The sequence below is a fragment of the Macaca thibetana genome, chromosome 3 (assembly GCF_024542745.1).
Source record: "Macaca thibetana thibetana isolate TM-01 chromosome 3, ASM2454274v1, whole genome shotgun sequence".
Taxonomy (NCBI): domain Eukaryota; kingdom Metazoa; phylum Chordata; class Mammalia; order Primates; family Cercopithecidae; genus Macaca; species Macaca thibetana.
Genome location: NC_065580.1, coordinates 20,913,712 through 21,149,021, shown reverse-complemented (window position 1 = coordinate 21,149,021; position 235,310 = coordinate 20,913,712). Strand labels below are relative to the sequence as shown.

The 235,310-nt window shown below is 42.4% G+C and overlaps 1 protein-coding gene and 1 pseudogene across 1 annotated transcript; one reads left to right on the top strand and one right to left on the bottom strand.

The window, feature by feature from the left end:
* Window positions 1-21,256: 21,256 nt before the first annotated feature.
* Window positions 21,257-148,905, bottom strand: CREB3L2 (cAMP responsive element binding protein 3 like 2). The gene is made up of 12 exons (XM_050785015.1): window positions 148,377-148,905; window positions 75,024-75,240; window positions 62,512-62,687; window positions 59,397-59,484; window positions 54,860-55,044; window positions 52,338-52,484; window positions 50,380-50,438; window positions 47,716-47,784; window positions 31,777-31,876; window positions 31,369-31,495; window positions 28,734-28,950; window positions 21,257-26,841 (listed from the first exon to the last, which is right to left on the bottom strand). Exons 1-12 carry the CDS (start codon window positions 148,476-148,478, stop codon window positions 26,766-26,768), a joined length of 1,563 nt encoding a protein of 520 aa, XP_050640972.1. The 5' UTR covers window positions 148,479-148,905; the 3' UTR covers window positions 21,257-26,765.
* Window positions 148,906-178,993: 30,088 nt separating this feature from the next.
* Window positions 178,994-182,614, top strand: LOC126950802 (serine/threonine-protein phosphatase 2A 56 kDa regulatory subunit gamma isoform-like; annotated as a pseudogene).
* The last annotated feature ends 52,696 nt before the right edge of the window (window positions 182,615-235,310 follow it).

Sequence of the window (235,310 nt, the reverse complement as noted above, 5' to 3'; positions counted from 1 at the left end):
ATGAAAACCATTCACTAAGCATGGAAGAGTCAGAAAATGTAACAGGCCTTAGTCCTTGATGACTTCTTTGAGCAGTTGCCAGCCCAATACAGTCCACCTACTGCTAGACTTTTTATTATGTAAGGAAATTAAACTCTGATCTGTATAAGCCACTGTTGAGTGGATTTATTTTTTTCTCTACTTGCAGCCAAATGCATTCTTATTACATGACACAATAAATTCAGAAAAATAATTAATATATTGATTGAAATATTCATAATCTATATAAAATAAGATATTTGGACTATATTGCCCCTAAAATTATACTTGTGTGGATAATTTCCAAACTTAACTATAAAATTAGCAATATTACTCTTTAATCAAATAATCTCATTTCTAGAAATGCATGTTAAGAAAAAAATCTCAAGTAAAGAAGATTCCGAGTATAGAAAGATATTTGTTATAGAATCATTTATAATGTTAAATAAAAGAAAGTGACCTAACTGGTCAACAATAGGAAAATAATTAAGTAAATTTTTCAATGTCCAGTGAAGGAACCTTATGCAGACTTCCAAAATAACAGTTATGGGTCTAAGTAGAAATAGTACAAATTGCTGATGATGTGCCAAATGAAAACACTAGGATATAACATTAAGTGATATCATCCTTGAAACTACATAAAATCTGAATCAACAAAGAAAAGGAGCACAAAACAGGAAATTAGTTGACTTTAAAGATAACTCTTAATTTTTAAATTATTTATAGTGTTATTATATACTTGTAAGACATTTTAAATGATAAATATAATTTTATTAAATACTGTATTATTTAAAAATATATCTTCTCTTGTGCCTCCACCAGGGACAGAGGTATTATAAACCTATGGTTTGGAACACTGGAAAAATTTAAACAGAGCTATAGATTTAGACCAATGACATATAACGTTTTAATTAATTATACAGATGTAAAATTGGGCGTGCTCATGGAGATTAGAATGCTTCCACTGAAGAATGAACGTGAAATGTAAAGTCAAATAAGGTAAAGACATTTGGTTTTGGTTTTGTTTTCCTTGAGTGTCATGGACAATGAAGTTATTTTAATAATTAAGGTTGTCTTTTGCATAAATACAAATGGCAATAATAAGATGTCAGAGCTGTAAGGGATGTTGGAGATTATCTGTCATCATCTTTCACTCACAAATGAAGAAACAGACCTTGAGAAGATAAATGACTCACCCAAGGTCACATAAATAGTCAGTGGAGAAGGAGCAATAAAGTTCAGGTCTTTTTCAATGTTATTCATCCCCCAGAATAAACATTCATTAAATAAGCATTCATGGCTGGGCGCGGTGGCTCACGCCTGTAATCCAGCACTTTGGGAGGCTGAGGCAGGTGGATCACGAGGTCAGGAGATAGAGACCACGGTAAAACCCCATCTGTACTAAAAATACAAAAATTAGCTGTGCGCAGTGGCGGGCGCCTGTAGTCCCAGCTACTCAGGAGGCCAAGGCAGGAGAATGGCGTGAACCCAGGAGGCAGAGCTTGCAGTGAGCCGAGATTGCGCCACTGCACTCCAGCCTGAGCAACAGAGTGAGACTCTGTATATTTTAAAAAAAAAAAAAAAAAAAAAAAAAAGCGTTCATTAAGTAGCTAGCTACTAGGTACTCTGTGCTTGGACACTGTGGATATACTGGACACTGTGTTTGGCACTCTATACAAAGATAATTTGGGGACATATCCTACCCTTAAAGGGTCAGAGTTTTATGGGGTGAGCATTAGGATAATAATTTTAAGACATATTGACATAAGTACTTGCATTCTACTAAGTTACAAGTGCTTTGGGGCATGACCTTGAAGGACATAACATTTGGCATCTGAGAAGTCTCAGTAAAGAAATGATTTTTGCCTTATCTCTAAAGGTTTGAGTGAAACTTTACCACCCAGAAACAGCACATTGCAAAAGTACAGAAAAATGAAAAACTCGGGTGTTCTATAGAATGTGGAATACATTGAGATGGAACAAATTTGGAATGGGGGTAGGTGGCAAGGAAGAAGTGGAGGTAGATGAGGCTAGAGTGGGGCAAGTTACAGACACTTGGAGAGAGTCTTCTATTCTGAAGATTTTGAACTTTGTGGAATAGGAAGATAAAATACATGGATTATTCCTAGGCATGAAAAATGATATAATCATATATAAGTGTCAGAAATGTATCAAGGTGTGGAGGACAAAGCTGGACAGGAAGAAGCAGGAAGACAAGTTATGAGGCTATGGAGGTAGTCTGTGCAAGATATACTAAGGACCTGATATAAGGAAGTGACAGTGGGCTAGGAAAGGGAATGAATATTTGAAAGATATTGCTGAGGTGTAATTTTTAAAATTTTAACAAATTGGTTGTAAATAGGGAAATGGTGGGATAAGAGTTAAATCCAACCATCCTGAAGTAGTTTAATCATAAGTAGCTCTAGAAATTTTAGGCAAATTTAAATAACACAAAAACCCAATAGAATTTAATTTGTTCCTATCTGTATGTCGTAAAGTGGTGCTCAAAACTTCCATAACTAGCACATCAAATCTCTTGGTAGTCAAATACAAGTTTTGCAAGGGTGATCTTGAATTAAGAATATATATCATACTTACCAAGGCTGAATCAGAAAGACATAGAAATATGAATCAGATCTATAACTAGTAATGAGATTGAATTATTAATCAACTGTCAAACAAAGAAAGCCCAGGACCAAAAGGGTTTCACTGGGGAATTCTGCTAAACATTTAAAGAAGAATTAATACTGATTATCCTCAGAATCTTCCAGAAAATTAAAGAGTTCCAGACTCATTCTACAAGGCCAGCATTAACCTTATACCAAACCCAGACAAAAACACTTCAAAAAAACTATAGACTAATATCTCTGATGAATATTGACAGAGAATCCTCAACAAAGTGCTACCAAACAGAATTCAACAGCATATTAAAAAGATTCTACACAAGGACTGTGTGAGATTTATTTCTGGAATGCAAGGATGATTCAACACATGAAAATCAATCAATGTAATATATCACATTAACAAATCAATCAATGTAGTAAGTATATCACATTAACAAAATGAAGGGAAAAAACTTGGTCATCTCAATTGATATAAAAAAGAACCTGACAAAATTCAACAACCTTGAATACTACAATAAAATAACTCAATAAACTAAGGATAGATGGAAACTACCCTAACATAATAAAAGCCATATATGAAAAATTCACAGCTCACATCATACTCAATGGTGAAAGACTGAAAGCTCTTCCTCTAATATCAGAAACAAGACAATGATGCCCACTTTTGCCATTTCTATTCAACACAGTCCTGGAAGCTCAAGCCAGCACTATTAGGCAAGAAAAATCAGTAAAAGGCTACACACTGAAGGAAAGAGGTAAAATTATTTGTGTCTGCAGACATAATCTTAAGTGTAGAACACTTTAAAGATTTCACCAATTATTTTTTTTTTAATTACTCAAACTAACAAATTCAGCAAAGTTGCAGGATACAAACTCAACACAAAAAAATCAGGTGTATTTCTATACACTAACAATGAACAATCCAAAAAAATAACAAGAAGAAGCCAATCCCATTTACAATAGCATCAAAAAGAATAAAATAGTTAGGAGTAACTTAACCAAGGTGGTCAAAAAATTGTATACTGAAATCTACAAAACAGTGTTTAAGGAAATAAAAGAAGACACAAATAAATGTAAATACATTTTTGTTTATTAGTTAAAAGACTTAAAATTGTTAAAATGTCAATACTACCCAAGCAATCTACACATTTACACAATTCCTATCAAAATATCAGTGGCATTTTTTGCAGAAATAGTAACATTCATCTTCAGATTCATATGAAATCACAGGGGACCCTGAATAGCCAAAACAATCTTCAAAAAAAAAAATGGAGGTTTTACATTTCCTGATTTCAAAACTTATTAAAATGCTGTATTAATCAAAACTATGTGGTGCTGGCATAAAGACATGCATATAGACCAATGGAATAGAATAAGAGAGCTCAGAAATCAGCTCTCATACACAGGGTCAAATGATTTTTGGAAAGAGTGTCAAAACTGTTCAATGGGGAAACAGTGTCTCCTCAACAAATGATGCTGGGAAAATTGGACATCCATATGCAAAAGAATGAATTTGGACCTCTATCTTATACCACATAAAAAAAAAAATCAAGTCAAAATGGATCAAAGATCTCAACCGAAGACCTGAAACTATAAAATGCTTACCAGAAAATATAGAGGAAAAGTTTTACGACATTGAATTTGGGAAAGATTTCCTGGACATGACACCAAAAACACAGGCAACAAAAGTAAAAGTAGACAAATTGAAATATATCAAAATTTAAAAACTTCCATGCATCAGAGGACACAAGCAACAGAGTAAAAAGGCAAACTATGGAATTAAAGAGAATATTTGCAAATACATCTGATAAGGAATTAACATCCAGAATATATTAAGAACTCCTACAACTCAACAATAACACAATAAATAGCCTGATTTAAAAATGGAAAAAAAATCTGAACAGATGTTTCTCCAAAGTGATATATAAAAAGATATAAATGGCCAAGAAGCATATGAAAAGATATTCAACTTTGTTAATCATTAGGGAAATGCAAATCAAAACCAACAATGAGATATCACTCACACCCATTAGAATGAAGAAAAAGGAAGGAAGGAAGGAAGGAAGGAAGGAAGGAAGGAAGGAAGGAAGGAAGGAAGGAAGGAAGGAAGCAAGGAAGGAAAGAGAGAGAGAGTAAGGAAGGAAGGAAGGAAGGAGAGAGAGAAAGAATGAAGAAAAAGAAAGAAAGAAAGAAGGAAAGAAAAAAAGAAAGAAAAGAGTTAATAAAGATAAGGAGAAATTGGAACTTTAGTGCGCTGTTGGGAACGTAAAATGGTGCAGACACTAGGAAAACAGTGTGGCAGTTTCTATACGATCCAACAATTCCACTGCTGCATATATATGCAAAAGAATTGAAGGCAAGATTTCAAAGAGATAGTTACATACTCATATTCATAGCAGCACTATTCACAATAGCCAAGAGGTAAAACCAACCCAAGTGTCCATTAATGGATGAACAGATAAGCAAAATGCGATCTATTCATACAATGCAATATTAATTAGCCTTCAAAAGGAAGAAAACCCTGACACATTCTACAAGTTGTATGATTTTTGAAAACATTATGCTAAGTGAAATAAGCCAGTCACAAAAAGACAAATACTGTATGATTCCACATATAAGAGATATCTAGAATTGTCAAATTCTTGGAAATGGAAAGTAGAATGGTGGTTGCCAGGCACCAGAGGAAGGTGAAACAAACAGTTGTTATTTAATGAGTACAGAGTTTCTGTTTTGCAAATGAAAAAGTTCTGGAGATTGGTTGTACAGCAATGTGCATATACTTATTACTCCTGAATTATACAATTAGAAATTGTTAAGATGGTAAATTTTACATGTATTCTTAACTACAATAGAATTTTTGAAAAAGGAATACTAGTGGTGGAAAACCTCTGAAAGAAGGGTAAAAAACTATGTTATGGGAAATAATGAAAATAAATTTATGCTGAGGCCACAAATTATTGAAATTCATCTCTGACTTTAAGTCTCAGACCATGAGCAAGGAAAATAAATTATCCTAAGAAGATGGGCCCAACTGACTAAGAGCCAGGTAGAAGCAATTGCAAACCAAGGAAAGAAATAATTTCTTGATGGAGTCATCTACACTGTGATGCCAATCCCTGCACCAGATTTCACTGGAGCTTGCCCTCCCCTGTTCATTAATCAAAGGTAATGCAGAATTACAGGATGGAATTACTTGCCAGAGTTTTCCATTTTCTGTCCCTGAGATGATGCTGATTGGAGTGAGAAAAGTTTTCTGAGGACAAATGCTCATGCTCTTAGGACCAGAGTTTGCTTGTAGCAAAAACAGAATGCTTAGAGGTGTGCTTTCATTATTATTATTCTCAGAGGCTCTGGTGAGCCCAGTGCAATCAGCAATACTCATCCAGGCCAACTCACCATTAGGGAGCCTCACATGGAAACATTTACATTTCCCACTTTGTTTCAAGCGAGTCAGGTCTTTAACTGGATTGTGGTAATTGAACCTTCCTGTTACAACACTGCTTTAGCTGCCCGAAGGACTCAAAAGCAGGTCTCATTGCATTTATTTGAACTTTTATTTGATTCATACTTTATACCTCTGGTTCTCAATCTTCGGTCGTACACCGAACTCTCTAAAAGGAAAAAGAAATTCTTACAGAGTCTCATAGATTCATTTAAATTCTTTTAATGATAATTTTGATCAAGTGTGTTTTACAAAAATAAGCCTAAAAGTCACAATCCTAATTATACAATAATAAAAACCAAATAACATTCAAATACAACGTGAGTATATAACCCAAACACTTGAAATCAGGATATTAATGTTGTATGATAGATAGTGTTGTTTTACCTTGAATTGTATCACCACCTTCACCTGCTTGCCCCAGAGCAGGTTCTTTTTAGATAGGTGCTGTGAGAACACTCAGTTGTCCTGTCATATTTCTATGCAGCCATTACAGTGGAGCCTCTGCTCACACAGGCTGTCATGATGTCATTTGGCCTTTCGTAGCACAAAGGCAACATTTACATAATAATTCCATTCCTATCCTTTACTCATTAGCCCGCAGTCACAAAACAGTGCTGTTTGGTGATCAGCGCAAACGGGGCCCCTGAAATCACAGAGCAATTTTTTTGGAAGGAATAGTCTAAGTGATACAGAATACCTCGCTACTCTATTAATTTTAAAATGACCATATAAATTAAAACAAAACTTTTAATTTTGAAGAGAAATAGCAGAGGTTCTTGGGATTGGTTGAGGAACTATACCACGCTGCCCTTACTATCTATTTAATACTTAAATACAACATTTCATTGCTTTCTATTTGTCTCTGCCAGTTAGAGTGTCAGCTCCTTGAGAGCAAGAAGCCTTACGGTTCTATTGCTTCCCCGACAGTACCCAATAACGCTCTGCCCAGGATAGTAAATTATGAGTAATCAATTGATTGCTTGCTTCAGAGGTTGCTGAATTGAATGACTGATTAAGGCTTCCTGAGTGTTAATACTTCGGAGTCTGCACCAGTCAGTTCATTGGTTTAGAGAGGATATTATTATTGCAGATTACAGAAAATGAGTTCAGGCCAAATATGGGCCATTTTGAGACATGAAGGGAGGTTCTGTCGGCTCACCACAAGTAGTGCTCCATTTGCTGCCACCAGTATTCAGATCATAACCCCTGAGCACTCACACCTCCTGCTGGACCCCTGAGCTAGAGAATGGAGACTGGTCGGGTGTGGTGGTGCACGTCTATAATCCCAGTTTCTGGGGAGGCTGAGGCATGAGAATCACTGGAACCTGGGAGGCAGAGGTTGCAGTGAGCCGAGATGGCGCCATTGCACTTCAGCCTGGGAGACAGAGTGAGACTCCGTCTCAAAATAAATAAATTAAATTTTAAAAATTAAAATAAAACAAAGCAAGTACAGGAAAACCTAAACCAAACGTGTCGTAGTCAATGATCTATCTCAGAAGGACTTGGTCGTGGAAAGGATGCTGATGAGAATTTGGAGCCCTAGCTGCTCTATCTTTATCACCAAGAAGTTGTGTGGCTTCAAGCAGGTCATCTAACTTTTCTAATATTTAGTTCTTTTATTTTTAAAATGAAAGTTGAAGGCCGGGCGCGGTGGCTCAAGCCTGTAATCCCAGCACTTTGGGAGGCCGAGACGGGCGGATCACGAGGTCAGGAGATCGAGACCATCCTGGGTAACACAGTGAAACCCCGTCTCTACTAAAAATACAAAAACTTAGCCGGGCGAGGTGGCAGGCGCCTGTAGTCCCAGCTACTCGGGAGACTGAGGCAGGAGAATGGCGTGAACCCGGGAGGCGGAGCTTGCAGTGAGCTGAGATCCGGCCACTACACTCCAGCCTGGGTGACAGAGCGAGACTCCGTCTCAAAAAAAAAAAAAAAAAAAAAGAAAGTTGAAAGAGAGGTTCTCCAAGATTCATCCTTGCTCCAAGAATCTAATAAATATGAATGAGGCGGGAACTGGAGACTTGAGGCCGACTCTACCTTATCATGTACTTTGCTGCCCTAAACATCCTGAAAGAGGCCCTTACAACTCATCTGCTCCATTTTTTTCTCCTGAGAAACAAACAAAAGTCTCTCTCTCTTTCTCTGTGTTATCCCTCCTTCTCTTATTCCTCCCTTTTCTCTCCAGGTTGTGACTACCATAAAGGAAGAAAAGCAATAGTATCAGGAGCACTTTCACAGAGAGTAACGGCAGGACTTCTTAAAGATACCATTGTGTTCCCTTGCTCTCAGGAATAGATATGGATCCTTCTGATGTTTTTCCATCACAGAAAGTAAATTCACGGGTGTGCTTGCCAATCTGAACATTGAACTCCTTCCAAATGATCGCTTCATCAAAGCTAATGGATGACTGTGGTCTGATAGTCTAGAGCTCATTGATGTATTTCCTGCTCCATTACTGAATAAACATTAAATAACAATAGCAGAAAAGATACTATTAAAATCACTCTGTCTCAGTTCGTTGAGAGGGAAGAAAGTAGGAAGGAAGAGGAGGAAAGACATTATGCAGAAAGTTGTAACTCACATAAAAGGAGACGTGTTTGTTCCCCACAGCACTGGAGCTGCCAAAATGACTTTGCATTTTGCTTTGTATCTGCGAATGCTGACTGAGTTTTGAATGCTACTCTGACATTTGCTGATGTGGAAGCCTCTGACCTCTTGTAGGAACATGTAATCACATGGAACACAGTGGCTTCCCTGTGCTGCTCAAATCATTATTACTTTTTTAAAAAGGATATGGAGAGATTTAAGAGCGTTAAGAGACAAGTAATGAAGATTACTGAAAAAAATTAAAATGGGGAAAAGGAAAGGAATGAGAGATGTTTTTTGAGTTTGAAAAGGAAAAAGCTAATGGCTGACTTAATTACCATCTTATGGGAATGTCAGTAGATTTGTTATGGGACAAAGCAAAAGAAAATAAACTTTCTGTATCCTCCAATAAATTTTTTAATTCAGAATTTCTTTTGATTCCAGAAACTCTTAATTTGCTCTTCAAGCAAACATCTTCTCTTGATCCCCAATTACATTTTTATTAACATTGTGTTCAGTTCTTCCATTAGTTCTGCTTCCACAGAAGCACCTAATCTGATTGTTTCACCTGAGCTCCCCTTTTCTAATATCTCTTGCCTCCTAATATAGCTTGTGATGTTTCTTCGCCTACATAGGCCAACCAGCCTGTGATTTCCTAAGCACCAGTGCAGTCAGACTGTTGGGCTTCCCAGGCAGATGTGGATAGTCAAGAAGTGAAGGTAAGGAAGGTGTCATTCCTCTCTTCAGTGGGTCTGCAGCAAAAAGTCTGCTCAGGAGGGGAGACCTCCAAATATCCCTCTGCTGCTAAGAGTTCCTGCCAGATTAAGCACAGACAAGCAGCCTCTCTTCCAGTTGGCAAAGCTCTTCAGCCCCTGCTCTGAAAAGGTCCACTAGCTCAGCTAGCTGATTGCTCAAGGCACCCACGCAGATGGCGGCGTTTGTCTCAGGGCCTTGACTAAAAGGCATGCCTCCTTTGCAGCTTTTAGTACTAGGATCATCGTTTCTGGTGTGGCTATCTGGACTGTTCACCAAGTTCCTAGTCTGGGTATCATCTTATATTAACTGTCCACCAAGTTCCAAAGTTTGGCCACAGTTATTTCAGTGGTCCACTGGCTTATGCAAAAAGTAGAAAAATTGGGGGGCCTAAAATCTGTGCTCAACTTATGAGGTCCCCAAATCATTCAGGGCATTACTTGAAACTAACAGCAGAAAAAAATCATAATTGGTTTTGAGGAATTCTTGGAACCTCTAGTGAATTCACTGGTTTCTCTCTCATTCTCCATTCCACCCACAATTTTATTGAACCATTTTTATTTCCTGGTACTTGTTTTCTGCTACATACCTGTCTACCTGTCTATTCAACTAACCATTTTTACATGTCAAAAAAATCTACAAATTCATTTCCTCCTTCCTACCTGCCTTTTTTGTGTGTGTGTACATGCATATCCATTAAGCTGGATGGGAATGCTTACATGAGTAAAAATGTGAGTGAATGTCTCAACAGAAGCATGTCATAAATACTGATGTCTGAACTTTACCCCAGAACAAATTATTTAGAATCTCTTGGAGTGGGGCCCAGGCATCAACGTTTTGATAAAAACATTCTGGATAATTCTAACGTATAGCCAGGTCTGAAAACCTTTGACATGAAAGCTTATTGGTTTCTTCTGGCCCCAACACTCTGGGTACCCGTCACGAAGTGTTAGGAACCTGATAAAATAGCACTGGGCCTGGCTTGGTGGCTCATGCCTGCAATCCCAGCACTTTGGGAGGCCAAGACAGGTGGATCACTTGAGGTCAGGAGTTTGAGATCAGCCTGGCCAACATGTTGAAACCTCACCTCTACAAAAAATCCAAAAATTAGTTGAGCATGGTGGTGTGTGCCTGTAGTCCTAGCTACTGGGGAGACTGAGATGGGAGAATCACTTGAACCCAGGAGGCGGAGGTTGCAGTGAGCCGTGATCATGTCACTGCACTCTAGCCTGGGTGATAGAGTGAGACTCCATCTCAAAAAAATAAAAATAAATAAAAAATAGAACAATAGAACAAATATTGAAGTAGCATGGTTCCCCAAGGCCCTTGCAATATAAATAATGGGTGTTAAAGTAGTTTCCAGAGGGGAGAGATTTCTGTGCAGTGGGTTGGGTCATTTGTAAAAGTTTTGTGGTATTAGTGGGATTCATAGAAAGTTTTAAATTATAGGTATATTTCTACTCCATGAGGATTTCTATCTAGAAATTTTACACAAACAATAATAATTATTATAACTAACACTTATGTCATAAATACTATGTGCCAATTATTAACATATTACTTATATTCACTCACTCTAAACTCACAATAACCCTGTAAAGTAGGTATCATTTTTGTTACCATTTTACACATGAAGGAACTGAAGCAGAGAAGTGATAAGACTTTTCTAAGATCATAAAGGTAGTACATTGCAAAGTCAGAGTTTTGAACTTTAGGCGTCTGGCTCCAGGATCTGTGCCTTAAAAACTCTAGAATAGTAGTATGTCTCTAGGTCAGAATTCCACTGTGGAACCACTTCATTCATCTATGATTCCTTACACTGATCTAAAGATTTTCTCTTTTCCATCTCTGTCTATGACTTCTACTCTTGCTTTTGAAGACAAATCTGTTTCTTATAATGAAGGACCCTTATATATCTAGGATTTTAGAATGTTAGGGCTAGAAAGGGCTTCATAAGTCAACCAGCATTGCCTCTGCATTTATAGGATTGTTTCCAATTTGCTAGGTCTCCTTATGATTGTGTCTAGTCTGCTGTGACACAGGTTGCATTCTCTGGAATAAGATGCTGAATTTGAGCCTGGTGTATACAGTGTATTGAGGATTCAAATCTATGGCAGGATAGAGAAAGAGGCAAGATTTGGCAGACAGTCAGACTGAAATAGAGTCCTAACAAACTCTGGTCAATCCAGTAGAGACACCTGAAGTGAGTATTTCCTAGCAGAATTGTCCTGCACAGGGAAGAAACAGTCAGGGTCTTTATATCTTCTCATTGCTCAGAAACAGGATATTAACTTTTCCGGTGACCTTGAGAAAGGCAACTTGTGTCTTCTAAAGAAGAGCCTGAAGGAACTGACAGCCTGTCAGTTGACCATACTCCTCGCAGTTCAATAGATTTAAAGCAATAGCCCACAGGGAAACAAATATAAAAGTTAAGAGATGTTACTGATAGAATGAGGTCCGTAATAAGAGCAATCAGAGTTACATAAGTGTAACAGAAGGAAAGGGAGAGAGTCATAATGGAAAAGATAATGGCAGAGGGCTTCCAAAATTGATGAAATATACCAATCCTCAGATTAAGGAAATGCAATGAATCTCAAGTTTTAGAGGTTAATGAACACATCATTGAGTCCATTATTAGACAAAGAAAAGATTATAAGGATGCCAGAGAAAATGCCAGATTAACTTCGGATAATTAAGAACTAGAAAAACTGCCTTTTCAACAGCAAAATTGAAACCCTGAAGACAGTGCAATCAAAGCATTGAGTGAGAATACCTGTCAACTTACAGTTGTATACCCAGCAAAACTATCTTTTAAGAACTGGGAAGAATAAAAGACAATTATAGACAAATTAAGGCTTAGAACAAGACCCTCACTTAGCCCTTTTCCTGTATAACACTTGGCAGGTATTTTAAAAATTCTTCTGCTGCCTCCTGATCTATAAGTAGCTTATTTGCCTGCAAGTTTAACATTTTTTCCTGCCTTATCACTTTTGAAATTTGTGAGGCAGTCAGCCAGCTGAGAAGACTTTGACATTTTCCTGACCCTGGGTGATATAACCGTACATTTTGTTTTGGCCTTCAGTGTCACAACAATAATGTCCATTACGATTTTTTAAAAAATCAGTCTTCATCTCATGAATCCACAAATACAGCCACTTTTAAAATTTTTCTGTAGCTTCATCACTCACTATAGGTGTTATTTTAACACTTTCCAGAGTGGCCTCAGGAACAGATTGGCATTTCCTATACCTTTGTCTGGATGTATCATACTCTTGATTCATTAGCATTGAACTCATGGCCAGCAGCACTCTAACTCATGCCTGAGGGAAGCTTCTCTAACACACGTATTTTCTCCATAAGGTACATTGTAGCCATTTTGCACTTAGAAACACTAGACAACACTTCAGCACTATGCCTGGGAACCATTCGAAATAACAAAATCACCAACAAAAGGCACAAAATTGGGAAAAATGTGGCAACTAAATAAACTATGAAAAGGATACTTGCTTACAGTTATAAAGAGCTAAAACAAGAAGCCAAGGCATCACCTTGTTCAACCTCAGCTGAGAACATGTGCGTCAGGCAACTCAATTTTTTTGCCACTCTGTTCATGTCCATGAGTTTCAATGACGGCACTGCCAGTATTGATTTTAGGGTTATAAGTAAGTTTTAATGACTACATGAGATCACAAATAAGGTATCTGTGAATAATGAGGGTCAACTGTACAACTAAAATATTGCACAGAAATTGCATGAAACTGGGAGAGTTGCTCAGTATTAAAACATTCTAAGACCCTTAAGCTATTCAGGGGAGGAGATGTACTGATCAATTTTAGATGTTTAAGTAGAATATGCATTAAAATGATAAAAATCATGTGTTTCCAAAGAATAAAAAGAGTGAGTTTTACTTTAAATAAAAATGACAACCACCAGATGTCATTTTATGCCCATCAAACTGGCAAGAATTAAAATCCAGCAACAAACGTTGGTGTGCGTTTTAGGAAATAGGAACATATAATATTGCTGGTGGAAGTGTAAATTGATACAACCATTTTGATAAGAGTTTGTCAGTACCTAAGAAATGTCATCATATGCATTTTAAAATGTGGTACCCAGAACAGGATGAAATACCACATATGGGAATTGATTAATTCAAGGTGGGGTCACATTCTTGCTTCCAATGACTTGAGACAGATTCTAAGTTTGCGGTCACTTGAGGACAGTCACATTCCAACATGTCAACACAAACTTCCAGATACATTGCCAAGCCAGAGCTTCCTTAATCTATTATTGGGAAGGTAAGGTTTTGGACCTAAATATAGAGATTCCCCACACTCTGAGTCTATCTGCTACCACCCACTTTACCCCCAGGTTTGGCTGCATAGCTGCTGTAATCAGGTATCCAGGAAAGGATAAGGGAATGTGAGGTGTGCCAGGGAGTCCTGCTGGGAGGGCTCTTTTTGCCATGTTATCATCTCTCCCTTTTACCCCAGGATATGTTCAGCTTCTCATTCACTTTTGATCCTAGCTTGAAAATTGTATTTTAAAACTTTAACAAAAATTTTAGCTCTTGTTAGTAACATTTGCTCTTTTAGACATGGAGAGCTACTTTACTCTCGTTTATGCAAAAACTCAGGCACCTCTAGAGCAATGAAAACAGCATCCAAGACAACTGCTGGCTCAGTAATGTCCAAGGGAGATGGAGTTTGAGCAGGGGAGACTCAATAACTGCTTGTCCTTGGTGTTCCTCATTGATTACATCAACTAGGCAACGGTAAAAGCAAGTGTTGAATCATCTTGAAAATTCTTGGAGGTTCTTTAATGGAGGCAATCAAAATGAACAGAGTTTAGGCCACCAGAGACAAAAGAGAGCAAAAGTGAAGTATGGGACAAAGATAGGATTAAATAAATTGTATACTGAATGATTAGACTCACTCCCCCTGGCTCTATTGCTCACTGTGATCCCAGAATACCTGCACCTTCCCCAGTTAGGACATGAAACATTCTCCTCTTGAAAAACTAAATGGCCCCAGGTACTCATATACTACCATTTGAGAACCCTAACAAAAGTTAACTTATCATCCTATCCCTTTACAGAGAGTTCAATCAGCTCGTTAATACTCTTTTTTTTTTTTTTTTTTTTTTTTTGAGAACTTCGAGCCTTTTTATTGTGACCATCAGAAAGACATAAATTTTACATTGTGAACCAGAACAACATTTACACATACACATACAGGACTGAAATGAAAGTTACATGAAACAATATTAACCTCTTTTAGATGTACTCTGGTATTTCTATTTATTCTGTGTAATTCCAGGCCATCCCATCCCATCCCATTCCATCTCATTTCATTTAGTTTCTCCTTTTCAAATTGTTATTCAAAACATACTAAATTGATTTCTCAACCTTTTGACCCTCAATTTGAAAAACACTAGACTAAAAGAATAAAAAAATCCACTTACCCTGACACAAATTTAAGACAATTAGTCATTGTGCATCATTAATGTTATTTGATGCCTGTGAATGGACAGCAATATCCATCTATTCAGATATTTGAGGAAGACTGATAATACAAAATAAAGAGACCAAAACAAACAAACAAACAGGGAAATAAAATTAGAACAAAGCAGGAATCGGCCAGGCACGGAGGCTCACACTTGTAGTACCAGCACTTTGGGAGGCTGAGGCGGGCAGATCATGAGGTCAGGAGATTGAGACCATGCTGGCTAATACGGTGAAACCCCGTCTCTATGAAAAATACAAAATAATTAACCAGACATGGTGGCGGGCGCCTGTAGTCCCAGCTACTCGGGAGGCTGACACAGGAAGATGGCATGAACCTGGGAGACAGAGCTTGCAGTGAGCTGAGATCATGCCACTGCACTCCAGCCTGGGTGACAGAGCGAGACTCTGTCTCAAAAACAAACAAACAAAAAAACCCCAAAAAACAAAACAACAACAAAAAAAGCAGGAATCAGAAAAATTTAAATACATTATAATTAATACACTTAGGTAAAAGACATTGCTTCTAAAATTCAGAACAGAGGGCTAGAAACAGGAAAAACTGTAGAAAGAAAAAAGAGTTTTGAAATTAAAAACAAATGAAGAACAAAATTTTAATTAAAAAACTGGTAGTTAAAGTAGAAGAAATGATAATCTAAAAAAGAAAAAGAATAGATAGAAAATCAGGAGAAAAATATAAGAAATATAAGGGCTCAATTCAGTAATTCTAAAAATATGGAAAGGAAATTTATCAAAGAAATTATTCGAAAATGTTCCCAGAAGACACGAGTCTTCAGAATGAGAGATCCAATACAGCAAACGAAAAAGACCCTCCATAAGGTAGATCATCATTTTGTGACAACAGAAATAGAGAAAAAAAAATCATAAGAAACAAGAATCAAAATAGCATTGGACTTCTCCATGAGAGCATTGCAAGATAGAAAATTATAGGGCAATTCCTTCAAAATTCTGAAGGAAGATTTTTTCAGCCAAATATGCTAGACCCAGCCAAACTATCAACTATGTAAGAATGAATAAGATATTATGAGCCTTGCAAGAATCAAGTAATTTACCACCAATGAAGCTTTTTGTAGACAGCTAATACAGAACATACTCCGACTAAACAAGGGAAGCAACCAAGAAAAGACAAGACATGTGATCCAGGACACAGGGACTCCAACAGGGCAAATGGGAAAGGGTTTTCCCACTACCGTTGTGAAGGGGAATCCTAGAATAACAGCTGTAAAATCTGACACAAAGCAAATGGATTAAATCAGGTGACTAGAGACTTCTTGGAGGAGTTTCTCAAAAAGGAAAAAAAAGAATGTTGATAGATTATCTAATTCATTTAACTATCAAGAACATATAATAATAAGCACTAAAACTCTTGACATATCTGGTATATATTTACTATATTATTTATATAATATAATAAATACTTATATAAGATAAATGAGTTTTTAAAAATAATCATTTCTATATATTAAATATGAGCCATATACACACTAACCAAATGGAAAAATGAGGCAACTATTAATCCCAGGAAAGATGCAAATGTATACAAGGGAGGCAACCTAATTCTAATAAAATAATACATCACTCAGCAGAGAACAACATTTATGTCATTATATTAATGCAAACACACTATTGGGAAAATAGGACACAGAAATGTGTGTGTGTGTGTGTGTGTGTGTGTGTGTGGTCAACTTTTTATGTACCATGATAAGAAGCTAATAGTAAATGTCTAGAATTGATATGTCAACTGTTAGCAACATAAACATGTTACTTAGAAACATAGAGATCAATGTGAAAAGAAATTGAAATTGGTTACTTCCAAGCAGTAGGACTTTGGATGGAAAAGAGATAAAACAATGTACCTCTGTTTTTCAATAAGAGCTTTTTAATTCTCTAATATTTTAAGCTATGTACAATATCATAATGATGTTTTTCATTTAGTTGTATTACAGGAAAATTTTGTCATTGGTCCCAATGGCATTGTTTCTACCTCAGTATTTTCCGATTATTCCGTAAATGGCACTCTCTAATGCTGACTATCTCTACAGCATCTGTCCTAATTCAACGTACATCCCCCAGTCAAGTATTGCCCCTGGAGTGCAGTTGCATGAAATTATTTGTGCAATAGCAAAAATACGATCTAAACTGTATTTTCTGTGTTCAGTTACAATATAAACTATCTCAACCCATGATAAAAAGCAGTATCAACCACTGAAAGTTTAATTTAAACAATAAATAACCCAAGAAAGGAAACACTGTGGGGGATTGAGGATCCCTTTCCTGTCCCAGGGATCTCTAAATACTATGTAGGTTGCTTTACATTTAGAATTTTCCTTTTCAAGGAGATATTGTCTTTGAACTAGCCCAGGCATAGAGAAGCTGTCATGTACCCATTAGGAAGCTGAACTTGCCATCTGTTTTGCAGTGATACTGGGGAGGACATTAGTTATGAACTGGCAGCCTCAATTCCCAAATTCTTTTCACTTGAGAAACATTAAACATTTTGAAACAGACTTCTCAGAGAACAGTACGACAGCCTCTCTGGCAGCTTTTATGGTATTCCTCAATGGATATTTTTGTCCCTCCATCTAAAAACAACAGCATAGAGGGAGGAGGAGAACACATGGGCTCCTCATGGGGCCAGAACTTGTCTTTAAAATTGCCAAACTATCTAGCAACAGCTGTGACCATTGGAAGACAACATCAACTTGAGGGATCACGTGGAATCAGACTCTCAGACGGTGACGTGGACTAGTTTGCAGGAAATGACTGAGTTGAACCACTTTCCTTCTTCTTCCCTCTCTGTAGAGACAGACTCCTTCGGGTGTATCTCAAATCCGGGGTCACAACTCAATCCTGAGGATGCTAAGAAAAACAGCATGGCACTGGCACCTTGCAAAGCAGGTTCACTTCATGGATAAATGAAACTCCATGGAAGGTCATGGATGACTTGGACAGCGAGTGTTCCCTGCCCAGATGAGGCACGGCTGATGGAAACGGCACAAGGATGGAAGTCAGGACAGCCGATTCCTGATCTGCTCTGCACTCGTTCACTGTGTGACCTACTGTGGAGCCAGCCACATCTCTACGGCCTCTATTTCTCAGCTGAGCAACAGGGACAACAGTGATTGCTCCACCCTCCCCATGGAAGATCAGCCAGTCCAGCAGAGAACATGTAGACAGACTTGCTGTAAGGGACAAGGTCCTAGACGTGTGACATCATTAGGATTTTTTAGTATACTGTGTTTCTCTTTTCAGCATGTTTATAATAAAAAAAAAAGAAACAGCAACCCCGAATTCCCAATGTTATTTAATAGTTAAATTATAATAATTTATATAAAATAATATAGTATTCAGACAATACAAATGTTGCTGTAGATTAATACTGATTCTCATAGAATGATTTTATGATATACTGTTTGGTGGAGAAAAATAAGACATAAAACCAATAGGTCCAAAATGATTTTGTTTTTATACAAAAACTAAATATGAAAAAACTCATTTATATTCATATTCATGTTTTTATTGGGAGTCTGGAAATGCGCACCAATGTATCCATGTGAGTTATCTATGGGTCAGGGAATTGTTTTATACATACGCATGTAGTTTATCTATTTGATATAATTTTTGAGATTAAAGAAGATTCATCATTGAGAATAGGAAGACCAGACCAGACCAGACCACAAAGTTCAGTTTTTCTTTCAGGTAGTGAGAAGAGAGGTCTCCAATGTGCACATTACCCCACAGCTCACAGCCGAGCTGCCTTCCTGCTCAGGCCTCTGAGGGTGAAACTAGCCGCCCTCCCCACCTCTTAGTTCCATCACCAACACAGGATCTTTCCTTTCATTCCCTGTCGCCACTCCCCAGAATTCAGCCACCATCTAAACCAGAGGCGGTGAATTCAGATGACAGAAGGACCAGGTAAGTACCATGAATGAGTGAACCAGCTTGGGTGTGGGGAAATGTGGCCACCAGAAATGACAACGCCGTCCTGGGAGCCGATACCTTTCAGCTCTGGAAGTTGCTGTGTCTCCCAGTCTTTCAAGAGAAGATGGAAATCTGGAGTTTTATGAAAATCCTTTGAATGTTGAAAAGTTAACCTGTAATTTTCAAATGCCCTACAACCTTGTGGAATGTAGTTCGAAGACTGTGGACTTGGTGTCAGCCCAGGACTCAACCTCTCATCTGCAGCTGCTTTGTTGGATGGTCTTGAGTAAGTTTCTCACTCTTTTGGAACTCCGGTTTCCTCAACTTTATGTTAAAGGTGGTATATGTATCCCCACGAAGGGGGTGATTTTGGAGGAATTAAATAAGATCATAGATAATTCATGAAAACTGGCCTGGTGCAGTGGCTCAAGCCCATAATCCCAACACTTCGGCAGGCTGAGGTGGGAAGATCACTTGAACCCAGGAGTTCAAGATAATTCATGAGAACTTCCTGGTACATGGTAGGCACTCAATAAGTGTCTCCTTTTCCAGGCCAGCAAGTTAATGGTATAACTAGTGCAATAACCCATACACCTCTATCTTCTGAGTCCCAGTTGTTTCTTCCCCCCACTGTATCCAGGTGTTCCCTTGCCTCTATGGCACTCATTGTCAGAGATATCAAGTATGACTTAACTTGGAACCTGAGCACAGGACTAGCGTTTTAGACACTGCTTTCTCTTCCCATGAACAAGCCACACTACTCCCTGGAGATCTCACTTTTCCTCTCCAGAACAAAAGTGACAACCAGTGTGCAAAGAGGTAATAGATCTGTATTCCCTCAAGCTAAATCACAGCAGGCCCATCTGTGAAGCCCCAGATGCCCATGAGTCTGGGATCAGCCTCTCATTTGATATTCATTTTAAAATGCAGGTTTGATGGTATGATTATTCGGGTATGGTGAGGCTGGCAGATTTTTATGATACAATTATTTGGGGATGGTGAGGCCACTGAAAAGACAGCTTGTTACTCATAGTCCCCAAGAGGAGAGGGGATGTCACGCAAGGCCACATGGGGAAGCACCAGGGTGGGTCAAGAAGCAGGAGGAACGAAGGGAAAATGCAAGCAAGGGCTTTTATTGTGGTTTACACAGGAAAAAACAGGCCAGGCAGGGTACACAGGCTTTGGATTGTCTAGTTTGAGTAATTTCAGTAGGCTGCGGGGTTAGAGACTGTGTCTAGTTGTCTGGTACCTGGCCCTAGGGTACTTAGGGCACGAGGAGAGTGGCCCAGAGTATGAGAGGGCACAGAGGAGGTGGCTGGGCTATGGGCTCCAGGTCGGTTTGTATATGAAAGGCATGCTCCTAAGCTAGGAATGGGCTAGCCCTGGCAGGGGCGGCTCCTCCAGGGTCAGCAAGGCCCTAGATGTCAAAGCATTAGAAATTCAGAAAATGGAAAGGCATGATTAACACAGAACATTCTCAAATCAGTGAGTATTTGCCCTCTCCACACACCACTGAAAAGATATCAGCATATTGGGGGGTGGGGGGCTTCAGAAACAGATTCCCCATAAAAGAAAGAGTAGGGCATGATAATCAAAGCCTCTGAAGGGAAAGGCCCCCTTGTGTGACAACAGAAAGTCAAGGTGCTCTGGTGAGGACAAGATAGAGCAGATCAATGTACCCTCAAGGCCAGGGCAGGGTTGGGCATGCTGCTAAGGAAAAAACAACACACAAAAGAAACAAACCAAAAAATCCCACATTTTGTTTTGTTTTTCCAAGTGAGCACAGTCCCTGGCCTTAGTTTCTAACATCCCAAGTCAGTCTGAGACTAAACGAAGCCCCCAGTCTCTGAGTGAAGAAAGCTACATTTGGATCCAGACATTGTAATGGAATGAAAATTACTCTGCTTGAGTGCATTGACCTTTATCAACCATTTCATCAGAATTTCTGGAGCATGAATCTGTTAGACATCCTCTGCAACTGTTCGTAGGAAGAAGGATCATTCCTTTCTGGCTCAAGTCCAAAGGATCTTTCTCAAGCAACCAGAGATGGGGAAAGCAAAATCAAATCCACAGACAGTTGAAATCTAGTTAGGGAATGGTTAGAGGAGACAACAAAAATAACAGTCAGGCTGCAGAAGTCGCTAGAGGATACTGTTTTTCTTCCCGTGGCTGCCTGAAAAAAACAATTACATTCGCAATATTCCTCCAACTAAGGCTTGGATTCAGTCCTATATAACATGCCGATTGCTGGTTTGAGGCTCTTCTTTCAGGCCAAGTAGATATCCAGGAAAGAATGGTTCGTTCGGCACACATACACAAATCCATGCTCATAAAAAAAAAATGCTTTTCAAAATAGTACCAAGATTGTAAAGACTGGGCAACATCTTACTATTTAAGAAAAAATATTTATTTGCAAGAAATGGAAATACAAAAGCATAACAATTTCAATTTATTTTTTTCCCCAAACTAAGTACAAGTGTCCTACAAAGCTTTTTTTTTTTTTTTTTTTTTTTTTTTTTTTGGTATTTACTTAGCTATAATAAAGAATAAAAAGTCATTTAAAAAACGCGATAGGACAGATAACAGACTCACAACCTATTTAGATTTAAACACTGCTGGTCTACGTAACCTGTTACAAAAAAGAGCAAAACCTAACTGTCAGCATAGACATTAAAGCTCACTGTTGATTATAGCCCAGGGTCTGCTCAGCATTGTTTAAAAAGGGTCACTCACAGTTTTGTCAAAGAGTGCCGGTGTTCTCCATGAACTCAGAAAGTGTTTTATCCGAAAAGGTGATTTTCTAAGTAGTGTAAGCCATGGGTACATGGTGCAAAAAGTTCATGTTCTCACTCAGCTGGTGAGCAAAGGATGGGAGCAGAGAACAGAGCTAAAACCCCTGGTTTTCCTTTCCCCAGATGTAAAGCCTGCTAGCTGGAACTTACAGAAGATTGGAACAAAAAGGTAGGAGATGGACACCTGGGGGGCTGCTCCAGCATGAAGGGAAGCAATGAGCATTGCACAGCAGGGCCATTGCAGGGGACAGGTGCTATAATTCCTGCCCAGAGAACTTGAAAGCTTACAGTGTGATAACAGGAAGGAATCGGCTCAGCTAGTCCGGAAATTGTTGCATTTCCCACATTACTTAGTTCTTTATTCATCCTGTGGTAAAGAGTCACCCTTGTTTTCTGTATCTATAAAACTGAAAGACTTAACACTTACTTAGCACAGCTCCCAACACCTTAGTAAATGCTCAAGAAATATTATTTCCCTTCCTTCTAGAAACCAAGACTAAATAAAACATTCCTGAATTTTATGTTGTCCAAAGTAACAAAACAAAACACCACCGAGTTTTTTCCTGTGCTAAGTACCGACCCTTTGACCACAAAGGCATGGAACATTAATCTTCAAATGGGCCGGGTTCCTTTGCCCTGAGAAATGTTCCACTGTGAGGATTTATAATACCTTTAATCCTGGCTGGTTGTTTTTCTGATGTGATTGCACTCCTGCAAACTGGGATTTTCCTAATGGATGTAACCCTATTTCTTTTCTCCTGATGTGCAAATCTGATAGTGGCTCACTTTTAGGAAACCACTTTTCAGCCTTTGGAAAAAATTCTTTCCCCCACACCCACCTCAATCTAGTAATGGAAGAATATATACAAAATCTCCCAGCAACGAGGGATTCCTCAGTCATCCTGGATTTACATATAAGGCACATTTAAGGCACAAATGAGCATGCAAGGGAGGAATGTGAGTGTGTGTGTGTCAGAGAGAGAAGGAGGGAGAGAGAAGCATAGGCATTTGGGTGTTTTGAATAACTATTAATGTTTCCTCAATCCCTTCTATTCCCTGATATTCCCCAGGGCCTCAGGCAACACTCTTCCTTATGAAACTGAAAAGGCTTAGGAGTAACTGAATGAATGAATGAATGAATGAATGAAACATCTAAGACTTGTCTCCGGATCCTTCACAGCCCCCACATCACCACCACTTACTCCCTCCTGTAACTGCTCTCCCAGTGGGGCCTATCCTAGCATGTGTCTACGGACAGCCTCAGTTGAAGGTGGCCAAAGAAAATGACTCTCAAGAGGGCACTACCTGCCCACGGCTTCACAGGTCCAGCCAGCCCAGCGAGCAGAAGGGCTGGTGGATTTAACCCAGGTTTCTTAAAGACTGGCTTTAACAGAACCAACTGTAGTGACTTGGGGCAGATGAAGGGGAGGATGAAGGTCTTCTCGTGCATCTCTGCCCTCTCTGTGTTGGCAAGGTCAGCATGAATGGGCCATTATTCAACTGGGGGTGGGATGTCCCCATTTCTGGACTGTGCTCAGTTTCACACCTTGTATGACATGTGTGCAGAGGAGCTGGCCTGGAGAGGCCTCTGATTCTGCCTCTACGCTTTTGCTGGGTCTGAGGACATGGGAGGGAGGAGTCATAAAATGCTGGAAAACAATTTTAATAAAACACTTGTGAAAAAATGCTGGACATTGACTCCCTGCCAGAATAAAGAAGAGCCAATTCAACATCCCAACTTTATGGGCACGTAAGATTCACAAGCTGAACCGAGAGATTTAGGAAGAAAAAAAAAAAGGTAATTATAGGGGGTTTGTGAATAAGTTGAACTAAAAGCTGCTTTCACAATCTACAAATCAGGGCTCCAAATCAAAATCATTTATATTAACCAAAAGGTTATCTAATTTTGCCCATATTGGTGTCAAATCTCATCCCCACTCCCTGCCAAAAAAGAGCAACCTAGTTCAGCTGTCGGATTTTTATATAACACTCTCTTTATGTGAGCTAGACTCCAGAGTCCTCACACTTCACAGAAATTCTTTCTTAAAACTGGCACTGCAGCCTTTCATTTACAATATCCCTTTTTAAGTGCAAAGTCGAGAGCTGCGAAAAGAACCACACTGGGGGGGTCTGGGTTACGCAGGTCTTATCCAGTGAAAAATTAGTTCTCTGAATCTTTGCAAGATAGCTCTTTCACTGGTGCAATCTAAGAAAGGGAAATGGGAAACCTGTTTACATGATGAAAAATATAATTAAGAGATTTACTCTTTATTGCTTATGGTCGCTCTGACAGACTCGTATTTCTCAAAACTTACATTCAGGAGCCAATGTCTGCCACTATTTGAAATCTTTAGAGCTAATCATAAGTTAATGACTAGTCTAAGAGGCCACTTGATGGGGAAAACAAATCCACTGATATTCTGGTCTTAATTCCTGAACAGAAAATGCGCACACATCCATTAATTATTTGGAACCAATCTGGTGCTATACAACTCTTCTGCGTCCTCTTGACCCCATTGTGTCCTCCTAAAGGGACAATTGTTAGTTCCTTTAACTCACTCAAGCAAGGAGTGGAGGGCAGAGGTTTATCTAAAAGAGCAGTGATGTTGGTTCTTGGAGCCCCCTTAAAAGGGCCATCTGAGCTCTCTGGCTAATGTCCCATGTTTCTACATAGATTCCGTTTTGGAAGGACAGTTTCCCAGAGAAAGAGTCCCGCTGTTTGGAGGTCTAGACAGAGTGATGTCAAGCAAGGGTAGGTAAGGGAGAAAATAAAATCCTCAAAGCACTAAGGACAGGGGCTAGAAGTTTCCTTTACCTTCTCCCTCCTCATTCAGAAGAGCATGTTTTCTACTCTACACCCGGGAGCCTTGAAAACCCACTCTGGTTCAGTTGCAGCAGGTACATGAGCTGGCTCATTCTCTCACTTCTGCTCTTAAATTTGAAACCTTTCCTTCCTCATTGCCCAAATCTACTTAAGTAAGTAAATCTTATCTTTTTGCCTTCTTTGGGCCCTATGGCTGCCTATGCCTGATAATGACCTGACAGTTTAAAAGAGAGGGATGGGTCAGTGGAGGCCCATTGGCTACCAGACACCAGCCAGGCCCAACAGGATCTGGCCTGCAGACAGTGGAGCAGAGAGAAGCAGAAGCAGAACCTGCTAGCAACCCTCCTCCTGCACAGCCCAGACAGTCTCCACCCCGGCTAATGTGAGGGACAACAAGAACCCTCCAGACAACAGGGCTGCCAGGACCACAGGGGCCCAGTCCAGCTTCCACTCACAGTGAGAAGATGAACTTGGCCGCGTTCCAGGCTGGAACCCTCTCCAGCATAGCAGAGAGAGGGGAAATCACTCACAGGGAGCCCCAAACGGGCCTAGACAGACAAGGCAGGGCCCCGCTTATGAGATACGATGACAAATGTTAATAACATCAAATCCTGTACCTGATATGGAATGGAAGCCAGGTTGTGGGCTTAATCCCTCTAAGTACAGGCTCCAATAACAATGCAGATGACGTGTGTGTGGTGGAGGGGAGAGAGAGAGAGAAGGGGAGAGAGAGAGCGAGCGAGTGAGAGAGAGAGAGAGAAGCCAAAACCAAAGGCATTTCAGCTGCTCCTAAAAATAAAATACAAACTCTATGTATATTTCTTACACAAAATCTTTCCGAAGCTGGGAAAAAAACACTTGAGGGTCTTCTACATTATACAATAAAAAGGCAATTTCCATTTCTTATTTGTATGAAAGAGGAAAGATTTTTTTAAACTACAAAAGTTACTTTTAATCATAAAAAAAAAAAAAAAAAAACAACTAAAAGTAGGTTGGGGGTTACGTTGTATCTCTTTGGGCGAGCTGCAAAGTAGCCAAACCTGACTATCAAAGGTAAGAATGTGGATACACAAATGTCACCCACCCCACCGTGCTTTGTGCAGGCAGGGGACGAGGAGGACAAAGTGGAAGTGTGGAGGGAGGAGGGGGCCAGGCAGGTGTGGAAAGACAAGCCAGCAAGGCTGTCTGAAAAGTCTGTTGTCAGAAACAGGGCTTCCCTTCTCTGTCACGAAAACAGGATAGAAAAAGCTTGTGGCCAGGGAGCCCCGGGCCTGAGCGAGGCATGGTGCCATCTCTCGCTCTGAGCTCATCCTAGAGGCAGACATATACATGCTTAAGGGAACTTCTTTTTCAATGGTTATTATTCCAGTTAAAAGAAAAAAAAAAAAAAAGGAAAGGAAACAAAACATTGTCTGCAAAGACAGGGGATCCCAGAGCCTAAGGTGCCCTCCTCGCTCTGAAGGCTAGCAGAAAACTTGGCTAGCTTGAAAGGAGGCACTGATCTCTTCAGTGTGGTTGCTAGCAGGAAGCCTCGGCAAGCTAATAAATACTATTTACAAGTGGGGAGGAGAAGCCGGGGAGGCAGAACTATGGATGTGTGGGGAACCAGGTTGTGGGAGGTCCTAAAAGCGACAAGATGGGGCAGGTTTGCCTGGAGTAGAAAAGCCTGATCCCCTCAGGCATTGCACTTGCGGCCTGAGAATATGAACGGGAGCCCTCGTCTGCCAGTGCTGGTGCAGGAGACAATCCAGCGAGGGCTCCCAGAGGGCAGAGTGGGTGGAGGGCTGCCATCGGGTGCGTTCACACGGGAGACCCCAGTGCGAGCAAGGGAGGACAGGGGTCAGTGCTTTGCCAAATACCAACAGGCATCATGGCATTTTTGTGGCCAGAGTCTGGGGTCTTGACTGAACAAGAGCCATCTCGTCTCCAAAGCGGGAGCGGATCACGCCTCACAGGTGCACATTAGGCAGTATCTTTTTGGCACTGTTGGTGGAAACAAGCCTGCTTGTCCCACTTCCAGCCCCTAAAATAATTTCCTATGGCAGTAAGAGAAAGGAAGGGAGGGATGCAGGCTTCCTTCTGCACAGGAGGGGCATGGACCAGGGGGAGATGCTCTCTCACTGCAGGGCAAGTCCCAGGCTGGCCTCCCATCTGAAGCCACTAATGCTTGCCCATGTCTTCATGAAGATCCGGTGGCAAAGAGGAAAAGCTGATGACAAAGGTGGTTTGGGGATGTAAAAGTAGAGTTAAGGGAAAGGACGGGGTGCAGGCAGCCTCTTTAGAAAGTGGTGTTCACTCTTCTGTCGAGTTCTACAACTTTTAGTGTTTCATTTCCCTCCAGTTTGGCGCTGACCCTGTGAAGGCATTAAAAGGAAAAAGAAGTATTAGTCACCAGCTGTTAGCTACAATTCTCATGCTTTGTAGTGTGATGCAATCATTCAGGGGTTGTAACTTGGTGAGATGGCTTGGGCATGTTTCTTGTCCTCTTCTCTCCTAGTAGCAATTCTCTATTTCCAAAGTCCCCTGCTACCAGCCTCTCCACTGGTCCACATTCTTGCCTTTATCCCCACCCAAGGCATCCCAGTCCTACTAAGGATAAGCATGGTGGCTTGATAATCACCTGTTATGAGATGCATTAAATTATTCTATTTACTTAGGATGTTTAGCCCTATGCTAAACTCAGGGAAGGAGAAAATAAAATAAGAGCCGATCCTTGGCCTAGAAGAGTTAATAATCCAGACAAAGATTTTTAACAATGAGCTATTTGAAATAATAATAAATCCATAACAGAAAATCAATACATTATTAAACTGTGTAACGACATGGAAAATCTGTAGGCATTCAGAGGAGGCGAGGAGGCTCTGTTATCTAGGAGACATCACAGAACAAATGGGATTTGAACGGGGCCTTGAACAGCTTAGCTAAGAGGAGAGAAACTGTGTCCAGAGCCAAGTAAGAAGGCAATTGGGTCTTCTAGAGAGCCCAGCGGCGGCTACATTGGGAAGTTTCTCTCTGACGGGAATAATAATGATGCCTTACCACCTGGGATAGCTAAAAGGATTTGTATGATACTGTTAGCCCTCATCCAAAAATCTAAAATCTAAAATTCTCTAAAATCTAGACATTTTTGAGCATTGACATGATGCTCAAAAGAAATGCTCACTGAAGCATTTTGGATTTTTGGATCAGGGATGCTTAACTGTTAAGTATAATGCAAATATTCCAAAATCTGAAATCTACAACACTGCTGGTCCCAGGCATTTCAGAGAAGGGATACTCAACCTGCCTCACATCTGTAAAGTGCTTAAAATAGTAAGTGCTAGTAAATGTTAAATATGTATGTATAATGTACACACATAAAAGTACTTAATTATAAACCATCCCCTGCAGAATTAGGGGATGAAAGCTGAAGAATCTGAAACAAAATCTTTCACATTTACATTGGAATGGCCTCATTTCTGGGAAGCACAGGAGCAGAGTTCAGCTAAATCACCAACCATGCCACACGTAACCAGGAGCGTGCGTGCAAGCCCAGGGACCTCCCCTACCACAATAACAATACCTTGTCATCGCATAAGCCTTTATGTTTACAAAGGGATTTTTCCCAGAAACTACCTAAGAGAAACAACTCATGTAGAATTGGAGCCAAATAGAGGTTGTTTTCAATGTGGAAATGCATGTCCAGCGCCTCTTAAATGGTACCTCAACATACATTTATAAGTATAAAACTATAATAGCTATAGCTTTAACACATATAACAAATATACATATAGCTTTAAATTATATGTATATTTACATATAAATCATAAACATATATTGACATATAGCCCAATATATATCTACTCCCTAGTTGAAGCCACAGAACATGTCTTAAAGTTGGATTTGCACAGTAAACACATTGTGGTTACCTGGGCTGTGCATTCACTTGTGTGGCTTGGAAGGGAGGGTGGAGACAGTGGGGGAAGGGATTCAAGCCCTTCCTCCACTTCTTGATGCCATCACGCCAGCTACCCACTGATGCAGCAGACATAGGGGAGCTCATGCTGGGTTTTTTCCCCATCTCTACTCAGGGCAGCTGTTGGCCAGCAACAGACTCTCCGCAGTCCCAGGTCCTGGAAATAGGTCCTGAGAGAGCTGAGGGACTGAACCAGGCCTATGGAGAGTCTTGACCTCACATTCCAGGTTGGTGACTCATAACCCACCATCAGTGCACTAGAGGAGTTGGCTCTGTGTCTCTATGACTCACAGGTGCTGCTGCAGCTCCAAGAGCACTGACTTCTCCAGGCTGGTCTCATTCGAGATAATGAAATGGGGAAGATCCACATCCGGCCTGGACTCCAGCGTTGACACCCTGAGCAGGGAGGAACCTCTGTCCCAGCCCCCCAGCTCCCCAGCTGAGCCTGGGCTGGACAGCTCTTCTTGGGGAGAATGTTCCTCATAGATCAGCAGGTTCCTGGATCTCACTGAGGACAGAGCAGAATAACAAGGTGTTAGCAAAAGACTACGGGGGTCCAACACATCTCCTCACACCAGGTACTAAGGGCTGGTGGCAGATGACAACGTGTGGGTTCTTGTTGCTCAGAACTATGGGTGCCAACAGGATTTGGCTTTCTCTAAAGACTTTAGAGCTTTGGAGTTTGTGCGTTGAAAAATTATACCAATTATACGGTACTGGAAGAACAATAGAAAAGCAAATAAACACAAGGCAAACTACCACCCCCACTGCTTTGAAAATATAAAACTCCCCTCCTTGCCAGCCATAACCATCTAGGGAACATGATTCGTGGAGAATGGGAATGGAATACTTGCAGATGTCCAGACCCAGCGAAAAGAAGAAGCATCCCCAGTGAGTAGGTCTGGCAGGGGGATGAGGTACAGGGCATTTCATTTAGAAAGTGAAGAAGAGACACAAAGCCAAAGCCATACATCAAAGGACAGACAATCTCCTTTGCTTTGTAGGACAGTCACACAGCTAGATGGCTCTGTAGCAATTTTCCACGACATAGAAACTATGCTTCCAATTAAATTTAGAGAGAGAGTTCCTTAGGGGGAAAAATTCCCAACAGGCCACTGAAATTATTTAATTGGAATGCCAGCACTTCTGTCATACCTGGCAGAGATGCACCTGCCTGGTGAAGGCCACAGATGTTTCAAAATGGCAAAATTTTCCCTATCCCAAATATAATACAGTAGTCCCTTATCCATGGGGTATACGTTTCAAGAACCCCAGTGGATGGTTGAAACCAAAGATAGAACTGAACCCTATGTATATGGTATAAGGTATATATTACAGGAAAAGCCATATTGGGTTTATATATGGGCATACAGCATATAGGGTTTATATGCCTTTTCCTATACATATGTACCTATGATAAAGTTTGATTTAGAAATTAGGCCCAGTAAGCAATTAACAACAATAATAATAAAATAGAAAAACTCTAACCATATCTTCCAATAAAAGTTACATGAATGTGGCCTCTCTCTCTCAAAATTTCTTATTGTGGTGTAGTCAGCTATTTTCACATAACTGCAGGTATTTTCATTGACTGCAGGTAATGTTTCTTATTTAGTGTATTCAGCTATTTTAAGGGAACCGCAGGTATTTTTATTGGCTGCAGGTAGCGTTTCTTATTATAGTGTATTCAGCTATTTTAAGGGAACTGCAGGTATGTTCACTGGCTACAGATAACTGAAACCTTAGAATGCAAAACCTCCTACTATACCACCTAACCCCACGCTTCTTCCTATAGGTGTATGTATGAATTTGTGTGTGTATTCCTTACTCACCATCCCTTTATTTCTAGATGAGAACACCATACACTTCTTATCTGACACCTGAGTCCCCAAATTCTCTAGATCTTGGGCCTAAGGTTTTGTAAGGCAGGCTGATTATTTTTGTTTGAGATGGAGTCTTGCTCTGTCGCCCAGGCTGGAGTGTAGTGGTGCAATCTCTGCTCACTGCAACCTCCGTCTCTCGGGTTCAAGTGATTCTCCTGCCTCAGCCTCCCAAGCAGCTGGGACTATAGGTGCATGCGCCACCACGCCCAGTTAATTTTTGTATTTTTAGTAGAGACGGGGTTTCAGCATATTGGTCAGGTTGGTCTTGAACTCCTGACCTTGCTGATTCTTTTTTTTTTTTTTTTTTTTTTTTTTAGATGGAGTCTTGCTCTGTCATCCAGGCTGGAGTGCAGTGGTGCGATCTTGGCTCACTGCAAGCTCTACCTCCCAGGTTCACACCATTCTCCTGCCTCAGCCTCCCCAGTAGCTGGGACTACAGGCACCCGCCACCATGCCTGGCTAATTTTTTGTATTTTTTAATAGAGGCAGGGTTTCACCATGTTAGCTAGGATGGTCTTGGTCTCCTGACCTCATGATCTTCCCGCCTCAGCCTCCCAAAGTGCTGGGATTACAGGCGTGAGCCACCACGCCTGGCCCTGACCTTGCTGATTCTTTAACTTCACTTTACAAGCCCTTACCATATACATTACATTACATTACTCATACAATCCCACTCAGTGGAGGCAGAAACACAGCAGTTCTCTTAAAACGTCACAGAAAGCGACAGACTCTGTCCCTCATGTACTTCCCTCTCCCTTATCAGAACTCAAAAATTAGATGTCAGAATGGATCAGGGAGCACAGTCTAGAACAGTAGTTTGCAAACTGTGCTCTGTCCAGCTCTAGAAAATTCCCAGTGATGCCTCAGTCCAGCGGATGAGGGGCCCCAGGGGAACCCCCACTTGCTTCTTCTAAGGGAGAAGCTCCACTTTTACCACTTTTTAAACACTGAACTTTCACAGAAGATTCCTTTTGGAAGGCTGAGAAACCCAGCTCCAGGGAAATAAAACAAGACCCTGCCCAAGTTGCCACGTGCTGTCTTACCCACGGAGGCTGTGTAGGGCTCCTGCAGGGAATGCTGGCTGGGCAGAGCCATCTTGGTGGCAGAAGGATAGGGCCCATAGCCTTGAAAGAAGCTGCCGAATGCAACAGCAAAGCACAGCACCACAACCTGTGGGGAGAGAGAGAACACGAGGGGCTGCAGACTCCAGGCCCTGGACAGCACAGCTTTATACCCTGGGAGAGCCAGGGACACAGACGCTCCTCTTCAGGCCGGTGGACTGCACCCACGGGTGACATCACCGGAAGGCCTCACCGAGGAACAGCCTCGGAGTGGAGTTCCTCCGAGTGGTTTCTCCTGTTGCACAGCACTTGGCCTTGGTAAGCAGAGGGAGAGGGGAGACAGGGGCCAGGCCAGGGGCGGTCACGGCACCACCCTGCTGGGAAGCTCACCATGAGGCAGGTGCCAGTCTGCGTGCCGGCTAACTTGCAGGTTCGAGAAACCTTGCCCATCACCAAAGTCTGAAGCTTCTGGAGTTGCTGAAGGAGAGTCCTGCCAATGATAACAACAGCCGTGAGGGGAGTCTGACAGAGAAGAGATGCTTTTTGATCTCCCCATGTGACCCAGAAAGGTTGCCGTGGCTTCATGCCTGCATTTCAACAGAGCCCCAAGGGACAGTTTCCTCTGGAAGAAGACACGAACACCAGTGCCTTCTAGCACTGTTGTCACAGAGCTCACTGGGGCTCAGAATCAGCCTTCACACTTGAAGGTCCTGTCCTTGCACTGCCCTGAGTTAGAAGTAGCTGCCTCCACATTACCCCTGACAGGCTGTGGCTTGTTTCTCAGCGATTGAGAACAAAGGAAAAGGAACACTCTGATTGGATGGTGGCTGAAGTCTGAATGGTTGTGTCTCTCCTAAATCCCTATGCTGAAACCCAGTCCCCTATGTGATGGTATTAGGACACAGCACCTTTGGGAGATGATTAAGTTATAAGTGGAGGCCTCATTGATGGGATTTGTGCCCTTATAAGGAGCTGAAAAGACTAGAGTGCTTCCCTTCCACTATGAGAGGACACAGCAAGAAGCTGCCTCCTGTGAACCAGAAAGCAGGCCCTCGCCCAACACTGAATCTCCCAACACTTTTATCTTGGACTTCCCAGCCTCCAGAACTGTAAGAGATCAATTTCTGTTGTTTATAAGTGACTCGTTTATGATATTTTGTTATAGCAACCTGAACAGACTAAGAAAATGTTGACTAAAAGAAGAACTCATTTAACCAAGAGATGAGAAACATTGACAAAAACATAAAAAAGGGACAAAGGCAAAGAGAAGGAAAAATAAAAAATGACCAGCAGAGAATAACAGAAGGAGTGGCCAGGGGTGGGGGGCTGTAATTGGAAATGCCAATTCAGAGTAAGAGGCATTCAGAGGCAGGTTGGAAGAGAGAGAGAAAGGAGAGGAAAAACAAGCACAGCTCTATTTAGGGCAGAGAGGCAAACAGCCACCTGCAGCTCAAGCCTATGGTTCTTAAAGGCTCACAGCAACTCCAGAGTCAGAAAAGAAGCCAACATATGAAAGAACAGAGATGCCTGCTCAACTGGACCCTCATGCCCAGAGCCAGGGGTCTTTAAAACCATCCTTTGAAACAGACTCTAGCCTTTCTCCAGGAAAAAGACAAGAGAGCAAGAGTAGGAAAAAAAAAAAAAAAAAAAAAAGGAGACATTTTATCCCTAAAATTGGACAACTGTGCCTCTCCTTAAAAGGCAAAGTTTGAGGGATAAGAACAGTCTTATATACTCTGCTCTGTGTGACATCAGCACACAGAAAGAGCAGATGGTAAAATTCTTTGCAAATTCTGAACACTGCAAGGCGTAGAAAAGGATCTGACAACACACCCTCCTGAGTTACAGCACCCGGGATGAGTTCCGTGTGAGTGGTGTAAAGAGTTGAAGCTCCTCCTTACCCTCATCCCCCACCCCCAAACCCAGTGCATATGGCAAAGTGGAAAGATATGATGAGCAGATGCTCTCTCTTGGGTCTCAAGGATTTTCAGAAAATGCATGCTGTGATGTAACAATGTTAGACAGCCACATAAGTTCATTGGAAAACATCATCAAATCATTTATTCACAGAACACTGTGGGCTTTCACAGATAACTTGCTTCTCATCACAGTCTACCCCCGAATAGCATTCAGGTGCTAGAAGGACAAGCAGATTTTTCCTGGGCTTGCATCTTCGCCCCCAGCTAGTACCAATGAAACAAGTTCTCCCAATTCAAGCAAATTAAGGACAGGTTGACCACAAGAATGGTTTTGCTTTCAGCAGTTCAAATGGCTAGTAGTAGTGGGTGAATTGGAGCAACCCTCAGCACACGGAGTAGAAGCTTTCTGGACTCAAAACGCCTTTGCGGGACAGGCGCTGTGGCTCACGCTTGTAATCCCAGCACTTTGGGAGGCCGAAGTTGGCCAGATCACGAGGTCAGGAGTTCAAGACCAGCCTGGCCAACATAGTGAAACCCCATCTCTACTAAAAATACAAAAAATTAGCTGGGCATGGTGGCAGGCATCTATAATCCCAGTTACTCGGAAAGCTGAGGCAGAATCACTTGAACTCAGGAGGCAGAGGCTGTAGTGAGCTGGGATTGCATCATTGCACTCCAGCCCAGGCAACAGTGCGAGACTCCATCTCAAAAAAAAAAAAAAACCACTCCTATACGGTTCCATCTACATGACATTTTTCCCAGGTATAGTGATTTTAATTTAAGCAACAAAAAGATCATTCATTCTATGAGTTAATATCACTAAATTAAGTTCTATTTAATGTGAAGATTTTTTTTGTACTTAATTGTACATTTTTGTTTGTTTCTGATTATATAGAAGTATGACTGAATATAGTTTAGACCTGGTTTATATTTAAATGTATTCAGGTACAATTTTTCTTTTTTTTTTTTCTGGAGATAAAGTCTTGCTCTGTCACACAGGCTGAAGTGCAGCGGAGTGATCACAGCTCACTGCAGCCTCAACCTCATGGGCTCTAGCAATCCTCCTGCCTCAGCCTCCTGAGTAGCCGGGAGGGAATACAGGCATGAGTCATCATGCCCAGCTAAGTTTTTGTATTTTTTTATTTTTTGTAGAGACAGGTCTCACTTTGTTGCCCAGCTCGTCTGGAACTTCTGAGCTCAAAAGATCCTCTCACCTCTGCCTCCCAAAGTGCTGGAATTACAGGCACGAGCCACTTGCGCCCAGCACCATTTTCTTTAAAAGCATTTTGTGGCCGGGCGCGGTGGCTCAAGCCTGTAATCCCAGCACTTTGGGAGGCCGAGACGGGCGGATCATGAGGTCAGGAGATCGAGACCATCCTGGCTAACCCAGTGAAACTCCGTCTCTACTAAAAAAAATACAAAAAACTAGCCAGGCAAGGTGGCGGGCGCCTGTAGTCCCAGCTACTCGGGAGGCTGAGGCAGGAGAATGGCGTGAACCCGGGAGGCGGCGCTTGCAGTGAGCTGAGATCCGGCCACTGCACTCCAGCCTGGGCGACAGAGCGAGACTCCGTCTCAAAAAAAAAATAAATAAATAAAATAAAATAAAATAAAATAAAATAAAATAAAATAAAATAAAAGCATTTTGTATGTTTACTTAATGCTGAGAAATACTCAACAGCATAATTACTTTAAATTCTACTTAAAGAAAGTTTGAGCTAAATGGTTCTACGATGCAGCACCTTTCCTTCTTCATGAAGCGTTTTCTCTGTTCTCCCAGGACTTCCCCAGAAAATTCCCTTTCTACCCAACAGCACAGCTGCCTTTTCCTTCTGCACAGCCACTGCCCGAGTGTGCATTCATTCTCACAGTGAGATTTCACTGGTCGGAGCATATATTTGACCGTCTACCACCTGTAATGCCAGCCCCAAAGCCCTCGCTGGGTGCTCCCTGCTGATATCTCTTCAAGTCCTCGGGTAAATTTACAGGTAAGCCCACAGATAAGACCACACGGCACAAACCCTGTCCTCTTACTGCTGGCCACTCTCCATCGTAGGAGCGGGTCTCTCCTTCCTGCTAAGCTATGAAAAGCGGTCTCCTGTTCCCCTGGCCTGCTCAAGAGCTCCTTCTTTAAGTGATGGCTGCCACTTTTCCTGGCACCTCAGTTTTCCACTGGGCACTCCTGCTGCCCGTAAGCTGGTGGCCTCAAGGTGCTGAAGTTTAGCTATGCTCTGGGCATGAGTGGGTTAACGTTTCTCCATCCAGGCTTCAGTCAGTACCTTTCCAGATGGTACCGAAGCACGTTACTTTTGCTCTAAAGTCTTAAGCTGTTCTGAAAGGGGAAGGACCACTCCATTTTTTACCAACAATCCCTATTGACCTGCGGCCAGCCCATACTTCCTCCCTACCCATCCCCTACCCCTTGCCTGGTCCTTAGAGCATGAATAGCTTTAAAAAAAATCCACACAATACTTGGAATCAGTCCTGCCTTCCAATTTCTGGTTGAGATCTCTGGGCCTGGTACCCCTTCCCCTAGGAAGAACAGTCTCCCAGGAGGCTCCCCAGTACCTCCTGAAAACAGACTTGCAGCAGGCCAGATATATCCAAAGCCCCCTGAAAGAATATCTTAGGCTCAAATTGGAATCCCCCTTTTCCCAGTTACAGGTGTGAAGTGCTACAAGTTGGGAAGAAGGACCCTTTAAGACGGGCTGGAGAGAGCAGGGAGGGCTGGTGTTTCCTGACTGCACAGCACTTTGGTTGGCATTCATGGGCATTCGCAGACACATCCTTTCCCAACTCCAGATGATTATATTCTGAATCCACTGCAAATGAAAATGGTTGTTTAATAGTCCCTGATTTCTAACAGTTTATAATCTAACTCTTTAAGATGAGCAAACATGTAGTTTAAAATACACATTTTTAGTGCGAAATGTTGGTGGAAAGCGCGACAGTGACTAATAATGTACTGTTTGCCATTGGTTCTCCTACTGGTGCTGGAGAAAGTAAAAGGAACTGATGGTGGAAATGACAACATGCGCAAGGCCCCGTCAATCAGCAACACTGAGGCATTTCATGCAGTGTTGGATTTTGGATTCAACCAAAATCCAAACAGACTTCGATGATCCAATAAAGTTTGGGAAATTCATACACATCCATACAACAGAAACACTCCTTTTCATCATAAAAAAGAAAATGAACAATGACAGAGTACTGAGTGCCTACTACTTGAGTTCCAGGAACTACATACACTAAAATATTAAATAATCATCTCAAAGTCATGTAACTAATAAGTAGAGGACCTAAGATGTAAACCAAAACCTATCTGACCCCATAGCTTGTGTACATTCCAACGTGGCACAGCATGGTACCCTAATCAATAACCTACTCAAATTAATAATAAAGCATATCTTAAGTATATTTTTCTTAACTCCAGTGACATTATATTGACACCAGCCCAACTGGCAGATATGTCCACCATTAAATATGAAAATATTACTATTAAAAGAGACTAAGCCTTAGATGGAAGAGCCACAATAAAACCCATTCCAATGGCAAGAAGATGCATACTAACAAAATTTCAGTAACAACGACACAGAACCCATCAAGGCAAATGACTATTGTGTGGTATTTTCTCTGGGTACACCAAAGATAAAATGCAGATAATAGATAAAAGAATCAAGGGTACTCCTTGCCTAGTTAAGGTGTCAGGAAGACAAGCCTGGGCTTTATTTAGAAAAATGGAAAATATAAAATCTGTCCCTCTGTCAAGCACCAAAAAAGCTGATGAGATGGCTTTAGAATTGCTAAGCTGATGCATATAGATCAAAACAGGAGGATTGGCTCTAAAGCAAAGACACCTGAGTTTCAATCAGAGGACGACAGATATGTGCCTTTAATCAAGTTAAGTTCTAAGCTTCGGCAGCTACTCAGATGAATTCCCTTGACCACATCAGCTAATGGAATCATGAGAGTATGCCCCCTCCCAGGGTAACTCCGGGTTTGCTGAAGCAGATACATGTTTGAAGGGTGCTTGCTGTCTCTTTTCACTGATGACAGATGAGGCCAGCCCTTTTTATGGGAAAGCCTGTGACCTCATAACTGATATGTTGGTTTGAGATGATGTGGCACTTTCTCTGATGTCACTGAAACAGATGTCATTGCCTGCGGCAATGGGAGCTTGGATGACAACCCCCACCCTACTTACATGAAGGGCTGGGTGGAGAAAAGGCAGCCAGCAGATGAAATGGAAAAGTTATTTTTAAACTACAGCTATAAAAAGTCAACCGCAGGACAGATCCAATGGTGCCTACGAAGCTCAGCATAAACTTCCTCTTTATTATTGTATTTTAAATCATCAGTGATCATGCCTAATTATGGCCTTAATGAATTCTTGGGCTTCCGGGAACAAAATCTTAATTTAGAGAAAGGAATACTCTTAGCATACGTTTATCTGGGCCAACAGATTTTTCACAACTTGTTAAATTGGAGTGTCCAACACTTGATTGAAAATGTGGATTCTGTCCTGTGGTGAGATGTAAAAATAAACTCAGTGGCTATCCTCATGCAGTTCCTTGCAAAAGAGCAGTCGAAAGCAGCTGCCAGCCTTGCCCAAAATAAACCATCACCCTATATCTTGGGAGGCATCAAAGGAAATGGGGCAAAACATTCAGAAGCATCCAAGAGTGGGAGACACAATCTTACAATAACTGGGAAATGCATCAACAGTCTCGTGTTTTCTTTGTCTTTGGTTTAATTTTGCTTTTTGTATGTGTTTCCTTATTTACGAAAGAAAGAATGAGAACAGTCATACAGGTATTGAATGTTGGACTTTGAACATTCAGGAACCTAATTTCTCACTGGAGTCAGAAACCAGGACCAGGGGAAAAAAACAAAAAGTGGTGGTTCCCAATTATTTGCTGTGTTGGGAGCTTCAACTTAGGCCCTCTCTGTAGATATACTTTCATCAAATCTTGTAACACAGCTTAGAAATGGAACTCTCTGGGAAGTGGTGTGTGCAGGTGCACATATTGTAAACTATTCCCTGGGTATATCACCCACCTTCTGAGATGAAGGAACTTTTTCACAGCCTTATGGAAGCACCTAGAGCAATAACTTCCAAATTCCAAACCATGAACCATTCGTGAGTTTGTGAAATCAATTGGGTTGTGACTGGTATATGTTTTTAATGAAATGGAATCAAACAGAATACACAATATCAGAGGGCACTGTATGCCGTAAAGAACTATTGATTTGTGCAGCATTCATATTAGTGAGGTGTATGTGTATACACACATGTTCGTGTGGTATGTCTGGTGTGCCATTGACACTGCATAAACTAAAATAATTGTACAATCCAAAAAGCTTGAGTGTCACTTATCTAGAGCACACAATAAAAAAACAAACAAACAAACAAAAAAAAACACAGAACTTGGCCAGGCATGGTGGCTCATGCCTGTAATCCCAGCACTTTGGGAGGCTGAGGTGAGCGGATCACTTGAGGTCAGGCATTCGAGACCAGCCTGGCCAACATGGCAAAACCCCGTCTCTACTAAAATACAAAAATTAGCCAGGCGTGGTGGTGTGTGCCTGTAGTCCCAGCTACCTGGGAGTCTGAGGAACAAGAATCGCTTGAACCCGGAAGGCGGAGGTTGCAGTGGGCCAAGATGATGCCACTGCACTCCAGCCTGAGTGACAGAGTGAGACTCCATCTCAAAAAAAGACAAAACTCAAGCGACGATCAGGTGGCCTAATGATGGAAGAGGTGAGCATCCATGTCCTTCTGAGGCAAAATCCCCCCTGAATCCCTTCCCACCCCACTTGAGTCACATGTACAGTTAGTGCCTGGGAGATTCTGAGGTGAGGAGGGCGTGTCCAACAGCTGAAACCTCTACCTCAAAGTCCCGGGATGGACGGCAGGGAGGTGGCTGGATACAATGTTAATAATTACAAGTTCTACACATTTCATAAGGATATGTAAGGAAAATCATGAACAATCTCAAAGACTTTTAAATACTAAAGTGTGTCATACACAAAAGACAACCATATCAGCTCAGACTCCTAAACCTTGAGTAAATACCTATGTTTACAGTCTTTTACTTAAGTTTTGAAGGTTGTTCATGGGGCTCTGGCCTAAAAGAAAAAAAAGGGGGTATAAATTTTCTCCTTTTTCTTCCTGTGTTAATTGCTACATTACAAGAGGCTTCTTGATTTTGCAGGAAGCAGAGGGCATTTCTGAAATGCTAAATTACCTACCGACCCAGGAACAAACACTGGCCGAGGAACAAAACCTGAGGCTGTGGAATTTTGAACTTTACACTAAATTACACTAAAACGCCTTTCTCATCTCTCTGGGGAACATAGTTTAGTGCCCAATAATCCTTTGAAGTTTGAAATATTTCCACGTGAAAAGAAAGTTCATACTCTTCGCACAACCAGAAATTAGAGATAATGGAGAAACGAAAAGTGAATTAAAACCAAGGTAAAAGTGTATAGTAGAGGAACTTGGGTCATTTATCAGTCCTCAAATAGCTTCTCTGTGTGCAGCTGGGGGTGGGTTCAGCCAGTTATTGTCAGTCTAAGAGAGAAGAGATGAACCCACACACAGAAAACCGTAATAGTGTGTAGGGAACAAATACACAAAATTAGTGCAAACAGACACAGCTGTGTGGGCTAAACAAACAGACCAGGAGAGCCAGAATCCAGTCAAAGCCCAGTAAACTTGGCTGGAAAGACCTTTAACAGGAACCATATAGAGATTTTCAAGAACAAGAAAAGTAGAGTTAAAGACTATAGCTAAGAGGAAGATCAAAGAGAAAGATTAAAGAATTCTTATTTCTGATAACAATAGAGATAAATGTCAGGCAAGCATGTCCCTTACTTGTGAGGTCCGAGGAAAGTGTACAAATGAAGTCCCCATGCCACACATCTTAAGGTTTCTCCTTGCCTTACTCCAAGCCAAACAACCCAACACCTGCTCCTTCCGGCTCCCTCTATGGCCAGGTTTGAACTAGAATTCTTGGACTTCCCAGGGCTGCTTGCCAAAATGTGGTAGTATAAGCAGAACTACCCCAGGCCTCAGCCTGCTCCACTCCATTGGAGAGAGACAGTCTCTTGAGTCTTCTTGTGTTCCTATACATTCTGCTGGGGATGCCAAGATGGAAAGGCTCTCACTGCTCTTTTATGATGGGCCACCTCTCAAGGTTGTTATGAAGCTGGTAACCTGAACAGATGAGGTAATGTCTCTCTCTGGGCAAGAAGCAGGCTTATTGGTTGCTTGCTATAAAAGCAGTGGATTCTCCAAGCTCAGGCTTCCTTAGCTGTGACACAATCCCCACTGAGAGCACAGCATCCACCCGGATCTGTCCTGGCTCCTGGGGGCAAGGAGAACTGATACATATACGCTTACGCTCATACTGCCTGCTGAGCAATACAGTCCTTTGTCTCTGACCCAGGAATCGCATGTCTTCTACAAATAAGGCTAAATTGAATCCCAGAGCTGACATATTGTAAAGGGTATCATGCACACACCAGCCCTGGTTCAAACTCCATATGCAGCCCTCACAAAGAGCTGTCTCTGTCTACCCCACTGGCTTCATTGGTGCCCGCTGGTCCCCAGGTTTGCCCTTCAGAGAACAGATTTGGAGTAGAAGTCCACATAGGCCCTGGAAATGAGCTAAGACCTTTGGACAGGGAATTCCAAGATCCTAGGTAGTAGGGTAAGTTCTAGAGGGCTAGGGTGAGAACTCCAGATGGACGCATCCCTTTGTTCCTGCCAACTACGCATCCCATGGAGGGGGACATGGCTAAAGGACAGCCAGCACAGGGCCCTCTAGAACACTGAGTCCAAATCAAGGGCCCTTGTGTCTAGGTCTAAAGTTGGCTCTTGCTGGGGCAAGGTCCTTGAAGGAGCAAGAGGCACAGCAGCAAGAGAAACCGAAGTAAGGGCCCGTTCAAAAGTTAAGTGACCAAGTTCTCACCCCCTTCTAGCTCTAAATGTTTAGATGACTCTAACCCCACCAGGCCTCAGTTTCTCCTTCTGTAAAATAAAGTGATTAGCAGTTCAATACAATGATGTCTAAGGTGTAAATCAAGTCTAAGCTCCTACAATTCTACAAATCCATGCTCAAGGAGAGAGGCTGCGGCTCACAGCCCTGAAGAAGCCTGATAACAAAGTAAGTAATAAATGGAGCAAACTGAGCCACAAACGCCTACAAGTGATGGGCCGGCCAGTGTATGTGCATCACTCGTGCAGAAGAAAACTATACCAGTGGGAAAAAATGACAAGATTTCTTAGGGATGAGACCAGGGTGGGGCCGTCCAGAGAGCTTGCAGCTTAGAGAGGTGCATTCACTTAGAAAAGCCAGAAGGATTCTCTAGCAGCCACACACGGGCACTGCCCAGACACCGGCAAGTGAAAATGTATTTCTTGATGGAGCACAGGAAGGAGGGCCCCCTGGGAAACCATCTCACTCCCATCTTACACGTTTCCTGATAGCATGCAATTAGCGGATCACCTCAGCAAAGGAAGTGTGAAGGTGCTTTCACACACTTCAGCTCTGTTCCGAGAGGCTCCCAGAGAAAAACTGAAGAAAGATGAAGAGGACTTCCTCATCTCTCCCAGCCCTGTCCTCTTCCAGTTCCCATGGCTCAGATCAAAGGTCTTTTCACCTAGAAATCAGTAATAGGCTAGGTGGCTGCCGCTGAGTCCAGTACAAAAAAAAAAAAAGAAAGAAAAACTAACTCAGGATTGACTCATAATCGGAGCACAAATTTTCATCTGGGTAGATGGGAAAGTCCCCTGTGGGGTATTGTATAGGAGTGGAAAAAAAGTAAAGAGGTATCATTTTCTTCCATTTGGTCAGTGATGAAACAGCCACTCCCCTTCCCTGCCATGCCATGCCACGCCACATGAAACAATGGCCCCCAAGGCCTCTCCACTCCCCATTTCTGGTGACCCAGGATCCTGTTCACTTATCAAAGTTGTTCTACTTCCATCCAGCTGCCTCTGAAGGATGATAATATGAGAAGCACCAACAGGAACACACACACAGGTGTGCATTCCCCAGCCCAGCCCTGCACACAGCTCAAACACCGGTCACCTGCATGGGGCGATGTGAGTAAAGGGGTCCCGACGTCTTCCCTTGCCCAGCGCCCCAATCACCAGCTCCCCATGGCTGGCTCTAGGGCAGGGCATTGCCAATGCTTACATCAGTCATTCTGGTTAGCGTGGTGTTCTCTGAGTACCACAGAGGCCCTTGGCAGAAAACAAAGAGAAAGGGGGAAGAGCAGTCAGAGGAAGTCTAGGTCCATTCCCCCTGTTTGAGTGAGGCAGCCCTGCTTTTATTTACTTCCCTCTCGAGCCAAAATACATTAAAAGCTACTGATTTTGTTTGTCTGTTTGTTTTGAGATGGAGTTTTGCTCTTGTTGCCCAGGCTAGAGTGCAATGGCGCAATCTCAGCTCACCGCAACCTCCGCCTCCCAGGTTCAAGTGATTCTCCCGCCTCAGCCTCCTGAGTAGCTGGGATTACAGGCACACGCCACTATGCCCAGCTAATTTTGTATCTTTAGTAGATACGGGGTTTCTCCATGTTGATCAGGCTGGTCTTGAACTCCCAACCTCAGGTGATCCACCAGCCATAGCCTCCCAAAATGCTGGGATTACAGGCGTGAGCCACCGCGCCCAGCCTTAAAAGCTACTGGTCTTATATGACCTTAGGAGGTCCCTGCTACAATTATCTGTGGGAAGATCACAGATGAATCCATTGCCAGCCATTACTACCATAAAAGTTTTGTCCACGAGGAGAGGTGAGTCTTGAAGGGGTAGAAATGGGAGAAGAAGCCAAACGGAGCCACTGCACTCCTAGAGTCAAGGGAAGGCACAGAGTACAGGGAAGGAGGCCAAGGGGAAGAGGAACATCAACACACTTGTCCTGCTTTGTAAGTAAGCCAGACAAAGACAAATACTGTATAGTATCACTTACACCTAAAAAAAAAAAAAAAATAAGTCAAACTCACAGAAACAAGAGAATAGAAAGGTGGTCACCAGGGGCTGGGAGTGGGAGAACTGGTCAAAGAGTACAAAGTTTCAGTTATAAGGTAAATACATTCTGAGGATCTACTGTACAGCATGGTGACTAGAATTAAAAATGCCATATCATATACTTGAAATGTGCTAAGAGAGTAGCTCTTAAGCATTTGCACCAAAAAGAAAAAAGAAAGGTAACTATGTGAAGTGATGGATGTGTTAATTAGCCTGATTGTGATAATCATTTCACAATATACACATACATCAACTCGTTACATTGTATACTGTAAAAATATGCAATTTTGTCAATTATACCTTAATAACACTGACAACACATAAACAAACAAAAAACTTTCCCTGCTTTAACAGGTGGCTAAACTAGCCCTGGTCACATGTAGTTACAGCAGCCTATCAGGGAAGGCTAAAGATCCCAATAGCATGAAGCAGATTATTATTATTATTATTATTATTTGAGATGGAGTCTTGCTCTGTCACCCAGACTGGAGTGCAATGGCACAATCTCGGCTCACTGCAACCTCTGCCTCCCAGGTTCAAGTGATTCTCCTGCCTCGGTCTCCCGAGTAGCTGGGATTATAGGCATCTGCCACCATGCCTGGATAATTTTTGTATTTTTAGTAAAGATGGGGTTTCACCATGTTGGATCTCTGACCAACAGGTGATCCACCTGCCTTGGCCTCCCAAACTGCTGGGATTACAGTGGTGAGCCACTGCACCTGACCAAGGTAGATTATTTTTAATGGTGAGTCAAAGATCCTGTAGAAATGTATGAGAATATGTCCAGTGTTTTGTTATGTGGAAATAGTTCTTAACAAAGAAGTATGCACAATATAAATACGTACACATAAAATATTCCAAAACATAAAGACAGTTCTGAGTGAAAGGATTCTATTTTTTTCTACATTATTTTTACAAGGAGCACATATTATGTATGCATCTTCCTTAAGTCTGAAACATATGATAAACAAGTAAAACTATATCAAACTAAGAAGCTTCTGTACAACAACAACAAAAAACAATTAACAAAATGAAAAGGCACCCCACAGATTGGGAGAAAATGTTTGCAAACCATATAAACCATGAGGGGTTAATATTAAAAATATATAAGGAATTCATACAACTCAACAGCAAAAACAAAAACAAAACCCAATTTTTAAAAATGGGCAAAGAACCTGAATAGACACGTCTCTAAAGAAAACATAAAAATGGTCAACTGGTATATGAAAAGGTGCTCACTGACACTAGTCGTCAGAGAAACACAAATCAAAACCTTACATGATATCACTTCACATCTGTTAGTACAATCATTATAAAAAAGACAAGGCGTGACCAGTGTTGGAAAGGGTGTGGAGAAAAGGACCTTTCCACACTGCTGGTGGTAATGTAAATTAGTAAAACCATTATGAAAAACAGTGTAGAGGTTCCTCAAAATCTTAAAAACAGAACTCGCATATAAGCCAGCAATCCCTCTGCTGGTATATACCCAAAGACAATGAAATCAGCATCTTATAGAGTTACCTGTGCACCCATGTTCGTTAATGATGAAGAGTCTCGCTTTACAAAAATATTCTGCTAATAACTGGAGGAGAAACGATAGAATTCTACAAGGCTACTTTCAAACCCCTAATGTATTGATCTCTCTAGTTAATAAGTGTACATTGTTGAGAACCAAATATGCAAATTTTATGTTCCTTCTGATAGAGGCGTGTAGTGGAACCTATGACGAATTCTTACCGAAAACTGAAACCAAACAAAGTAGAGTCTGTAGTGGGCGTAGGACTATGCTAACAGACACCGCAAGGATACTACAAGTAAACGAAGACCACGGAAGACTCTATAGGACAACTGACTCGGCCTTTACTACATAACAGCAAAGACATTCAAGAGAACGTACAGACAAAAAGATATAATGGACGGATCAAACAGTTTGAACACATGGCCCTTATTTGGATATCTGACTCAAACAAGCAAACAAAAATGAAAATGTGCAAGGAGGGAGGAAAGGAGGGAGGGGGGATGAAGGGAGGAAGGAAAGAGAAAGGAAAGGAAAGGAAGGAAAAAAGAAAGGAAGGAAGGGAAGGAAGAAATGAAGAAAAAGAAGAAAAAAGAAAAAGAAAAAAGAAAGAGAAAGAAAAGAGGAAGGAAGGAAGGGAGGGAGGGAGGGACGAACGAACAAGCAGCACAGTCCACCTGCAGAGGAGAGGAGAGACTGCCCAGGCAAGGTGGTGGATCGGTCCTTCTCCCTCACACAGCCCGACTTTGCCCCCAGCACATCCCTGCTGTGCCTCTGCTGCCCCCATGTGGCCGAGGGAAGAGCTGACACTGAGGCTGTAGAGGACGAAACCTGAACGCGAACTCCAAGGAGGTCTTTGACAGATTGCTCTTCCCTTTTCACGAATTCCTGGCCGGGATTTGTCCCACCCACTTAGGAACATGGGACTGCTGCAGGAGCAAGTGCCAGGATGGGTGCCGGGATATCTGCTCAGAATGCTAAAAACTTGGATACAGATGCTGGCTGGGCAGGATCCAGAGAACCAGAGCCGCCTCAGGCAATCCCCCCAGGGGAGAGGAAGTGGAGATAAAAAGAGAGGAAGCCCCAGGAGACGAACGGCCAAAGGCAAGCAGTGAAACCAGCTCCCTTGCCTCCTGAGATCAAGGTAATGCCAAGCTAAGTTGGTGGCGCTTCCTCCCTTCGGGCAGTCTGTCTTACAGAGCACTTGCGGTGAACTGTCCCTGACTGCTCTCTGAGCACACGTTCCCAGAAATGCAGAGAAAATTTCAGGGGGATCCCACTGATGGTAGTTTTAGCTTATGTCTATATTAGCCAGCTTTTTGAGCAACAAACCATAAAGAATCAGGAAATGGGAATTAAATTCATTTGTTATTATCAAATAACATGCAAAGAGATTTAAACTGATCCCTTAATATTTGCACAACTGTTACTGGGCATTAATGCTGACCCTTAATCTGATTAAATTTTTGTTTACCCAGTAAGTTCATTTTTCTCTGCTTAATTTGTTGGATCTCTAACACTCAGGGTGACAGGAGTCTCTGACTAAGAAATAATTGTCACAGCACAGGTACGTATCACGTGTGCACATGAACACATACATTCTGGATGAAACTCCCCAAAAGCCAGTTTCTTAACCCTGCACTTTCACCCCTTCCTCTTGCGTATGACCCAGACATAAACCTCCATATACTCCTCCTATACTGAGACTCCAGAGCCAGACCACCTGGGTTCAAATGCAGCTTTAGCATTTACTGTGTGACCTTGGACAAATCACCTAAACTTTCTGAGTTTCAGTTACCTCCTCTATATAGTGAGGATGATAATAATGGCACCTCATAGGGCTAAATGAGTTCATAGCTGTAAAGTGCTTAAAACAGCACTTGGCACAGTAAGTGCCAGAGGAATTTATCAACTTGGTACCATTATAATTTTTGTAAAATGGGTTTGAAATGCAATTAATTAACAAACTAGTTAATTTTTGAAAACAAATTTAAAAAACAATTTTCAGCTGGGCACAGTGGCTCTGACATGTAATTCCAGCATTTTGGGAGGCCAAGGGGGGCGGATCATGAGGTCAGGAGATTGAGACCATCCTGGCCAACATGGTGAAACCCCATCTCTACTAAAAAAAATACAAAAATTAGCCGGTCGTGGTAGCACATGCCTGTAGTCCCAGCTGCTTGGGAGGCTGAGGCAGGAGAATCACTTGAACCCGGGAGGCAGAGCTTGCAGTGAGCCGAGATCATGCCACTGCACTCTAGCCTGGGTGACAGAGCGAGACTCCATCTCAAAACAAAGAAAAAAAAACACCAATGATTTTCTCTTTTTTTAAACTAGTAAGTATCATTTGCTACTAAAATTGGATTATAACGAAGTGGCCAGTGCCTCCTTGTTCACCTCTAAATTTTGATGTCATTTTCAGGAGAATCAGGCTTGTTGATCTTATTCTCCTCTAAGCCTCTTTTTTAACCCCCTAGTAATAGTCCTTGTCATGATCACCTTCTTCTTCAATGCTATATCATTTAGGAAAAGTAAAGAATATGCATGTATGTGTACATGTGTGTGCATGTGTGTGCATATGAGAGTATGTCCATGTGTACTGAGGATGTGAATATGACAGCATGTGTGCATATGTGTTTGTGTGTGAGAGAGTAGCACGTGTGCATGCGTGTGTGCATATGTGTGTGTGTAGCAGGAGCGGGTGGGTAGAGTTTGGCCATGCTGAGCATCTCAGCACATCTGCACTTTCACTGTGACCTCCTTTACTTTTCTTCCATCCCTGGTTCTGGATTCTATCCTCTTTCTTCCCCACCTTCCATTTGGCAGCACGATCAGCTCTCAGCCCAGTGACACTTACCTGTTAGTGTTCTCTAAAACCTCTACCTTCTTCCGAAGCTCCAAGTTCTCAGTTGAACAAGACTCCACTCTACAAAAGAGGGAGAAAGAAGAAAATTATTATCCATAGAGCAAACACTAAGCCAGGAGCTAGGGTAGGTGGGGATGAGGAAAATGAGGGTTGGGGGGATCTGCTACTCCATGGAAGTGTGGGAAAGTATGGAAAGAAGGACGAAGAGACTTAAGAAAAAAAAAAATAGGCCGGGTGTGGTGGCTCACGCCTATAATCCCAGCATTTTGGGAGGCTGAGGCAGGCGGATCATGAGGTCAGGAGATCAAGACCATCCTGGCCAACACGGTGAAACCCCGTCTCTACTAAAAATACAAAAATTAGCTGGGCATGGTGGCGTGCCCAGCTACTCGGGAGGCTAAGGCAGGAGAATCGCTTGAACCTGGGAGTCGGAGGTTGCAGTGAGGCAAGATAGCCACTGCACTCCAGCCTGGTGACAGAGAGAGACAAGAAAGAAAGGAAAGAAAGAGGAAGGAAGGAAGGGAGGGAGGGAGGGAGGGAGGGAAAGAAAGGAGAGAGAGAGAGAGAGAGAGAGAGAAAGAAAAGAAAGAAGAAAAGGAGCTGGGGCCAGGCATAGTGGCTCATGCCTGTAATCTCAGCACTTTGGGAAGCTGAGGCAGGCAGATCACTTGAGGTCAGGAGCTCAAAACCAGCCTGGCCAACATGGTGAAACCCCATCTCACTAAAAATGCAAAAATTAGCTGGGCATGGTGGTATGTGCCTGTAATCCCAGCTACTTGGAAGACTGAGGCAGAAGAATCACTTGAACCTGGGAGGCAGATTGCAGTGAGCCAAGATCATGCCACTGTACTCCAACCTGGGCCACAGAGTGAGACTCCGTCTCAAAAAAAAAAAAAAGAGGGAGCTGAGTGACAAGTGCCTGAATAATGCAAGATGAATAGGGACGGTATAAAATATGACCCTCTTTTAGGGTGTTACAACCCTCTTTCCTCTCACCTCCTCCCTAGTGTTCTCAATGCCCATCATACTTCTCCCTCTATACTACAATGATCTGGACACTCCCGGCTACACTCTTACCAGGACTGATAAGAAGTGAAGAGACTTAAGCAAAGGGCAGGACAAGAGGGAGGACAAGAGCCCAGGACAAGGAATCCCGGTGCTGGGGCACACATGCCCAAAAGAGACAATAAAGAGATTTTCATAGAAACATCTTAACCCTGGATGCCCATAGAAAACGGGGGACAGCATGGAACTACAGTCATCCCATTGTATTCGGGGGGGATTAGTTCCAGAACTCCCCATAGATATCAAAATCTCCAATGCTCAAGTCCTTGATATACAATGGTGTAGTATTTGTATATAACCTTTACATATCCTCCAGTATATGTTAATCATCTCTAGGTTATTTATAATACCAAACACAATATAAATACTATGTAAATATGTGTTATCTTGCATTTATAGTTGTATTAATTTTTGTTGAAGTGTTTTTTTTTATTATTGTTGAATTGTTTGGTTTTGGTTTTTTGAGACAGAGTCTCACTCTATCATCAAGGCTACAGTGCAGTGGCACAATCACAGCTCACTGCAGCCTCAACTTCCTGGGCTCAAGTGATTCTCCCCTCTCAGCCTCCTGAGTAGCTGGGACCACAGATGTGCACCACCATGCCTGGCTAATTTTTTTTTTATTTTTTAGGGGGTCTGGCTACATTGCCCAGGCTGGTCTTGAACTCCTGAACTCAAGCAATCCTCTCACCTTGGCTTCCCAAAGCACTGGGATTACAAGAATGAGTCATCACACCCAGCCTATTGAGGTTTTTTTCTGAATATTTTAGACCCATGGTTGGTTGAATCTGAGGACGCGGAACCCCCAGATATGGAGCGCTGACTATGCTTAATGCTACATTACCAGTACTTAAGTCAGGTGATAGAAGCACTAGACTTTAAATAGTAACTTCGAGAAACAGCCAGGAACCACCAGCCACTCCCTTCCCCAGATCCACATGAAGTTCATTCCTGGGTCTGGGGCCTCATGCCCATCTTAAAAAGGTCTTAAGTTTGTTAGCTGAAGAACTAACTTCTAGGGCTAAGACAAAACTGTATTTAATTCCTCTTTTTCTAACAGCCCGCCTGATGTTATAGACTTTTTAAAAGAACAAAGATTGCCTTCAAGTGTTTTTGCAAAAAAACATGAATTGTAGTGGCTGGAAAATAAAGGCCGCCAACCTGACATCTTTCTTTCCCTGCGTGCCCTCTCTAGAGCGTGAGGGAATTTGCCAATGCGGGCTGATTAAGTAGCACTGCTCCTTTCGGCTAAAACAGGGTTTCTCCTGCTAGGAGTTTCAGGAATGTGCAGGAATGTTAATATTTGTACGTGTTAGAAAGGAAGTCTCTGAGGACTCCGGGGTCCTGGCTGGCAGTGGTGTGATTCAAACACCTACTAAGGTGCTTTTACTTCTTTCTTGCTTTATTATAGACATCTCCTCCAAATAACCACTAGGTGGCAGGCAAAATATAGCTGATAAACCACCGGGTTTCCAAGGTGGCCAGAAAGAGGAATTGAACTGCTTCTCCCCGATTCTCCACACACCCACATTTCTCAGAGCATATTGCCCGTACTGCCCGATGAACACAACAGTTTGCCAGCAGGCTTACTTTTTCTCCAGGCTGTCCATGTATTCTTTCTTCTTTCTCCTACTTTCTTGGGCAGAAATCTGAGAGAGAGGGGTGGGAGGAGAATGATTAACTTCCAGCTCTGTGAGTAAACCAGTTAAGACAGGAGGTGGTTAGTGTAGAAGTCACTAAAGCCCCGCTCACTTCTGCAAGCTGCTTGCCATTTGTTTAAGCTGCTGGTTCATCAACTAGTCACCTATTCTGTCCTCCTGGGTTTCCAGCTGCCAAACTCACACCTACTTTCCTACAAAGTAGGCCCCCAGTAAAATGGACACTGAGTGGCCAGGCACGGTGGTTCACGCCTGTAATCCCAACAGTTTGGGAGGCTGAGGTGGGTGCATCACTTGAGGTCAGGAGTTCGAGACCAGCCTGGCCAATATGGTGAAACGCCATCTCCATTAAAAATACAAAAAAATGGCTGGGCGCAATGGCTCACGCCTGTAATCCCAGCACTTTGGGAGGCCAAGGCGGGTAGATCACCTGAGGTCAGGAGTTTAAGACCAGTCTGGGCAACATGGTAAAACTCATCTCTACTAAAAATACAAAATTTAGCTGGGCGCGGTGGTGCATGCTTGTAATCCCAGCTACTTGGGAGGCTGAGGCAAGAGAATCCCTTGAGCCCGGGAGGCAGAGGTTGCACAGAGCCGAGATTGTGCCATTGCACTCCAGCCTAGGTGACAGAGTGAGACTCCGTCTCAAAACAAAAAACAAAAACAAAAAAATTAGCCAGGCATGGTGGCGCACATCTGTGGTTCCAGCTGCTTGGGAAACTGAGGTAGAAGAATCACTTGAACCTGCGAGGCAGAGGTTGCAGTGAGCTGAGATCACATCACTACACTCCAGCCTGGGTGACAGAGTGAGACTCTGTATCAAAAAAAAAAAAAAAAAAGAAAGAAAGAAAGAAAAGAAAAGAAGAGAAAAAAATGGACACTGAGTAAGGAGCCAGGCCAGAACATGTAGCTCACAAACCATCAGTGTGGTCTCAGATAAGTGAGTTTAACTCCCGGACCTCTGCTGGCTGAACTACATCTATAAAATAAGACAGCTGGGGCTTGGTCATACATCAACTTGCTGCTGGTTCTGCGCACGGATAGAGTGACACTAAGCTCTTGTCTTCCTTCCCTCTTTGCCCCCACCCTCCCGGTAGGCCTGTGCCTCAGCCATCCCCCTGGTTTTCATCAGCCCTGCTCAGCACTGAGCGGCCCAGGGGTAGGACACTACTGAGTCCAAATACAGACCAGCAAACTGCAGAAGTTTTGTAATCACTAAACCCTACAAGAAAAAAAAAATTAACCAAGCACTCTCAATGTATCTGTATTATATATATAATATACATATATGCTGTATTTTTATATATATAATACATATATAATATATAATACATATATAATATGTAATACATATAATACATATATAATATATAATACATGTATATATACAATACATATATAATACATATATAATATGTAATACATATATAATATATAACATATAATACATATATAATATATAATACATATATAATATATAATATATAACATATATAATACATATATAATATATATAATACATATATATGTCTACTAGAGGAAACTATTGTATATATCATAAGCCCAAAATTTAAAAGGCTGAGATTTTAAAGAAAAACTACATGGAAATTCTAATAGCTTCCTCCCACCCCTGAATGTATCATCGTGGGCACCAAGGAGGTAGACACTGATTTGGGAGTCTGCTGGCCTCAAGAGGGATGGGATGGGCTGGAGGAAGAGAGGGGCACGTGGTGAGGATGCTCCTCCCAGGGCCTAGGGAAGGGAGGGGCTTGGCCTTGGTCTCTGCCATGGGATGGGGTAGTGCTGGTCATTGGGAAGGCAGGGAAGGGGATGCTGACTCGATTCTGCTCGTGTCTCTGCTCTAGAAGTGCCTAGATTTGAAAGGCTCACCTTATTCTTGATCTTCCGCCGAATTTTCTTCAGGGCCTTCTCCTCTGATTTTGACAGGGGCAATTTGGTGGGGATGGGATAGCCCTCAGCGATCAGGGTCCTCTTTTCCTCCTCTGTCAGGACCAGAGGGCCTGATCCCTGCAGTTTCTGTGCAGACCAAGGAGCAGAAAAGGGTCAAAGAAAAAGAACTGGGACCACTGAAGAATAGCCTCCCGATGGGGTGACGAGAATCTGTTACAATGTCTTACAGAAGGCTCTGGGACAAGGATGCCCCACCTGCTTTGGATGATAGATGGGTATTTTGAAGGGCATGGGAAGATGGGGAAGACACTCCCATGTGAGTGTTATAACCTAGGGGTTATAATTCAAGGAAAAGAATAAAGAAACCTCCACCCATTATTTCCCAGGAAGCACCCCGCTCGCTAAAACATGAAAAGAAAAAGTAGAGAAGTCATTTCCCACATCCCTAGAGATTTCCTGGCCTTGGAGTGATGAAGGATTCATTTGCAGCCCTGCTTTGTACAACAGTTTTGTTGTTCTCCTTCTGAAAATGCAATTTTATAAGGTGCTCTCTACACACCAGGAGTCACTTCTCCACTTTTAGCTAAGGGTGCAGAGCACCCAGGGACACACCTGCAGACTCTTTCCATAGAAGCCTCTGGCTTTAGCAGTCTCAGACTGTCCATCAGCAATGAAGACAAGAACAGTAGCCCATCTCATGGACCCCACAGTAGAATGGCGTGTTTATAATTAATCAGAGTCCCTATTGCATTTTAGCTCCATACTAAATGCCATGGAGGACTATCTCTCAAGTAGCTTGTGATCAAGACTGTGAGACTGAATTGATACCCATGAAAGGATAAGAGTAATTAAATGCTAAACTGTACTCTTAGCGGATATGGTTTGGCTCTGTGTCCCCACCCAAATCTCATTTTATTGCTCCCATAATTCCCACGTGTTGTGGGAGGGACCCAGTGGGAGATGACTGAATTATGGGGTGAGTCTTTCCCGTGCTGTTCTTGTGAGAGTGAATGACTCTCACAAGATCTGATGGTTTTAAAAAACCGGAATTGCACTGTATAAGCTCTCTCTTTCCCTGCTGCCATCCATGTAAGACCTGACTTGCTCCTCTTTGCCTTCCACCATGATTGTGAGGCTTCTCTAGCCACATGGAACTGTAAGTCCAATTAAACCTCTTTCTTTTGTAAATTGCCCAGTCTCGGGTATGTCTTTATCAGCAGCATGAAAATGAAATAATACATTAGCTAAAGGTGCACTAAAAATTTGAAGTAAGAGAACAGTGCTATGAGCTGTGTAATCAGGAAAGGTTTAGGGCAGGAGATGAGATTTGAATTGGGCCTCCTGAAAGAAAGGGGATGATTTACATAAGAGAGAGGAGTGCATTCTAAGCAAAAGGCAGTATTTTGAAAAGTCACTGAAGAAGCCACTCTGCCTGGTGTGGGTAAGGAGTTCTTGAAGCAGCGGAGGGTTGGACACCTGATAATGAGTAAAGGTGTCACGGCTTGGTGCCAATAGATGATAGGGAAACACAACATAGTTGTTGGGCAAGCATCTGACATGGGGAAGAGTTCCTCCATCAACATGTAGAATGGACAGATCACAGTAGTACACACAGGTATATAGGATACAAGCTATTCTACTAATCCAAGGAGTGAAGTCAGGTTCCAGTTGAAAAGGTGAAGAAAGAGTGGAAAGGTGAATTCCCTTGTCCTCAGTAACAGTGAAATATAAGAATGTGGTTACAGATCAAGAACTTTCAGGGATGGAATCAATACAAACTTTCAAAGTTATGTTAATTAATGGATGGATGGTTCTTACAGAATTTTTAAACATCTCATTTCATTTAAATTTTCTAGTTGTGATACTGTAAATTCAAAATAGCTGATTATAATTTTTACAATTTCATAGAAATCAATTCACTCCTAGAACAATAAGAAGTTAATGATCTATTCTTCATTATGGTGTCCTCATGTATGTGAGGGATGAACGATGGGTCTTGATGTCTGATCTGAGTTTCTGGGTTAAGAGTCATATGACACACAGAAAAGGCTTAAACTGTTTTTGACCTTTAGGCATCAAAGACATTAATCTCATAGTAATTTTTAAGTTCACCAAAAATTGCTTATTTAAAATATAAAAGGTATTTCCTATGACATAGGTCACAAGGATCATTAACACAAATATTTATGATAGAACTTTGAGGAGAAAAACCCCAAATCTTTATTCCTCATGCCTATAGCTCTGTAAAATAAACATACGAATAAAAACCGGAAGTGTGCATGTGAAAAGGAAGAGAATTGTGGTAGTAAAAGGTGAGGTGTGCAGGCAGTTCTTGGAAAGTGTTCTTTAGGGTTGACATCACTCCGCTTTGGCCATTAAACAGAAACTTCTTGACAAAAGTGAAAAACAAACAGCCTTGAGTGGTCCTGCTCTAGATACAGCCCCATGGGAATGAATGGAGAAGGTTCCTTTTGGTCCAGGAACGCCCGCTGCATACTTACATGAGGAGCCGTGAGGAGAGGGGAGCTGGAGAGGGCGGAGGGGGCCCGGGGTGCAGCTCTGGAGGGGCTGTGGGTCTGAGGCAGACTGAAGGGGTGCAGGCGTGGGTTGGGACTCAGGCTGCCCTCTGAGTCACTGCCGTGACTGCTCGGGGGGGTGGGCGGTAAATGCAGGTGGTCCACTGGGGCTGCAAAAAAGGAAGCACATCTCATCCATCCCAGAGCCACAAATCAGGATACAACTGATCTGTGGGACAGTGAACTAAAGCACAAGGGGCCTCCATGAGCTGACACGGACAGATCTCCAAAGTGCAGAGGCTGGATACAGGAGTCCTCCTTTTGCATGAAAACAGAGACAAAGAGGATATGGACCCCATATTTGCTTGTATTGGCAAAAAGAAACACTGGAAGTGTATACAAGAAACCAATAAACGTGCAACCAGGGGCCAGGCGAAGTGGCTCATGGCTATAATCCCAGCACTTTGTGAGGCTCGGGTGGGCAGATCAAATGAGGTCAGGAGTTTGTGACCAGCCTGACCAACATGGTGAAACTCCATCTCTACTAAAAGTACAAAAATTAGTTGAGTGTGGTGGCACAAGCCTGTAGTCCCAGCTACTTGGGAGGCTGAGGCAGGAGAATTGCTTGAACCCAGGCAAGATCACGCCACTGCACTCCAGCCTGGGTGACAGAGCGAGACTCCATCTCAAAAAGTCAGTGGCTGCTTTGAAAAAAGCCAGTTTGTTTCTGGAGCAATGTGCGTGGTCATGCCCACAGGCAAGACGCCAGGCATTCTTCATTCAGAAAACATGAAACCCATCTTCAGATGGGGGAGTGGGCACAGGAAAAGTAAGTGAGAGTTCAGTGGGGAGACTTTCTCCTGTAAAGTCTCCGCCCTTCCTCAGGGAGGCACAACACCCTCTCTGCCAGGGCCTATGGAGCCTTGGCCAGTGTCCATCAGGCATCTCCAGGGCAGCAGAGATGGGCTTCTGAAGGAGGAATCCAACCAGGATTCCTTGAAATGAAAGCACTCTTGGTTCTCACTGTTCTTTCTGAACAGTGCATATTTCTGTTGCACCAGCCACTGCTACTGAGCCAAGGGAGATAACTGCAGGTAAACACTTCATTCCTGGAGCCTCCAGGACAATGAGTCCTCTGTACGGCAGCCCCACGGTGGGCATGGCCCACACAGCTGGGTCTGCTCGGCCAGGGAACTAACTGCTGAAGGCCATGAGAAGCCTCAGCGCATCACCTCCTCGTCCCTTCTTCCAATGGAGACTACCCAACGTACTATGGACGGGAAGGGCCCTCCTGAGACACAACAACTGACCCAAGAAAGATGACCTCATTCATAGCTGCCTGATACAGTATGGCTGTGTCCCCACCCAAATCTCATCTTGAATTGTAGCTCCCACAACTCCACTGTGTGGTGGGAGGGACCCAGTGGGAGATCACTGAATCATGGCGGCAGTTTCCCACATGCTGTTCTTGTGGTAGTGAATAAGCCTCATGAGAGCTGATGGTTTTATAAGGGGAAACCCCTTTTACTTGGTTCTCATTTTCTCTCTCGCCTGCCGCCTTGTAAAATGTGCCTTTCACTTTCCGCCATGATTGTGAGGCCTCCCTATCCATGTGGAACTGTGAGTCCATTACACCTCTTTTTCTTTATAAATTGCCCAGTCTCGGGTACTTTATCAGCAGCATGAAAACGGACTAATACACTGCCCTCAGAGAGGATGAGCAGCAATCAGCAGCTCTCTCCTATAGGAATACCTGAATAGCCGAGGCCACAGCAGGCGATGCCTGGTCCCCCGGCCCCGGCATGCTATTTTTTCTTCTCTCTCTCTCCTTGCCATTCCCTGTCTCTCTCCCACTCTTTCTTTCTCTTTCTGCCACATATAGCTTTTCTCTAGATGTTTCCTCTTTCCCTTTTTCTCTGCCAGTCTTGCCAAAGAGGTCCCTGGGGTTTTTAGTCTCTGTGGGCACTCTTACAGCTAAAGAATATGCTAAAATAATCCTTGTCACACTATTCCCACTACTCCTGCCACGGGTGCAGGCAGCCCAGGAAGGGAACCACATGCCTTAAATATGCAGGTGCTTGGCTAAGAAGGAGGAGTCCTAAGCGTGTTAATCAAGGTTTCTTGAATGCCATGAATATTATGGCACTTCATAGTTTAAAAACAAAACAAAACAGGAAGCAGACGAACCTAATAGGGGCTCTGTGCTGTTACATTCCCAAGAATGTACCTAAAGTACCTAAAGCCACCCTGTCCCTTTCACTTGGTAGGGGCCAAATTATTCTAATACTGTTCTCCCGTCTAAGCAGAGGGCCCTTCACAAAAGACAGAAAGAGAATGATGAGAAAAGCAAGTGAAGCAACTTAAATCTTGTCTTTCCTACCTATGAAAGAGCTACAGGGCTGGCCAGAGGCACCTCAGGATCAGATTTCTAAATATCATTTGAAATGCCGCTTTTGGGTTACTGCAAGGTCTGGGGACAACAAGCTACTTTGCCTAGAAATTGCTGCAGTCAAGGATATAGAATTTCCTTATCTCTGTTTATCCAGGATAATAAGGAAGGGCTGTCCTTTACTTTATTCTTGAAACATTTCTCCTCCAATAACCCTGGATTCAGAAGCCACTATGGGATTCATTGTTATGGTGATGACACTTCTGAACCACATCGAAGCATAAAATTAAAAGAGTAAGATGCATTTGATAGTAATAACTAGTGTTATACAAATGAAAGCAATTACTTTGAAGCAGTATATGAAGCTGCAAGGCACTACTGTCTGTCACTCAGTGCAAAGAAATAGTGTCTCGATATGGATTCTACTCAGTATTGTTAACTTTTAAAATTTAATCATGTCTTTATTGATAATAAGGCAAATAAAGGGCCAGCCCTGACTACATTGTTACAAACCAAATCCTGAGTTAGTTTCTAATGGAAAGAAGATAGCTGATATTTTCATGAGAAGTGCTCATATGTAAATATCCTCACGTTTATATACTGTAGCACATATACCTTTTTGGTGACAACTGTATAAGCCAATTTCTTATTTGTTGACCAAAGTAATGAACTGTACTTCAAAATTTGTACTGAAAGTATGAATGGGACCGGATGAGGTGCCACATGCCTATAATCCTGTCACTTTGGTGGGCCAAGGTGGGAGGGTCACTTGAGCTCAGGAGTTTCAGACCAGCCTGGGTAACACGGTGAAACTCTGTCTCTAAAGAAAATACAAAATTCAGCTTGGCATGGTGGTGCATGCCTATAGTCCCAGCTACTTGGGAGGCCAAGGTGGGAGAATCGCTTGAGCCCATGAGGTTGAGGTTGCCGCGAGCCAGGACTGCACTACTGCACTCCAGCCTGGACAACAGAATGAGACCCTGTTTCACAGAAAAAATAAATAAATAAAAAGTAGGAATGAAAAGGGAAGTGAGGGCATGACCGAAGGCACAGAAGTGAGAAGAGCAGGACCTATACAGGAGACTCTGTATAAACAAGGTGGCAGAGAGAGTTTCATTAGACTTTATGAGGCTCAGGGGTCTGCATCCGTTCCTAGCTATGGGCTTCACAGGAGAACAAAGAGAGAGAAACTCAGAAAGAAACTGACATAGAGAAAGAGAAATATAGACATATAACAACCTTGGCCAGACGTGGTGGCTTATGCCTGTAATACCAGGACTTTGGGAGGCCGAGGCAAGCAGATTGCCTAAGGCTGGGAGTTCAAGACTAGCCTGACCAACGTGGCAAAACCTCGTCTCTACTAAAAATACCAAAATTAGCTGGGTGTGGTGGCGCACACCTGTAATCCCAGCTTCTCAGGAGGCTGAGGCACAGGAATCGCTTGAACCTGGGAGGCAGAGGTTGCAGTGAGCCGAAATGGTGCCATTGCACTCCAGCCTGGGTAACAGAGTGAGACTCTGTCTCAAAAAAAAGAAAAAAGTATGACCACCTCTCAAGGACGTGTTAATTCTAGATGGATGGATGTCAAGAAGCCCAAAAAGATGCACAACTGTAAACTATGAACATGACCAAATAGAGAGGGGGCTCCTTGCAATGGCTGTCATCCAAAGTCAATGTTTACAAACAATGAATTGGCCGCATAATTAATTGTGAATTTACTTCACAAAGAGTTGAAACTAGAGTTGTTTAAAATAAGCAAGGTGCCTTTGTAGATGGTTGTTGATTTGTGGGGTTCTACAGGGTTCACACCTGGATGAGTAAGAGCTGCAGTTCTCTTGTTTGATAGTGTTTGTAGTAGCAGTCCATAAAGGTTTTGAAAAATATCACCCTGGCTAGAAGTAAAATATGGTAACACTTAGCCGAAACTTAATTAAGTGCATATATGGGAAAATAATATTTAGCTTGCAAAATTTTTATTTGGAAGCAAAATTTTTATTTTTTAAGAACAGAGCTATTTCATAAAGTCAGCTACATCTGTGGTACGAACTCATCCCAGCTCTCTCACCATATTCCCTCTCTGTAGACTCAGAGACCATCTCCACACCCAAAGGGACACAGGGAGGGCAGACAGACCTTCTTTAGGAGAGAAGTTTAGAAACTGATCCACTTCATGAGGCTCCAGCTTAATTTTAGGAATAATGGTCTGGCACGAGGAATCAACCTGGAGGAAGAATTTCAAACACAAGTTTTAAAAACCAATCACAGCCTTGAAGACACACGCAGCAGAGCTATTTGTCACCTGTGTCTTCCTCTCGGGACAGCCCTGCCTATCCTGGAGAATAGCTGAGTGTACGCAGCTTCCCTGACAGGGAGTCATTTTAGTTCTTAACCTTTTTCTCATCGCCAAACTGGGCATTACAGCTGACAGGACCCTCCGAACTTACTTGAGACCACCCTGGGTAACATAGTGAGACACCATCTCCCCCAAAAATATAAAAATTAGCCAGTCGTGATGGCGTGCACCTGTAGTTCCAGCTACTTGGGAGGCTGAGGCAGGAGAATCACTTGAGCCCGGGAATTTGAGGCTGCAGTGAGCTGTGATCATACCATTGCACTCCAGCCTAGGTAACAGAATGAGATCCTATCTCAAAAAAAAAAAAAAAAGAAAAAGAAAAGAACGCTCAGAACTCTAAAGTTGAAAGTTAAATGCTCAAGCCCAAGACTATATCAATATTCTTTTCTAAGTTTTTGTAGTACTGTAAAGGCATTTTATTACAAAATATTCTGGTACTTTTTTTGTGTGGCATCATTCTGCTAACTTTATTCTTTATACACAGTTTGGGTTAAGGAAGAACCAAACATTGCTTCCACTCCCTCTATCCTCACTCCACTTTGGGGCTTTAAAAAGCGACTAATAGTTGATACGGGTCAGGATTCCCAAGACTGCAGAATTTAGCTGTAGAGCATAACTGTGCATTTGATCTCTGAAAGAAAATAAGAGACCTTCTAAGAGGTGGTGACCTTAGCAGAATGAGGAGGGGCCAGGGGGTCTGTTATCCCAGTTCAGCCTCACACCAGCCTGGGAGTTTTCCCTGCCTGCAATGTAAAGCAGCCTGTAAATTACATATAGCCACAATGCACTTAAATCGAGTCAATCACCATGGAAAACGGGAACTAAATTTTAAAAAGTCACAGGCGTCCACCAGCTTGCCCTGGGGTAGGGACTGTGCACCAAACTACATCCTTTCTCTTATATAACTTTATTAATATTGATTATTAATAATGTTTATAATATATAATTAATATTAATAATTAATGTTATTATTAAGGCTTCTTAATGACTGATTATATCTAATCATGAAATGCCTGGTAGGGAAAGGAGAAAAGTTACCTGGCCCATACACGGGAGCAAGGCCATGCCTCCGAGCTTTGCTAGTTACATGCTTTACAATAATTCAACTAGCCCAGGCGTGTGGCTCACGCCTGTAATCCCAACACTTTGGGAGGCCGAAGTGGGCAGATCACTTGAGGTCAGGAGTTCGAGACCAACCTGGCCAACATGGTAAAACCCCATCTCTACTAAAAATACAAAAATTAGCCAGAGGTGGTGGCAGGTGCCTGTAATCCCAGCTACTCGGGAGGCTGAGGCACAAGAATCGCTGAACCCGGGAGGCGAAGGTTGCAGTGAGCTGAGATCGTGCCACTGCACTCCAGCTTGGGCGACAGAGTGAGACTTCTGTCTCAAAAAAAAAAAAAAAAAAAAGTAATAAATAAAATAACTAAAATCCTGTGGAGCAAGGAGACTAATAGAGACCCAGACAGCCTAGTCTAATAAAGAGACTCAGGTAGTTACTGAGAAAGGAATCCTAGCACACTTGCAGAGGCCTCTGTCTATAACCCTTCATCATTTACACAGATGGACTAACAAGTGAGTATGCAGTGACATTTTATGAGTCTACTGATTCAGTGTTATCTTATTCTGAAGAGGCAGACATTGTATCTTTTTTTCTTTTTTTTTTTTTTGAGACAAGTCTTGCTCTGTCGCCCAGGCTGGAGTGCAGTGGTGCAATCTCGGCTCACTGCAGCTTCCGCCTCCCAAAGTGCTGGGATTGTAGGCATGAGTCACCATGCCCAGCTGCAGGTAGACACTCTATCTTGCTCATAAGAAATAGGCCGGGCGCGGTGGCTCAAGCCTGTAATCCCAGCACTTTGGGAGGCCGAGACGGGCGGATCACGAGGTCAGGAGATCGAGACCATCCTGGCCAACACGGTGAAAACCCATCTCTACTAAAAAATACAAAAAACTAGCCAGGCGAGGTGGCGGGCGCCTGTAGTCCCAGCTACTCGGGAGGCTGAGGCAGGAGAATGGCGTGATCCCGGGAGGCGGAGCTTGCAGTGAGCTGAGATCAGGCCACTGCACTCCAGCCTGGGCGACAGAGCAAGACTCCGTCTCAAAAAAAAAAAAAAAAAGAAATCTGACTTAAGGAATGTTAATGAAGTTGTTGTTTATAACCCGAGGCTTTGAACTTAAGGGAAGCTAAGACAGGCTTCCAACACTTGCAAGAAGATGTACAAATATGATGCTGGTCCATGGCCGGACACTGGACATACCCAGAAAGAAGGTAGAGTAGAATTAAATTCTATTTGCAGTAGGCATGGAATCCAGTAAGGAAAAAATCCTGATTTCTTATGCTTTCCACGGGTAACATAATAATAAGTGTTATTATTACTATTAATATTATTATAATGTTATTAATATTGTTATTATATTCATATTATTATATGAATCAATAGGTGGGAGGTTCCGGACTTGAGTAAGGACAACTCAGCATCTCACTAGGAAAGTAAAATACTACACAGGAGCTCACATTCCCAGGAGCCACGCACTGTAAGCCACAGATTGTGTCATCACCTCAATCACTCCCTTTCCACTGCTTAAAAATCAGTGCCATAGAGAATTTTTTTTTACCATAGATATTTTCTGTGTTTTTTATTTTGTAACAGTAATCAAAGACAGACTGAAATCAGCTTACCTACTATCTTTTTCCAAACAATGGCTTTAAAGGAAGCTGGCACCAAATCAACATACCCTTATTAAATGTATACATATGTATATACACACATACAAAGTTGCATGTCCTTAAATGTACACAGCCACTAACTCCAAAAAGATTAAACACCTTATTGGAGAATGATCTACCTGTATCTTTTAATCCAACCTGTTTATACAGAAGAAAACTGAGCATACCCCAGTATTCATTTCCAGAGGAGGTTCCTCCTTTTCATACGGGGTGGAGATGGCTGTGATCGTCAGAGTGACAGACGGAACGAGTCCTGGGGGTGGTTCGTCTGTAATTGGCTCTGTCTTGATGGTTGTTGAAGGGAAGTCTGTAGACAGGTACCATTTCTCACTTTCCACCTCATCTGCAGGAAAAAGACAAGCACACATGTGAACTTGTTCAGGGCATCAGGCATAAGCAAAACAAACAACCACTGGTTTTTCTCCCCAAAAAAGCTCAGTGAAGGATTACTGAGAGTGGAATAAAAGAAAATGAAGTATGTGAGAGAAAAGATCGATAGATGTAAACAGTAAAGTAAGAATCGATACTTGTATTCACTTGCATGTGAGTGTGCCTAAAGAAACTCTGGAAGGAATCCATAGAAAAGAGAAACTGCGTTTCTCAGGAAGAAGCCTGGGTTGATGGGGAATAGAATAGGAGGGAGGATTTTGAATATGTAATGAGCTACTCTTTTTGGTTGTCAAATCATGTAAATGTGTTATCTAATCAAAAACAGATAAATAAGCAAATTTAAAAACATTAAAGAAAGAAGCAGCTGGGCACAGTGGCTCACACAAATAATCCCAGCACTTTGGGAAGCCAAGGCAAGAGAATTGCTTGAGCCCATGAGTTCAACACCAGCCTGGGCTACAATGCAAGACCCTGTCTCTACAAAAAAAAAATTTTTTTTAATTAGCTAGGTGCAGGGGTGAGCATCTGTGGTCCCAGCTACTTGGGAAGCTGAGGCAGGAGGATTGCTTAAGCCAGGAAGGCCAGGCTTCAGTGAGCCGTGATCACGTCAGTGTACTCCAGAGCCTGGGCAACAGAGTGAGACCCTGTCAAGAAAGAGAGAGAGAAAAAGGGAAGGGAGAGGGAGGGAGAGGGAGAGAGGGGGGGGAGGGAAAAAGAGCGAGGGTGAGAGTGAGAGCAAGCCAGTGAGTGAGAGAGAGAGAGAGAAGCAAGCAAATGGTTGGCAACCAAGGGGAGACGATGGGAGAGCATGGTGAGTAGGTCTCTCTCTCCTTCTGCCCAAAGGGAAGATATTTGGTTTTTTTCATATTTTTTCTTCTCACTCCATTTTTTTTGTTTGTTTTTGTTCCCTTCTGTTTTCACTGTGATCCCACCTAGGCCTTAAACCTTAACTTAGACTTCCAGAGACTTTGCTCAGCCCTTTGGGAGACTTTGGTTTGCAATAACCATCTGCCCTTTGCTGAAATGGACTAAATACTCTTCCAGAGAAAACAGCTGCATCTTGGTGAGTCTGGGTCTTGTCTGGTCTTTCCTGATCATCACCAGGCCTGGAGATAGCTAACAACCGAGAGACAAGACTAGAGAACAGACAGAGTGCCTCCGCCACTTAATGCACACTCTTCTCAGAGTCTAAGAGGTACCCTGTATTTCTTAACAAATTACTTTGGGGCTAGCGCCTCAGCACTGCCTGGAAAAGCAGGGAGGAGGGAAGGAAAGGGAAAGACGAGAGGGTTGGAAACAGCCACAGAACAAGACAAAGCAAGCTAAAGGCCACATTCCTTAGCTGATACCAGTTTTACTAAAATGAGGCTAAAATTAAGCAAAGACATGCTCCTTTACCAAAATGCTTAAACACATACACCACATTTCACATACTTAGTGACCCATGACTGTTAGGAGAGCCAAGTCGTTCACATTATAAATTTATTTTACATTTAAGAATGTGACTCCAGTTTTCTTATGAAACGGTACAATCATTCAGAACCGCTAGCAGGAAGGGAAGGGTAGATGCAGAAACTAAGAACTAAAATCTAAGATTATTAAACTTGTGTTTCATAAGCAACTTCCTTCAAGTGCAAAAACAGGTTCATATTTGAGGAAAATTATTTCCCCCCTAAATCCAGCTTATAATTGATAAATTATCCCAGCCTCAATTTATTTCCCGAGGTGAAATAAAGACGGGATGGGCAGGCCTTCTGGTGGAGGATGACGTTTTGCTTTTAGAGTGGCGCTGCTGAGTGCTATGGTGTGACGGGGATTTCCATCCTTCATGGGGTGTGGGCCATATCGTGGTGGAAGGGGAGGGAGGGGGAACAAAGGGCCTTCTGATGGCGGCCAGAGGAGGGAGACCACTCTGTACCGGACTCAGACCGTGCCCCAGCTCAGCCCAGAGAAGAAGCAACTGGACCACCAGCCAAAAGATTCTGTTGACTCTCCCCAAAGGAGTTTAGGAGCTAGAAGACACTGTCTGCTGCAAAGAACACCCACTTAGGACAGTCAGAGAAGGGTTGGGGAGCCAGAGACATCAGAGATTTCATTTTTTCCATTCAGCAATGACATGGTGATGCTTTTGCTTTTTTTGTTTTGTTTTGTTTTGAGACATTCTTGCTCTGTCACCCAGGCTGGAGTGCAGTGGCGCCATCTTGGCTCGCTGCAAGCTCCGCCTCCCAGATTCAGGAGATTCTCCTGCCTCAGCCTCCTGAATAGCTGGAATTACAGGTGTGCACCACGACACCCAGCTAATTTTTGTATTTTTAGTAGAGATGGGATTTTGCCATGTTGGTCAGGCTGGTCTTGAACTCCTGACCTCAGGTGATCGGCCTCCCAAAGTGCTGGGATTACAGGTGTCAGCCACCCTGCATAGCCATGCTTTTGCTTTTTGAAGTCAACACTTAAAGCCTGCCCACATTGAGCAATATTTATCCCTGGCAGAGGCTGGAAGAAAGACGGTAAGATGAAATATAGCCTCAGTACAGGCTGAAATGGATGGTAAGGAAGCAACCCTGAGAAAAAGGTCGCACACAATTACCAGGAAATTGTGAGATAAGCCCAGGTCCCTTGACTGTGCAGTGAAGGCGACTGTGATGAAACTTAATTCACAAGGCAAACAAAAGAAGAGGCAAAAGTTTAAAAAAAAAAAAAAAAAAGAATACAAAAAATTATAAGACAAAATGAAGATGGTTGATAGAATCAGTTCTTCCAATCTAGCGAAGCCATTCTCAAAGCATGCACATTCATAAAACAAGTCAAGACCATTTATATTCTTAATGCCCAGTGTCCTATAGCCTTCCTTACAAATGTGCAAATATCATCAGTGTTGCCTCAGGGAATGGAAACCGCAGGGCAAGCGATGGTACCTGAACTGTAAAAGGAAACTTTCTCTCTCAAAGACAACTACATTTCCAAGAGAGAAGCCCAATGAAGTGGCCTCTCCTCCCCTGAGCTTGTTTGAGGACAAACAACTGGCGCTGCTTTCGTGCTTCCACTCCAATATAGCAATTTAGTCCTTGATCCTGAGTTATAGAGAGATTTAAGGCCATCGAGCTCAAATATCTTTTTTTTTTTTTTTTTTTTTTTTTTAGACAGAGTCTTGCTGTGTCACGCAGGCTGCAGTGCAGTGGCGCGATCTCAGCTCACTGCAATCTCTGCCTCCTGGGTTCAAGCAGTTCTCCTGCCTCAGCCTCCCAAGTAGCTGAGATTACAGGTGTGTGCCACCATGCCTGGCTAATTTTTGTATTTTTTGTATTTTTAGTAGAGATGGGGTTTCACCATGTTGGCTAGGCTGGTCTCGAAATCCTGACCTCAGGTGACCCACCCGCCTCAGCCTCCCAAAGTGCTGGGATTACAGGTATGAACCACCACGTCCAGCCTATCATTTCTAGATGAGGAAAATGACACCTGGGCCTAGGTCACATGGCAAATTAGTGGCAGAACCCAGATCTCTGCACTCTGGCCAGTAATCTTCCCATTAACCCGAAAACTTTCTATGTGGATAAAGATTATGCATAAATAATGCTCACTGCGGCATTGTGTATAATGCCAAAAACTGAAAATAACCAAAACATTAAAAAGCAAGAGAAAGGTTAAGTCAATTATGGTGCATCCATACAATGGAATATTTACGCAGACATTAATATTACATGTATACAGCCTTTTTAATTACAAAGGAAAGACATAATAAAATATTAAGACAAAAACTCTCTATATAAATTTATATACTATTAAAGAAGAAAGTGACAGAGAAGAATCAAAAGAAATATGTCAAATAGTAAGCATCTCTGGATAATCGTTCAGAACATGCATGACTTTTTCTTTAAATTTTATAGTACTTCTGGATTTCCAATCTTGGGACACTATTGTCTTTGGATGAACACACAGGGACATGGCCTGCTCTACTTCATGGCTTAGGATGGTAATTATTGGATAGAGGCTCCAATTGCCCAAGGGGCCATTTAGAAGCCCTTGACTCAGTAAGAGTCAATGAGTCCCTTATTATGTAAACACGTTGCATTCCTGGCTCCAGGTCTTCCTCCTCCCTCCTTCCAGGTCTTTTGTCTTAGAATTTTGCAGTGCCCTCCTACCATGGGCTGATCCCCACCTACAGCTTGGTTCTGTGGCTTGATGTACCAATAGTATGTGAGCTTTTTAATACAAGCAGAGTTTTGGAATGTGCTTGCAGGATGGAACTAAGGTTGCTGCAGTTTTGCCATCAGCATGAGAAGAATGAGCTGGGATAATCTAGTTATCTCAGGAGAAAGATGACAGCCACAGAGAACAGTCACCCCCAGAGGAGCTGAGCCAAGACTAGCCAACTGTCAGCTGACCTCAGAGATGCCAGTGAATCTAGCTGAAACTCGCAGAACAACTCTGCTGACCCCCACGCAGAAACAGACACGTGGATTACCATAATAAATGACTGAGTGACTGCGTTTGGGGGTGGTTTGTTATGCCGCAACAGAGCTGGCCGATACAATATAGCCGAATGTATGAAAAATAAATGAAACCCATTACATTAGAATCTATTACAATAAAATTACTACATTCATTTCCAAAATAATTCCTCTGAACCATCAACTATGGATCATATCAATAAATATTTGTAGACTGGCTGATCGGACCTACTAGTTACATCATAAAATATGAAATGACTTCATATGAAGAAAGTCAGCCAGTAAGTAGTTTGGTGAGAACAGCATTCCAGTGGTAGCTGAAATGAAAGAAAAGAGCTTTTATTCTGAACTACTGGAGGTTGGCTTGTACTTTCTTACTCAATGGAAATAAATACCAAATCACAGAAAACAAAATGACAAATGTAATCTATGAAGTGAGGGTTAAGGAAGGACAGAGTCTAGGAGAAGGAGCAGAATATGTAACACAATGTTTCTCCATGACCTTATTTTTGTAGTTTTACTTTATTGGCAAAAAGAACAGTAGGGCTACCCTGGCTTAGAACTGGAATTATCCTTGGATGTCTTAGTTATTGGCTAAACTACAAACGTTAAGAGTCAGTAGACACTGTACACCCTCTAATTTCTAAAACTTGAAGCTGAGATACCGAGTGGAAAAAATAAAAATGTTCTTTCTGCATTGTGTTTATACGTCTTTTAAGTGTCATTTCAGATGAAAAACATCCCTGGTAAAGTTTAGCAGTCCACAGTGTGAAGAATAAGAACAACCCCCGCCCCCCCCATATCAGCTGATTCAAACAGCTTCCTGTCAAAGGTCAAACTGGCACATTTCCTCAGCTTCACCACTTAGCTGTCGCCAAGAAAATAAAAACAAGCCACCATCGTGGTGAGAAGCAAGTCCTTTACATCCAAAGACAAAACGGAGCAGCCATGATCAATGGGGCTAGATGCCAAGTTATCAAATCATCGAGATGGACAAAGAGACTGAAAAAGACACGAACTCAAAGCCAAGGTAACAGCAACACCAAAATGCAGGTGTTCCATCCTTTCCATATGTGCCACGTAGATAAGCACGAACGGATACAGGTTCCTAGGAAAGAAAGGAAAAAACAAACAAACCAACCAAAAACCCTAAATTGGGAGTTGGCATTATCTTGATATATAATGAAAGGAAAATAAAAACTCAGGACCCCAATCCACTATGCCAAAGGGAAAAATCAAGCTGAAAGCTGAGTCATGCAAGAAACTACCTTTCCTTTTATTCCTAAGCACAATTATAGATAAAAGGTTAAAGATCTCCACAAGTAGACACTCCATGTTGACCTTTTTTTTTCTTTTTTTCAGACAGTCTTGCTCTGTCACTGCAGCCTTGACCACCCAGGCCCAAGGGATCCTGTCACCTCAGCCTCCCAAGTAGCTGGGACTACAGGCATACGTCACCACGTCCAGCTAATTTTTTTTTTATTTATTTTTTGTAGAGAAGAGGTCTCACTGTGTTGCTGCACAGGCTGGTCTCAAACTCCTGGGCTCCAGTAATCCTCCTGCTTCGGCCACCCAAAGTGCTAGGATCACAGTCATGAGCACCCAGCTTAACATTCATCTTATCTTAATGAAAAGTGTTGATTTACTGAGCACGAGATGAATGCGTAATGGACTATTCCCCACCTGCTCCTTTTCTCTCTTGCAACATGTGGATTACCACACTCTCCCTCTTTCCTGTTCAGCCACTTTTCCTTTAAATACTGAAGTCCTCAAAGTCATCTTTGCAGAAAGGCACAGACCACAGATTATTTCTGTGATTCTGTGTTTATTTGTTCTGGGTATGTCTTTAACCTTGGCAAAGTAAACTCCTAAATTGATTGAGACCTGTATCAGATACTTTTCGGTTTACAATACACACACACACACACACACACACACACACACACTTATATACATGTGAACATAGAGAGAATGGGCATTTATTCTTAAAAAGAGAAATCAGATGACGTACTACCACTTACATGAGAAAAACACATACGCAGTTGGTCCTTGAACAACACAGGTTTGAACCGTGCGGGTCCACTCACAAGCAGATTTTTTTTAAACAAACATTGATTGAAAATACAGTATTCATAGGATGCAAAACCCAAGAACAGTGAGGGCTGACTGTACATCCATTTACTATTTACATAACATATCTAAAGTGAAAAGAAAATTGTTTAAATTAAATAAATATGCCTCATCTAAATCCTTTAGCATTTCATTTGTTTGCCCTTTGAAAATTTTCAAAGGAGTTGGCACATCTTGACCAATTTTTTAATGTAAAATTCTCTTAAAGGAAAAATATAATGGCTGGGCTCTGGAAGCTGGGGAAAGGGGCAAGAATTCAGTTAAATGTGTCAGAATCATATTAAACTACAGCCCACTACATGCTCCAATGGAAGTTAGAGGACTATCTCCCCCTGGCCCCGTTCCTGAGTATCTTAACCCTGAAATAACTTTCACTATTGAATGGCATGAAGAGGTGGTGATAATAGTAAAAATAGAAAATATTTACTACATCCTTTCTTCTTCATTGAAGAAGTTATGACTCTCATTCATGAATATCCAAAGTAACTGTAATGGCTAGATTAATGTGAACATTGCTTTCTTATACTAATCTAGCATGGCAATGGCTAGGTAGAGAAGTCATTATTTTACTATTTTTCAAAAAATAAAAAGGGGAAACATCATTATTGTTTTTATCTGTTTGGAAAAAAGTAAAAGGTAACACCAAAAACGGGGAGGAACAGCAAAATAGCGTGTATTACAAACCCAAGCTTCAGACGGAAGAGGTCAACTGGTCCTCTGCCTGTCCTCCCCAGTCACTGTCAGGTTCTCTCTTTGGCCGTGCAGGACAGAGGACCCGGTGACTCTCTCGGTAGATACACACACCTTCCTCTTCTACCCCTGAGTCTGGCTACTCTACGATGATTCAGACTGATGTTCTTGTCATCAGCTCACACTACATGTGATGAAGACACCGCTATGCACCTCATTTCTGTGATTTTCAAGTCTCGCTTCCATGGACCATGTCAACATCAAGATCTCTTCAACACTGCAAAGCAAAAACCTAAGTCATCTCTGACTCACCTCTGCCCCTTCCTCAGCATATTCGATCCTGTGCTTTTCCTGCTGCAGGTTTCATCAAATCATTTCAAAACCCATTTTTTCTTTGCCATCACGTTACATATACCTTTCCTCTTCTCCCCGGATAACTGTATCTGTGCACACCTTCCCTGTTCTCACATGGCAGCCATGAGATCTTTTGTGTTTCTTCTAAGCTCCAGAAAACGTCATCCTGTGTTTCTCAGTCCCTGCTTCCCATCAGGCAGAGATCAAACCCTAGTCCTTGCCCTCCTCCAGGCTGTCTCACTTACCCCATGTGACTTTGCCCCAGCAATGTCCGCTCACCTTTACCTCACAGACTACTGTGTTCATTCTCACCTGAGAACACAGCTCCATAAATTTAAGGTATCATAGTGAACCAGCCTATCCAGCCATCCCTTGCCACTGAGAGCCCTACTAAATTCATCAGGAGGAAGATGATTCTTATCCATGTCCCTGTAGACCTGGGACAGCCATAGTTAACGATCCTTTGTTCCACCCTTAACTACATTTGTGATGCAAAGGTAGTATTAGACCACTTCTGTATTAGCATATTTTATGCTAAGGTCTGTTGATAGTCTATATAATCTTTAGCTCTGTTCTTGTATCATCTTAGAGGATAGGGGCCATGTCTGGTTCTCTCTGAACAGCCCTCATCCAGCACCACAGAGTTTCTTCTTTAGGAAGAACACCAATATTAAAGGACAATGCAAATGCATACCTAGCATCCCAATTGAATTACACAAAGGAACATGACTGAAATACAGTAACTCATAAAGACAACCTCCATGTGGTGAGGTACAAGACTTGGTCATTCAAATGCAAGCTTTTGTTTCTCAAAGCATAAAAGTATCACAAATATTTTGCTTGGATGCTTCTGCTTTTTTTCCCTTAACCTCATTACACGTTTTTTTCTTTTTCTTTCTTCCTTTTTTTTTTTGGTGTTTCGTTGTTGTTGTTGCCTTTTTTGTAGAACAGAAAACCCTGCTTAGCGTCTGGTTCACAGCCTTAATCACAGGGAGAAATGGCTGAGTTGGATGTAGGATGTCTTTCTGCTGGTTTTGAAGCCTGCACCTACATTTCTAGGGTTGGCTCCTGTGGTTGCTGGGCCACGTGAAGTTCCTTAGCTCTAGTGTTTCAGAAGTCCACACTCAAAGTCCCCCTGAGAGAGATGACTCCTGTGGAATCTTGGAACAGTTATTTTTAACTTTTTTGGTCACAAACTCTTTTGAGAATCTAAGAAAAGATGCAATAACTCTCAAAAAATTAACAAATATAGATAGCCCAAATTTTTATATACAGTTTTAGGGGTCCACAGTCCATCTGAGGTCCGTGATAGAATGATAGGATAAGAACATCTGCGCGTGCCCTTTTTAGTTGCCCTGGGGTTCAGGTGGAGGATGGAGGGAGGAAGGGAAGGTTAGGAGAAAAAGGGCAAAGGAGGAAGAGGGAAAGAGAAGAGTTCTAGTGGGAAGGAGACGGAGAGAGGGGAAGCAGGAGGCAGAGGGAGAAAAAAGAAGAAAAACTCTAATAAATTAGGAAGGAGTTTCCACTTAACTGTGTGTCATCACTCTTTTTCCAGGCTTAGAAGCAATTGCAGAAGAACTGTATTTAATCTAAGTACAACTGGACAGGGAGAGCTGAATCCTTGGTTTTCCCAGGTATAATGAAATATTAATTCCCCATCCATCACTGAACACAAGGACTCCTAGTTTTGCTTAAGCTATTATCCCCATACAGCAGACAAAGAATATTAAATTTAAGGTATACAGCTGTCTATACATGCTACATATTTATGTATTGCCTAAAAAAAACCATCCTTCTCCATCAGGGTGTTATCTGCTCTAACAGAGCACTTGGATTTGGGAGAAATACTCGTGGATTGATTCCCCCACCCCACGGATCGCCACCTTAAGGGGGATGCAAACTGGGGTTCACATGAATAAAATAATTATGTTCCCAAACATCTGCCCATCCACACAACTCAGAAAAATAGATCCAGACAAAGCTTTGCTGGGCAAGTTCCCCATCCACTCATCCACACTGCTTCACTCTGATTTCACACATCTTAAATGACTAGTATCCTCACAAAAAAGTTGGTGACCAAAAAAAAGCCTCCTGAGTAGCTAGGACTACAGGCACCTGCCACCATGCCCAGCTAATTTCTTTTGTATTTTTATTAGAGACAGGGTTTCACCATGTTAGCCAGGATGGTCTCAATCTCCTGACCTCATGATCCGCCCATCTTGGCCTCCCAAAGTGTATCCCGTGTTTGCTGTCTCAGAAAAGTGCTTTTGCTGGCCTGGGAAAGTGACTTTTACTCAGGGAAGACATTGGTACTTCAAAAAAGATGAGCTGTGGATCAGAAACCCTTTGTAAAATACATCTGACCCACCGTGCCTGTTCTCAGCAAATTACCAGCATGGCCTGTCACAGCCTAAGGGCTATAAAGAAAACAAAGCCCCAGCTGGGGGAACTGAATGGTGAATGCTTTGGCCTCACAATAAAAGGCCATCTCATGCCATTTAGAATGGCGATCATTAAAAAGTCAGGAAACAACAGATGCTGGTGAGGATGCAGAGAAACGGGAACACTTTTACACTGTTGGTGGGAGTGTAAATTAGTTCAACCATTGTGGAAGATAGTGTGGCGATTCCTCAAGGATCTAAAACCAGAAATACCATTTGACCTGCAATCCCATTAGTGGGTATGTACCCACAGGATTATAAATCATTCTACTATAAAGACACATGCACATGTATGTTTACTGCAGCACTATTTACAATAGCAAAGACTTGGAACCAACCCAAATGCCTATCAATGCTAGATTGGATAAAGAAAACGTAACACATATACACCACAGAATACTACACAGCCATAAAAAAGAATGAGTTCATGTCCTTTGCAGGGACATGGATGACGTTGAAAACCATCATCCTCAGCAAACTAACACAGGAACAGAACAGGAACCAGATGTTCTCACTCATAAGTGGGAGTTGAACAATGAGAACACATGGACACAGGGAGGGGAACATCACACACCAGACCCTGTCGGGGGGTGGGGAGCAAGGGGAGGGACAGCATTAGCACAGATCCCTAGAGGATGGGTTGATAGGTGCAGCCATCTTCAAAAGATGCTGCCATATGTACAGTGGTATAAGAACAAGAGGTCAACACTAACATCAAGAAGGTCAAGTTAGTGAGTATTCCTCACCATGTCATCCTCCTGTAAAGAAGAAGGCATATGCTGGACTGGCAGTAGGAAATGTAGTTTTAAAAATTTACAGTACTAAAATAGCTGGTTATCCCTCTAAGAAAACAAAACATAGAAAATTAAATTTAAAGCTGGGCATGGTGGCTCATGCCTGTAATCCCAGTACTTGGGGAGGCTGTGGAGGAAAAATCACTTTAGCCCAGGAGTTTGAAACCAGCCTGGGCAACATAGTGAGACCCCCATTTCTACAAAAAAATAAAAAATAAAAAAATTAGCCATGTGTGGTGGCACATGCCTGTAGCCCCAGCTACTTGGGAGGCTGAGGCTGAATGACTACATGAGAGCCCGGGAGGTCAAGGCTACAGTGAACTGAGATCATACCACTGCACTCTAGCCTGGATGACAGAGTAAGACCCTGTGTAAAAAAGAAAGAAGGAAAGAAGGAAGAGAGGAAGGAAGGAAAGTGAGGAAGGAGAGAAAATAAAGAAAGAAAGAAGGGAGGGAAAGGAAAGGAAAGGAGAGGAGAGGAGAGGAGAGGAAAGGAAAGGAAAGGAAAGGAAAGGAAAGGAAAGGAAAGGAAAGGAAAGGAAAGGAAAGGAAAGGAAAGGAAGAAGGAAGGAAGGGTGGGAGGGGAAGGGAGACAGGGAGGGAGCGAGGGGGAGGGAAGGAGGAACGGAGAGAGAAAAAGAAGAAGAAAGAAAAGAAAAGAAGGAAGGGAGGAAGGGAAGGGAGGCAGGGAGGGAGGAAGAGGGAGGCAAGGAGGAAGGGACAGAGAAAAAGAAGAAGAAAGAAAAGAAAAGAAGAAAATTACACTTAAAAGATATATATATGCCTTGGAGAGTTTGGAACAAGATACAGTTTTTACCAATTATGGGCTGTAGAGTAATGGTGAAAACATCTTAATATCTCCAAGGTCAGAAAAACTAGACCTTCAACAAATACCACACTCATGGCATTGATGATGGGCATGAAAGGGTAACCAACAAGAAAGTCTAGGAATGTCCACTAAGATCTGGGGTGGGGGACATGGGGTCAATAGAACATGATGGAAGTGGGTTAGGAGGATGCCCAAGAAGCTTCTATAGAGGAATGGTTCTTTTTCATTAAAAAAAAAAAATAAAAAAAAAAAAAAAAAAGGCATGACCCCTTGAAACAATGGACTTACTGTACTGGCAGGAATGACCAGCCAGATAGGCCGGGCTGATTTGCAAAAGGCTGTTCTGCTGCTGAAGCCACAGGACGAGAGAGTAATGACTATCCTTCAGCTACGGCAAGTCCCCAGGGGACCTGAGCAGTGTAGAGAAATGGGTCCTGTGCCTCTTTGCTTTTCCCCACAGCCCAAGCACAAGGCCTTACACACTGTAGGTATCTCACTAACAAGGGTGCTGACACCCTCTTTAAGATAATACACACTCAGCACCCTCAAGAGCTCAGAACCAAAGGGGCTAAGGTCCAGGTCTTCCTCCTCCTCTGAGTTTACCGTCATTGAAGCTGTCACTGGTGGTAACGTGGGTGAAGGGCGACTGGGCCCGAGGCTCCTCGCACAGGGAGTAGCTGTGCTCAGCCTGGATGAGAGGCGCCGGGGACGTCGGGGAAGGTTCCACCTCCATTGACACACTCTTCTCTGAGAGGAAAGGGTCATTCAGGAGCTGACCCAAGACGTTCTGGGAAAACTCATCCAGAAGTTCTGAGAAGTGCTACAAGAAACAAAGGAGGAAGAACTCAGTTTCTCTTAACCATGATGTGATAGTTACCCTACACACATATTCTAAGGCAAATTACCTCGTCCATGCTCGATATGAAGTCCCCTCTACACACACAATGTCCAGTTAGCACATGCTGTGTAGCAAACCACCCCAATGTTTAGTGGCTGAAGGTAACCATAATATTAATATATTACTTCTCACTCCTCAGTGGGTTAGGCTGGATGGGTGAGCTGATTTCATCTGGGTTCCCTGACACAGCACATTAGTGGGAAGGCTGGCTGCGAATGCGCTGGGCTGGGACCCCTGGACACCTGGGCCTCTTTCTCAAAAGGGAAGATCAGGCTGGACTTCCTCCCATGATGGCAGAAATCTTCCATGAGGGAGAAAAACCAAAGCTGAGTGGCCCCAGACATCACGTACCATTACACCCTCCACATTCTTTTGGTCAAGGCAAGGGACAAGGCCAGCTCACGCCCATGGGGCAGGAAAACAGACTCCACTGCTTGATGAGAGGAATGGCAGAGTCACAATGCAGATGAGTGTGGACGGTGCGGGGGGCATGATTCACTGGGGGTCCTTGCTGTCATGACCTACCACATTTTGCACTGATAATATTAATATGTTTAAATAAGCAATCCTCTATTTCTATAGCAGGAAGGTGCAGTTTACACTAAGGTGCCATGCCCAAAAATATTAGAGGTGGCTTCTCTCTAGTCTCCCCATGGCCTGGACTTTGTTCCTCTCTGGTTTTTCCTTAATATCCTCCCATCCTTCATCTCTAATACCATGAACTTTCCAGTCCCCATCATGCTTTGGACATAATATAGAACTAGCCCATATAAATTCCCTGGGATTCCCATACGCGCTGTGACACTGTCCCACTCTAAAGGAGCTGCAGTCCCGTCCACTCTCCCTCCTTGATGGGTCTATATTCATGGTATGAGGATCTTCCGAGCAGGGTTTCTCAACCTTGGCACTAATAACATTTTGGACTGGATTATTCGTTGTGAAGGGCAGGAGTGGGCATTGTTTTGTGCATTGCAGGATATTTAGTAGCATTCTCAGTCTCCACCCACTAGATGCCAGTAGCACTCCCCCAGTTGTGAAATCAAAAATATTTCCAGACACTGCCCAAATGTCTGTAGGTGAAAAAGTCACCCCTGGTTTAGAATCATTGCTATTGACTATATTAGAAATAATAATAACAATATAAAATAGGGCCAGGTGTGGTGGCTCATGCCTGTAATCCCAGCACTTTGGGAGGCCAAGGTGGGCAGATCACAAGGTCAGGAGTTTGAGTCCAGCCTGGCCAACATAGTGAAACCCCGTCTCTACTAAATATACAAAAAAAGAAATAGCTGGGCGTGGTGGCAGCTGCCTGTAATCCCAGCTACTAGGGAGGCTGAGGCAGGAGAATGGCGAGAACCCGGGAGGTGGAGCTTGCAGCGAGCCGAGATCGCGCCACTGCACTCCAGCCTGGGCGACAGAGCGAGACTCAGTCTCAAAAAAAATAAAAAATAAAAAAATAAAGAAGCAAAGTGAACAGCAGAGAGAAGGCCCCTGCAGGCTAGGTCCCTAAAGAGTCAGAACAGTGAAATTCACTGACATCACAAACACGGGACATGGCATTTCATCAGGACAGAATGCAGGGAAGCTACAGGACTTGGGTATGTCCTAATAGTCATGATTGTCTATGAGAACAAGAGAGAGGATCAGGGAGAGAGGTGTCTGAGTACAAATACATTTCAAACTGGAAGGTCCTTAGGAGTATTTAAGGCCACTTGCCAACTGCCTGTATCACGATTACCAGGGAAATTTGGGTTAGTCATTTCATAATGAAATATTTTAAGCATTCAGAAAGATTATACATATTATGAACAATTATGTAGTCATTCCTTTAAAAAAAAAAAACAACAAAAAACTGGGCAGGGCTAGGTGGCTCATGCCTGTAATCTCAGTACTTTGGGAGGCTGAGGCAAGAGGATCACTTGAGCCCAGGAATTTGAAACCAGCCTGGGCAACATAATGAGACACAGTCTTTACAAAAAAATACAAAAATTAGCCAGGCATGGTGGTGCATGCCTGTAGTCCTCACTACTCGAGAGGGTGAGGCAGGAAGATTCCTTGAGACCAGTAGGTCAAGACTGTAGTGAACCATGATTGTACCACTGCACTCCAGCCCAGGCGATGGAGTGAGAACCTGTCTTTAAAGAAAAGGCCAGGCATGGTGGCTCACGCCTGTAATCCCAGTACATTGGGAGGCCGAGACGGGCGGATTGCGAGGTCAGGAGATTGAGACCATCCTGGCTAACATGGTGAAACCCCATCTCTGCTAAAAATACAAAAAATTAGCTGGGTGTGGTGGCAGGCGCCTGTAGTCCCCAGATACTCAGGAGGCCGAGGCAGGAGAATGGCGTGAACCCGGGAGGCGGAGCTTGCAGTGAGGCAAGATCACACCACTGCACTCCAGCCTGGGTGACAGAGCAAGACTCCGTCTCAAAAAAAAAAAAAAAAAAAAAATTGGCCAGGCTTGCTTGGTGGCTCCTGCCGGTAATCCCAGCACTTTGGGAGGCCAAGGAAGGCGGATCACCTGAGGTCAGGAGTTTGAGGCTGGCCTGGCCAACATGGTGAAACTCCATCTCTACTAAAAATACAAAAATTAGCCGGTGGTGCACACCTATAGTCCGAGCTACTCAGGAGGCTGAGGCAGGAGAATCACTTGAACCTAGAAGGCAGAGGTTGCAGTGAGCCGAGATCACACCACTGCACTCCAGCCTAGGTAACAGAGTGAGACTCTGTCTTAAAAATAAATAAATACAATTTTTAAAAATTTAAATACAAAATTTAAAAATCTTATTTTTACATGTTTGCTGCTGTAATCTTTTTTTTGCTTTTTATTTTTCTCAAAAAATAAAACATGAAGGACTGTTAAAGCTCCCATTATTCCCTTCATCGGTCTCAAAGTTAACCATTAGCCAGACTTAGTGTTTATCTTTCCCATCCAGGTCTTTATCCTTTTACTACATATGCATGTATCTGTTATACATAGGCTTCTTTAAAACGTTAAGTAAATGGTACCATATCTCATATATCCTCTGCAATTTTCTTTTATTGAAAAAAATTTTTTAGATTTATTTATGTCTATACATGTAGCCCTATTTCATTGATTTAAACATCTGAATTCTACTCCATTGTATTTATCCATTTCCTCTTGAGGAACTCTTACATTTTCTTTACTATATGTAATATTGTAAAAAATATTCCTTAACATGAAAGGAACTTTCAAAAACACAAAAGTTTTGCTTTCAGAATGTGGTTTAAAGGCATAAATAAATAAAAACATACAAATTTGATGAGCCACCCTCATAGACTTTGACTTAGTAGGTTAAAAACATCTATATTAAAACTACCACCTAGGCCAGGTGCGGTGGCTTACACCTGTAATTCCCACACTTTGGGAGGTAGAGGTAGGCAAATGGCTTGAGCCTAGGAGTTCAAGGTCAGCCTGGACAACATGGCAAGACCCCATCTCTACAAAAAATAACAACAACAACAAAACTCACAACACCAGTCCTTCTATGGTCACCTCAGTTTCTCAATCACTGGCTCCTTTTCCACTCAACACTCCTCTCCCTACGCCACTTTACAGTTAAGTCCCTAGAAGCTTACAAAGATCCTAGAAGTTCAAATATGCCCAAGGTAAGAGGAAGATTCAAGGATTTTGCAGCTACTGTGTGTTAAACTTCAGATAGACACTGGAGATACAAAATAATAAATAAGAAACTAGAAAATGCCCATGCCCTACCAGAGTTTACCACTTAGGTCAATGCTCAAAGTTTTATGTGCAGGTGAATTACCTGGGGCTCCTAAGCCATCGCTTCTGATTCACAGGTCTAAGCAGGCCCAAGATTCTGCATTTTTAATCAGCTCCCAGGTAAAGCTGTGACTCCACAGACCACACTCTGGGCAGCAAGGCGCAGAGCAGTGGCAAGGCTAAGATTAGAACCAGACTTCCTGATTATACAACAATCTAAGTCAGCATTTGATTGCCTAACTAGCTCCCCAAGGACAAATTTCCTGGTTGCCTGATGGTGACTACTCTGCAACTGTTTGACAGAGATCCTTTCAAGACAAAACTAAGTTAACAAAAAGAGAAATAAATAACCGAATGCAACATGCAAATGCAAGAGGTAAACCCACAGTCCCTGTATTTCCAAGCTACAGTTTTGTTCCCTGAACTACAAGGTCAAGTCCCGATCTGCTGTGCTGGCCACTAAAGCTCTGGAATCCCATTCTATCCCGAGGCAAGGCTCTCTTTGATTGGCCAGGCTTTCCCATGGAAGTTGCCCAGGTTGGCCCGCTCTGCTGACACTCTGTTTTCTTTCTTCTGAGCAGCACTAATGAATGTTTTCATGAACATCCCCTGGATAACCAATAATAAATGTTCTCTAACTCTGCTAACTTTCCCTGAACTCCCCCCACTTTGGATTTTGCAGTAATTCTCATATTACAAACCATTTAGCCCTAATGATAGACAGTTTTGAAGCGTTCGCAGTTGTTATCAAGTGTATCATAACCTCCCCTCTGGAAAAGGATCCTCCTCAGAAGCCTAACTATGCCTAAACACCCACCCACACCCAGGAATTTAGCAAAGTGGTGAGCTCTCAGTAGGCTCAGGGAGATCCTTGTGATGGAAAAGAAACCGGTTCCAACCACATGCTATGACTCAGCCCAGCAAATTAGCTCCAGCTGGGTCTCCTTAGCAGTGGTGGGCTCCAAGACTCAACAGACAGGTCAACATCCCATTGCTGGTGCCAGGATCGGGCCAGAGTGGGCCCGTCTTTAATGCCAGCCAGTTGGAGAGGGGCCTTATGGTCCTGAAGGCCAAAAACCAGAGAGAGGAGCAAAGTGAGCCTCAAAGAGGAAGCCTTTCTGGATCCTGCAAACGCTTTAGCAAAGTACTACTCATGTGAACCCAAGGGTTATGGGATTTTAGTTTAATTCCTTCAAAACGCAATGGCATAACAACATTTTACCATTCTGTCTAATATTTGAATCAAACCTTATGGGTTTACAAAGTAATTTCATAGCCTTTTCCTCACTCAATACTCATGACAATCCTGTAAATTGGCTTTTAGTCCATTGTCCAAGATCTCTGTCCCCTACTGAGAGACCTTGAACTAGGGTACTCTTATTTCAAATTCACTGAATTTTTTCCTTCTTGTTTATCCTAGGAAAGAGGTATTTGAGCCTCACAATCCAACTGTATGGAGAGGTTGTAACAAGTGTAAAACCATCATGGTGATGATCATGGATGATGATGTTGACAGGATTAGGTGCTAGACTTGTCTGATGGACTAAGTACTTGACATATTAGATTTTCAGAAAATGAGCTGGGTGTTTTCCTAATATAAGGTAAACATGTCCCCATTTACAGATGAGAAAACTGGGGCTCAGGATACTTAGCTATTTTGCCCTGAGATGCACAGCTGATGAAAGGTGAAACTGACATTCCATCCCATGTTCAGCCAGTTCCAAATCCCAGGCACTTTCTACTATAGCATGCTGCCTCATTTGCATCAGCCTCTAAAGCTAGATAAAGAGAGGCTCGCAGACGGTCATCCACTATGAACACACGGTCTCCTGCACTAAACCTGTAGAAACATGCCAAGAGTTTGTTAGAAGGACAGGCTCCTGGTATCACTTGCTGTGATACATCAGCAATAAGGATGGAGATAGTTATTCGGACTTAAAGGATATTTCTGCCAAAGGGTTCAGGTAACATCACAGAATCTCAGAGTTGAAAGAAATCTCCTAAAAGGATCGAACCCCTGCCTCACAACATAAATGTTCTTCACCCAGTTCAGAGAATATACATGGCAACTTCCCTTAAAAATTGTGTCAAGTTTTATCTGCCCCATTTGTGTCAGGTTTTATCTCCCCATTATCTAAAGAGTCTGCATTAAACATCCTCCAACTATCCCAGAAAGTTTTGTCTCCCTTTATTCTTATAAACACAACACCTTCATTCCATTCCTAATGGTCAGTGTATGGCATTGTGGCAATAGAGCTTTGGAGTCAGTCAGCCCTGAATTTGAACCCTGGCTGTGCAAGCCTGAGCAAGATATTTCCATACTCCAAACCTTGGTTTATGAAGTTAACAATAATGCCGGTAAAGTGAAGTTGACAATAGTTCCGGCCTTGTGTCATGAGAATTAAACTAAATAATGCATGTAATACACCTAACACTCCACTGCATAGCAATCTTTAAAAAAGCTCCTTTGAAAAACTAGCATAATTAAAACAATAAAATGTTGGCATTTTCTACTTGTACACCAGCTTCTTGCATTGTTCTTCCTAGAATATGCTTTCATTTTCATCTTTACCAATCAGTAAACTACCTAAGACAGAACAAATGTACTTCTTTTAGAAAGTCATCCCTAGACAGATACACCTTGAATTGATCTTTCATTTCGCTAAACAAGTAAAGTCCTTTAAGTATCTCTTAATTTGACACATTTTTTCCTTTTCTTTGATGTTCCTTTCATTGCCAAGTTACTTAAATATCTTATCAGTAGGCCTTCCAAACTCTATGGTCCAGATATAAACCGTTTACCCACCCCTCTCTCTGGACCTAGCCCAGATCAGAGATCATAGATCGTAGATAGTTGCTGCATTCAACAACTATCTCATTTGGATCTACTATCATTCTATAACATCTTAACGAAATAGAAGATAAATCCAAATTAGGGCTAGATCTCCCAACAGTTAAAAATAAGTGTCTTCAAACATTTAAAATGTATATCCAAATTTGAAAATCAGATAAATTAGGAGAAATTTTTACCCTTACAAGAATTACTTATTTTATAAAAAATTACCTTGGCTCTGAAGCATTTACGCTTTGAGTTTTCGGGTCACTAATGAACTGCCAAAGTAGCTTGCAAGGATGGAGTGGTTTATGATCTGGGTCACCTCCTGCTGCTAACAACTGCCCTAAGATCTGAGGTCACGAGGGTGAGGAAAGGGGAACAAGGTGGGAGGAAAAGGAAGGATTCATGATTCTTTAGTTCAAATAACTGGCTACGTAAAGCTACCAACCTGTCTTCCATACAGCACTCTCCACTGAGGTTCACCCACTCAACAAATACAGTGGGAGCATGGGCAGAAAGATGAATAAAGGTCTTATAAAGAGAGAATTGTCCCAAGCTGCAAAATGAGTTATCCAGAATGTATGTTCCAGAGAACTTGTAGAGCGTGTTCTAAAGCAGTTTTGCCATCCCATAGTCAGCCCAACAGGCCTCTTCTGTGCACAGGCTAACAGAACAGCGCTGCACCGGACCAGTTAGGGACAGGAGTTCTAGTCCCAGCCTTGCACTTCCCTGGTGGTCACTCTGCCTCTTCTAGATTCAGTTTCCTTATCTGTAAACCTCTGTGTGTGTGTGTGTGTGTGTGTGTGTGTGTGTGTGTGTGTGTGAGTGTGTGAGTGTATGGGTACTGGGGTTTTAAACCTGCTCAGTAGTTTGTCATCTTTTCTCACCTTTTTTAAATTTCTTGGACCCTTTTGGGAATCTAATGAATGCTCCTGCCTGAGAATCTAATGTTCCTTTTGGGAATCTAATGACAGTCCTGCCTGAGAAATGCTCACAGTCACATACACACAAACACAGCCCAGTATTTCAGGAGGTTGACCCGCCCCTGAAGTCTGTCTGCAGACAGCAGGGGGATTCCATGGATCCCGGGTTAAACCCTGCCAGCAGCGAAAGCAGTAATAACAGAGGGATATTTATAGGTCATTGCTAACAACCTATTCAGCTCTACTACCCTATCATTTTCTAAAATGTTGCAGGCAACATAAAATGGAGCTACAAAGGTTTTTCAACTTGGGAAAAGGAGGACGGAGAACACCCTCTTTCTGCCTCACGGGTTTGTTTAGATTTGCCCCTGTAACACCTGCCCAGGGGCAGTGAAGCAGGTAGGCACGGCAGGTAATAGGATTCAGAAAGCAGAAGCTGGGCTGGCAGCAAGAGGCCCAAGGCCTGCCTGGGCTCCGTCTGAGCTCCCCAAGCATGCAATTCCCAGCCCTGCCCCCTGGGAAACAGGGATGCTTTGCAGCCAGTCTCTGGCTGAAAAGACAGTTCTCAGGCAGGCAGAAGAAGCCTTGTACTTAAAAATCGTGGCTAGGAGCCTTGCCTAGAGCACAGAATGCCTCCCAAAGACTGGAGCCATAGAAGTAGTGAGTGTGGCGGGAGCAAGCTGACCCTCTCCATAAATGATTCAGAGGACACACCTCAAATTCACATTAGAAACCAAGGCCCCCTTGCAGCAAAACACAGTTTGACTGTATTGCTCAGGCAGGGAGGAGCTGCCCTGGGCTCCTGGCATCCCCTAGGCCACCCTCCCTCCTCCCCTTGCAGGGAGAGAAGGGAACTGCCTTCAAAACCAGTGCACCATAGACCTGAGTGGCTCTCACACAAGTACCCTGCACACAACACACAGAAAAGGGCCAGATGCCAACCAGGAGTAAAAAGGTGACCTTGTCAAAGTCCCAAGAAAAAAAATGGCTCACAAGTCAAACCCCACGACAGTAAAATTTCAAGGATACCCAATTCTTTTCTAGTAGAAAAATGTAGGCATATTACATTATTTCTTTAAATTTTAAAAAATGGGGGCTGAGTTTGGAACTCTTTATTACACCAGAGGTTTGGAGGTTTGTGGCAGGGGTTATTTTAGGGAGGGTTGTTTTGTTCTGAAGTGATATTTCCTTTACCAAAATTTCACTAGCAGTAACAAAAGCTGTGTTAAATTTAAAGGGCCTTATTACAACAAGTAAATAAATAAATAAACACCTTGCTTGGTAGTATCCAGATGAATAAATGGAGTATGTGAAACAGATTAAGCAATAAAGGCATTGAGAGATGATATTTAAAGGAAACCTATTATAAATCCATTGGTAGGGTATATTGGTATAACATTGGTAGGGTATATTCGATATTTTGTAAAAGGAGTCATCCTGGGAGAAGAAGGAATAAATAAGTGGACTACAGATGATTTTTAGGGCAGTGAAACTCTGACACGGACATTATAATGGTGGAGACACGTTTTTATACATTTGTCCAAATCTACAGAATGTACATGAGAGTGAACCCTAATGTGAACTATGGACTTTGAGTGATAACAATGTGTCAATGTATCTACCATCATGTCTACCAATATGATGGTAGATGCTGACAATGGGGAGGCTATGAATGCGTGGGGCAGAGGGCATATGGGAAATCTTTGTACCTTCTGCTCGATTTTGCTCTGAACCTCAAACTGCTCTCAGAAATGGGAGTTTGTTTTTTGGGGACAGAGGATCACTCTGTTGCCTAGGCGGGGGATGCAGCAGTGTGATCTCGACTCACTGCCACCTCCGCCTACCGGGTTCAAGCGATTATCTTGCCTCAGCCTTCTGAGTAGCTGGGATTACAGGAGTGCGCCACCACACCCAGCTAATTTTGGTATTTTTAGTAGAGACAGGGTTTCACCATGTTGGTCAGGCTGGTCTTGAACTCCTGACCTTGTGATCTGCCCGCCTCGGCATCCCAAAGTACTGGGATTACAGGCATGAGCCACCGTGCCCGGCCAGAAATGGTTTATTTTTTAAAACTCATTCCTGATGTATATGTTATGTAAAAATGAATTTTTACATATGATATTTGCTTCAAGGGTCATGCACCACACTAATTCCTTTTAAACTACATAGTTGTTCATCATTAAAACAAGTAATGATCCACTTTCCCAAATGCATGCCAATCCTGAATGGCCTATAGCAGTTATTAGAATTTGATATGGAAAAAAAAATCCACTGTTTCATTTTAAGAGCATCTGCCCACAATACAAATAAATCAGTTAATGAGATGAAGGCAGAAATATCCCATAGGTGGCTCCTGATAACCAAGGAGAGCTGCAAGATTCAGAATTAGCTAGCACACAAAAATTCAATCTGCTTCCTTCTTGGCTTATTTACACATATAGCCGCAAATGCCCCCAAAATGCACTTCTTCATTCTTTCTGAACCCAAACTAGCCTCTAGCCTGGTAGGACCTGTCCTTCCAAGGCCCAAGAGTATCCAACAAGTACCAACACGAATAAAAATACTGCGAAGAAAATATAATAATAATGGCACCTTCCATGTTCAATGCATAGTATTTACATACAACAAAACACTTGCACACTGTGACTGTATGTGATCCTCACAAGATGGAGAATTATCCCGAGGGTGGAGACAGTGGGGCAGCCTGGAGTAGGGCAGGACTCCTTTTTGCTCTCCCCTTCCCAGGCACGTTCAGCATAGTCCCTGCTGTCTCCCAATCACTAACACAGAGAACTCGGAGCTCAGATTTCTAATTGTTCCCCAAAAATGCTTTTTAAATTGTAACTTGGGCCTGAGAAAAGGGCAGTCTCCTCATGTTAATGGAGGAAACCCTCAGGATCCTTTTAGAGCACGCAGAGCTGTTCCAGAAATACCCGTATCAGGTGGAGAAGTCCTCTGATTTGCTTCAAGAAACTCAAACCATCCCTGAGTCCTCTTGCCCCTTCCTTCTGCCGCAACAGACAGCTGAATCTCACCAACAAGTGAAAGACCATCAAAGCCATGATCAAGCCAACTGTTCAAGGCTGAGGCAGTATAGAACCTGTGATTCTGTTCTCATCATCTGTGGTGGGGAAGCCACGGAGACTGGGATGCTGAGAGCAGCTGCCATCAGGACCACCAATTCTTCCCTCCCCCTTTTCCCCACTTCTATCCCTGAGTCTAGACTCTACACCGCACTCTTGGACGGGAGTGCTGGAGGCCCAGCAGGGCTTTTTGCCTGGTCTATCCCACATGCCAAGGCCAAAAAATATTTGCTTTTAACCCTCCCACACTTAAGAGCCTCCCACATAACTCAATCTATGTCCAAATTCCCCACAGTGAGAGTTATTTTTTTTTTTTTTATTTTTTTGAGACGGAGTCTCGCTCTGTCACCCAGGCTGGAGTGCTGTGGCCGGATCTCAGCTCACTGCAAGCTCCGCCTCCCGGGTTCCCGCCATTCTCCTGCCTCAGCCTCCCGAGTAGCCGGGACTACAGGCGCCCGCCACCTTGCCCGGCTAGTTTTTTTTGGTATTTTTTAGTAGAGACGGGGTTTCACCGTGTTAGCCAGGATGGTCTCGATCTCCTGACCTCGTGATCCGCCCGTCTCGGCCTCCCAAAGTGCTGGGATTACAGGCTTGAGCCACCGCACCCGGTGTGAGAGTTAAAGTAGACTTAAATTTCTTACTACCCAGTTAAATTCTCTAGATACTCTTCCTAATTGATGTTCTATTCCTTGTTGATATCCCTCCTTCTGTCCCTTATCCTTCAATTTGCAGTTTTCAACCCTTTTACATGCTCATTATATAAGGAAATTTGGAGGGTTTTTTGGTCAGACTGTTCTAATGAGGTTCTTGCCCTCTCTGCAGTCATAAGCTTCTCCTCTCTGGTATCTTCCACTCTCTTAAACAGAAGCCATTCCCATTCCCTCTCCCACAGTATACACCTTCCATCTGCAACAATTCAGTCTTTACCTCGCCAGGGAACACCCAGGGCATCCCCTCATATCCTTCAGTGAAGGCACAAGCTAAGGTATTTACTATTCCTATGCTCTTGCGTCCTACCCTAAAATAATACAATCTGGTACTTTGCCATTCATTCCAGAAAAACTTTGGTTTACAGCAGGCTCCGAATCACAGACTTATGAAGCTTGAGAAAACACTGGATATCATCTGGCCTGACCTGGTCACTCTAATTTGAGAAAACTGAGGTCCAAAATGGCACATGAAATCAAAGAGTTGAGAATTGAAATCTACACTACAGACTCTCTAACAAGAGAAACGCTGACCACACATAAAGATCCCCAAATGGGTGACTGAAAAGGCTTCCACAGACAACCCCCACCGAATTCTCTGAACAGAACGTGCATGTTGCAATGGAACAATTCCAACTCCAAGTCAAGATCCAATGCCAAAAACATCAGGTATGAAGCACTAACGGGGTGATGAAGTTTGTGGGAAAAAAATGAACGGTATGCATACTTCCTAGAAACCTATGCTTTATTTATGAGCCAAATATGTCATAAGCATTACTGAGATAATCTCATCCCTAGAGGACCACACTGGGGTAAAGGGAAAGTGCCTGAGAGGTACAAAGTACTATCTGTGTTGCTTAAATTCTCAGGCATGACTCTGCCAGGACGTACCCCTCTACCACAAGATAAGAGCTAAGGGAATCCCGCAGGTCAGCAAATGGGAGACCAGGAAGGTTCTGGCTTCTAGCCACTTTGGCTCCTGCTCTGTGAGACCTCACATGTATGCCCCACCTCTCTGGAATGACACGTGTTGAAATATACCAGGGGATCTTAGCCTTTGGAGCCCTTGTGTTATGCACTGGACTCATGAGACAGAAGGCATATAGTCTACATCAACTCTGTAGATCCTAGCAGGAACCTTGGGTCAAATCACTCACGCTCTCTACACCACTAGAAAATGAGAAATCCAATCTGCCTTCCAAACCTGTAGTGAAGATAAAAATGAATTCATCGATACAAGTCTAATCCAGACACAAGATGGTGCTATATTATGGTAAGTGAAAACTGGCCAAGAAAACCATGTGCAGGCTATGAACACGAAAGTGACTTCCCAGACATCCACAGAGTTATTTCTTATCTCCATCGTGGCCAGCCAGTTAGCAACAGCAGTTATTGGGAGCGCAGCAGCCAATGGCTGTCTGCTTCTGCATGTTCCTTCCTCTCAAGAACCTCAATCAGCTGAGGCAATGAACCCTCTTCTATCTCTAAGTGCTACCAGAATCCAAGAGCTTTAAGGCCTGCTCAGGACTATCTTGGAGCAGTGGGAAGTAAAGGGCTCCAGTTGGCTCTCTGTTATCCCACATTGCTAGCCCCAGCCAGGTTATTCATTCCAACCACATTTCTAGAAACAAGACAGATCAGAAAGGAAAGCTCCATTATTTTAAATGAAGAACCTGACGTTAAGGTACACTAAACCACTACCCCAAAGAAGCCGAGTTTGATGTTTCTCTATTCATTTAGAAGAGTTACTTTCACATAAGAGCTTAATAAATGTTAGCTGTTTTGTTGTTGTTTGTATTACATGCCTCGCTAAAACCGGGACAAAATTCTTAAGCATTTCTCTGACTTATCAGTCTATTAACACCATAAAAAATGATGAGGGTCATAAAACACCATTTTTCTTTAGTGAACTCAGTAGATTCTAGTTTGCCCATTTGCTTACCAGGGGGCTCATTTTCAGTTCATCAATTCATAACTGATCGATCTTCCTTTCCCGTTTTTTGAAAACTAGGCCCATATCTCCAGTCTCAAAGCATCTCTCTCATTCCCTGCAATTTCTCCACAGATCACCAGCCACACTGTGCTCACATCCATATGCTTCTTTAGCGCCCTTTCATCTTAACCAGCAATTATAATTTTTAGGCAAACCTCTCATTCAAACTTTTATGAAGGAACTGTTTAAAGCTGAACTGCACTATCAAGTTCCTGCTTTGGTGGCACTGCTGAAAATCAGACGAATATTTTCAGGTTCTCAAATCTTTCTCCGGAAGTGGGGTCCAGGTTCTCCTAAAAGTGTCCCTCTAAATCCTTCTGCCCTCAGGCGGATCTCCCCCGTCACTGAGCCACAGACCTGTCATACCTTTTGGAATAGAAAGGAACCATTCTCAATGAATAGGGAAACATCAAACTCTGCTTCTTTGGGGGTAGTGGTAGTGGTTTAGTGTACCTTAACTTCAGGTTCTTTATTGAAAACAATGGAGCTTCAATTCTTCAACTTGGTAGAGTCGAAGAATTTCTAAGAAGGGGGGGAAAAAAACCCACGATGCCATAATATTCTCTTTCTAAGAAAGACCATAAATAGAATCTAGTGATCTCAGCAGGTTATTATGAGAACAAGCAAACAGAGATAGTCTGCAGTCCTGCTGGAAAACACATGCAACCACCATATGTTAAAAGTTATTCCCAAACAGTTTGAATATTTTTCTCCCAAAAGACGAGGTAGAGCAATGCTTCTGAATATTTTTTCATGACTGAACAATGGTGGATACCTGCTTATTGGATCATGAATAGGACACATTTGCCTTCTAGTCACAAAAGATCATTTTCTGTTACCTATAAAGCCAATGGTATCAGAAAGTACACAAGGTTTGAATGTAATAATGATGCAATGCCTCAGGGTGGGGGGCAGTGGGGAGATATTCTAGAAAGAAAGTCAGCACAGCTTCATTAAGAAGTAAGAAGTCAAAGGGGTAGTTGCCGGCATAGCAGAAAGAATGCCTTGTTTGGAATCAAAACGCTTGGGTTTTAGACCTAGCTCTGTCACTACTTGGTTCTGTGACCTCGGACAAGTCACTGAATCCCTCTGGGTCTCTCATTTCTTAGGAAATAAAATAAGAGGTGGGACCAGGCGGTCTCCCAGACCCCTGCAGCTCTGGTATTCTGAGACCATCTATGATGTAGGTAGCTTCTGCTTCCCCTCACACCTAAAGGAGTAAAACAGCCTGAAAATAAATCTTAAGCCTGAGTCAATGTTCCCTGCAACTCCCCCTCTCTGGCCTTTTCTGAGACTCCTTTTGGCAAAGAATGGGTTCCCTTGAGGATGGTTGAGCTAACAGCTGGGCAGTACTGGATGATTTCCGCCCTTTCAACAGCTGGTCTCTGAGACAAACAACCAGACAGGCTTTATCAGAAAAAATGACTCAACTTGTGGAGACCAAGCATAGATGGAGAGCAGTATCAGACTTAAAACTACAGCACTACTTTCCCCTGAACCAAACCTCTTTCCATCTGCCAATATCTTCTAGCCTCAGTTATGCAGAACCTCCATGAGAAATGGGGGAGGGAAATGGCACTAGACAATTTCTGGGAAGCCTAGAAAAAAAATTCAGGGCCATAGTTTCATGTTTTCTGCCCCATTCCTCAGAAGAAACTAACAATTTCTGAAGTGGTTAGAGATGTTCAACCAGGCCATGTTGATATTGTCGATAGGATGATTCTTCATTGATCAAGATTTTCCTGCACATTCCAGGGCCCCTGGGCACACAGTGCTAGTAACATCCCCCTTCCCATTGTGATAACAACCAAAACTGCCACCATATTATTTCCAAAAGTCAAAAAAGGAGCTTTCAAAATGTAGACCCAACTAAGAGGGATTGATAACGTTGATTTAGGTTCTTTCCAAGGGTCTGTTTTCAGCATTCATGCAAAATGCAGCACTGTGTCAGAAACTTCTCTTCACGACTGTCTCTGGCATGAAACTGTATTCTCTTCACTGTCTAAAGACCCACCAATATCCAAGAGCCCCTTTCCCCATTAATCCGAATACTCTTGACATTTGCAAAGTCTGGGTGTCTAATAGGTTAAACCTCTAACTTTTGAAGTTTGGGCTTTAAACTGATCTTTTGCTTACCTTTATTTAAATAGATTTTTGCCACCAGCAGCCCATTTAGAAAGGAAAGAAAAATAGCAATTCACAAAGCTGTACACAGAGTCCGTGTGTGGAACGAAGGTGCAGCTGGACCACCTCTCTGCCTAATGATGTCTGCAAACGCACAGTAAAATTAAGAAATTGTGCCAGTGCTAATATTCCCAGTCTCAACAAAGTGGTTTGTTTATTAGGTCTTCTAGCTCACAAAAGAGGTATTTTAAAACTCTGCATGTAGCCTTGGGAACCAACCATGGAAAAAGTAAACCTAAAGCACAAGTTTTGCCTTTGCAAGCAGCAAGCACTGAATCAATGAACATTAGACCATTTGAGTGAAGGCAACAAGATCACAATCAGAAAGAACAGCTTACTGATCAAAGGTAGATGTCCCTGAATCGTGATCCATCGATCTGTAAAACTTAAAATAGCCCATGTAAGAGTATTTAAATAAATTAAGGTATGTCTAAGTGGTTACTGAAAACAAATTGCTATTGTAGAAAACTATCTGTTAATATACAGAAATGTCCATACCATATATCTAAATGAAATATATTGTGAAAACTGAATTCCCTAATTTATAATTGTCTTTATATATGTATACATTTTTGTTACATACTTTATACATTAATGTATTTTTATCTATTTCATAAATTTATACTTTTAGAATTTATAACTTTTAATTGAAAGTATAAATTATAAGTGCTAGAATATAAAAATGTATGGACAGCCTTTTAGCAAAATGTTGACGCGCTTCTGGGTAGTGCTAACAGGGTCTTTTTATTCTTATCTATATTTCTGACAACGAAGACCTCTAGTTTACAATGGGAGGAAGAAAGCATTTGTTTTTTCAAAACAGACTCTGTTTAACTGAATTAAGTGAGACCTGGTTTAAATAGTCCTCAGGGAACAAAAACCAGGGAAGACAACTGACTAGAGACAACATTTTCTGCCCAAAAGATAGATACTCTATATTTTACGCATGTGAAAAAATAAACAAGCAAACCCATTGGCAGGCACAGGCCTAAAAGACAGACTTTTCTGCAGGACAATAATACCCCAAATCACAGATACTTTTTCCTCTGACACTTTAAATGTCACATAGACAGAAATCTGCTCTCTAATTTTGCCCTCCATGTTGACAGCAATCTGGACTAAGAATAACTGGGCCTGTCTCCGACAAGCATGGCTACCTACAGGTGAACGCACAGGTTTTGTATTAGAACCTTAAATGCTAGAAAGGAGCTCCTCTTCATTCACTCCCCTCCTTACGAGGGTGGGTTCCGAAATGACTCCCAACAAATTGTCCTATCAAAACACTTTTCCTTTCATAAATCCAAATTTCCACCCTGAGCCACTACAATTAAGCTTTTATCTTTAGATTGCATTTAGTGGCCACTTCTGTTCTCTCTCATGACTTGAGCTACCAGCCACAAATACTTAAAATAATATTTTTGATCCTGCTGTGCAAATGCACCCTCCCCCAAATTACAGTCTGTTAAATCCCTCTGCTTTTATGGAAAGAATAAACAGGTACTGGCCACACACTCTCTCCTGCCCACTGTAGTAGGCTGAAATTCTAAGATGACCCCCAAGATTCCTGCTCCCTGCTGTAACATGCTTGGTATAACCCCCTTCCCCTGAGTGTGGCCTGTACAACCTGTGATTATGACAGATGGCCGTCCTGTGAGTGCCGGGTTACAATGGTGAAGGCAATTTTGTAGGTGTCATTAAGGTTCCAATTCAGTTGACTCTGAGTTCATCAAAATAGAGATTATCCTGAGTGCGTCTGACCTAATAAGGCAATCCCTTTAAAAGAAGGTCTAGAAATGAGAAAAATTTTCCTCCTGCTGGCCTGGAAGAGGCAAACCACTAGAAGATGTATTAAAAAAACAAAAACAAATAAAAACCCTGAATTCTGTCTCCAACCATGTGATCCTGAACGAGGACCTCGAGCCTCAAATGAGACTGCAGCTCCAGTTGACACCTAACTGCAGGTTGGTGAGCCACTGAGGACAGGACCCAGTGAAGCCATGCCCAGACTCCTGACCCGTGGAAAATGTGAGATAATAAATGTGGTTGTTTTAAGCCACAATGTTTGTGGTAATTTGTTAGGTGTAGTGCTCTGGATTGAACTGTGTCCCCCCCAAAATCTAAATGTTGAAGCCCTAGCTCCCTCTCTCTCTCTCTTCCCTCTACCCAGTAAGGACACAGCAAGAAGGTGGCTATTTACAAGTCAGGAAGACAGCCCTCACCAGAAACCAACCATGCTGGCACCCTGATCTCAGACTTCCCAGCCTCCAGAATCATGAGACATACATTTCTGTCGTTTAAGTCTCCCGGTTGTGGTATTTTGTTATGGCAGCCACACCCGATCAATACCTGTAGCAAGAGAAAACTAATACACCCACTGACTGGCTACATCTCTGTCCACTCCCTCGCCTACACCCTCGCTTCTCTGTGTCTACTATCTGAAGACATTCATGAGGAGGAAAAATGAATCCTGAAGAGAAATGTGAGAGCTGGAGAACCTGTGACACTTTCAGGCAGCCTCAAACTGGGGGTGTGGCCCTGGTCTGTGCCCTCTGGGCTCCCCGAGCCTCTCCACACCTGTGTCTTGATCCCGCCATTTGCCCCCCTCAGCTCATTCCTTTAGAGAAGGAAGTCAGACTAAGATGGCACCCGCGACTTCACACGTGGGCTCCCAGATCACAGGTCAGTTGTTCTGCCCTGGCCTAGGTTTAGGTAAATCTCTTTTTTCCTGATGGTCTAGCCAAGAACAAGTTGAGTTTTTTAAAGAAACTTTTACAGGAAAACTGAGGGGAGGGAGGAAGAGGAATTTTTGAAATGCTCAAAGTAGACACATTTACATAAGACACATTTCTTAACTGAAGACCAGTCACAGCCTGGCTTGGCTGGTGTCACGCCTGGAATATCCACCTCCACATTCACTTCCTTCCCCTGCCCTGTCTCTGCAGGAGGTTTATAACTGTGCCAGGCCTCCTCCAGCCCGACCTTCATTTGAGTTGGCTCCCTCACTAGCCTGGAGCCCCAGGCCCTGCCACTCTGCAGCTACCCCACCAACTCCTCCTGCTCTGTTTCTGGCTCCCTGGATAAACGAGGTACTTCCATACCTGACCTCAACAATTCCTCCCCTGGATCTAATAGTGAGGACCTCACAAGACAGTGCTTTCCCATGACTCCCTGTCTCCAGGCCTCTTCGCTCTTGTGTCTTACCCTTGTTCTCTGACCACCTTGGCTTCAATTCAGCTAAGACATATTCAGAATTCATGATGTGTCAGTCAACTGTGCTAAATTCTGGAGATGCAAACATGCTGTCTTGCAGCTCAAAGTCTACTAGGACTACCTAAAACATGCTCACTAGTTCATTATTGAAGCTGGTATTACATCATGCTGAAACTCAATTCACGATTAAACTGTTTTTCTCAACTAGTGCCCAAGCTTCATCTTGCTAGTAGCCAGGGGAACATTACGGTAGGGACCAAAACTTACCTGTAGCTTCTCTATCTCCTCCAACTCTCCAACTCTACAAAGTTGGAATAAAGCAAATATATTGGAATTTTGGTGTCTCAGTTCCATGTCCCTACTAAATTTCTCACTATTAGACTGTTTACTTACTTGCAGATATCCACTGCAAGTTAACAGAAGGAAACAGGACACTGATTTACCTGGGCCAAGGTAAATATTAACATTTAAGAGGATCGTCCTGGCTATTCAAAAGTGTGCTGGGCTCACCACAAGACTTCTCTAGTTTCAATTTTCCTACTGAATCCACAGCATGAGTATTAGTACATAACTAAAGAATAGCCTCATGAAAACGAATTGACCATTCCTATCCAGTTATCTGTTATAGACTGCAAACTCCAAGAAGGTATATCAGATGCATTTTGTTGTCCTTGTTCTGTGACCTGCACAACATAATAAACAACTGGCCATTCAAATGAGTTTTAGTGATGACGATGAAAACCAGCAGGATCATCAGTTTTGTGACGATCCCAGGCTTAAGGATGGCTGTCTGTTACCAACTTACACCACAGGAGTCAACAGAAATATACAGGACATTCACACAAGAATGGAACAAAGTTCCAAACATGTTTACATGAAGGTGTACCTCTTCCTAGTTGAGAAATAAGTCTATACCTCACATCAGGGTACAGAGATCACTGGTCTCAGGGCAATCTCAAAGGCCAAGTCAGCCCAAAGAAGTATCATTTTCTCTTAGGCAAATGCCAGCTATCAAAGTGCAAAAGGAAATAGCCACTTGGACCTGGAGTTCAGCATTCAGACTGCTGACCCTATCATCTCTGCCATAGTGAGGCTGATACTGACCCGTGATGGGCAATCCAGCAGTTGGGATTCACTTGCTAACTTCCCACAGATGTTTAAAAAAGGACAGGTCAGAAACGATGTCATTGTAAAGTGGAAGCTAATCTCAAAACACACTTTATAAAGGGCTCACATATTCTCATTTAATTGCAAAATTATCAGGAGAGAGGGAATCTTTTTGTTTCTCCAGTAATTCAAAGGCTTGGGGAAGCTTTCCCTGGTTTCAAGATCCTTCTGTGCAAGTTACTTCCTTATATTTCGCTTTTCCCATGGATTAAATAGGCACCAGTGTTGCAGTAGCCTCTTCCCACACCCCTTTGACCTGGGTCTGTTATATTCAGCAAGTCTCTTCTATGGCTTTATTCAACAGCTAACACAGACATAAAGCTTGTCAACACCCCAATCAAGATTAGAAAAAAAAATCTAAGGGGTATTTCATGAATGTTTACTTTGGAACATTTGTGTTTCTCACACCAGGGAAAAAATAACATGTTTTGGAAGAATAAAATTAAATAGTGACATTTGCTTAGACACTCATGGATGCAAAACCCAGTCCACATTGGTTATTTGATAATGGTGTTATTGAGAATGATCAACTTCAGGTCGAGTTGCTGGGAAACAAAGGTCACTGTCAAGATGACTCACTGATTTTCTCTAAGGATCTATTGATAAGCTCCTTGTCAAGAGAGGTACTATCAGAAGTATAATAAGGAAAGTGGCTAAGTATATTATTTTATTTAATCTTCACAACAGACACGAGTGGGGTCATTATTATCCCATTAGCCCAATGAGAAAATGCAAGCTCTGAGAGGCTTTACAACTTGCCCAAAGTTGCACAGCTAAGGAAGGGGTAGAACTAGGAAATCAAAATCAGTTCCTCTTGACTGCAAAAGCCACACTCTTTCCACTACACCACATGCTTCTTGATCTTTGATGGTGAAAATGTGAGTGGTTTTGTCATGGAATTGTGGGTCATATGAGGGGTACTGTGTTTTCCAATGGGATAGCTATTCTCACCAAACAGGCGCTGGTTAAAGAAAGGATCAAGACTCACACCCTGGATTTCTCCGGGGGGCAAAATGTCTGATAGTCATTTCAGGTAAGGTCAGATATGATTACCATCAGTTCACATTTATGTCTTTTTCTGGGGAAACTAGACCACATCAAAGAAGCTCACAAATGCTAAAGCCCCTCATAAATGTAAGGTGATATTATCACCACCGTTCCCTTCTGAGACACAGAGGGCTGTTTCTCCCCTACCCCATGCTTCTGAGCTACTCCGTAGTAGTGCTTTCTTCAGGAATTTGGTTTGTTTGGGGTAGGGAGTGAGGAGGTATTACGAAGGCTCCACAAACACCAGAGTAGCAGTGTGTCTGTGTATGCATCTGAAGGTGAGCCATTTATGATTCAGTTTCATGGCAAAACAAACAAACAAACAAAAAGGACATGTCAGAAACCGTGTCATTGTAAGGTGTAACCTAGATCTCAAAACACACTTTATAAAGGACTCACATATTCTCATTTAATTACAAAATTATCGGGAGAAAGGAACCTTTTTATTTCTCCACTCTAGTAATTCAAAGGCTTGGGGAGGTTCTCTCTAGTTTCAGGATCCCTAGTTTCATGGTACAGCCATGGTACAGTCTGAAGAATAATACACTGATCCTCATTATTCACAGATTCCATATTTATGAATTGTGACTAATTGATAAAATTGATTTGTAACCTCAAAAATCAATACATGTGGCACTTTCATGGTCATTTGAGAATCCACGTAGTGTGGCAAAAAATTTGAGTCACTGACATGCATATGCCCAGCTAAGGTTGAAGCAGGGCACGCTCTGCCTTCTTGATCTAGCTCTCAGGCTGTTACGCAGGGTCCTTTTCATGGTCTATTTAGTGCCATGTTGTTTTTCACATCTTTGTGCTTTTTGTTGGTGACGTTGCTGTCTAACACACCTCCCAAGCACAGTGCTAAGTGCTCTCTAGTGTCCTAAGTACAAGACGGCTGTGATGTGCCTCACAGAAAAAAATCCACGTGTTCGATAAGCTTTGTTCAGGTATGGGTGATAGCACTCTTGGCCGTAGTTCAATGTTAATAAACCAACAATATACTAATACATTAAGTATGGTGTCCTTAAACAGAAGCACACATAAAACAAGGTTATATACTGGTTAGTGATAAAAATGTAATCAGACACCGCAGGAACCTAATCCTCTATTTCCCTTAGCAGCAATGGTTTAGTATTTGCTAGTTCAGTGTTCACAGTGACTTAACAGACCCTAACCACTGCAAATAACAAGAATTGATTGTACTTACTAAAATGTATAAGTATGGTATATAAGCTTAAGGAAGTATTGGGGAAATGCCTGTTATGCATTCAAAGGGCAATATATTAACTATCTAAAATCATATACATGAAAAAGACTGTAAGAAATACACAAAACAGGCCAGACGTGGTGGCTCATGCCTGCAATCCTAGCACTCTGGGAGGTGAGGCCCAAGGACTGCTTGAACCCAGGAGTTCGAGACCAGTCTAGGCAACATAGGGAGCCTCTGTCTCTAACAAAAACAAATGTTTTAATTAGCTGAGTGTGGTGGTGCACAGCTGCAGTCCCAGCTACTTAGGAGGCTGAGGTGGGAGGATCCCTTAAGCCCAGGAGGTGGAGGCTCTAGTGAGTCAGGATCACGCCACTGCACTACAACCTGGGTGACAGAGCGAGACCTAGTCTTCAAAAAAAAAAAAAAGAAAGAAAGAAAAAGAAATATACAAAATAGATAACAGGGCTGTTAGGATAGTGGGAACATAAGAGATTTTTCTGATTTCTCTAACTTCGGTAATATGTTATTTTCGTAGTTTAAAAATAAAGTTTCAAATGCAAAATTACTCCCATCCATTAATATCTCTGAGAAAAACCCACAAGTCCTTATTGTCAAGTCTATGACTAATACCCTGTTCGGCAGCCCTACGAAAAGGTAATTAAAACCATCTGGAGGCCTGGTGAGGTTTGATTTACTTTTCTGGGAAACCTGGAAAAGATCTTCCTAGTATGGACCTGATTTGTCATCTAACATTGAAGGTTCTCGTTGTGTTTGATTTCTATTAACTATCTCTTCCATATACTCAGCCTCCTTCCCATCCTCCCCACGGCTGAGAGGATATCCCCACCCAGCCCTCAGGCTCTTAGTCTTTCAACTCAAATGTCACCTTAGAAAAGCAGTGTCCGTGTCCCCTACAGGAGCCACAGGTCCCATTTTGTCATCTTCACTGCATTTGCCAGTATCTGAAATTAGCTTACCGATTTATCTGTTCCAGTTTTTATCATGTGGCCCCTGCTTCCCCACCTTTGCACTAGAATATACAGAGACTGTCTGTCTTGCTCAGTGTTTGACTGACACCCTACTACCCCACCCCACTCTACCATATCTGCAAGTGCTCAGTATTTGCTGACTTACTAAGTTTTTCCTGATTCCTCTTTCTCCTTTGACCCCAAATCCAGACATAATCACTTATTTACCTATCTATCCTATTCCAGGAGGAGCTTAAGAATCTTTCTTTCTTTCTTTCTTTTTCAGATAGGGTCTCACTCTCTCACTCTGTCAACCAGGCTGGAGTGCAGTGGTGTGATCTTGGCTTACTACAACCTCCACCTCCAGGGTTCCAGCGATCCGCCTGCCTCAGCTGGGATTACAGATGCCTGCCACCACGCCTGGCTAATTTTTGTATTTTTAGAAGAGACAGGGTTTCACCATGTTGGCCAGGCTGGTCTCGAACTCCTGACCTCAAGTGATCTGCCTGCCTCAGCCTTCCAAAGTACTGGGATTACAGGTATGAGCCGCTGCGCCCAGCCAGTTTAAGAATATTTCAATCACTTACTAAGACCTTTTAATGTAAACTCCTTGATGTCTCTTGACTTCATCCTGATTTATTTCCTGGGAAAGAAGAGAGCTCAGGGTTAGAGAGCTTGTTCCCTCTAAGTCACTGTAGTTGATGTTAAGTGGGATTAGCTCCCGGTGGTGTTTCACTGAAAACCTGCTTACCGCTTAGTTGATTAACTTCTACTCCACATAACACATTCCTTCTTTATGACCAAATTACTGCCAGAGCCTTCTAACTTCTCTGCACCCACTCGAGTCTAGCTAAGGCCCGAAGAATGGATGGGTAAATAACAGTATCTGAGACCTGCTGTTGGTTTATGTTAAATGTTCTTTAAAAAGGGTCAACCATCCCCCACACATGGCTCTCCTGAAAGGGAAGGGTATGTGGGTTTGCAGAGGAGGGGAGAGTTAGGTGGGTGATGACTGTCTCGAAATGTGACTATAGAGAAATCATGTCATCTCTGTTGGAAAGTCCTTGTTTCACTTGCATTGTGTTTTAAGGCTGGGAAGGGGTACACACTGAGCTCTTTCTAATGCCAAGCCTTCATCAGAAAGCAGCTGTAATATAGAAAAAATGCTTTGCCTAATCCTGTTTTCATAACGGTTTCTAGGCAACCACTTGATGCAAACTAGTTTGTAAACAGCTGGCAGCTAGATAACCAAGAGAAAAAAGAGCACTTACAACAGACGGTCAAAGACCTGCAGAACGGAAAGGCATCATCATGGGGTTTTCACACAGCCCAGTAAGATCACAAGGTCCTGTAACCTCTCCAGGAGGAAAAAGTAGCAGGGGTGTGTGAGCTGGAAACCTGGAAGAATAAACGGCACTCTCCTGATGAATCATAAGGAAAGAGAAATTCTTCGTGTCATTCTTCACGGAGGAGACAAGATCAAAATCTTGAGAGGCAACCTCTCTGCATGGGTTTCTGCCTGGTATTCCGAAGTTCCACACACATAAGTAGAGTCCAGCCCTTTGACCTTGAGATACAGGTTGGACCTGTCCTGTCTACGTATGAGGGATAACTGAAATGACAACTGAAATTGTGAAATGACCCACAGCATTTAATGATTACCGGGAACAAAAGTGTAGGATCTTAGTGCTTGTTTACATTTGGCTTGAATTGTGTATTATTTTTCCTGAAAAAGAAAAACTAGTAATCCTAGGAACATAATCCACAGCTTACAAACACTCCTGCTCTTGCAGGTGGTGACAGCAGATAGCTACCTAGAAGTAGGGGTGGACCCAGGCAGGGCGCAGGGGGCTAGGGATCATCTCAGAGGTGTCTGTTTGCTCCCTGTTCTAACTATAATGGCCACGGCTCTCTATTTTCAGAACACTTTCAGCAAAAGGGAAAGAACTGCAAAGAAATCATCAGGAGCACTGCAGGCAGCACACATGTAACCTCTATAAAGGCAGGTCATGCTTGCATCCAAACTACCCTAAGAGCACTCCTATTTTTTAAAATGAATCACTTTGTGTTGCCAAATTCCCCAGGTCCACCACATGTAAAGTTTATCTGTCACAAACAGCCTAAAGAGTTTGGAATGCTCATGGAATTGTCTGGCCATGAGAGAGGAGGCAGGCAAGAGGAGAAGAGGAAGGCATGGAGGCTAGAAAGTAGGAAGACCAGCTGCCCCAGTTGCCTCAGACTTTTCTGGTTGTAAAGTTCCACATCTTGGGATACCTCTCAGTCCCAGAGAAGCCGGAACAACTGCCCAACCTATAAAGGAATAGAAAGAAGACGACAAATGTTGCCTAAGCGCTAGGGTAATTAGTCACTCAAGACTCCCAGTGATTGAAAACCCAGATCCAAGAAACCAGGCCCTATAACTGCCAGAGTCTGGGTTCTTATTTAACATAAAACTCTAAAGTTCCCCGGACAGAGCCACTGGTAGAGACACCATTCTTCGACCACGTTAACCTACATTTAGAAGTAAACAATGAATGATCATGATAAACCGATCCCTCTCCTGACCCCTAATTCTCACCAGGCTGACCTTTCGTAAGTGGTTACAGATACACTACTACTCTATCAGAAATCCTTGCCCATTCTTTCCATCTTCAATGAGTACAGCAAGAACCCATTCAACAGGTAGAGAAAAAGCACGTGTTCACAGACAGTTTCTGGAGCAAGCAGCAAAGCCCGGGTGGATTGCAGCTGGTCACATCCTGGTTTGGGAAGCACCACAGAATGGGGGAGGGTGAAGATGGCAGTCTTATGATTAGTTCTTCAGCACTGTCACCTCACTGCTCTCGCCTTGATCCCCACAAGCCAAACATACGCGTCCGGTTCAAAAATACTCATGGAGTCTAGAAATAGGTGTGAGGGCACTTGGCATTTTCACTTCTAATTTGTGATTAAATTTTTGGTCTAATTGGAAAACAATCTGAAACAAACATAACTCAGAAAATAATTTAACAGGTACCCCTGAAATCCACCACCTACACTTTTCAAATGTAAATCTGCGATCTTGGCCTCAAATTTTTGAAAAAGAACTGAAATATTACCAATAAAATTAAAACCCACCTCAAAGAGGCAGATCTGAGCACTGTCATCTCCTTTTTATAAAGGCAGAAACCGAAGCTTGGAAAGATTAATATGCCTAGTGTTCCATTATTGGAACGCTAAGCATGTGGGAGTTATTTATATCCTACCACTCAAGGTCATCGCCAAGGTCTGATTTTTCATTCATGCAAAAATTCAAAAAATTGCAACCTAAGGCATTAATGGGTTAAATAACTTCCCCCAGGATATATGGGGACAGTCATTGGACACATTCAAATCCTAGTCTTCCTTGCTGCAAGTAAAATTTCTCTCACTGGGTACTTTTCAATCCAATTGAAATCACTCATACTTTGATGTTTAAAACACTAGCTAAGGCACTTGATTTCAGGTCTCAGATTTTGCTGCCGCTTGTGTTACCAGGCACCAGGTATTTGGTGGCAAGACAGAACCATCAGTTTGCCTCAGGAATGTAAGACTTTGAATCAGAGAAGACCCAAAGGCCTTCTAATTATTTATAAACAGTTGTTTCCCACTTATAAGTGGATATAAAATTAAAAAGCACTCACCAAGTGAGATGAATAAGCTATAAGGAGTAGAATACAATTTCAGTCTAATTGAACATTTTCATTATAGAGCATTTGCAAATAAGTGTTTAGTCAATTTACTTTAGAGAGCATCTCAGGTCAGTGTCTGGTTTAAATTCCAACTACCACTCCTGCCAGAAGAAAATCGTTTCGCAGTGTTAGCAGTGGACAGTAATACCCAGGTTTCCACCCCCCCAGTGCAAGTTTCCAGTAATAGAATTAATTTTTAAATCAATTTCCACTAAATCAAACCTGAGCTCTCTCTTATTCACAAAAGCTCCGAAGCCCACCTGAGCTGCTCTCAAACTGCCATTGCACTCTCTACCTTCCATCTTTCGGGTCCTGTAAATATTTGTCCTTTCGTGCCAAATATTTCTCAAGAAGCCACAGCCCAGATGAGCCATATTGAAACAGTAGAAAATAACAATGATAGTTATTTTACTTTTACTTGTATTTCACAATCCAGGTTCTGAATTCTTCGAGTTGGGCAAAGATTTGCGATTGCTAGCCTACAGCATAAGGCCCCACCTAAAAGAGACCATTCAGACAGGTGAAACAACATTCCGCACTGAGCTAGGTGAATCTGTTCACCTTTTTCTAGAAAAAGGGATTTGTCACTTACAGGAAAGTAGCCAAATTCAATTAACCCAGTAGTGAAGAGCTACTTTTAGAGCTGAACAGCATTTCATTTTGTCAAACAGAGGCCTTTTTAAAAAGCAGTGTGTGTGGATTTAATCCAATGCCCCCCACCCCCCAGTGAATATTAAAATTCATAAAATGTTTTGTCTTTTCTTCTTCTGCCTCTCCACTCGGTTCCCGCTCTGGTCTAGTCAGATGTAACGATGACATGGAGTTCCCTGAACACACAGTGCTCATCACTCCTCCCCGTCTTGAACACAGGTTCCTACAGCCTGGAATACCACTTCCCTCCCTTCTCCACCTGGAAAACTGCTACTTCCACAAACTAGCCTTCTTCCACTCACCCAGGAAGTCATGTCACTAGGCACCCAAAATGCACCCAAAGATTTCCTTCTCTTAACACATTTACCACTTACTTTTTGCATTTTTTTTTTTTTTTTTTTTTTTTTTTTTACTTATTTCTCTCTCTTCAAGGATGTGACTACAGGAATCTACAATGCCTAGACATAACAGAAGCCAAATAAACACTTGGGAAATCCATTAATGTCACAACCTCATTGCTTTCCCCACCATCTGTACAGCATCCTGACCGTCCACAGGGATGCCTAATTATACAATCCCAAGTCCTCCTTCACCCTGGAATCTCCACTGGGCCCAGACTACTTCGCATCAGAGAAAAATACAGTAACTCCAACCTCAGCAACTAGGCCCAGCCCCTCAACTAGTATAGAACTCTTAAACTTGAGAAGATGGATAATTTTTCTTCATTTTTAGAAAGCGAAGAATATTTTAATAACCCAAATAATTCCTACTCCTTCCATTCAATTTACAGGCTTCACAAGTTTTCTTCAAAGAACGCACCTGTAAGAAAGCTGGGTGTATAAGAAGAGTGGTAAATGCAATGACATTGATCTCTTTCCTCTGCCACGGTATTAATTCATCAATAAGCAAAAACACTTCAGATGCGTTCTTACTAATTTTTGCTGTATCACAGGGTGGAAGGCTGTTTGATCCCAAGGGAACAATGGCTACAATATAGGACCTCCTCCCAGAAGACAGGAACATTGTGTCTGGCGTGTTCTGTCCCAGGCCTGGCCCACTGAAGTCCCAGGAGCTGTTCAACTGAATCAGTCCTTTCCAGTTTTCCCCTAAATCCAGGTCATCACTGTTCCTAATTTCCATGGTCACCAAGAGAAACACGCAGCTCCCTGACTCATGCAATTCCCTGGGGTCAGTCCTCAGTGGGAAGAGAGTAGAGTTTACAGGCCAGAAGTCAATTCAAACAGTTCACATTACCCAAGGCACACAAGCCCAAGGCTCTGCATAACAAATGTGATGGCCCAACACAAGTTAGAACTCAGGTAAAATTCACGTAAAAAAAGAACCCCTTAAGTTTGTGACTTGGAGACAAACCACTAAGATCCTAAGTCTACTGTCTTGGGAAAAATCTTGGAATTTACTTTTCCCCACAATGATCAGAAAATAAAACTTTGGACAGGGACAGTGGTTCACACCTGTATCCCAATACTCTGGGAAGCAAGGCAGGAGGATCAATTTAGCTCAGGAGTTCAAGACCAGCCTGGGCAACAGAGTGAGACCCTGCCTGTTTAAAAAAGAAGAAAGAAAGAAAGAAAAGAAATCCTTGGCTGCTTCAAACAAGCCAAACAGCTTGAGATCATCTGATGGGTGACAAGAGTTTTAAAAAGCTGCATTTGAGGAACTCACTTATCTGCTTGGCATTTGGTACAATGCAATGTTTAAATGTTTCAAGAAATCCAGTGAGTTAAGGGGTGGCCCTTTCTCCTATGTCTCACTTTCTGCATCAAAGACAATGAATAAGCTGCTCTTGATCCAGGGCCACCTGAAGAGCCTCTAGTGAGGTCACCAGCTGACACTTCCTCATTCTGCCTGACCACTGCTTAGACACGGGTGAGTGGATCTGGTCAGGATTAAATCCAAGGAAGGCCCAGTGTGGTCAGGGTCAATCCTCTGGTGCCAACACTTCACACACTTGCAATCTGTCTGCAACATAAGGGATGTAAAAACTTAAGTACTTCTTTTCAGTCTCCAAAATGCCAAGTCATTTTTTAAGAGACTAACATTAAAGCAGAAGTTACTACAGTATGTGTGTAGTCTGTCTCACATCTGAGAAGGAACCTATTGACTCCAAGAGACCAGAATTGACTTGTTAATGAGGACTGTAGAGACCCCACCTAAGGAGGATTGTGAAAATGGCCTCAATGCTTGGCAGGCCCTCCCAGGAAAAGGTGATGTCTGTTTCTCTGCTCTTTGATTCTGCAATGGCGTTTCGAGTTGCTTTGGCCAACACAATGAAGTGGAAGTATAATTGTCCAAGTTCTGAAACTGGGCCCCAAGAGTCTTTGGCAACTTGAGCTGCCATCTGAACAAGACAGGACTAGTCTCTGGGTAATGAGTGAACCCCAAGGTCCATATTCCCCACCATTCCCTTTCTCTATCACCCCAGCTGATCGCCACCCATCCCCTAGAAGCAGAGCTGGCTGACCAGCACCTGACCACAGACTCACAGGTGAACCCAGCTGAGACCAGCAGAAGAAGAGTCCACCTGAGCCCAGTCCAAATTGCTGGTTCACAGAATTGCAGGCTAAATAAATGATGGTGGTTTTAAGCCACTAAGTTGTATGGTGATTTGTTATGTAGCAAAACCTCGAACACCATTCCCAAAAACGTTCTGGGAGACAAGACATGACCATATGTTGAAATGACATTCAACTTCGTGAAGACAGGGAGCCCGATCAATGATTTCTCAAATATTCTACAAACCAGGGTGAAAGAAAGCATGATGAGAATCAAAGTGTAATAACCAAATTAAATTACCCTAAGTAAACTGCATCTTTTGCCATCCAGTGAGGAAAGTACATGCAATATTTAGAAAATGTAAGGTAATTTAATTACTGGTTCACCAGTACAACAGAAAGTTGAGTGATAAAATACTAACTTACCTCAGTAACTTTTCACTTTCACTCTCTTCCCTTTATTTCTCAGAGGTCTACTTTCCACATTCCCATTCCCTAGTTTTTAGAATTCTCATTGCTTCATATCCCCATTGTAGTCCTCTAGCAAAAACAGAAGCAGCAGTAGTGTCCACTAATGGAGAGATTTTACTAGGTGCTTTTAACACCTAGTAAAAAATATATAATTCTCATTATATAGTGAATTCTCATAACTATTCCATTAGATAAGTAATAATTAGACCCATTTTATAGGGCAGTAAACCAAGGCTCAGAGAGGTGAAGTAACTTGCCAAGAACATGCGGTTTGAATGTGCTGGAGCTAGAATTTAAGCCACCATCTGTCTGGTTACACAGCTCATGAATTTTCCATTATCTAAACCGCCTCTGAGGAATAAGTGCTAAGTTCATAACATAGACTTTCCACGAGAATGCAAGCTTAAAATACAGTGACTATAAGTAAATGCAAAATAAATACATATGTGTGTATTTATACACATACACATGCACACACACACGGCGGAGGGGGGAGAGAAAATAAAAGACAGAAAAAAGTAATTGTGAAAACTGAAATTCCACCAAAAGAGTTAGAATATTAGTGATTTTGTCCAAAACCTTTCCAAGGCTTAGAGAGAGAATCAGGAATATATAACAGTTAGGGTCAGTGGCATATTAGCCTGGAAATATCTAATAAAAGACAACATTGGATCAATTACCTCTGGCTCTAAAGCATACACATGTAAAGACATCCACAGGGGAACCATCTGAAATTCAAATAATTAACTGTGCATATTGTGAACAGTTTTCCCATAATATAACCACTACAGAAGCATGTGTTTTATTTCATTTAAATTAACAAATAAACATAATCTTATTTATCAATTATTTTAAACTTAAAACTAAATAATTTCCTTTTTTTTTTTTTTTTTTTTGAGATAGAGTTTCGCTCTTGTAGCCCAGGCTGGAGTGCGATGGCACGATCTCAGCTCACTGCAACCTCCACCTCCCGGTTTCAAGCGATTCTCCTACCTCAGCCTCCCGAGTAGCTGGGATTAGAGGTGCATGCCACCACACCCAGCTACTTTTTTGTATTGTTAGTAGAGACGGGGTTTCACTATGTTGGCCAGGCTGGTCTCGAACTCCCAACCTCAGGCAAAGACCTCGGCCTCCAAGAATTATTTCTTTTACTCAGAAAGAAATGTAGGCTTAAAAAGTCAATCTATTATTTTAGGAAGAAGCTTAAATTGTTAAATGTTTACATTCTGCATTAAATTTACTTCCTTCCTCCAAATTATAAACTGGGGGGTGGGGGGTGGAGGAGATGAGAATATTAAAATTTTTCATTTGTGCCCAATTTTCTCAATTTAAATGAATTCGCTCAGTGTCCTTGCAATCAGACCAGCATATAATTAAGTGGCAGTTTGGAGGACAGTGCGTATGTCTCTGAATTGAAATTGGGGAAGGAACATGGGGGCCCTCCCCCTGCACAGCCAAAACACAGGCTGAATCAGGCTCTCTCTGCTTGGGTCAGCTGTTGCTCCCCACACCCAGGCAACCCAAACCTGGAATAATCTCAGGCTTTCTCCTATGTCACCCTCTCAGGCAGAGGCCCTTTATCCCACCTTTGCCATCACGGGATACAGACAGAATGCGTCTTCTGTGGATCCAACCTCTAGGCCTCAACTCTTGCTGTCATCTTGGGGGTCCCTCCCCTGTGGCATCTCTTGCCCTCCCCTCCCCATTTCTACGCCAGACAGTCCTCTGTCTTTCACGCAGGTACCTGTGATCCCTACGAAACAAAAGCTTTCCTTTTCCCACCCAGGGGCACACCTCACAAGCCTCTGATTATCACCTTGGTCACTCAGCTCGAAGCTCTGTCCCTGGCAACTCTTCCATTCATCCTCTGCTGCTTCCTGAAAGACCTCTAGCCTACCCCAGGCCTCTCCTCCATGATCTCAGGACCCATGCCCTCTTCATGCCCACTGCTCAGTCTCTCTGTGGCAGGGCCCCTCGCTTTTCTGAACCATGGGAAATTCTAGGAAGTTCTTCTAGGAACTCACATGGCTCCCCTGTGTCTCCATGAACCCAGCCTCCACTTCCCTCCTAGCATCCCCTGCACCTCCACGTGCCTGCTCTGCTCTTCCCCATCTGTGACCCCACCAAAGTCAGGACCAATGTCAGGAAACACCTGTTCTCCAAGGTGGAAGACTCAGTGAATGTTCACATTGAAACGGACCCGGTGGTTTTTAAGCTCAAACCCACGCTAAACTCATGAAGCAGCACAGACCATTGCTTGGGCAACTTGAATTCTAAAGTTGCCATTCACTGAACTAAAAGCTGTCTCTTGGTAGCTTTCACTAGATGGCCATGGCTCTGACTTTGGAACTGTTCCCTCTAAGCATTGGAAGGCTGTCATCAAGAAGGATCCTAAGTGTGTACTCCCAGATCTTGTCCCTCCTCTACTCAAATCCTGAATCTCATCAGGATGAACAGCGGGTTTCTAGGCCCCCTTTCTCTGCCCTCTCACCTGGAGCTTCTTCCGGCACCATCCTCCTTCCCCTTCCCTGAGGGCTCTCTGCTGCAGGCACACTTGCCTCTCCCAGCTCTAGCACACAAGCTGGGGAACCACTTTTCCCAGCCATCTGGGCTGACTGCACCTTCACTGCCCTCAGGCTTAAATACCACAACATCAGGCAGGACTCCCCACAACCCTGTGTAAGCCAGTCACAGCCTCCCGCCCCCCACCAGCATTCTCTTACCCCATGGTGGTTTATTGTTCTCCATAACATGAATCACCCCCTAAGAAATTACATGTATGTTTGTTTCCGATCTCCTGCACTACACATGAGCTTCATGGGGGCTGAACGTTTTTCTACTTGATTCACTGCTCCAATAGCACCCAGAACACAGTACCTGGCACAACGTATATATCAATAAATTAATTCCCACTCCCTTCCATCCTCGCACTCATCCCTCAGCACACACAAACCTCTTTGCTTTCTCTCTGCATTCACTGGCCTGCATATCCAGCTTTCCTAAACAGCAAGGTGATTTTGGATACTGATCTGACATCTGACATCCCAGCAGTTCCTCTCAGCTTTGGGGCCCTTGGATCTTCATAAAGGTGTCTCCCTCCCTCTTCATCTCATTCACACCAGCCCCCCTCCTTCACGTTCCTTCCGGATCCCAAGCCTGCAACTCCCTGAAAGTCTAGATAAGGGTTATGGTCTATGTCATCCTCAGATATGCTGATAAGAAGGCTGAGCAAACAGAGCAAGTTTAAAGATCCCCCTCTCCAGAGGCTCTAAGCCAGAATTTACCTGCTTCTCAGGACCTCTTAGGCAAATCCATGTTCCCACTTAGTCAGCACTGCTTTCTTCCTATTCACAAAGAATCTGTTTAATAACCAGCTCTACCAGTTTTCCAGGTATTAATGTCAAGCTTTTCCCTTTTCAAAAACCAGTACAGTATTCACTTCTTTCTAGTTTTCAGGCACCTCATACTTGACTTTGTTAGTCCTTAAACTGATTTCTAATTCATGCCATTTTATATTTATCCTAAGGTAAACATCAATCTCTCTATCTTCTGAATACATTATTTTAAATTCTGAGCTTAACAGAAGAGTCTCTAGTCACTCTGGTATCATGATCCACCCCTCCCATCTTTGTTTTTATTGTTCATTTTTAATGGATTAAATTTAAATGTTTTTCTAACTTCCTCCTTCACAAACTGTATTTATATTAGAGTCTCTGGTCATGCAGCTTACCTAATTTTCCCCCAGGATCTTTTGAAATCTTGAAATCCTCTTCCCTAAATTGCCAAAGCAGGGATAATTATGTCCAGCCATTGCTTGATTTGTTTTTATAAGCTTAAAAATAGTTATTGCCCTTTTTATTTTGGTGTTTCTTTAAAAAAAAACAACAACAACTTATTTTGTTCAATGTTAGTATAGTATTTGACATATCTGTTGAGGAAAGAAAGAAAAAATAGAAATGAACAAATGATGACAACACCAAAGTAAGAACGTATCACAACTGTTTTCAGCTGACATAAATTCCTAGAAGATCCTTTATCCCTTTTAAGATGGCCATGTTAAAGAAACCCTTGTGGCCGGGCGCGGCGGCTCACACCTGTAATCTCAGCATTTTGGGAGGTCAAGGTGGGCGGATCACCTGAGGTCAGGAGTTCGTAGGCCAGCCTGGCCAACATGGTGAAACCCTGTCTCTATTAAAAATAAAAAAATTAGCCGGGCGTGGTGGCAGGAGCCTACAATCCCAGCTATTCAGGAGGCTGAGGCAGGAGAATCACTTGAACCCAGGAGACGGAGGTTGCAGTGAGCCAAGATCATGCCATTGCACTCCAGCCTGGGGGACAAGAGCGAGACTTCGTCTCAAAACAAACAAAACAAAACAAACAAACAAAGAAAAACCCTTGCTTAACCCACCAGCATGTCTGTGGCTCCCAAAACACTTGTCACTACCAAATCAATCATGTATTTCAACAGGGGAATGTTTTCCTCACGTGTTTAGCCTTTTGAGCACTGGCATCTAGACTAAAGCACCCAAGGCTATTGACCCATCAAATACAAAAATGTTAAGTCATCTAGAAAAACCAGATCATTGAGTTAAAGGCTTTCTTTGTGTCCCCTGCACTTCCACAAAGATGGGGAGGGGACAAGTGTGATATGCAAGGTAATCGGATATTGAACAATCCGGACAAACAGACTGCTTTCAAATTCTTCAAATTCTACTATTCTTTTCAAATTATAAAGAGTCATAATCCAGTAGTGATATGGTTTGGTTGTGTTTCCACCCAAATCTCACCTTGAACTGTAGCTCCCATAATTCCCACATGTTGTGGGAGGAACATGGAAGGAGGTCATTGAATCATGGAGGCGTTTTCCCCCATACTGTTCTCATGGTAGTGAATACATCTCATCAGATCTGATGGTTTTATAAGGGGAAACCTCTTTTGCTTGGCTCTCAATTCTCTCGTCTGCCACCATGTAAGATGTGCCTTTCGCCTTCCGCCATGATCGTGAGGCCTCCCCAACCACATGGAACTGTGAGTCCATGGAACCTCTTTTTCTTTATATATTACCCAGACTCAGGTATGTCTTTATCAGCAGCATGAGAACAGACTAATACACATAGTGACTACAGAGATTATTCGATAGGGGAAACAAAAGATAAAGAAACTGCCCATAAGGTAACATTCTAAATTCAGCTATCTCTAAAGCCAGAGTTAGATCAAGGGACAGGATAGTGCTCAAACTGTTGCCAACTCCAGTAATCACTCCTTCCTCAGATTACTTACAATTTTTCTATAAACAGAAATTTAGTCTGTCTCCTTCTGTCTTTCAAACATGTAGTATCAACACACATGTGCACAAATATATTTACACTCATCGAGGAAAACATGGCCAAAAAGACAGAAACGTGAACTTTTGTTAGTTTAAGCATTTCATTTTCTCCCTTAGGATAATTAAATCAAACCAATGACAAAAGTCCCTTGATTGTGAAGCTTTGCAATCTACATCTGAAATATCAGAATATTGTTAATATTAAAATGTTAAGAGAACCCACAGGTGATTAGACCAATGCTATTGGTTCTTCTGGAATATTTCCTTAAGTTATTTTACAAAGCACCCTGTTCTCAGGAAGTACTGATTAAAGTCTCAGGGAAGTGACACAGCCCATGTTATAAGCAAGGAGACAGAAAGCCCTGAGTTCTCCAGCCAAACACTGCAACTATCTGCAAAGCTCTCTCTTCTATGGTAAAGTGAGTTGACCAGGGTGATATCCACTCAAAATCCCACTCCACTTAAAACTATGGGATTGTACGCCTGAGGAGGAGCAAAACGAAGTGCTATTATTTATGCAAAAATGGGCAATTGGGAGAAACACCCACTGAATTCAGTCTCCTCATCTAGGGCAGGAATGCTTAAACCTGAGGGTGTATCACAATTACCTGGAGAGTTTATTAAAACACAGATGGGTGCATCTCACCCTAGAGTTTCTAATTCAGTAGGTCTGCAGACCCAAGAATATGTCTTTATAACAAGTTCTCGTACGCTCAGCTGGTCCATAAAGCTCACTCTGAGAACCACTGGTCTCCGAGGAAGGAATCTGATGTTCACTGATGGCGTCAAGGACTTAGGGGAACAGAAGTTGGGAGGGGCATCAAGACAGAGGAGCCAAAGAAGATACAGATCAGAGACAGGAGGTGCAAACATGTGAAAAGTCATGAAATTCTTCCAGAAAGTGGAAAAATAAGGATGAGTTGCATCTTCTTAAATTATATCCAACTATGTCTTACTGCATAATTTGTAAAACAGATTATATATTACTTGCTTATGTACTTTTAAAAATTATGTCCACTAAATTTGGATTGTAATGTGATGCACTTTCAGAAAGCAGGTGAAAAAAAGCAAATTCAGTCAGCAAAGAAAACTGTTAATGCATTGGCCCTCCCTCCAGTGGTTCAGGGAGAAGGAGGAGCGCTGTCCTTGATACGGAATTGGAATATTTAAGAAGTATATGGTGATCCTAGCCACAACTCAGATAGAAGGAAAGCTCAGAATAAGTTACTCTTTTGGATAAAAGAAGAAGACTACCTCACTTGTGACTACAGACAGCTCAATTTGGAGATTTTACAGAGAACAAGAAATAACATATTTGGCCTCATTTTCGTGCCTTTTTATAATAAGGAAATTATAAAAAGAAAAATTGTAGGTAGAAAGGAAGGACCTATGCCATATGAGAGTTCATCAAAGCTCCCCTGCAGTGGCTTACTGACAAGCTGTAAAACTGTGCTTCTGAATCCTGTCTCTGCCTCCATATAATACGCAGGAACCGCATCCTCCTCAAGGTAACACTCTCATTACATACGGATTCTCAAGTGTCTGGGAATCAGGGCATGGAAGGAGGGTGTTATGAACTGAAAGTGTGTCCCCGCAAAATTCATATATTGAATCCCTAACCCCCAATGTGATAGTATTTGGAGATGGGGCCTCCGGGAGGTTTACATGAGGTCATGAGGTGGGGTTCCCATGATGGGATTAGTGCCCTTATAAGAACAGCCCAGAGAGCTCTCTCTCTCTCCCTCTCTTCTCTCTCTCTCAGTCTTCTCTCGTTCTCCCTTCCTCTCCCTCCCCACTCTTTTGCCCTGTGAGGATACAGAAAGAAGGCAGCTGTCTGCAAGTCAGGAAGCGGCCGCTCACCAGAGCTCAACTATGCTGGCACACTGATCTCAGACTTTCAGTCTCCAGAGCTGTAAGAAATAAACGTCTGCTGTTTAAGCCACCCAGTCTATGGTACTTTGTTAAGGCAGCCTGAGCAGACCAAGGCAAAAGGGGAGTGAATCTCGATCAGCCCAGCAGTTTGGACTCTGAGCTCATAATCAGGACATCATTATCTACCTAGAGACAATTCATCTAACTTTGGGCCAAGGACTCAGGAAGAAAAGAGCCTCTGGAATGTTATCACGGTCACCACACTACTAGCGGATCTCAAAGAACAAACACCAGGCTTAGCTTGAGTCCCAGCCCTCCTCCCACAGTCACTCCCCCAACCCTAGCTTCTCCCTAATGCTAACCCAAAACAAGAGATACTCCAGATGACTCAGCCACAAGTGCCCTTGCTATTGATTTGAACTTGATCGGACAGTATGGTTCTGGCTCTTCGACTCTTTCTCAGACACCAAGTCCTATGCCTTTGAACTGGAGTGTTCCTGTGGCCTCTGCTCCTGATCACTGGAAACTGACTCACGAGTTTCCCTCCCAGGAACAGGAAGCCTGCCCTGCACTGCATTCCTAAGATCCTTCTAACCACTGGCAGCTCAGCCTCATGTTGGCCACCTGCATGAACTTCCAACCATCACCTCCCCTCGCTGTGATGCCCCATCCACTTGCTGGGACACCGTGTAAATACCTAACAGCTACTGTTGACTGAGCACCACCGTGTGCCAGAATCTCTGCTTTAATACGCATTATCCCTAATCCTCAACACAATGCTGCAAGGTAGGTAATACTCATCCCATTTGCAGCTGAAGCACACAAGACTTAGAGAGTTAAATAACTTTCCCAAGATCACACAGCCAGTCAGTAAAAGTTTGCTATGTTCACCTTTCTGTCTGGCTTTAAAGCCTATTTTCTTTCCAATACAACACGGTGTCATTTCTACCCCATTTTGGCACACCCCATCCCTTCCTTGTCCTCCACAGCTGATGTTGCCCTGGACTGGAGCTGGCCACTCTTTTTTTTTCTTATTATTATACTTTAAGTTCTCGGCTACATGTGCACAACATGCAGCTTTGTTACATAGGTATACAGGTGCCATGTTGGTTTGCTGCACCCATCAACTTGTCATTTACTTTAGGTATTTCTCCTAACGCTATCCGTCCCCCAGCCCTCCACTCCCCACCAGGCCCCGGTATGTGATGTTCTTCTCCCTTTGTCTATGTGTTCTCAATGTTCAACTCCCACTTATGAGTGAGAACATGCGGTGTTTGGTTTTCTGTCCTTGTGATATTTTATTGAGAATGATGGTTTCCAGTTTCATGCATGTCCCTGCAAAGGACATGAACTCATCCTTTTATATGGCTGCATAGTATTCCATGGTGTATATGTGCCACATTTTCTTAATCCAGTCTATCACTGATGGACATTTGGGTTGGTTCCAAGTCTTTGCTATTGTGAATAGTGGAGCTGGCCACTCTTATATCCTCTCAACCTCACACTGTTTCAAGCCAGCTGAACCTCCTCCAATGGGGTGTACAGCTGGATCAGTCCCTAGTACAGCACCAGCTCAGGCCCACCACCAAGTCTCTGTCCCAATCCATAAATGAATCCAATTTGGGAGGTCCCACCTACAACCCCATTGATTTCCAATTTCCAATTATAGCACATAAGAACAAGTCTTGTGTGTGTCCTAGGGGGTCGGAGAAAAGAAGAAAGGTGAGAAGGGGCAAAAAGAAAATTAGGAAGAAAAAAGAGAAAGGAAGGAGAAGAAGAGGGTCAAGGAAAAAAGTGGATCAGAGAAGAGAGAAGGAACGAAGATGTGGCACCCCATAAAACAGCATGTGTCAAGTAAGGACACTGTGAGGCTGCTTAGTCAGGAGGGGCAGAGAGCTCAAATCTGGAACTCTAGCAAGATCCCTGGTCTCCTAGTTAAGCCAAAGAAAACTGTTCCTAGTCTGAGAAGAGAATGTGTGTAATGATATCAAGATTACAAATCATAAAAGCAAAGTTTGCTTTTTAATAAATTGGATCAGAAAAAGACAAGGCTATAAAGGACATTTTGGGGACAACTAGGGCAATTTGAACATGAATGCCTTAGATAATAGCACTGTATTAATGTAAAATTTTTTTGAGCATTATGATTTTCATTGAGGTTGTTTAGCAGAATGTCTTTTTTCTTCCAAGATACCAGCTAAAGTATTTAGAGATGAAATGCCATAATGTCTCGACTAACTTTCAAGGGTCATCAAACACACACACATATACATACACACACATACACAACATACACATACGCAGAAAGACAGAAAAATAAGTTAATATGGTAAAATACCAGCAATTGATGAATTTAGTCAAAGGATATATGTCTTGACTATATTATTTTTACAACTTTTCTCAGGTTTGAACTTTTTCAAAATAAAAAAGAAAAGAAATTACAATGTAGCCACAATCTAAGAAGCAAATGTTTCCCAGAGGCCCAGGGTATTTTAATTTGCATAATAAGTTCTTCCAACTGACTTGAAAGCACTGCTATGGGGGGTTAGAAGATCATCCAGCTCTGGAGTCAGGCTGCCTACACTGGGATACCATATAAAGAGCAAGTTTCTTAACCTCTTCAAGCCTCAGTCTCCTCATCTGTAAAATGGTGCCCAAAATGGTATGGAATACAAAGGGTTGATTATGAGAGTTAAATGTAGTAAGTCACAGAAGTTATTATTATTATTGATATGAGAAAAGATAGGATGTATAGTACTATCCTCACTAAAACTGCCCAAATAGAATTCCAAAGAATAAGCTGACCATTTCATTTTAGAACTTTCTTTTTCTTTCTTCCTCTTACATAAAACACAGAGAAGCAATTTCAGAAAGATGGTGTGTGCCAAAAACCACACATACTGGAATCAATCCAGATATCGTATCTTTTAACAAGAGAATGGGGTGGCATTTCTCTACCAAATAAAGTTTCTTATAAACTCTGTTTCTTAACTTTACGTTCAGGGCGAATCACTTGCAATGAAGAAACAGCAACTGTAAGAAGAAGAAATGGATCTTCTTCAATAAGCCGGACAGTTCACAGAAGGGGGTGGGTGGGGTGGGCAGGGTCCAGGTGGGAAACCCAATCTTCAAAACAGATTCCTTCTTTTGGCAGGAAAAGCTCAGGTCAAGGAACTGAAGAGCTGGCTTCTTCCTTTCCACAGTAACTGCCTTGATGACTGGGAGTGTGGCCCAGACAGAGCACATTCCATAGGGCTGGAGAGCGGGCCTGGGGCCAGCAACCGTTAAACACACTTTTGTATCCTCCAGCAAAAAGAATGTCTGGAACCAACAGCATGTGCCTTGTTCGAAGAACAGATTTCTCCTCCAGCTACTTCTCCAGCTTACAGAAGAAGTGTTTATGCAGTGTGCACCTACCCACACTACAGTTACTTTATAGCTGGGTGCCTCAGTGTGAGATACTTAAGAATATCCCTATTTTTAAAAAGCCTGGAGAATGGCATGCTTCCAACATCAGGATGAACCTAGTCCCTAAATAAAGTTAGCACACATATTAAGAGATACACACAAACTTAAAGAAAAAACAAAATCATGTCTACACAGAGCTTAAAGGTGCCTACTTATTCCCAGAGTCAGAATTATGTTTAAAAAAAAAATTGGGGCCGGGCGCAGTGGCTCACGCCTGTAATCCCAGCACTTTGGGAGGCCGAGACGGGCAGATCACGAGTTCAGGAGATGGAGACCATCCTGGTTAACACGGTGAAACCCCGTCTCTACTAAAAATACAAAAAATTAGCCAGGCGTGGTGGCGGGTGCCTGTAGTCCCAGCTACTCGGGAGGCTGAGGCAGGAGAATGGCGTGAACCCGGGAGGCGGAGCTTGCAGTGAGCTGAGATCGCGCCACTGCACTCCAGCCTGGGCGACAGAGCGAGACTCTGTCTCAAAAAAAAAAAAAAAAAAAAAAGGATCCAGGGAGACATACAAGTTGTTATGAAGGACACTAAGGCATGCTGCAGACACCGCAGAACTCGATCTTTTTGCGGCTATGCTGTGATGTGCAAGAGCGCACAAAACATCGGTCCTTACTCCCTGCAACCCTAATCCCCTGGATCTCCTTCCCCATTGTAAAGAACCTTATCATATGTTCTTACCTTAATCATTAACTTCTCTGGATGGTCCAAAAACAAAAAAGCCATGGACTGTTTCTAATGTATATTCTTGCTCTTTCCATTTTTCTAAAACTATTAATTAAACATTAAGCCAACCTATTTAAAAGAGGGAAAAATGGGAAATAACCTAAAATCCTAACAACTGAATGTCACTTAAGAACCTACAAAACATACACTCAATGAATAATACACAGCCATTAAAAAGTGATGGATAGGCTGCTCTGTCTATGGAGTAGCCATTCGTTCATTTATTTACTTTCTTAAAAAAAAAAGTAATGGTTAAGTATTAAAATAGGAAAATGTCCATTATTAAATACAAAGGAGCATGTCACAATAGTTATATGAATATAAGTTATATTAATAGCTATGTAAAAGAAGTATTCATAAACAAAAATCTGAACTCTAACACAAGAGACATTAACAGCAGTTTGGGGAGTGCATAATGAGCTTTTGACAGATGTCTTGGCTGGGCACAGTGGCTCATGCCTGTAATCCCAACACTTTGGGAGGCCTGTAATCCCAGCACTTTGGGAAGTTGAGGTAGGCGGATCACAAGGTCAGGAGTTTGAGACCAGCTTGGCCAACATGGTGAAACCCGGCTCTACTGAAAATACAAAACTTAGCCGGGAGTGGGGTGCACGCCTGTAATCCCAGCTACTTGGGAGGCTGAGGCAGGAGAATTGCTTGAACCCAGGAGGTGGAGACTGCAGTGAGCCAAGATCATGCCACTGCATTCCAGCCTGGGCAACAGCGCAAGACTCTATCTCAAACAAAAAAAGAGAGCGCTGTCTTTTTTGCTTGTTCTTTAGTTTCCTTAATGAGGTAATACTCTTTTTGTAATGAACGATAAGAACAGTATTTTTTTCTTAATAAGTAAAAGGAAGCCAGGTCTGGTGGCTCACATCTGTAATCCCAGCTATTTGGGAAGCTGAGATAGGAGGATAGTTTGAGGCCAGGAGTTTGAGACCAGCCTGAGCAATGCAGTGAGATCCCTGTCTCTAAATATATATATATATATATATATATATATATATATATATATATATATATATACACATACACACATATATCTTATATATAGAAAAGAAAAATAATAAACCTAGGATACAGGTTGATTTCTTATTTTAAATTCCACAGTCACCTAAGGGAGCTAAACTCTAAGGCGTCTGTAACATGCATGAATAAATACACTGTTGATCAACCCAGGGAGCATTTTCATACCAGCAAGGCCCCAGATGGACACCCTGGTAACAAACTCCTCTTGTTTGGGGGAATGTCCCCAAATCCCGATATAGGAAAGAAGCTTCAGGGCCTCTATGAAAATATTTACACATGAGAGAACACAGACACACACACCCCAAATCCACATGAGAAAATTGAAGAAATAGCATATCATGAAAAACTAAAATGGTTTGAAATTCTTCAACTAATGATGACCTTAATCACAGAGATCCCTATTCCAACTTATTTGCCTTGTGTAGAAGACTTAGGTGCTAAGGGGAATCCATACACTCATGATGAGGGTGTGCTAAAGTTGATGAACTTTAACTAAATAGGTTTAGTACTGCACCAAGGAACACAGTTTCCCAGACAATAGCCCACCAGTGCCTATTCTCCTTGAACACAATGGAAAGGCACATGACCCTCGGGAGCTAGAGGAAAACTCACCTAGAGTGAGTTGGAGTCTACTGTGCTCCTCGGTGGGAGTAAGCAGCAAAAAGGTAACAAGAGATGTCCTAAAGTCAAGAAGGTAGCAGCCCAGGGCCCATCCAACACGAGATCAGTGAGTAAGCCCAGAGACTTAATATGATGGATCTGAGACACTAATGCCTAATGCCACAAGGCAAAAAAGTCAGACTGGACAGAAGGACCTTAGTCAGCCACAGGTTTACAACTCAGTCTCCAAATCCTCCTCTTACAAACCTCCTGGCATTGTTTAATCAATTATCCCGACAGGGCTTCTGATGAATGGTTCTCTCATTCATCTTCACAGTTAAATTCTCCAGTAGTTAAGTATGCACGTTTTCACAAGGTTTCCAACAACCTGAAAACATTTTATGAGCTGGCATTGCACGTTCTGGGGAGTATTTCCAAACCAATCACTGCTCATCATTGTCTCTGCTGTAGTGAATCTGGAACGAGTCAACATCGAGAAATGACGGCACAGAGAACCTATCAGAGGCAGAAATATCCATACTATAAAATTAGAAATAAAATAATGCCAAGCATCTGCTCTTTAAAAAAAATCAATCTCCGTGTGTAAAAAGAAAATGAATAAAAATACTTGTCCTACCTACCCCATTGGTTTCATTCACTGAACAAATATTCCTGAGAGCTGGGTACTGAGGTACGATGGTGATGAATAGCAAATAGACTCTTGCTCTACTGGAACTTACAGTAATGGGAGAGAAGAGGCGAAACAATCAAAATAATGAATCAACGATATGAAACATTATAAACCCTCTGAAATAAAGGAACATAGATCTCTAAAAGCAGGAAGAGTTTCCTTATGGCTTGAGCACAAACTGAAGGCTAAGCACCAGGCAAAGGGAAAAGGGTGAAAAGAGTGTTCCAGTCAGGACCAACTGGAGGTATGAAGGCCCCATGGCAGGAAGAAATGTATTTAAAGATCTTAAAAAGGGGAAGGACGCTGGGCGCGGTGGCTCACGCCTGTAATCCCAGCACTTTGGGAGGCCGAGACAGGTGGATCACGAGGTTAGGAGATCGAGACCATCCTGGCTGACATGGTGAAACCCCGTCCCTACTAAAAACATAAAAAATTAGCCGGGCGTGATGGCGGGCACCTGTAGTCGCAGCTACTTGGGAGGCTGAGGCAGGAGAATGGCGTGAACCCAGGCGGCGGAAGTTGCAGTGAGCCGAGATTGTGCCACTGCACTCCAGTCTGGGCGACAGAGCGAGACTCTGTCTCAAAAAAAAAAAAACGGGAAGGAGACTCATGGATGGAACACAGATTGTCAGGGACGAGCTATAAGAGTCACACCATAGAGGGAGGTGAAGGCCTTATTAGGAATTGTGCTTTTATCATAACTACAATATAAAGCCATTGATTGGTTTAAGGAATGACAGTGACATAGTCAGATTTGCATTTTGAAAAGATTTCTCCTAAACTTGGGGATGACAGGAAAGAGAGAGAAGGGAGAATGGATATGAGGGAAGTTGTTAATAGGCTACTGCAATAGTCCTGGCAAAAGACAGGGATAGCTCAGTCCTAATGAGGTGACCAAGGAGATGGAAAGAAGTGAATGGAGTCAAGCTATTCAAGAGGGAAGAGCCACAGGACTGAGTGACAGATGGGATACAAGTTAGGAGAGAAAGAATGACATCAAGGATGGCTCCTAGGTGCCTGGCCTGCCCCAGTGAATGTTTGACTGCACCATTTGCTGGAGATAGGGAACAGGTTTGGGGTAGAGCCTGTGAAAGTTGAGGAACCTTTAAGATAGTCCAGTGGAGAGACAAGGTGGCAACTGGATAATCCAGTCTTGGAGAGAGATGCAGGCTAACGATAAAAATTATGGGCCCATCATGATAGAGATGCCAACTGAAGTGCTGCCCAAGAAAAAGTTACAGAACGAGAAGAGATGACATTTCAGCATCAAGCCTTGAAATACTCAGACCTTTTAGGAAGTTGCATGAATTAAGGAAGATAAGGTATATGAATATGTTTTATAAACCGTAAAGCATTATAAAAATATTGGTTACTCTAAAAGATGAAAGGGCACGGAAATTAGTATTTATCTGACATTAAAAGCTATAGATCAAGCTCAACAAGGCCATCAGTTGTATAGAACTCATGAGGAGTTTAATCCGTATCAAAGCTCCAAAAGTCCAGGAGAACAGATTAAATTTGCTGTGAGCCCAAGAGGCTCTCAGAAGGGGACTTAGGGTTACTCATAACCAGCAGGCTATTTCTTCTTGCAGAACCCACAAATGAGTCCCATATTTGGGCCTCTGCAATCAGTTGGCTGCAGCTCCCAGGCGGGCTGACACACACTGCAACCTCACATCTGCAGGACTCTTGCCCCTTCTCTCTTTTTTAAAGGGCCTTTGTCCTTTGTTCCCCAGCCTCACAGGCAGGACAGAAGAGCCTTTGCTTCTGTACTTCTTAAAAGCATTAGAAAGAGACTTCATTCTGCACACTTCGGGGAGGACCAGGACCCACGACTCCACAGGAAGTAACACACAAGTAGCACACGACACACTTCTAGACGCTCTCTGCGTCTTCCAGCACCTCAACATCCAATTTTAAAACAGCAGGAAAGATTCAGTTAGAGCCCAAAACTAAATTTAAAAATTAAAAAAGAAAAGAAGTAAATAAATTAATTAAACAGCAGGAAAGAGAGAGACAGTCAAGCTTTGCAAAAAACAACTTTTATTTTTCTTTTGGGAAAATGGGTTTAAACTATAGTCATTCTCTGGAATTCAAAGTAGTTTTGCCCTTAAAAGGTTGACCTTAGAATCATTCCATCCAGCTGCATAAATCCAATACAATTCAGCTCAGGCCACTGGGAAAGACACTGAGTGGGAGGCTGAGCCAGATGACCCTCAGTGTTTCTCTGCTCCAAGAGTCTGATCCCATAAGTGGGAACCAGATGTTCCGCACACATCATCTCCAATTAGGGAATCAGCATCTTCCAAAAACAACTCTTTCTCTTTGCTAATAATGTGGCCCAATGGCCCTCAGAACTCTGATTAACCAAGTATTGGGTTCAACATGGATATTTTATCAGCCAGGAGTCTGCTCTTACCTACTTTCCCGGTTGGGCATCCTTGGGTCCCTTTCCTAAATATATGGCAACCCAGCCACCAGGCATGTGCCAAAATCTGCTTACTCGACACCCCTTACCCAGAGAACTAATGTAGTCTCTCTCCACTGATCTCCACACTCAAGCCTTGGGTGGCATCAGCCCCAGATTTCCTGCCCTGAGCACCTCAATGCAGTGGCCACTCGCTATTTTATCCTTTCGTCCAGTGATCCTCAAACCTGGCTGCATATTACAATCATCTGGAGAAGTGGTTATGTTTGGTTTTTTCCCAGCATTCTAATTTAAAATATGCAAATTGGAGCAAAGTTGAAAGAATTTTATAATGAATACCATATGCCTACCTCCTAAATAACACCATTAATATTTCATTGTTCCTGCTTATCACAAACCTACCCGTTGATATATTCATCCATTACCCCACTTTATTTCTTATGCATTACAGAGTAAATGGCAGACCTCAGTATAAATACAAATCCCATCTGGAGATTATTTTTAAAAATTTTACGCCCCATCTCCAGAAATTTTAATTTAGTCAGTTTTGAGTGGGGCTCAGGCATTAGTATTTTTTTTTTAAATCTCCCCAAGTAATTCAAATGTGCAACCCAAGGAATAGGGGAGAATGCTTCTGCCTCCCATAAGCCCTGCCCAGAGAGGGTGGGAGAGGCCAGTGGGTGGAGCCTGAGGAACACCATAAGCTATACAGGGTACGCAGCCAGCAGCCTGCCATCTTCTTGCACGTACGCGCCCACACACGACACCAACCATCGACAAATGAAGCAAAGGCCAAGGAATGGGGTGGGAGGTGAAAAGAGAAAATTCCCTTCATTCCTTTAGAAATGAGGCTGCAGAAGGGGAAATTCAGGTCTAAAGACAGACACCCCCTGAGCTTCCACACTGAAACACGGCCCCTGCCCCTGCACCTGCACCTCCAACCATCCTTCCCAGGTTCCTCCCCCATTATTCTGCCTCCCAAATACAGTGGAAGCCTGCATGGAAATGGGGTCGCAGGGCTTCTCAAAATCCAGCAAAAGGAAGCAAGTGGGATTAGCAATAAACCCTGCCTAGATTTTCTAGTCCAGACAGTTCAAAACCGAAGTGCCAAGGTGGCAGAAGCTACTGGTAAGCAGCATCTCCACTTCTGTCCTCTAAGAGACCCAGAGCACACAAGTGAAATGGTTATGCAACAACACAACGATTACAAAATAAGACTGTGGGGACAGTTAATACTTACAGGGGCTTGGAAAAAGGAATGACAAATAATGACTCAGGAAAGAATCTTGGTATAACCCATTGGGCATCTAACTACATCATTAGTAGCCATTTCCAAAAGACCTGGAAAATTAATTTCATTTTGAAGGCAATAAATTATAGATAGATAGATAGAAAGAAAGACAGACAGATAACCATATGTAACGACAAATCTTGTTTTGTTTAAAAAGAAATGTAGGGCTGGGCACAGTGGCTCACACCTGTAATCCCAGCACTTTGGGAGGCTGAGGCGGGTGGATCACTTGAGGTCAGGAGTTTGAGGCCAGCCTGGTCAACATGGGGAAACCCTGACTCTACTAAAAATAGAAAAATTAGCTGGGCGTGGTGGTGCACACCTGTAGTCCCAGTTACTTGGGAGGCTGAGGCATGAGAATTGTTTGAACCTGGGAGGTGGAGGTTGCAGTGAACCAAGATCATGCCACTGCCCTTCAGCCTGGGTGAGAAAGCAAGACTCTGTCTCAAAAAAAAAAAAAAAAGAAATGTAGAAGCAGTTTCCAACACTGCCTTATAGTTCAAACTTGATGCCTTACAATTAGCCTTTTTTGAAGAGATTCCTCACAATCTTAGTAATCATATCAGCTTTGTGAAATCAATAGGTATTATCATTTCACCTTACAAATGAAGCAGAAGAGACCAAGATAAATAAAAACAAACCAGAGACCATGGAGTACAAGGAACCCAAAAATGCAAGTATCTTGACTTCTGGACAACTTCTTCTAATCTCAAAGCATTGTAAGAAAACTTGAAGTCAAGGCCATATAGAATAATCACTCTTAAAATAGACTTTATGATAGAAAAGATGAGCTTGAAAAGCAGAAAAAAAGAAAATAGAATGTCCCGGGTCTAATTCCACAGGCATTTCAGAGGGTTGCAGAAATAGCTGTCTGTTGATGAAACACAGGTAAAACACAGTGCATGCCTAGACCTAGATTATCTCAGTGCAGTTTACACAGGTGAGTATTTGTTAAATCTGTCTGAATTTCGGGAAAGTCCACAATTTATCTCTGAGTGGCCCGTAAGACACCTACTTTATGTTTTTTGTAGTTTTTTTTTTTTTCCTGCATTTGTTGGCAGAATATAGTGGGCAACTTTTTAAAAGCAAGAGATTTGGCCAGGCATGGTGGTTCATACCTATAATCCCAGCACTTTGGGAGGCCAAGGCAGGAGGATCACTTGAGCCAAGGAGTTCAAGACCAGCCAGGGCAACAATCTCTCTCTCTCTCTCTTATTCTCTCTCTATATATAAATAGATAAAATATATATTTACACATAATATATACTATATATGTTTATATATATTAATATATACATTTAATCAAAGATTGGTGGATAAACATAAATACAGCACAAATACAGCACAATTACTTCAGATCATTCTTCATATTGTATATACACAAACCGATGAACATAACCTGAAAGAAACTTGTAGACGGCAATGAAATGCATATAGCTTTTTCTCCCCTCGCTCAAAAAAAAAAAAATGTTTAAATACACACACTTAGAATTTCATCAGCACACTCTCTCTTGTGACAAATGATTCAGAAATAAATAGTGGGTGCAAAGAAACTATATGATAACATTTGAATAACCTTTATTCAATGAAAAAACAGAAGCAGCCATAATGATTAAGATACACTCAGTTACCGATAACTAGTTGTGCCCTAAAGGGCATTATCAAAGAGGAATTATGCTGTAGAGAAAAGCGATATATTCATACACAATGAGAAAATAAACTGCAAGATTAATGCATGCAAGTTTATACTTTATTTATATAGAGATTATTTCTATACATATCTCTATATACAGAGATAACTCTATATCTTTCAAGAGATAATGTTTCTACATATAAAGCAAGAGATTTTACACACATATAAAATCTGTATTTCTAACATCTTTTGAAGTCAGATCATCTGAAAACACTGGGTCCAAATTAAAAATGGTAAGGGTCCGTTGGAGCTGAGTGGCAGCTGCTTCCTTTAAGCAGGTCCTGAACTTTCCTATCCCCTCCGTCCCTCCTCCTCCCTATGATGTCCCTGAGCAGCTCCACTCCTTCATGTGCCTGACTCCTGAGCTCAAATCAACCAAGATGGTGATTTGAGGTGGTTCTGGAAGGTGGCAATGGCAGGCCTGGTATGATGTAAAGGTTAGGAAGTCATGTCATATTGTTTTCAAATAGTGGTGAGTGGGAAAAGAACGTAAGACACTGGTCAGGCAGTGACACAGGGGTCAAGAAGCTGAGTGACTCAGTGTGCTGTCATTCCCCCTGGGTGATGAGAAATGAGACGACTGGGGCTGTCCTGACTCGGGCAGTAAGTGACGCAGCTGAGGCAGGCAGCTGGGTCTCCACTAAGTTTGTGTTCTTCCAACACATAGCCCGCTGCAGCACTGGGCACAGAGCTGCTCAGGAAACATCTGTGGAAGAGAGCCGTGGATGAAAACCTCAACGAGAAACACATACTCTTTTCACCAACTGCCTGTGAGGGCCTAGAGTGGCCCCATGCATGGTGGGATGAGGCGAAGGTCTGACGGCATCTCAAAGATGTGATCTGAGAACTTGGAAGCTGTGGGACAAAACTCAAGACTCACAACGAGAGCGGTAAATGATGCTACTCTGGGAAAAAGAAATTTCAAAATAGTTGCATCGTAAGTAATTGAATATGTCTGCCTGGTGTGCCCTAATGACAGAGGAACTAGCATCAAGTCTGAGCTCAGGAGGGGAAAGATCTGTGTTGAAAATAAGCATGTTCAGGACACACGGGGAGGGAAGAACACCAGAGCTTTGTGCCTGTCATCTCTGTTCTAATAGATCCCAGCTCTAGTGTATTGTACCCATTTTCTTTCATGAAACGTTTCCTTTTAGCCTGATTTTCCTGTTCCTACCCTCCAGGGTCAGGATGGCAGGCTCTGCCAGGCTGACTAAGTAAAGCACAGCAAGGATGGGTCATGAGGCCAAGACATCAAAAAGCACAGGCTGCAACTGGTCCTACCAGTCCTTATTTTAAAATAAGAACACTGCCGGCCGGGCGTGGTGGCTCACACCTGCAATCCCAGCACTTTGGGAGGCGGAGACGGGCGGATCACGAGGTCAGGAGATCGAGACCATCCTGGCTAACATGGTGAAATCCTGTCTCTACTAAAAATACAAAAAAATTAGCCAGGTGTGGTGGCGGGTGCCTGTAGTCCCAGCTACTCGGGAGGCTGAGGCAGGAGAATGGCGTGAACCTGGGAGGCGGAGCCTGCAGTGAACCGAGATGGCGCCACTGCACTCCAACCTGGGTGACAAAGTGAGACTCCATCTCAAACAAACAAACAAACAAAAGAACACTGCCTGGCTCTTTCAATCCCCGGCCTTGAGACACGCTGGGACTTCTGAGTGGGCAGGTATAAAAGGGATCAGTCAGAAATAGAGAGAGCAGGGAGCCTAACTCAGATATAGAATGGACCCCCAAGAAGGGATCCTGGGGAGGCCACGTCAGTTTCTTGGGCTCCATCTAGCTTGATCTGGCATCAGTACCTGGTGGTACTGTACCTGCGGATGATGGGTGAGTCCAATCAGCCTCACAGGAGGGGCAGCAGAATATTCTAGCCAGCAGTTCTCAAATTTTACATGCACATGGATCATGTGGTGATCTTCAGATTATAATTCAGGAAGTCTAGAGGAGGGCCTGAGATTCTGAATTCGTGACAAACCCCCAGGAGATGAATGTTGCCAGACCATGGACCACGCTTTGAGTAGTCACGCTCCAAGCCAGTGGTTCTCAACCTTGGTTTCACTTTGGAAGCACTAGGAAAGCTTTTAAAATGCCTGATGCCCAGGCCACATCCCAGAACCAATTAAATCAGAATCTCTTGGGTTGGGAGCCAGGCATGAAAATTGTTTAGGCTCCCAGGTAAGTGTGATGTGCAGCCAAGACTGAGACTCTTTGCTTTAGACCGTGGGGATGGGCAGAGCCGGAGCTTCATCGTTCCATTGGGTTCACCTGGCCTGGGGCAGCTCAGGGGAGTGGTCACCCAGGCTGAGTTGCGCAGGTGACCACAGGCTCAGTTAAAAAGGTTCCAAACTGGTGGGCAGCAACCCCAGGTCTGGAAAAACACAACCAGAGAAAGGGGGAGGCACTTGCTGGTGCCCAGGGCTTACCCCAAGCATTGCAGACACCTGTAAAAAGCAGGCCTGCTTTCATACTTCCCCAACCAGTGGTCCAGGCTCCTAAAATACACGACATGGGATTTCTCTGTATAGGCTCCAAAGCTACTAGAGCTATAGGCTGAAGGTCCTCAGGATTTCTACTGAGAGGGAGGAGGTGGGAAGGGCAAACTAGGAAACAATTTTCCACTGGCCACCAACAAAATTCCTCATTAATCTCTAAGAGTGACCAGCTCCTCTCTTCGCGTCTCCTGCTCTTTATTGATGCACTGGTCCCTGTTCCTCCACAATGTGACCCCCCTTGGTCGCCAGCTACTCCAGACATTTACAAAGTCAATTCTGCAATTTCCAAATGCCAGATAGAAATCCCCTCCAAAGACTCTTAATGATGCACACAAATAATGTGACACCATCCAGAATGGCATGGTCTGCTGAAGGCTCCGAGTCCTTGCAATAAGGTAGGAGAACCTGACACAAGATCCCAAGCCCTGAGTTCAGGTCCTCACATCTATCAGGACTGAGCAAAGCTCTAGGAACACTGGCAGAGTTAAAGCCCAGAGGAGGAGGGGAAGACCCTGCATGAACAAAAGAAAGAGGAGAGCAAAGGAGACAAAAAGGGAAAGAGAAGGAGAGAAAGGAGAGGAGGAAAAGGGAGCCTGGGTGGAGAATGGGAAGGTGGAGCATTGGCAAAGGCCTCCAGCGTCCTTTGGGGTCAGGGGTAGCAGTGACCTAGCCTGAGGATAAACCCAGATTCTCTGAGGGCCTGTGCTTGTAAAATGGATTCATGTTTACCAAGTTTTAAAAAGGACTGAAGTGACTTAGAGAAAACATATCAAATGAGGTCAAATAAAATTCAACATGGGTGTAGAGAAGGATTAGTCATGTGGGAGAACCAGGAAGTAGAGAATGAGAAAAAAAATAAGTATGGGGCTAGAAAACAGTCCAGATCCCACAGAAATTAACTAGGAAAAAAGTCACAGACAAAAAATGTATGCCCATGAGTCCCAGCCCTGCTCTTGAGATCAGTTAGCCAGGCAGGCAGTGGTTGAGCTCAAGCAGGGATGAATGAATGTGGGGGCCAGAGCCCTCCACTGAGAGGCAGAAAAGCCAGCTTCTACTGTTGTCTGCTTTGAATCCGAATCTTGAGAATACTGTGAAATGTCTTTAATAAGCACAGTGGTTTTTCTGGTTTATGATGTCAGACAGCCACTCGTTTCATGTATTCTCCAAAAATAGAGTTTGCTCCAAAAATAAAGAGTAAAAGAAGTCAACAAAGGGTTAGGTTTCGAGTACAGAGGCACAGGGTAGCTTTTGGAGGAAGAGCTCTCTCTCTTTAGTTCTTGGGCAGTAAGCTCACCTGCCAGCAGTCAAGGTCTAATTAGTGTCTAGCAGCAAGAGGGAACAGAGCTTCTCTGGAATGCTCCGGGGGGATGGGACTGCACGATGAGGTGGGGGTCCTGGCCAGTGCACACGTGATGCTGGTGGTGGACATCACTGCACAGACCTGTTCCCTCGCAGCCTCTACTTTAGAGGTACAGTCTCTGGGACAGTAGCTTTTACCACTGTCAGATCAGCAAACCTTTTGAAAACGTGATGACAGATGCACATATGCACTACACATACGATACCCTGAAGGGCATTTCTGGAAATTCCCAGACCCTCTTGAGGCCATGAACTCAGCTTAAGAACCTTCAGTCTGTAGGTTTCAACTCTCACAGGTTTCTTTCAGTAGAAAACACACTGCTCTGGTCACCACCACGAGTCCTTGGGAACCTTATGAAACTCTAGTTAACCCCCAGTGCTATGGGTTGAATTGTGTCCCCTGCTAATGTGATTTGGCTGTGTCCCCACCCAAATCTCATCTTGAATTGTGGCTCCCACAGTTCCCATGTGTCATGGGAGGGACCCGGTGGGAAGTCATTGAATCACAGGGATGGGTCTTTCCTGTATCATTCTCGTGATAGTGAATAAGTCTCATGAGATCTGATGGTTGTATAAAGAGGAGTTCCCTTGCACAAGCTTCTCTTGCCTGCCACCATGTAAGATGTGCCTTTTGCCTTCCACCAAGACTGTGAGGACTCCCCAGTCATATGGAACTGTGAGTCAATTAAACCTCTTTCCTTTATAAATCACCCAGTCCTCGGTGTGTCTTTATTAGCAGCATAAGAACGGACTAATATACCTGCAAATTCATATGCTGAAGCCCTAACCACCAACGTGACAGTATCTGGAGACTGGGCCTGAGGGTTAAATGGGCTGAAAGGATGGTGCCCTCATGGTGGGATTAGCAACTTCATCGGAAGAGGACATAGCAAAAAGGAAGAAAGAAGATGCTCTCTCTACCACATGAGGACATAGTGAGAAGGTGGCCATCTGCAAGCCAGGAAGAGAGCCCTAACCAGGAACAGAATGAGCCAGCACCTTGATCCTGGACTTCCCAGTCTCCAGAACTATAAGAAATAAATGACTGTTGTTTAAGTCACCCATCTGTAGTATTCTGTTATAGCAGTCTGAGCAGACTAATATGCCCAGATACTCTCAATGCCAAAATACAGTCTACCTGTTCCCATGTGTGCCATAAGAGCCTCTAAAACACTAGTCCCCCCATTTCTGCCCCCTCCACCAACCACATGACAAGGCGGTGAATGCCTTCCAGAGGACTATCTACCACACAGCCCCAGGACAGAGGAGACTGGCTGGGCCCTCGAAGAAGAAATCTTAAACAGCAGAAGCAAGGGCAGAAATGCAACATCAGAGCTACCAGGCAGTGGGGAAGGGAAGAGAGGATGGAGATTGAAAGTTCAGAGGAAACGCTGGTACAGAGCTAGCGGTCTTTTAGACATGTTCCAATAAATCTGGCTAACTTAATACTCCCTCTACATCCATCAAGGAGTCCGTAAGCACTATTGACTCAGGCTGTTCTTCTAAAGAAAACACAGCAGGCTTCAGGCAGGTGTTGTTAAATTGCTCCAACCAGGCAAAGCTGCTGACTCTCAATTAGTATTTTTATACACCATTGTGAGCCACCAAATAATAGACCTTTACAAATCCCGAGTCAATGCCAGCTCCTCCAAGCCACCTTCCCGGCCTGGTCACTCCATTTGCTATGGGCTTTCTTCATTGTTCGCATACCTCTCTACTTTCTCTCTCCCCTGTGGTTGTTCTGTCCGCCCCGCTAGGCCTTCACTCCTCAGGGGCAGGGACTGAGTCTTGTATGGCTTTTTCATTCCAGAAGGCTGGATTCCAGGTTCTGCACTCAGGGGCGGCCCAGTCATTATTGTTGGCCGGCTGCTTTTCCTGAGAAAGCACAATCAGGCCTTTTGATTCCCACACGCACACTGCCTGCTCCCAGCCACTCTGCTCTCCAGTGAAGGAACTTCTCGGCCCATTCACAATCCAGGCACAGTTTAGGGATCAGGGGAAGAGCAGCCACACCCAGAAGTGCCAAAAAGTGCCACTGAGGTTTTTGGCACGCTGAGTAGAAGGAAATAAAGTAGTTCCTTTATCTGTGAGATGCAGGCGTCATTCTCAGCCATCTCACAGGTCCCGACCAGACCCTGCATTCTATAAATTTGGGAAAATGTTATTTTGGGATGTGGTGGACACTACTGCTTGACCATTCAATATCCATCCTACCCGTCCTCCTTACTATCAGACCAATTTTCTTCAGGGTGGCAAGTATTAAGCTAACACACTCACACCTTCCTGGCCTCTTCTGCAGCTAGAGATGGCCAGTGAAATCTAAGGGAATTCTGCTGGAGGCCTCAGAGAAAGCCCCGGCTTGTGCTAATATAGGTACTACCCTTTCTGCTTTGCCCCGCCACTTTCTTCCACCAGTGAGGCTGATGACAGGCTGGAAGTGAAGCAGTCATCTTGTAGTCATGAGGACAAAGGTGACAGACAGCCTCACGGAGGGGCCCCGTTGGCCCTGATCAAGCACTACACTAGCCCTGGAGGGCCTAGCTCAGGACTGTTTGGTCCACGAGATAGATAGGCCCTTACATGTTTAAATTACCAAATGCTAAAGCCAAGGGACAGATAAGCTTGTCATCTTCATACTTTTATTCTTGTCATTTTGTTGCTGCTGCAGCTTTTTGTTTGGTTTTTCTAAAAGCAAACTTGGCTCAAGTAATAGTTCCTCAAAAAAAGCTATGGGGGGAAGAAAACATCTACCTACCAGGATATTTTTCTTTCAGTTGGCAAATACCAAAGGACAAACTTCTCCATGAAAGGAGTCTACGTTTCATGAAAGATCAAAGGTCTCGAAGTCTCCCAAATTGCAAACTCTTTCATAGTAACATAGCCCAATAGGGAAGAACCATCAGGTACCTCATTAAAGCTTGTTGGCCTCAATAGCTAAGATTTTCTTTCTTTCTCATTGAACTCCATTATCAGCAATGAGTTCTGTGGGGGAGTTGGGGGTTTTGTTTGTTTTCTTTTGCTTTTGCTTAAAATACAAATGTGTAACTTAACTTCCAAGAGAGATTGAGATTTGGGCACAGGTTTTGGTCAGCTCCCTCTTCAAAGACCTACTGAAATTGCCAAAGTAATAATAAGACATTATGAAAAGGAGGAAGGGGGCCCATTCACATGTCAGAATCTCCATATAACCTCTGTTTGATAAAATGCTGGTTGGTCCAGATAAAAGGAAGGCACGGGAGAGCAACTTAGAACCTGATTCCCAAGAAAGCAGGACTCAGAGAGGTTCTCTCACTCAACAATATACACATCAACTGCTTGGGAACAGCCAAGGCTAGATGCAGTTCAGGCCAGGGGTTGGAGGGAGCATGTGGCTTAAATGCCTTTGCTGCAGCGTATCAACAGCACTCCAAAGGTTTTCTGCTAGGAAGCCCCAGGCCTCATGGATGGAGAGCACTTCAGCTGGTCCCTGATGCTACAGGCAGCAGCCCCGCCAAGGCTGCTCAGTGCCATCCTGCTGCCCCTTACTCGCCTTCCTGCTGTTAACAGACCCCTAAACAGGTCACAATCAGCCTCAGAAAAACTATTTTCATTCGGAAAAAATAATGTAAGTGACCTCAATGTCCAGTGATAAATGGTGTTTCAGGAAATGGCAGGGGCATGGAACAAGCTGTCCCCTTCTTGTCTTCCTTCTTGTAACTCAAAGAGTGCCAACACCTGCCGCCAACCCACCCCCTCAAAACTGACCAAAAAAATTTCAGTTCCTCAGAAGCAGGTGCCTGAAAATTTGAAGTGTTAATTCAGTCATGCAAATCAATACCAGGCATTGAACCTAAGAGGACTCAGGTAAGAATTGAAGAAATATTTCAGGTCTTTTTCCCTAAATACCTTTTCACAATTAGGCCACAATTCAGAGGTCTTATTCTATTTATTCATGTTCTCCATGAGTTCAGAATGCAGCAAACATTTTCTTCTTCCTAGGCCTCTCAGAAATTATTGGAGAAAAAAAAAAAAATGGAGGAAAGGAACCTAATATCACCCATCTAGTGGCCACACACCAGACATAGTGACACTTTACTTATGTCATGTCATTTATCTTCCTCCACCATGGCCTTATGAAACAGTCTCAGAAAGGTGCTCACTGTAGGGAGAGCCAGAACCAGATTGTAAGCCTAGACTCATTCGCTTGTTCATCCATTCATTCACCAAACATTTTACTGGACACCTACCATGCGCCCAGCACTGTTCCGTTAGCTGGGGATAAACAGCAGTGCATAAAACAAAGTATCTGCTTTCACGGTGTTTCCATTTTGTTAGAGGAGAAAACAGACAAGCACACTTATCAGGGCTTCCCAACAGGTATACCAGGGAGTGCCCTACTCCATGGGACTGGGAAGGAGGGCAAGAGAGCAGCAGAGGCTGGAGTGACTGCCCCCCTGAGAAGGATTCCTCCCATGATGATTAGCCTCATCCGTTACTCTGACACACAGCACCATGCACATATCATCATTTTCCACGAGTGCCATGTCAGCAGGGCTCGGGGGCACTAAAGAAATCATTTGCCAGTGGTGATAAGGGCTATGCAGTTGTGCTGACTGCAAAATCCTTGCTCCTCCTACCAGCTGACTTTTCCAGAGGTTGAGCAATCTGCAAACACAAAGACATTCAGAACCCCACCACTGAAACTGGGAGGGTAGGAATAAGAAGCTGAAACTTCCTCATGCTCCATCCACCCAGCCATCCCACCCTCCTTTCAGTGTCTTCCTAGAAGTCTGTATTTCAGTCAAAATGAAACACTGGGTTTCAACGTGCCTCATGTTCCTCAGCTTGTAAACACAGCTGAGAAACCAAATGGTTTTTTTGGCAGCTCCGTTTCTGCCCCTCTCTTACCACACAAGAAAATGTGTCTGTGAAGATTGCCAGGGTCACTGGGTGCCTTCGTTAGAACATGATGCCCCGAGCCCAAGGGCGACCACACTGCACCATGCAGATATCATCACAGCTGTGCAGCAGTTGTTCGCCTGCAGCTGGTTTGGGCCTTGGCCTCCTCAGCCCACTGCCCCAGCTCTCCCAGCGGCTCCAACGTGGGTCATGGGCTGCAGGAGAGCCTGGAGTGCAAGCTTGCAAACCCAGAGCAGAACCAGAAAAACAATTCCTGGCAGTGCCTCAGAAATGAATACCATTCAGGGATAGGAAGTTAAAAATCAAAACTACGGAGTCAGGTTCTTTGGTTACAAAAAATATATACTGTTTCCTCACTAGATCCCATCTCTTTCCAAAGAACAACATCTACTGCCTAAATCATCTGTAAATGGAGAGAGGGAGGGAAATGCGGCACCATAGTTTGACTTTTTAATGGTACTGAAATCTATAGGTATGTGCCTAGTCGTTTGAATAAGTTTTCAGTAGCAAAAAAACAAAAAACAGGATACAACCTTTGGTGTTCAAGGCTCTTGTGGCCAATCTGGCTTCTTGCTAGACTACAAAGGGAGGCTTATCGGTGACTAATCTTAAAAAATTAAGTTAAAATCAAAAGCTGCCCCAGGTGACCCCAGCTTATGAATTCATATGCCAAAAGTCTGTAATAGCAGGATGTGGATGGTGGGACAGGTTTTGTGTGTTGAGGGGCACAAGAGATATATGGGAACTTTTTGTATTTCTGCTCAATTTTGCTGTGAACATAAAACTGCTCTAAAATGCTTTCTGTTTTTGGAGAGACAGGATCTGGCTCTGTTGTCCAGGGTGGTGTACGGTGGCACAATCATGGCTCACTGCAGCCTCAACCTCCTGGGCTCAGGCGATCCTCCCACCCCAGTCTCCTGCAAGTAGCTGGGACTATAGGCGTAAGCCACCATACCTTTCTCCATCTTTTGTTAAAAGTTTTTAACACAGGTGGTTCAAACTCACAAGACATTTTCTCATTGACATAATCTGATTTTAAAAATCATCTGTTTCCCACTCAGGCCTCAGAAACCCACTTAATTCACCACAGAGCTAAACTGTGGAGTGAATCCTAAACTCTGTGTCTCCTTCCAAGAGCCTGCTCTGCTCTGGGCTGTGAAGGGTGGCCCTTTCCTCCCTGTGCAGTCCGAGGCAGAATTCTCCCTCCTCTCCACCCACCTCTGTCTTCAGTACTCACATGCCCGACCTCAGGCCCAGCTGAAGGGCTTCCTCCTCCCACCCCTGTTCCTCGTGTCCCTGGGAGGCCCGAGGGCCATGACAGGAACAGAGATTCAGTGAAGCAGAGTGCAAAGGCAGAATCCAGAATCCAGCCATGGCACATGGGAGACACAGGAAGGGAGCAGGGATGTGTCCAGCCAGAGCACCTTTGCGGGTCCTGAAACCTGGGCATTGCTAGCAGCTGCTCATTTTCTTTGAAGCTACAATTATTTACTTAATGTTCCTTTTTACAGGCTCATATTCTTATTACAAAGCCATTTGTCCTCACCTGTCCTTATTATTATGTTATACAAAAATGGAACCAATTAGGGCTTGTTTCTATGTTTCTACCACTTGAGTATTGTTGATGCCTCTGTGATCAAACTCATCTTCGGCATTCAGTGGATCCACCTGATACTTCCTTGGTGGAAGAGGCAGAAGAATAAAGAGAGAAAAGACTCACACCTTGGAGTCCTGTGGTGAATCCCAACACTCCTGAGCAGGTGTAATGAGAACGAAGGCTACCCTTTTGCAAAGCCCCAATACTGAGAACTGCAAATGACACAGTCACAAAACAGACACAGGCACCAACTCCATCCAGCCGATGGGAAGGACATCCAGAGATAAATGGACTTATCTGGAGAGAAGAATGAAGAAAGGACCCTCAGAGGCCAGGCTCAGTGGCTCATGCCCATAATCCCAACACTTTGAGAGGTGGAAGGAGCAGGCTTGAGCTCAGGAGTTCGAGATCAGCCTGGGCAACACAGCAAGAAAGCAAGAGAAACAGAGAGAGAAGAAGGAAGAAAGGAAAAAAAGGAAGGAAGGAAGAAGGGAAGGGAATGGAAGGGAAGGGGGAAAGAAAGAAAGAAAAAAAGAAAGAGAGAAAGAAAGGACCCTCATAAAACTACACAGGCACCAATGAACCAGTGATGGTCCCCAATGCCAATTTTGAAGACTGATATTAATCTTGTTCCAAAAAAATCAAAAAAGGCAGTGCTGTGTTCTACACTTTGTCCATTTACTCTGACCTCCTGGCCTGCAGTTCGTGCTGTCACCTGGAAACCAGGCCTCTCCTTCCCAGCAGAATGCCACATCTCATGCACACAGGTCTGCCACAGAGAAGACCTGTGGCTGCGGAGACACAGACACCACCCTGAGCTAACATGCTAGTAAGTCCTTGGGGGACTCAGCGGTCAGCTGAATAGCACACTCAACCTTTATTTGTACTGACCACTCTGTAGCAACTCTCCCCTATTTTGGAGCCTATGATGGAATTTTCCTGGCTTTTCTCCACTTCTTTTTATTATTATTATTCTTTCTGGGTTCTATCTGTAGGGTCTTCTCCCTGGCCAATCCTTCCGGTGCCCCCAGGGTTCCACACTCAGCCCTTCTCTCACACTCTTCCCTCTCACTCTAACCTTTCTGGACTATCTTATACGGATTATTGGCTTCACTAATCCCTCACCAGGATCCTAACGCCCAAATCTACATCTCCAGTCCAGACATTTCTCCAGAACTCCAGACCCAAGTTTCCAAATGCCTTTTAGGTGTCGCTTCTGTGAATGTTCTGCAAGTACATCAGAATTACTGTGCCTGAAAGTGAACTCATTATCTTCCCTGCCAAACTCATCCTCCCTCCAAATATTCCCATTCGAGGTCAATGGCAACACGTCAACTCAGCCTGCCAAGCCAGAAAACAAGAAGTCTCCCATAGCCCTCATGCCCTGTAATCACATCTCCAGTCTAGCCTCCCCTATCCTCTCTTGAATTCATCTACTCCTCCCTGTTGGGTTCAGGCCCTCATGGCATCCTGTTCTACTTCATGGATGAAATAGCCAGCCAGAACATCAACTTGCCACTATCAATTCTGCCGTCCAGTCCATCCTTTCTAAAATACATTTCTGCTCCTGTCCGGTCTCTCTTGTTAAAAGCCTCTCACCTTCCTGCTTACAAAAGAATGTCCAAGTCATTTGCCAAGCACGCAAACCTCTCATGATCTTGTGATATCACCCAAGACTCCCCATAGAGCACCCTACTCTCAAACTACATAAAATGACTTCAGATTCCCAGGATCAGTCATGACTTTTTACACGTTCCTATTCTGTACCTGCTGTTCCCACTGCCTGCTGAACTCCTATGCATACTTCAGAACCCTTTGTAAATATCACTTTCTCCTCCATGAAGTGCTCCCCAACTCTTCACCCCCTTCAGATTTGTCATTCCATCCTCTTTGCTACAGATATACTTTGAACACAGCTCTCATGCAAAACATATATCAGGCATTTAATGACTTATAATTCAATGATGTGTTTACACATCTTCCTTCCTACTCTACTTGGAAAGCCACAGGTCAAGAATGCTTATCCCCTGCCTAGAACATGCACATGTTTAGACAAGCAGCTCATTAAGTTCCTCGAATTGGAGGAAGGACCAGCTCTGTGAGAAGTTTCCCCAGGATGCACGCAGACAGGATGCGAGGGGAAGGAAGGAGTTAATGGCTGAACCTTTAAAACTCTGTGATTGGTAACCTTGGATTTAAATTTCGTTTTAACACAATTGGCCACTGAGAAAGCATTTTCATCACAAATCCTATTTCCTCCAAGTTTTCTAAAAACGTCACCCTATCAGTTTGAATCCTGCAAGCTCTTTCTCAGCCAAAAGGAATTTCCCTTTAAACAAAAACTGTTCAGACATTTCCAAGATATGAAATGTGAAAAACCAGGATTTTCCACTCAGACAACTAGGAAACTGTTTGCAAATTTTTTTTTCCCCTGACTCCTTTTATTTGCCAAGGAGTCTGAAGAGATTTTCTAATGTTAAAAAAAAGTTTCCTACCTCTGTGTCTCTCTGTTTTTCCATTCTTTATTTTGTCTGGGTTTCACTTAAACAAAGTTTTAAGTCAGAAAACAGAGACCACAAAATGCAAAACTACACCTGCCCGTTGAATTGCCCAAATGAAATACACAATCCACCAAATGCTGCTGGTGCTGCTGTCGTCGTCGCTGTTGTTGTTTTAAATAGCTTTCTGTTTGTTTGTTTTTGTTTTTGCTTTTTTTTGTTTTGTTTTTTTGAGACGGAGACTCGCTGTCTCCCAGGCTAGAATGCAGTGGCGCGATCTTGGCTCATGGCAAGCTCCGCCTCCCGGGTTCATGCCATTCTCCTCCCTCAGCCTCTTGAGTAGCTGGAACTACAGGCGCCCGCTACCACGCTCAGCTAATTTTTCTTTTTTTTTTTTTTGTATTTTCAGTAGACACAGGGTTTCACCATGTCAGCCAGGATGGTCTCGATCTCCTGACCTCGTGATCCGCCAGCCCCAGCCTCCCGAAGTGCTGGGATTACAAGCGTGAGCCATCACGCCCGGCCTTAAATAGCTTATTTTTTAAAGAATCTTCAGTGGTAGGGGCATAACACAGGTAATATCTGTGGGATTTTGAGATCATGTAACAAAAATGTAGAATTTACAAAGTGATCACCAAAGATATGAAGTAAATTGTACTGTGATGAGTTCATACATCAAAAGGCATGGCCAAACGCAGTGGCTCACGCCTGGAATCCCAGCATTTTGGGAGGCCAAGGTGGGTGGATCACTTGAGGCTAGGAGTTTCAGACCAGCCTAGCCAACATGGTGAAACTCTGCCTTTACTAAAAACACAAAAAATTAGCCAGGCGTGGTGGTGGGCACCTGTAATCCCAGCTACTCGGGAGGCTAAGGCACAAGAATTGCTTGAACCCGGGACGTGGAGGTTGCAGTGAGCCAAGATCATGCCACTGCACTTTAGCCTGGGCAATAGAGCGAGACTCTTGTCTCAAAAAAAAAAAAAAAAAAAAAAAAAAAAAAAAAGGCTTTATCCTCCAAAGAAAAACTCTCTTCCAAGAACTACCATTGATAATTCTAACAAAAACCAGGCATTAAAATATGGATGGTTCAGAATAACCCATCTCAATTCTTTAAAAAAAAAATCTCCAAAGTAATATCAGACACCTACACCAGAATAGAGCAACTCAAAAGCAGGCAATTCAACATGAGGCAACTGTAGCTGAGCCCCAGAGCTGTTGTACACACAAGAGGAAAATATGGTACATGATCTAAAAAGTTATGTCTCACTTTTGAATTGGCCTTCCACACAGTCGAAAAGATTAGACCTACCCCCACAGGATGCCACAGAGGGTTTCCCAAGCCAAAGTACAAGCAAAACACAGCCTGTCTCTAATGAGTGACACTGACTGTAGAAGCAGCTGATTCCCAGGAATGACCCATGAGCTCCTCTTGGGTTTACACTGCAAGAGAGCTGAGTCACTAAACATTCCCTGAGATAAATGGGTGCAGCGATAAGAAGGATCAACGTCCCAGCTCTTCTTTGAAACACATCAAGAAACATACGAAAATTCAAGGGTTACCCAGCCAGAGCTGTGCAGCTGTTCATGTGGACCTAGCAGGTTTGAGTCAGACTCCAAAGATCTGCTTTTCATCAAAAGACAAATAGCAAGTATAAAAAACTGAGAACCAGTTGCACCGAAGTTTATAGCAGAGGCCAGGGGAACATAAAGAGAGAAGAGAAGGCCAAGTACCAAACACTCACATTTAACAGGTGGTATGGAAGCCAGAGGAGGAAGAACTAAGCTTGCCAGAGTGTCATGGAACCCAAAGCAAAAACGAGTTATGAGGCAATCCTGTGGTCAGTATTGCCAAATAATCCCATGAGGCCCTGCAGGTAAGGACAGAGAAATGACTATTGGATTTAGCAGCTAGGGAAAGGTTGAGCAGTAGGACCCAGGGGGCAGAGGATACAGGGTAGAGACTAAGGAAATGGAGGCCATAGCTGGTGACCACGCACTCGAGAAAACCTGGCAGTAAACAAGAGAAAAGAAATGAGTAAGAGGGAGCATCTGGCAAACATGTGTTCAAGGCAGAGGCCTGTGTTTACAGCAGAAGAGGAGGGAAAATAAAGATGCATGAGAGAGAACAATGACAGGCTCTCTCCACTTTCTGAATGATGTCAGACTCCCAAGGTTGGGACACTTCGTTCCCAAAGAGAAGACATGTGACTTAGGGGATAGGTTGGAAAAGTACTTCTATTACGGGTCAGGCAGTGACATGCAAAGAAACTGAAATCCACATAGGTGAAGTAATGTACCCAAGGTCACCAGAGAGCCTATGTCCCTCGACACCAAAATGGTCTGCCTTGAGAGCCCACCCTTTCCACTATGCCATCAACTCGACTCCCACTGGAAACAGGGGCTGTCACTCAATCACCCCATGCCCATCTTGTTCTCTAATCAAAACAAGAAAAGATATCAACACTGAATTACCCAAGTCACTATTATACTGAATTTTCACATTTGCAAAACCATTTACAAGAATCCAAAATTTATTTGTTTGTTCATTTATTTATTTATTTTGAGACAGGGTCTCGCTCTGTTGCCCAATCCGGAGTGTAGTGGCATGATCACAGCTCACTATAAACTCAACCTCCTGGGCTCAAGCGATCCTCCTGCCTCAGCCTCTGAAAGTGCTAGGATTACAAGCATGGGTCACCACGTCCTGCCCAGAGTTTTTAAAATATATAAAAAGAGGCCAGAGCCACCCAGCTTATCCATTTTCCAGGACTGCCTCACTCTACTTAACTATGCATCAAGCACTTATGATTGGGCATCCTGCACTTGACTAAGGACCATGAGGGTATAGAAGAGACAGTGATGTCTCCTGTCCTCAAGGAACTTGTGCTGAGCAAATCTCTCTACTGCTCTACGTCTCACATTCCCCATAGATAAAATGGCCCGTCTTCTCCCATGTGCCTCATGAATAACCTATACAATTCGATTCAGGGAAAAATCAAGATCCCTTAGCACTTCATTGGGAAGGGCCAGAGAGCATCTACTGAGCAGGGAAAAGGAGAAATAGGCTCAAGGTTGATCCAGAGACAGTGGGTCTCATCATTTCCTTTCCATCCTGATTCCACAGGGGCAGAAAACATGGGCAGCACTCCCTCATTCATGAGATCACTCGCTTGAACAATTCAGATGCCCTGCAACCACAGGCCTCAACCCTACCAAATGCCCAGCTAAGGCTTAAGGCTATTTGCCCCAAGAGAGTCACCAGACAGGGTGGAGCCATGTCAGGCTGAGGCCAGCAGTTTCAGCTGCAGACGGGCACATGTGGCCGCATCAATATTTGAACAACCATATGCAACTGGAAAAATAGCTTATTTGAAAAATGGCATTTAGCTTTCTACCTGCTGTCGATCCCAAACAGAACAAACCATTCTTGTCCTGCATGGTAAGCATGATTACAGGCTCAGCTAGCTACCTCCAGCCCTGGTATTCTACTCTGCTGCCAAGAGTCCAGATAATGCAGTTAATTCTGCATCTCCTAGTTAGTGAGTCAAGACGTAGCCATAATCTCCTCCGGGCTCCCACCCCACCCTGAATAGCCTTTGCCTGGACTTTCAAGAGGCTATTTCTACATTTATAGTCTTCCTTCACTGGGCACTGGTAGCATAGCTAAATAACATTCTTAGAACTTTGCTGGGCCGGACATGATAGCTCATGCCTATAATCCTAGCACTTTGGGAGGCCGAGGCAGAGGATCCCTTGAGCCCAGGAGTTCAAGACCAGCCTAGGCAAAAGAAGGAGACCCTGTCTCTATTTAAAAACAAAAAACAAAAGAACTTTGCAAATGGCCCAGTACTTGGGTTTACTGTTTTACGCCCAGGGCAAATTACTGTGAATTTTAAATTTTCTAGTTGCTAGCCCAGGTTCATGAGAAAAGAAACATACCTTTTGACTAAGGAAAGAACTGTTAACTCAGACTGTTTTACTAATGATCCCAATGGTCATGCTGGTTGAGTCTCCAATATCTCTTCCACCCCCATATGATTAATCTAAGCTGATTACATAAATCCCATTCTCCTTTCCAGCCATTGGCTTAAGAATGGTCATGTGGCCCAATCCTTACCAATAAAGCTTTAAGAAAAAGAAGCTAGTGGGCTACTAAGAAAAGTTTCTTCCATTCTAAAAAAGGGACACAAGAAAAGAGACAACTTCTCTTCTTCCTCTGGAGGTTGTCATTTTGAACATAACACCTATAACTCCTGTGTCCATCACACATCCAACCTGAGGATGAAAGCTGCACATGCGTGGAACCAAGGTCCATGGGGACACTGAGGAACTGCTGAATCAGCCAAACAAGGAGCTCTATTTGTTTTTGGTTTTTTGTTTGTTTTGTTTTGTTTTGTTTTTGAGACAGAGTCTCACTCTGTCACCTAGGCTGGAGTGCAGTGACATGATCTTGGCTCACCGCAACCTCCCCTCCAAGTTCAAGAGATTCTCCTGCCTCAGCCTCCCGAGTAGCTGGGATTACAGGCGCCTGCCACAGCGCCTGGCTAATTTTTGTATTTTTAGTAGAGACAGGGTTTCACCATCTTGGCATGGCTGGTCTTGAACTCCTGACCTTGTGATCCACCTGCCTCAGCCTCTTAAAGTTCTGGGATTACAGGTGTCAGCCACCGCGCCCGGCCAGGGGCTCTATTTAAAAACCTCTTGCAACATGAGATAATTTACTTACTATATGAGCCAATCTGAATCCATTTTCAGTTATTTCCAGCTGCAAACATTGTAATGAATTCAATTATTAATCTAGATTCTATACCTTATAACTCCTTCAAAAGCAATGTCACATCACAGATCCCTATTTCCACTGAACACTATAACTCAGGGATCTTTCGAGAAGGAGGGCAAATATAAAACTCTGTACTGCCCTCTCATCTTTCAGGACTGTGCCTATGTCTACCGCCTCCCAACCAATGTTACTACCATGAGAACAATTTCAGAGACAATAAAATCATCGGTTAAAGATTTTTTGCTAAGCCAATGGAAATCCTTTAGATCACAGACAAATTAGCAACATATAAACAAGGCTGCCTTATGAATAAGAGCCACATTATGAAATAATGGAGGGGCAGTGAAGGTTCCTCTCCCATTCCCCAAATAGTCCCCCAGTACTACCTAGCTATCGCCCTAGGTTCTCCAAGTAGAGATTCACCCTTTTGACTTGAAGTAATTATTGTTAAATATAAATGCCCATTTCGGGGTAACATGTTAAATCTTACTAATACTTAAATTTCTAGTGTAAGCTTATCAAATCTTTCCTGACAGCAAAATTTGAAGAGAGGAAATTGGAAAGAGAACATTACAGTGAACACTTGATGTCTGAGAAAGGAGGGGAACACAAAAGGGGTGAGCATGTTGAAAGGTACCCCAAGGGTCTGGAAAAATTATACTTACTTCCCAATTCTGTCTCCCGTTAGAACTCATTACATTTATTCAGCTTGGGGAGGTCATGTGATCATAAGTAATGCCATTCTCAGCCAACAAGGACCCGGGTCCCCCTACAGAACCTGGTATGGGGCCAAGCCTAGGAGGTGACTCCAAAGTGGAACATCAAACCAAAAGCTTCAAGATCACATTGAAATCATATCACTCTCCGGGCCAGGCAGGAGGAAGAGGAAACCACACAGTCTGTGAGATCAGCCAAGTCCTTTCCAGCACTCAGTAAGACATGGAAGCCAGATGGCCTTTCCATCTGGACCAGGCAGGTCGGATATTCCCCCAACTCCCTACCTACCACTGTCTGGAACCAGTAGTTTCACTTGAAGAACCAAACAGATATAAAGCTGTAGTAGCATAACCAGCAAATGATTTTACAAATAACTTGGCTTTATAGGAATTCTGCATTTTAAACAAGCAGAACTTCTGTTGTTACTTTCACAAAAACTTAGTTTTTATTATACACTTTTTTAAAAGGATATAATCATGGCAAAAATTGCAAAAATTGTTTTATTTTCCAGATGGCTAAACTGAGATAGAAGAAAGACAGAACATTATCAAGATCTTGACATTTATCATAGGCAAACCCCCTGCCGACCTCTCCCCCTAAAGCCTCTTTCCACAGGGCCTTCCCACTTCTCCTGTTCTTCATCCAAGGCCTCCACCGACATTGAGTGGCATTGAGTTTCTATATACTCAAGCTATACACTGAAGTATATATTCTACATACTGAAGCTCCCTTTTCCCCAGAAGAACACTTGGTTGAAAATTACCTCTAGTTCAGTTTTACATGGTGCCCACAAGTTGTACTTCTTCCATTTTCTAGACATAGTCAGGAGATAAAAATTTGAATAGTACCAACGGGTGTAGTACGTAGACATGCTTCCCTTCATCTCTTGACTTCCACTTCCCCAAGCTGCTTTCCCAAAAATTATCCATTTCTTGAGCATCCTTCCAGATACAGTTCATACATATATAAAATACATTTTAAAATTTATAGATTATTTTGCTCTTTAAATGGCAAAAGGGGGCTGAGCACAGTGGCTCACACCTGTAATCCCAGCACTTTGGGAGGCCAAGGCAAGAGGGTCCCTTAAACCCAGGAGTTGGAGACCAACCTGGGCAAAAAACTGAGATCCCGTTTCTACCAAAAAAGAAAAAAAAAATTAGCTAGGCATGGTGGCACACACTGATACTCCCAGCTACTCTGGAGGCTGAGGTGAGAGGATCACTTGAGCCTGGAAGGTTAAGCCTGCAGTGAGCCATGACTGAGCAACTGCACTCTAGTCTGGGTGACAGAAAAAGACCCATCTCGAAAATAAAATAAAATAAAATAAAAGTAAAAAATAAACTACAAAAACACAGATAATTCCCAGAAAGTAATTTTCAGAGAATCTTACAGGAATACAATACAAATGGCAGAAATGTCCAACATACAGGCAGGTTTGGGGAAAGAGGCAAGGTTTCTTCTCACGGTGGTACCAAACCCCAAGAGATATTCTCCTGATTTTTACATCTGCCATCTTTTCTGAACCAATTTTAGCCTGTATTCCATCTTGAAGCAACAGCTTTCCTAAAATCAGTACTCACTGAATTAAAATAACATGTCATCATCTGTATGGAAACAATTTTTTAAGCTTCAAGAGGAAGCCCAGAGTTTTAGCAATTCAGGATCTAATGATCAATCCACCTTTGCCCTATCCATATGCTTCATTATTTTGTACACTTTGAACCTGTCTGCCTTTGTCCTTGTAGACCAAGATGTCTTCATAACTAACCAAATGGAAAACAAAACAAAACAAAACAAAACACTGCTCCTAATGGCTAACAGAAGGCTCCTGAGAAACATTATAATCTCAGCCTTGGGCAACAAACTTGAACATTCTAAATTGTTTAAATCAAGTATGTGACAGGTTTGCTAAAACAGAGCATTAGCAATCATGCATGTAGTAATTAAATCCCTAGTAAGAGCAACAAAAGTGATCTCACTAGGAAGGCTTGGTGGCTGCCACTGTCAGCCTCGTTTAAACATTAGCTGCTTTCAGGCTCAGCAGTTTCTATATTCCAATCATCCTCTTCCAACCTCTTACTCAGTTCCTTCTCTTTAAGTCAGGATTCTTCATTCAGACAGCCTGATGGGCAAGTACTTGGAGGCAGGCAGACAACGGGTTTGAATCCGGGTTCTATCACTAAATAGCTGTGGGAACTGAACCAAGTGCTTAAACTCACTAAGCCTCATTTTTCTCATATGTAAAATAAAAGTAATAAAAATGGCTCATTTCATTGGGTCATTACAAGGGTTAAATGGCATAGTCTTTGTAAAGCACTAGACACAATGTCTTTCAGCAGGACCAGCTACGGAATGTGTGAAACCCAGTGCAAAATGAAAATGTAAGTTCCCCTGTTCAAAAAGAATTCGGATTTTCAAGATGGTGACAGCAGAGCATCAAACCAAGTGTGGACCCCATGGCACTGCATGGGTGGCAGGCCATGTGGTCAGCCCTGCCTTTCAGATGATAAACACTCAATAGATGGTAGCTGTCATCATCTCTTACCACCCTCACACCCCACCCTCCCCTCAGGCTCTCCTCCACTTGGAAAGTTTTACTAAATCATTCCAAAAACAGGCACTGGTGTCTCAGAAGCACCTGGAGTTTATAAGACAAGTAACTCACCAAAATGAGTAATCTAAAATACATGATATTAACACAGGCTCATGAAAATGCACACCTACTTAGGCCTTTGCTCTGGTTTTTCATCCTGCTCAGCTAACACTCTTACCTCCTTCCAGTCTTTGTTCAGGTCCATTTTCTATGGGAAGCTTGCTCTGATCACTCAGTTCAATCCCATACTTTGCTCTTCTTCCACCCTGTGTTCTCTATCCCCCTCACCTTGTTCTGCTTATACGTTTTCCATAGCATTTATTTCATCTAATATAATCACTTCTTTATTATGTTTATTGTTTATGTTCCCCTACACACACACACACACACACACACGTGAATATGAGCTTCTAGAGGTCAGGGATTTCTGTCTGCTTCTGTTCACTCATGTTCCCAAGTGCTTTATATATTCCACAAATACTAATCGAAAGAACAAATATCTCTTTGACTGAATGCATAATCAGGCCATCCTTTTTCCACATAAAGATTCAGCTGGAGTAACAAACAGCTCTGCCCCTGGATATCTAACAGAGTTCAGGAAACAGATGGGAAAGTTATCTATCTCCCCACCTCTTCCAAACGTCCCTTAGTTTGAGAGAAATATAACCCAATCATCTGTACTGCTAAACCAATACCTCTTTCAACAGTAATTCATATGCACAGTTTGTTGCACTGACTTGCAGCAATGATAAGCAGCATTTTATAGGAATGAGCTGTTCACAACAGACATGTACCTAAGTGGAGGACATAATAAGCATTTTTTAAAAATAGAATTAAAAGAAAACTAATCACACATTCCTGCTTTATCACAATGACAGAAAAACTGGGCTGTTAATATCAAAGCAAATGTAAGGTCTCTACTCCCTGAAACTGTGCATAAAGATGTTAGTCAGAGCCAGTCCAAGCAGTTCTTCCTGGAGTGAATGCCACAGTCACAGGTAGCATCTCGCACCCTTCCCTGTGAACTCACAAATGCAAGCTACGGGGTCAAACAACAGCAAGGTAGATGCCTGTGCGTAATTCATCCCACCAGCTGAAAGACAACCCCCTAACTGTAGCATTGCAGCTGTTGGATGAGACACTGTCACAGCAAAAGATTGATACTTTAAGAACAAAAGAGAAGGGCTGCCCCTCTGCATATGGATAAAATGTAGCCTGTCAGCAGAAACTCCTGGAGCACCCAATCATCAAAACATATTTGAGGACCAACATACTCCAAGTCCTTTACTGAGGACAGGAAGCACATCTGGGACCCCAACCCCCATGCTGCCCGCATGGTGTCCCCAGGACAGGCTCAGCAAGCAAAGCCCAGAAGATCACACTGAACATCTGGCTTTTGCCCCAGCATGAACTACCACTCCCTCTCAGCCCTGCACTCTGCATTTTTTTTTAAACGAGCCACTCTCAGCCGCCACAAATACTTTGGTGGGAATCAGCAGGGAGGCCCTCATTCCTTGTCCCAAAATAACGTCAGCCAGAGGCAAAGGCCAAAGAGGTGGAGCCTGCAGGCCATTTTGCAGAAGTTTCAAATATCCTGGTACTGACCCCATTAAAAAAGCGTGAAGGGGAAGCAGCCAAGCCTCTAGTGGTTTTCTCATTAGTGTTCCCCCTCACCCCAGCCCCACCACCATTACAAACGTCTGCATGGATAAGAATCAAACAAAGAGATCTCGTATAAAGTTCTATGATCAGTACTGGCCATTGGAAACAAAATACCATTTTGCAAACTTAATACCAAAAAGTTAACATTAAAAACTCTAAAAGAAATGTGCGTACTCTGGGACAGCTTATCCCCCAAAGAGATCTCTGAGGCATTAGTAGAAGAGTGAACAAGCAACTGGTGAGCTGTCCCACCTTCCCCAGAGCCTGTCTTAAATATGCAACTGTCTCAGATTTTCCATACTCCTCTGCTGGTTTTTCCTCTGAAGAGGGAGGAAGGAGACTTCTTGGTCGTACAGTTTAAGAAGGCAAATAAAGCCGCCTTTCTCCTTAACGTAGGGGAGCCCTTTCAACACACACACACACACACACACACACACACACACACACACGTGTACTTTTTAAAACATAAATATGAAAGAAGAGGGAGGGAGAGAGAATACGAGACAGATGAAAAGGAAATGCTACTTAATCTTGTCCAGTTTTTGAAAACCTCAAAAAAAAAAAAAAATCAATAGGCGGAGGCATGTTATTCTCAAAACACACAGTCCTCCCGCATTACAGTACTGTTAGCAACAGCAAATGATGTTACAGATGGAAAAAGCCTCAGGGAAAAAAAGCATGAATTGTTAAAGGAATACAAAGTGGCATTACTCTCACAAGAAGTGCAAAGGGGCCAGTTGCCCTCCTTCATCTGCTCAGACATTAAAGTACACCTCGCCCAGGACCTCTTGACTCTGGCCATGCCCTGCCCCAAACCCTGCCTTCCCGGTCCCAGGACTCCAGCTGCTCCTCGCGTGACAACACTTCCCCGCTTTGAAAGCCCTCCTGCCCCGCCCGCCGGGTCCTCACCGTGTGGTACATGAGGGCCTCGCCGTCCCCGGGCTCTGACAGCTCGCTCAGCTTGCGGTCCCACTGCAGCACGCCCTGCTCCCCGCTCTCCAGCACCTCCATGGCGGTGCGGGCCGCGCTGGGCCGAGGATGCTAAGCGCAGAGGGGACGCGCAGAGCTGCCTCGGACCGGCGAGGTTCCTCTCTTTCCGCGTGTGCGTGCGTGTGTGCGCGCGCGTGTGTGTAGTTTTGCACTTGGAAGGCAAACGTCTGCTCTTCTGCCGGAGAGAGGATGGCCAAGCGCTCCCGTCCGGTGTCCTCGGAGATCCGAGAATCCCCAGGGACACGGGCCGGACCAAAGGCTGCCGGGGCTAAAGCGGGATGTGCATCCAAAATGAAGGCAGGAGACCCACTCTCATCCCAGGAAAATCCCTTCGCCGCAAACCCACTTGCCGCTACAGCTCCAGACACAAACTTTGAGACACCCCAGGGCTCCTAGGCTCCGCTCCAGGATCCAGCTGCGGCCGCACCTCCCTCCCAGGCTTGACCAATCGGATATCCGTCTTGCCCAACAGACCCAATCAGAAGTCTCACTCTCGGTCTTGTCCCGCCCCCCAAAGGCAGAGGCCGCGGGAAGTCTCCGCCCACGCCTTGGAAAGTAGCCAGGGAGTGTCTGTGACGTCACCGAGGAACTCCTCCTGCCTGAGCGCAGCCCGCTGACGGCTGTCGCCTACAGCGGACCAATAGAGGGCTTGGGTTCGGAAGTGATGGACTGGAAGCTTGACTAATGGGAAAAGGGCATCTGAAAGGTACAGCCAATGAAATAGCGACAAGAATACATTTTGTAAAACGGGGAGGGTGAGCTTAGTCTTGCTGAGAATCCTCAGAAATTAGCCAGCGCGCCGACAGGGGGCGCGAGAGTTGCTGCGCGGGGGACTTACATATTTTCAGGTACTTTAGTTCATTTGGATCTCTCGGAATTTTTTTAATGGATTACATATTATACAAAAATCCAAATATTCCTCATGCACATAAATTTATATTAGTGCAGCTGTAGCAAATTGTCATTGTTCTTCACCTTTTTCGCCCATTTTCTGCTGGGTTCTTCTATTTTTTATGAACTTCACTTACTGTATTTTTTTCTTTCATCTGCTTGGTAAGAGTCAATGGCATGCTTTTCCAGGTCCTACAGAAGTGAGCCCAGTCCTTGAATTCATAGAGCTTTTATCTCAGAGGAGTCAGGCAATAAACAAAGAAATAAACATTTAAATGCAGAAAGTGGAAATTGCTATAATGAAAACTAAAAGCAGGAAAACAGGATGTGTCAAGATCGATGCTATTTTACGTGCTGATCAGGGAAGTTCTTCCTAAAGGAAATGAGATTTCGGGAGAAGCTGGTGTTCCCATGACTGCTGGGGAGGCCAGTGTGGCTGCAGCAGAGGTGCTTGGCAGGGAGGGGTGGGAAAGGCCGGAAAGGTGAGCCAGGGCCAGAGCACCAGGCCCACCTCCTAGAATAAGGAAGAGATGGCCTGTTCTAAAGGAATTCCCCCAACACTGTGATTCTTCCTCCTTTTTAATTCCAAAAAAAAAAAAAAAAAGAAGCCCTTGAAAATATAGTTTACCTATGTTAAATATAAAAGTAGGTCTTTGCCAGTTAGCTCTAGAAGTTTCTTACAATGGCACATTCAGGTATTAGCTATTGTGTTGTCTCCTCAGCAAGTATTTTTTGGCTGTTGGGGACAAAAGTCTTTGAACTCTATGTTGTCTTTAAAGCAGCAGTTTATCATATAAACTATTCCATTTGTCTGGCTGGTCCTATCTTCTGGGGTCTTTCGAGATTTTTTTTTTTTTTTTTTTTTTTGAGACAGTCTCACTCAGTCACCCAGGCTAGAGTGCAGTGGCACGATCTCAGTTCACTGCAGTCTCCACCTCCTGGGCTCAAGCAGTTCTCCTGCCTCAGCCTCCCGTGTAGCTTGGACCACAGATGTGCACCACCACACCCGGCTAATTTTTTAATTTTTTGTGGAGACAAGATCTCACTTTGTTGCCCGGGGTGGCCTCAAACTCCTGGGCTCAAGCAGTCCTCTTTCCTGAGTCTCCCAAAGTGCTGAGATTTAAGGCATGAGCCACCACACCCAGCTTTTGAGATTATTTTAATGCTTAAATAGAAGCTCTAGTTTATGGGCACACACCTTCCTTATATAATAGTTTTCTCATTTTTCTCTTAGGTTCTTGGTTTTTCTTTTCCAGCCAGGTATCCCCTTCACCACATTCTTTCCATAGATCGCTCTTTCCATTTTTAGAGGCCTTTCTTATTTTTTTAATCTGGCACTCAATGTACAATGGGATTACATCCACGTAAACCCATCATAAATCGAAAATATCATAAGTCAAAAATGCATCTAATATACCTAACCTATCAAACATTATAGCTTAGCCTAGTCTACCCTACATGTGCTCAGAACACTTATATGAGCCTACAGTTGGACCAAATCATCTGGCAACACAGTACTAGTTTACTGTCATGATTGTGTGGCTGACTGGGAGCTATGGCTCTCCTGCACCAAAAGAGAATACAATATCGCGTATTGCTAGCCTGGGAAAAGATCAAAATTCAAAACTCAAAGTACAGCTTCTACTGAATGCATATCTCTTTCACACCATCATAAAGTCAGAAAACCATAAGTCATAAGTCAGGAACCATCTGTACATCTTCCTTAATGTAGGAATACAAACATTTATCTGTGAAGCATTTCTGCTTTTGACAAAGTCTAATCCTGCTTATGCCCCCATGTAGTAGCCAGTTTCCAAGATGGCATCTAGTGATCCCACTTCCTGGTGCTCATACTCTTGTGTAATTCCTCCTCTTGAGTCTGGGCTAGACCTGAGGACTTTCTTCTAAAAGAAAGAATATGCCAAAAATGAGAGGATATCAAAAAGATTATGGCTCCTGACTTGCTTTTTTCCTCTTCCTCTCTTGCTTGCCTGCTCTAAGAGAAGCCAGCTGCCATGCCATGAACTGTAATATGAAAAGGCCAATGTAGCAAGGATGTGTCCAGCCAACAGCCAGTAAGGATCTGAGGCCCTCAGTCCAACAACCTATGAGCAACTGAATTCCGCTAATAAACATGTAAGTGAACACAGAAGTGGGTCCTTCCCCAGGCGAGCCTTCATATGTCCACAGATCCAGCCAAGACTTTGACTGCAGCCTTGTGAGAGCTCCTAAGCCAGAAGACCCAGCTAAGCCACGCTCAACTTCTTGACCTGTCAGGTAATAAATGTATGTTGTTTTAAGCCACTAGGTTTTTCCTTTGTAAAATATGTATTATGATCATTGGCACCCTCAATAGTTTGGTTAAACTTACCTGTAATCTATTAATAACATCACAATCCCTCATGGTGAGTTTCTCCAGCCTTTGTTTCACGTATACTTCTCTGTTAAATGTACACACAACTTCTTACCAGTCTGTCTTCCTGTTTTGCATTTTCAAAACTAAATTATTTCCCTTTTCTTCTCCTTCTTAGAACTTAGTAATGTAGTTGACTCTCCTTCCAGCTTCTCTGGCATCCTTGTTGTCCTGTCTCTGTTATTAATAGATTGATGGCACTTGCATGACTGGAAGTCATACTTTCCCAAAATGAAAATCAGATACATTAGCCAACAAGACATTTCTGTTTCTTTTTTCTGATATTATTTGCTATCTTTCCACGTGTCAATCTATTTACAAATTTGTTCTATGTGCTTTCTATACCTTCATCTCAATTATTAAGACAAATTGTATCTAGAATTGGGCACTTGACAGATCCCCCACATCATGAAAATAGAATCCACCTGCCAAGTTCTCATGGCCCCATTCATCAGCATGCTTTTTCTTTGACTACTCAACAAAAATTAATCTATTGAATTTTCCTTTTTCGTGTCCGGTACTTTTTCAGTTTATTCACAGGGATAACTGTTAACTACCTGCTAAATTCCAGACACCATTGCATATAAATTTTTCCAGGTTTAAAACTCCCTTAAAAAAAAGAAATGGGGCCAGGCATGGTGTCTCATTCCTGTAATCCCAGCACTTTGGGAGGCCGAGGTGGGAGGACTGCTTGAAGCCAGGAGTTTGAGACCAGCCTGGATGATATAGCAAGCTGTCTCTACAAACAAATTTTAAAACTTAGCTGGATGTGGTGGCACACGCTTTTAGTCCCAGTTATTTGGGAGGCTGAGGCGGGAGGATGGGTTGAGCCGAGGAGGTCAAAGCTGCAGCAAGCTATAACTACCCCACTGCCCTCCAGCCTGGGAAAGTCTGCCTAAGCCAGTGTGAAAAGGCTGTGCAAAGGCATCCCTGGTGCCACATCCTGACACCCACACATGACACAAGCTGTGAAGACTCGGTCTTCTCAAGTGAAATTGTCGGCCAAAGAATGTGTGTGGGGTAGACAGCAGTTGGCTTATCAAGGTCTCCCTCACCGAATGGTGAGGATTATGTGAAGGGGAGAGGAAGGCATACTCTATTGGTTTCCCAAGGCTGCCATCACAAAGTACCACAGCCTGGGAGGCTCCAAATAACAGCAGTGACTCTCCAAGGTATATGTTGCCCTGTAATGTTCTCTGTCTCCTCTCTTTCCTGTGTACCTGTCCATTCAAGAGCTCATCTCAGCCCTTTCCAAACCAACACACTGAGTTCTCCAAGTACAGCCCCCTTGCCATCCTTACTGAAACCATTTGGGATTACTCAATCAGAGCTGCATTTTTAAGATCATCTCATTCCTCATGGGCAGTTTTTTTTTTTTTTAAACAGTATAACAAACCACGGAATCCTGCCCATTTCATCTCTGACATTGTTTTAATAAATTCTGAAGATGTATTAATTTTGCTCCTCTGCACTTTTGACTTTCTACCATCTGTTGAGATTTTTCTTTTTATTTTAACGTGTTCTATCATTCTATTCCAATTTGGAATGGGAGCAAACTTTTATCACCCTCTGGCCTTCGTTTGTTTAATTCTTCCTGTTCTAACAGTGTTCAGTATAATAGAAATGTCCCAGCTTTGAGGATTTTCTTTCAATTTCTATTTCTTATTTATTTATTTATTTGGAGACAGGGTCTTGCTCTATAACCCAGGCTGGAGTGCAGTGGTATGATCATGGTTCACTGCAGCCTCAACCTCCCAGTCTCAAGTGAATCTCCCACCTCAGCTGCCTGAGCAGCTGGTACTACGGGTGTAGGCCACCATGTCCAGCTAATCTTTTATTTTGTATAGAGACGGGTTTCCTGCTTTGTTGCCCAGGCTGGTCTCGAACTCCTGGGCTCAAGCTATCCTCCCACCTCAGCTTCCCAAAGTGCTGGGATTACAGGTGTGAGCCATTGCACCTGGCCTCTTTAGTGTATATAGCACAAACAGGAGAGAAGATATCTGCAAGAATCTAATACCTTTCTAGGAAATCCAGGAAATCAAGATAGGCCTCAGGAATGTGAAGTAAATTGGTAATGAGGACTTGGAGTACTGGGATAAAGAGTCAGACAGAAGGAGGGGAGAAGGACAGCTGCTCCCCACTGCTGAGAAGTCCACCTGGGGTAGAAAATGAGCTGGAAAGGGGCGACACAGGTGCCTTGGCTTCAATTGGCTGCATATTGCTTATTGATAGAGAATAGCCCCTGATGGGGGTCCTGGATGGAACCTTCCTGCCTGAAGTCAAGGAAACACGTCTGTTTGCCTCTCGGTTTCTGAAAGGGGTGGGGGCACTCTGAAAACCTACAAAGCAGGCTACCCTTGGAAACAGACCTTTTCCCGTCTTGGCAAATTCAGAAATGGCCAAAGTCCCCGGGACAACAGGAAGAGCTACAGATACGAGTAGCCAGAGTCACATACATTGGTCCTTCTCTACCTCTACTGATCTCAGGAGATCTTGGACTCCACCCTCCCAGGGCCACGCCCCCTCGGCTTCACAATTACATGCTGAATCTATACTCGTACTAACTTGCCACTGTGTGGTGCCTGCTAATGCACTACAGCTTTAAAGATTGTAGAAAATTTGAAAATAAAACCTTATTATATTAAACCCCTACCTTACAACTTATATGAAAAAAAGCTTCAGATGGACTAAGGATATTAGTGTAAAATAAAACAAAGCTATCCAGAGAAACCAGAGATAAAATGCTTTTATAATTTTAATTTTGGTGTGACCAAGGTCTAGGCATAATGTAAAAGGCAGAAAATAAATAGGAAAAAAACAGCTTTAATTTATACATAAGTATATGTGTCTGTGTGTCTATGTATGCACACACATAGCTATACAGAGATAATACATCTAACTTGTAATTAAATAAAAGAGATTAAAATGTTATACATGTTGCCCTTCGCATGAGTCATTTTGCAGTGAAGGTTTTTTTTTTTCTTCCCCCATTGTTTATCTGCTCATGGCCGTCCCATCCCAAGAACACAGTGGTAACAGCCTGGTACGTATTGTTCCATACTTCCTTTATGCTCATATAATCATATACAAATACACGGAGACAGAGAGAAGTTTGGTCATTGTTTTATTATGCTCATTTCTCTGTATTTTGCTCTTACGGCTTAATAAGAGATCTTGAAAATACCCCCAGTTCTTCAGTGTGGATTTAATTCATTCTTGTTAGCAGCTGACTGGAAAAGGATGAAGCATTTTTCATTCCCTGTTGATAAACAGGTTTTACTTCTAGAAACATCAATTGTGTGACATGGGGATCATACACTTTGCACAACTGAATTTCCCGGTATGTGACCTTCTCCCAGTGATGGAAGATCAGGCTTAGGGTGTTGAATTTTTTTTTTTTTTTTTGGAGACAGAGTCTGGCTGTCATCTAGGCTGGAGTGCAGTGGCACCATCTCAGCTCACTGCAACCTCCACCTACTGGATTCAAGGAATTCTGCCTCAGCCTCCTGAGTAGCTGGGATTACAGGCGTACGCCACCAGGCCCGGCTAATTTTTGTATTTTTAGTAGCGATGAGGTTTCACCATGTTGGTCAGGCTGGTCTAGAACTCCTGACCTCGTGATCCACCCGCCTCGGCCTCCCACAGTGCTGGGATTACAGGCGTGAGCCACCGCACACGGCCTCAGGGTGTTGAATTTGACAGCCTAAGGGCACACCCAGTGCCCAAGGAGCGGGGCTAGGAGGGCAGGAGAGGAACAGAGAAAGGGATCAGGCATGAAATGGTGTGAAGGGCCTGCGGGATGGTTAGGCCGCAGGGATAGAGAGGCTCAAAGATTGACACTGCTTCACCACAATTTTTCCTCCGACCCCTGCAGGGCGTTCCCTTTAGGACACTGTTGGCACCGTGTCACAAGAGAGGTTGGGGGAGGCAAGAGTTCCCTTAAAGGAGGACGGAGGACACAGCCAGAAGCGAAACAGCCCTTTAGTTGAACTAGAAAGGACCGGAACTTCAATTGCAGCAGTTTTGGTCACTTCTCCAACACTGCCACCAAGTGGCTGTACAGGAACAATGCAACTAGCAAACCCAAAGGGAAAGATTGTAAGAGCTGGGCTGTGGTAAGTAAAACCACCACACCTGGCTAATTTTTTTTATTTTCAGTAGAGACAGAATCTCATTATGTTGCCCAGGCTGGTTTCGAGTTCCTGGGTTCAAGAGAACCTCCTGCCTCGGACTCCCAGAGTGTTGGGATTATAGGTGTGAGCGGCCACTCCCGGCCCCAGCAGTGGTAAAATAAAACCACATCTCACAGTCCAGATTAATTTGCAACCCTCAGGTGAAGATAGAGAACATTTCCATCAACCCAAAGAGTGCCCTCACGCTGTCTGCTAGTCAGTGCGCCTCCTGAGGTCATTGCCTTTCTGGCTTCCATAGATCAGATTTGCCTGGTCTTGAGCATGATGCAAATAGAATTTTGCGGCACATACTCCTTGTCTGACTCACGTGTCTGTGAGCTGGGTCCATGCTGTTGCATGTACAGCCTATTCCCGTTATTTGCAGTAGCTCTGTTCTATAAAATCACCACAGACGCTGAATCAACAAATACTAAACCATTGCTCATAGGGAAAACAGGGTTTAGGTTCCTAGGAGACTCTGCTCATGACAATTTCATCAGGCAATCAGTACATATAAAGAGACAAATGTATCAATCTATGTTTAACGTGTATCAACTGATAAATATGCAGAAACAAAATAAAAGCAAATAACCTGGTTTTATGTGTATTTCTGTTTAAAGACACCTTGTTAAATATGTATTGGTGACTCATTAACGTTGAACTCATGGCCAACAGCACTGTAATTCATGACTGAACAAAACTTATCTATGTGTCTTTTACCCAAAAAAACACCTCACAGCCTTCTTGCACTTAGGAACATTAGACAGCACTTTACCCCTATGCTTGGGGCCATTTTAAACAGCAAAATCAGCAACAAAGCAGCACACAAATGAATTTAATGCTATGCTTAGCACTAAATTGACCACAAAAATGACACTTGTTTTACCGTATGACAGCCAGAACAAGAAGGCAGAACTTGGTCTTGTTTTACCTCACTGGGATAACTCAAATTTGGGGTGCAGTGGGGCACACCAGAAGATTCAAATTTTTCACTGTTCTGTGCAGGTCCAAAATATGGACCATAAGAATACCATGAGTATTTTAGGGTGACAAATAAATATTAGCAAGTAGGCAAATTCTCAAACACAGAATCCGTAAATAAAGATCAACTGTATTTGTACTTTGGTCTGTGGAGTTTATTGTTGTTGTTTTTGAGACAGGCTGTCACTTTGTCACCGAGACTGGAGTGCAGTGGCGGGATCATGGCTCACTGCAGCCTCGATCTCCCTGGCTCAAGCAATCCTCCCACTTCAGTCTCCTGAGTAGGTGAGACTACAGGCACACCACCATGCCAGTTTTTCCGACAGGCTATGAGCTCTATAAAGTCAATCTCAATTACTCAAAGCAGTCTTCTTATATCTGAAAATATGCCATTCCAGTCAAAGCCTTGGTAAAATACCCAGTGTCTCCACTTGTGACCTGTTACTAAACAAAAACAAAAACAGATTCTTATTGAACCTATGCAAATAACTGTACTGCCATAAATTAAGAATACTCAAATGGTTTCCAAATTCTGGAGAAATCAGGTAGAGAGAAATTTTACTCACAAGAGTATACTCAATTGTTAAAAGCTACAAATAACTCAAAAAGTTTTCAGCTGGGCACAGTGGCTCATGCCTGTAATCCCAGTACTTTGGGAGGTTAGGGTGGGAAAGTAGCTTGAGCCTAGTTGTTCAAGACCAGCCAGGGAAACATAGTGAGACCTCATCTCTACAAATAATAATACAAAAAAATTATCTCGGTGTGGTGGTGCACACCTGTAGTCCCAGTTACTCGAGAGGCTGAGGTGGGAGGATTGCTTGAACCTGGGTAGTCGAGGTTTCTGTGAGCTGAGATCATGCCACTGCACTGCAGCCTGGGCAACAGAGCAAGAACCCACCCTTCAAAAAAGGAAAAGAAAAAAAGTTTTCTTGACTCTGAAAAACAAAATAGTATCAGCAATGTTCCAAACAAAAAAGGCATAAAAAATTATTTCAGTTATATATTAGTTTAGTTCTATGTAATTAACCTTTGTTCTGTCCAAGATTGGGACAATAATCCTCATGAACATATCAGCTCTTCAATGAAAGATCTGGCAATTTTCTCTCTAGTCCAATGACACAGCCTCCAAACTTACTAGCAACCTGCATTCAAGAGCGCCCGTCAGAGTCCTTTCCATGAACTTCCCTAAAGAAGAAGTAACTTTTGAACTGTAGCTGATCATAAACTACTTTTTGAGATGAATCAAAGTAAAACAATAACTGTCCATGGATGACAGTCCTGTCTTAGGACAGGCCAGCTGCAGTGGCTCATACCTGTCATCGCAGCATTTTAGGAGGCTGAGCAGGTGGATCACTTGAGTCCAGGAGCTCAAGATCAGCCTGGACAACACAGGGAGATCCTATCTGTACAAAAAATAAAGTAATTAGCTGGGTGTGGTGGCATGAGGCTGTAGTCCCAACTACAGGGGTGCTGAGGTGGGTGGATCACTTGAGCCTGGGAAGCAGAGGTTGCTCAGTGAGCCGAGATCATGCCACTGCCCTTCAGCCTGGGTGACAGAGTGAGACTCCTATCTAAAAAACAAAAAAGTCTTAGGACAGTCATGGTTGAAGGTACAATTGGCAAGAAAATTTGCTTATTTCTATGACATGCAATTTACATCAGAATCATAATTACTACTGATAATATAATATATACTAAGACATATCAGGATTACAGGAATCTCATACGATTTTGGAACACATACTAATATTTATTTAACTCAAAGTTAAATAAACATTTGATATTTGACAATGCTTCCTTTATGATTTTAACACACCAAATAAGGCAAGTAAGTCCAAAATCTCTTTTGGACTTCAGGGATCCTAATATTTAAAAAAGTTAATGAGGTCAAAAAGACTAAATTTCAAACCTGAAATTTTGATTTTGGAAAGTTTGTCAAATTTCAAAAGTTGAAAACACTTGAGATCACAAAATAGGATCACAGGTTATTCATTTAGCCAAAAGTGATAACTCAAATATTGCCAAAAAGAAAAAAAAATCTTTGCTCTTTGATAGAGAAGAGACTCGGTTTCCCAAACAATAAGACCTAATAAAGACAGCATGCAGCCAACTGAATCTGTCTCTTTACTTTCCTCTTTTTTCCTTTTTTTTGGCAGTTTACTCAAAAAGTAAGCAAACATATTTTACTGTTTCTTAATTATTACATGAAAATCTTGTTTAAAAGAGAAAGCCAAATTTGGCCTTTGCATAGTATATTACTAACACTGAAGTTAATTTTTAATAAAATCTTATAAACAAATCCATTTAATCTCAATCACTTTGACCATAAGGTAAGATATCTGTAAATCTTTTAGAATTTTCTAGTAAAAACAGATCAGTGCTCTAAGAAAACCCTTTTATTCCAACACAGGGTATCTGACTCTGGCCCTGCATCAGTGTGCTCTTGATATTAATGTTTAATTTACAGAAAAACTAAATAATACCCTTTAAATTGTAGCCAACTTGATCACACAAAAAAATTCCTTTCATAAGATCAATTCATCGCAAATCTTACTTAAAGCTTCACTTTTATCCTATCATTTTATCTTAGGACAAAAATTTACTTTTCCAATTTTCTATATCCATTTCATTTTATCTATAATTTTTCCTTCCATTTAAAACAACTTAAAAACCCTCTAAGCTAGGAAAAATCACTTTCCCTTTAAAAACAAAAACAAAAACTACATTTCTCTGACCTTTTACCAAAAACACATGCTACTTTCCTTATATACTTTACATATAGAATTTTTCTCTTCTATCTAGTGGTTTTAATCACATATATTAGTTACAATGTTAACTCTTCATAATTTTTAAACAAAAAACCTAGGAGGTAAGCAATTTATGTGTCAGATATGTAGCCCAGGACAAAAGGAGAGAGCTGCAGATAATACATGACCCTTCCTACCACGGTGTGGAGGCATAGTTGGGCCAGAGAGAATTCCACATGTCCCCAGGCCCTACCATGCCACCTTTTAGAGCCTAGAATCTAAAGGTGCTAACACAGGCAAGTCAAACAAGCATCAAAAATATTCCAGAAGCAGTTTATAACCTTAAAACATCTAGCAAAGATAGCATCTGACTTACCTAATTCAGATCAAATGTCTACATTAAATTCTGAAGATGATTCTATTTTATTTCACCAGTAATTATAAAATTATCTTTATTTACAAAAGATTATTAAGGTCATGTGAACGAAAAGATATTTGAGTTAAAGTTTCTGTTTTTCTGATAAAGTATTTGATTTAAGCACTTACTTTTTTTCTTTAAGCCAATTAGTTGGTGTTATGCCCAGACCCTCTATTCCCCAAAGAAGACCACCAGAGTCCAGAGTCAAAGCCAAGCGGCAAGGATCTTTATGAAAGTTCGAACTTGGTCCCTCCATTACACAGCATACAAGAGGGCCCCGAACAATGCGAGTGTTTGCTTTTTATAGCCCGAAAGTTACAGGGGAACAAAGGAACTCTTTTGGTTCCCGTGCTTTCAGTAAAACTTTGAACGGCTGCCTCCTTATCGGAGACTTTTCCAGGTGGTGTTTGTACTGGGCTCAGGAAGTTTGAGAGACATATGGCGATATGTGGTGGGATGGGAGGATGGGATGTGTTTGTATTGGGCTTGTTTGTTTTGAGCCCGGGGCTGAGGAATGTGCCCGGCTCCTCTCATCCCCTCCTTCTTTTCAGGTATCTCTAGAGCCAATCTTGGGTCTTACAAGTCTGATTCTGTTTCAGCGTCTACAGGTTGGTATTGGGCTCTGAGGACCATGAGTTGTACAGTGTCAAATCTTTCTCTAACGAACCGCAAAATTCTGTTAACAACACAAGATCCTACGGTAAGCAGAAATAGAAGACTCAGCAGGGGTCCAAGGAAGGGGGCTAACAGAGAAAACATAGATGAGTTCCACCATTGGTCTGCAGCTGAAGCAAACTGCCGTGTTCTTACTTCTGTGCTTAACTTGCGTAACTGTTGGACCCGGTCCTCCACAAGTCCTGATTCATTTATGTAGAAACAACAGTCTTCCTTTAGGAACATACACGTACCCCCTTTTTCAGCAGTGAGTAGGTCTAAGGCCCTCCGGTTCTGCAAGGTTACCTGTGCTAGGGACGTGAGCTGCCGCTGGAGGGAGGCAAGGGACTCAGCCGACTCCTCCATAGCAATGGCAAATTGTTGGTACAGCTTGTTACTTTCTATGAGGGTGTGACCTAAGGCTCCCCCCGCCAGTCCGGCTGCCATGAAGGATGCGGTGAGGGAGATTCCTGCAATGAGGGGGAGAAATATGGCTCGTGCAGGTCTCGGTCTAGGGACTGGGTGAATAACAGCACTAGTCCAGTTACCGGTATACCCTAGGAACTCTCCGGCAGTAAGTAGAGTCAACCGGGGAACTAATGTGACAGGAAGACACAGTAGGTTGGTAACAGAGGGGCTTGATAGGTTTTTAGATAATGTTCCATTACACCAGAAGAATATGCCTGACGGAGCCCTTAAGGTGATATTAGGGGGCGTTGCAGTGATGCTGCAGAGGCTGGAATTAGTTCCTGAGAAACAGTAGGGAAACTTTTCTTGACTGGGGTTTAGGTATAGTGGCACGTTAGGGATAGGGGCATATGAGAGGTTTCGGTGGTTGTTAGCTTGGGCAGAGGTAGAGGATCCCCACGGCAGGGGGACAGCGGTTAGCGGTGGATGCCCTAGAGTGGCACACAGCAGCCAGACAGGCTGTGAAGTCCTGTAAGGTTAGCAAGTTCTAATCCTTCTTGCAATAATTTTAACCAGGAAAAAGGACGTAAATCTTGTGTCAGGCGGTTTTCTTGTCGCTGGATATTTCCATGGACCAGGGGCCGTACCTGCACTAGACCCCGCCACAGATAGAGGTGACTGCTAGGCCATGTGGAGGCGGAGGAGTAGTATACAGCCCCGTGTTGAGGCGTGGTCCAGCTGGAGTTCCAGGGGTCTCTAACTATCCATGTATATGAAAGGTCTCCATCTCGTCTACGATGGAAGGGCCATCTGGGATCTATCTGTTCTTTTCCACCCCACCATTGGTATTTATGGACGATACAATAGTTATAAGGGCAGCCGGCACTTTGGTGCCACCAATAGTGCTTACAGTTGTATTGAGTCTGATCATACTCGAAGCATATCATTGGTGCCACTGGTTTGGCTATTGGGAAATCGGTAAAATTTAGTAAAATTGGGCTATTGCACCCTGAGGAGGGGCAATCTGCACTGGCCACTAATTTCCCGGGCTTATGAGGTTGCCCAGGGTGGGTTTGGTTTTCATAAAGCCAGAATCTCCAGACAAAGGGATTAGGAGCTGGCTTTATGTTTTCCCCAGCGGCCACTAGGGCGACCAACGTTAGAGTCAGACTACCTAACTGCATGTTTGCAGTGAGCTATGCTGTCGGCGCAGGGTGAGTTTTAAGGGGTTGTTCTTAGCTCTGTCCACAGTCCACGTGTCCGGTGCTTCAGCCGCCGCCGTGATTGGTCCCAGGAGGTCAGAGTTTGGGTCCACCGGCTTGACGTGGGTGTAGTGGATCCACGACGCGATGCCTTCTACCTTTAGGGCGGTGGGTGTGGTTAGGAGTACCAGGAGTGGTCCTTTCCACCTGGGTTCTAGGGTCTCTTGTCGGTGTCGCTTGACCAGGACCCAGTCTCCTGGCTGGTACGGATGGGGTGTCGGCGGGGGACCGGTCTCATATAGTTCCTTCAGCTTGGGCCAGATTTCTTGATGAATTTTCTGCAGGGCTGGGAAGGATCTCTTCCAGAATTTTCTTTGCTACGACCTGAGCAGTTTCTCTTTTGGTTGGGAATGCTTCAGTCCACCCTGAAAAAGTATCTACAAAGACAAGTAAGTACCGGTACCCGTACTTTCCTGGCTTTATTTCAGTAAAATCTACTTCCCAGTAGATACCGGGCCTGGTTCCCCTGAGCCTTGTTCCTGTTGCAGCTTGAGATTGGGGGTATGCGTTGTTAAGCTGGCAGACTTTGCAACTTGTCACGATACTGCTGGCCGTCTCAGCTATATGTCTGATTTTGAGCTTGGAGCGTCTGATCAGGTCTATCATCCGCCGGGCCCCCAGGTGGGTGGTTCGGTGGATGTGTTCTAACACCTGTTGTCCTAATTTTTCTGGTAGGATGGTTTGGTCATTAGTATCAGTCCACCACCCATTCTGGACTTGTTTCAGGGGAATTTTGTCAATCCACTGGAGATCTTGTTCTGAATATTCAGGGAAATTTGGCAAGTCCCGGGGGCCCGGGTCAGGGAGCTGGAGTGTAAGGAGTTGGCTGGGAGCCTTTGCCACATTCCTTGCAGTTTGGTCTGCCAGAAAGTTGCCTTGAGCAGTTGGAGTAGTTGGTTTCTGATGCCCTGGGCAATGCACAATGGCTAACTTTTCTGGCCTCCATAGGGCTGTTAGCAGGGCTAGGATCTCTTGCTTGTTTTTTATCTCTTTTCCTTCAGCCGTCAGTAACCCTCGCTCCCTGTAAATGGCCCCATGTATATGCGCCGTTGCAAAAGCATATCGGCTGTCTGTATATACTGTCAGCTTCTTCCCCGCCCCTAAGGTAAGAGCTTGGGTGAGCGCAATCAGTTCGGCCTTCTGGGCCGATGTCCCCGGGGGCAGGGGTTCCGCCCAGATTACCTCAGTCTCTGAAGTCACTGCCGCTCCAGCGTACCTCTGGCCTTGATGCATGAAGCTGCTCCCATCAGTGAACCAGACAAGGTCAGCGTCAGGAAGTGGCTGGTCCTGCAGGTCTTCTCGAACTCCGTGCACCTGAGCTAGTATCTCGGTGCAGTCGTGGAGTGGGGCGTCCAGGTCCGGGTTGGGCAGCAGCGAGGCAGGGTTTAAGGTCGTTGGGGGCAGGAAAGTTATCCTGAGAGGATTTAGTAGTAGTCCTTGGTAGTGGGTGAGCCGGGCGTTACTCATCCATTGATTAGGTGGCTGTTTGAGTACACCTTCGATGGCATGTGGAGTAACGACCTGCAATTCTTGTCCCATGACAAGTTTATCAGCATCTTGCACCATCAGAGCCATGGCCGCAATCATTCGGAGACAAGGGGGCCACCCGGCAGCCACTGGGTCTAACTTCTTTGACAGGTAGGCAACTGGCCTCCGCCAGGGGCCTAAGTTCTGACTTATTACCGCCTTGGCGACACCCGTATTCTCATCCACATATAGGTGGAAGGGCTTGGTAACATCAGGTAGCCCCAGTGCAGGCGCAGAGAGTAAGGCGGTTTTAATCTGTTGGAAAGCCGACTCGGCTTCGTCTGTCCAATTAAATGGCTGCTGCCCCCGGGTTGCCTGATACAAGGGTTTAGCCAGTTCTGCGAACCCAGGTATCCATAGTCTGCAAAATCCCGCCGACCCCAGGAATTCCCTCACTTGTCGGGTGGATTGTGGCCTGGGGATCTGCAGAACAGTTTGTTTCCGGGCATCTGTTAACCAGCGCTGCCCTTCTTTAAGCAGGTACCCTAGATATGTTACCTCTGGCTTACAGATTTGAGCTTTCTTTGCCGAGGCTCGGTAGCCCAGATTCCCCAGAGCTTGTAAGAGACCCTTGGTCCCTTGGATGCAAGCTTCTTGGGTCTCAGCAGCAATTAGGAGGTCATCAACATACTGTGGTAAAGTTATTTCAGGGTGTTTGCGTCGGTACTCACCCAGGTCTTCATGGAGGGCCTCATCGAACAGGGTAGGAGAGTTTTTAAATCCCTGCGGCAGCCTGGTCCATGTCAATTGGCCACTTATGCCCCTATCAGGGTCATTCCACTCGAAGGCAAAGAGCTTTTGGCTCTGAGGGGCTAAAGGCAAACTGAAGAAAGCATCTTTCAAATCTAAAACAGTGTACCATTGATGTTTAGGGTTTAAGGTACTCAGGAGGGTATACGGGTTAGGCACAGTTGGATGTATGTCCACAACCCTCTTATTGATTTCTCTTAAGTCTTGTACAGGTCTGTATTCTCCACTATTAGGTTTTCGTACTGGCAACAATGGAGTATTCCAGGGCGAGTGACATGGGCGAAGGACCCCTTGGTCAAGGAGCCGGCGGATATGCGCGGCAATTCCTTTCTTGGCCTCTAGGGGCATCGGGTATTGGCGTACCCGCACGGGGTCTGTCCCAGGCTTAAGTTCAACAAACAAGGCAGGACGGTGTTTTGCTAGTCCTAAGCCCCCCGTTTCTGCCCAAGCTTCTGGATATTGCTGGAGCCAGGTTGCTATGTCCTGGTCAGGGGCCGCTCGCTCCTGGTGGAGCCAGTACTCATCTTCTAGGGTTATAGTCAGGACGGACACGGGCCGATTGTGGGAGTTGGTCACGACCGGCCCTTCAGGGAGGAAATGGATCTGTGCTCCCATTTTAGTTAGCAGGTCTCTCCCTAATAGGGGACAGGGGCTCTCAGGGATGATCAGGAAAGAATGGGTTACATTCTTGGCTCCGAGGTTTACTGTCCTTTGTGTTGTCCATGGGTATTTTTTAACTCCTGTGGCCCCTTGTACCCACGAGGACTTGGAGGACAATTTCCCATTAGTTTTAACTAAGACTGAGTGCTGTGCTCCCGTATCGACCAAGAACTGGACTGGGGACCCCTCCACTTGCAAAGTTACCCTAGGTTCGGGGAGGGGATCCGAACCCCGTCTTCCCTAGTCTTCATCTTGAGTGACTAGTACGGGTGTAGACCTAGGAGGTCCCTGTCCTCATTGTTTCTTTTTGGGGCAGTCTCTTACCCAGTGGCCAGCCTCCTTGCAGTAGGCACATTGGTCTTTTCTCAGGTTATCATGCCTGGGGGGCCGCCTAGGTTGAGTGTACTCTGGCTGTAGATGCTCTTTCTGTACCACTGCTGCCAGGACCTTGGTCATTTTTTCAGTGGCCTTAAATTGCCTTTCCTCTGGAGTATCTCTGTTATTGTAAACCCACTGGGCTATCTGAAGGAGGTCTTGGATCCGCTTTCCTTCTAAGTCTTCTAATTTCTGGAGTTTTTTTTTAATATCTGGGGCTGCCTGATTTACGAAAGACATTACAACAGCTGCCTGACTTCCTGGAGCCTCTGGATCTATGGGGGTGTACTGTCTAAAAGCTTCCGTTAATCTTTCTAAGTAGGTGGCTGGGCTCTCTGTCTTTCCCTGCAGAATAGAATATACTTTAGCCAAATTAGTGGGCTTGCGAGCAGCTGCCCGGAGACCTGCCATTAGAGTCTGGCGATAAAGGTGTAGCCGTCCCCTACCTTCTGCCGTGTTGTAGTTCCACGCTGGCCTGGTCAGAGGAAAGGTCGCGTTTATGAGGTCGGGGTTGGCAGTCGGTTGACCGTCGTCCCCCGGGACCAGCTTTCTAGCTTCTACCTGTATTCTCTCTTGCTCTTCCGTGGTAAACAAGATTCGGAGGAGCTGCTGGCAATCATCCCAAGTGGGCTGGTGGGTGAACATGCCACTATCCAGTAAAGCCAGTAAATCTTTGGGGTTGTCTGAAAACCGAGCATTCTGAGTCTTCCAGTTATACAGATCACTGGTGGAGAATGGCCAGTACTGGAGCCTGGGGATTCCTGTGTCATCTGGGGGTCCTATTTCCCGAAGGGGTAAAGCCACCGTGGAGTCAGGCGGCTGGGGGGGGCTAGCCCGCAAAGTGCGCCCTCGCGTCCACCCCGCTGGCCCTTCAAAGTTACCTTCCCTGTCAGCGGGCCCATGTGTGCCGGCCGCCTCCCCTCCGCCTGCTCCCTCCCGCGACTCAGCCCGGGGGGTCGGGGCCTGGGGCCCGGAGGGGTACGGAGGGGGTTCTGTGAACAGTGGGTCCCTGCTATCAGGTAGAACAGGATGGGGGGGGGGCAGTTGGTTGCTTGGATTTTAGTGGTCGAGCAACCAGTGTCTTACAGGGTTCAGAGGCTAATTGGAAAGGGGACAGCCAAGGAGGCGGGTTCTCAACAAGGTCCTGCCATATGAGGATATATGGGATTTGATCTAAGTGGCCCGCACGCCCAGGTAGGAAAATCTTGGACTTTACCCTAGTGATGACCGCAAGTCGGAAGGTCCCTTCGGGTGGCCACCCTACATCAAACGCAGGCCATTCGGAGCGACACAGAGTAATTAGCTTTCCTTTCCTGATTTCCATACCAAGATCATGGCCCCTTGCTCTTACTTCTTTGAAATTATTTGTAAAGAGAGATAGAGGAGTGCTCTGGGTATTACCCATCCTGTAATAATTTGTAGTCCCTTCCTGTAAAGGAATGTGGGTTTGAATCCCTGCAAAGGAAATCTGATCTGACTTATTAATGATATTTAGTCGTGATCGTGCTCCGACAGCCCAGATCAGAGACAGTTACTGCCCAAACCGCAGACCGGCGCTCGGGGCAGTTCAGGTCAGAGACAGCTACTGCCCAAACCCCAAACCGGCGCTTGGGGCAGTGCAGATCAGAGACAGCTACTGCCCAAACCCCAAACCGGCGGTCGGGGCAGTTCAGATCAGAAACAGCTACTGCCCAAACCCCAAACCGGCGGTCGGGGCAGTTCAGATCAGAGACAGCTACTGCCCAAACCCCAAACCGGCGCTCGGGGCAAACCGACAGTCAGGGCAGTTCAGATCAGAGACAGCTACTGCCCAAACCCCAAACCGGCGCTCGGGGCAAACCGGCGGTCGGGGCAGTTCAGATCAGAGACAGCTACTGCCCAAACCTCAAACCGGCGCTCAGAGACAGCTACTGCCCAAACCTCAAACCGGCGCTCGGGGCAGTTCAGATCAGAAACAGCTACTGCCCAAACCCCAAACCGGTGCTCGGGGCAGTTCAGATCAGAAACAGCTACTGCCCAAACCCCAAACCGGCGGTCGGGGCAGTTCAGATCAGAAACAGCTACTGCCCAAACCCCAAACCGGCACTAGGGGCAAACCGGCAGTCGGGGCAGTTCAGATCAGAGACAGCTACTGCCCAAACCCCAAACCGGCGCTCGGGGCAAACCGGCGGTCGGGGCAGTTCAGATCAGAGACAGCTACTGCCCAAACCCCAAACCGGCGGTCGGGGCAGTGCAGATCAGAGACAGTTACTGCCCAAACCGCAGACGCGCTCGGGGCAGTTCAGGTCAGAGACAGCTACTGCCCAAACCCCAAACCGGCGGTCGGGGCAGTTCAGATCGTTAGCTAGATCAGACAAGCGCCAGGGGACGTCTCCCACGGGTCTCCGCTGGCCGTCCTATAGCGCGTCCGCCAGGACTGTGCCAGCTCCAGTTTCAGACCTCGCGAGTCGCAGATTCAGATTCAGAACAGACACAGACAGACAAACGGAGACGAGCCGGCTCACCTATCAGTAGATCGATCCTAGTAGATCCGTTGACCAGGGGTCTGGTGGGCTTGGGGGAATCCCGGACGAGCCCCCAGATGTTATGCCCAGACCCTCTATTCCCCAAAGAAGACCACCAGAGTCCAGAGTCAAAGCCAAGCGGCAAGGATCTTTATGACAAGTTCGAACTTGGTCCCTCCATTACACAGCATACAAGAGGGCCCCGAACAATGCGAGTGTTTGCTTTTTATAGCCCGAAAGTTACAGGGGAACAAAGGAATTCTTTTGGTTCCCGTGCTTTCAGTAAAACTTTGAACGGCTGCCTCCTTATCGGAGACTTTTCCAGGTGGTGTTTGTACTGGGCTCAGGAAGTTTGAGAGACATATGGCAATATGTGGTGGGATGGGAGGATGGGATGTGTTTGTACTGGGCTCAGGAAGTTTGAGAGATATATGGCGATATGTGGTGGGATGGGAGGATGGGATGTGTTTGTATTGGGCTTGTTCGTTTTGAGCCCGGGGCTGAGGAATGTGCCTGGCTCCTCTCAGTTGGAGCTCTATTATATATTTTGGTAGTGAAACATCATACACATGACACAGATACATAGATAGAAGCAGATCTTAAAGGTTTACACGAGTCTCATTAGCCAGTTTTTAAATAGGTTTTTTTTTCCCCATACACTCTTCCAATTGCCTATTTTATTGCCCTAGGCAATTATTATCTAGGTAACCCTATATTTGTCTTTATAAAGGGACCATTCTTAGGTGAAATGAGATAGAAAATGTTTATTTCAAAAGCACAGAGCTAAGACATTAGTCCTATATATTGTACCATCATTTGCTCAAACCAAGGACAAAATGGTATAAGTAAAAGTTCAGTTAAGATGGCCAGGAAAAGTTTGCTTGCTTACTTGCTCTTTCTGTCTCTCTGCTTCTCTCTCTCTCTCTCTCTTTCTTTTTGTATTAGTTTGTTTTCACACTGCTGTAAAGAAATACCTGAGATTGGGTAATTTATGAAGGAAAGAGGTTTAATCAGCTCACAGTTGTGCATGGCTGGCAGGCCTCAGGAAACACAATTATGGTGGAAGGGGAAGCAGACATGTCTCACATGGCAGAGGTGAGAGGGACAGAAAAAAGAGAAGGAAGAACTTCCAAACACTTATAAAACCATCAGATCTCATGAGAACTCACTCACTATCACGAGAACAGCATGGAGGAAACTGCCCCCATGATCCGATTATCTCCCTTTCTCGACACGTGGGGACTACAGGTCCCTTCCTCAGTGCATGGGAATTACAATTTGAGATAAGATTTGGGTGGGGACACAGAGCAAAACCATATCACTTTTCATTTTTGAGAGAGGGTCTCACTCTGTCACCCAGGCTGGAATGCAGTGGTGTGATCATGGTTCACTGCAGCCTTGACCTCCCAGGCTCAAGCAATCCTCCTGCTTCAGCTTCCCAAGTAGCTGGGACTGTAACCAACTTTCCCATTTTTTGTAAGAGAAAATTTATTTATTTTTTCTATCTTCTTTTATCTTTCCTCCTTTTCCCACTTTCTAGTTAGTCCTTTAGAAATGCAAGTATAGCCTTTTACCTCCCCTTCACCAGACATTCCCCACAGGGCAAGTTCATTTAACTATCTGCTTAGGAGCTCCAGAAAGGAAATCTCACCCACCAGGAGGTTGCCTTGAGAGATAACAGTCAATTCACAGCCCAAAGTACACATGCCCACAAAGAAACAGGCAGTCACCGCCTTGACCACCTAGTAGATAAGGTACCAAGCTAACATGTAGAAGTCCCACTTGCTTACTTCCCCCCACCCCATGTGCCGTTCATGTTAAGCCCCCTTTAAAAGTGCGCACTTTCTGCTCCAAAAGCAAAGTTATATTTTAGGCAGGAAGCCTGTACTTGTTCCCCTCATCTAGCTTTGGAATTTAAAAAAAAAAAAAAATCACTTTCTTTATACCAGACCTTAGTTGGACTCTGCAAGCAGCAAATAGCTGAACCTGCATTTTGGTTACAATTTTGGTGGCGCATATAGGGAAAGTGCTGCGTGCTCTGGGTGAGTCTGTGCCTGACAGCCAGGTTTTGCTACCAGGCAAGGTGTGGGGTCACCTGTGAGCACCAGCTGCTCGTGGCTAGCAGATCTCATGACAGGAACATCTGGGAACTTCTCAGCAGCTGCCAAAAATGCTTTTGTTTTGGGGGAGCCTCCCTTGTGCCTCACGGCACACCTGCCTTCAACTCTCTGCTGGTACAAAGAAAGTGACCTCTGTAAAACCTGGCAAACTTTGAAAGTGGCTGAGTTAGCTGGAAGTGCACCCGATCACCCTCTGCTTCTTTTGGGGTGTCACTGGGGCCCTGTTCTACCTCAGACTTGGCTGCTAGTGACAGCATCTGAGCCTTTTAGGTATTTCTATTTGTAAGTGCAGCACCATAGGAGCTTTGCTGGGCCTATGGAACCATTTGGACCTGGGGAGGGGCATTCAGGACCTCACTCAGCCTCCTTGATTGGAGACTCGTTTGGAAGTATGCTGTTTGTTTGCAAGCACTTTGTGAATGGGCCCTGATTTCTTTCTTTCCTCTCTACTTCCAATCTCACTCTTCTATCTTCAGAGAGCCACCTACAGCCTTAGTCCTCTCAACTGCAGGCTCCCCTATCTCTCTATGACTGAAAGAGCTCATCTTGACCAGTTACTTGTGAAGGTGGGAGGGTCCCATCCCATATCATGTGGACCCTGGGTCTGAGTCTCTCCTGAATGGGAGATAAACAAGGGTGATGGGAGTATCAACCCTGTGCCGTGTAAGTGACTGGAAGCTCTTGAGCTCCCTTTCTATCACTTTACTGTTCTTTTTATTTCCTTCTCCTCTCTCTCTCATGCCCTGCTTGTAAAACCTGGCTCCTATGCAGAGGCTGGCCAGACTATATATTCCTCTATTTGCTTTTCTGCCTGCTTTAAATCTGCTGTTATACTGGTGTTAAGATAAAAACGACCATTTGGATTCAACTGTTTTTTAATAAACGGATGAGTCTGCATTGATATCTCTTGGCTAGAGTTCAAAAACAAAAGCTATAGGATCTTTGTTTATATGAGTATGTATATGTGTGTTTATGTGTACACACATGTATTTTGTTATATGTTGCTGCTACAAGGTACCAAATTCACTTAAAGTTAAGGAGGACTCATGAGACTTAAGTAAAATCTTCAATAAATAAGCTGGCTTTAAAATTATTGGTGAAATAATATTAGAAATGTCTTATGAATTGTCAATATACATTTTTGTTCAGATTTATTGATCAAGTGGTTTCATATTTATCTCTGCCAGATATTATAAGGCATCAAAATTTGGCATAAAAGTTATAAAACTGTAAACCTAGCCCCAAAAAGAATGATCTTTGTTTGTGTAATTTTTTTTTTTTTTTTTTTTGAGACGGAGTCTCACTCTGTCACCCAGGCTGGAGTGCAGTGGCGCGATCTCAGCTCACTGCAAGCTCCGCCTCCCGGGTTCACGCCATTCTCCCGCCTCAGCCTCCGAGTAGCTGGGACTACAGGCGCCCGCCACCGTGCCTGGCTAGTTTTTTGTATTTTTAGTAGAGACAGGGTTTCACCATGTTAGCCAGGATGGTCTCGATCTCCTGACCTCGTGATCCACCCGCCTCGGCCTCCCCAAGTGCTGGGATTATAGGCTTGAGCCACCACGCCCGGCCTGTTTGTGTAATTTTTGATAAATAGTGTCATGCACGTCCATGTGAAGAGACCACCAAACAGGCTTTGTGTGAGCAATAAAGCTTTGTAATCACCTGGGTGCAGGCGGGAGAAAAAGAGAGTCAGCCAAGGGAGATAAGGGTGGGGCCGTTTTATAGGATTTGGGTAGGTAAAGGAAAATTACAGTCACAGGGGCGTTGTTCTCTTGGTGGGCAGGAGTGAGAGTCACAAGGTGCTCAGTGGGGGAGCTTTTTGAGCCAGGAAAGGGAATTTCACAAGGTAATGTCATCACTTAAGGCAAGGACCGGCATTTTCACTTCTTTTTTGGTGGAATGTCATCAGTTAAGTCAGGGGCAGGGCATTTTCTCTTATTTTGTGATTCTTCAGTTACTTCAGGCCATCTGGGCAAATACATGAAGGTCACAGGGGATGCAATGGCTTGGCTTGGGCTCAGAGGCCTGACATTCCTGCCTTCTTATATTAAAAAGAAAATAAAACAAAATAGTGTTGGGGCAGTGAAAATTTTTGAGGGGTGGTATGGAGAGATAATGGGGGATGTTTCTCAGGGCTGCTTAAAGCGGGATTAGGGGCGGTGTGGGAACCTAGAGTGGGAGAGATTAAGCTGAAGGAAGATTTTGTGGTAAGGGGTGATATTGTCGGTTTGTTAGAAGAAATATTTGTCGTATAGAATGATTGGTGATGGCCTGGATGCGGTTTTGTATGAATTGAAAAACTAAACAGAAGATAAAAGGTCTGAGTAAGAGAAGGAGAAAAAAACAGGTATTGAAGGACTAAGAATTGGGAGGACCTAGGACATCTAATTAGAGTGCCCAAGGAGGTTCAGCATAGCCTTGCCAGCAAAGATTATTTATTTACTTTAAGAGGGAATTTAGAGTGGCGGTTTGGGATAGCACCAGGAGATATGAGCTGTGATGGCTTGGAGAAACAGTGTAAACCGGCAGTGTAAACACGATCAGGGCATTCATGAGTAGTTGAGAACGGACGGTGAATAGGAGTATGACTAGACAGAAGACAGTAGGGATGACAAGTTTTTTGGGGTCCAGTCCAAGTTGGTCTGGTGTCTGGAATGAGACTGGGACTTAATAAAAAGGAGTGTCCACACAGGAGCTCAAATGGGCTGTACCCTGTAGCATTCCGAGGACAGGCCTGAATTGTGAGAAGGGCAAGTGGTAAAGGTATTGTCTAGTCCTTTTTAAGTTGGTGACTGAGCTTGGTGAGGTGTGTTTTTAAAAGACCATTAGTCCGTTCTGCCTTTCCTGAAGATTGAGGACGGTAAAGGATATAAAGGTGTCACTGAATACCAAGAGCCTGAGAAACTGCTTGGGTGATTTCACTATTAAAGGCTGGTCTGTTATCAGACTGTATAGAGGTCGGAAGGCCAAACCGAGGAATTATGTCTGACAGAAAGGAAGAAATGACCGCAGTGGCCTTCTGAGGCCCTGTGGGAAAGGCCTCTACCCATCCAGTGAAAGTGTCTACCCAGACTAAGAGATATTTTAGTTTTCTGACTTGGGGCATGTGAATAAAGTCAATTTGCCAGTCCCGGGCAGGGGCAAATCCCCGAGCTTGATGTGTAGGGAAGGGAGGGGGCCTGAACAATCCCTGAGGAATACTAGAATAGCAGATGGAACAACCGATAAGTGATTTCCTTGAGGACAGATTTCCACGATGGAAAGGAAATGAGAGGTTCTAAGAGATGAGCTAGCGGCTTGTAACCTACATGGAAGAGGTTATGAAATGATGAGAGAACAGAATGGAAGGAGGTATTTTCCTTGGTCCAAGAACCCTTTGCCTTGTGTCGGAAGAGATAGGTGGAAGTTTCATCGGGGGAGTAGGTGGGAGTGGCCAGATGATAAGGAGAAAAACTGCCATGAGGGATAGAAGTTGGAAAGCTAGCTGCTTTTTTAGCTACCTTATCAGCATAAGCATTGCCCTGAGCGATGGGATCTGATGCCTTTTGATGGCCCTTGCAGTATCTGACTCCAGCTTCCTTTGGAAGTAAAGCAGCCTGGAGAAGAGTTTTGTATTAAAGAGGCATTAATGATGGAGGACCCTTGCTTAGTGAGGAAACCTTTCAGCCCATAAAACAGCATGGTGGTGCAGGATATGGAAGGCATATTTAGAGTCAGTATAAATATTGATGCAACAGTTATGGAGGCAAGGGAAACAGACCCTTGAAAAGAAGGTAATGTGGAGTTGGTAGCCTCCATATTAATTAAGAAGAGGACGGACTTACCTTCCACTGTAAGAGTTACCAAAAGCGCCTGTGATGGTCCTGTAGGCTTCCGAGGCGATCGGGCAGTGTCAGTCTTCAGCCGCTAAGCCGAGAAGATCTGGGAAGGAGTCAGTCAGAGCCTTGGGCCAGTTGGAGCAGTCCAGTTTCCAGTGGGGTCCCGCACAGATGGGACACAGCTTAGGAGGAATCCGGGGCTGCGGGCATGCCTTGGCCCAGTGGCCAGATTTCCAGCACTTGAAGCAAGATCCTGGGGGAGCAAGTCCTGAAGGAACGCTTGACCCCTGTGGCTTAGGCGTTTTGAAGTTCTTGTGTGCTGGAGATATGGCTGGGGTTTCTCTCACAGCGGAGGCAAGTAATTGCAACTCTTCTCTATTATTGTACACCTTGAAGGTGAGGTTAATTAAGTCCTGTTGTGGGGTTTGAGGGCCGGAATCTAATTTTTGGAGCTTTTTCTAATGTCGGGAGCTGACTGGGTGATAAAATGCATATTAAGAATAAGGCGGCCTTCTGGTTCCTCTGGGTCTAGGGTGGTGAAGCGTCTAAGGGTTGCTGCTAAGCGTGCCATGAACGGGGCTGGGTTTTCGTCTTTACCTGGGGTAGTTTCTTTAAGTTTGTTGTAATTAACAGCTTTGTAAGCTGCCTTTTTAAGCCCTTCAACTAGGCAGGAAACCATGTAATCTCGCCTAGCTATACGTGGGGAATCTGCCTGATAGTTCTGTTGGGGATCCTCTCGGGGAGCTGCTCTAATGCCTTCCTGGAGGTCTGGCTCATGAAGCCGGCGGTTATTGGTGTGAGATTGGGCTAGAGAAAAAACTCTTTCCCGTTCATCTGGGGAGAGGGTAGAAGTTAGGATGACATTTAAGTCACTCCAGGTTAAATTGTAGGATGGAAGTCCTGTATATATTAAGTGGGGTCTGATTGAGAAAGAGCCTAAACGCTGGCTGATTTGGGAAAGGTCTGATAGAGAAAAAGGAGCATTAACCTTGAGTGTGCCTTTAGCTCTAGCCACTTTTTAAAGAGGAAATTGCTGGGCAAGTGGGGGAGGGCTAGTCAAGGAACGAAACTGTAAGCCAGACTGGGTGTAAGGAGGGGAGATAAAAGGATTATAGGGTGAGGGAGCGGAGGCTGAGGAAAAATTGGGACCTAGCTTGGCCTGGCGAGGAGGGGAGAGGTCAGATGGGTCTGTAGAAAAGGAAAATTAGAAAGACTCAGCGATACTTGGGGTTGAGACTGAGGGGACAGGCGGGAGGGAAAGAAGGAGAATTTGGGACAAGTTGCATTGGGAACAGAGACTAGGGAGGGACCAATGTGTAAAAGAATGCTTGGACGTCAGGCACCTCAGATCGTTTGCCCATTTTACGACAAGAATTATTTAGATCTTGTAGGATGGAAAAATTGAAAGTGCCGTTTTCTGGCTATTTGGAACTACTGTCGAGTTTGTATTGGAGCCAAGTGGTATTGCAGAAGAAAATAAGATGCTTAGATTTTAGGTCAGGTAAGAGTTGAAGAGGTTTTAAGTTCTTAAGAACACAGGGTAAGGGAGAAGAAGGAGGAATGGAGGGTGGAAGGTTGCCCACGGTGAAGGAGGCAAGTTTAAAGAGAAGGGTAGAGACATAGAGAAGGGGGTGGGGAGCAGCCCTGGACTGCAACATGGGTGAGCAGCCAAAGCAGGTGTCCCCGCAATTGACTTGCCACCAAGGGAACATGGGTGAATGATCAAGGCAGACGTCCCCGCAGAGAACAGACACCAATGGAACGTGGGTGAATAATCAGAGAGGCGTCCCCGCAATGATTAAACACCAGGGGAAGGCTGCCTTCCTGAGTCCGTGACCGGCATTTTGGGTCCACGGATAAAACATGTCTCCTTTGTCTCTACCAGAAAATGAAAGGAATTGAAATTAAGAGAAGGGAGAGATTGAAGGGTGGCGCCAAGATTGAAAGGAGAAAGAGGTTGAGGGATAGCTGAGGTTGGAGAAGAAGAGAGTAAAAAGAGGTCGCTTACCGGATTTAAAATCGGTGAGATGTTCCTTGGGCTGGTTGGTCTGAGGACCCGAGGTCGTAGGTGGGTCTCTTCACGGAGTGAGGATGAGGACAGCAGATTGGTCTCCCGAAGGAGTCCCGCTGACCCGGGTCTTCGGCACCAAATATTTCACGTGTCTGTGTGAAGAGATCACCAAACAGGCTTTTTGTGAGCAACACGGCTGTTTATTTCACCTGGGCACAGGCGGACTGAGTCCGAAAAAGGAGCCAGCAAAGGGTGGTGGGATTATCATTGGTTCTTATAGGTTTTGGGATAGGCGGTGAAGTTAAGAGCAATGTTTTGGGGGCAGGGGGTGAAGCTCACCAAGTACATTCTCAAGGGTGGGGAGAATTACAAAGAAACTTCCTACGGTTGGGGGAAATTACAAAGTACATCTATCTGTGAGGGTGGGGCAGAAGCAAATCACAATGGTGGAATGTCATCAGTTAAGCTATTTTCACTTCTGTGGATCTTCAGTTGCTTCAGGCCGTCTGGATGTAAACGTGCAGGTCGCTGGGGATATGATGGCTTAGCTTGGGCTCAGAGGCCTGACAAATAGGACATTTAATATTGTTTAACAGGAACAGCTAAATCTTCTAAGTCAGCACTCCTCAACCTTCTTGGCACCAGGGGCTGGTTTCCTGGAAGACAATTTTTCCATGGACCCCGTGAAGAAGGTAATGGTTTGGGGATGATTCAAGCACATTGCATATATTGTGCCCTTTATTTCTATTATTATTACATTGTATATATAATGAAATAATTCTACAACTCACCACAATGTAGAATCAGTGGGAGCCCTGGGCTTGCTTTCCTGTAACTAGACTGTCCCATCTGGGGATGATGGAAGATAGTGACAGATCATTAGGCATTAGAGTCTTAAAAGAAGCACACACCCTCGATCCCTCTCGTGCACAGTTCACAATAGGGTGCATACTCCTATGAGACTCTAATGCCACTGCTGCTCTGACGAGAGGCAGAGCTCAGGCAGTAATGCAAGCAATGGGGAGTGGCTGTAAATACAAATGAAGTTTCACTTGCTTGCCTGCTTACCTCCTGGTGTGCAGTATGGCTCCCAACAGGCTATGGACTGGTCCATAGTCCATAGCCTGAGGGTTGGGGACCCCTGTTCTAAGTTATCAACAAAATGTCCATGTATTTGACTATAAGGTTCTTACTTAAATAAACAACTGATGTTCACAAGCTTTAAAAGTGGTTAATAGAGAAATAACTTTAAATAATGACCACCTTTGTGTCATAACCTAGTTTTCAGAAGTAATCTAAATAAATGTTTAAAAATGAGAAAATGGTTAAAAATGAGAAAATGGTTAAAAATGAGAAAATAAATGAGACAAATGCTTAGAAAAAATAAACTTTTTGTATAATTTAAAATCTTAAATCTGTTTTGTTTTTTTTTTTTTTTTGAGACAGAGCCTTGCTCTGTCACCTAGGCTGGGGTACAGTGGAGTGATTTCTGTTCACTGCAACATCTGTTTCCCGAGCTCAAGTGATTCTTCTGCCTCAGCCTCGCAAGTAGCTGAAACCACAGGTGCATATCACCATATCCTGCTTTTTTTTTTTTTCCTTTGTATTTTTGGAAGAGACAAGGTCTTGCCATGTTGCCCAGGCTGGTCTTGAACTCCTGAGCTCAAGCAATCTGTCTGCCTTGGCCTCCCAAAGTGCTGGGATGACAGGCGTGAGCCACTGTGCCTAGCCTATTTTGGATGCTTATTGAATATTTGGATCATTTCCAATTAAGAAATGATTATATGGGAAATATGTTCCAAAATTGTGAACTATAAAATGCTAATATTGCATCTATAAAATGCTAGTATCTGACAGGCAGTTCAGGATTTATTACTTCCCAGGTTTATATCAAATGTGCCAAAGAAGATGTGTTCTTATTGAGAAAAAGAATACTTTCATCTAATTCAAAAGTTATCTAAAAGTTTATTCAAATTATGGATTTGAAAAGGTTATTGGATCCATGTAACTTTCTGTATTGCCTTTAAAGTACTTCTGCCGTTAAGTCATAGGGCTTTGACTCCTTATATCTAAAAAGGGCACATGATAATGTCATGTCTAGCCTCAATTCTCTTGAATAGTTAAAAATCCTTTGCAAGCTCAATAGTAACTGCTCTAGACTCCTGGAAAAAGCAACAGCAACCACCTTGTGCTAACTCAGTGGCTAAGGCTTTGCTCTTTCACATTGGCAGCCTAGGTTCAACTCCTGGCTTTGGAAGTAAGTCCTTTCTGGTTACTTCCATGGTAGTCATGGGACTTACAATTTGTTGATTCTTTTTCCTCTCCATGGACAGCTTCTGATTTCCTCTCTTGAATTTTCTTTTCTCTGAACCACCCTACTGGGAATTCTAGATCTTGTGAAAACTGCTTGCTATCTTTTTGGAGATACCTCATACATCCATGGTTAAGTCATAACCTTCATTAAAGCTTATTGGTTTCACTTGGGAGAATACTTTTGGGGGAAAACAAAACAAAACAAAACAAAACTTAAAGGCCAGAGGTGTCAGCTGTTTTTCCCAGCTAGAATCTGGTAATAAGAGATTTTAAAAGATTTTTGTTTTTTGTTTTTTTAAGAAAAAAAAGCTCTATCATTAAAAGTCAGCCCAACTAAATGCTGATATGTATTATATACATATTATATAAGTATATATAATATATAATCATAATATACAACATATATAATTTTAATATATGTTTATATGATATAATAATTTATATATGATAGATATATACATATATCCAGTCAACTGAATTCTGTCTGTCTTCATGCTACCCTCAACGCTCACATGAGAGGGCCTAAGGTAATTTCTGATATCCTGGAACTCCTTGGGAGAAACAGAGAAGGCACTGCAGACACCATTTCAGGAGAAACCTCTGTTTTCCTCATGGAACTCCAAGAATTGTGAGTAGAAAGATCCCTATCAAAATCTAAGGCTCTGTTCTGTTTTGCATTGTGTTACCCGACCTTTTTGACTTTTAGGGGCATCAGAAATTACTTTGCATTACAGTAGAACTTTTAGCCTTGGTGCGTAATAGCTAGGTAACAAATATATTTCTAGGGATGGTTAATGGCAGTTGCTTACAGTGTGTAGGCATTACTACAAGCTGGTACTTCTTTCTTGCATTTAAATAGGAAGAAAAGCATGCTCTATTGGCACCTAAAAGGCATGGAATGGGGGATGGGTCGATTATAAAATGGGCTGATTGACTTTGGTTTGCCCATCGGCCTCTGGAGAATGCCCTTGAAGTGAAAGGCACCAGTGAAACCATTGTACTGTCTTCTCCTATATCATTTCCTTCAATTCTGCAGGACAGCCTGTCACCCAGGCTGGAGTGCAGCGACACAAGCTTGGATCACTGCAATCTCCGCCTCCTGAGCTCAAGCAATCCTCCCACCTCAGCCTCCTGAATAGCTGGGACTAAAGGCACAAGCCACCACACCCACCTAATTTTTGTAGTTTTTGGTGGAGATGGGACTTCACCACGTTTGCCCAGATGGGTCTCAAACTGCTGAGCTCAAGAAATCCACCCACCTCAATCTCCCAAAGTGCTGGGATTACAGACATGAGCCACCACACTGGGCCTCCTTTTTTTTTTTTCCTTTGAGGCAGGGTCTCCCTCTTTTGCCTAGGCTGAGTGCAGTGGTGAAATCACAGCTCACTGCAACTTCAACCACCCAGGCTTAGGTGATCCTCCCACCTCAGCCTCCCAAGTAGCTGGACCACAGGCATGCACCACCATGCTTGGCTAGTTGTTTTTTTTGGTTGTATTTTTTGTATTTCATCATGTTGCCCAGGCTGGTCTTGAACTCCTGGGCTCAAGCAATTCACACCTCAGCCTCCCAAAGTGCTGGGATAACAGGAGCCACCACCCCTGGCCTTTTATTAAGAATAGTACACTAATGCAAAGATGAAATTTCACTTTTGCTTTTGAACAACACTTTCATGCATTTACTAAAAGATAATGAAAGATTTTTTTTTTCCTTTTAAAGAAACAACCAAAAAAAAAAAAAAAAAAAAAGAGGGAAGGGGGAGAGAGAAAAGTCAGATTCAGGTTAGCCTCATGCTGTCTTTATTGGGTCTTGTATGGAAAGTTGAGTTTACTCTCAATCAACAAGTAACATTTTTGCTTTTTAAAAAATGTCTGAGCTGCCACCACAGCTACTGCAGCCTTTGGGTGCCTAGAAAAGGGGAATGAGAACAGTGAATGACTCAGTCCCCCATGGCAGTGGTGGTGGTTGTGGCCAGGGAGGCATGATGACGAGGTGGAGGCACTGCAGCTTCGAAGAGTAGGCAATGGTGGGGTGGTGTGTTTGGGGTGGGGCCAGGGCGGGGTGTTGGGGGCAGCACGTGAATAAAAAGAATCATCAAAAGCAGGGAAAAGTGGAAAAAGTTTAAAAGAAGGACAAGACACAGTAAGATCAGAGCAAATTTCCTTCAGGAAAAATAGCCTTGTTGCTGTCCCATCTACAGTATCTGCTAAAATAAATGTACCAATCTGTCAGCCCATAGTGAAGAAAGACAAACAGCAAAATTCGTCAAGGTTTAGCGTGAGCAATAATAAAGAACTCAAACACTACCATCTTTAAACGATGTTCCTCCTGCTGATCCAGAGACACTTTTCATTTGGAAGTTACATCAGTGTTGTGTCCTCTTTGACTTTGTTTCTGATCCACAAAATGACCTAAAGTGGAAGGAAGTACAATGAGCTACTTTAAGTGAAACGGAAGAATTTATCACCCATCATTGGAATTGGATCACAGAACCTGTTTACCCAGAGGTAGTCCATATGTTTGAAGTTGACATGTTTCAAACATTACCACCTTCTAGTGTCCAGAAGCTGAATTTGGCCCAGAGAAAAACAAACCAATGTCAGAAGCAACCTGGCCTCATTTACAGTTTGTTTATGAATATTTCTTAAGATTTTTAGAGGCCGGGCACTGTGGCTCATGCCTGTAATCCCAGCACTTTGGGAGTCTGAGGCGGGTGGATCACGAGGTCAGGAGATCGAAACCATCCTGGCTAACACGGTGAAACCTCGTCTCTACTAAAAATACAAAAAATTAGCCAGGCATGGTGGTGGGAACCTGTAGTCCCAGCTACTCGGAAGGCTGAGGCAGGAGAATGGCATGAACCCGGGAGGCGGAGCTTGCAGTGAGCCGAGATTACACTACTGCAGTCCAGCCTGAGCCACAGAGCGAGACTCCGTCTCAAAAAAAAAAAAAAAGATTTTTAGAGTCTCCAGGTTTCCAACCTAATACAGCAAAGTAATATATTGGTCAGAAGTTTGCACTGCAGCTTTTAGAGTGCTTTGACAGTGAAGATGCTAAGGGAAGGGTTTTTTGTTGTTGTTTAGTTTTTTCTTTGTTTGTTTTGAGACAGAATTTTGCTCTCTCACCCAGGCTGGAGTGCAGTGGCACAATTACAGTTCACTCACTGCAACCTCTGCTACCCAGGTTCAAGCAATTCTCCCACCTCAGCCTCCTGAGTAGCTGGGACTACAAGGCATGTGCCACCACACCTGGCTAATCTTTGTATTTTTTATAGAGATGGGGTTTCACCATGTTGCTCAGGCTGATCTTGAACACTTGGCCTCAAGTGATCTACCCACCTCACTCTCCCAAAGTGCTGCGATTACAGGTGTAAGCCATGTGCCTGACCTGGGAGAGAGCTTTACCTTAAACAAGCCTTTGCAGAATCTGTGGGAAATTCTTAGGCTTGAGAGCTTACATAAGAAAACAGATAAATATTACATTTCATAGGTTTATTTATGAAACAGCTTCACGATGGTATAGCAGAGTTACTAGATATATTGGGAAGTATAATTAATGGATTTGTTTTACCACTAAAGGAAGAGCACAGATTTTCTTATTCAAGGTGCTATACCTTTGCACAAAGTGAAATCTCTGAGTGTCTACCATCCGCAGCTGGCATATCATGTAGTACAGTTTTTAGAAAAGGATAGCACCCTCACTGAATCAGTGGTGAAGACACTTCTCAAATATGGGCCAAAGCCTTACAGTCCAAAAGAAGTAATGTTCTTAAACAAATTAGAAGAAATTTTAGATGTAATTGAACCATTGGAATTTGGAAGATCATGGAGCCTCTCTTCTGGCAGCTAGCCAAATGTGTCTCCAGCTCACACTTCCAGGTGGCAGGTGGCAGAGCAAGCACTCTATTACTGGAATAATGAATACCTTATGAGCTTGATCAGTAACAACGCAGCAAAGATTCTGCTCATCACGTTTCCATCCTTGTACTGCAATTCAAAGACCCATTGGAACAAGACAATACATGGCTTGATATCCAGCATCCTGAAGCTCTTCATGGAGATGAACCAAAAGCTATTTAATGACTGTACCTAACTGTTCAAAGCAGAGAAACTGAAAGAGAAGCTAAAAATGAAAGAACAGGAAGAAGCATGGGTTAAAATAGAAAATCTAACCAAAGCCAATCATGAGGTACTAAAAAAGAGCGTAACATGAAAACGTCCAGGGTGTTACTTGAATGCTTTTATAAGATAGGAATATATCTTCATCCTGAGAAGGAGGGATATCATTTTGGCTAACTAAATGACTTATAGTGACCTGGGATTCTATTTTGTAATAGCAAGTGTTTAAACCTTTGATATTTGACAAACTTTCCAAAGTCAAATTCTAAGCTTTTTCTTTGATCTGGCTAACCCTTTTAGATATTAGGTAGCCTAAAGTCCAAAAGGGACATATTTGGCTTATTTGGCATATTAAAACCATACAAAAAACATTACCAAATATAAAATGGTGTTTAAACTTTCTTTGGGTTATATTCATATAAATATATTATTAGCTTGTGTTCCAAAATTGTATAAGATTCCCATAATTCTGATATGTCCTATAATTCTGATATGTCTATATATTATCAGTAACAATTATAATTGTTAAGTTAAATTATTTTGTGCCATAAGGTGATCAGACTTTAACCATAGCTGTTCTGAGCCTTTAGCCCCTCACCTGGCCTGGGCAGCCCTTCCCCTGACCCTGCCATGAGCAGCCCCCTTGCCCCAGTACTCTTCAGGACCTGGTGGCCTGGCACTCACTTTGCAGGCCTGAGTGGCAGTGAGCCAAGTTATTTGTTAGGCTCAGGGAGAGAGCTGGCAATCCCCAGAGGAAAGGGAGGCTCAAACCCCTCTGTATGCAGTTGCCAATTGTTATTTCACTCTGATTCTTTTCAAAGGCAGTTTTATAATCAGCTATAGGACTCTGAAAAGTGCCCTGGAATCTAGGTTTCTGATAACTTTGAAAATTGTGAAATTAGAATAGAGGGAAAAACTTCCAAGACTCCCATGGAGAGTTAATGTGTTCATAAATGTCAGGCAGAACAGGAGTTAATTACATGGAAGACCAAAATAGTCTTTTTATGACTTTTTGTTTGAAACATGCTACTTCTTTTGTTTTACAGAGTTCAGAAAACTTTTCGTCTTTTGTACTGTTTGCAGCTTTTAACAATTGGGAAAAGTACACTCTGGTGAGCAAAATTTAGAGCATATTTCTTTCTCTCTACCTGGTTTCCTTAGAATTTGAAAACGATTTGTAAGTATACTTAATTTATGGCAGTATAGTTGTTTGCACAAGTTCAATAAGAATCTTTTTTCTGTTGTAACAAGACACCATTGGAGACCCTGGTTATTTTACCAAGGTTTTGACTAGAGTGGCATACTTTCAGGTATAAACAAACTGCTTTAAGGAATCAAAGTTGACTTACAGAGCCAATAAAAGCCCCTTGGGAAAATTGGCCTCATACCTTGTCTACACAGTCCTTGTATAGAGTCCTCACCTGTGGTAAGTAAAGAATGTCACCTTCTGACAGGTCCAGGAGCCCCAAATTATCTTGAGGTCTTAAGGAGAGGAATGCCCCCAACTCATATAGGTATTTGCAGGTACAGATAACTCCATGACTGGGCTCAAGGCTTTAAAAATCTAATCTGAGATTCCTTATGGAATAAAGGAATCAAACACTACCAGCGAAACCAATTTTAGAAAGAGTCTACGTGGCAAGTAATTATTCTTGTTATACTTTATGCAAATATTCAGGCCACACATAAGACTGAAATTTATTATGCAAATAAATTGGTTCTACAATGACTTGTCTTTAGTAAAAATAACTAGAGAGAAAAAAATATGTTTAAGAAAAAAACCCATAGTATACCTGTTGTTAGAGTCTAGTTGTGTTCACTGTTTGTGAGTTTTTATTTTCTGCAATTTGGACTGAATCCTGAATTCCATCCAGCCTTCAAGTCCCAAATTATTGCTTTCAGATTTTTCTGGCTTGGAATCAATGAAATTACTACTGCATTATTCCTTGTAATAGAGATGAGAAAGACATGTCAGACTACCACAGCCTTCCTCCTCTGTAACTAAAGATGCTTTGAGTCTAACATCTGAATAAATTGTGCTCAGTGTTAACCTTTGTTTTTCTTCTGTCTCCATAGAAATGCCTCTTATTAATAATCTGTTTGCCTTCATCACATGTAGAGGCCTAGCCCATCTGCAATGCCACCTCCGGGATGGGACGCAACTATTTAACTAACCTGATCCATTCTCAAGAACTAGACAGTGCTTATGACTAGGTTCATGAGTATTCATAGCTCTTCCTGGAACCTGTTAAATACATATTTAGCCAACCTGTCATTATATCCAATTATGACGGGCAGTGGGCAACCTATATGATAGTTAAGACTAACTGCTGTGTACACATCCCAGTAAATTTGGGAAATGTCTCAGATAGCCCTGCAAGACACATCCCAACAAATCAAAGCTATGTCTGACTCCACATTGTCACTAGACCAGTGATTATTGTCCTGACTCAGATCAGTACCATCCTGGTAGCAAAAGCTGGCTGTAACATTGGCCCTGATTTCAAGGATAAGCATGTCCCTCTGTTGTGGAGTTCAATGCTGCTGCACCCTCCGTATGGGAATGCAAGACGGACTTTCCCCAGAGACTTTCCAGACCTTGCACCATAATGGTCCAGCAAATATCATCTGTAAAGTCCAGGTATTCGTAAATATTTCCAAATCCAAACAGATCAATTCCATACCAACACCCAATAACTACACCGTCTTTCAGCAGGAAGTAGCCAGAATAAATACAGTACCCCAATTTCACAGAGATGGAAGGGAACTTGGCAGTGGGGAATTGTAACCAAGTACTCCCATTTTCCTAAGAAATAGTTTAATTATTTTTTCCTCTCTTCTTCTCTTTTTCCTCCTTGTCCCCACTTTTTACTTAGTCCTTTAGAAATGCAAATTTCTAAATTTGAATAGCCTTTTACCCCTCCTTCACCAGACATTCTCTACAGGGCAAATTCACCTAACTATACGCTTAGGAGCTCCGGAAAGGAAACCTCACCCACCAGGAGGTTGCCTGGAGAGATAACAGTCAATTTACAACCCAAAGTATGCCTGCCCATGGAGACACCAACAGTCACCGGCTTGATCACCTGGTAAATACGGCACTAAGCTAACATGCCAACCCCTCACCTGCTCACTTCCCCCCACCCCTTGTGCCATTAATGCTAAGCCCCCTTTAAAAGTGCTTGCTTTCTGATCCAAAAGAAAAGTGGTACCCTTAGGCAAGAAGTCTTATGACTTCTTCCCCTAAGCTAGCTTCGGAATAAAATATTGCTTTCTTTATACCAGACCTCACCCTTATTAAATGGACTCTGTTGGCAGTGAGCAGCTGAGCCTCCATTTTGGTTATAAGACTACAGGGCATGCCACCATGCCCAGTTAATTTTTAATTTTTTTTTGCTAAAGGTGGGGTCTCACTATGTTGCCCAGGGTGGTCTCAAACATCTGGCTTCATGTGATTCTCCCACCTTGACCTCCTAAAGTGCTGGGATTACAGATGTGAGCCACTGTGCTCTGCCTCTATTTTGGCTTTTTAACTTAACTTATTCCCTATGTAGATAACTGGTTTTCAGTAAGGAAAGGGCCAGGAAAGCATGCAGCTTTAATGTTTAAATATGTAACAAGTAGGCAAAGCTGGAAAGCAGAACACAGATGCCCCAAAATCAAGGATCCCATTTTACATTGAATCTCGAGTCCCCAAAAAGAGGGGAGTACAGTGGAATGTGAACGTGCAATGCTTTTATAATACACTTCACTGCAGGGACATTCTCCCAAGATTGGTGGACAACTCAACACTAATCAGCCCACTCTGATCAGCCCATCCCCCACAGGAGTCTTATCCCTTATTGGAGAGTGAGGGTGTTTACATAGCTTTTAAACACCCAAAAGCACCTTTTTTCCCCTCCAAGTGTGCCACAAAATAAGTAGCACCTTGGAGTAATAACCATTCACTATAAGTAACTACCACGAGCCATCTCTAAGAGTGCATCTCTTACTTAACTATTACACACACCAAGGTTATTTTTGCATCATGCAAAGTAATTTCTGGTACCCCCCAAAAGCCAAAAAGACCACATAACACAATTCAGAAAGAACAGTTTTAGATCTGAGAGGACTATGTCCATTTACAGCTTGGGATTCCCTGAGGAAAAAAAGCAGCTGCTCCCGAAAAGGAGTCTGTGGCACCTTTTTATGTTTTTCTTAAGGGTTCTTGGACTGTTAGAATTTACAATATATGAAGAATAGGGTGAAATAAAACTAACTTGAAGAACAATTCTTAAAAAAAAGAAGTGAACATAGAAACCAAACACATAGGTTCTTTAAAAAGGTTCCAGTCATCTGAAAAAAAAAATTCCCAAAAATAGAATTAAAAAAAAAGGGAAGAAAAGTATAAGGCCTTTTAAATACACACACACACACACACACACACGTATATATATGTGTATATGTTTATAGAGAAAGAGAGACAGAGAGAGAGAGAGAATACTTGAATATCAGCTTTTAATTAAGCTGATTTTTAGCCACAGAGCTCTTTAAAAAAACAATTCTTTCAAGTCTCCTGTTACCAGATTTTAGCCAGGACAACAGCTGATATTTTTGGCTTTTGAGTTTCTTTACCAAAGGTATCTTTCTAAGCGTCTCAACCAAAATTATGACTTAATCATGGGTGCACGAGTTATCTCCAAAGAGGTGGCAAACAATTTTTACACGATCCAGAATCACCCTAGAGATAGCTCAGAGAAAGGAAAACGCAGGACAAGAAATCAGAAACTGTCCGTGGAAGAAAAAAAGATCAATAAATGGCAAAAGCCACAAAAATACCAAACCAGAAAAGACTAATTCCCTGGCTGGGTATTGAACTCATGCAGCATTAGTCAAATGGGAGAAACTTAGCTACTGTACTATAGCATGGGGTGGTGTGTTAACCTGTATTTGCGTTGCTATAAAGAAATACCTGAGCCTGGGTAATTTATAAATAAAAAGGGTTTGATTGGCTCATGGCTCCGAGGGCTTTAAAGGAAGCATGGTGCTGGCATCTACTTCTGGTGAGGCCTCAGGAAACTTACAATGATGATTAAAAAGTGATAGGGAGCCTTCTCTTGGCCATGTCACATGCCAAGAGTGAGAGAGAGAGACAGAGACAGAGAGAGAGAGAGAGAGAGAGAAAGAAAAGAGGTCCTAGACTCTTTTAAACAACCAGATCTTGCATGAACTAAGAACTCACTTATCACCAAGGGAATGGTGCTAAACTATTCATGAGGGATCTGCTCCTATAATCCAATTACCCCCCACCAGATCCCACCTCCAACATTGAGAATCACATTCAACATGCGATTTGAGAGGACAAATACCCAAACCATATCAAGTGATCTCCACTGATCTTCCCGGAAGGAATCTAGAGCAGGCAGTTTTGAACTTGCAAATGATTTTAACTTTTAGGTCAAAACTTTTTTTTTCAGTCTTTTAATTTTATCAAGAGAATTTTTTTTTTTTTTTTTTTTTTTTTTTTAGACGGAGTCTTGCTTTGTCACCCAGGCTGGAGTGCAGTGGCCAGATCTCAGCTCACTGCAAGCTCCGCCTCCCAGGTTCACGCCATTCTCCTGCCTCAGCCTCCCGAGTAGCTGGGACTACAGGCGCCCACCACCTCGCCCAGCTAGTTTTTTGTATTTTTTTAGTAGAGACGGGGTTTCACCAGGTTAGCCAGGATGGTCTCGATCTCCTGACTTTGTGATCCACCCGTCTTGGCCTCCCAAAGTTCTGGGATTACAGGCTTGAGCCACCGCGCCCAGCTATCAAGAAAATTTCTAAGGCTAGCCATGATACTTTAAATACTTTAAATATAAATATATACTTTAAATATAGCAGATAAATATAGCAGATAGCTGCAGATAAAACGTTAATCATCTCCACAGGCAGCTACTCTATGTTCACCTTATCTTATGTAAAGTGCTGATTTATAGTATATACTTTATAGTATATGTCCTTTTAAAATTTCTGTTTTTCCCATTAATTATTTAGAATAAGAAATGTATAAAATGTTTTTTATTTTCAATGGTGTACTTAGTTCCGATAGTAACTCAATGCAAAAGCCTCTTGAAAGCCCAGGTAGTAATTTTCCAGGTTTTTTTCTACATAAGCAAGCGGTATTCCTGGAGAAGGCTTCAAGGAGGCAGTCCCCATGATCATCAAAAACTTACTCTCAGAAATAGAGTTAAAATAACAAAAGACAATGTGAAAGGAGAATAAATACTTGGGGCCCCAATTCATTATGCCAAAAGAAAAACATTATCCTGAAAGCTGAGTCATGTAAGAAGTTGCCTTGCCTTTTTTGCTCCTAAGCAGATAGCTGCAGATAAAACGTTAATCATCTCCACAGGCAGCTACTCTATGTTCACCTTATCTTATGTAAAGTGCTGATTTACTGATCATGAGATAAATACATAATTGTATACATAAATTGAATACATAAATTCCCCTACCTGGTCCTTTTCTCTTGCAACATGTGGATTACCATACCCTCCCTTTTTCCCCTCCAGCCCACTTTTCCCTTTTAAAAACTGAAGCCCTCAAACTCACAGTTAGAGAAAGGCACAGATCACAGACTCTTTCTGTGATTTTATGTTTATTTCTTCCAAGGATGTCCTTAACCTTGGCAAAATAAACTTCTAAATTGATTGAGACCTATCTCAGATACTTTTTGTTTTACACAACAGAAGCCCCATAGAGACGGAACCTTTCAAGACAAAACTCCCCTAAGAGCTTGAGACACTTGAGGTGAAGAGTATGCTGCTTAAAATATTACATGTCTTGGACTCCCAATCCTTTCAGACTAGTCCCCTGATGTGAACCCAAAAATTCATGCCCTCCTCCTGGGCACAGTGTAATGCCTGTAATCCCAGCACTGTGGGAGGCTGAGGCAGGATCCAATCATCTCCCATGAGGCCCCACCTACAACATTGAGCACAGGAGTTCAAGACCAGCCTGGGCAACATAATGAGATACCATCTCCACCAAAAATCAAAAAAATTAACCAGGCATTGTGGACGTACCTGTAGTCGAAACTACTTGGGGAGCTGAGGTGGAACGCTCACTTGAACCGATGAGGTCAAAGCTGCAGTGAGTCAATATCACACCACTGCACTCCAGCCTGGTTGATAGAATGAGATCTTGTGTCAAAAATAAAAGTTAAAATTAAAAAAAAATTCATGCATTCCAAATGGTAGAGACAAAGAGAGGGTATCCCCATCTAGTCACAAGGTAAAGCTCTCAAGGACATAAAACAAGATGAGAGGGGACTCTCATCTGATTTTTATTTCTGAAACCTACAGCAAAGTTTGTCTTTACAGATGCCAACATAGAACTGTGAAAACTGATCAGTCTGCAGGGCCTTGAACAGTGGGTTTAAAGGCTCATGTTCTCCCCTATGGTACCCCTCTTAATGACAGAAAAATACAGAAAGAAAAAGACAAAGGAAAAGAGCAACAGAAAAAGCTATTTCTGAGAGGAAATGGGGAAGTGGGTCAAACAGTATGAATATTCATACCACAAGTACCAAGTGTACACCAGAGTCACTACAACCCAAGACTTGTCACACAAATTCTTTTTTCCCATTGATCAAAACCGTGTAGAGGAGACAACCAGTGATTTTTACCATCTCATCAGCTGGAGTGCACAGAGGGAGAGAGGCCCCCTGGCTGGTAAGAAATTCTTACCTCTTTGCTGAAAAAGGTTCTACCCAGGTTCCTGTTTTGTCTTCAGTGCAGCTTGCAGGAGAGAAGCATGGCTTTGACCATCCTGCTCACACTGCCATACTGTGGGGGCTATGGCCATTCACCCACTAAAGGTTCATTGAAAAATCACTGGCATGAAGCAGACTGATCAAGAGGAGAAAAGACATACAAATTAATTCAATGTGTCTACATAGGAGCCTTCAGAATGAACACCCAACTTCCCAGTGAGTAATAGAAACTTTTTGAGTTATAGAAATTGCTATATTATCTTAAAGTTATGAAAAAAAAATGGGGGCTTGTACCCTGGTAATATAGATTATGGGAGCAGGTAGAAGAGGAATTCCATTGAGGGGCAATAAATAATTGATAGGGAGAATGATTGGACTGGGGAGCAGAGATCAACTTGCAAATCGTTTTCTTTGGAATTTCAATGATCCTTGGAGACAGTCATTATACTGTCTTCTCAGGTATGGTCACGGCTGGGTCTTCTTTTCTGCAATAGATAATGAGATAACGGGGAGCGGAAGAAAGAACAACTGTCCTCCTTGCTGGGTCCAGATCCTAGGCAGATAAAGGAACTTCGGCTTCTTTGAGAGAGACGGTGGAGGATAGGGGAAGGTTAAAGAGACGGTAGGCCTTTTCAGTTCAGCAAGTCAAAATGCCATACTTGGAGGTATTGGTTTCTGAGCCCCAAACAGCTTTATATTTTTACTTTTCACATTTAAATATATGATCTGTGAAAGGAAAGTGAAAAGTTGGGACCCCAACTCACTCTGCCAAAAGAAATAAAATTAACCTGAAAACTGAGTCATGCAAGAAGCTACTTTCCGTTTTGTTACTAAGCAGCAAGCTACAGGTAAGTTAAGTATCTCCACAAGTAGCTATTCTGTGGTCGCCTTATGGTATAGTGAGCACAGGATGAATACATAATTGACTATTCCCCTACCTACTTTTTTCTCTTACAACATGTGGATTCAGTAATGTGAGCAAATCCTCCCTCTTTCTCCTCCAGCCTGCTTTTCCCCTTTAAGTACTGAAGCCCTCAAAATCATCTTTGGAGGAAGAAATAGGCCTGTCTCCCAGGCACACATCCTTCACTTTGGCAAAATAAACTTCTAATCTATTGAGACCTCTCTTGGATACTTTTTGGTTTATAAATTGGCAACCCAGGTAAGGGGCTCTGAGTGGAGGTGTCCCTTACCTTTGACAAATCTCCTGTTGGTGCTTGGTACCAGCTTGAATGAATATCTTTAATGCTCAAACCGATAGGACATTTTGCTGAGGTCTGGGAGCTAATGCCCTCCAGAGGATCCTTGATCTCCCCAAATTTGGTTGAGATTTAAGGTTTATTTTGCTGTAAAGCTCCTTTTTCTGGAGTTTTACTCACTTCCAACAAGAAGGCCAGCTGTTTTGCTTCCATGACGTTGGACAGCAGGCAGTTCTTTCCTGGAGTTTCAGCTCACTTCCAACAGGGAAGGCATGTTTGAGATTTTTCCTGCTTCTAAGATGGTAGAGAGCAGTCTTCAGTCTGGGCCCCATTCCTAGATAAGTAGCCGAATTTGGGTTTTATCTTGGAAATTCCCCTTAATGACTAAAGTTAACCTTACCAACCAGCTGATCTTAATTTTTCCTTACCATTAGAGCATTCAGTTATTGTATGAATTATGCAATTGCTTATTTTGCTAACTGTTTTTGGTTTGTTTCTGTTTTTGTCGTTGTTTTGGTCTTTTTCCATTGGGTTTGACCAACTCTACCCAACTTGATCAAATCTGAAAAAAAGTTCCAAATTATGGGGAACAAAGCCTCTGAATTGGCTAAATTTCCATAGCTGGGGTGGGGAGGGGGGGAGGCCAGCAAAAAAAAGAAAGATTTTTACTACTTGAAGGACTATATTTGCATAACTAGGCCACCTTTTGCTAGCCGAGCCAAACTGATAGAGCAATGACTGTCACTTCACATTGTAATTCAGTAGCTAAGATTCTACCCTTTTTTTCACCATGACAGCCTGGGTTGGTTTCTAAATCAGGTCTTCTCTGGCTTGATATTTCTGTTAACTTTTGAAATATCAGTAGTTTGTCCCAGCTAAAAAATGGTATTGAGATTTAAAAGGATTTTTTAAGAGCTCAATGGTTAAAAGTCACCTTAATTAAAAGCTAATATCCAAGATATAAATGTGTGTCTGTGTAGGTTTTCATATTTATATATTACCTACATAATATGTAATTCATATTTATATATTATCTATAATATTTAATTCATATTTACATAATATACATAATGTGTATATATATATTTAAAATATCTTTATGTTTTCTTTCTCTCTAGGGTCTTGTTTTTTGAGAAAAAGTTTTTTTCTTCTCAGTTGACTAAATTATGTTTTCTCCATTTACTTCTACCTGTCTCTCCTTCCTCTTGCCACCCTCTGCTGCATGAGGGAACTAAAATAATTTCTTTTTTTTCTTTTCTGAGATGGAGTCTTGCCGTAGTTGCCCAGGCTGGAGTGCAATAGTGCAATCTCAGCTCACTGCAACCTCTGCCTCCTGGGTTTAAGTAGTTCTCCTGCCTCAGCCTCCCAAGTAGCTGGGATTACAGGTGCCTGCCAACATACCTGGCCATTTTTTTTTTGTATTTTTAGTAGAAACAGGGTTTCACCACGTTAGCCAGGATGGTCTCGAACTCCTGACTCCCAAAGTGTTGGGATTACAGGCGTGAGCCACCGTGCCCAGCCAAACTAAAATAATTTCTAACAGCCTGGGCTTCCTTGAAGAAAACAGAAGGTGCTAAACTCCTTTTTGGGGCAAGACCTCTGCTTTTCTTATGACCCCAAGAGTATAAACAGACAAAGTCCTCTCATATCATAATCTGCTTGCTTTTGTATTGTGTTACCTGATTTATTTATTTATTTATTTATTTATTTATTTATTTTTTGAGACAGAGTCTCACTCTGTTGCTTAGGCTGGAATGCAGTGGCAAGATCCTGGCTCACTGCAACCTCCACCTCCTGGGTTCAAGCAATTCTCCCACCTCACCCTCCTGAGTAGCAGGGATTACTGGCATGCACCGCTACACCCAGCTGATTTTTGTATTTTTTAAATAGAGATGGGGTTTCACCATGTTGGCCAGATTTTTCTTGAACTCCTGACCTCATGTGATCCTCCTGCCTTGGCCTCCCAAAGTGCTGGGATTACAAGCATGAGACACTGTACCCAGCCTTACCTGATTTGCAGTGAGCCGAGATTGCGCCACTGCACTCCAGCCTGGGTGACAGAGCGAGACTCCATCTCAAAAAAAAAAAAAAATAGTTATTACAACAGAGATACTCTTGTTTTACATAAGAAAGGGTGTTTAACATAAGAAAGGGTGTGTTAGTCCGTTTTCATAATCCTCATAAAGACATACCAGAGACTGGAAAGAAAAAGAAGTTTAATTGGACTTACAGTTCCCTATGGCTGGGGAGGCCTCAGAATCACGGCAGGAGGCAGAAGGCCCTTCTTACATGGTGGCGGCAAGAGAAAATGAGGAAGATGCAACACCAGAAATCCCTGATAAAACCATCAGATTTTGTGAGGCTTATTCACTACCACGAAATCAGTATGGGGGAAACTGCCCCCATGATTCAAATTATCTCCCACTGGGTGCCTCCCATAACATGTAGGAATTATAGGAGTACAATTCAAGATGAGATTTGGGTGGGGACACAGAACCAAACCATGTCATTCCACCCCTGGACCCTCCAAATCTCTTGTCCTCACATTTCAAAACCAATCAGTCCCCTTCCCAACAGTCCCCCAATGTCTTAACTCATTTCAACATTAACCCAAAAGTCCACAGTCCAAAGTCTCATCTGAGACAAGGCAAGTCCCTCCTACCTATGAGTCTGTAAGATCAAAAGCAAGCTAGTTACTTGCTACATACAATGGGGGTATGGTATTTGGTAAATACAGCCATTCCAAATGGAAGAAATTGGCAAAAACACAGGGGTTATAGGGCCCATGCAGGTCCAAAATCCAGTGGGGCAGTCAAATTCTAAAGCTCCAAAATGGAGTAGCCTGAGACAGGAGAATCACTTGAACATGGGAGGTGCAAGTTGCAGTGAGCCAAGATCGCACCACTGCACTCCAGCCTAGGCAACAAGAGCAAAACTCCATCTCAAAAAAAAATAATAATAATAATTAGGTAAATGGAGTAAATTCTTATAAATAAACTTGTCATATAATTTAGAATCTAAAATTACATTGGATTAAATAATATTCATTGTATGTCTGAGTCATTTCCAATTTTTTTTTAGAAAATTGTAGGAAAACATTTTTCTAAAAAATTGTGCTCTTGGCTGGGTTTAGTGGCTCATGCCTATAATCCTAGCATTTTGGGAAGCCATGATAGGGCGATCACTTAGGCTTAGGAGTTCAAGATCAGTCTGGCCAAGTTGGTGAAACCCTGTCTCTACAAAAAATACAAAAATTAGCCAGGCATAGTGGCATGCACCTGTAGTCCCAGCTATTCAGGAGGCCTAGGTGGGAGGACCAGTCCAGCCTGGGAGGTGGCAGTTGCAGTGATCTGAGATGGTACCACTGCACTCAAGCCTGTGGAGGACAGACAGGATCTGACTGTCATACACACACTCACTCACACACACACACACACACACACACACACCCCAAAAGTGTTCTTATTTAAAGGAAAATAATTTTTGTCTAATTCAAAGGTTATTTATGAACCAAGGTAAAAGGAACCAGTAAATAAGAGAGACATAAAGACATCATAGTTATAAAGAGACATTTTTTGGTAAGAAAGGTTAAAAGGAAAATAATTTTATATGAGAAAGAATCTTGTATGGTAAATTTTCTATCCTGCAATGACTAGTTATTTAAGAAAGAGCGATGTTTAAGGCAAAACAGGAAGCCCAAGCATGTCATAAATGTTTTGTGTAAGTGGTAATAAGGTTTGTAAAAAGAGGATTTATGAGAAAAAAAACTTTATGTAATCAAGTTGGCTAGAATTAAAAGGAAATTATTGGTCGGGCGTGGTGGCTCATGCCTGTAATCCCACCACTTTGGGAGGCCAAGGTGGGCGGATCACAAGGTCAGGAGATTGAGATCATCCTGGCTAACATGGTGAAACCCCATCTCTACTAAAAAAATACAAAAAAATTAGCCGAGTGTGGTGGCAGGCGCCTGTAGTCCCAGCTACTTGGGGCTACTTGGGACTACTTGGGATGCTGAGGAAGGAGAATGGCGTGAACCCAGGAGGCAGAGCTTGCAGTGAGCTGAGATTGCACCATTGCACCCCAGCCTGGGCAACAGAGTGAGGCTCCGTCTCAAAAAAAAAAAAAAAAAAAAAAAGGAAATTATTTATGATAGTCTTTCTAAAAATTGGGCTTTGATATGAAATAAAACCCATGAATACACTAAAGAATGAGTTATAACAACATTTTCTTAAAGTATTAATTTTCTCCTAATAAAATTACAAGAGATTTGTTTAAAATTATTTTTATTTATTTTTTTGAGATGGAGTCTTGTTCTGTTGCCCAGCCTGGAATGCAGCGGTCCACTCACTGCAAACTCCACCTCCCGAGTTCAAGCAATTCTGCCTCAGCCTCCCAAGTAGCTGGGATTACAGGTGCATGCCACCACACCTAGCTGATTTTTCGTATTTCTGGTAGAGATGGGGTTTCATCATGTTGGCCAGCCTGGTCTCGAACTCCTGACCCCATGATCTGCCCACCTTGGCCTCCCAAAGTACTGGGATTACAGGTGTGAGCCACTATGCCCAGCTGAGATTTTTATTTTTTTAACCCAAAAGTTCAACTTTTACTGCTTCTCACTGTTTTTAGCTTTCTCTTCATTTTGAGAAGGCTGTAGATAATAACTCTCTCTCCTCCAACTTTTTCATCACCTCTTGTGACCTTTTTCCTAGGTTCTAACTGCAGTTGCGGCCTGATGCTAAAAAGGTTTTACTTTAAAGGAAATGTTGTCTTCTAAGATAACATTCTGTGCTCTTGGCTTTAAATTCTTCTATGAAACTTAAAATGTTCACTTACGACCCAGGACATACTCTTCCTATGTCTAACTAATTCAAGTACACTTTTCGTGAGTTTTGACTTCCAGATTATCGAAATGGACTCCCCATAGGGAATAACAATCACATTGAAGATGCTTTTTTTTTTTTTTTTTTGCCTTTTGGTAACTGGCCTCAAACAGATTTTTGTTTCTTCAAAATAATTCCTATGACATTGTTATTAAGTTTTGATTTGCTTAGGAAAACTGAAATTAAACTTTTAAAATGTAAGGTTATTACACCCATGTAACTTTCTGTATTTCTTTCATAGTCCTTATGCCATTAAGTTATAGGGCTGTAACTCTTGGGTCTAAAAAGGACACCAAGTCCTGCTAAATCTTAAACACTGATGGCAGTTAAAGCTTCATCTTCAAACCTGGGAAAAGATGACAATAAAAATAAACTGTGTTCATGAGACCCAGGGCCAGAAATTAAAACTACTGAACCCTTCTAAGCCCAGGGACTATTATGGAAGAGGTGGATGCATGAGATTGTAAAGGTGAGACATTTTTTGAGAGATAAAATTAATTCAGATTTTCTCTGTAAACATTAATATCAAAGGTACATTGATGTTACTAGACCTTGTCAAATTAACAAGGTTTTCTTGGAGCATTAGCCCACTTTCTAATTTAAATAAATTATAAAATGTTATAAAAAAAGTTTATGGAGGCCAGGCATGGTGGCTCACGCCTGTAATCCCAGCACTTTGGGAGGCTGAGGTGGGTGGATCATGAGGTCAGGAGATCGAGACCATCCTGGCTAACACGGTGAAACCTCATTGCTACTAAAAATACAAAAAATTAGCCAGGGGGTGGTGGTGGTTGCCTATAGTCCCAGCTACTTGAGAGGCTGAGGCAGGAGAATGGTGTGAACCCGGGAGGCAGAGCTTGCAGTGAGCCAAGATTCTGCCACTGCACTCCAGCCTCGGTGACAGAGACTCAGCCTCAAAAAAAAAAAAGGCTTATGAAATTTATATCTTATGATCAAGATAATTACAATTTAATAGATTTGTTTATAACATATGAGAGACAGACTTGACTGGCCTCATACTATCTTTATTAGGACTTGCTTACTGTTTGGGAAATTAAGTCTCCTCTCTGAAAGAATAAAGGTTTTGCTTTTAAAAATACATTTGAGTTATCACTTTGGTCAAATGAATGACTTATTTTACAATGACTTGTGATCCTATTTAGCGATATCAAGAGTTTCAAACATTTGATATTTGTCAAAGTTTCCAAAATCATATTCTAAATTCAGTCCTTTTGACATCATTTAATTTGTTTGATATTAAGTCCCCCAAAGTCCAAAAGTGACATATTTGGCTTACTTGGTATAATAAAATCATACAGGAAGCATTGTCAAATATGAATTGATGTTTAACCTTTGAATTATATTTATATAAATGTGTTAAATGTATGTGTTCTCCCCACTGTCAGTATTAGCCAGATCAACGAGACACAAGATTAAAAGGGATATCCAGGACTTGAACTCAGCTCTGCACCAAGCAGACCTAAGAGACATCTACAGAACTCTCCACCCCAAATCAACAGAATATACATTCTTCTCAGCACCACACTGAATTTATTCCAAAACTGACCACATGGTTGGAAGTAAAGCACTCCTCAGCAAATGTAAAAGAACAGAAATCACAACAAACTGTCTCTCAGACCATAGTACAATCAAATTAGAACTCAGGGTTAAGAAACTCACTCAAAATCACACAACTACATGGAAACTGAACAACCTGCTCCTGAATGACTACTGGGTATATAATGAAGTAAGGGCAGAAATAAAGATGTTCTTTGAAACCAATGAGAACAAGGACACAATGTACCAGAATTTCTGGGACACATTTAAAGCAGTGTGTACAGGGAAATTTACAGCACCAAATGCCCACAAGAGAAAGCAGGAAAGATCTAAAATTGACACCCTAACATCACAATTAAAAGAACTAGAGAAGCAAAAGCAAACAAATTCAAAAGCTAGCAGAAGGCAAGAAATAACTAAGATCAGAGCAGAACTGAAGGAGATAGAGATACAAAAAACCCTTTAAAAAATTCAACGAATCCAGGAGCTGGTTTTTTGAAAAGATCAACAAAATTGATAGACCCCTAGCAAGACTAATACAGAAGAAAAGAGAGCGGAATCAAATAGATGCAATAAAAAATGATAAAGGGGATATCACCACCAACCCCACAGAAATACAAACTACCATCAGAGAATACTATAAACACCTCTACGCAAATAAACTAGAAAATCTAGAAGAAATGGGTAAATTCCTGGACACATGCACCCTCCCAAGACTAAACCAGGAAGAAGTTGAATCTCTGAATAGACCAATAACAGGCTCTGAAATTGAGGCAATAAATAATAGCTGACCAACCAAAAAAAGTCCAGGACCAGATGGATTCACAGTCAAATTCTACCAGAGGTACAAAGAGGAGCTGGTACCATTCCTTCTGAAACTATTCCAATCAATAGAAAAAGAGGGAATCCTCCCTAACTCATTTTATGAGGCCAGCATCATCTTGATACCAAAGCCTGGCAGAGACACAATAAAAAGAATTTTAGACCAATATCCCTGATGAACATCAATGCAAAAATCCTCAATAAAATACTGGCAAACCGAATCCAGCAGCACATCAAAAAGTTTATCTACCAAGATTAAGTTGGCTTCATCCCTGGGATGCAAGGCTGATTCAACATACACAAATCAATAAACGTAATCCATCACATAAACAGAACCAATGACAAAAACCACATGATTATCTCAACAGATGCAGAAAAGGCCTTCAATGATAGACTTGATTAAGAAAATGTGGCACATGTACACCATGGAATACTATGCAGCCATAAAAAAGGATGAGTTCATGTCCTTTGTAGGGACATGGATGAAGGTGGAAACCATTATTCTGAGCAAACTATCGCAAGGACAGAAAACCAAATGCCGCATGTTCTCACTCATAGGTGGGTTTTGAACAATGAGAACACTTGGACACAGGGTGGGGAACATCACACACTGGGGCCTGTCAGGGGGTGGGGGGCAGGGGGAGGAATAGCATTAGGAGAAATACCTAGTGTAAATGACGACTTAATGGGTGCAGCAAACCAACATGGCACATGTATAGCTATGTAACAAACCTGCACATTGTGCACATGTACCCTAGAACTTGAAGTATAATTTTAAAAAAAAGTATGTGTTATACAACATGTACTTTTGTGTGATATTCCTATGTGATTCTGATGTCTTAGTGTATGTTATTAGTACTAATTATGATTATTATGAAAAATTGTTGTACACCACAGAAGTAACCAAATTTCTTTGTCAATTGTGTCTTTAACCATAACTGTTCTAAGATTTTTGTCATGCATAATTGTTTTACTCTGCTACTTTTATAAGGCAGTTTATAATCAGCTACAGAACTCTGAGGAGTACTCTTAAATATAGATTTCTGATAACTTTAGAGATTGTTCCATTGAGAACAATAAAGAGAAAAACTTACAGGACTTTAATGGAGAGCTGATGAATTCATGAGGTTTGCTAATCCAATATCAGGAAGAACAGGAGTTAATTGCATGGGCCAAACTAATAGAAGACTGAAATAATGTTTTATAATTTTTTGTTTAAAACATTTGCTTATTCTTTTGTTTTTCAGGTAAGAGAACTTTTTCTTCTTTTAAGCTATTTACAGCTCTTAACAATTGAGTAAAGTATACTCTTATGAGCAAAATTTAAAACAAAGTTCCTTTCTCTCACTGAATTTCTACAAATTTTGGAACTATTAAGTGAGTATTCTTAATATATGATAATATAGTTATTTGCATAATTTTAATGAGTCTGTTTTCTTTCATAACAGAGCATAATTGGAGTCACTGATTATTTTACCAAGGCTTTGAGTGGGATGACATTTTCATACTGCCTTGAGAAAATGAGGCTGACCTATAGAGCCAATAAAACACCCTTAGAAAAATTGGCCTGATATTTTGTCCTTTACAGGGTCCTGACCTGTGGGTAAGCAAAGAACGTCACTTTCTTCCTTTTCTGAAGCACGTTAAAGAAAAAAAAGAATGACACTTTCTGATAGGCCCAGGAACCCTAAGTTTTCTCAGGACCTTAAAAAGAGGAATTGTCCCAATTCATACAGGACTTTGCAGACACAGGTAAATCCTTGGCTAGGCTCCAGGCTTTTAAAAAGGTCTAATCTTAGATTCCTTATGAAAAAGGTTCTAGCAAAGCAAATTGTTAAAAGGATTAGGGATAAAAGTCTTTAAGGTCAAAAAAAAAAAAAAAAAAAAAAAGAAATTTAGAAAAGAGAGACAGAGAGCCATATGGCAAATGATTATTCTTGTTGCACTTTATGCAAATAATTAAGCCAAATGTAATAGGACTAAAACTTACTTTACAAATAAGTTGGTCCTACTGAACTAATGCTTGGACTTCTGCTTCTGGCCAAGACAGAGTAACAGGGAGTATAATTAACCTTCTCTCTGGAACAATCTAACAAACCAGACAAAACATGTAAAAACATTTTTTAAAGACATTGAATATTAGACAATAAAAGACAGTGATACCAGAAGGAATAGCATGAAATCCTGTATTTCTCCTTTGAATAAAAACTGATTTTAAAAAATATTAGAATTATATCAGTTTTCTTGTTGTTGACCTGAATTTAAATTTTTGTTTACATAGATATTTTCATTTCCAGGTGTGTTTTTCTCATTTCAGTGATATTCTAGCAGACTGCAAATCTTGTTGCCCAATATACTTGAAAATAGACATTTTCACAATGACTATGATATTCACCTTAATTTATTTATTGGTAAGTGCAAAATGGTGATATTATAATTCTTACATTTATCAGTTGCATTCTTCAGAAAATAAGAGTCTTTTCTCACCAGGTATAAATAAACTGTTACAAAATTCGGGATGAAAATGTAATCATTCGTATTTAACTATCAGTTTTTGGAATGGGAGTAGATGTAATAATTGGCTGCAGTGGTAGTCTACGAAGTGTTTTTTTTTGTTTGTTTGTTTCAGTTCTTAACTGTTTAAAAATAATTGTATTAGCTGGGCATGGTGGGCATGCATCTGCAGACCTAGTTACTCAAGAGGCTAAGGCAGGAGGATCACTTGAGCCTAGGAGTTGGAAGCTACAGTGAGCTATGATCACACCACTGCACTCCAGCCTGGGCAACAGAATAAGAACCTGTCTGTAAATATATAAACAATGATTCTAGACTCATGAATTTTTATTTCCTTAAAGTTTTATAATCACTATTTTTAAAATAATTAAATTGTCCCAAATTGGACTAGCTCCAGTTTGCTCCAGCAAACTGATCTCTGTGTCCTTTTGATGTCTGTGTCCTTTTGATGTCTTTGAGCACTTTCTTCCCTTGGCACATCCAGAAAGGCAAGTTCACCCTGTCCTTTCTCTGCCCCAGTCCATATCCAGTCATACCTCTGAAGAGCCTTAATTTCCTGGATTAGAGAAAGGTATTTAGACGCTTAGATCTGAGCTCTAGGAGGGCTCACTACTAAGCTATCATTACTTTTAGGTGACTTCAGTGTGAAGAATATATGAATATCTTCTTAACTTGAGTTTATGTTAATCTATCCAACTCAAATTTGATATGACATGGCATGATTTTATGTTTATAGCTCTTTGACACTTTAAATCTTGATTCCTAATAACTTTAAGATATTTATTTATTTGCTTTATTTTGCCCTGTGCTAATTTTGTAAATTTTTTTCTAACGTGACATTTGCATATGTTGTATGTGATTCACTTCCTTTTCATCTTGCCTTGTTTTCCTTTCAGCATCTTTATATGGGGCTTGATGTAATTCTTTTCTGTTGTTCATCTTTAAATGAGATGTGTCAAGTAGTTATTAATTTCAGACAAAGCCAACTTCAGAACAAGGAAAATGACCCAGAATAAAGAAGGATATCACATAATGAAAGAGAAATCAGTTCTTCAAGAATACATAATTTCTAATGTGTGTGCAACTAGCAACAAAGCATCAAAATATACAAGGCAAAAACTGATAAACTGCAAAGAGAAACAGAGTAATCCACTATTATATGTGAATACTTCCATGCCCCTTTGGAGTAATGAATGGATCCTGCAGTCTGAATATCAGTGAGGACATAGTTGAGCTGAGCAGCACCACCAAACAACGGGATCTAATTGACATCTATAGAATATGTCATCTAGCAACACAGGAATCCATATTCTTCTCAAGTTCACACACAACATTCACTATGATATAAGACCACATTTTGAGTCATAAAACACACCTTAGCAATCAGAAATTATATAAAGTATCCTCTCAGATTACAATGGAATTAAACCAGAAATCAAATCAGAAAGATAGCTGGAAAATCCCCAAAGCCCCAAAATACTTCAGTTTAAACAATCCAATTTTAAATAAACATAGGTTTAAAAAGTCTCTAGATAAATTTTGAAATATTTTGAAATAAAATGAAAATACAACTTATCAAAATGCATAGGATACAGTGAAAGCAATACTTTGACAGGAATGTATAGCACTGATAGCATTGAATGCTATACCAGAAAAGAAGGAAGACTTCTGGTTTTAAAATGGCAGCATAGAAGCAAGCTGGCTTCACTGCCCTCCTGCAGAAAACCAGAAAATCTATGGAGAGCATTGAGATTTTTACCAGCAACAATTCAGAACTCAAACATGAAGATGAGAGAGATACCAGATCCACAAAAAAAGTAAAAAATTCCAAGCCAATAGCAGAATCAGACTTTCATATACCTGATGCTGCATCTCCTCATTGTGCCCAGCAACCTACTTGTGAAAAATCTTTCCTCAACCTACAGTTTCTACACTAGGAAAAGTGAGATTGAGGTGGTCAACCAGCTTTCTCACCACAGTTACCAATATCGGAAATTAAAGAGGGGCCATTACTACTAATTCCATGGATATTAAAAAAAAATGCAATGAATAATCTATGTCCACCAATTTGAAAACCTATATAAAATAGACCAGTTTCTTGAATGGCAGAAACTAGATCCTGCCAGTCAGCCACTCAGCCTACACAACCGCCTGAGTTCTCACCACCACTGCTGTGGTAAGCAGCTGCAGTGCCACCTTCTCATTATCCTGGCTGGATATAACTGAATCTTCAGGAAACTGAGGATTGAGCCTCGGGGATGCCCAGAGGGGCTGGTAACAGGGCTGGTGGGAGCCTACAAAGATTAGTCTGGGGTGGCCGGGTGCAGTGGCTCACACCTGTAAACCCAGAACTTTGGGAGGCCAAGGTGGGTGGATCACCTGAGGTTGAGAGTTCGAGACCAGCCTGACCAACGTGGAGAAACCCCATCTCTACTAAAAATACAAAATTAGCCGGGCGAGGTGGTGCATACCTGTAGTCCCAGCTACTCGGGAGGCTGAGGCAGGAGAATTGCTTGAGCCCCGGAGGCAGAGGTTGCAGTGAGCCAAGATCATGCCATTGTACTCTAGTCTGAGCAACAAGAGCAAAACTCCGTCTCAAAAATAAATAAATAAATAAATTACTCTAGGGTTCAAGTTGGCATTGAGAATGCTTATTCTCAATGTGCTGTTTCATGAGGGGTCAGCAGTTAGAAGTGATCACACCTTTTCAATTATACTTCAATTCCTTAATTAATCTTTAAACACTTTCAAATATGGAGATTAATAACAAAGTTCTTACTTTGAGGGGCAGTTGGATTCCATTTTTTATTTAACAGAATTTTTCTATCATTACTGTCAAATGCTAGAAGGCTGTTTCTAAGGTTGGACAGTAGACTTTGTATTTATGTTCCTTTCTGGTGGATTCTTAACGACCGTATCCTTCAACAAATAGAACACATACAGGAAAATGTTAACACCCTGTCTCTTCCTGAAGCTGTTCATCTGTCTCCCATGATTCACTAGATATTCTGAACAGATGAAATAGACCTCCAGATTTTCACTTCAGGGCACTGCCATTTATTTTACAGCACATTTTCTGTGACAACTTTCCAAGCCTAGAGGTCAAACAGGATGAGCATGTCAGAGGAGCTTTTAACCAGGCATTGCAATTGGATACATGTATTTTTTCTTGGAAGATCTATTTCCTGGTCAGCCTGATGGAATAAGAATTCTGAAAACAGAATCTATTTTGAAAGCGATTTTTGATACACCAGATAAGGATCCAAATTACAATCCACACCTGAAGAATGGCCAGAAGGTTTCACCTGTGGTGAGGGCCAGCACCTCAAAGGTTAAAGCAGCAGTGCCAATAATGAGACCCAGCTGAGAAGGACCCAGTGATACCCACTGGGATTCTTTTATCCTTTGTTGCAAAAGTGTGGACACTTGACAGCCTAGCAGATTTTAATCCCAGGAGCACTTTATGAAATGGTACACTGACAAATTCAGAAGACATTTCTAGCAGTTTGCCAGTGGTTTCTCACTATACTGGTACTGAAAGTGTAATCTCTTGAAGCCAAAAAGCTGGAGCAACAAACATCCTGCCACCATAACAAGTATATGAGTACTTGGATTCTAGGGTATAAGGCAGGGCTTCTTCTTTCTCTTCTTTGACAGATGAGGACATGGTATAAATGTAAGTTTCAGAGAGGACAAAATAAAACTGAATTCCACTTTTCTCTCACAGAAAGAAAGAAAGAAAGAAAGAGAGAGAGAGAGAGAGAGAGAGAGAGAGAGAGAGGAAGGAAGGAAGGAAGGAAGAAAGAAAAAGAAAGAAGAAAGAAAGAAAGAGAGAGAGAGAGAAAGAGAGAAAGGAAGGAAGGAGGGAGGGAAGGAAGGAAGGAAGGAAGGAAGGAAGGAAGGAAGGAAGGAAGGAAGGAAGGAAGGAAGAAAGAAAGGGACACAACCCAAAATAACATACATGAAGTAGATAGTCTGAAAAGGCCTATATTTATTTTAAAAATTGAATCAATAATTAACCTTCCAAAACAGGAAATACAGACCAAGATGATTTCACTGGTGGATTCTACCAAATATTTTTTAAAAAATTGTATTGGTTATCTACAATTTCTTGCAGTAAATAGAACCAGAGAGAAAACTTCCTAACTCATTCTATGAGGTCACATTACCCTAATACCAGAGAGTGACACTACAAGTAAGAACTACAGACTGATATGTCTCATGAACCTAAATGCAAATATCCTCAGTAAAACATTAGCAAATCAAATCCAACAATGTATTAAAAAATACAGCACAAATAAGTGAGATTTCGTCCAGGTATGCAAGGCTGATTTAATATTTGAAAATCATTTAATGTAATACATCACATCAACAGACTAAAGAAGAAAAGGCATATGGTCAGTCATATCAATAGATGCAGAAAAAGCATTTGACAACAAACTATGACACCCATTCATGGTAAGAACAACAAAAACAACTCTAGCAAACTAGGAATAGGGAAAACTTACCAAAATGACCTAGAGGTTCGGTGTACTCCTGCTGCTTGCTGCACAGAAAGTGAATCACTGAAACAACAAGTATTGCCAGAAGTGAAGACTTTATTTGGGTGCTGCAGCCAAGGAGATGGGGAATCAGTCTCAAATCTAGCTTCCTGACCAACGAAAATTAGGGGTTTATATAGTAGAAATGTGACTACATGCAGGAAAATAGGAACTAGGGAGGAGTAAGGAAGAGAAGTTAGTCAATGGGAAGCCAATGGTTGGTTAGACAATCATGATAGGTAAGGGGTCTGACAATTCATTGTCCAAATGCAGTGACCTGGTGAGTTTCAGTTCCTTGATATTATATGAGAGGCCTGATGATTAATTTCCTGAGAAGGGAGCTTAGATAAGACAAACGTAACTTTCTCAAGTTTCAAAATTTAGAGAATCAGTTTCTACGTTTATTCAAAAGAAAGCATGAAATCAGTCTTTGGGACAATTGGCTCAATTTCAAAATTTCCTAAACTCGATTAAGAAAAATTGAAGGAGACTTAAATAAATGGAGATATATTCCATGCACATGAATAGGAAGACTCAATAATGTCAAGATGTAAGTTCTTCCCAACTTTATATATTCAACACAATCTCAATCAAAATCTCAACTTATTTTGTGAAAATCAACAAACTAATCCTAAAGTTTATATAAAAAGCTGAAGACCTAGAATAGCAAACTGACATTATCTAACTTCAGGATTTACTGTAAAGCTATTGTAATGAAGACAGTGTGGTATTGGTGAAAAAACAGACAAATAGATCAGTAGAACAGAATCAACAGACCAGAAACAGATCTATATAAATATAGTCAACTGATCTTTGATAAGGGAGCAAAGGCAATTCAATGGAGAAAAGGTAGTCTTTTCAACTACTGGTGCTGGAACAACCAGACATCCCAAAACAAACAAACAAACAAACCAAAAGTACAAATCCAAAAACAAACAAACAAAAAGTACTATAGCCCTAGTTACTCAAGAGCCTGAGGTGGAAAGATCACTTGAGCCCAAGAGTTGGAAGCTGCAGTGAGCTATGTTCATGCCACCGAACTCTAGCCTGGGTAACAGGGTAAAACCTTGTCTCTTAAAACAAAACAAACAAAACAAAACTGGATCTGAACATGGACTTTACAGCTTTCATAAAACTTAACTCAAAATGGATCATAGAACTGTAAATGTAAAACACAAAATTACAAAACTTCTAGATTATAAAACAAGAAAAAATCTAGGTGACCTTGGGTTTGGCAGTGAATTTTTTGACACAACACCAAAAGCATGGCCCATGAAAGGAAACAGTAAGTAGAACTTCAATAAAATTTAAAACTTCTGCTTCAAGAAAGACACTGTTAAGAGACTGAAAAAACAGAAACTGGCAGAAAATATTTGCAAAACATCTGATAAAGGACTGGTATCTAAAATATATAAAGAACTCTTAAACAATAAGAAAATAACCCAATTTTAAAATGGACAAAAGATCTGAACAGACACCTCACCAAAAAAGATACACAGATGGTAAATAAGCATATGAAAAGATGCTCAACATGGTATGTCATCAAAGAATTTCAGGCCAGGCGCAGTGGCTCACGCCTGTGATCCCAGCACTTTGGGAGGCCGAGGCAGGCAGATCACGAGGTCAGGAGATAGAGACCATCCTGGCTAACACAGTGAAACCCCATCTCTACTGAAAATACAAAAAATTAGCTGGGCATGGTGGCAGGTGCCTGTGGTCCCAGCTTCTTGGGAGGCTGAGGCAGGAGAATGGCATCAACCTGGGAGGTGGAGCTAGCAGTGAGCCGAGATCATGACACTGCACTCCAGCCTGGGTGACAGAGTGAGACTCTGTCTTAAAAAAAAAAAAAGAATTTCAAATTAAAACATTAAGATACCACTACATACCTACTAAAATCACTAATTCATGTGGTATATGACATAAAATCTAATGATTTTTGTCTGATCTCTAAACTAACTGTACGTTAGAAAAATCAAAGGCAGAGGGTTAATTCAATCCTCTTTTGTAAGGATTGTAGCAATCCTTTTGTAAGCCAAAAATGAAGAGATTGCTACATATCAAAAGTCCATGGAGGTTGGGCTTGGTGGCTCACACCTGTACTCCCAGCACTTTGGGAGGCCAAGGTGGGTGGATCGCTTGAGGTCAGGAGTTCGAGACCAGCCTGGTCAACATGGTGAAACCCCATCTGTACTAAAAAAAAATACAAAAATTTAGTTGGGTGTGGTGGCATATGCTCGTAATCCCAGCTACTTGTGAGGCTGAGGCATGAGAATCACTTGAACCTGGGAGGTGGAGGTTGCAGTGAGCTGAGATTGTACCACCGCACTGCAGCCTGGGTAACAGAGTGAGACTCTGTCTCAAAAAAAAAAAAAAAAAAAAAAAAAAAAAAGTCCATGGGTAATCAGTACAGTGACAATGTGATACTGGTGAAAATAACAGGCAAGTTAGTTCAATAAAACAAAACACACAGCCCCAAAATAGACCCGAAAATATAGTGATCTTTGTTGAAGGAGCAAGGCAGCCTGGGCAACAAAGTGAGACCTTGACTTTAAATAAATAAATAAATGGAATTTCAATTTATGTATGCTTTGTGCCTGTCTTTCTCACTCAGCCTAATGATTTTGAGATTCCTCCATGTTGTTGCACATACAAGTAGTTTATATTCCTTTTTACTCCCTGGTAGCATTTGCTTGTTTGTATATGCTGCAGTTTGTTTCTCTATTCACCTGTTGATGGACTTTTGTGTTGCTTCCAGTTTGGGACTCACAAAGAAATCTGTTATGAATATCAGTGTATAAGTCTTCGTGTGGACATACTGTGTCTGGAATTGGTTCCTTCTGGTGGGTTCTTGGTCTCGCCGACTTCAAGAATGAAGCTGCGGACCCTCGCAGTAAGTGTTACAGTTCTTAAAGACGGTGTGTCCGGAGTTTGTTCCTTCAGATGTTCAGATGTATCCAGAGTTTTTTCCTTCCGGTGGGTTCATGGTCTCGCTGATTTTAGGAATGAAGCTGCAGACCCTTGTGGTGAGTGTTACAGTTCATAAAGGTAGTCCGAACCCAAAGAGAGCAGCAGCAAGATTTACTGTGAAGAGCAAAAGAACAAAGCTTCCAGTGTGGAAGGGGACCCGAGTGGGTTGCCGCTGCTGGCTCAGGTGGCCAGCTTTTATTCCCTTATTTGGCCCTGCCCACATCCTGCTGATTGGTCCATTTTACAGAGTGCTGACTGGTCCATTTTACAGAGTGCTGATTGGTACATTTACAATCCTTTAGCTACACACAGAGTGCTGATTAGTGCGTTTTTACAGAGTACTGATTGGTGCATTTACATTCCTTTAGCTAGACACAGAGTGCTGATTGGTGCGTTTTTACAGAGTACTGATTGTGCGTTTACAATCCTTTAGCTAGACACAGAGCACTGATTGGTGCATTTTTACAGAGTGCTGATTGGTGCATTTACAATCCTCTAGCTAGACACAGAGCGCTGATTGGTGCATTTTTACAGAGTGCTGATTGTTGCATTTACAATCCTCTAGCTAGACAGAAAAGTTCCCCAAGTCCCCACTCAACCCAGGAAGTCCAGCTTGGCTTCACCTCTCAATACATTTTGGTGAGCAGGAGGTTCACAGAGAAAAACTACAAATAATCAAACACAAGTTTTAAAAGATACAAAATTTGAAACAAAATCTTTTTGTTTTATTTATTTGTTTATTTACTTAGAGATAGTTTCTCACTCTGTTGCCTAGGATGAGGGCAGTGGCACAATCACAGCTCACTGCAACTTCGACCTACTAGGCTCAAGCAGTTCTCCCACTTCAGCCTCCCAAATAGCTGGAACTACAGGTGCACATCACCACATCTGGCTAATTTCTGTATCTTTTGTAGAGACCGAGTTTCACCATGTTGCCCAGGCTGGTCTTGAACTCCTGGGTTACCTCCCAAAAGTGCTGAGATTACAGGCATGAGCCACGGTGCTTGGCCCTGTGCTAATTTTCTAAATTTTTTTCTAATGTGACTTTTCCATATGTTGTATGTGATTCACTTCCTTTTCATCTTGCCTTGTTTTCCTTCCAGCATATTTATATGGGGCTGGAATGTAATTCTTTTCTGTTGTTCATCTTTAAATGAGGTGTGTCTTCCTGCATAGTTAATCAGAGAAGTATTTTTGTATTTAGTATTTCTGTAAGGGATGGAAGTAAACCAGAATAGCTGCCTTAACTCTGCTGCTGGAGGCTCCTCCTCTGTTGTTACCATCAAGAATCCAAAAATGTGGGCTCCCCATAAAGCCATTTCCACAATTTTGAGATCTGCTTCCTCTGGACCCATTCCACCAGCAGTTGAAACTTTTTTTCTCTCTCACTCTCCCTTTCTGCTCCTAAGTACTCCCTTATTCTCTGTTCTGCTCTAGCCAGTCTTTTCCATACAATATGTTTCTGTGCAATTTTAAGTGAGTTTTTCCTGGATATTTCTGAGTTTCTTGAATGAGGCTGCCTCAGGACTTGCTGGTCTCCTATAACCTCTTAGAGAGTACTCGTGGGCTTTTGGTGCTCATCCACATATTGGATCCTCCTTCCAACTCACTGATTCTTTGTGTTTTTTTGAAACAGATGAAATTAATTTTATTAATATATTTTGTTTAACCTAGTACATCACAAAATTGTTTTCAACATGTAGTCAATATAAAACATTGTTAGTGAGATATTTTATCTTTTATTCCCCCAATCTTCAAAATCCAGTCTGTATTTTATACTTGTAGCACATCTCAATTTGTCTTGCCACATTTCATGGCCAGTGGCTACTGTATTGTATAACATAGATGGATCCACACCAAGAAATATCTATTCTGGGTATTGCCAGCACACTTGATGAGCTCTCTAAGCCCTCACTCCAATCCCAATGTTGCCTCAGAACCCTGGTCTTTCATATGAGAAATGACTTTAAATATACAAAATCTTCTGGGTTGGCACCAAACCCAACTGAATTCTGGAAAATACAAAGACAGGGCACTATATAGGATTTATGTCTTGATCTGTGGACTGATGTTAACTTGAGGATGCAAAACAACAGACCCAACTCAAAATCAAGAAATGCCTGGCATTCATTTACAGGGAAACTGGGTGGGTGTCCTGTGCTTAAGAAAACAGCTACCATTACTGAGAGTGTCATGGTCTTCCTCCAGCGTCCTTAGGAGCCACTTTTGTATTTTGATAGATGGAGAAAGAAGTTGGACAACTTTTCTTAAACAGAAAGGAGCTGGGCGCAGTGGCTCAGACCTGTAATCCCAGCACTTTGGGAGGCTGAGGTGGGTGGATCACGAGGTCAGGAGATCAAGACCATCCTGTCTAACACAGTGAAACCCCATCCCTACAAAAAATACAAAAACAAAATTAGCTGGGCACAGTGGTGGGCACCGGTAGTCCCAGCTACTTGGGAGGCTGAGGCAGGAGAATGGCATGAACCCGGGAAGTGGAGCTTGCAGTGAGCCGAGATCACACCACTGCACTCCAGCCTGAGCGACAGAGCGAGACTCTGTCTCAAAACAAACAAACAAACAAACAAAAAAAACAAAAAACAAACAGAAAGGATATTTTTAAATTTCCTAAAACACCTGTTAATATATGTAATCAGAGCGATAGCGGAAATAACTCATTAGGACCTCACTGCGTTTTTGTTGTGCTAAAGATTTAGATGAGAGCAGCATCAGATGAAATAAACTTTTATCCACTTTAACGGAACTTATATATGGCTTTTGAATTCCTATAAAGTGAAACAGAGTCCATCAGAGAGTACCATTTGCAGAGAATAATGTCACACATGAAGCCAGATTACATTTGTTAGATGATTTGGTAGTTTTAGTAGCTGTCATGGTTAGTCCTATTACCCATATCTCTGAATGAAACCTCATGCTAATTTTTGCTCTTTTTTTTTTTTTTTTTTTTGAGATGGAGTCTTGCTCTGTCACCCAGGTTGGAGTGCAATTGCACGATCTCAGCTCACTGCAAACTTCGCCTCCTGGGTTCAAGTGATTCTCCTGCCTTAGCCTCCTGAGTAGCTGAGATTACAGGCGCTCGCCACCATATCCGGCTAACTTTTGTGTTTTTAGTAGAGACAGGGTTTCACCATGTTGTCCAGGCTGGTCTTGAACTCCTGACCTCAGGTGTTCCACCTGCTTTGGCCTCCCAAAGTGCTGGGATTACAGGTGTGAGCCACTGCACCCAGCCAAATTTTGCTCTCTTTTATCTCCATCATATTTTTAAAAAATTACCATCTATCTACTATTAAACATTACAGAAATATATAACTTAAAAGTGAAAATTCCCTGTAATGTTGCTTGTTTATAGTCTTTTGGATTTTTCTATGTGTACTCATTTTTCTCTAAATTGAATTCATAAGTTCATATTTCAATATTAATTATATTTTTAAAAGTTACCCTTCTCAAAGGCAACCACTACTACCAGTTTTCTTCTGTATTTTTCTAAAGATAGTCTATGCAAAGAATTCCATATAAATCTTTTTTCAAAAAAAAAAAAAATGGTATTATTTGAGATCAGGAGTTCGAGACCAGCCTGGCCAACATGGTGAAACCCTGTCTCTACTAAAAAAATACAAAAATTAGGTGGGTGTGGTGGCACATGCTTGTAGTCCCAGCTACTTGTGAGACTGAGGCATGAGAATCACTTGAACCTGGGAAGTGGAGGTTGCAGTGAGCTGAGATTGCACCACTGCACTGCAGCCTGGGCAACAGAGTGAGACTCTGTCTAAAAAAAAAAAAAAAGTCCATGGGTAATCAGTACAGTGACAGTGTGATATTGGTGAAAATAACAGACAAATAGTTCAATAGTTCAATGAAACAAAATGCACAGCCCAAAAATAGACCCACAATATATAGTGAAATGATCTTTGTTGAAGGAGCAAGGCAGCCTGGGCAACAAAGTGAGCAGGTATTCTATGCTCATTCTACTTTTTCATACTCAACATATGTTGGAAATCCTTCCATATCTATACATGAAAAGCTGCCTCTTTCCTTTCTAGAGATGTATGGTATCTTGCAGGCTGCACATTAATTTATTTCACCTATTGATGGACATTTAAATTATTTTCCATATTTTGGGATTGTAAGCAATGTCTCAATAAATAACCATGCAATTGTGTCATTTCGAACATGAATATTTCTATAGGATAACTTTCTGAAATTAGAATCATTAGATCAAAGGGTATACGCACTTTAAATTTTGGCTACCTATTGTCAAACTGCATTCCCTAGAAAGTTCTGCCAATTTATAATTCCACTGGTACAATGTGTTCTAGTTAGCTGAGAGGTACAAAAACAGTAACTCATTTTGTTTAATTTGCTTTTCTCTTATGAGTGAACTTGGTCATGTTTAAATAGGTTTAGGAGCCATTTGCAGTTACTTTCTATAAATTGCCTGTTATTATTTGCTGACTTTTTTTTTAAACTATACTTTAAGTTCTAACTTAAGGGTACATGTGCACAACGTGCAGGTTTGTTACATATGTATACATGTGCCATGTTGGTGTGCTGCACCCATTAACTCGTCATTTACATTAGGTATATATCCTAATGCTATCCCTCCCCCCTCTCCCCACCCCCCGACAGGCCCCGGTGTGTGATGTTCCCCACCCTGTGTCCAAGTGTTCTCATTGTTCAGTTCCCACCTATGAGTGAGAACATGCGGCGTTTGGTTTTCTGTCCTTGTGATACTTTGCTCAGAATGATGATTTCCACCTTCATCCATGTCCCTACTCATCCTTTTTTATGGCTGCATAGTATTCCATAGTGTATATGTGCCACATTTTCTTAATCCGGTCTATCATTGATGGACATCTGGTTGGTTCCAAGTCTTTGCTATTGTGAATAGTACCACAATAAACATACATGTGCATGTGTCTTTATAGCAGCATGATTTATAATCCTTTGGGTGTATACCCAGTTATGGGATGGCTGGGTCAAATGGTATATCCGGTTCTAGACCTTGAAGAATGGCCACACTGTCTTCCACAATGATTGAACTAGTTTACAGTCCCACCAATGCTGTAAAAGCATGCTTCTTTCTCCACATCCTCTCCAGCACCTGTTGTTTCCTGACTTTTTAATGATCGCCATTCTAACTGGTGTGAGATGGTAGCTCACTGTGGTTTCGATTTGCATTTCTCTGATGGCCAGTGATGATTAGCATTTTTTTTCATGTGTCTGTGGGCTGCATAAATGTCTTCTTTTGAGAAGTGTCTGTTCATATCCTTTGCCCACTTTTTGATGGGGTTGCTTGTTTTTTCTTGTAAATTTGTTTAAGTTCTTTGTAGATTCTGGATATTGGTCCTTTGTCAGATGGGTAGATTGTAAAAATTTTCTCCCATTCTGTAGGTTGCCTGTTCACTCTGATGGCAGTTTCTTTTGCTGTGCAAAAGCTCTTTAGTTTAATTGATCCTATTTGTCTATTTTGGCTTTTGTTGCCATTGCTTTTGGTGTTTTAGTCATGAAGTCCTTGCCCATGCCTATGTCCTGAATGGTATTGCCTAGGTTTTCTTCTAGGGTTTTTAATGGTTTTAGGTCTAACATTTAAGTCTTTAATCCACCTTGAATTTATTTTTGTATAAAGTGTAAGGAAGGAATCCAGTTTCAGGTTTGTACATATGGCTAGCCAGTTTTCCCAGCACCATTTATTAAATAGGGAATCCTTTCCCCATTTCTTGTTTTTCTCAGGTTTGTCAAAGATCAGATGGTTGTAGATGTGTGGTATTATTTCTGAGGACTCTGTTCTGTTCTATTGGTCTATATCTCTGTTTTGGTACCAGTACCATGCTGTTTTGGTTACTGTAGCCTTGTAGTAGTATAGTTTGAAGTCAGGTAGCGTGATGCCTCCAGCTTTGTTCTTTTGACTTAGAATTATCTTTGCAATGTGGGCTCTTTTTTGGTTCCCTATGAACTTCAAAGTAGTTTTGTCCAATTCTGTGAAGAAAGTCATTGGTAGCTTGATGGGGATGGCATTCAATCTATAAATTACCTTGGGCAGTATGGCCATTTTCATGATATTGATTCTTCCTATCCATGAGCATGGAATGTTCTTCCATTTGTTTGTGTCCTCTTTTATTTCGTTGAGCAGTGGTTTGTAGTTCTCCTTGAAGAGGTCCTTTACATCCCTTGTAAGTTGGATTCCTAGGTATTTTATTCTCTTTGAAGCAATTGTGAATGGGAATTCACTCATTATTTGGCTGTTTGTCTATTATTGGTGTAGAGGAATGCTTGTGATTTTTGCACATTGATTTTGCTCACTGATACTTTCATTCACATCTGCTGTCCGAGGATTCCACTCAGACATATTTCTTCTCTTTGATGACTCAAGAGTTTGGGGTGGGGGGTGGGGGAAGGTACAGTGGCTCACGCATGTAATCCCAGCACACAGAGGCAGGAAAATCACATGAGGCCAGGAGTTGGAGACCAGCCTGGCCAACATGGCGAAACCCCATCTCTATTAAAAAAAAAAAAAAAATTAGCTGGGCATCATGGCATGCACCTGTAATCCCAGCTACTGGGAAGGCTGAATCTGGAGAATCACTTGAACCCAGGAGGTGGAGGCTGCAGCGAGTGAAGATTGTGCCACTGCACTCCAGCCTGGGCAACAGAGCTAGACTCTGTCTCCAAAAAATAAAAAATTAAAAAATAAAGGAAAGAAAGAAAGCGTTTGGGGGAAATCTCTGTGTTCCAGGTTTCTCTGGAGATCAGAATTCCTCTGTCCCTTCCATCCACTACTTCTACATAGATTTATATAGACTTTAAATCTAAGTGAGTTCTAGAGGATCCTGCTTTTTTTTTTTTTTGCTTTTTTTTTTTTTTTTTTTTTTTTGAGGTCATTTAGCCCTACCTGTTGGTGTTTAGGGTTTCATGGAGTTTTCTTTGTTCCCAGTTGTATTGAAGATGTCTGTCATCTTTTTTCTTCTGTCCTCTTAGTTCCCCTCTCTCTTATATAAAGACATTTGGGAAAATTCAGAAACTCCTCTGCCATCATAATCTTGCTGTTTCTAGTGATCTCTTATAAAATCTTAAGCAAAGTGGCTAAGGGGGTCCTTCCAATGTTCAGAGACAGGAGTTAGATAATGAGTCATCACCTGGACTCCATTGCTGACAACGAATTTATCCTCACCCTGAAAGTTTGGTACCTTATTTAAGGACAAGGCTACTCTCCACAATTATCTGTTGTTGGGGCTCAGAAACCAGTAACCCAAAATATGGTTCTTTGACATGATGAACTGGAGAAGGCTCAAGATCTCTCTGGCCTGCCCCCCTACCCACTATGGCCCCCGCCGTCTCTCCCAAAGCCTTTATCTGTCTGACATCCAGACCCACCACTTTTTGTTCCCCTCCGCATAACACCAATAGGGTAACCCCATTTGAACAGACACTTTCACAAGATAATGTACAAGTTAATCTCTGCTCCCTGGTCCATTCATGCTCCCTAGTAATTTTATCAACAGAATTCCTCTTCTCTGCCCTCCCGTAACTTGTTTTGCTAAGATGGTATATAAGCTTCCGCACCCCATTGGGGGATGGGTAATGTATGTACATTAAATAAAATTGTGTGCCTTTTCTCCTATGAATGTGCATATTGCCAGTGATTTTTTTTCAGCAAACCTTCGGAGGACCAAGGGGAACTTACACCTTGGTCCCCCTCCTCTGTCAAGCTATAATTTTCAAAGCACTGAAAATATGACTGATCAAAGAGGCCAGGCCCAGTGGTTCATGCCTTCAATCCAAGTACTTTGGGAAGCCAAGGCAGGAGGATCTCTTCAGCCCAGGAATTTGAGACCTGGACAACATGATAAAATGCCATTTCTACAAAAATAATAATAATAATAATAATACAAAAATTAGCCAGATATAGTGGTACACACCTATAGTCTCAGCTACTCAGAAGGTTGAGGTGGGACGATCACTTGAGCCCAGGGGGTCAAGGCTGCAGTGAGTCATGACTGTGCCACTGCACTCCAACCTGGGCAACAGAGCAAGACCCTGTCTTCAAAAGCATATATATAAAATGGAAAGATGCCAAAGGTTTATTTAACTTATTAATAAGGAGATAAAGAAGGAGATAATAAGAAGAGATGGTAAAGCTAGTTCCAAGAGGATTCTAGTAGCAAGGGTTTAAGTAATCCATTAGGAATGGCCTTTCAAAAATTTAGAAATAAAAATTGCTGGGTTGGATATAAAACTGATTATTGTCCCATAGGGTAATACATATAATTTGGGGGTTGTCTTTGCTACCAGACAAAATCTACAAATTAACATGTAAATTCAAAAAGAAGATTTTTATCAACTAGTAAAGGGTACTAAAGAATTAAATAATCCTGGGCCAGACACAGCGCTCACTCCTATAATCCTAGCAATTTGGGAGACTGAGGCAGGAGGATTGCTCAAGCCCAGGAGTTCAAGACCACCCTGAGCAACAAAGCAAGACCCTTTAAAAATTTATCCAGCATGGTGGTGTGCACCTGTGGTCCCAGCTACTCAGCAGGCTGAGGGAGGAGGATCACTTGAGCCCAGGAGTCCAAGGCTGTAGTGAGCTATGATTGCACCACTACACTCTAGCCTGGGTGACAGAGCAAGACCCTATCTCTAAAAAAAACAAAAAACAAAATGAAACTATAGGCTGCGCATGGTGGCTCACGCCTGTAACCCCAGCACTTTGGGAGGCTGAGGCGGGCAGATCACAAGGTCAGGAGTTTGAGACCAGATTGGCCAATATGGTGAAACCCCGTCTCTACTAAAAATACAAAAATTAGCTGGACATGGTGGTGGGTGCCTATAGTCCCAGCTACTCAGGAGGCTGAGGCAGGAGAATCACTTGAACCTGGGAGGCAGAGGTTACAGTGAGCCAAGGTGGGGCCACTGCACTCCAGCCTGGGTAACAAAGTGAGATTCTATCTCAAGATTAAAAAAAAAAAAAAAAAAAGTACATGAAATTAATCAAAGGCAAACTTGAACAGGGGTCAGAAAAACTTTTATGGCAGGGTCTGCAGAACAAATCAAACATATCCTTGCTAATTTCAAAAACTACCAGTTCTTTATTGGTGACACATGATTCCAGATGACATGGTTGCTCTACCGGATTACCCTGAGGGTGGTGTGACCCCCATATATGATTTTCTTTAGGGATGGTTTAGAAATGGAAAAATGTTAACTAATTTGGCAATTACTTTGGATCTATCACTTGTCATCCACACAGCACCAGGATTTAAGACAAATGGAACTGAAGTCATCTTGAACTTTTCATTTATTTTGATTTATTTGAAGTAGAGGTATTGTTTTTAAGGAAATGACATGTTATGTAGGTTGTCTAAAAATATAATGCATTTAAACTCATTTGAGAGAATAACTCTTAGTTTAACACATTTTAATATTTAAACTAAATCCATCCTGTAGCTGTTTCTTCCTGAAGACACCTGGCTGTAGGCCACTACAAGAAAGCGTAATACTGTCATCAGATAACTTCTATCAGATACTGTCATCAGATAACTTCTACAGTGGAAACTACTTCTGGGGCTAGAATATAGAAAACAAGAATCATTTTTTTATTTATTGTAGAGACAGGGGTCTCCCTGTGTTGCCAAGGCTACTCTCGAGCTCTTAGACTCAAGCGATTCTCCTGCTTTGGTTTCCCAAAGTGTTGGGATTACAGGCATGAGCCACCATACCTGGTCTAAAAAACAAGAATCAAAAGTTTTAATTCCAAGTTGCAGTAAAGAGAAAGATCATGCTCATAGCAGTGACAGCACTGGAAGTGGAGCCTTACCCATTTTATCGCCTAAAACGGAAGCAGTAACTCTGGAAGAGATTGCCAAGAGAATAAAAAGAGCCTAATTCAGTTGGAAAAAAGAGAAAAAGAAACGAAGGCACTATGGAAATACACACACACACACACACACAACCAAAACACCCCATGCCTGGCATAAATGAGTTGCTGCTGCATCTCCACTGACAGTTTTAACCTCTTTCCATTCCACTTGTTTCATCGATTAAAATTATGATGCTAAATCATTGAATTGTAGCCCCACTTTCTGACAATGCTCAATCCTGATCAAACTTCTGATTCTTGAACTCTCTCAAAAATAACCTTAGGCCAGGTGTGGGTGGCTCATGCCTGTAATCCCAGCACTTTGGGAGGCCAAGGCAGGAAGATCGCTTGTGCTGAGGAGTTTGAGACCAGCCCGGGCAACATAGTGTGATCTCATCTCTATAAAAAAGACCTCAAATATTAGCCAGGCCTGGTGGCATGTGCCTGTAGTATCAGCTACTCAGGAGGCTGAGGTGGGAGGATCACCCGAACCCAGGGAAGTCAAGGCTGCAGTGAGCACTCCAGCCTGGGCGACAGAGTGAGACCCTGTCTCAAATTTTTAAAAAAATATAAAATAAAAATAACCTTAACATAAAGGCTCAATTCTACAAGGAGCATCTTTTCACTCCCTCTTGCCAAGACACTCCCTATTTCCCCAGAGTACGGTCTCCCTTGCTGCACCAAGCCCAATACATGTATTAACTACAAGATGTATTTGTGGTAGTCTTTGATAGTGTGTGAGTGTTAATAGATGTGGAGGATAAACCCGAGACTCTCTCTGCTATAAACAGATATTTAACCCAGTAAGAATGTATATGCATTATCTGAGATCCTTTTCGTCTTTATCTGTTAGTCCCCTGCAACCACCCGCCTGACACGGCAATGTGTACGTTGAGTTGAATCTGAATCTGAACTCGGATTATTTGATTGCAGCCATTCAAGGTAAGATTTATCTTGTGTTCCTAGAAATAACATCTCCAGAACTTTTTGGGTTGTCTGGTCATAAGTTTATTGTTCTTTGATATAAAGATGTCCAGTCTTCTAAAACTTGCTTCTGTTATTCTGGGTTATTATCCAGTACCTTGAGTCTCATTTTTCTATAACAGGAAAAGTCTATGGAGAGAGGATGAGCATAGGCCCAGTGAGTCTATCCTCCAGGTGGCCCAGGGCTGAAGAGTTCCAAAGGTCTCATTAGACTAGGGCCCTTTACATAAGCTTTGCCTCAGATCTCTTTTTCAAAACTCTTCAACAATTGTTCTGCAATCTTGTCTTTGTATCTCTGAAAATGTCTTTATTTTGTTTCATTTCCCCAGAGGTTTCACTGGTGATGACTTGTCTTTGGCCAGGTTTGGAAGACACATAGATTCATGAGCAGCATTCTAATCAGTCTCAGAAGTCTCCTGACTCTAAAACTCTGCCTCCTCCAGGCCAAATACCTATCTTTCTTCATGCTGTCTTGCTTCAGAGTCAATTCATGCAAATATCATTCCTTCTTTTTCTTTTCTTTCTTTTTTTTCAGGGCAGGGGTAAAATGGATTTTTATTTATCAATTTGAAGTGACAAATAAAAATGGTATTATTTATAGTATACAGCATGATGTTCATGCACCTATCCTTCCAACTGGCACAATTTACAGAGACAACCCAGGATTATAGTGGCCACTATTACAAATCTTTGGTATAAATAAGATTATTCATTCAAGATGCTCCTTAAGGAAAACAAAACACAATTTTAACTGTCCAATGGTCTGCTTTCTTTTTTTCTTTTTTCTTTTTTGTTCCTGACCCCACCTGGTCTGCTTTCTTTACTTAAGATGAGGAGGCTTCCAAGTGCAATTTGCCCTTTAAAACTGCCTCTCTAAAAAATTCTTTAAGTCCATTGAAAAGTTCGAGAACTTAGTAATATACTTCACCACAATTCTAACCCTAATACCACTCCTCTCTAATTGAAAATAAACTACTTAAATGAACCTGCCCTTGTAGTATAAATCAATGCACAAGTCTTGTAAACTGGAAATGGAGACCTTCTCCCCAGTGCAACTCAGAGAGAAAGGATTGAACTTCACCATCAAAGCAGGTTAATAATGTATGTTTCCATCTGAATCCTATTCCCCTCATTCTTTTTTTTTTTTTTTTTTGAGACGGAGTCTCACTCTGTTGCCCAGGCTGGAGTGCAGTGGCCGGATCTCAGCTCACTGCAAGCTCTGCCTCCCGGGTTTATGCCATTCTCCTGCCTCAGCCTCCCAAGTAGCTGGGACTACAGGCACCCGCGACCTCGCCCAGCTAGTTTTTTTTTTGTATTTTTTAGTAGAGACGGGGTTTCACCATGTTCGCCAGGATGGTCTCGATCTCCTGACCTCGTGATCCGCCTGTCTCAGCCTCCCAAAGTGCTGGGATTACAGGCTTGAGCCACCACGCCCGGCCTTATTCCCCTCATTCTTGTTTGTATCTTTCCTTTTTCTCTTCAGATTTTGACTGGTGTGTGCATTTCAAACCTTGATCATATTCGTATCCCTACGCCATATATTAATAACAGACTTCTCAAACCCCAGGATGGACAGGAAAAGGTATATTGAAGAATTCAGACCTGTCGTGACCACTAGCAATTATATTTTGATAAGACCAGAAGATACAAAAACTTGGCGAAAAATATAATTAGTATAATCATGAGAAGGATTTACAAATTAATGAATTTTTAAGGGAAATTTAATAATTTTTTCAACAAAGAGACCTGTCAACATTTTAAACAAAGAGGTTATGGGAAAATTAACAGTCCTATCCTAACTAAAAGGAAAAGCAAAAACATTAAACTTGTAAAATGTGTTGTCTTTTACTATTTCATCTTGCTAGAAGCTCAGCGTTTAAAGGAAATAATGGGAGATTTAATTGTGAGTTAAACTAATGTCATTAGTTAGGGTTACAAGATTTAAAAAGTTGACTATACAGAACTTTTGGCATACTTTAGAGTCTTTCAACTTCAGTTGTTAATACAGATGTTTATAAATTATATTTTAAAGGTTTATGTAATATTCTTGATTAAAAAGGTAAATCTCAGATTGAGTCACTATTAACTCCAACAAACTAGAGTTAATATTGGTTTAGAGACAAATAATATTGATTGAGAGATAACACTGTCTTTCCCCAGGTTTTGTCATATGAGAAGTTTGTTAGCACAATATTTTAGTTTGTGCAAGACTGAAGTTAAGTTTCTCAAGATTAAAATTTTAGAAATTCCTTTCATTGGTCAAGTACATATAAGATGACAAAAATAGGTTGGGGCAGAGCAAGATGGCTGAATAGGAACAGCTCCAGTCTCCAGCTCCCAGCGCCAGTGACACAGAAGACAGGTGATTTCTGCATTTTTAACTGAGGTACCGGGTTCATCTCACTAGGGAGTGCTGGACAATCAGTGCTGGTCAGCTGCTGCAGCCCAACCAGCGAGAGCTGGGCATCGCCTCACCTGGGAAGCGCAAGGGGGAAGGGAACCCCTTTTCCTAGCCAGGGGAACTGAGACACACAACACCTGGAAAATTGGGTAACTCCCATCCCAATACTGCGCTTTACCAAGGGTCTTAGCAAACGGCACACTAGGAGATTATATCCCACACCTGACTGGGAGGGTCCCACACCCACGGAGCCTCCCTCATTGCTAGCACAGCAGTCTGCAATCTAACGGCAAGGCAGCAGCAAGGCTGGGGGAGGGGTGCCCACCATTGCTGAGGCTTAAGTAGGTAAACAAAGCCACTGGGAAGCTCGAACTTGGTGAAGCCCACAGCAGCTCAAGGAGGCCTGCCTGTCTCTGTAGACTCCACCTCTGGGGACAGGGCACAGCTAAAGAAACAAACAAAAAAGCAGCAGAAACCTCTGCAGATGCAAACGACCCTGTCTGACAGCTTTGAAGAGAGCAGTGGATCTCCCAACATGGAGGTTGAAATCTGAGAATGGACAGACTGCCTGCTCAAGTGGGTCTCTCACCCCTGAGTAGCCTAACTGGGAGACATCCCCCACTAGGGGCAGACTGACACCCCACACCTCACATGGCAGGGTACACCCCTGAGACGAAGCTTCCAAAGCAAGAATCAGACAGGTACACTCGCTGTTCAGCAATATTCGATCTTCTGCAGCCTCTGCTGCTGATACCCAGGCAAACAGGGTCTGGAGTGGACCTCAAGCAATCTCCAACAGACCTATAGCTGAGGGTCCTGACTGTTAGAAGGAAAACTAACAAACAGGAAGGACACCCACACCAAAACCCCATCAATACGTCACCATTATCAAAGACCAAAGGCAGATAAAACCACAAAGATGGGGAAAAAGCAGGGCAGAAAAGCTGGAAATTCAAAAAATAAGAGCGCATCTCCCCCTACAAAGGAAGGCAGCTCATTGCCAGCAACAGATCAAAGCTGGACGGAGAATGACTTTGACGAGTTGAGAGAAGAAGGCTTCAGTCCATCAAACTTCTCAGAGCTAAAGGAGGAATTATGTACCCAGTGCAAAGAAACTAAAAATCTTGAAAAAAGAATGGAAGAATGGATAACTAGAATAATCAATGCAGAGAAGGCCATAAACGAACTGACAGAGATAAAAACCATGACACGAGAAATACATGACAAATGCACAAGCTTCAGTAACTGACTCGATCAACTGGAAGAAAGAGTATCAGAGACTGAGGATCAAATGAATGAAACGAAGCGAGAAGAGAAGTCTAAAGAAAAAAGAGGAAAAAGAAATGAACAAAGCCTTCAAGAAGTATGGGATTATGTGAAAAGACCAAATCTACGTCTGATTGGGGTGCCTGAAAGTGAGGGGGAAAATGGAACCAAGTTGGAAAACACTCTTCAGGATATCATCCAGGAGAACTTCCCCAACCTAGTAAGGCAGGCCAACATTCAAATTCAGGAAATACAGAGAACGCTACAAAGATACTCCTCGAGAAGAGCAACTCCAAGACACATAATTGTCAGATTCACCAAAGTTGAAATGAAGGAAAGACTGTTAAGGGCAGCCAGAGAGAAAGGTCGGGTTACCCACAAAGGGAAGCCCATCAGACTAACAGCAGATCTCTTGGCAGAAACTCTACAAGCCAGAAGAGAATGGGGGCCAATATTCAACATTCTTAAAGAAAAGAATTTTCAACCCAGAATTTCATATCCAGCCAAACTATGTTTCATAAGTGAAGGAGAAATAAATCCTGTACAGATAAGCAAATGCTTAGAGATTTTGTCACCACCAGGCCTGCCTTACAAGAGACCCTGAAGGAAGCACTAAACATGGAAAGGAACAACCGGTACCAGCCACTGTAAAAACATGCCAAAATGTAAAGACCATCAATGCTAGGAAGAAACTGCATCAACTAACGAGCAAAATAACCAGTTAATATCATAATAACAAGATCAAGTTCACACATAACAATATTAACCTTAAATGTAAATGGACTAAACTGTCCAATTAAAAGACACAGACTGGCAAACTGAATAAAGAGTCAAGACCCATCAGTTTGCTGTATTCAGGAGACCCATCTCACATGCAGAGACACACATAGGCTCAAAATAAAGGGATGGAGGAAGATCTACCAAGCAAATGGAGAACAAAAAAAGCAGGGGTTGCAATACTAGTCTCTGATAAAACAGACTTTAAACCATCAAAGATCAAAAGAGACAAAGAAGGCCATTACATAATGGTAAAGGGATCAATTCAACAGGAAGAGCTAACTATCCTAAATATATATGCACCCAATACAGGAGCACCTAGATTCATAAAGCAAGTCCTTAGAGACTTACAAAGAGAATTAGACTCCCATACAATAATAATGGGAGACTTCAACACCCCACTGTCAACATTAGACAGATCAATGAGACAGAAAGTTAACAAGGATATCCAGGAATTGAACTCATCTCTGCACCAAGCGGACCTAATAGACATCTACAGAACTCTCCACCCCAAATCAACAGAATATACATTCTTCTCAACCCCACATCACACTTATTCCAAAACTGACCACATAATTGGAAGTAAAGCACTCCTCAGCAAATGTGCAAGGACAGAAATTATAACAAACTGTCTCTCAGACCACAGTGCAATCAAACTAGAACTCAGGACCAAGAAACTCAATCAAAACCGCCCAACTACATGGAAACTGAACAACCTGCTCCTGAATGACTACTGGGTACATAACGAAATGAAGGCAGAAATAAAGATGTTCTTTGAAACCAATGAGAACAAAGATACAACATACCAGAATCTCTGGGACACATTTAAAGCAGTGTGTAGAGGGAAATTTATAGCACTAAATGCCCACAAGAGAAAGTAGGAAAGATCAAAATTGACACTCTAACATCACAATTAAAAGAACTAGAGAAGCAAGAGCAAACATATTCAAAAGCTAGCAGAAAGCAAGAAATAACTAAGATCAGAGCAGAACTGAAGGAGATAGAGACACAAAAAACCCTTCAAAAAATCAATGAATCCAGGAGCTGGTTTTTTGAAAAGATCAACAAAATTGATAGACTGCTAGCAAGACTAATAAAGAAGAAAAGAGAGAATTAAATAGACGCAATAAAAGATGATAAAGGGGATATCACCACCAACCCCACAGAAATACAAACTACCATCAGAGAATACTATAAACACCTCTGCACAAATAAACTCGAAAATCTAGAAGAAATGGATAATTTCCTGGACACTTACACTCTCCCAAGACTAAACCAGCAAGAAGTTGAATCCCGGAATAGACCAATAGCAGGCTCTGAAATTGAGGCAATAATTAATAGCCTACCAACCAAAAAAAGTCCAGGACCAGATGGATTCACAGCTGAATTCTACCAGAGGTACAAGGAGGAGCTGGTACCATTCCTTCTGAAACTATTCCAATCAATTGAAAAAGAGGGAATCCTCCCTAACTCATTTTATGAGGCCAACATCATCCTGATACCAAAGCCTGGCAGAGACACAACAAAAAAAGAGAATTTTAGACCAATATCCCTGAGAACATCGATGCAGAAATCCTCAATAAAATACTGGCAAACCAAATCCAGCAGCACATCAAAAAGCTTATCCACCATGATCAAGTGGGCTTCATCCCTGGGATGCAAGGCTGGTTCAACATACACAAATCAATAAACATAATCCAGCATATAAACAGAACCAAAGACAAAAACCACAGGATTATCTCAATAGATGCAGAAAAGTCCTTTGACAAAATTCAACAGCCCTTCATGCTAAAAACTCTTGATAAATTCAGTATTGATGGAACGTATCTCAAAATAATAAGAGCTATTTATGACAAACCCACAGCCAATATCATACTGAATGGGCAAAAACTGGAAGCATTCCCTTCGAAAACTGGCACAAGACAGGGATGCCCTCTCTTACCACTCCTATTCAACACAGTGTTGGAAGTTCTGGCTAGGGCAATCAGGCAAGAGAAAGAAATAAAGGGTATTCAGTTAGGAAAAGAAGAAGTCAAATTGTCCCTCTTTGCAGATGACATGATTGTATATTTAGAAAACCCCATCATCTCAGCCCAAAATCTCCTTAAGCTGATAAGCAACTTCAGCAAAGTCTCAGGATACAAAATTAATGTGCAAAAATCACAAGCATTCTTATACACCAGTAACAGACAAACAGAGAGCCAAATCATGAATGAACTTCCATTCACAATTGCTTCAAAGAGAATAAAATACCTAGGAATCCAACTTACAAGGGATGTAAAGGACCTCTTCAAAGAGAACTACAAACCACTGCTCAGTGAAATAAAAGAGGACACAAACAAATGGAAGAACATTCCATGCTCATGGATAGGAAGAATCAATATCATGAAAATGGCCATACTGCCCAAGGTAATTTATAGATTTAATGCCATCCCCATCAAGCTACCAATGACTTTCTTCACAGAATTGGAAAAAACTGCTTTAAAGTTCATATGGAACCAAAAAAGACCCCACATTGCCAAGACAATCCTAAGTCAAAAGAACAAAGATGGAGGCATCACGCTACCTGACTTCAAACTATACTACAAGGCTACAGTAACCAAAACAGCATGGTACTGGTACCAAAAGAGAGATATAGACCAATGGAACAGAACAGAGTCCTCAGAAATAATACCACACATCTACAGCCATCTGATCTTTGACAAACCTGAGAAAAACAAGAAATGGGGAAAGGATTCCCTATTTAATCAATGGTGCTGGGAAAATTGGTTAGCCATAAGTAGAAAGCTGAAACTGGATCCTTTCCTTACTCCTTATACGAAAATTAATTCAAGATGGATTAGAGACTTAAATGTTAGACCTAATACCATAAAAACCCTAGAAGAAAACCTAGGTAATACCATTCAGGACATAGGCATGGGCAAGGACTTCATGTCTAAAACACCAAAAGCAATGGCAACAAAAGCCAAAATTGACAAATGGGATCCAATTAAACTAAAGAGCTTCTGCACAGCAAAAGAAACTACCATCAGAGTGAATAGGCAACCTACAGAATGGGAGAACATTTTTGCAATCTACTTATCTGACAAAGGGCTAATATCCAGAACCTACAAAGAACTCAAACAAATTTACAAGAAAAAAACAAACAACCCCATCAAAAAGTGGGCAAGGGATATGAACAGACATTTCTCAAGAGAAGACATGCATACAGCCAACAGACACATGAAAAAATGCTCGTCATCACTGGCCATCAGAGAAATGCAAATCAAAACCACAATGAGATACCATCTCACACCAGTTAGAATGGCAATCATTAAAAAGTCAGGAAACAACAAGTGCTGGAGAGGATGTGGAGAAAGAGGAACGCTTTTACAGCGTTGGTGGGATTGTAAACTAGTTCAACCATTATGGAAAACAGTATGGCGATTCCTCAAGGATCTAGAACTGGAAGTACCATATGACCCAGCCATCCCATTACCGGGTATGTACCTAAAGGATTATAAATCATGCTGCGATAAAGACACATGCACAGTATGTTCATTGCGGTACTATTCACAATAGCAAAGACTTGGAATCAACCCAAATGTCCATCAGTGACAGACTGGATGAAGAAAATGTGGCACATATACACCATGGAATAGTAGGCAGCCATAAAAAAAGGATGAGTCTGTGTCCTTTGTAGGGACATGGATGCAGCTGGAAACCATCATTCTGAGCAAAGTATCACAAGAACAGAAAATCAAACACTGCATGTTCTCACTCATAGGTGGGAACTGAACAATGAGATCACTTGGAGTCGGGAAGGGGAACATCACACACCGGGGCCTATTATGGGGTGGGAGGAGAGGGGAGGGATTGCATTGGGAGTTATACCTGATGTAAAGGACGAGTTGATGGGTGCTGATGAGATGATGGGTGCAGCACAGCAACATGGCACAAGTATACATACGTAACAAACCTGCACGTTATGCACATGTACCCTAGAACTTAAAGTATAATAATAATAATAATAAAGAAAAGAAAATTTTAAAAAAGATGACAAAAATATAAAATTGTATTCAACAAATTGAAATGGTAATAGCAGATGTCTTTTTAAAGGGTTTAATATAGTGAAATATTTATACTGCTACAAATCACAAAGGCTTAATGTGCTGGCTAAAATTGTAATTTCCAGATCCTTAATTAGCTTTGATACCTTAGATAAAAGTTAAATTTAGCTCATTAATAAGTTATCATTGAATGCCCAAAAAGTATATTAGTAAGAAAAAGATACAGAAATTTAGTCACTAAACATAGTTTTAATTTGCCATTACTTCTTAAAATGGCGAAATTAAAAGTTTGTGTAAATGCTTTTAGAATAATATCATATATTTATTTTTGCCACTTTATATTTGAGTTAATAATCTAACATGTGTATTCACTGAAAGAAAAGATAAGACAATTCTTGGCTTCATGTTCTTTAATTTTCTTTTCCATCTGAAGGCAATAGAATTATTTTTGTTAAATATGGCAATTAATGTAAACGGTACAATAGATACAAAAATTTGTAAAATATATAAATATATAGATGGTACAAAAATGATTTCTCTATTCAGGAAATTGTTGTGCAGAAGATTAAAATGGTAAATGCAATATAATAAGCATTATTTTATTTTATATATTTATAAATTATATATTAAGATTAAAGTTAAAACCTTTATGTTTATCATCTGTTTGTATATTATGTATCTCTCATGTCTAAATTCTTACATGTAGGGCAGTATTAGCAAATGATTTACCACAATTTGTTACATGAATAGTGAACCAAAAGGAGAAAATTATAATTTGTGCTTTTCTGTAAAATGACTCAGTTATTTTTTGGTCACAGATATACCTTTTTTAGCATTATAATATTCTATTAGCCCTCATTCCTTTGGGCATGCTTTTAAATCGTTTTAACAAAACAAAACAAAACAAAAAAACTTTCACAGCTTAAAAGAATTAAAAGTTTCTACTAATTATAGTTTCTTGTTAATGGTTATGGTATGTTTTAAAATATTGTCTGGAGAGAACAAACATTAGGGTAACTATTGCTTGCCTCTAGAGACTGTCTCATGTTTTATATCTCTTCTTCTCTGAAAACTCTTCATTTTGCATTCCCCAAATTTAGGCCCCAAATTCAGAAAAATAAGAGGATATGGACAATGGAGTTAATTTACAGCTGGACTTTCCACCTGTAATCTCTTTGTCTCTAGGTCCCCTGGATGACATTTTGACACTTAGACAAGATAAGGGCAGTTTTATGCTATGCTGGTTAAAAAGTAAACCTCCCCCTGGTGATCCCGCACCACCAAGGTCAATTTCTTTACTGATGATGTGCAACTGGTCAAACCAGCTGAGTTAGCTAGACTTGATTATATGGGTCAAGAGAGAAAAATTCCTGCTGGGAAGATTGGTTTTGAGTTCTACTCTAAGCTAATGTATTCCTCACACAGATCTTGGTGGTTCAACCTGGAAACTTGGTGTGCTCCGTGTGAATACAGATGCTGGGAAGCTTAGCCTGGGATGCCATCTCTCTGACCCCTAATGCTTGCCTGAACTCTTCTGCTGCACTCTGTCTTTCCTCTGTAAATCACAGCATTGCATCACTATACTCTGGAGTCCAGTGAGTACTCACAGATGTCTCAGCCTGGAAAATCTTTTCAGTGAAGATGTCTTTTTATGACTAAGCTATCATTAAATTTCTCAAAGGGTTCACTATTTACCACAAAGATTTATTTTAAAAATAAGTAAAAATAATCAGATTTGTCATTCTCCAAATTTTCACCAATTTGAAACTACTGTGCAAAATTTAAGATGAAAGGTGGGGGCAGCTTGATAAATCACAGCAAAAGTTCATCTTTCCAGATTAATTATGTATAAGTAAAATATGTTAATACAAATATGTACCCATCAATTTTGTGCTTTTCAGGTTAAAAGAAATATACCTATGTTTAAATAGGTATATAATAGTTATATAGTAATAGTTATTAATAACAGTTACATAAGAATAACTGCCAAAATAACTATTAAAAGACTTTGTTCTCAGTATTTTAGATGTAAATATTCTTATCAATTGTAAACAATGTACTTTATGGGATAAATTAAATGCCTTGGAGATAGATTATGGCATCATTGGTTGTCTCTCCTTCACATGTAACTATCCACAGCTTTAGTACCTTGGACCCAACAACTCTTCTTCCCTACTCAAGCAAGAAAAATGCCTTGATTATTTAACCTGTATTAGGAAATGATCGTGTCCTATAATGGAAAGGGCCTTCCATTTCACTGGTGGACCTCAAGCTGAGAATTCTTCGAACTTTACCAGAAGCAGACAATCCCCTAAAGTAACAGTTGATTCAAAACCCTCCATTGAAGCTAATGATTATGTAAACTAGATAGATTTTACTAAAATCTCTGGAACAAGATTAACTTTAAGATAATTGAATACACTTTTCCTTTGGATTTTTTTTTACTATGGAACTTGCCTAACAGCATATTTTGAAGTTCCCCAGTGACTGTGTCAAGAGTTCTCAGTCTGTTCTCCTATACAGGCTTTTCTATACTCCTTTTGTATGGCATGGGTTAACCTCTATTGACCTTATTTGGAGATAAGGACAAATGCTTATCTCCAGAGCTGCCTAGAGAATGACATCGACTCTTGTCAATACTAGGGAATGTATTAACTAAATATGTATTAATTAAAGGTAAATGATGTTATATAACCATGGATCTGTGAGTTGTTTTCAGAGTAGCATGTACCCGCCTGTCAGCAATATTTAGTATTAATAATTGTATTTATAATTTCCACCTGGTTTTGGTGGAGCTTGAAGGACTAAGTCTGGTCACATATTGGAATATGTCTATGCAACTAGCTCACTGTAGGAGACACCCTTCTTGAGCAGGCTTTGGGCTTTCTGGTACCAAGGTGCTCACACAGGTCACCGGTGTTTTAATACCTGAAGACAAAGCATAATCAGAACAACCACGTGGTGTAAAAGTAAGGAAGTCTGCACCTGAGATCTCTAGACACTCCCAATGCATTTTCTTCTGCTGCTATTGCTGTATTTGTTGCCTGTGATAAAGTACAAACTGGGTCCTATGGATCCCTTCAGGAATCAAACACTTGATCAAAATAATTAATGCACCTTTTGATAACCCTAATTGAATTATGTTCATTAGTAGTTCATACTTAAACATAAAAGCTGGAGATTGTCAGGCAAGCTATGCTATTGCTGATTCGAATTCACTCTTGGCATATGAGCCTTTCTCAAAAGTCAGTTCACTTCAGATAACTGAGTTAACTGACCTCAGCTGGATCTGCCAATAAGCATAAAATGAAAGAGCAATTATTGGTCCAATCAGTATTTCCCAGTAAGCTTTGGTCATTCTTTACTTATTTTTAGGATAGATTGAGACTTTTTCTTGCCAGACCATCATTAAAGAATTTGAATGCTTTGCCTTTTACTCAAAAACTTTATTGTTCTTATACCCAATCTTCAGGAAAATGTAGAGAAAATAAAGGATTACTAAAACTAAAAATTGTCAAAGTTGTAAGAGTCACTGGAACTTACATGTAAGTTCCTACTGTATTCCATTTACCTTCATGACATAGGCTCTCCCCTTAAGAGTTAATAACAGACCATGCCGTGCATTTCAGGATTTTGCTCTGATCCTAGTCTTTGCCCCACTGCAAATTGACATAACTAAATACTGTATCTTATCATTAAACAGATACAAGCTGCCTTTTCAAAGTAACCATTTACACAACCTTTGAGCCTGAAACCTGGAGATTTTTGTCTTCTGGAAGAGAAAGCAAAGGAAAACTTGCCTTGAGCTTCGACTAATAGGACTGTATCAGGTACTGTTACTAACACTGTGGTGAAACTCTAAGATAGTAATCCGTGCATTCAGATTTTCAGTTCAAAAGACACACATCATTTTTCCTAGATCAGGGGCCTTCCATTTCACTGGTAGACCTCAAGCTGAGAATTCTTTGAACTCTACCAGAAGCAGACAATCCCCTAAAGTAACAGTTGATTGAAACCCCTCCATTGAAGCTAATGATTATGTAAACTAGATAGCTTTTACTAAAATCTCTGGAACAAGATTCATTTTAAGATAATTTAATACCCTTTTCCTTTGGATTTTTTTTACTATGGATCTTGCCTAATAGCATATGTTGAAGCTGTCCAGTGACTGGATCAAGAGTTCTCAGTCTGTTTTGTACATTTTTTTTTTAACTTCTAAGCCTCTGTGGTCTTTTTTTTGTGGCATTTCAAGAGAGAGAAAACATTCTTGTACATTTTTCTCAGACCTTAGTTGCTGCTATAAATCTGATTGGTGAACCAATATCCATTTGGGGGAAACATATGTCATAGATGTTTCTTTAAATATTGTCAAGATAGACGTTCTTGTACAAATTTCTTTTAGTACTGAAATGTCTCTCACATTATGAGTCCCAACCTTCAACCTTGTAAAAATTGGACTTTACCTCCACATTACAAAATACTTCTTATTAGATCATTAACTAAACGCAGGAACTCCGCTCTACTCTCTGCAATGGTCAGTTGCTTTCTTCAGAGTCACTGTATCCTGAAGGAATTATTTAACTTCACTCAGAAAATATGTCCACCATTAGGGTTCAATGATTAGCTCTCTCCTTCTAAGATATGTAATGTTTATACTCTCCTTTGAGTCCATGCCCTACCAAAATACTATTTCTTATGTGTACACTGCCACTGGAAACCCATTCAACAGTTTAAATTGATGATGCAGAGTCTGAATGGATAATAACATATTTCATCTTGATTTCCTCTTTGCTAACCAAGAGGGAGTTTATGCCAGAACAAACATACCTCGGTGCAAATACATTTGTATAAGAATAGACTCTGCTGGAATTTTTTAGTGCATTTATGAGATCTGGGTTTGGTTATCTAGTCCACTGGATGAACAGTCTTTTACCAAAGTCATAATAATTTCTTTTTCTGGCAAGTGCCTTTATCACAGTTGTTCAATGCATCCTGTCTGGATTCTTCAGTATTACTGTGTAACCACTTTTACATCACACGATGCAAACACTCATTCTATAATATTTGGTTGGTGCAAAAGTAATTGTGGTTTTTCCCATTTAAAAGTAATAGCAAAAACCACAATTACTTTTGCACCAACCTTAGAAGGCTCAGAAGGAACTGGCACTTGTCCAGTCTAGAGGCAACCTTTCCCAGATAGTCCAATCAGCAGGATCCTGACAATGTGAAGGACTTGAACATCAAAGATTATTGTCCCACGGTCTGACTTTGTCTGTCCTGATATCTATCAGCGGACAGTGGCCTAGTTTCTACCACTAGGCTATGGTGTTCCTTCCCTGCTAAACATAAATAATTTCATCTCTAAAAACCAAAAACAGGAGAAAAGAAAAATGAGTTCAACATCATCAACCACATGCAAATAAAAATAACAATGAAATAACACAACAAATTTACTAGAAGGCTAAAATAAAAAATACTAAGTGATGTCAGGATACAGGACAACTGCAACTCAACTGCATTGCTACTGGGGAGGCAAAATGGTAGTTATTCAATTTTTATGATAATTTCAAAAAATAAAACTATGGTGATTGAAAACAGTGATTTCTATGGATTAAGGGATAGGGGAGGGTGTGATAGGATAGAGTTTTTCGGGTTATAGCACTTTTCAGTATCCCAATTGTGGTGGTGGTTACAAAAATCTATGTATGTGTTAAAATGCATAGAACTAAATAGCAAAAAATCAGTAATAATAAAAATAATAAACACATGCTAATCAACATTTTACCACACAAAGGTGCACAGTAAGCATTTGTTGTATCAATTTAAAAATGATATTGAAGACCATTACTGCCATGTTCCACATTGCCACAGCCTAGTTTAAATTACTGTGTCTGCTGTTAATGTGAATACTGAACATGTTATATATACGTTATATGTTAATGTGTACATAAGCAAGAATGACCCTTGGAGAGAGGGCAAGTCAATTATAGATGAACTTTATTGCTGAAACACCAGGAGTTCAGTCAAGATTGTGCTGCTCCCTGCACAGAATGCCAATCACTGAGTCAACGAGGATTGCCAGAGAAGACTTTAATCTAGTCCTGCAGCCAAGGAGAATGGGAGTTCAGTCTCAAATCTGTCTCCCTGACTGACCGAAATTGGTCTGTTTACACAGCAGGGAAGGTGGGGAAAAGAAATTAGGGAGAGATAAGGAAGCAATCCTGATGAATGAGGTGTTTGGTGTCTCAGTATCTGGATGTGGTGATCTAGTGAGTTTAGGTCCCTTGCCTGAAGGTCAGTTTCCTGAGGAAAAAACTCAGTTAAGACATAAGTTTCAAGTTTTAAGACAGAGGGCCCATTTCGATGTTTATTCAAAAATCCATAAATATGGGACAATTTGGCCAGTTTCAACTTCAGGGACATTTTAACCATTGTGGACTCAGTGACCTGTGAAGTGTACAGGCCAGGGAAACTTCCTCTTTGCCTTCTGAAGTTTCACTGAAAAATCAACTCACAAAAGGCAGATTAATTGGAGAAAAGGTATACAATTTTATTTAACTATATGTTTACACAGGGAGAACCACAGAGTGATTCCCCACCCACAGTGGGGTTTAGAAGCTTATTTACTGGCAAATCAGGTTATGGGAGAGGGGAAAAGAGGAATTCTGTTGAGGGGATCACTAGGGAGAATGAATGGATCAGGGAGTAGAGATTACTTTGTACATTATCTGGTGAAAGGGTTTGTTCAGGAGGGGTTACATTCTTAGTCTTACAGGGAGAGGAAAAAAAAAGAATTGTTCATTTTGGTGGGTCTGGATCTTAGGCAGATAAAGGAATTTCACTTTGGGAGAGGTGGTGGGGAGTAGAGGTCAGAGAGACCTTGAGGCTTTTCCAGTTCGGTATGTCAAAGTGCCATATTTTGGGGTATCAGTTTCTGACTCCCAACACATTCTTGGTCTTCTTGTTTTGTAATGGATCATGAGATAACAGGGAGGGGAAAAAGAACAATTGTTCTCCTTGGTGGGTCCATCCTATCTTTATGTAGACAGGGAAAAGTCTTTTCCAGAGCCTGTTGATCTCTAAGGGTCTTTACTTCAAAATCTTCATTATACCAGGAAGCCATATGTTGGGGTGGAATTTCCTG

Coding starts and splice junctions, on each gene's coding strand:
- CREB3L2 (XM_050785015.1), bottom strand. CDS start 148,478: ATGGAGGTGCTGGAGAGCGGGGAGCAGGGCGTGCTGCAGTGGGACCGC. Junction 50,439..52,337: donor GGCGGAAGATCAAGAATAAG/GTGAGCCTTTCA, acceptor CCTCTCTCTCAG/ATTTCTGCCCAAGAAAGTAG. Junction 31,496..31,776: donor AGACTGGCACCTGCCTCATG/GTGAGCTTCCCA, acceptor CTCTCCCCACAG/GTTGTGGTGCTGTGCTTTGC.